This window comes from Barbus barbus (genome assembly GCF_936440315.1).
Source record: "Barbus barbus genome assembly, chromosome: 5".
NCBI lineage: Eukaryota > Metazoa > Chordata > Actinopteri > Cypriniformes > Cyprinidae > Barbus > Barbus barbus.
The window spans coordinates 13,187,461-13,430,575 of NC_136733.1; the positions used below are offsets into that span (position 1 = coordinate 13,187,461).

The 243,115-nt window shown below is 39.2% G+C and overlaps 8 protein-coding genes and 1 pseudogene across 13 annotated transcripts; 5 read left to right on the plus strand and 4 right to left on the minus strand.

Moving 5' to 3' along the window:
* Positions 1-35,204: 35,204 nt before the first annotated feature.
* LOC306869325 (transmembrane channel-like protein 2-A) lies at positions 35,205-70,036 on the plus strand (the record flags this gene model as incomplete). The annotated part of the gene is made up of 20 exons (XM_079416032.1): positions 35,205-35,244; positions 35,316-35,354; positions 35,628-35,994; positions 43,251-43,400; positions 44,454-44,544; positions 44,804-44,885; positions 45,111-45,217; positions 45,819-45,917; positions 46,602-46,744; positions 48,067-48,214; positions 48,475-48,663; positions 48,760-48,939; positions 49,052-49,210; positions 49,367-49,495; positions 49,569-49,636; positions 66,663-66,902; positions 66,999-67,124; positions 67,203-67,281; positions 67,390-67,513; positions 69,825-70,036. The coding sequence occupies 20 exons, from the start codon at positions 35,205-35,207 to the stop codon at positions 70,034-70,036; spliced, it is 2,772 nt and encodes a 923-aa protein (XP_079272158.1).
* Positions 70,037-72,162: 2,126 nt separating this feature from the next.
* LOC306869692 (annexin A1-like) lies at positions 72,163-95,759 on the plus strand. Its single transcript, XM_079416556.1, has 13 exons — positions 72,163-72,218; positions 72,383-72,455; positions 72,583-72,694; positions 77,399-77,493; positions 85,162-85,275; positions 85,446-85,536; positions 85,615-85,694; positions 85,783-85,839; positions 94,159-94,252; positions 94,368-94,463; positions 94,771-94,829; positions 94,974-95,096; positions 95,277-95,759. Exons 2-13 carry the CDS (start codon positions 72,402-72,404, stop codon positions 95,331-95,333), a joined length of 1,032 nt encoding a protein of 343 aa, XP_079272682.1. The 5' UTR covers positions 72,163-72,218; positions 72,383-72,401; the 3' UTR covers positions 95,334-95,759.
* Positions 95,760-95,868: 109 nt separating this feature from the next.
* Positions 95,869-100,548, plus strand: LOC306869693 (annexin A1-like). Its single transcript, XM_079416557.1, has 13 exons — positions 95,869-96,305; positions 96,501-96,565; positions 96,730-96,841; positions 97,562-97,656; positions 98,263-98,376; positions 98,454-98,544; positions 98,626-98,705; positions 98,800-98,856; positions 99,023-99,116; positions 99,216-99,311; positions 99,664-99,722; positions 100,155-100,277; positions 100,392-100,548. The coding sequence occupies exons 2-13, from the start codon at positions 96,521-96,523 to the stop codon at positions 100,446-100,448; spliced, it is 1,023 nt and encodes a 340-aa protein (XP_079272683.1). The 5' UTR covers positions 95,869-96,305; positions 96,501-96,520; the 3' UTR covers positions 100,449-100,548.
* Positions 100,549-101,631: 1,083 nt separating this feature from the next.
* LOC306870523 (proprotein convertase subtilisin/kexin type 5-like) lies at positions 101,632-132,762 on the plus strand (the record flags this gene model as incomplete). The annotated part of the gene is made up of 34 exons (XM_079417827.1): positions 101,632-101,769; positions 104,436-104,540; positions 104,803-104,916; positions 105,115-105,249; positions 105,773-105,849; positions 105,969-106,057; positions 106,212-106,384; positions 108,379-108,591; positions 108,677-108,777; positions 108,964-109,067; positions 109,558-109,675; positions 110,391-110,579; positions 111,252-111,388; positions 111,958-112,077; positions 112,823-112,925; positions 113,085-113,272; positions 113,466-113,553; positions 113,648-113,751; positions 114,910-115,048; positions 115,130-115,245; positions 117,292-117,394; positions 117,819-117,955; positions 119,961-120,161; positions 121,100-121,300; positions 122,559-122,642; positions 122,763-122,961; positions 123,797-124,011; positions 126,864-127,106; positions 128,109-128,342; positions 129,099-129,273; positions 129,465-129,682; positions 130,964-131,064; positions 131,173-131,368; positions 132,290-132,762. Exons 1-34 carry the CDS (start codon positions 101,761-101,763, stop codon positions 132,760-132,762), a joined length of 5,202 nt encoding a protein of 1,733 aa, XP_079273953.1. The 5' UTR covers positions 101,632-101,760.
* A 1,023-nt stretch (positions 132,763-133,785) lies between these two features.
* On the minus strand, positions 133,786-151,653 carry LOC306869672 (protein prune homolog 2-like). Its single transcript, XM_079416527.1, has 11 exons — positions 151,515-151,653; positions 149,932-150,008; positions 149,419-149,619; positions 149,155-149,331; positions 143,942-144,044; positions 143,729-143,860; positions 143,527-143,613; positions 143,245-143,343; positions 136,480-136,518; positions 136,326-136,370; positions 133,786-135,871 (listed from the first exon to the last, which is right to left on the minus strand). Exons 2-11 carry the CDS (start codon positions 149,984-149,986, stop codon positions 135,844-135,846), a joined length of 966 nt encoding a protein of 321 aa, XP_079272653.1. The 5' UTR covers positions 149,987-150,008; positions 151,515-151,653; the 3' UTR covers positions 133,786-135,843.
* A 2,917-nt stretch (positions 151,654-154,570) lies between these two features.
* LOC306870014 (guanine nucleotide-binding protein subunit alpha-14-like) lies at positions 154,571-172,958 on the minus strand. Its single transcript, XM_079417034.1, has 7 exons — positions 172,708-172,958; positions 169,196-169,380; positions 168,928-169,082; positions 158,219-158,347; positions 157,993-158,122; positions 157,726-157,879; positions 154,571-157,098 (listed from the first exon to the last, which is right to left on the minus strand). Exons 1-7 carry the CDS (start codon positions 172,874-172,876, stop codon positions 156,908-156,910), a joined length of 1,113 nt encoding a protein of 370 aa, XP_079273160.1. The 5' UTR covers positions 172,877-172,958; the 3' UTR covers positions 154,571-156,907.
* A 2,524-nt stretch (positions 172,959-175,482) lies between these two features.
* Positions 175,483-182,295, minus strand: LOC306870015 (guanine nucleotide-binding protein G(q) subunit alpha). Its single transcript, XM_079417035.1, has 7 exons — positions 181,469-182,295; positions 179,946-180,130; positions 178,853-179,007; positions 178,200-178,328; positions 177,923-178,052; positions 177,114-177,267; positions 175,483-176,884 (listed from the first exon to the last, which is right to left on the minus strand). Exons 1-7 carry the CDS (start codon positions 181,602-181,604, stop codon positions 176,694-176,696), a joined length of 1,080 nt encoding a protein of 359 aa, XP_079273161.1. The 5' UTR covers positions 181,605-182,295; the 3' UTR covers positions 175,483-176,693.
* A 1,783-nt stretch (positions 182,296-184,078) lies between these two features.
* Positions 184,079-198,689, minus strand: LOC306869938 (heterogeneous nuclear ribonucleoprotein K-like; the record flags this gene model as incomplete). 5 transcript variants are annotated; one of them, XM_079416899.1, is made up of 16 exons in its annotated part: positions 198,610-198,689; positions 196,461-196,572; positions 195,855-195,952; positions 195,713-195,769; positions 194,810-194,853; positions 192,895-192,967; positions 191,262-191,375; positions 191,000-191,128; positions 190,578-190,888; positions 190,206-190,259; positions 189,350-189,389; positions 188,266-188,281; positions 188,052-188,084; positions 187,854-187,921; positions 186,952-187,121; positions 184,079-184,818 (listed from the first exon to the last, which is right to left on the minus strand). In XM_079416899.1, exons 2-16 carry the CDS (start codon positions 196,519-196,521, stop codon positions 184,788-184,790), a joined length of 1,299 nt encoding a protein of 432 aa, XP_079273025.1. In that variant the 5' UTR covers positions 196,522-196,572; positions 198,610-198,689. The 5 variants fall into 5 exon arrangements, with proteins under 5 accessions (XP_079273025.1, XP_079273024.1, XP_079273028.1 ...); XM_079416898.1 differs by having other exon boundaries at positions 189,350-189,392; XM_079416902.1 differs by lacking the exon at positions 188,052-188,084.
* Positions 198,690-204,148: 5,459 nt separating this feature from the next.
* LOC306869873 (BDNF/NT-3 growth factors receptor-like) lies at positions 204,149-233,238 on the plus strand (annotated as a pseudogene). Its single transcript has 16 exons — positions 204,149-204,342; positions 206,035-206,109; positions 206,185-206,256; positions 206,356-206,424; positions 206,552-206,697; positions 206,796-206,947; positions 208,642-208,777; positions 213,910-214,257; positions 215,911-215,939; positions 216,517-216,616; positions 218,159-218,347; positions 228,457-228,587; positions 228,696-228,868; positions 229,264-229,504; positions 232,673-232,831; positions 233,053-233,238. The product of its transcript is annotated as a BDNF/NT-3 growth factors receptor-like (transcript).
* The last annotated feature ends 9,877 nt before the right edge of the window (positions 233,239-243,115 follow it).

The window sequence follows — 243,115 nt, forward strand, 5'->3', positions numbered from 1 at the left end:
TTCTGAGGTCAGATTTGGTAGCTGAGCTGAACCAGAGAGTTATTGAAGTGCAGAGACGTTTTGTTTGTTTTATGCATCCCGGGCTGTGCTTATCAACCGTGATTTGATGTCGGAAGGGCAGATTTGCTAACAATTAGGTGGGTAAACTACTGATCTAACGTGTGAATACTCATAAAAGGGTAACACATATAGTAAGGGTACATGAATTACCATGAATTCATGCATAAATTAATGTGTGAATTATGCATTATTTCATGCATTAATATCTCATGAATTATTAGGAACTAACATGAGTTCAAAGTCTTTAATTCATGACTTCATGGATGAACAACACCATAATTAAGACATTAGCTAAGGTGAGCTATAAGGTAATGTGGATTTTTTTATTTTTAGAAAAAATCATGATCATGCGTAATAAATCATAAATCATGATTTTTTCTAAAAATAAAAAAATCCACATTACCTTATGCATGCATACAGGCTAGAACAGTATATCAATTAATGTGAGAACTAATGTCTTTCATTAAATTAGATGATTTATCAAGCATGTTCATATCTTCTTCATAGTAGCCTGCAGGTAAATGTACATTGGCCGATCACAGCACATAGTATGTGATTTCTGTTAAGATCCAAATACAGTAGTAATTATCATTAACTTCTCATGACTTCATCATGTGTGTGTGGCCCCTCAACTAAAGTGGTGACCAGACCCCAACATTGGCCAATCACAGCACATAGCTTGTAAATTCTGTTGACATCCAAATACAATAGTCATCATCAAAGTCAAGTCAAGTCACCTTTAGTTATATAGCGCTTTTAACAATACAGATTATGTCAAAGCAACTTTCCAATATCAAAATAGGAAAAGTGTCAATAATGTAAAATGACAAGATTAAACACAAAATGTTCAGTTAAAGGCATTTCATTATTGAATTCAGTGATGTCATCGTCCAGCTCAGTTCAGTTTAAATAGTATCTGTGCAATCAAGTCGACGATATCGCTGGAAATGAAGTGTCCCCAACTGAGCAAGCCAGAGGCGACAGCGGCAAAGAACCAAAACTCCATCGGTGACAGAATGGAGAAAAAAACCTTGGGAGAAACCAGGCTCAGTCGGGGGGCCAGTTCTCTTCTGGCCAGACAAACCAGTTTGTTCCAACTGCAGCAAAGTCAGATTGTGCAAAGGATTCATCTGGTTCCCGAGGTCTTGTCCCGATGGCCGTTTAGGTGACAAGGTCTTCACTGGGGATCTGTCTCTGGGGCTCATCTAGGTGTCCTGATTTCCTCTGTCGTTCAGGGCTGTAGAGGTCATCTCTAGGTGCTGATCCACCATCTGATCTGGATGCGGTCTGGATCAGGTGGCTACGGTGATCTCAGAATAAGAAAGAAACAGACTAATATTAGCGTAGATGTCAATCTTCTTGCGATGTAACAAGCACATCGGGTGTTATGGGAAGTGTTCCCCGTTCCGGTTGACCTAATTAATGCAGCTTAACAATCTTTTAACGGATTTGAATATTAGAAGTGTATATTAGATGTGTAAGCCAGGTTAAAGAGATGGGTCTTTAATCTAGATTTAAACTGACAGAGTGTGTCTGCTTCTCGAACACTGTTAGGTAGATTGTTCCAGAGTTTTGGCACTAAATAGAAAAAGGATCTGCCGCCCGCAGTTGATTTTGATATTCTAGGTATTATCAAATGGCCAGAGTTTTGAGATCATTGTGGACATGGAGGACTATAATGCGATAAGAGCTCGCTCAAGTACTGAGGAGCTAAAGCATTCAGGGCTTTATAAGTAATTAACAAGATTTTAAAATCTATACGATGTTTAATAGGGAGCCAGTGCAGTGTTGACAGAACCGGACTAATGTGGTCATACTTCCTGGTTCTAGTTTATTAAGCGTGCAGAACTACCGCCCAATAAAGCATTACAATAATCTAGCCTTGAGGTCATAAATGAATTAACTTGAAATGAATTAAGTGAAGTGAAGTGACATACTTACTTCCAAGTATGGTGACCCATACTCGGAATTCGTGCTCTGCATTTAACCCATCCATCGTGCACACACACAGCAGTGAACACACACACACCGTGAACACACACCCGGAGCAGTGGGCAACCATTTATGCTGCGGCGCCCGGGGAGCAGTTGGGGGTTCAGTGCCTTGCTCAAGGGCACCTCAGTCGTGGTATTGAGGGTGGAGAGAGCGCTGGACATTCACTCCCCCCACCTACAATCCCTGCCGGCCCGAGACTCGAACCCGCAACCTTTGGATTACGAGTCCGACTCTCTAACCATTAGGCCATGACTTCCCCATTAACATTTCTGCATTTGACTTTGAGAGCATAGGTCTCAATTTAGATAAATTTTTAAAATGAAAAAATCAAGCATTCTGCGTTAGTTCAGGCAGGCCTCGTAGTCAAGCTCCGCTACTAGCTGATTGGAGAAATTCAAACCCGGCCTCTATCAGCTGATCCGACTCCCAAGCTCTCAATTGGCAAATCTCAAACAGGGCGCCTTACTTAAACCCGTCTTCTGTTTGCTTGCTTTGCTGCTTCCTCTGTATGCTGCTTGCAAGGACGTCACTGTATGTTGCCGTACCATGAAATTGCATTTGTTTTTGACATTACTCACCCAGCTGGTTATTATGTCTTCTGCTGCCAATGACGAAGATCCGTGGGTCGAATCAATCGGAGAATCTCAACATCAAAGCCAAACAGGGGAAGCTATTCTAGATGAGAACAATGTTTCTGTCCGTCGGAGCACTCGTTTGGCAAGTAAATCCTCTTGTCCTCCCGGAATTAGCGACTGGCCTCTGCCTAAGATATTGGAAGTTCTGTTTAAAAGCCATATCCCGGTTCCAACCGGAGCTACTCATGAGGAACTGTTTACCTTGCTTTGTGAAAGTATTGATGTATCAGCTCCCCAGTCTCCACCTCCTCCTCAAATCTCTGGCAAGAAAAATATGCAGAAAAGAAAAAACCTCGAGCCGGCATCCACTTCGGCCACTGGTGCACCCAAACAGGCATGTGGTCTTTCCAGCTCAGCCCGATCAAGCCAAAACAATGATCCAGTGTTGTCAACATTGTCAAGTATCCAGTCTTCGATCTCTGACATAAACTCCAGAATCCAGGCTCTGGAGTCTGGCTCAGCATCCAGGATCTCAAAAAATCTTCTCCTCTCTGGTCCGGCTTCGTCGAACACCGCGTCAACCACAGTCACGGTGCAACCACCTGGAGCCGAGCAACAGGTTGATGACGTCATTCTGGTGACAATCCCGCGGAGGACTATGGGAAGTGTAGTTCCCGTGTCCACTGGTTCTACATTCTTTTCGCCAACTGCTGCAATCTCCCATCAGTTGAGAAGCCAAATAATCGCAGGTAATTATGTTAACCTTGTAAAAATATTACTGGGCCCAGAATTAAGTGACGAGCGTGTTGTTGATTGTGGCGATGTGTCCGTCATGCTTAAAGACAATGACCCCCGACTTTCAAAAACTTTGACTCTGGCTGAATTTATTGTAGCATTTGGAGTTTTCAGAGATGTAATATGCGAAGTTTTTCCATCTCGTAGAGCCGAGCTAGACACGTATCTGGCTATAATTGCTGACTTAGCTCTCACATATGGAGGAACTCTCGTTTATGAATATCATAAATCTTTCTCCTCAAAAGCTGCCATGTTCATTCAGCGATTCAATCAGAGACTGGACTGGTCTGTAGTCGACTTAACTCTCATCAGCAGACACTTTACCGGTCATCAAGCTCTCTCCTGCTCGATCTGTGGCTCTCACACTCACACGCCCAATCTATGCCCAAAAACTGTCGCTCTCCAATCTCCTAAACCTGGCTCAAGCTTGCAAACTGATCCTAAGGTGATGACATTTGCCACTCCACTGTGTTATAATTTTAATGAAAATGTTTGCAAATTCTATAACTGTAAATATGTTCATGCTTGTAGTTACTGTGGAGACGGCCACCCCAAATCTGTGTGCCCGAGACGAACACGCTTTATGAGAAAGGAGAAAAAGAAATAAATCCATCAACCCCAGTCAACATTTCAAAGCTGGGTCGGGCGTTGAGAAATCACCCTAATCGCTGTTTCGTCAATTACTTAATAACTGGTCTTGTTCAAGGTTTTTTTGCAGGGTTATCTTGAATGCCAGATTATTCTCTAGTATGTAAAAACTTGCTTTTAGCTTTAAAGGAGCCTGAAGTAGTCGATTCTCTGGTAGAGAAGGAGGTTAAGAAAGGATTTATGATTGGGCCATTTGATGATCCTCCCTTTTCAGTCTATCGAATTAATCCGATAGGAATCGCGACTCATAAATATTCAGGGAAAAAGCGTTTAATCATTGATCTATCTGCCCCTCATAATGATGCAGCTCAAAGTGTTAACAGTCTCATTCCTCTAGCTCCTTTTTCTCTGTTTTACGCTACCATTGATGATGCAATCAAGTTCATCAAAAAAGCAGGTCGGGATGCTTGGCTCACAAAAGCAGATATCTCTGACGCTTTTAAAGTCATGCCTTTACATCCATCGCAATGGCATTTATTTGGCGTTAAATTGCGAAATAAGTTGTATTTTTCGGTTAGGCTCACCTTTGGCTGTCGCAGTAGTCCAAAAATATTCGATACTCTGTCAGAGGCGCTGTGTTGTATTCTTCTCAATAACTGCAAATTGCCGTTCGTACTTCATCTCTTAGATGATTTTTAGTTGATTACCCACATGTTAAGCCGGACCGTTGCATCTCGGCGCTAAAGTGCACCTTCAACGATTTGGGTGTTCCTCTTTCTGAGGAGAAAACACTAGGTCCTCTTAAAGCCATTGGATTTTTAGGCATCACATTAGATTCGAACTTAATGCAAGCTTCCCTGCCGTCAGAGAAATTAAATCGCATTAGAGAAGTTATGAGAAATGCAAAAAAAATCTACATCTTTTTCTAAAAGAGATTTGCTCTCTTTACTCGGCCATCTTAATTTCGCCATGCGAATAATTCCACAGGGAAGGTCTTTCATAGCCAGGCTCCTTGACCTTTCAAAGTCAGTTAAAGACATTAATGATATAGTTACCCTAGATGAAGGTTGTAGATCAGATCTCCGATTCTGGTCTTTGCTCCTTATTAACTGGAACGGCATCTCATTTTTCTATTATGATGAGCTGGAGTCTTCTGCAACCCTTAAATTATACACAGATGCCGCGCCTTCCGTTGGTTTTGGGGGGGTATTTAATGGTCAGTGGTTTGCTAGTGCATGGCCAAATGAACTGCTATCTGTACCTGTTAATACCCTGCTTTGTTGGAGTTGTACCCTATCGTGATAGCTTGTATTTTGTGGGGTAAGCACTGGTCAAGGAAGCAAATTATGTTCTTCTGTGACAATGAAGCAACTGTCAATATTATTAATAAGGGTCCGTACCGTTTATAAACCGTTTTGTTAGACGACTTACTTGGTTATCCGTATTGGGTAACTTCAATTTTCGGGCTGCTCATATTCCTGGCTTAAACAACCAAATTGCTGATTCTTTGTCTCGGTTTGAATTTCAGAAATTCCACCTCCTGTGCCCTGAGGCAGCACCATCCAGCCTGGTCTGTCCCTCTTTCAGCCAAACTGTACTAGACTAGACATGACATTTCAATCATATTTGCACTCTGCCGCTCACTATATGCGTAATGGTCTAGCTAAAACTACATTAAAATTTTACGACTCTGCTTGGTCTCACTTCAGTTGTTTCTGTGCAACTCTCTCCGTAGCTGAACTTCCGATCAATGTTTCATGTGTTAGTGCTTTTATAGTCCACTGTTATGAATCAAGAAAAAATGCAGCCTTCAAGCATCAAAAGTATGGTCGCCGGTATCCAATTCCACCTGCGCTGCTTGGATCCATCTACCACCAGCTTACTAGGAAATCCATCGATTCGTCTCCTGATTAATGGCCTCAAAAAAGAAATACCTCAAGGCAACGATCAACGTCTCCCCTTAACACTCCCACTCTTGCTAAAGTTAATATCACGTTTAAGAGAAGGATGCTTTGGGTCTTATACTGATTTAATGCTAGAATCTGCTTTGCTCACAGCTTTCTATGGTTTTCTCAGAGGTGGCGAGTTTACCACAAACACAGATACTTTTAATCCATCACAAGACCTCACAATTTCTGATATATCCATTTATTCTCACTACTTCACAGTGTATCTAAAGCATTCTAAAACTGATAAAAACAAGGAAGGCTCAGTAATTTTTATTTCTGAATCTAACTCAGTTTTTTGTCCTCTGTCTTCCATGTTGGCCTACTTGAGAAGCCGTCCACAAGCTGGTCCGCAGGACACATTGTTTTCCACAGAGGAGGGAAAACCTATGTCCAGAGCCTGGTTTGCCTCCCGTCTCCGCCTTCTCTGCCAATACTGTGGTCTTTCCCCAGAACGTTACACAGCTCATTCTCTGCGCATAGGGGCTGCTACGACTGCAGCTTCCTCCTCTCCTGTCTCTACCTTGAAGGCCATGGGGCGATGGTCTTCAGTTGCTTATGAACGTTACCTCCGACCCGACGCTCAAGCCATCCTTGAGGCTCAAAAAGCCATGAGTGCAGCTCTGTAATCCGTGGTTTAAAATAAAAATAAATAAATAAATAAAATAAAAAATGCATGGCTTCAGTAGCTGTTGGGTGTGTTATTTAAAAATATTTATTCTATCTTCATTCTTATGCTGACTTCACGTAGTTAATTTAGCTATTTTTAAGCAGTAAATTGGCTTTCGGAATGCTCATTTGGTTCCTCTGCTGGCTCTTTAGCAGGAAGAGCCAGGGAGGATCGCCTGGTATGGTTGTTGGGGGTTTTTGTGCTACTCTTCTGTTTGCTTGCTTTGCTGCTTCCTCTGTACGCTGCTTGCACCCCACCTCTTCCCCATCTCCTCCTTTAACTTGTTTAACTTAAACAATGTCATTCTGTTGTCATTGTTGCTTGCTCTGTTCTGGGGGGGGGTTGTGCTACTCTCCTATTCCTAAAATGGGAGGGTTGCCCCTGAAGTGGCTGCTGTTTCCCTGTCTTGGCTTTCATGGAGCTCATGAAAAGGACAGGGAACTTGGAACAGAGCCATACCGCCAAATGTAAATTTAGTAAATATGCAATAAAAGTTGAATTAAAGGCTTGTCTATGGTAATCTTTTTGACTTAAGAGAGTCCTGACTGAAATGCATTTTTACAAATGCTAGAAACGTGGCTGTCAAAGGAAAGATTGCTATCAAATAGCACGCCTAGGTTCCTAACTGATGACAAATAATTTCCAGAGCAGCCATCAAGTGTTAGACAGTGTTCTAAGTTATTATATGTGGGGGTTTTAGGTCCGATAATTAACACCTCTGTTTTTTCAGAATTAATTATCATGTGTGTGGCCCCTCAACTAAAGTGGTGACTTCATATACCATGAACTTTAAGTGCCTGTAAAGTATTATGGATAATGTACAAAATATGGATTATGGAATATTATGGGTTATGGTTTTATATTCTGGCAATGTGTAATGTGATTGCGTATGTCATCAGTTTCTTTTGTTGTTTTTTTGTCATTTGTTTGTAATTATGATGTAATTAGGCAACTTTATTATTGTTTTTCTTTCTTTTTATATTGGTTTATGTGAGAATGTTTTTAATTTGTTTTTCTTGGATTGTGAAAGTTAAGCTATTTTGTCTAATTTTGGCTAGGAAGGAGTGATATCCACTCTTAGTTACTGGGTACCTTTTTTCACTGAGTGAACTGATTTTGATTTTCTGTTACCTGTGTGTGTGTGTGTAGGGGTGTGTGTGGTGAGTACAATAATGTACGGTTGTAGTGTGAAGTGGAATTTGGGTGGTTTGTTATTTATTTCTCCCTGCCATCTGACATGTAATTTGGATTATTATATTGGGTTGTTCTTTGTTTCTTGGGTTTGTTTTATTTTGAAGCTAGACTAATTCCTCTTGTTGAATTGTGTGTGTGTGTGTATGTGTGTGTGTGTGTGTGTGAAACTGCTTTTATACCATTTATAAATAAAGGCAAGGCAAGTTTATTTATATAGCACATTTCATACACAGTGGTAATTCAAAGTGCTTTACATAAAAGAAAGTGGAAGAGTCATTAAAAATAATAAATCACAGCAATAAAAACAGGGAATTAAAAAAATAATAATAAAAACAAGGAATTTTAAAATGATATAGAAATTTATTTAAAATTAATTTAAAACAGTTAAGAATATAAAATAATTACATGCAGTGCAGTCAGTTTGGATGTAGCACAGTGCTCATTCAACAAATGCACAGCTAAATAGATTAGTTTTGAGTCTGGATTTAAATGTGGCTAATGTTTTAGCACATCTGATCTCTTCTGGAAGCTGGTTCCAACTGTGGACAGTATAATGGCTAAAAGCGGACTCCCCTTGTTTTGTGTGAACCCTTGGTGTTTCTAACTGACTTGATCCTAATGATCTGAGTGGTGTGTTAGGGTTATATTCAGTGAGTATATCTGTAATGTATTTAAGTCATATGCCATTGAGTGACTTACAAACGAGTAAAAGTACTTTAAAATCAATCCTAAATGTAACTGGAAGCCAGTGTAAGGACCTGAGGACTTTAGTTACTGCTTTGACATGACTACCAAAACTAAGGTCTGTCTCCAGAATCACCCCAAGATTTTTTACTTGATTTTTAGTTGTTTTACCCCTAGAGTCAAGTTATGCATTCACCTTGAGAACTTCATCTTTGTTTCCAAATGCAATGATTTCAGTTTTCTCCTTGTTTAACTGAAGAAAGTTTTGGCACATCCAACTGTTAATTTCATCAATGCATTGGCAGAGGGAGTCAATTGGAGATAAGGCTAGGTAAATCTTTGTATCATCAGCATAGCTGTGATAGGCAATTTGGTTCTTCCTCATTATCTGACTTAGTGGGAGCATATACAGGCTAAACAAGAGCGGTGCAAGAATTGAGCCTTGTGGGACTCCGCATGTCATGGCCATCCACTTAGACTTATGCTCTCCTATACTCACATAATAACCTCTCCCTTCTAAGTATGACCTGAACCATTTGAGTGCCATCCCAGAAAGCCTGACCCAGTTTTCCAGTCCCTCTAGAAGTATGTTATGATCGACAGTGTCAAACGCGGCACTAAGATCTAATAGTACCAACACTGAGATTTTTACTGAATCAGAATTTAAGCGAATATCATTTATTATTTTAATGAGTGCGGTCTCTGTGCTGTGATGCGCTCGGAAACCAGATTGAAAATTGTCCAGGTATCCATTTGAGTTTAAGTAGTTGTTCAGCTGATTAAAAACTACCTTTTCAACAACCTTACCAATGAAAGGAAGATTTGATATTGGTCTATAGTTGCTCAACATGGTGTTATCAAGATTGTGCTTTTTCAGAAGGGGCTTAACAATTGCAGTTTTAAGGGAGTTTGGAAAAGTCCCAGAAAGAAGTGAGGCATTCACCACTTCTAAGAGATCAGCTTCTAAACAGTTAAGGTTGACAATTTAAGGTGCTATACTATTTCTTCCAAAATTTTGCTATCAATTGCTTTAAAGACACACATGGCCACTTCTTTTTGAAATTGCGGTTGAATCTGTGTGACCTCTGCATAACTTGAGGATGTGCCAATCTCCTTTCTGATATTATTGATCTTCTCAGAAAAGAAGGAAGCAAACTCATTGCATTTGCTGTCGGAGAGCATCTGACTTGGGAGGTTTGTCAGTCTCTCAACAGTAGCAAAAAGAGTGCGAGTGTTATTTAAGTTACTGTTTATAAGGTTTGAGAAGAAGGTCTGTCTAGCTGTGGCTAGTTTCACATTGAAAGCATGAAGGCTGTCTTTATAGATGCTATAGTGAATTTCGAGTTATGTCTTCCACCACATCCGCTCAGCTTTTCTGCATTGTCTTTTCATACTCTGAACTGCTGTTTATTTTCTCCAAAATGATTTTTGTCTGCCAGTCTTCTTGCTGACCTTTATCGGAGCAATATCATCAATAACATTCTTAACTTTTGAGTTAAATGAATCCAGGAGAAGATCAATAGAGTCTGCTGAAATGCTTGGTGTTAGAGATATTGCCTTCATAAATAACGTACTAGTGTTCTCATGAATGCATCTCTTTCTGACAGAGACAGATCTAGATTCAGTGGTGACATATATCAATATATCAAAGAAAATACAGAAGTGATCAGATAGTGCTACATCCTTAATAACAATGGATGAAATGTTTAGACCTCTACTGATGAGTAAATCTAGAGTGTGTCCACGATTGTGTGTTGGTCCATGCACATGCTGACTCGGGTCAAAAGTGTTTAAAACAGTTATTATTTCTTTAGTAGTTTTGATTTCTGCATTATCTATGTGAATATTAAAATCCCCTGCAATAGCAAAACAGTCAAACTCTGAGGAAATCATTGATAACAGTTCAGTGAGCTCTTCAACAAAGGCTGGAGAGTATTTTGGAGGCCTGTAAATAATGATAAACAGAGTGTATGGAGCTCCTTTCAGCACAATACTTAGGTATTCAAAAGACAAATACTGACCAAATGACACTTGTATGCATTGATAAACATCTTTAAACAGAGCAGCTACACCTCCACCTCCACCTCCATTTTGTCTCTACAACAATCTTAGATTGATGCATTATAGGCCGCAGATTAGATGGGTCAGCCGTACGGCTTGAGAAGGCCTTAGACTTTCTATCACGTGATAAAACAGAAATAGTGGAGGCTACAGGCACACTGGGTTCCCGCTTGTTCTGTAAACATTTGTGAATGTTGCTGCTAATATAGCGGGGAATATGTTTTTGGTTTACCTACACCAGATGGAGGAGGGTTTGGGCCCTGGCATTGTGGCAGCGGACGGAGAGCTCTCACAGGAGGAGGAGGAGGGAGAGTTGGGCCTTCAGTCTTTGGTGGTTGGGGGGCCCGCCATTTTTTAGTTGATATCTGGGGGCTTGCAGCAAAAGAGTGGGAGAGTTTGGTCCCAGCATACACCAGTTCCTCCATTTTCTGTGAGAAGCTTAGAAGTGGAGATGCTGGAGAGAGGGATAATGTGTCTGAAGAGATGGGCTCTGGCTCTTGTGTTTCCGATGACTGTGATATGTTGTCCTGGCTTCCCTGGCTGTTTTCCAGAAAGTCGTACTTGGGTGCTGAGTCTTGGAGCTGTTGTAATACGTCACAGTCTGCATGTGATGAGCTCTGTGGGCAGGCCTCAGCCGGGATGTCCATGAGCAGTGGTTGTTTTGGCTGCGTGGTGTTATCAATGCCAACCACATCATGACTCAAAAGCTGATATGAAGTCCTGTGGTCACTCATATTCTGTCTAGGTGTGTGTGTGCCATTCAGGGCAAGTGGAAATGGCACATACCACTGATGGATGATGGAGGGAAAAATAGATATTGACCTTTAGGACTCTTGCACCAAGTTTGTTTGGGTAGAGGCCATCCAGTCTAAACAGTTGTCTGTGGCCCCCAGAAAAGATTGAAGTTGTCGATGAAGTTGACTCCTTTTATACTGCAGGTTCTTTGTAGCCATGTATTCAGCCCAATCAACCGTGAAAACATATTAGTTCCCCTTGCTGGGAGTGGTCCACTGATGAATGACTGAACTTCAAGTCTTTAAAGAGTTTCAAAGTGTTCACTGAAATCCTTCTTCCCCACATGGATGATGACTCGATTTGCAGTCTTGTGCTTCATCAAAATGTTCCAAAGTTCCTTGTTCACATCAGAGACAGTTGCTTGACGAAAGCAGCATGTAGTTGCAGTCCTGCTACTGATGTTTCTGATAATAGAGTCACCCACTATCAGAGTCTTGGACTTATTTTTTTAAAAATGAAAAGATACTTTAAATATGAAATTAAAACTTCCAGTAGGTGGCAGCAAGTCACTGTTAATAAGTGAGTCATTGCGACAGAACCAAATAATTTGAGGGCCATTCCACCGAATGGGTGCCATTTCTGTCCCCAGGATATTATAGGTACAAACATGCACAAAAATTAACTATAAAATACATTTTATTATTAAGCAAGGTGTCCTGCACATTAATCTAACTGAAAATTTAAAACAATTAAACAAATTATTACCTAAAACACTGAAAATATAGCATTTGTACATGTCCCCAGTGTCTAACGCTACATTTTAACAATAAATATAATGTTTAAAACCCTTCAGAAATCATTTTTATTTTGTATTTTTGTGTACCTCCATATCCCATCTGTGCTTTAAATACATTTATTTCAAAATAAATGTATAATATTTTGGATAAAATGCACATTTTAGTCGTGTCCCCAGGTTTTCACTGTCCTGTTACCCTAACACATCCCCCCCTCTAAAAAAAACATGGGAAAATTCCACAAGACACATTTTAAACATAATATTGCAACATCTGGACCTTCTGAAGGCAATGACATGATCGAAAGCATGTGGTCATATTCTTTTCTGTGGTATTTGTAGTTAAAGCACAATAACCTCTATACTTACTATGAGTTTACCTCAGTAACCGTAGTTTTACTGTGGCATTTGTAGATAAAGCACAGTACCAACAATACTTACCATGTTTTTACCACAGTAACTGTTTTTACTGTATACTATTTGTAAAGCACAGTAACCACAACGCTTTCCACGCCTTTAATATGTTTTTGTGAAGTAATTGTAATTCAATATTTTTTTCTTTCTTGCAGTTACGTCAGATCACATACTCTAGCAGCTCTTTTAAGAAGCCATCTCTTGTAAAGGTTGTCTCTTTCTCTCTCTCTCTCTCTCTCTCTCTCTCTCTCTCTCTCTCTCTCTCTCTCAGCTTTTCCTTTCCTATTTTTCCAAACTGTAATCCGTAATTAATTTACACATATTTTGCTCTCTCTCTTTCTGTGGTTCATCATGGCATATTTTTAAAACTCAGGATCACATTTTGACCAGTTCTTTCAGAAAGCTGCTAGAATTGACAGAGAACTTGAACTCGAAGCTCTCAATGCTGATCTTGAAGAAGTTGCCAAGGAGACTGAATAAGTCCTTCAAAGATTCAACCCTTCACAGGTTTTGTTGAACACTTTTAGTAATAACTGATTTGCTTTAATGAACTCATCTTTATATTATGTGTTGATCATATCTTTCCTTATAGTCATTACTCTCAAATATTTTGGTCACAGACCATTTTAACACACTGTCTCAACATGTATATATTTCTCTTCGTTTCAGCTGAAAGGGAAGACCAAAGGAAGGCCTGTCATGGGATTTGAATTTGGCCATACTGTGCATTTACAGAGAAGACCAAAAGCTGCAAAGCCAAACATTTCCAAGGGTATGTCTATATTGGTCTGAGCACCTTGACTATTTGCACAACATTTGATGTTTCTTTAACTTTGGTTTACACACCCTGTCAGGAAGAACCCTCAACAAAGTGCCATGTTGAAGTAGTAATAATTCATGCAATTTACCAAATCAGCAAATTCATATGATATTGTACAAGCGTACTCGTACAAAATTCTACCACTTTTACTCCTGCTGCTGTCACTGGCCTTTGCCTCAACTCTCATGCAGATTGTGCCCATTTCAAGTAGTCAGAGAGTTTATGTCATAAAGTTCATATTACGTCCATTGTATTCTTTATTAACCTTTACAAATTGGCGCAGTCTCTTCCCGTTCTAACAGTACATGAAATCTGCCCACACCCACACCTGATTTTTATTGAACACATCTGTCTAAGAAGCAAGAGTAAATGCTAGTATATATATATATATATATATATATATTATTGATGAAAATTACAATTGTCTAAAGAAATTATAATTGTTAACCATTTTAATTGGTCCTGCATTTAGTCACAATAGAAGCAAACAATGATTACAGGAGAATAATAATTGTAAAATATTACAATATTGTTCTTAATCATTTTTACCTATTTGTTCATTAAAGGTAAGAAAATGCATTTTCAGCTGGAGCCTCAAAACTCTTTTATTTATTGGCATCTTTTATTATTTGGCATCTTATGACATTTTCTGTAAACAAATTGTATTTTTATTTTAGAATATTACACAATGTTTTTTAAAGGGGTTTTATATTGCATATTTCTTAGTTACATATTTGTTTCCATGTACCCATTAATTACTTTCTCAATCAGTCATTGTTTTCAGTTGTTATATTTCACTATAACTGCTTTTTTTTCATAGTGGCACTATGTTGGTCTTGGAAAAGTTTGACATATCAATAAAAAATTTGAAATTTGGAATGTGTTTATATATATATATATATATATATATATATATATATACATACATACATACATATAAATACATATATATATACATATACATACACTCACCTAAAGGATTATTAGGAACACCATACTAATACTGTGTTTGACCCCCTTTCGCCTTCAGAACTGCCTTAATTCTACGTGGCATTGATTCAACAAGGTGCTGAAAGCATTCTTTAGAAATGTTGGCCCATATTGATAGGATAGCATCTTGCAGTTGATGGAGATTTGTGGGATGCACATCCAGGGCACGAAGCTCCCGTTCCACCACATCCCAAAGATGCTCTATTGGGTTGAGATCTGGTGACTGTGGGGGCCATTTTAGTACAGTGAACTCATTGTATTGTTCAAGAAACCAATTTGAAATGATTCGAGCTTTGTGACATGGTGCATTATCCTGCTGGAAGTAGCCATCAGAGGATGGGTACATGGTGGTCATAAAGGGATGGACAAGGGATGCACTAAGGGGCCTAAAGTGTGCCAAGAAAACATCCCCCACACCATTACACCACCACCAGCAGCCTGCACAGTGGTAACAAGGCATGATGGATCCATGGTCTCATTCTGTTTACGCCAAATTCTGACTCTACCATCTGAATGTCTCAACAGAAATTGAGACTCATCAGACCAGGCAACATTTTTCCAGTCTTCAACTGTCCAATTTTGGTGAGCTCGTGCAAATTGTAGCCTCTTTTTCCTATTTGTAGTGGAGATGAGTGGTACCCGGTGGGGTCTTCTGCTGTTGTAGCTCATCCGCCTCAAGGTTGTGCGTGTTGTGGCTTCACAAATACTTTGCTGCATACCTCGGTTGTAACGAGTGGTTATTTCAGTCAAAGTTGCTCTTCTATCAGCTTGAATCAGTCGGCCCATTCTCCTCTGACCTCTAGCATCAACAAGGCATTTTCGCCCACAGGACTGCCACATACTGGATGTTTTTCCCTTTTCACACCATTCTTTGTAAACCCTAGAAATGGTTGTGCGTGAAAATCCCAGTAACTGAGCAGATTGTGAAATGCTCAGACCGGCCCGTCTGGCACCAACAACCATGCCACGCTCAAAATTGCTTAAATCACCTTTCTTTCCCATTCTGACAATCAGTTTGGAGTTCAGGAGATTGTCTTGACCAGGACCACACCCCTAAATGCATTGAAGCAACTGCCATGTGATTGATTGATTGATTGATTAGATAATTGCATTAATGAGAAATTGAACAGGTGTTCCTAATAATCCTTTAGGTGAGTGTATATATATATATATATATAGTCAAGGTTTGGTTTCTGTTTAGTTTCCTTTTTGCCCTTATTTGGTATTTCCTGTTCTAGTTTCCAGTCATCAGTTAATCATTCATTCTCATCACCTGTTTTGTGTTAATTATCTTGTTTACTCCTTGTTCCTGTTCCTTTATAAGCACTCAGTTTGATTTGTATCTTCGTCCTGTGTACACGTTTAATAAAGGAAATGTTGATGCATCGTCGGTCTCCTTATCTCTATTTACGTTACCTACAACCACATATTCCGTAACACACACACACACACATATATATATATATATATATATATATATATATATATATATATATACAGTATATATATATATATATATACAGTATATATATATATATATATATATATATATATATATATATTATTCATTCATGTAGTTCAACTGCTATTTCCAGAAAACATAAAAGTGATTAATTGTATACCTTTAATACACTATAAATTCACTGTAAATGTTACAGAAGGAAAATTTAATAGCAGAAAAATACTGCGTGTTTGAATAAATATCAGAGGTATTTTTTGTTTTTTTGTAAGCAAATTAAAAATTTTGACATTTATTATTTATTTTTCACACAGTATATGCACACTTTTGAGTTTAAATATTTTACATTAATATTAGTGTAAACAATGTATGCAAGGGGAACCATTACACCTTTGTTTGAAAAAACAAAACAAAAAAAACACTGTAATCAAAAACAGCTTATTGACGATTTATCATATTATTACACAAAATATGCATTGTTTTGACACCGTTGCAGTTAGTGCTTTAATGCTGAACATTGATACTTCATTACCTTTTCGAAATAATCCATTAAACACGTAGCGATTTGAGGAGCATGCACAAATATTTTCAGTTCCATTTGTTTGCGCGTTGATTCAAGGACACGCCCACAACAGGGGAACTAATGACTATTCACGTAAACTCCACCCACTGGAACAGTTTTTCACAGGACCTGAATATTACACAACACCGGCAAGATGGCGTACTGAGTAGTCACATTTATTACGTGCTCTCACATTTAATCCTGAGTTTGTTCAGTTTGACAAGTTATATTCCATTCTCACCTGCTAATGTCGTAAGTTAAACATACCCCAAGCTGTTGAAATCATGATTGATATGGAGGAACATTGTTACGCAATGGACATAACCGTAGGTTCAAGCAAAAGGGAGCGAGGTACTGACTCTGACCTACCCACACCATGTAAACCCCAGAAAGGTAAAAAAGCCAACAGAAAATGAGGAAAATTATGTGTCTAATTTGGCTATATTGGATGGAATTAAGCATGCAAATGAAGCAATACAGTGTGATGCAAATCCATCTAAATAAATGCACAGGAGTTAAAAGAATGCCAAAATCAAAACAAAACGATGGAAAAACAAATTGAAACACTCACTGAAGTCAATAATGATCTGAAAGTTTGTGTGCTGGAAGAGGAACGGTACAAAAGAAGGTGGTGTCTTCGCATAAAAGGTCTCAAGGAGAACTCCAGTGAGCATGTAAGAGATGATGTGATTCAACTTCTTGGCAAGATAACAACGGAGTTTGCTGCTAGCATGTCAGAGGCTGTGGATGTCGTTCATCGGGTGGGTAGGAAGGAGGCCAGTCGTCCCAGAGAAGTGATCATTCTCTTCGCCCGCAGGATGTTCCGCGACGAAATACCCTGATAGCACACGTACATCTCGGAGGCATCGATTTGACGTCTGCATTTACATCTGTAAGATGTATTTTTTAGGGTGTTTGCTCATCTGCAATACGTCTATAGGACGTTTCCTTTTAGATGTCAAATAGACATCTATTAGATGTCTTTAAGATGTTTATTATTAGACTATGTAAAACTGACATCTTACAGACGTTTGTCAGACATTTGTAGACAGCAGATGCTTTCCAGATCAAGAGATCTTTAACAGACATCTTGCAGACGTACGTGTGCTATTAGGGTATGGAAAATAACCCAGACATCTTCGGTACGCAAGGAAGATGGCATCCGCTTTGCAGAGGATTTTACGAAAGAAGATAGACTCTTAAGACGTGAGTTATGGCCAAGAATCGAACAAGCCAGGAAGGAAGGCAAAGCAGCTGGCTTTATAGGCCCATTTGGTTACATTGATGGTAAACGTATTTCTTGAGTGGGTATTGACTGTTTCTCGTTGATATGAGGTGAGATGGACTGATAAGGAAATGGGACTTTGGTTTCTATCTCACAAACTTTACATTTTAGTCTGTGTTGCAACAGACTGCACTCTTATTTTTGTTCATTTCAATTTATAGTTGTTTTTTTGTTCAATTTGTGCATGTTCACGTTAAAATGGAACATCTTGTTTACATCCTTGAATTGTAGGGGTTTTAAAGGATTCTGTTAAAAGAAAGGCAATTTTTTTTATTGTTTTTTTTTTACAAGAAACTCATTCAGAATCGGCAGATGCTGCCTTTTGGAAAAAACAGTGGGGGATGACATTATTTAGTCATGGGTCAAGTCGATCTGCAAGTGTCGCTGTTTGCATGAATAAATGGCATGGTAAAATTATTACTCACAGGGCTGATGTGAATGGTTATTGGCTTGCAGTAGTATTACAATTGGACAAAATATTTTTCATCTTGGTTAATGTGTATGGATATTGTCACAGTTCGACCAGGCTCTCAGACCAGCCAATCACAACGAGCACATTCACCTAAATTCTAATGAGCACACCTGCATGTAATCTGCACCTCATCAAGCCACACAATAAAACCACACACCTCACTACTCTCAGACGTCCGGTCTCGTTCATACGAAGTGGACTCCTGTATGCTATCTCAGCGGCCTACCTGCCTGTGTACTTACCTCTTGTGTTCTCTCCGAGTGTTGTGTCCATCCATGTCCTGGATCCTGGTTCTTCATCCTCGAAGCCGTACTGTCCAGAGTGAGGTGTGTGGTTCTCTCGCCATCCACGAGTTCCTGTCAAGACAACACAGTCAAGTAATTTACTCATCTCTGCATTCAAAGCAGCACTGCTTTCTATACTCACCGATTCAGCCTACATCGTTTGCTCATCTGTAAATAAACCTTACCTATTATTATTATTAACCCTTTGGGTGAAGTCTGCTTCTGTAACAGAAGACCGGACCAAGCCGAAGGTACAGCATGAGCAATCCCGACCCGTTTCAGGAAATCGTGGACCACCTCCGACGAGTTCTTGCTCAGTCACCACCACCAGCACCTCCGATCACCCCAGTCACCGGAACCACTGTTTCTTCGGCACCAATGATCTCCAGTCCCATGGCCAGACCAGCGCCCTTCTCTGGTGTGGCGGAGGAGTGCCATGGGTTCCTCCTGCAATGTTCACTGAACATAGATATGCAACCGCATCTGTATCCCACCGAAACGTCAAAAATAGCCTTCATAGTGTCTCTCCTAACCGCCAAAGCACTGCAGTGGGCTGAAACTATTTTCTCTGTCTGGTCCAGTAACTCAATCATATAGTAGTTTCACTACCCACTTCCGCAAAGTGTTTGGACAAGTAGATGGTGATCCATCTGTCAGCGATCAGCTCTATCACCTCCGCCAGGGTACCAGTTCCATCTTTGAATATATCTTCCAGTTTAGGACCCTGGCGGCGGTCAGCGGATGGAATGAGAGCGCTCTACTCACCACGTATCGTCAAGGGTTGGAACCCAGATTGCGGTTGCAGCTTGCCAGCTTGGATGACACCTGTGATCTGGAGAGTTTTATTCAACAGTCTATGCATTGCTCCACACACATGCAATCCTGTCTTGCTGAACAGCCATCCTTAGCCCGTTGTTCTCCTCCCTTCCGCCACCCAGAGGCAAGCCTCCCTCCAGAACCTAACCATGAACCCATGCAAACGGATCGTACTCATCTGTCTGATTACGAGCAGCAGAGGCGACTGAAGGAGGGATTATGCCTATACTGCGGAAAGAGTGGGCATATAAGATCGACATGCCCAGTTCGCCCGCCTCAACTCTTGGTGAGTGCCATTCAGCCCATCAATCAGAATATGAAGCCGCTCACAGCTGAAGTCATGCTTACTGCCTCTAACGTCTCCATTCCAGTGCAAGCCATTCTTGATTCCGGTTCCGCCGGTAACTTCATTTTAGGGAGCCTCTGCTGCCAACTCAATCTCTCAACCTTTGCCAACCAAACCATCTACCAAATCCACTCGATAACTGGAAGGCCCATCGGATGAACTACTGTCAGATACAGCGCCGGTCCCGTTCAAATAAGATTTGGTCAGTTGCATGAAGAGAGCATCACCCTATTGGTTCTGGAGGGAGCACACACTGACATCGTACTTGGCCGCCCATGGTTACTACAACATGAACCCCAAATCTATTGGCGCACCGTGGAGGTCCTGAAGTGGGGCATTCACTGTTTTCCAGGCTGTTTTCCTAGAATGTCTTCAGCCTGAAGAAGGCCTCCCAATTACATCCTCATCGGCCATGGGACTGTGCAATTGATCTCCTGCCAGGTGAGCCAGTGCCCAAGGGTAAAATCTACCCCCTGTCACTTCCTGAACAGAAGGCCATGGAGGAGTATATCAGTGAGGTTCTTAAGCAAGGTTACATCCGCCCTTCCACCTCCCCTGCTGCTTCGAGTTTTTTCTTCGTGGCCAAGAAGGACGGAGGCTTGCGGCCTTGCATCGATTACTGGGCATTAAACAACATAACTGTAAAATTCGTCCCTGGAACATCTTCGTGGTGCCACCATTTTCACGAAGCTAAACCTCCGCAGTGCATACAACCTCATCCGGATACGCGAGGGGGATGAGTGGAAGACAGCCTTCGTAACACCAACCGGCCATTATTAATATCTTGTTATGCCGTATGACCTTGTCAACGCCCCCTCTGTGTTCCAGGATTTTATGCTGAGGTGCTCCGGGAGTATCTACACAGGTTCATCCTGGTGTACATCGATGACATCCTCATTTACTCTCGGAGCTTGGCCGAACATCGCCACCACGTTGCAGAGGTCTTAAAGCGACTGAAGTAGTTCCATCTGTTCCTCAAAGCCGAGAAATGTTCATTCCATCAACCCTCTGTACAATTCTTAGGATACATCATTGACAGTGGTGGCATCCGAATGGACGAGGGGAAGGTTAATGCAATCCGGACCTGGCCGGTGCCAACCAGCATCAAGGAACTCCAGCGATTCCTAGGCTTTGCCAACTTCTATAGAAGGTTTATCCAAGGTTACAGTGCCATAACCAGTCCCCTCACCAACCTTCTGCGTAATAGGCCCAAGTCTCTGTCCTGGACACCAGCTGCCACGGAGGCCTTTGAGAAGTTGAAGGAAGCTTTCACCCACGCTCCTATCCTCGAGCATCGAGACCCTTCATTGTGGAGGTCGACGCCTCCACTTCAGGAGTAGGAGGCGTGCTATCTCAACAGCAGGGGAATCCAGCCAAACTCCATCCATGTGCCTTCTTCTCCAATAAACTCAGCCCGGTGGAGAAAAATTATGATATCGGCAATCGGGAACTCCTGGCTATCAAGCTCGCCCTCGAGGAATGGCATTGGCTGTAAAGTGTGCAACACCCTTTTACAGTTCTCACCGACCATAAAAACTTGCAATATTTACGAGATGCTAAACGACTCAATCCCGACAGGCCCGTTGGGCACTCTTCTTTACCCGTTTTGACTTTTCTATCACGTATTGTCCAGGACCCAGAAATGTAAAGGCAGACGCCCTGTCCCGTATCCATGCTCCTGAAGAAAACGACGAAGAACCTGAGTCAATCATTTCAGAAAAGATCATTGCCTGCCCCATTCAGTGGAGTCCTGAGCCAGATACTCCTGCCAATGCCTCCACAGCCACTCTGCTGGGCTGCCCACCTGGTAAGCAGTATGTTCCCAGAACACAATGCACTTCAACCATCCACTTCGCTCATGATTCTCTGGGCACTGGCCACCCAGGGACCAACAGCACCCTCTCACTGCTGAAAGATCGATACTGGTGGCCCAGCATGGCCAGGGATGTGAGAAGGTTCGTCCAGGGTTGCGCGGAATGCGCCATGTCCAAGAGCCCTCGCCACTTAACAGCAGGCAAGCTCCTGCCGCTGCCCGTTCCCAACCGTCCATGGTCACATCTAGGAGTAGACTTCATCACCGACCTGCCTGCATCAGATGGTAATACTTGTATATTGGTAATTGTGGATCGGTTTTCTAAGTCCTGTCGACTCCTTCACCTCAGAGGTCTGCCCACTGCCATGGAGATGGCGGAGTTGTTGTTCAATTACGTCTTCAGATACTTCGGTATTCCTGAAGACATCGTATGTGATCGAGGTCCACAATTCATCTCCAGAGTATGGAAAGGTTTTTTTAAACTCCTAGATGTGACCGTAAGTCTGTCATCTGGTTACCATCCCCAGACCAACGGGCAGACGGAGAGGACGAGCCAGGAAATCGGCCGCTTCCTACGAACCTTCTGCCACAGCCACCAGGACTCTTGGAACCAGTTCATTGGCTGGGCCGAGTACGCCCAGAATTCCTTATGTCAAGCTTCTACTGGACTCACTGCCTTCCAGTGCGTACTCTGTTACCAGTCACCGTTATTCCCTTGGTCAGGGGAGCCATCGGAAGTGCCTGCGGTCGACTACTGGTTCCGAGAGAGCGAAAGGGTCTGGGACGATGCTCACCATCAGCTCCAGCGAGCAGTGCGCAGGCGCAAGATGACAGCAGACCTTCGCAGGCCCGAAGCTCCACAGTATCAACTGGGACAGAAGGTCTGGCTGTCAACGAGAGACATCAGAATGCGCCTGCCCTGCAAAAAGCTAAGTCCCAGATATGTTGGTCCCTTCACCATCCTGAAACAAGTCAACCCGGTCACCTTTCAGTTGCAGTTACCCCCACAATACAGAATTACTTTTACCTTTCATGTATCACTCCTGAAACCTTATCACTCTCCTGTTTCTCCCTCCACAGAGCCTGGTACAAGTGAGGAACCTCCTCTCCCGCTAATACTGGAGGATGGAGCTATATATAAGGTGAAGGAAATCCTAGACTCCCGGCGCCGTGGTGGTTGCTTGGAGTACCTAGTGGACTGGGAGGATTATGGTCCAGAGGAGACGTCATGGGTCCCCAGAGATGACATTTTAGACCCAACTTTACTGGAGGAATTCCATTCTAATCATCCAGATCGTCCAGCTCCCAGAGGAAGGGGGAGACCACCTCGACGTCGGGGTTTTCGGCCCTCTGGAGCGGGCCATGGAGAGGGGGGTAATGTCACAGATCGACCAGGCTCTCAGACCAGCCAATCACAATGAGCACCTTCACCTGAGTTCTAATGAGCACACCTGCACGTAATCTGCACCTCATCAAGCCACACAATAAAACCACACACCTCACTACTCTCAGACGTCCGGTCTCGTTCATACGAAGTGAACTCCTGTATGCTATCTCAGCGACCTACCTGCCTGTGTATTTACCTCTTGTGTTCTCTCTGAGTGTTGTGTCCATCCGTGTCCTGGATCCTGGTTCTTCATCCTCAAAGCTGTACTGTCCAGAGTGAGGTGTGTGGTTCTCTCGCCATCCACAAGTTCCTGTCAAGACAACACAGTCAAGTGATTTACTCATCTCTGCATTCAAAGCATCACTGCTTTCTATACTCACCGATTCAGCCTACATCGTTTGCTCATCTGTAAATAAACCTTACTTATTATTATTATTATTATTATTATTATTATTAACCCTTTGTGTGAAGTCTGCTTCCATAACAGATATAATGTCCACTCCCAAAATAAGGATCTTCTGGAGACAGTAACAGATGTCATAAATGACCTAAAAGCTAGATATCCTAGATATTTATGAATATATATCCTTCTAAATTTAGTAGTTCTCATATGAACTATTTTATTCAAGACTTCTGTTTATCAAATTCATTAACTGATATATGGAGAAAATTAAACCCCACTTCCAGACACTTTTCATGGTTCAAACCAAATGCCACTTCAAAATCAAGAATTGATTATTGGCTAGGATCTGATATTCAATAATTTGTTGCTTTTGTTAAAATTTTACATTCATAAATGTAAATTTTTTTCAAAACTCCCCCACGATTAGTGGTTTAAAGAGGAATTTGTCATATATTTGGAGACGTTAAGAGGGATGAAACGTCCCAAAGCAAGATTGTTGTATACTTCGAGGATTTTGGTTTCATAATATGCAAGCCTCCTACTCCCCTACTACTTTGTCTTTATTTATTTTTATTTATAAATTTTTTCTTTCTTCCCCAATGTTTTATTTTACTTTATACTTAACTTGTTATACGATGTACAGAATGTGAATGAAAATTGAGTTTAGTCTCAGTCAATATTTGTAAACCTCCCTGTTATGAATGCCTTTCTGTGTTGTTCAAAGCATTAAAAAAACTAAAAAAAAACTTGGGATTTCCTTTTTCCGTGGCACCTGAACAGGGACGTGCAGAGAGTTCCTCAGGGGCAGTGGCTCAAATGTAAAAAAAAAAAAAAAAATTTATATATAGGTAACTAATTGCTCAAAAGTCGGAAAATTCCTGTTTATTTCTACATAGGCTATCTGTCAATCTGAGGCGTTGCTATGGGTTGCCTGTGCTTTGCTTGACTGACTGATATTCCACAGTCTGTTCAGAAACCATAGCCTCTCAAGCCATAGCCTAATAGCCTATAGTTGTGCTATTCTACACTTATTTACTACTTTATATTTTATTACTCTTTTATTTTAATCCGTAAAACAGCGTGTGCACCTGAACAGGGAAGTGCAGAAAGTTCCTCCAGGGGCAGGGGCTCAAATGTGAAAAACAATGTGAGGGGAAAAAAATAAATAATATTGGTCAAAAGTTTGGATACATTAATATTTTATATTTTTGCAATAAGTCACTTATGGTCATCAAGCCTACATTTATTTGATCAAAAATGTAATATACTTTAAAATACATTTTATGCTTATTTCAGGATTCTTTGGTGAATAAAATGTTAAATAAGAACAGCATTCTTTTTTTTTTTAAATATAACTTTCATAACAACATACTCTACCGTTCAAAAGCTTGCGGTCAGTATATTTTATTTTAAACCCAGCTTTATATAAAGCTGATGTAAAGTTTCTTTGACACAATTTGCATTGTTAAAAGCGCTATACAAATAATAGTGACTTGACTTGACTTGACTTAGCTAAACTTTGGCTAACTTACATGGTTGCTCTCATGAGTCCTGAATGTTAGCAAGACAAATTAACTAAGTTAGGCTATATTTGCCTTTTGCATTTTGGATAATTAGCTGTAAATTCGAGGCACAGGTAGCTTAGTCTTTTGTTCATCACCACCAGTGTTGGGCAGTAACTAGATACTAGTAACTTAGTTACTGTAATAATATAACTTTTTGCAGTAACTAGTAGTGTAACTAATTACTAATAAGATTTCAGTAATTATATTACAGTTACCATCCATAAAACAGCTTAGTTACTTAGTTACTTTTGATGCCTCAACCCTGCTGATTTAAAATCCAACAATCAAATAATTCCTAGATTTATTTTCATAATTTCATGACTCGCACATTCACGTGATGTCCCCAGTGTAGCAGGCAAGCTTGGAATATGGAAAAGCTTTCATTCAGCAGATATAAATATTGCATTTTGTCAGGAGAAATAGATCTGAACACTGTTGTGTAAGTTGTGGCTTTACTTTACTCTGGCAATACATCCCACCCACGTCCCTCTGATCAGCATGTGGTACATGATATTATAATTCAAAATCTTTTTGGAAAATTAAACAGTTTCTTACAAACTTATGTGATTTGATAAAATGCATAATGAAATATTTGTATATGGGTAATGGAGAAATTACAATTAGCTTCAAGCTACATGACAATGAGATTAATATAACACTTCTACTTGAATGTCACTATTAATCACTATTGAGTGTTTGTAATAACTTCTGACTGTGATCCAGTGTGGATTTTGGTAAAATGATGAGGCAGAAATATGTTGTTCCCTATCGATACTCCACTCGTACTGCCTCTTGCTAAAGACGCTATGGGAAAAAGCCTTTTTTCTCCTTTACTGAAGCTTTATTCAATCACGCAGTGAAACTGCACGATCATTGGTTCATGCAGTGTGTTAAAAACGAACCAATGTGTCGGCAGCGGGGCTGCACGAGCATATGGCGACGGAGCCCGCCAGAATGGGCCGGGTTATCTGGCTATATAATCGGCCGTCTCGCCATAGGATCCTCAGATTTCTTCTCCTTCAGCGACGACATCTCGCCTTCGCTGATCCCAAGAAGCCGCCTCGCCGTTGACACGCCTCGCAGCTGAGCCAGAGACCTCCTGCCAGCAGAGATGCCGCTTTCACCGCGCTCCAGCCCCACAGAAGCCCCGGTCTGTTCGCTGTCGCCATCCGGTGAGTGCTATAAAAATGCATATTTCTCGGCGTTGTTGCAAATGCCGCAACAGCGAGTATGGCTCGTGCAGGGAATCCTGCCCGATGCAGAAGAGCAGTGAGCGCGCGCCGCCTGTCTGGGTCTCGCCCACGCACTGACTGAGCGCTTACTGAGACGGAATGCTCGTTCGAGTCTCGCTCTTCCCGCTTGCTGTCCGTCTCTGTGGAGGCAGCTCCGCTCTCCCGTTTCTCCTCTCTCAGCAAAGTTCGGAGAATGAAACATCAGAGCCACGGAGCTTCCTGCAGCGCTCTGATCCGCCGGTGTTCACACGTGAGAATCAGAGCTCCTCCTTCATTGAGCGGCTCTATTCTCTTTGGCGGACCGGAGTGGAAAGCTATGTGTGTGCGTCACTGAGACTGCGCTCACACAGGCAGCCTGCTTTCACCGAAAGCCGGGCTTTGCCCTGATTTGCTCGCGGTCGTAGCAGGCCCCGCCTCCCCCGCTTCTCTTCTCCCAGTCACCTCGGAGACAGGAACAGCAGCTCGCGAGGCTGAGCAATCAGGTTTGAGTGATTTTTCGCGCCGGCATAGCCCCGTGTGTTTCACTCTGCATACAGCGCTTAATCTGCCAGCGCATGTGGATTAGCGCCTCTCATTACATTGAGTGGCTCAATCCTTCTGCGCGCATTGTAAAATGCTGCGCTGGGCGGCCCCCCCTCTCACGTTTCTTTTCTCGCAGTCACCTCGGCGAAAAAGACGGTAAAATCGCGGGGCTGGGCGTTCAGGCTTGAGTGATTTTTCGCGCCGGCATAGCCCGGTGTGTTTCAATCTGCATACAGCGCTTTGATCTGCCAGCACGTGTGGATTAGCGCCTCTCATTACATTGAGTGGCTCAATCCTTCTGTGCACATTGTAACATGCTGCACTGGGTGGCCCCGCCTCTCGCGTTTCTCTTCTCCCAGTCACCTCGGAGAAGGAGACGGATAAAAAAAAGAAAAAAAAAAAGGCTTGAGTGATTTTTCCCGGCGTTTTTCACTCTGCACACAGTCTTTGATCTGCCAGTGTGTTTACACTAAGGATTAGCGCCTCTTGCAGCTCTTTGATCTGCCAGCGCTACTTTCATTATGAAAGCGTCAGTCTGTCCCTGCCGCGCTCACGGTCCCTTTCTTCAATGAAGGTGGCCACGCCTCCCCTGCTCTGGTGTTTCTACTCTCCCAGTTATCTCGGGGAAGAAACTGCAAGTTCCAGGGTTCGAGCGATCAAGCTTGAGTGAATTTACGCCAGCGCAGCCCCGCGTTTCACTCTTTGATCTCGGCTCGCCTTCTTTAGTGAAGATGGCCCCTCCCCTCGTCCACTACGATGGCAATGAGTTTGTGGTAATATTGTTGTGAACACTGGGCCCCTTCAAAAAGCGCCCACACAACTGATCGCTGTTATAGCAAGGAAATAAAACAAACATTTTCAAAAGAGAGCACATTCCTCTCCCTCTTATCACGAGCTTCAGGTCCCCACTAGGCGGCCTGCCACTCAAAACAAATTCATCCCCTGACCACACGGGCCGAGGCCTGGCAGGCCATCCCCGGAGTGTCAGAGTGAGATACAAGGATAATAGAACTATGAACTAACTATAGGCTATGGGTTTCCTCTTCCTCCTCTCACGAGCGCCCTGCCTCCATGCAGTCGATCACTCGAGTTTATCCAGCCCCTTGCCACGCGGGCCAAGGCCTGGAGGGCCATCCCAGTGTCAGAATGGGTTATACGGATAATAGAACGAGGTTACTCACTCCAATTCGCTCGCAGACCCCCGTGCTTCAGCGGCGTGGTCTCCACTTCTGTAGATGGCGAGAACGTTCACGTTCTACGTTCAGAAATGATGACGCTGTTAGAAAAAGGAGCCATAGAAATGGTTCCTCCAGCTCAGAGCGAATCAGGCTTTTACAGCCGTTACTTCCTCGTTCCCAAGAAGGATGGCGGCCTCCGGCCCATCCTCGATTTCAGACGCCTGAATCGCGCCCTCATGAGAAGGTCGTTCAGGATGATCACACTGAAGCAGATCCTCTCACAAATTCGCTCCGAGGACTGGTTCTGTTCCCTGGACCTGAAAGACGCATACTTTCACGTCCAGATAGCCCCCCATCACAGACGATTCTTGAGATTCGCCTTCGAGGGAGTGGCTTATCAGTAAACAGTCCTTCCCTTTGGACTGTCCCTGGCCCCACGCACTTTTACGAAGTGCATGGATGCGGCTCTTTCCCCTCTCAGGGAGATGGGAATCCGCATTCTCAATTACCTCGATGACTGGCTCATTCTGGCCCAGTCAGAGGTACAACTACTCTCACACAGAGCCCTCCTCCTCAGCCACCTAGAATGCCTGGGGCTCAGGGTCAATTTTGCCAAGAGGGCGCTGTTTCCCAGCCGACGGGGGTCGTTTCTGGGAACAGTTTTGGACTCAACTCAGATGAGAGCTGTACTAGCGCCGGAACGCGCCCTGGCCATTCAAAAGCTCGCAGCCTCCTTCCAGAGCGGCACCGCTCGCCCCGTCAAAGCGTTTCAGAGGATGCTGGGCCTCATACAGTTGGGCCTGCTTCGCATGCGGCCCCTTCAGCGCTGGTTGAAACTACGGCTTCCGTCCCACGCATGGCGACACGGTCGCCTACATATCAGGGTGAGGCGTCCCCCTGGAAGAACCCACGATGGTTCAGAAAGGGTGTGACCATAGGGATGGTCTGCAGCAGGAAAGTTGTCATGACAGACGGGTTGGGGGTCGCTGTGCGAAGGCAAACCGACCTTTGGCCTTTGGTCGAACGCGGAGCAGAACCTCCATATCAACTGCTTAGAAATGCTAGCAGTGTGTCGAGCCTGCCAGTTTTTCCTGCCAGAGCTAAAGAGACGACATGTGCTGATCCGCTCAGACAACATGTCAGTGGTGTCCTATGTAAATCACCAGGGAGGTCTCTCCTCGAAGCGCATCTTCCTTATGGTAGAGCGACTTCTGGAGTGGGCTCAGCTCAACTTGCGCTCGCTGAGAGCAGCACATTTGCCAGGCAGATTGAACCGAGGAGCGGCTATGTTATCATGGAGCAACGCCCCCTCAGAAGAGTGGATGCTCCATCCGCAGACGGTTCGAATGATCTGGAGAATCTTTGGCAAGGCCGAAGTAGACCTTTTTGCCTCCAAAGACAACTCTCACTGCCCAGCCTATTATTCGAAGGTCAAGGACGCGTTGGCCCATGACTGGCCCAACCTCCTCCTATATGCATTCCCTCCGATCGCTCTGATTCATCAGGCGAATCAGGGAACAACGACACAAGGTCTTGTTGGTGGCCCCCCTGTGAGAGAACCAGTCTTGGATGTCAGAGCTGACCCAGCTGCTAACCGCAGCCCCCTGGCCCGTGCCCCTGAGATGAGACCTCCTCTCTCAGGCGAACGGTTTATTGGTGTCTAAACCGCGGTGAGGACCCTCCTACATCTGAGTTGGCGGTGATTCTGTCCTTCCTGCAGGAACTGCTGGATAAAGGACGCTCTCCACACTCAGGGTGTTCGTATCGGCTATAGCAGCCTTTCACGCCTCTATCGTGGGCCAATCAGTGGGCAGGGACAATGCTGTCATCCGCTTTCTAAGGGGTGCCAAGAGGCTGAATCCGCCTCGGCCCCTTACTGTCCCTACGTTGGACTTACCCACTGTGCTGAGGGCCCTGAGGGGCCCTCCTTTTGAGCCGCTCCAGTCCACGAACCTTCGGTCACTGTCGCTGAAGACTGCTCTGCTACTAGCACTAGCGTCAGTCAAGCGAGTAGGAGACCTGCAGGCGCTCTCTGTGAGCCCTGCCTGCCTGGAATTTGGGCCAAACGACTCCAAGGTCGTCCTAAAACCAAGGCATGGATACGTACCTAAGGTACTTTCCACTCCGTTCAGAGCTCAGGTCATCACACTCTCTGCGCTTCCTCCCTCCGAGGAGGACCGGGAGTTAATTTTGCTATGCCCTGTTAGAGCCCTACGGATCTACTTTGAGCATTCCGCCTCCTTCAGGCGCACGGAACAGCTCTTTGTTAGCTTCGGTAACCACGCCAAAGGGCTTCCGGTCACGAAGAAGAGACTCTCTAAGTGGATAGTGCATGCCGTTACGCTGGCTTACTCTTCTTGGGCCATCAATGCCCCATTGGAGTACGAGTCCATTCGACTAGAGGCATTGCCTCGTTATGGGCCTGGTCTAGCGGTGTGTCCATTACAGACATTTGTGCGGCGGCCGGCTGGGCCTCGCCGTCCATATTTGCAAGGTTTTATAAGCTGGATGTACCGGCCTTGCAGGCCAGGGTTCTATCTGCTTAGATGAGTATGACTTACGTTGTGGGAACAACCCTAATGGAGAACTCTTGACTCTCTGACTCTCTGAACACTCAAGCTCTCTGATGGGTTCCTTACATATCTCAGCCCTGAAAGTGCTGAGTATGCGAGGAATACATGGAATGACCCGGGCCGAGCGTGACCTCTACGAGCTCAGCTCGCTTTAGCCCCGAGTATACTATTATACTTCCCTCTGAGCATGGAATGCTTATGGAGCTATTTTACACAGTCGTTCCTCTACCATAGCACGGCGTGATTGAATTGTGTTCCCATAGCGTCTTTAGCAAGACGCAGTACGAGTGGAGTATCGACAGGGAACGTACTCGGTTACTATCGTAACCTCGGTTCCCTGAGATACGGAACGAGTATTGCGTACTTTGCCGTGCCAGGTAGCTGCACGACTCAGTCGTCGCTTCAGTCGAAGTAAACCTGAGGATCCTATGGCGAGACGGCCGATTATATAGCCAGATAACCCCGCCCATTCTGGCGGGATCTGGCGGGCTCCGTCGCCATAGGCTCGTACAGCTCCGCTGCCGACACATTGGTTCGTTTTTAACACACTGCACGAACCAATGATCGTGCAGTTTCACTGCGTGATTGAATAAGGCTTCAGTAAAGGAGAAAAAAGGCTTTTTCCCATAGCGTCTTTAGCAAGATGCAGTACTCGTTCCGTATCTCAGGGAACCGAGGTTACGATAGTAACCGAGTACGTTAGTAACATTCTAGAAGAATTTTATGTGGAAGAAAAAGTAATGTAACTAGTAGTGTAACTAATTACCGTTGCCAGAAAGCAATAAGATGAGCAACAATATTACTTTTGAAAGGAGTAATAGTAACCAGTAATATATTACATTCTTAGAGTAACTAGCCCAACACTGATCTCCACTCACCTCCATACCAAGACAAACACAAATGGAAAGGGAGGGAGGGCTTCGCTTCTGCGGCTCTCTGCCTGTCTGCGATGCATGTGCCAATTAATGTGTGAAAAGGAGAGAAAGGCATCGACAGAGTCTCAACATTTCCTGACCCGACCTGATATTTATATATATTTTTTTTATTAGTTTGACAGGGAAAGCTATGGAAGCCCGTTTCCGCCAATGAATAAAAATAAAACAAGGTAAGTGCGACTTTTTATCTCACAATTCTGACTTTTTTTCTCACAATTGCGAGTTTATATCTCACAACTCTGACTTTCTCGCACCACAGCAAACCACTCTCCGTGTAAGGCTTTGCAGTGCTTTGTTCAATTTGCTATAGATTAACTATATATTGAACTAGATGAATGTTGCGTCCGAATAAGATTTTTGAACAAACATAAAAATGACTCATTATTCTTAATTTCTGTGTTTTGCGCTCGCGGTTGGACAGTACCATTAACGCCGGGCTTTCAGACACAACATTTCTTTATAGTTCTGAGTTTGAGGCAGCTTCTATCACATTATTTGAATAACAGCTGTCAAGTAAAGAGTGTATTATTGTAACACGAGAGTGGATATATATGAATGAACACAGGTGGATTTCCTTCATTCTCGCACGCGCGCTTTCATCTCTATGTTCTTGCTATAGAATTATCATATCTCCTGTATTTAATGTTGTAAGATATTGACCAAGCAAGACATCCCCGATGAAAATTGTAAATAAATTAAGGATTCATTATTTTTAAATAAGTTTTTATTATTATTATTTAGTCAATTATATATGAAGAGTTCAGATGCAAAAGCCTAAATGCCATCTGAAATTTTCTTCTAAAATTAGCATTTTTCGTTTATGTTAAGTTATTTCACTTTAATGACAATGAAAAGAACCTGTACCTGAGAAAAATGCTCATTTTAGAGGAAAATTTCAGATGGCACTTAGAGGCTTTTGCATCTGAACTCTTCATATAGGCTACAGGCCTATATAATATACATACTTCTGTGATTAAATTATCATTGCTATAGACAATAATAATGTCAGTTGGTCTCATTCTGGTTGCAGTTCTGGCTGTAAACTAGGTCGTGTAAAATCTAAGAAGCATATTCAGGAAAACGTTTATGAAAATGTCCAAACACAGGAAACCTATATTCCAGATAAATGCTATTTAATTCAGGGGTGCAAAATTCAGTTGCTTGAGGACCACAGCCCTGCAGAATTTAGCTCCAACCCTGCTCAAAAACACTTTTTTATTTTTTTTATTTTTTTTATTCAGATTTATAGCTGAACCGTGTGTATTTGGATTGATGCTAAACTTTGCAGTATAAAACGAGTTAGGCTACAATTATAGTATTATAGGATTGTTATGGCTAGATGAAATAAAGCATGACATATACAGAGTAGGCCTAGTGATGTTCTGGTTTGGCATAATCAGTAACAACAGCTACTCGTAAGTCACTCAGAAAAGTTCTGGTGAATGAAGTATTATGCTCTTGAAGGACAGTCGGATTCTGCTGTACCAGCACATAAAGGGATTTCTGGAAATAAAGCTGCCAATGAGCTATCAATAATAGTGTTACAATAATACACTCTTTACTTGACAGCTGTTATTAAAATAACGCAATAGAAGCTGCCTCAAACTCAGAACTATAAAGAAATTAAGAATGTTGTGTCTGAAAGCTGTGCGCGCCCTACCCGGCGGTAATGGTACTGTCCAACCGCGAGCGCAAAACACAGAAATTAAGAATAATGAGTCATTTTTATGTTTGTCCAAAAATCGCAACATTAATCTAGTTCAATATATAGTTCATCTATAGCAAATTGAACAAAGCACTGCAAAGCCTTACACGGAGAGTGGTTTATTATAGTGCGAGAAATTCAGAATTGTGAGACATAAACTCGCAATTGCGAGAAAAAAAGGCAGAATTGCAAAAAAAAAGGCAGAATTCTGAGAAAAAAAGTCAGAATTGCGAGAAAAAAAGTCAGAATTGCGAGTTTATATCTCAGAATTGCAAGAAAAAAAGTCAGAATTGCGAGAAAAAAAGTCAGAATTGCGAGTTTATATCTCAGAATTGCAAGAAAAAAAGTCAGAATTCTGAGAAAAAAAGTCAGAATTGCAAGTTTATATCTCAGAATTCTGAGAAAAAAAGTCAGAATTGCGAGAAAAAAAGTCAGAATTGCGAGAAAAAAAGTCAGAATTGCGAGTTTATATCTCAGAATTCTGAGAAAAAAAAGGCCGAATTGCGAAAAAAAAAGTCAGAATTGCGAGAAAAAAAGTCTGAATTCTGAGAAAAAAAGTCAGATTTGCGAGTTTATATCTCAGAATTCTGAGAAAAAAGTCAGAATTGCGAGAAAAAAGTCAGAATTCTGAGAAAAAAGTCAGAATTGCGAGTTTATATCTATGAATTGCGAGTTTATATCTCAGAATTGCGAGAAAAAAGGCCGAATTGTGAGATAAAAAGTCGCAATTACCTTGTTTTATTTTTTATTCATTGGTGGAAATGGGATTCCATAGAAAGCTGTGCGCAAACAGAAACAAACACATGCACACATATATACGGAGACCCTAAGAGCTCATGGTGGTGGAAAGATTTCGGGGTGGGTGAAAAAATTATTTTTCAAATCTTTTGCGTTCCCTCGCAAAACTTTTGCGTTCCCTCGCAAAACTTTGCTTTCTCTCGCAAAGATGTTTGCGTTCCCTCGGTGCTCCGTACATATATACTCAAAATAAAATAAAAAATCCCCAGAAAAAAGGGCACTTTCTCTCGAGGAAGAAAAAGGGCAGGTGCTCAAGCCCCATTTTGATATCTATGTGTGCACGTGCCTGTACAGAAGTTAAGTAAGAACATGTCCTGTGTGAATTGTCTGTGCACACATGGACAATAGCAGCCAATTGCAGTGTGAAATGTAATTGCCGTTCAAGGTTAGATGCTTTAGTGAGTTTATACGTGCTAGTAAGTCTCTTACTTTGAAACTGATCATGATTGATGCAATGGTGATACTCTTTTGGCAGTTCACTCTAGTTCCCTTTAGTTTAACCTGAATATGCCTTCATCAACATGTTTGTGATGTTATGAAAAAATATTACTCAAATGATTTTATTATTCTTTTACTGTATATATGCAGGAATGTTATGCATATGTGCACACATTGTTTTGCCTTTTTGCACAAATGAGCATGTAATGACTTGCCTGTGAAAACTGAGATGCTGTGCCATCTACCAGGTGTCATGGTGCAGACGAGACAGGAGATCACATATATCTGTTTGTCTGCTTAGAGTTTCACTGTTCTTGAGTGTCTGCATATTAGAATGTGTTTCTGCCTTCAACAGGAACGGGGACCGTATACACACCTTCTGCTTTCAAAAGTTTTTGTAGGCTAGTTTAAAATGGCATTAGTCAGAATCCTTGTATGGTGTAATGACTGCTGACAGTTGTGTAATACTGCAAATGTTTATTTGGATTAATTTGTGTTGCAGTGACTTTCTAACCAGAACAGCTGTAAAGAAAGCTCATGTTAAAATGAAAGAGCAAAGCTTAATATACTGTGAAATGTGTTTAATTGTTTTGAAGGAAAACCTAAACCTTCATTAAATCTTTAAGGTGCCTCTTCTTGTGACAGCAGCATTAGGTGTCATGTGTCCCAATGAGTGAGAGTGCATCGAACAGTTTAAATGGATGCGGTGTACCATCCAGAATGCTTTGTGGTTGTAATATTGCAACATTGATTGGATTTGAATTGCACATCTGAGGGACTAGACTTGTTTTACTTCATGTAAATTCTCAGATCATTTTAATATTGAGGGATTTTTTTTGGCATTTGTGTTAATTCCTGTCTTAAATAGAACTGTTTTTCTCTAAAAGACTTCAACTAAACTCTTATCATCCAGACAATTTTTCCAGCTCATACTAATATACTAATACTAATATAAATCGCTATTACACACTTCAGGTCATGCTATGAGGTGTTGCTATGGCAATAGGGAGTCAGTTACTTGAGAGTAGTTGCACACCTGTGCAGTAATTTGTTAGACCACAGGTGCAAGGGAAGAAATTCAGAGACTAATAGAGATCAGAAGGGCAGCAAAATGCCAAAGAAAAGTGATACAACAAGAAAACTGGAAGATGGTGAGTAACACATTAATTTAAAATGTTGTTTAAAATGATGTCATTACATTCTGTTACATTTTTTTATATAGTGGGAATAGAAATTGATGGAGATGTAGAGAGTGCTGAAGGTAAGAAAACGATTTCCCTGATTTGTTTACTTTATTTTCCTCTTTATTTTATTTAATTAGTGGTGCAAACATCAAGATTTCTATCGTTTATAGTCTAGACATAAACAACAGCTAGATCACTTCACATAGTTACAGCACATTTTGAAGAGGCAAACCTCACTTTTTTTCCAGAATTTCTATCTCTGTGTTTATCTGCATTATTCAGAAAAAAATGTCTCGTTTTTATGCATGATATGCCTTTATAAATATACAGCTGTGCCATCCTTTACTCAGAGGACAATAAAGCAAAAGGCAAGGGTGCTAAAAAAACAGCAGCTGGTAAGAGGGGCAAAGCAGCTACCAGTGAGGATGAAGATGAGGATGATGAACCTCCAAGAGGTCGTCGAACAGCCAATAAAAAAAAAGCAGCCCAGGCAGAAGAGGAAGACAGCGATGATGATGATATTCCACAGAGGAGATGTGCCGGAAACAGGAGAAGAGGAAAAGTACACGAGAGTGGGCGAGATGGGGAAAATGAAAAGTCCGGCAGAAAAAACAGGAGAGGTGGAAACAAAAAACAGAAGGATGGCAAGGGGAAAGGAAAAGACAAGGACAATGACAAAGACAGCGACAAAGATGAAAAGAAGAAAAAGAACAGTAGGTATGCTGACACAAATGGGCATGTGATAGAATTAAATAATTTACTGATAATTAACTGACTTCATTAACTCCTCACGACACCTACACCAAGTGATCACTGAATGTAAGACAAAACTTTCCTAAAACTCCTATTATAGATAGCCCTACTTAAACGTTCCTCTTTTAACAGTCCATCCTTAGGTTTTATTGAAATATTTATAGTTTTTCAGATCTTATTTACGTACCATGTTTTCAAATTCTTTCTGAAAGTGGTTTGTTTTGTAAGAAAATATAGGCTCAAATATTCCAGCCTTTCCATATAATTTGACAGTATAATTTTAACTATTCAAACCCATTACATTTTTAATACTAGGCTATGTCTACCCATACGCTCTAGACCAGTGCTTCTCAAAGTCCGGACTCCATTTCCTATTTCAAGAGCACTAATTATGTTTCCTACTTTGATAAACGCATGCTAAACTTATAAATCATTTTAGCTTTTATTGTCTTTTTGGAGATCCGAAATGTAAGATAAGGTGAGATATTGAAACTTTTCCTAGCGTATGACGTTTGAGATAATCGGACGACATTTCACCGCTAATATTGTCATGAGTCCGGGACCTGCAGTTCTTCCTTTCTCCACCAGAGGTCACCATCTCCCTTCCTCCCAGACTCCATTCCCCTAACTCCACACACCGGTCACATTACACACACCTGGTAACATATTACACTCCTAGCTGTTCCCCATTGGCATGGACTATTTATGCATCACACTCCCGCTACTCTGTCTGGTTCAATTAATTGTATTTGATGGTATGTGTTTGAGGTGGTTGATACATGCACTGTGTTGCCTTTAAATGTATCCCGTTCTGGAACCTGTTTAGTTTTGCCTTGTTGGCCTTTTTGTTTCTTATTAAAGCCGTCTTACCTGCACTTGGACCCAGACTTCGTCTTTCCAAGGCGCTCTCGAAGTGTTCCGTGACAAATATGAGTAGGCTTTTTTTATCACTTAGAATAGATTATGGCCATTTGACTTATAGCAGTGCCCAGTGTTTCCCATACATTGAGTTATTCGTGGCGGCCCGTCACAATATCAAAAATGACCGCCAAAAATAGATTTTTCAAAAGGCTTACTTTGTTGAATAAACTGAGCACTGCACATCTCAAAATTAAAATGCAGTGCGGGACTTGTAATCCAAAGGTTGCGGGTTCGAGTCTTGGCCGGCAGGAATTGTAGGTGGGGAGAGTGAATGTCCAGCGCTCGCTCCACCCTCAATACCACGACTGAGGTGCCCTTTGAGCAAGACACCGAACCCCCAACTGCTCCCCGGGCACCGCAGCATAAATGGCTGCCCACTGCTCCGGGTGTGTGTTCACGGTGTGTGTGTGTGTTCACTGCTGTGTGTGTGCACGTTGGATGGGTTAAATGCAGAGCACGAATTCCGAGTATGGGTCACCATACTTGGCTGAATGTCACTTCACTAAAAGAACCGTCCGTCTTCAGAAAAGCTTCAATGACATTTTCATTTCGTCTTTCCTGTAATGCCTGATAAAGTAGCGAATGAATTTGCATTTGCAAGTCTGTGGGAAACACTAGTGTCTGTCCGCAAACATAAACAAAAAGCATGCTTCAGGGGGCTTGTTCATTTAACACGTTTGCCAAACAAGCCAGGTTTATTTCAGTTAGTCTGACTTATTTTGAACCAAATCAATTGCCAATAAGTCAGACTAACTTAAATAAACCTGGCTTATTTGGTAAATCTGTCTAATGAAACAGGCCCCAGAACTGTTTTGAGAAGGTGCTTAAGTTTTGAGCCATGTATTATTACATGGTGGGGGGAGGGGGAATCGGCCAAACATATCGGCCAAAAAAACAGCATCATATATCGACCATTGGCCACCCTGATTTCTAAATATCGGCATAGGCCAGAGAAAAACCCTTGTCGGTCACCTTTGACACTAATGAAAATTCAGATTTGGACCTTTGAATGTAGACTTTGAGAACCCCTGCTCTAGATGCACATTTGTACTTGTTAGTGTTCAGTGCTGTTAATCTCCATTGTAAAAGCGCAGACTTTTGTTAAAAAAACATACTTTCAACAATGTAGGCTCAAATATACTGTTAGTATTATGGGTGTAGGAACATTTACACAATGAGGGTGGAAACACTGGAAACAAAAAAAATTACTCTTGTTTTTCACTAAACTTATCTAAAAATCAGTAATAATTTATTTTAATGTGTTCCCATTACACAACATTAATTACTGCAAGTTTAGGTTAGGGTTGTTATTTTTCAAGTTTTTTTGTGTAGCGCTTTTCATGACACAAATCGACAAACAAAATTTAAGTTTGTACAATATATTTAGTAGTAGTTTATCAGTGGTGACTGTCAAGTTGATGTACATATGGCAGAAATGTACGGTAAAATCACTTATTGACGTAATCAAACAGACGATGAACACTATTAACAGCAATGATTATATGTTGCAATCAAACTTATAGCAAAATTTGGTAGTTCTGTGTGTTGTTTCAGGGTTAGATTTAAACAGAGAGAGTGTGTCTGAACCGCAAACGTTATCAGGAAGGTTGTTCCAGAGTTTTGGAGCCAAGTGCAAAAAAGCTCTACCTCCTTTGGTGGACATTGCTATCCTAGGCACTACCAAAAGTCCAGAGTTTTGAGACCTTAGGGAGCATGATGGATTGTAGCGTAGAAGACTAGTTAAGTACGCAGGAGCTAAACCTGTTAGGGTTTGCTGGGGGGGGATGAACCCAATCGCAGACAGTATGCAATTAACACGGATTTATTCAGACAAAACAGGGAAAACAAAACCCACAATGGGGCAAAACAAGACTGGAGGGCAAAAACAAAGACTAACTACACTAGACTAAGACTTGACAAATAACTAGCAACAGGATCAGGACTTCACAAGACCGAGTTCTTCACGAGGTACTCACAGGAAGGTCTACACATAGGTAACGTATCACAGGATACACACACTGAGAATCACAATGAACCGGCGCCAGACTGCAAACACAAAGGGATTAAATAAAGAGACTAATGATAAAACAACAGGTGACACAGGTAAAGCAATAATGACAAAACGAGGATAACAAGGGGGCGGGGCAAGAGAACGAGACAACACAAGCACATGGCCCAAACAAAAGGCCATGTGCTTGCACACAAAACATGGGTCTGTCATGATCCTGCCTCAAGAATTAAAGAACGACAAGGACTAGATGGCAGAATCATGACAGAACCCCTCCCTTAAGGAGCGGCTTCCAGACGCTCCTCAAGGGAACATCAAACACTGGACATAACAGACTGTGACACAGACACAAACCAACAAAACATGACAAATAACAGCAACGGCAAACAAGAATAAACAATAACAGGGTTGGGGTGACACATTAGAAACAAAAAACAAGGAAGGGGAGGCACAACAAAGTTCTTAGGAGGAAGTCCATGGTGAGACGGTGGGTCAGGGGTCTTCGGGATGAGGGTGTGGGCCGCGGATGACGGTTCCGGGCAGATTTGGGTGGAGTAGTGTGGAAATTGGGCTTGGGCGAAACAGTCCGGGGTTGGACAGTGACAGGGGGTACAGTGGATGACTGAACATGACTCTTGACAGGGGGAACAACAGGTAACAAAACAGGACACATGATAGGAGGGGTAATAGGCGGCTGTGGAGCTGAAACAGGCACTGGACTCCCCGATGACGGCTCGGAACCAATGCTCCACATCTGCGCCTCAGAAACAGCGTCGTCTGTAGCGGTCTCTGGAACGTCGCTTTCTGTGGCAGATTTGAGTATGGTGCTCTCAGCAACTGGTTTCGAAACTGCACTCTCTGTAGCTGATTTCGGAACCGTGCCCTCTGATGCAGTGGGTACAGGACTAGAAGACGTGACAGGAATTTCAAGGATCTTGACAAGACTCGATAGGTAATCAGATAAGGTCTTGGCAGCAATGACAACTGGCATCTCTTGATGAGCTGACACTGACTGCAGAACTGCTTCCGCAGCTAAATCGGCCTCAGCTTTCTCTGCAGCGCTCACGACTGCAGGCTCTGGTACCGCTCTCTCTGTAGCAGACTCAGAATCTGCCCTCGCTGCAGCAGATTCTGGAGCCGCGCTTACAACGGCAGGCTCAGGAATAGTGCTTTCAGTTACAGCGGCAATTAGAGAAGCTGTCGCAGACTCAGAAGGAGTCTGAGATGGAGGACTGAAAGCTCCCTTCCTCCTCCTCCTCTTTCTCTTTGGCCGCGGGGCAGAGGCCATAGCCGGACTTGCGACCAGTTGGGAAAGTTCGGCGGGAACCACCGCAGGTACGGCAGACTCTGCGGAGGAGGACTCTGACGCCGACTCCCACGACAGCCATCTTCCTCGTTTTCCACGAAGACTTGTAGCTGCGGATGGCGCCTCGGGAGTCAAGGTGGAATGAGTCTGGTTCCCCAGTGTAGCCACCCCGAGGACGCGACCCTCCGGGATCACGGGCAGCATGGCCGGCGATGACGACATGGGAGTCTGTGGCTCCTTTCGACACAAACAATCCACCAATTCTCGGAAAGGACGGCGGACCAGTCTCTCCCGTTCAGCCAGAGGAGGAGGGGTATTGAGACCCGCGACGAAGTAACAGTTGACCAGGATCTCCGGCAAGAAAAATCTCTTCCCTTCCACGACCTGGGCGTACCGTCTCAAGGTCGACTCACCCTGGGGAGGAAATGGAAGTCTTCCACTCTTACTGTCATCGATAGCCGACTGCCACCATAGCTCCTGGTCATCCAAATTTTGCTTGACGGAATAAGACATACTGTCTGCTGGGTTCTGTTGTGGCCGGTTCATTCTGTTAGGGTTTGCTGGGGGGGGGGGGGGGGGTGAACCCAATCGCAGACAGTATGCAATTAACACAGATTTATTCAGACAAAACAGGGAAAACAAAACCCACAATGGGGCAAAACAAGACTGGAGGGCAAAAACAAAGACTAACTACACTAGACTAAGACTTGACAAATAACTAGCAACAGGATCAGGACTTCACAAGACAGAGTTCTTCACGAGGTACTCACAGGAAGGTCTACACATAGGTAACGTATCACAGGATACACACACTGAGAATCACAATGAACCGGCGCCAGACAGCAAACACAAAGGGATTAAATAAAGAGACTAATGATAAAACAACAGGTGACACAGGTAAAGCAATAATGACAAAACGAGGATAACAAGGGGGCGGGGCAAGAGAACGAGACAACACAAGCACATGGCCCAAACAAAAGGCCATGTGCTTGCACACAAAACATGGGTCTGTCATGATCCTGCCTCAAGAATTAAAGAACGACAAGGACTAGATGGCAGAATCATGACATAAACCATTAAGGGTTTAATAAATTTGTAACTGATGCGGAACTTAATAGGTAGCCAGTGCAGAGACTGTAAGGTCCATACATTTGGCCCAAAGAAGGTATCCAATGGTGGCTGAAGGTTTCCTGCGTGTTTGGTCTTTTCAATGCGCAAAGTTCTTTAATTTAAATTAAACTCTAATCTGACTCCATTTTATTATTTAATCTGACTCCATTTTATTATGACCTCATATTTAGGTTGAAATGTAAATTAGTTGTTTGTCTTTTTCTAATTAGTATTCTTATGATATTTGATTGTTCTAGTTAACTCTTGACTTTATATTTACTCGTTCATTCGGGTGCTCTTGTCGCTAACAAGGATACAACGTAATAGAGTCAATAATTACAGAGTAAAACAGAATAAAGTCAAATGTAACAATTTATTATCAGTCAGGTAAATACTGTATGTGTTATGCCAATTACATAGCCAATTCAGAGAGATCAAATCATATCAATACAAAACATAGAATTCTCAAAAATAAATCTACGAGTAAAAGATGTATACCTGACTTTATAGAAATACATAGTGTGAAGTGTAGAGACACACCACACTATGGGCTTCTGGCTACAGAATCGCCCCGATCCTTTTGCAACATTTCCTTAAGTACTTCAGACCAAGACCAACACCCCCCAAGATAGAGACAGGAACTAACAATTGGAATTTGCATTGATCGGTAATTTTGCATGAAAACCACTGGGAACTGACCCGCCCTCTACAGTGTGCAAAATATCTCTGAACTCTTAGGATCTGTATTACCTTTTAGTTTACATTTTATAAGAATGAGACCATTGTACCAGTCGCCCTGAGACAATACAAATGATACCAAACATGACTGTAAATATCACTTGCATTAATGTAGAACATTACATTCTACTATTGACCATTCTGAGTGAGCTGAGTGAAGGGAAGGAAGGGGATAAAAAGGAACCGTTGCATATGTGAAAGAGTCGTTTTCCCGCATTTTCTCTCAGTGGGATGTGGAGACAGATGTCTGTATGTTAATACACTGTGTGTGTGTTGTCCATCTCAGAAGTTCAAAGTGTCTTAGATTCTGTAATTCTTACAAGACCGTAAAATTGGGGTAATATGATCATATTTTCTTGACCTGGTAAGGACTCTAGCAGCTGCATTTTGTACTCTCTGTAGCTTGTTTATTGAAGATGCAGGACAACCACCTAGCAGTGCATTACAATAGTCCAGTCTAGAAGTCATGAATGCATGAACTAGCTTTTCTGTATCAGAAACAGGTAATGTGTCGTAGCTTGGCAATGTTTAAGATGGAAGAATGATACATCTGTCTAGTTGCAAATTGTAATCCAAGTGATTCTGTTTACTGTTTTTTTTGGTCCAATAAGTAATATTTCTGTTTTATCCAAATTTAATAGGAGAAAATGATTGGTCATCCAGTCTTTTACATTTTTTAACACACTCTGTTAGTTTAGATAATTTAGAAGTTTCATCTGGTCTTGTTGAGATATATAGTTGAGTATCATCAGCATAACAATGGAATCTAATCCCATATTTTCTAATAATATTATCAAGGGGCAACATGAATATTGAAAATAGCAGAGGACCTAGGACAGATCCTTGTGGAACTCCATACTTAATAATATATTACTTGCTTGTAATTAAGCATAATCTAATGTTATTACTATAGAAAATGCATGTTACGTGTAACAAGGACACGTTCAAATAAAGGGGTTACCAATATGTCTTACCATTATAATTCTTGTTATTATAAAATCTTTATATCTTTGTGTTGTCGTTTTAAGTCTAAATCTAACCATTTTTGTTTATGCAAGTCAAAAATAAGACAAAATAACTAAACGTAATAATGGACTGTAAGAATGAAGCACTCTATCACTTCATGTTTTGTTTTAGTGGTGATGATTCCAAATCAGATGAAGAGGAGGAGTCCATGTCTGAAGGAGAAATGGCAAAACTGATGGAGGAGGTGGAGGAGAAGAAGAAACTGATAGCAAACATCAGAAACAAGCCCTGGCGAATGAGAAGACGACTGAAAGTCCTCAAGTACTGAGGAACGTTATGCAATATTTTTTTATAAAAAATCAGTAAGGTTGAAGAGACCCGCTGTAGCCAGGACTAAATTCACAATACAGCATGTTTTTCTAAAACAATTACTGCTAAATAAAAGTATGAAGAACAAATATAATGGCGACATTATTTTATTAAGTGATTTCATTAAATTAATTCTTCCACTAGAAGATATAGTCACTGGCATAAAGGCCCCGATATACTTCAAACGAAGTTCGTTTTCGTTCTTCATTTGGGGGCAAAAAGACGTTCGAAAAGGCTGGGTGACGGCGGTATACTGTTTTCGAACATTCCAACATTAATCTACATTAAGATTACATTAATCTACAGCCCGCTGCTGGAGGCGGGCTGTAGATTAATGTAAAAACGTGCCGCGACGCTCGCGCGAATGCTCTAAACACAACAACGATGCAACAATGGTGTATCTAGGCCTTTTATTAAACTGGATAAATTATTACACGTTTTTATATTTCATGTGTTATCATATCGGCCTTATTTTGTTCGAATGTCGTATCAGTTCGTTCTTCGATTTTGTTTGAAGTATATCAGGGCCTTAACTTAACTTAACTTAACTTAACTTAACTTAACTTAACGTAAAGGGATACTCAACACATAAAAAAAATTACATTTTGTCTTAATTTACTCAATTGACTGTGGTTTCAAACCTGTGTCCTTCTTCTTTGAAAAAAATATATTTTGGAGAACTTTGGAAACCAATCAACTTTGTAGCAAATAAACTTGTTGCCCAGACGAAAGTAAGTCATACAGTAATGAAACAATATCAAAGATAAGTAAATGATGACAAACGTTTTTATACGTTCTGGGATTTAGTGGGTTTAATACTTTAATAGGCCTTTATGACTGTTGTGCAGTGGCACAATCTCTGGTAAACATCTGTTTTACATCATATTTGTTTCTATATTGTGTATTTTAACTGCAATATTTTATACATCAATCAGATTCAAGGACTACAACTATTTATTTAATCTCTTCCTCACAATTCCATGTTCTCCTTAATTGTGTCTATAGAGAGGCTCAGCAGTTTGTGGATAAATTTGAAGGTGCTTTGGGCAAAGGGAAAGGCAGGAAACTCTATGCCTACAAAGTCATGATGATGAAGGTAGGAACATGAAAATCTTCAAAGTCATAGAGAGACTTTGCAGTGGACACTTTTGACTAAAACCAGTATGCAACCACCGAGCAATTCCTTAACAATCACCCAGATCACCCTATAGCAACAACATATCAATTTAGATACATTAGCAACCCCATATTAACCACCCACAACAGCAAAGCTTCATGATGGCAAAATCTAAAATGTAAAAATCTAGTTAATTGTAGCTGCCTAATATTCCCTATATTCTTTGTGCCTCATACAGAAATGGATAAAGTTTCAAAGAGATTTTGAAAATTTTAGGACCTCTTGCATCCCATGGGAGCGGAAAATAAAGGAAGTTGAGAGTAAGTACTAATGACCCCCCCCCCCCCCCCCCCCCCCCCCACACACACACACACACACACACACACACACCCAAGAGGAACGGAGCATATCATGTCTTATTGATGATGGAAAATTATTTATTTCACCTGTACTGAATTAGGAATTAAACTATATTTAAGTGAATGTTTCCTGCAAGTGACCAAAAAAAGAGCCCTGACCCTTGGCGATGTTTCATCCATTTGCAGGTCACTTTGGCTCCTCAGTTGCTTCATACTTTATTTTCCTCCGTTGGATGTACGGCATGAACTTGATCCTCTTCAGCTTGACCTTTGGCCTGGTTGTGATACCAGAGGTCAGTATATAATCAGTTATGTTGTGCTGTACCTACAAACACTAATGATAAAATTATGCCCTTTTGCTTTGCAGTAAAGGGAGCAGTAAAGTATCTTTCTACTTTATCTCCACCCTTAAAGAAATAGTTACAATTTATTTAAAGGGGTCATGACATGTGAGTGCATGTGAGTGTTCTGACAACATAATCAAAATAAAACAGCCGTTTCCAGTCAAAGCATTATTAAATCATTTACTTACAGTTTGTGATGCAGCTGCAGTCAGATCTAGTACCCGCTTCATCTTTCAACAAATGTCTAGTTATAGGCAAAAAAGCTGTGTTTGTAGTAAAACTAAAAGTCATCTGTCCATAATACTGCTTTTTCCACGGCTTTCTCTTGTCTAAATCAGGTGATAAATATGCACATATCAAGCACAGTTTACACCTGAAAGCAGCCCAAAACAGTTCGAAATAAATATTTAGTGAAAGGACAACAAGAGAGAAAGTGGAAAAAGTGTTATTATGGTTTATGGACTGGTATTGTATGGCATGGCAATGGTCGGAAGCACCAGTGTAAAGTTTTTTGGATAAACTATTTATTTAACAAATGATTTTCCACAAGGTTCTCATGGGGCTTCCATATGGGTCCATTCCTCGGAAAACTGTACCAAGAGAAGACCAAGACACTGCTATGGACTATTCTGTTCTCATGGATTTCAATGTAAGATTATGACACATGCATTATACAGAGGTCTGAGACCACTAGTGAAAACATTTGCATTTTAAAATACAAATTTCAGGATTTTATAACAACTGGAGTGAAAGTTGAATTTTTAGAAAAGAACATGAATTTTAGAATATCTTAGTACAGTATTTTTATTATGCCTTTTTTTTTACAGCAGCACCCAGAAGAAAAAAATATATAACAATAAATAAATAAATGGTATAGTAAGGGATCTAAAATATCCTCATGCAGAATAAGGCATTAATATTTGCATTATAAGTACTAATAACCAAACAATAGTTTGCTAATTATTTGCATGCCAATAAGCAATCAGTTAATAGTGAGAATTGGTTAATATAAAATAAAGGGTTCCCGAAAATGTAAAAACATTTAGTCAATGTTTACTTACTAGTTTAATTACTATAAATACATACTTTGAAACTTTAAGATTTTAGAAATTTGAAAGAACTCTTTTTAAAATATGCATATTCTCTGTTATATATATTAAAGAAAAAAGTACACAAGAAAAAAAAACTTTAAAAAAATGCAATTTCATTTTCTTTAGAATCATTTATTTTACATTTTCTGTTTATTTCCAGGTTTAAATAAAATTTAAAACCCCATATTTGTTTTATTTTTCATGGTTATCAATAACACTCTCTGATGCCTTCTCTTTGACAGGGTTACTGCAAGTACTCAGTACTTTTCTATGGCTACTATAATAACCAGAGAACCATTGGCTTCCTGAAGTTTCGTCTCCCTCTGTCTTACCTCCTGGTGGGCATTGGGACCTTCGGGTATAGCCTGATGGTTGTGATCAGAACGTGAGTCCCTTTTTCATTCATTGCTAGATGTTGTAGCAATGACATGAAATGTGACATGTGACTGTGAATATCTATACAAAAAAAACGCGTCTTTGAAAGAGTATAATTGATGTTAGTTCTTACTGAATAACAGAAGGTTGGACAGGTAGAATAGAGTGTTTTGTCTTTGATTCTAAGATGGTTAAAAAGATGAACTGCATGTATAGTCATATTAGATAGCTATGCAGAAAAAAACAAATAAAAAAACATCCAACCTAAAGGTGAAGTGATTAATTTTGGCACTAGTGTAATAATAATAATAGTTCCCCAAACACTTCTACTAACCCTAATACTCGAGCCCACATCTTAGTGATTATTTAAATGCATAGATTTTTATAAATTGCAATTCAATTTGGCCTGACTGTAGCTTCCAAATGTTTTGTTTATATGTATATCTGCAATCTGATTTATATGTTTGCCACATGCATTTGAAAAAAAGTCAACAGGAACAAGCTTAGGAGTCTTGTCAGAGAAAGTTGAAGGCATGTTTTCCACCTCAGAGTATAGTAATGTAATTGTGAGATTAAAAAAATTGTAATTACAAGTAATAGCTATTTTGAGATATAATGTTGCAAGAAATAGTCAAAATTGTTTGATATAAACGTCCAATTATTGAAAATAGTCACTACTGTAAGAAGCAGTCATGAGGAATACAGTGACAATTGAGGTATAAAATCGAAAGTTAGAATTATAAAAAATAAATACATATTTGTGAGATATAAAGTTACACACCTTTATGTCATGATAACTTTCTATAAACTGACTGAAACCGAAGTTATTTTTCACTGAAAATCTTCCCTAACACCCATTAAAATGAAGAAACAGCACCATTTTCATTGGTTCTTGTGTAATATTTTTAATATTATAAAATATCGTAAGATTTTTGTGAAAATAGGCCACACGCTTAGAGAACCGCTGACTTAAGACACATTAACCACATTAGCCTAAAGTTCATTTCTCTACTAAAAAGGATTCAAAGGTTTGCATGCCAACTTCAAAACTCATGACATTGGTCAAGCCAGAGGTTGAGGTGTTGCTCAAATAATGCATTTTAAATAGGCCAGGAGACATTTTAATGTGAAAAACAATAAACACTTCTCCTTTAAATGCAAACCTTTTCTTCAGTTATTCAAAAACTGCGTTCACCACAGCATTACTTTATTATAGTATACTTCCAACATGATCGTGTTATTTTGACTGCAATTAGAAATTGCGCTTCTGTTATCCTGCCGGCGAGAATGGATTCTCTACAAGTGTTGAATAAAGTCCACTCTCGCTGTTAGGATGGCTAAAAACGCAGATGTGGGGGGAGGGGATGGAGAAGACAATGAGTTCACCTTTGCCTGGAAGATGTTCACCAGCTGGGATTATCTTATTGGAAATGCTGAGACAGCCGACAATAAATACGCCTCCATCACCACCAGCTTCAAAGTATGTGATTGTGTGTTTACGTGGAAGTGCTTGGATAGGTGTCGATGTGTGTGAGCTGACCACTTCAGTTTTTGTTTCATGGTCTGGTTGTCCTTTCAGACACCTGAGGAGGTCAACTCTCTGTAAGACCACATATCTGCCACTGGTTTGATAAATCCTCTGGCCAGATCAATTGATATGGTTTATATAAATGTTCATCTGTGGTCTGTAGCTCTATTCATGAGTTTTTCTCAGTTTGGAAACATTAATGCTGTCTGCAGGAGTCCATTGTGGATGAGCAGGAGAACCAAAAGGATGAGAACATTCATCTAAGGAGATTCTTACGTGTCCTAGCCAACTTTCTCATCATATGTACCCTGGGAGGAAGTGGCTATCTCATCTACTTTGTGGTCAAACGTTCCCAAGAGTTTGCCAACATGGACAACCTCTCATGGTATGAGAAGAATGAGGTAAATATAAACACAAAACCACATTCAGCATTTTGTAACAAGATAAATAGATAGAAGACCAATTAATTATGTTATAACAATAACATTGTATCTCAGCTTGAGATCATCATGTCTCTGCTGGGCCTGGTGGGTCCAATGCTCTTTGAGACTATCGCAGAGCTGGAGGAATACCATCCACGTATAGCTCTCAAGTGGCAGCTGGGGCGAATATTTGCACTCTTCCTTGGCAACCTCTATACATTTTTGCTTGCTCTGTTCGATGAGGTCAATGCGAAAGTAAGTTCTCTGATGATAGCAGTGTTTACTTTCTATTCTTAGTTGGGCATCAGTGATTTTTAAGTAAAGAAAAATTTTTTTTTTTTTGTTTGTTTTTTTAATTGGCTTCAAGCTTGAAGATGAGGAATCGATAAAAAATGCCAGCATTTGGTTAATAAAGGAGTATTATGCCAACTATTCAGCCAACAACCCAAATGACACTGGCACTCCACCTCCTATCGACCCTGCTGATGTCATCAGAGGCCCGTGCTGGGAAACTACAGTGGGAATGGTAATGTGTCTTGTGTTCATCTACTGTAGCTCCTCCAGCAGAAATCATATATATATATATAATTAATTGTGTTTAATTGATAAGATCTAAACTTTTGTTTGCACATTTGGTCAAAATGAAAGCATTTAACTGAAACCGTTCACAATCCACCATTAGGAGTTTGTGAAGCTGACGATATCAGATATACAAGTGACTTATCTGACCATCCTCATTGGTGACTTCCTGAGAGCCCTGATTGTGCGTTTCTTGAACTACTGCTGGTGTTGGGATCTGGAAGCTGGCTGGGTAAGTCCAATATATAAGCTCATCACCAACAATCTAAACCGTTTTGATAACTAACAGCCTTTTATATTCTCAGCCCTCCTACGGTGAATTTGACATAAGCGGCAACGTGCTTGGTTTGGTGTTTAACCAAGGAATGATCTGGTAGGAACAAATGCACAAACAACACAACATAAAATGTAAGCAATGGTATCAATGAAAAAGGAAATACTTATAGACCATTTCAACGGCTATTTGGCTGTTTAAGGAAGTGACATCTTTGTTCCTCGGATGTTTCCGGTTAGTGTTCGAGCGCATTCAAAACAATGGCGGCAGGCGCTTGATGCACAGTGGGATTACGATAATTTATTTAATCCTGCTGTTTAAATTGTCAAAATGAAAATTGAGATCCTTGCTGCTCGGTGGTTGGGTGCTCCATCTGGGCTGGAACTAACATACATTTATAAATAATTGGAAATGAAAGGGTTTAGATTTCCGAGAAACGCACCAGTGCAGCAGTGAAGCAAGAAGGCAGAATAGCAACTGGCAACTCTAGGATATAACGTTACAGCACACATTTCAATTAAGGTAAGGAAATGTTGTTGCTTTTTCTATTTGATTATTTGTATTTCTTTACGTTAACTCTTTAAGTTAGATTTTGATTCTTTTTTAGTGAAAAAAGGCCAAACTTTTATTTTCGTTTTATTGCAAGCGTTATGTGGGCTATAATTAACTATAAATTCTCATTAACTGTCTAGCTATCTTGTTAGCAGATAAATACAGTGAGTAACACATTATAGAAATGTATACTGTAAACTTGAATGTTGTATAGTGTAACAGTTAAGTGACGTGACATGAGGCCAAGTATGTTAACTGCAGTAGTTTACAAAAGGTAACGGTAAACATTTTTTCATCATTAATTAAGCTTGTCTAATGTTAATTCCAACATGTACTGATGTATTAAACAATAATAGTATTGTTTTTAAATATTGTGCATAAATTAAATAATTGTTTTACTACTTTTGTCTTTAGGAAAGCCATCAACTGTAATGTAAGACACCTAAGACAGTGAGTGCTACAGGGAGGCAGGAAGGACAGCTGGTTGTCCTGCAGTGCCAAACCACATGTGACCAAATGAACACCCAGATGTGTTTGAGAACTTGGGGATGAAATGCAATGTAATACTTAAAGCTGCTCATGGCCAAGCCACATACTGATGCTGCTTTTGATATTGATCACATATTAATAAATTTGGTGGAAACAGTTGAAAGTGAGAGGACGTCTTTTGTTTATAAGCTGTACTGGTCGAAATTTACACTATACATTACTATTGGTATTAGATTTATTACTATTAGACACATTACTATTTTTTATATTTTTTTAAAAGACGTCTCTTATGTTCATATGCTTATCAAGCCTCCATTTTATTTGATAAAAAATAGACAAAAACCGTAATATTGTGAAACATTTTAAAATAATGGTTTTGTTTTAATATTCTTTATATTTATTTATGTGATGCAAAGCTGAATTTTCATCAGCCTTTACTCATTTTGTCATACTTCAGAGATCATTCTTATGTGCAGATTTGATATTTGGTTATTGTCAGTGTTGGAAACAATTGTGCTGCTTAATATTTTTCTGGAACCTGTGATGCTTTATACAGGATTAATTGATTGAATCCTGGCAGGGATTTTCAAAATATAGAAATCTTTCCTAACAGTATGTCTTTACTGTCACTTTTTTAATCAATTTAAAATCCTTGCTGAATATATGTATTAATGTTCTTTAAAAAATAAAAATAAATAAAAAATACTGACCCCAAACCTTTGAACAGTAGTGCATGTTGTTACAAAATATTTATATTTTAAATAAATGCTGTTCTTTTATTCTTCAAAGAATCCTAAAATAAAATAAAAAAAAAAAAAAAATAAAAAAAAAACATATACATATATACATATATATATATATATATATATATATCAATAAAAAAATATTAAGCAGCACAATTGTTTCCAACACTGATAATAAATAAGCATAATAGAATGATTTCGGAAGGATCATGTGACACTGATAACTGGAGTAATTATGCTGTAAATTCAGATTTGATAACAGAAATAAATTATATTTTAAAGCACATTAAAATAGAAAACCATTATTTTAAATTGTAATAATATTTCAAAATATGACTGTTTTGTCTGTATTTTTGATCAATTAAATGCAGGCTTGATGAGCCTTCTTTCAAAAACAATTAAAATAGTAATAGTGCCCACACTTTTGACCAGTACTATTGTATGTGTATGTGTATTTACAGTAAATGTGCATAAAAACATGCATACCCACATATATACTGTATTTAGTGTGTGTGCATTTATTAATCTGCATGTAGTCTATACTTTTATATAAAAAAGAAAACTAATAAAGGTTTATGCAAAACACGGTAGCCAGCATTGAATTGCATTCATCTTGTTGATTTGTGACAACATGATGGCCCTGATAGAGCATTCAAATTCTTTCTCTCACTGTTCCACAGCAACAAACTTGACCAAACTAAGCACACATTTTAAAACGAATGAAAACTAATAATGGCATGTAGTGATTAGTTTATTAGCATTCGTTTAGCGTTGTAATATACATGCATGTTCTGTAAAGCTGCAGGGAAACTATATGCATTGTGAAAAGTATTGCTGTGTATTGTTGTACAAATAAATATGAAAAAGAATATTCACATAGATATACAGACTGACCCAGCTATGCAAGTGAAATGTCAACTAATCAGCTCCCAGGACATCTTAGCGACAAACCATGATAAGTACGTAAGTGACACTATTTGTCTAGCTTCAGTTTAGCCAAACATAAGACTGATGTCATCCATTGTACGAACAAAGAGTTAATTGTAAGCATCCAGACTGCGATACATTTACCACCATCTCGCATGTAAGTTACACGCACGCAGCATCAGTCAGAGCTGCTTTGAGCTGTCCGGAAGACTACTTTTAATGTTCTTTGTAGGTTTGTGCCATATTTAAAGGGTATTCCAATCACCATTTATTTTTTTTATTTTTTAAATACCTAAACTGTTACGTTTTCGCTAGACTTAAATAGTACGCGCTTGTTTAGACAGATCTGAGATTTAAAAATCGCGCTACAGGAAATGCTTCAGGACCAGACATGCGCAGTAGCATTCCAACGCCTTTGTTATTGTTAACGTCCTTGAAATGGTCTATAGGCCTGAGTCCCAATGTGCATACTATCAATCCTAAATTCTATGTGATATTAGTAAATTTCAATACTATTTAGGGCAGATAGGATGGATAGTATGCACATTGGGACACAGGGTTGGTTAGTGTAGGGGTCGGCAACGTCAGTCCTGGAGTGCCGCGGTCCTGTAGAGTTTAGCTCCAACCCTAATCAAACACACCTGAGCAAGCTAATCAAGGCCTTCAGGATTGCTAAGGCTACAGGCAAGTGAGGTTTTTTTCAGGGTTGAAGCAAAACTCTGCAGGACATCAGCACTCAAGACCGACGTTGCCTACCCCAGGGTTAGTGCCACATACACATATATATACAGTCAGGTCCATAAATATTGGGACATCGACACAATTCTAACATGTTTGGCTCTATACACCACCACAATGGATTTGAAACGAACAAAATGTGCTTTAACTACAGACTGTCAGCTTTAATTTGAGGGTATTTACATCCAAATCAGGTGAACGGTGTAGGAATTACAACAGTTTGCATATGTGCCTCATACTTGTTAAGGGACCAAAAGTAATGGGACAATTGGCTTCTCAGCTGTTCCATGGCCAGGTGTGTGTTATTCCCTCATTATCCCAATTACAATGAGCAGATAAAAGGTCCAGAGTTCAGTTCAAGTGTGCTATTTGCATTTGGAATCTGTTGCTGTCAACTGTCAAGATGAGATCCAAAGAGCTGTCACTATCAGTGAAGCAAGCCATCATTAGGCTGAAAAAACAGAACAAATCCATCAGAGAGATAGCAAAAACATTAGGCGTGGCCAAAACAACTGTTTGGAACATTCTTAAAAAGAAGGAACGCACCGGTGAGCTCAGCAACACCAAAAGACCCGGAAGACCACGGAAAACAACTGTGGTGGATGACCGAAGAATTCTTAACCTGGTGAAGAAAACACCCTTCACAACAGTTGGCCAGATCAAGAACACTCTCCAGGAGGTAGGTGTATGTGTGTCAAAGTCAACAATCAAGAGAAGACTTCACCAGAGTGAATACAGAGGGTTCACCACAAGATGTAAACCATTGGTGAGCCTCAAAAACAGGAAGGCCAGATTAGAGTTTGCCAAACGACATCTAAAAAAGCCTTCACAGTTCTGGAACAACATTCTATGGACAGATGAGACCAAGATCAACTTGTACCAGAGTGATGGGAAGAGAAGAGTATGGAGAAGGAAACAAACTGCTCATGATCCTAAGCATACCACCTCATCAGTGAAGCATGGTGGTGGTAGTGTCATGGCGTGGGCATGTATGGCTGCCAGTGGAACTGGTTCTCTTGTATTTATTGATGATGTGACTGCTGACAAAAGCAGCAGGATGAATTCTGAAGTGTTTCAGGCAATATTATCTGCTCATATTCAGCCAAATGCTTCAGAACTAACTGGACGGCGCTTCACAGTGCAGATGGACAATGACCCAAAGCATACTGCAAAAGCAACCAAAGAGTTTTTGAAGGGAAAGAAGTGGACTGTTATGCAATGGCCAAGTCAATCACCTGACCTGAATCCGATTGAGCATGCATTTCACTTGCTGAAGACAAAACTGAAGGGAAAATGCCCCAAGAACAAGCAGGAACTGAAGACGGTTGCAGTAGAGGCCTGGCAGAGCATCACCAGGGATGAAACCCACCGTCTGGTGATGTCTACGTGTTCCAGACTTCAGGCTGTAATTGAGTGCAAAGGATTTGCAACCAAGTATTAAAAAGTGAAAGTTTGATTTATGATTATTATTCTGTCCCATTACTTTTGGTCCCTTAACAAGTGGGAGGCACATATGCAAACTGTTGTAATTCCTACACCGTTCACCTTAAAGCTGACAGTCTGCAGTTAAAGCACATTTTGTTCGTTTCATTTGAAATCCATTGTGGTAGTGTATAGAGCCAAAAATGTTAGACTTGTGTCGATGTCCCAATATTTATGGACCTGACTGTATATATACATACATATATATATATATATATATATATATATATATATATATATATGTCAAGTCACCTTTATTTATATAGTGCTTTTAACAATGTAAATTGTGTCAAAGCAACTGCACAGTATCAAAAAAAAGGAAAATAGTGTGTCAATAATGTAAAATATAAAAAAATTCAAGATTTTCAGTTAAAGGCATTTCATTATTGAATTCAGTGATGTCATCATCCAGCTCAGTTCAGTTTAAAATAGTGTCTTTGCAATCAGGTCGATGATATCGCTGGAAATGAAATGTCATCAACTAAGCAAGCCAGAGGCGATAGCGGCAAAGAACCAAAACTCCATCGGTGACAGAATGGAGAAAAAAACCTTGGGAGAAACCAGGCTCAGTCGGGGGGGCCAGTTCTCCTCTGGCCAAAGGAACCAGCAGTTCAATTCCAACTGCAGCAAAGTCAGATTGTAAGGGCTCAACTGGTTCCAGTGGTCTTTCCCGATGGCTGTCTAAGTGGCGGGGTCCTTACTGGGGATCTGTCTCTGGCGCTCATCTCGGTGTCCTGGTCTCCGCTGACGTTCAGGGCTGTAGAGGTCGTCTCTGGTTGCTGATCCACCATCTGATCTGGACACGGACTGGATCTGGTGACTGCAGTGACCATCTGGCTGGATACGGACCGGATCGGGTGGCTACGGTGTCTGGGGATATGTCCTCGGGGCTCATCCAGGTGTCCGGCCTCCGCCGAAGATCAGGGCCACATACATCATCTCCCGGCACCGATCCACCATCTGATCTGGACACGGACTGAGAAACAATAGAATCAGACAAATATTAGCGTAGATGCCATTCTTCTTATGAGTACATCATGTGTTATGGGGAGTGTTCCCGGTTCCGGTTGATCTAATTAATGCAGCCTAACAATCCTTTAACGGATTTGAATAATAGAAGTGTATTAGTGTGTTATGTGTAAGCCAGGTTAAAGAAATGTGTCTTTAATCTAGATTTAAACTGACAGAATGTGTCTGCCTCCCGAACAGTATTAGGTAGATTGTTTCAGAGTTTGGGTGCTAAATAGGAAAAGGATCTACCGCCAGCAGTCGATTTTGATATTCTAGGTATTATCAAATAGCCAGAGTTTTGAGAACGCAGCAGACGTGGAGGACTATAGTGTGATAAGAGCTCGCTCAAGTACTGAGGAGCCAAGCCATTCAGGGCTTTATAAGTAATTAACAAGATTTTAAAATCTATACAATGTTTGATAGGGAGCCAATGCAGTGTTGACAGAACCGGGCTAATATGGTCGTACTTCCTGGTTCTAGTAAGGACTCTAGCTGCTGCATTTTGGACCAATTGTAATTTGTTGGTCAAGCGTGCAGAACAACCACCCGATAAAGCATTACAATAGTCTAACCTTGAGGAATTAGTATTTCTGCATTTGACGTTGAGAGCATAGGTTGCAATTTAGATATGTTTTTGAGATGGAAAAACGCCGTTTTACAGATGCTAGAAACATGGCTTTCAAATGAAAGATTGCTATCAAACAGCACACCTAGGTTCCTAACTGATGAAGAAGAATTGACAGAGCAGCCATCAAGTGTTAGATATTGTTCTAGGTTATTACATGTGGGGTTTTTAGGTCTGATAATTAACACCTCTGTTTTTTCAGAATTTAGCAGTAAGAAGTTACTTGTCATCCAGTTTTTTATATCGACTATGCATTCCGTTAGTTTCACACTTTGGTGTGTTTCACAGGGCCTCGAAGAAATATAGAGCTGAGTATCATCAGCATAACAGTGAACGCTAACACCATGTTAATATCTCCTAAGGGTAACATGTAAAGCGTGAAAAGTAACGGCCCTAGTACTGAGCCTTGAGGTACTCCGTACTGCACTTGTGATCGATATGATACCTCTTCATTCACTGCTACGAACTGATGGCGTTTAGATAAGTACGATTTGAACCATGGTAATGAACTTCCACTAATGCCAACAAAGTGTTCTAGTCTATTTAAAAGAATGTGGTGGTCGATAGTGTCGAACGCAGCGCTAAGATCCAGTAGAACTAATAAAGAGATACAACCACGATCAGATGATAGAAGCAGGTCATTTGTAACTCTAATGAGAGCAGCCTCAGTACTATGATACGGTCTAAATCCTGACTGGAATTCCTCACAAATGCTATTTTTCTCTAAGAAGAAATATAATCGCGAGGATACTACCTTTTCTAGTATCTTTGACAGAAAAGGGAGATTTGAGATCGGTCTGTAATTAACTAGATCTTTGGGGTACTAGCCAGTTTGAAGGTTTTGGGGGACATATCCTAATGAAAGTGATGAATTAATAATAGCCAAAAGAGGATCTATGACTTCTGGAAGCAGCTCTTTTATTAGTTTAGATGGAATAGGGTCTAACATACATGTCGTTGGTTTAGATTATTTAACAATTTTATACAATTCTTCCTATAGTAGAGAATGAGTGAAATTGTTCCTCAGGGGATCTATAGTGCACTATCTGATGCAATATTGTAGCTGACGGCTGCATGGTTACAATTTTATCTCTGATAGAATCGATCTTGGAAGTAAAGTAGTTCATAGTCATTATACTGCTGTGCTTTTGGGAAATGCCAACACCTGTTGATGCTTTATTTTTCGTTAATGTAGTGACTGTACTGAAGAAATACCAGGGGTTATGTTTGTTTTCTTTTAGAAGAGACGAAAAGTAATCAGATTTTTAATTTTTAATGTTTTTCTGTAGGATAGGGTATTTTCCCGCCAGGCTATACGAAATACCTCTAGTTTTGTTTTCCTCCAGCTGCGCTCCATTTTCCGGGCTGCTCGAGTGTGCTCATTATAGCACGGAGTCAGACTGTTTTCTTTGATCTTCCTTAAGCGTAAAGGAGCAACTATATCTAAAGTGCTAGAAAAGAGAGAGTCCATAGTTTCTGTTACATCAAGTTTTTCTGCGCTGTTGGATATGCTGAGGAATTGAGATAAATCAGGAAGATTACTTACAAAGCAGTCTTTTGTGGTAGAGGTGATGTTCTACCATACTTGTAACAAGGAGTAGAATTTATTGTTTTAGCTATATGGAGTTTACACAAGACTAGATAATGATCTCAGATATCATCGCTTTGCTGCAGAATTTCAACACCACTAACATAAATTCCATGTGACAGTATTAAATCTAGAGTATTGTTTCGACAAGGAGTAGGTCCGGAAACGTGTTGTCTAACCCCAATAGAGTTCAGAATGTCTATGAATGCTGATCCTAATGCATCTTTTTTCATTATCAACATGGATATTAAAATCGCCAACAATTAAGACTTTATCTGCAGCAAGTACTAACTCAATTAAATCAGCAAATTCTTTAATAAAGTCTGTGTGGTGCCCTGGTGGCCTGTATACAGTAGCAGTACAAACATCACAGGGGATTTATCACTAACATGCGTTTCTCTAGGTAATGTTATACGCAGCACCATAACTTCAAACGCGTTATACTTAAAGCCTGCCCTCTGAGAAATACTGAGAATATTGCTATAAATTGTAGCAACACCTCCCCCTTTACCTTTCGGACGTGGCTCTTTTTTATAGCAGTAATCTTGGGGGGTGGACTCATTTAAATAATGTATTCATCTGGTTTTAGCCATGTTTCTGTCAAACAGAGCAAATCTAGATTATTATCATTGATCAAATCATTTACAAAAAGTGCTTTTGTAGAAAGGGACCTGATATTCAGTAACCCAAGCTTTATCAATTGTTTCTCTGTATTGTAAACATTTTTTATTTGTTGAACATCAATTAAATTGATACTCTTAATTTGGTTTGGACGTTTTCTGTATTTTCTAGTTCGGGGAACAGACACAGTCTCTATAGTGTGATATCTGGGTGAAGGAGTCTCTGTGTGCTGAGAATTAACTGACTTCTGTGACGTGAGGCGGCTAGCAGACGGTCGGTTTAGCCAGTCTGTCTGCTTCCTGACCTGGGCCCCAGTTAGTCAAGTACGAACTCTAAGACTATGTGCCATATTTCTAGAGAGAAGAGCGGCACCACCCCAGGAGGGATGAACACCATCTCTTTTCAACAGGTCAGGTCTACCCCAAAAACTCATCCAATTGTCTATGAAACCTATGTTATTCTGCGGGCACCACTTAGACGTCCAGCCATTGAGTGACGACAGTCTGCTATGTATCTCATCACCCCGGTAAGCAGGGAGCGGACCAGAGCATATTACAGTGTCTGACATCGTACTTGCAAGTTCACACACCTCTTTAACATTATTTTTAGTGATCTCCGACTGGCGAAGTCGAACATCATTAGCGCCAACGTGGATAACAATCTTACTGAATTTACGTTTAACATTAGCCAGCACTTTTAAATTTGCCAAAATGTCAGGCGCTCTAGCTCCCAGTAAACAATGGACTATGGTGGCTGGTGTCTCTATTTTCACATTCCGTACAATAGAATCATCAATAACCAGAGCATTTTCATCAGGTTTCTCAGTGGGTGAGTCACTGTATGAGGAGAACCTGTTTAATGTTCTGATCGGAATGGAAGAGTGGTGTTTTGACCCGCGACTAGGCCGCCTCACAGTAACCCAGCTGCCCTGCTGCACGAGCTCAACCAGAACCGAACAATGTACAGGACTCCCTGAGCTATTTGCATCCAAAGCAGTATCTACAGCCCTCACATTCTTACTATCCTAAAGTTAACTAAAGTTTGGGTGCGTGTCTCTAATTCTGAAACCTCTGTCAGCCTAACTATTTCCCTGCATTTATCACATGTGAATCCCTCGTCACCGACAGAGAGAGATAAACTATACATGCGACATGAAGTGCAAACAACAATAGCAGGAGAAGAAGCCATTACTCACCGTGACTGATGAATGATACCAACTTAACTTACCACTTACCACTGTTGTTTGATGAACAAGTGAAAAACGGAGCGAGAGAGAAATGAAAATGGAGCGAGAAAATTTAAATAATAGGCGCGAATAGAAATGGGAATGGAACCGCAAGTAACAAGCTAACCAGCTGATGCGCTGCACTCGTGGTTTTAAAAAGCGAACGATCAAATTAGTTAGATTAGTTTGATAGATAATACCAGAAATATGGTGGGAATTAAGTTATATATTATCACTTTAAACAACAGAGTGTGAAAGTAAGGTAAAGATTAAATAAAAAAGCGGAGCTACAAACGCAAACCTCTTAGCAGCACAACAGACAGGAACAGACTGAAGCAATCGATTAGCTAATGATGCACACAAGTGCAGTATGGGGTACCGCAGGGCTCAGATCTCTATATACTATATAGTATAGCCAGTCTACTCAAGCCAATCAGATTACAGCCACATTTCACTGATCAATTGTTTCACGTTCTCATTACAGCCAATCTCGTGTTTGCTTAACACTAGGGTGGGAAGTAACAGATTCATTTATTTGCACTCCTGTAAGCAGTCTTGCGGTTTCACATTAATTTGCCCTGTTTAGTAAATTGGGCCCCTTGCTTTTGTGAACAGCAAATATTAATCTGAAGAGGCTCATTCTTAATAGTAAAAAATCTGTCTTTGAAGGATGGGGTTCCATAGTTTGTGGTTATATGGTTAAAGAAACGGTTAACCATTTACAACCTGAATTCCGGAAATGTTGGGAAGTTTTTTTAAATTTGAACAAAATGAAAACTAAAAGACTTTCTAAATCACATGAGCCAATATTTTATTCACAATAGAACATAGATAACAAATGTTTAAACAGAGAAATTTTACTTTTACCCACTAAATGAGCTCATTTCAAATTTGATGCCTGTTACAGGTCTCAAAAAAGTTGGCACGGGGGAAACAAAGGGCTGAAAAAGCAAGAAATTTTGAAAAGATTCAACTGGGAGAACATCTAGCAACTAATTGAGTTAATTAACATCAGGTCTGTAACATAAAAGGAATGTATTAGAGAGGCAGAGTCTCTCAGAAGTAGAGATGGGCAGAGGCTCTCCAATCTGTGAAAGAGTGCGTAAAAAGATTGTGGAATGCTTTAAAAACAATGTTCCTCAACGTCAAATTGCAAAGGCTTTGCAAATCTCATCTACAGTGCATAACATCATCAAAAGTTTCAGAGAACTGGAGAAATCTCTGTGCTTAAGGACAAGGCCCGAAGACCTTTGTTGGATGCCCGTGGGCGTCGGGCCTTCAGATGACACTGCATCACTCATCGGCATGATTCTGTAATTGACATTACTAAATGGGCCCAGGAATACTTACAGAAACCAATGTTGGTAAACACAATCCGTTGTGCCATCTCCAGATGCCAACTAAAGCTCTATTATGAACAACCTCCTCTATATCAGACTCAGGAACTGCATTCACTGGAAAGGATTTAGGAACCGCTCTCTCAGGAGGGGGTTCGGGAGGGCGCTCTGGGGGAGCGGACACTGGACCAGTCCTTTCTACAGTAGGCTAAGGGTCCGCACTACCTGGAGCAGATTTCAAAATAACGTCCTCCGTAGCGGACTCAGAGAGCTCCTGGACTGGGGCGAACTCAGGGGGCTCCTCTTCGGGAATTTCATACTTGGTGGCTATAGTAACGGTTGCGAGAATCTCCCTTGTGGACTTGATTAGGTTAGCAAGAGATTCAGAGAAGGCCTCAGCGTGACAACAGGCTGCTTGAGAATGGCCTCCGTGGCTGTGACTGGGAGAGCAGGGTGCTCAGAGATGGTCTCTGTGGCCATAACAGGCTGAATGAGAGCCTCTGGAATGGCCTTCATGGTCAACATAGTGAGCGTTGGCAGGTCAGGAATGTCCTCATTGGGCATAACTTGATTATCAGGGATATCTGTTGCCTTTACATGACTAGCAGGAACATTCTTTGACTTGACATGTGTAGGATATTGTAACCCCACATATATTATCTTTATTTTAGCTTTTAGGGAATCACTCTTAAGATGATTATATGATTAATTGCTATTAATCAGAATATCCAACTTATACCTGGTTAACGATACCTTATTAACGACTTGTCCAGCAAGTATTAAAATCAGCACGTTATTTCTTAACCATTTGTCTATCTTATTCGCTGGCCAACGATAAAACAACCCAAATAGTTAACTTTAGTTATCAAGCTCATAAGCGTAGGTAACGCGATCTTTTGGCAAATAATTACTTTTTGCAAAATCACATAGCACAGACAAGAGATTTCTTAATATAATCAAAGTTTATTTACTACTCTAACACAATACTAACTAGACAACACAAAACAGACGATTTAAACAGACATACATACAGGTAATGAGTTGTTTTGATCTGAAGAGAGTCTTAGGTTCTAATGCTCTTTTCAACCTGAGGGAAATCACACGCAGGAACTCTTTATACTTACTCTTAACAGATAGATATCACCAGTTTCAGCCAATTTAAGAGATTTTGCCTTACTGTTTCTTCAGTTGTTTCCGATCGAACTTTGCTCTCAGCCGAGATCAGTTCTTTCCGGGTTCGAGACGGACCATGAGCGGATTGGCTGGTCGGTAGGTCGTGTCACGAGGGTACTCTTCAGTGGTTGGAGGGCTTCGTTCTGACTCGATGAAGCGCTCAGGAAGTCGTTCGGTTCTTGGCTTCAGATGTTAGTTTCTTTCAAAGTTGAACTTTGATCGCGGTTGCAATGCTCAGCTGTGATGTTAGTGGCAAGAAGCGCTTTGCAGCGCGTGAGCAGAATGAGAGACGAGCGAGGCGAGCGTGAGCTCTTCCTTTTCAGTTTTCAACTCCAACCCGAACTTTTTCAGTTGCGCATCTGTTTTTAACGGGCCGATTTGGGATCCGCCCACGGGCGCCCGATCCAATCGGATTCTTCCTGTGGGGCGTTTGATCCAATCGCAAGTGTTTCCCTGCACAGCTGCGTGTTGTGCATACATTGTCCATTCATTTATTTTATCACATTAAGAACTTATCGACAGCAGATTTCTATCCGTATTGTAATCATGCATTGATGAAAACAGATCATTTTCATTCATACCACAACATTTTTCATGACATTATCTTTCGTCCGGCACCAAACATTAGGCATTTGACATGCACAAAAATACATATATCCTTTGTATTCGTTACGCGGTTAAAGCCATAGATGAAATGATCCTAAATTCTAAATAAACACATCGAGCATGTGACCTGAACATCTAGTGATCAGTTAAGTTATACATTCTGGAAAAAGATTACCATAAGTTCAAAATAACGCAACAAGCTTATAAATGTCACACAAACATCCTTTAATATATATGTTGTAAATATATGGTATATAGTGTTTTTGTTTTCGAGTATAATTTCAGTCGCAGAAACTTAGTATAACTCGTTCCCTTTTAAAAATGTCTTTAAGCAAAGCTGTGGCTCTCTCTCTTTGTCTGTTTTAGAGAACGCAACAGAAAAGGCGCATTCCTTTCTTGGGCGAAACGCAAGGTCATAATGTCACTTCTTTTGGAAAGTCTGGAGTGGTCTTTGGTTCGAGTCGGCTGTAAAAACGTCATTTTCAGCTGATACCACCCTTGAATTACTGCGTGAACGTCAGGGAGTATCGAGAGAGTCCACGTTAGAACCTTTTTTCCTTCAGACGCCGAAGTCTTTATTTATGATAAAAACCAGCCAGGCGCTTAAAATTTTATTCTCGAAAGACATCCAGATGTGACTGTCCCATATATCCCGAGTTTATGGTCTCAGGAGATACGGGGGGGGGGGGTTCAGAGCGATGGGCGCTGGAATGGTAAGCTTTGATCCTTGCTTCAGGAATGTGTTGAAAATAAGTGTGTGTGCTTCGGTCAGGGACCCAAGCCTTACACATGGTTAGTAGGAATGGCATCCGTGGACGCAGCTGGGAAAACAGACTGCTTGGAACTGGCCTCCGTGGCCAGAGCAGGCAAAATGAAAACCTCTGCATTGGCCTCCGTGGCCATGATAGGAGAAGCAGCCAGCTTAGGAAGAGCCTCTGTAGACTTGACATGACTGACAGGAACATTCCTAGACTCGACATGACTTGCAGAAACACATTCTGGAGACAAGACAGGTTTCAAAAACATGGCTTCGGTGGATCTAACAGGAAGGACATCAGACTGCACAGCACGGGCCGCTCTCCTCCTCTCCTGATGGATAGAAACTGCGTAGTTGACCGCCTCTGTAGTATCTGTAGCTAGCTTGGCCAACACAGGCATAGAGGTAGTGATCTTGGTAGTCTCAGTGGAGACAGGAATTGGCCCGGCAGAATGTGACAAGTCGGGAACAGACCTTAGGGACAACATGACATGTGACTGATTCTTGAATAACAGGAGTGCACTCAGTTGACTCTGGGAAGACAGAGGTTGACTTGATAGACTCAGGGGTGTCTGGTGCAAACTTCATTGAATGATGACTGTGGTTGACACAACTTGTTCCTGGATAACGGGCTTAACTGGGACAAAAATGACTGGAGTGGGCTTGACAGGCTCCGGAGTGCCTGGAGCGGGCTTGATGGGATCTGGAGTGACTGGAGCGGGTCTGACTGGGTTAAAAATGACTGGAGTGGGCTTGACTGGATCTGGAGCAACTGGAACGGGTTTGACAGGCTCCAGAGTGACCAGAGTGGGCTTAACTGGGTCAAGGATGGCTGGAGTGGGCATGACTGGCTCTGGAATGACTGGAGTGGACTTTGCTGGTATGGAAAGGTCGGCAGTGTGCTTGACCATCTCTGGGACAGCTGAGGTTGATTCAACAGATTCTGAAATAACAGGAACTGACTTCTATGTCTGGGAGATGACATCAGTTGACTTGACCGGCTCAGGGGAGACTGGGAAGGTGTCAGAGTCATAAATGGATGTAGCAGACTGGAGAGCCCTCTTCCTTCTTGCCCTTCGCTTCAGAGTAGGAGTCAGAAGAGGATCTTGGTCCTGACTTGACAAGGGGAGTTGGGCAGAGTGCCTACATGCTGGCTCAGGCGGTGGAGGAGACATTCCCCACTGGATGCGATGACCAAGATACCTGGAGAAGTCCCAGAAATCTAAAATCTTGAGACCATCCATCTCCCACTTAGGAATAGGATCATACAAGGAGTAATTAAAGATGTCCTCGAGGGTGGCATCATCATAATCACCCCTTGACATCGGCCAGAAAAACTGGGTAAATGCACCTCCCAGCCCTGTTGGCGAAGGTTAGTCAGACCTTGATGGCAAGCCCGTCAAAACTCAACAAGTAAATAGATGGGGAGCACTCAGTAGCTTAAGGTAGAAAGAAGAAATTGTAACACAGAGAGGATAGAACAACGAACTGACAAAGCAAGAGGGAAAGGGAGAACCATATAAAGGAGAGGAGAACACAAGGAACAGGTGAGAACATTCAGACAAACGAGAACACAACGAGGACTAAACAAGGGGGCGTGGTAACGGGATACAAGGAGGCGGGACAGGAGGAAGCACATGGCAGACACAAACAAAGACAAAGCCATGTGCTCATACATAAAACAAACATTGAAACATGGAACAAAGACAAGACAGACAAGACAGTCAGGGGAGATCCCTGACATGTAAGAGATCAATATTATACTGTTGCCCACATAGCAATTGTCGCCTGGCCCAGCTCTGGACCAAACAACCAGTTACACTCGGCTAACATGCAGCAAAGAATTATCGCCCTTGTCCTTGATCTGGACTACAGACATGAGCCACACATGAGCCATAACTGGCCCAAATCTCAGCCAAATAGTAACTTATAACCAGCCCTGAACTGGGCCAGAACAAGTTTTAATAGTGCTACCCAATCTCAGCCTTCAGTTAACCACATAGAGACCAGTGTTTAACCAGACACCCCAAAACTGAGCCATAAAAAAAGCAACAAAAAAACAAACAGAAAAAAAAAACTCAGCCACAGATCCATCAATTTCTTTGCCACAACAGCTGTGCTTTACAAACACACAGTTAGAGCAGCCAAAGAAAAGCTAACACAAGATGTACGAAGACCAAAATCCCAACTAAAGAAAACACTGCCCACCACAATGGTGACTTCAAATTAAATAAATAACAACATCTAAGCCTCTATTATTTCTCAATAAGAGCTTCTGTAGATGTCTGACAGAAATATAGTCAGTCTGGTTAGTAATGAGTAAAGCTGGGGATGCTGTTTCGGAAATTGTTTAATCATCCTCTGCTGAGATCTTCAGAGATTTAATGTGTTTGACTTGCAGTTGATTTTACCAAATGCTCAATCGTTAGTTATTTGATCATTTTATCATTCATCTCGTGAACTTCAACACTACTTCAGTGTTTCTTTTAACAATGTGTGCAGTGTTAACTGAGGATTTGGCTGTGTTGTACATTTGGCTATGTTGTACATTTCAGCAGAAAACAGAGTTTTGTACCTGTAAATGTTTTTGTTTTATTATTCTTTTATTTTATATGCATGCAGTAATGAAAAAAGTTTTGCAATTTTTTATTTATCATTATTGCACAAGAGTCTGTATTTTATGTCTGTGGCTAAACGTAGCATAAGTGTCTCAGTGGGAAATGCTGTCTCCTCACAGCAAGAAGATCAAGTCCCAGCTGAGCCAGAAAGTCTTTCCCTCACAATCTAAAGATGTGAGAATCATAGATGCTTAGATGTCTAAAGGTGTGACTGTGTTTTACTGCCTATTGATGGATCCGTGGCTGAGTTGTTGTTTTGTGCCTAGCTGTTATAAATTCACTGTAAACCACTTCTTGGGGCTCATTGCTTTATAAAGTATTAGCATAGCATCAGACTGTTGGAATTAACTTGTGTGTTTCGTGACAAACATTTTTATGGCACATTTGAGTGAATAATAAGAGAGTTGCTATCTATGTAGAGATTTCAAGTTTAGTCATTTACAAGGTTTAATATAGACTCTTGCAGTACACCAGGTTCTAGAACAGGGCCACTGAAACTGCTTTAAAGCTTTTTAAAAGGTTTTGAGATATAATTCCTAGCAAAATACATTTTTATTACCACCTCTTCATTAGAATAATTTACCATACTCTTTTGCACCTGTAGATATCAAGCTGTTTTTATGTGTTTGACAGGATGGGGGCATTCTATGCTCCCGGTCTGTTGGGTATCAATGTACTGCGGCTCCTGACCTCCATGTACTATCAATGCTGGGCTGTAATGGCCTGTAACGTCCCACATGAGAGGGTCTTTAAAGCTTCCAAATCTAATAACTTCTACATGGGCCTGTTACTACTCATCCTCTTCTTGAGTATCCTGCCTGTGGTTTACACCATCATGTCTCTGCCTCCCTCCTTTGACTGTGGACCCTTCAGGTATCAGCTCACATATGCACAAAACACATGCATGTACATGCTATAATACCTCAAAATCATTTTTATTATCAAATGTACTCATCCTCATTGTGACAGCGGGAAAGAAAGAATGTTTGACGTCATTATGGAGACCATTGATCTGGATCTACCTGCTTTTATGGGGACGCTCTTTAGCTATGTAGCAAACCCTGGACTCATTATATCAGCAGTTCTTCTCATGGTGTAAGGGAATCATTGATTTTTTCTTAATCACATAATACAAGCAAAATCTCTTACATTTTCGTTTTGTATTTCTTACAGTCTGGCCATTTACTACCTGAATTCTGTGTCAGAGGCCTATAAGAACGCCAACAATGAGCTAAAAAAGAAAATGCAGATGGTTAGTATTGTTTTTGTTCAGATGCATAGCAGTGGATACTAAGATTTGTTAGATGGCAAAGAGTTGTTACAATTTTAGCCAGTTTGTGCTTCTAACATAAATTTTTAGGCAAGAGATGAGGAAAAGAACAAACGAAACAACAAAGACAGCACTAACCAGGTGATGAAGGACCTAGAGGATCTACTTCCAAATCGCTCTCGTGCGCCCCCTGCTCCTCCAGAGAATAGTGCAGGTTTGTATTGCATAGAATGTTGTTACCGGCCAATTCTACCTTTGCATTTGGTTGTATTAATAGAAGTATAATTGGTAACATTGTCAGATTAGCTTTCGCTGTTACTGTTAAAGTTTGAAATATAATACTTTTATTCAGGAATGATGCATTAAACTGATCAAAATCAAGGACTTTTACATTGTTACACAAAACTGTATTTCAAATAAACACTGTCCCTTTGGACTTCTTATTCATCAAAGAATCCTAACAAATAATACATTAGGCAGCACAACCATTTTCAGTTGTGATATTAATAAAAAAATAAAAGTTAACTGAGCACCAAATCAGCATACAGGTGCTGGTCATAAAATTAGAATATCATGAAAAAGTTTATTTATTTCAGTAATACCATTCAAAAAGTGAAACTTGTATATTAGATTCATTCATTATACACAGACTGATATAAATAATGTTTATTTCCTTTAATTTTGATGATTATAACTGGCAACTAATGAAAGTCCCAAATTCAGTATCTGTATTTCAGTATCTATATTGTGAAAATGTTCAATATTGAAGACCCCTGGTGCCACACTCTAATCAGCTAATTAACTCAAAACACCTGCAAAAGCCTTTAAATGGTCTCTGCAGTCTAGTTCTGTACGCTACACAATCATGGGGAAGACTGCTGACTTGACAGTTGTCCAAAAGACGACCATTGACACCTTGCACAAGGAGGGCAAGACACAAAAGTCATTGCTAAAGAGGCTGGCTGTTCACAGAGCTCTGTGTCCAAGCACATTAATAGAGAGGCGAAGGAAAGGACAAAATGTGGTAGAAAAAAGTGTACAAGCAATAGGGATAACCGCACCCTGGAGAGGATTGTGAAACAAAACCCATTCAAAAATGTGGGGGAGATTCACAAAGAGTGGACTGCAGCTGGAGTCAGTGCTTCAAGAACCACCACGCACAGACGTATGCAAGACATGGGTTTCAGCTGTCGCATTCCTTGTGTCAAGCCACTCTTGAACAAGAGACAGCGTCAGAAGCGTCTTGCCTGGGCTAAAGACAAAGACTGCTGCTGAGTGGTCCAAAGTTATGTTTTCTGATGAAAGTAAATTTTGCATTTCCTTTGGAAATCAAGGTCCCAGAGTCTGGAGGAAGAGAGGAGAGGCACATAATCCACGTTGCTTGAGGTCCAGTGTAAAGTTTCCACAGTCATTGATGGTTTGGGGTGCCATGTCATCTGCTGGTGTTGGTCCATTGTGTTTTCTGAGGTCCAAGGTCAACGCAGCCGTCTACCAGGAAGTTTTAGAGCACTTCATGCTTCCTGCTGCTGACCAACTTTATGGAGATGCAGATTTCATTTTCCAACAGGACTTGGCACCTGCACACAGTGCCAAAGCTACCAGTACCTGGTTTAAGGACCATGGCATCCCTGTTCTTGATTGGCCAGCAAACTCGCCTGACCTTAACCCCACAGAAAACCTATGGGGTATTGTGAAGAGGAAGATGCAGTACGCCAGACCCAACAATTCAGAAGAGCTGAAGGCCACTATCAGAGCAACATGGGCTCTCATAACACCTGAGCAGTGCCACAGACTGATCGACTCCATGCCACGCCGCATTGCTGCAGTAATCCAGGCCAAAGGAGCCCCAACTAAATATTGAGTGCTGTACATGCTCATACTTTTCATGTTCATACTTTTCAGTTGGCCAACATTTCTAAAAATATTTTTTTTTGCATTGGTCTTAATTAATATTCTAATTTGGGACTTTCATTAGTTGTCAGTTATAATCATCAAAATTAAAGGAAATAAACATTTGAAATATATCAGTCTGTGTGTAATGAATGAATCTAATATACAAGTTTCACTTTTTGAATAGTATTACTGAAATAAATCAACTTTTTCATGATATTCTAATTGTATGACCAGCACCTGTATAAGAATGATTTCTGAAGGATCATGTGACATTGAAGACTGGAGTAATGGCTTCTTGAAATTCAGCTTTGCCGTCATTTGAAAAAATTGAATTTTAAAATATATTAAAATAGAAAACAGCTATTTTAAATTGTTATAATATTTCACAATATTACTTTTTCTACTGTATTTTTTATGTAGTAAATGCAGCCTTGGTGAGCATAAGATTTCTAAAAGATTTAAAAATCTTACAGACTCTTAACTTTTAACAGTAGTGTAATTCTATAAATCGTATGTATTTGAATAATTAAAAAAGTATGTAAATTATACAAAAATAATGTAAATCTTGAGAAGTGGATGCTTTAGATTAATCTCTCGCCCCTCATTCCATTCCATGTTTCTTCCTTCCTTAGAAAAAAAACATGGCCAGGGTGGAAAATCTCCAAAAGTGAAGCCAGGCACAGCTGGAGGCGGTGTGCATCTGCAGAAAGACGTGTCACTCGCGTCAGCTAATCCTAACGCCCGGGGGCCTGTGACTCGAGCGCCAGGTCCCAGGGGACCTGGACCTCTACCTGGCCAACCAGGGGCAGGCAGGGGTCAAGGGCCACCCCCTAGAAGGCAGTAATGTGTGATCTAGTAATTGTTTTTTGTTCTGTCAGTCTACACACTCTATAATTAATTTTAACATTGGTTTGTTTTAGCAGATAAATGAATATTTAAAGAAATTTGGAGATATCATAATAATTATCATACATTCCGTTACAGTAAATTGCATATATCATATACATGTGGGGAAGTCGTGGCCTAATGGTTAGAGAGTCGGACTCGTAATCCAAAGGTTGCGGGTTCGAGTCTCGGGCCGGCAGGGTTTGTAGGTGGGGGGAGTGAATGTCCAGCGCTCTCTCCACCCACAATACCACGACTGAGGTGCCCTTGAGCAAGGCACCGAACCCCCAACTGCTCCCCGGGCGCCGCAGCATAAATGGCTGCCCACTGCTCCGGGTGCGTGTTCACGGTGTGTGTGTGTTCACTGCTGTGTGTGTGCACGATGGATGGGTTAAATGCAGAGCACGAATTCCGAGTATGGGTCACCATACTTGGCAGTATGTCACTTCACTTCACATACAGTGGCCCCAAAATGAATTTGGATACTGTGGTGGTTTCCCTTTTCTATGAAGAATCACTCTCAGAGCTTTGGGTTTTTGATGCCAGAGAATAGACTTTATTAAAATAGAATAAAGCCGAGACGTTTTCTGCAGAAAAGATCTCTAGAATGTTTTCTGTCTTCTCTTTAAATAGTCTCTTCTCTAGGCGTGTTCAATACATTTCAGACACACGTTTTACCTTTTTAGGCCGTGTTTACCTTGTATATACAATTTAGTCTCTCTCTAGGGAGAAGCTATACGTGTTATAGTAAAGAAAGAGGCCCCCTTCCACATTCTGCACATTTCATCCGTGCCTGCCTCCAACACACACATGCACATGATTATAATGGAAAAATAGCTTAATACATAAGTGGTTAAATTCACATTAATTATACTTGATTAGTTCATATTTTGACTAATAAAAATCTTCTACGATACTCAGTCACATTAAACAACCTTACCTATACTAATACTGGATATACAAATAAGTGCAAATATTTTTTTGTCTTCATTTTGAACAGTATATAGATTGTTTGATCAATTAAAGAAAAATTGTGGAACATTTTGCTTGGAAAGTTTTCTCTTGGGTTTTTTGTTGTTGTTGTTGTTGTTGTTTTTTAAACTAAATGCTTGCTTTGGTATTTTGTTGATGCAGTGAGATGTATTTTTAATTGTGTCTGAAGTGTCTAAACTCTCTTTGGGCCTACTGTATGTGTTATGTGTGTAATGCATGTATATTATACCACCACATATAACTGCTTTATTATTAAACTAAAGTTACAGTACATTTGTTGTCTATTTTGTTTCGTGTTTTATAATATATCCAAAATCTAGTTTTTTTTTTGTCATTTCCTTCCTTTAGTGACAGTTGAGCATTGTGAAGATTGGATTACTAATGCTTACTATGATACATAAATTACTCAGCAAGCACCCAAACTAGTTCTGAACATTTCTGCATGTATCTTTTGTGCAAAAGCATGACACAAACCCAGAACCCAGTTATACACCATTACTCTTTAAAACCTCATGTTTTAGAATTTGTTCTGTCACCTAAAATTGACCCCACAGCTTTGATTCTACATGTGTGAGAAAACTCTAGTCAGGAGTTGTAGCTTGACCTTGGAGTTCACCCAAAAATTTAATTTCCTCACCATTATGTAATTCCAGCAATTTTCTTCCATCTGTGGAACACAGAAGGACACACATCTGCATTCTCTTCCTTTTGCCTTTCACAGCAGAAAGTCATGAGTTTTTGGAAAAACAATGAGTAAATGATGATAGAATTTCAATTTTTGGATGAACTAACTGCATGAATAGAATAGATTAGAATAGAATAGAATAATATGAAACTAAGTAGAAGCATGTGCACAGACATGTGCAAAATCTAGTGAACAATGTCACTTCATGTATATGATTTTTGTTTAGGCTTCATATTGTATGACAGTTTATTTCACACAAACCAATAATCCTACAGTTTGAGGTGAGTGCAGCAAACACATTAAATGACTAAAGACAGGTACAACCAGAACAACCTGGTCCAATCCCTCCACCCAGCCAAATTTTATTTTATTTTTTTGCATGTGTCTAAAGAATAAAAGGCCTGGTTATGTTTTCGAAATTACCCATTTCAGAGCAGCTCTCACAGACTTCCCAGGGGAACAGGTGAGATATCATAGTAAATGTGTTTTACTGTTGTCATCAGTAGCTTTTAAAATAGCTCTTTGAAAACATTTGGCACTGAATCAATGAGTTACAAACATATATTAATAATGACGTTTCATAAGCACATAGGATTTATGTATGTGTTTGTTTGTTACTTGTCATAGCTTTTTCAAGTTTTAAAGGATGGCATTCTTCAAGAAGTTTATTGACAAAATTAGTGATGATGACAGCAGCAAAGTAAGTATAGAGTATATATATGACCAGTGATTTGAATATATTGAAGTACACCTCAACATTACTACTTATATTAATAATTAGTCCATGGTTAGACATTCAGTGGGTGTTGTAATATGTTCCATTACAGGGTTTTAAAGGTGGTCCAGCGGAGACGGCATACTTTGGAACAGTAAAGCCTGATCCAAACTTTAATGCCCAAAATGATGCTGCAAATTTGAAGAAAGCTATTGAGACCAAAGGTAAATACTTTGCTGTAAATACAAGTGTTTTACTCATTTTGAATTGCGCATAGCAGTGTTGTGCAATAAGTTTGAAGGAAACCTCCTAAGCAGTGTAGTGTTCATTTCAACTAAATATAATAAGTTATGTGTTTATTCAAGTGTTGTCATGTTTAGTAGGACACACCCCTGCAATACCTGGAAAACTTTCCAAGAATGCATTCCTAGCTCTACATTATATCATAGCTGAAATACACAGGCTTAATGACATATTTCATGAGCACTAGAACAAAACTGACCACATGACAAAATAAATGTCTATGCACTAAGGAATTATTTTTTGTATTTTCATATAGGCTATTTCAGGGCTGCCAACTCTCACGCATTCACCGTGATACTCACCCAATTGCCACTTTTCTCACGCCACACATCCATTTTCTCACGCAGTCAAAAGCACCCTCAATTAAAACTATAATAATAGGATATTGGCAAAACCAATTCGGTAAAGGCTTCTGTGCGCATTTGTGTTCGCGCTCTGGAAAGCGTCGAGATTCTTTACAACGTGCTTTCGTAGCGCTGAGCAGTGTAGCCAATCACAGCCATATCTGTTGATTTCTTGAACACCTGTGATTGGCCATTGCGTTCACTCACCTCTAAACGCCAGACTTTTTCCCCCTGCACGCTTGCAAATCATCTCTCTATAACACGATGTGAATAAGAGATTCATTAATTATAAAGGAACTTTCTGAGGAACCTTTCTAATTGCAGTTGCAATTATTTATAAAAGTAATAACTATCTTGCAATTCTTTGTACATTGCTATTCTTGTAGTGAGAAAAGTTAATAGTTTTGCAGCACTTTTATTTTCCATAATTTTATTTTAAAAAACACAGTAGGGTTGAGCCATTTTTTTTACTTTAGTGGTCCTCAAGATAAGGGGAAATGATGCAGAAGTACGATGAAAGTATCTAAAGTAATTTCAGGATATTTCCTATCATTTTAAATGGTCAGAATGTATTTATGACAAAGGGTTCTAAAAATATGGCTTCTTATATAAAAAAGTGTTTCTGTGGCTCAGTTTGCCCCAGGCTGGGGGTAAGTTGACCCAAGTCAGTGGGTTAGATGCACCATCTGGGCGTAAACTGACCATCTCATTGAATCTGATTCAAACCCATGTGAAATTTTAAGAATTTACCTCTTTTATATATATATATATATATATATATATATATATATATATATATATATATATATGGCTATATACGTCCTATAATTTCAAGTCAATCAGATCATTGCACACTGAGATATGAGTCTCCATGTGTTCACACTGTCTGGCGGCCATTTTGAAAGCTGTCTAAAAACGTTCCCCAAAAGAGAAGCCCCTTAAATGTGCATTTTTTTTTTAGATGTTTAAGCCTTTATTTTGGTTAAGTTTCACTACTTATTGTAAAATTAAGAGATTATTGTTCAGACTTTTACATAATATATTATAACCTGGAACTTGGATGTGGGAAATAATTACTTTAGATCCAAAAGATAGTTTTAGCAACATAGCGCAGATGCAACACAACACAGTTAGCTGACTAGCTGTAGAAGATTGTGTGCTACGCTAATATATTACTTCACAGGCTTTACTGGCTTGTACTTTTACATCCATAATATAATAAATTAACAGTTTATTGCTGGTCTCTCATTTTACAGTGCTGTAATTTTTATAAAGTTTTCATATTATTTTAAAGTGAGCTTAAAGGGTACACTACTATGAAAATCAGCTTCAGTGTGACATCAATAAGAAAAAGTATAATTTCATAGATATTGTTAATAATAGTTGTTCATATTAAAATATGTATGAACTTAATACATGACCTAGACTATTTATTTAGCACAAATCCTGTCCTTTTAATAAATATTATATTAAATTTATAAAAAATTGTTGCTGCTCCAATTAAGCTCTGTGTGCTCTCTTTAAGCTCTTCCACATTGAACGTCTGTAAATACTTCATAAACATACTTTAAATATTAACTGATGGTTGTTACTTTCAGTTAAGTTAATCAATTTTAAAGTGACGTGACCAGTGTTGGGAGTAACGCGTTACAAAAGTAATGCATTACAGTAACGGATTACTTTTTGCTGTAACGCAGTAGTGTTAGGCATTACTAATCAATTTTCAGTAATATTTTACTCGGTACATGTTCAGTAACGCTTGCGTTACAACACACTTTTAGCCCCCATTTTTTTTTCATTTAAAGTCAGGCTCTGACTTTATGTCCCTAGGGTCAGGCTTTCGGCCAATATTCACATCATAGTTCAGACGCGGGCCAGTCCTCTGGCTTGTTTTAGGCTTCTCCTTATCTTTATATTGTAGACATCCATCAATTATTGACGAAAAAAAATTGCTGCGCTAGTGGAAACAACATGAGCCGGTGTTTAGTGTCCCGCAGGAGCCGTCAGCACAGCTGAAGAGTTCTGCTTCAAATACACACAATAAAGTTTGCAGCTCCAGCAAAAATAATTACCATGAATGTGTCCGGGGGAAATAGTAAGGATTCGCCATCTCCTTGTTAGACGCGTCTTTAGAGAAAAGTGCATCTTCACGGATAACGATTGTATTAAAGAGTTTTTGTTTTCGTTTTTATTTATTTTGTTAAGTAGTAATTTAAAGCTTTCTAGATATATTTATCATGTGTGGCATTTATTCGCTGACTTTTGGTTCATTTTTGTGAAGCGCTCCTGTTCAAGATAAAAGCACAAAGTTTTGTTGATATTGTGAGTGCACACAAATAAAAGTAGACCCTTTACAGTTACGAATGATGTATTACTCTTACTTTATGAGCAAAAATTATGGCGTAAGTTGTTTCCATTGAAAAAAAAAATGCAATTGATTGCGCTTGTGCCTCCATGTCCTGCGCTTTAGCTTCCACTCTCCACACAAACTACTGATGAAGCGCAAATTTATAGGTTTAACGTTTAAACATTGTTATATGCTTGAACTGTTTTAGTATATCTATAGATTTTATTTTAGGCAAGTCATGATGATTTGAAAAGGCTAAATTTATCAAGCATAAGCTATGATCAGCCTGCCGGTCTGCTGCTGGCCGCTTGGTCCTTATTTTAAGAAAGAAAAAACTTATTTACTGAACAAAAAATGCTCCAAACGTTTTTTCTAAATGAACTTAATAAAAAGCCGAAACGAAATATAAACACTTTGCCATTAGGGCGGGGCTCTAGTACATTTAGTCATTTTAGAATGTTAAGTTCTACTTCTGTAGATATTTTGTTGAAAGTAACTCAAAAGTAATACAGGAGTCATGTAACGCATTACAATTCTGAGACAGTAATATTGTAAGGTAAGGAATTACTTTTAAATAACAGTAACAAATAATCTGTAATCTATTACAGTTTGGAAGTAACTTGCACAACACTGGACGTGACTTGTGGCAAAGTATGGTAACCCATACTCGGAATTAGTGCTCTGCATTTAACCCATCCTAAGTGAACACACACCCAGAGCAGTGGGCAGCCATTTATGCTGCGGCGCCTGGGGAGCAGTTGGGGTTTGGTGCCATGCTCAATGGCACCTCAGTCGTGGTATTTAAGGTGGAGAGAGCGCTGTACATTCATTCCCCCCACCTACAATTCCGGACCTGAGACTCGAACTTGCAACCTTTTTGGGTTACAAGTCCGACTCTCTAACCATTAGGCCACGACTTCCCCATTTTCTATGGATTCTGTCAACTCAAATCTGCAGACTGGCTCTGACCTTTGGCAACTAGCATCAACTTCTCCAGACTGTAAATCTGTGGAAAATCTGGACAAAAATCATGTAGTGTATTCCAGCCTTAAGAGACTATAGATAAGCTGACATCCATTTAACAAGAGGTTTCATAATGAGGCTAGTTTCTGTGTTCATCCCCATGAATCAAATGTTTTATTGGTTTGTTTTATGTGATTTTTGAATGTTACTTAGCTGAACGTGGACTAGCCTAGATGTTGCAATGTGCTTAAATGACACTTCATTATGAATATATAACTGATCGACTTGAATGCCCTGTTGCTTGATTTTAGTGTTCCGTTTTGTTTTTTTTTTGTGATTGGCTTTGTACCTTCAAAAAACTATATATATTTTTACAATTATTCTTTAAAATGTTTGCTTAAAATAAACAAGAATTTTTTATAAAACGTGATGTGAGCTAAATGGGAACAGGGGTGTGCTTAAAGGGTACAGAAATGTACCCATTAAGCACAACCAGACTTTTTGAATTTAATAGGTACGTTTACCCTATACAGTATATAATTTTTTTTAAAATGACCCCATCCCCCCCGATTTATATGTATTTTCAAATATATCATACATATATATTTTGTACATGTGTTCTTTCCATTGTTTAATATGTCTTAGTGTATATCAGCACCATCAGATACAAAAAACGTAGTCAAATAAAATACTAGCATTTGACTCCGATTGCACATTTGTTTTAAGAACATTGTAGTGACCGTGTCTGATTTGAATGTTGCTTAAAAAAAAAGAGAGAGACAAGCTAAATGTTTTGTCCCATGTCTCATGAATCAGCATTAAATTAAACACATATCCCCCAATACACAGTTATAGTTGTACTTCTTATGCACCTTGAGTTATGTGCATGATGGAGAGGCTCATTTTAACCTACCAGAATTGCTCTGTAGTTTGATCATAAAAAGCCTCTCATCTCTTTTCCTCTCATGAAGGTGTGGATGAAGCCACTATTGTGGAGGTGATAGCAAAGAGAAGCAATGCACAAAGACAACAGATCAAAGAAGCTTATCAGCAGAGTACAGGAAAAGTAAGCATTTTTACATCCAACAATGTTTGTCTTTGGCCTATTTAGATGTGTAAAGATGGTCTGGCATGTAAATATGAGATTGGAGGAATAGATAGCGGATGTTCAGAAGTTGTCTATTCAAAATTATGAGTTATTTATAATTTAAATATGTTGACTCAGATTGTCCAGATAGATGAACAGAAATTGACACAAAATAGAGCTGCAAGCAGAAATTAGGAAGTCAAGAACATCAGTGACATCATGTACACTGCATTAAACATGGTCCAAGGTAGGGCTGCACGATTCTTGCTAAAATGTGAATCACGATTTTTCTCCATGGGAATTGAGATCACGATTCTCTTACACGATTCTCATTTTTTCAACCAAAATGTATTGCACTCAAGTACAAAAAAAAAAAAATGAAGTAAAAAATGAAATAAAGTGAATAATTTTAAAGCTTTAAGTTGTTGAACATAAGAGAACATTAACAATAATAAATAAAAATATTCACATTCACACGGGGCATCGGCGTCAACGCCTCTCGTTTACTTTGAATGGAGTGACATCAAGCGTTGCCGAACTGAATTGTGGGTCCCTCGCGTCGCTTCACTGGCATTGCACGCGGCAGAAGTTGAAAACTTTTCAAGCGCCAACGCAGGCGTCAGCCAATCAGATCGCCTTATGCAAATACCCTAGCGCAGACGCTAGCCAATCCCGTTCATGCAGCACCAGAAAAGTATGTGATTGGCTGTTATCACTATGACGGTGCGTCAACACCATGGTCAGCACCAGAGCCGTTGAGAAACAGTTGCGACACTCCCATAGGCTTCCATTGGAACTTAGGAATGCGGAAGTAAAGCGTGTCATGGAGCAGCCAATAGTTCCAAACAACCGATAGTTTCAGCATTGAAGCCCATTCAATTCAATGCTTCAAGCACATTCGCCAGAAAGTTGAGGAAATTACAGCATTTTTTGCCATTATAACGCATTAGTTTATCTCTCGGAAATCTGACCAGTAGTTGTATTTTATGAAACGCATTATAGTTAATGTTTATTTTTAGATAATAGGCAGTATATGCTATATTTGCAGTTAGATAACGTGTGAAACACCTTAATAGCGATCATAACCAGATGCTAGTTGATGCTAGTTGTTTTACATCTTTCTGTAATCTTTCTCTCCCTGAAGGAAGTTGAATTAACCCCATTAATTTCAGTATCTTTGGAGCATTTTCACTGGTAAGTTGATGAAATAACTGCTTTTTAAAATATTTTAATGCCTTAGCTGTCCTATTCTTGAATAGTAATTAATAGTGGTATTTTCATGTCGTCAGGTTTAATCATGTTTATCGTTAGATAATAGCTAGTGAGACTATTAGATTTTTATTAGGCTATATTATTATAGATACACTAGCTACAATAACTAAACTAGTTATCATAACTGTATTTAAATGTGAATAATAGATTACCATAGATGAAGAAATATATATTAATACAATGACACATTTTACATACTTGTAAGGTTATTACATATAATATTAACCTCCACCAATAAAAAATGTAGGGGTTTTATTACATTAATATTAATATAGTTTAATTTAGCTCAAAGGGAATCATTTATGATTTTATAGGGATTTGAACAGAATCAGTGTTACGGCGATTCACTGAACGAGCCGTATGACAAACTCTGTACTGGATATTAAAATCCAAAATATAGCGAAAACACTATTAAATAGCACAGTAACGAAATCGACAGATTAAGGCATTAACTTGTGAGCAGAAAACACAAGATACTTCTCTTTTAAAATATAAATCAGATTTTATTTATATAAACCTAAAACATAAACTAATCTAACACATGAACACAAGCATTCACACATTCACACGTTGCAGAAAGAGAGAGAGTGAGGAAAGGATGAGTTTAAGAGAATGGAAACGTGAAATCCCAAGTTTACAGCAATATGTTCTATTGCATAGACCTGAACAACCATCAATCACTTATTTAACCCTCACTTTGAGTTTCTCAATGAGGCTAAAATTTATATTAAATACACCAATTAGAACCTGTTAGAATCTGGAGGTGTGTGTTGCTTGCTTCGCCTGTGTAACGGGGTTGTGTCCTCGTTGCAGACAGGGGGTTTCCCGAAGTGTCTGATTGGCTGGAAGTTCAGTAGTCTTTGAAGTGATGTCTCTTGGGCGTTATCTGAGGATGCGGAGTTCTTTCTGGTTGAAGTTTGAAGCGGGTCGGAGCTGGACTTACAAACTTACATTAGAACACGAAACTCCACGGAAAGAAAATAAACTAAAGTAAAAGAATAAAATGATGTAATGAGACTAAGTTGTTTTCCTTCTCATTATGGCACATGAGGCCAGAGCACGCGGTGAGAGGGACCAGAGACGAGAGTCAGAGAGAAGGGTACGAAGAGTGATGTAACAGAGAGCAAAAAGAAGAGAGTGTATTTTACGATGTCCTGAGGTTTTAAACTCAGCTTCTGGACCCATCCCATCTGGATGTCTTGACCAATCAGAAACTGTCCTTGCTTAGCTAGGGTGTGTTCTTTACATCATAAATCAGCTTGTTATCAGTCACATGGTCCGAATTTTACAGGCTTTGGCAAAGTATACCTTTTTGAACATGATTTCATAATAAGACTATGATGCATTTGACAAAGAATTGATTGGAAGAAACATTTACAGCATGAATTTTCGAGCTCATACATACTAAATATGCAATATTTATCTTTAAGGCTCGAGCTATTCAATAATGATTAAAAAGACATACATATTATTTGATTAAAACATGATATGTGGGTACAACATAAAAATGTCCTTTTAGGATGATTTTATGTGCATATGGAGAAGAAAGTTTTGTATAGTTCTAAGGAGAACGAATGCATGTTCTTTAGAGAAGGAATGTTGGTTTGGACTTTTATGTGTGGAGACACGCCCGAAAGAGTCTGTAGCTAATGATTTTTCTATCACAGGTTTACGTGTGAACATCAGTCTTGATTACTTGCAACCAATTTGACAGTCTCCTTCTTGAATTGGAATTATCAATAAGTGTTTCTTTTTTCCTCAGTGTTGCAAGTTGTTTGGTGAAAGAGAGCTTGCTAGTTGGGATTGCTTGCTTCAACCTAGATTTATGACGTCCTGTTCCTTAAGGCCTCTCTGCATTCCAGCTCCTCAGGTTTCAGTGTTATGATGCATCTTAAAATTGTCTGATTCAGTCTCTGATATCCTACATACTAATTAGATTTCTTATACTCTTTAAATAAGCGTAATTTATTTCATCATTGGTCTGCACATCCACAGGAATAAGTGTAACACAAAAACACACAAAGTCATGCCTCAAGTCTCCAATCTTTATTAAGCAGTTTACACTATTCATACTTTGCATACAAAGAAATGTAACCGCGATAACGCGATAGAAGCTGCCTCAAACTCAGAACTATAAAGAAATGAAGAATGTTGTGTCTGAAAGCCCGGCGGTAATAGGCTACTGTCCAACCGCGTCCAAAAGCCTTACACGGAGAGTGGTTAGCTATGGTGCGAGAAAGTCAGAGTTGTGAGATATAAACTCGCAATTGTGAGAAAAAAAGTCAGAATTGCGAGTTTATATCTCAGAATTGCGAGTTATAAAGTCAGAATTGCGAGTTATAAAGTCAGAATTGCGAGTTTATATCTCAGAATTGCGAGTTATAAAGTCAGAATTGCGAGTTTATATCTCAGAATTGCGAGTTATAAAGTCAGAATTGCGAGTTTATATCTCAGAATTGCAAGTTATAAAGTCAGAATTGCGAGAAAAAAAGTCCGAATTGTGAGATAAAAAGTCGCAATTACCTTGTTTTATTTTTTATTCATTGGCGGAAACGGGCTTCCATAGGCTTCCATAGTAAAGTGATCTAGAGGAAAAGCAGATGTGTTTTGCCTATTGGCATACAAAGCCTATTACGTGTATTTGTTTTTATTTATGCTATTATAATTACACCGGGTCACCAACTAATGACAGATTGAAATCTACACATCTATTAACACATCCTTCTTGACTCTTCAACCGAGTGTAATGGTATTTAAGAAGCCTTTAACATTATGTGCTCAACATTAAATCTGTAACATGTAGCCAACATTAAGAATAGGGTTGTGCCGGTGAGGAAATTTTCCCATTGATTAGTTAATTTATGACAACACCAATGTTATTTGTTAATCTCTTCTGTAGATTTTGATCTTTATAAGTTGTTATGATATATTGTTAATTAAAAAACAACAGTAAAATAGTACAATAAAAAACTCCCGTATAGCCTACTATAATCAAACTAATAAGACGGGTGACATAAAATACCCATATTATAACAAATAAATAAAATATATTTGGAAATCGCCCTTTAAAACGAAGGCTCGGTTTGTGGTTCACAATTATTTGATTAAAACAAAGACAAAGCCACTTATATTAAAAAAAAAAAAATTATGTTTTTGTTAACAGAAGTTATATTGTGCTTTTAATTGCCTCCGCTATCGTCCTGTCAATCATACTCGCGGGTCATTTTCAGTAAAAATGTATTTCACCATCATAGGTACCCAAGTTCTGACTGCTGACTGAACACTGGTCAGTGATCCTCTCTCGCTCGGCGCTGTCTAGCGCAGCTTCACCACACAGATTTAACTCTGCACAGCTAAATAAAACGGGCTGGTGGCAGACTAATATTTAATATTTCTGATGTAAAGATTTCTGTGAAACGCGTAAAGTTGCACAGAGGAAAGCCCAACAGGACCTGCCCTGTACAGTTTAAGAATCGGTAGCCATAGTAACGTTAGAAGACTATTATTTTGTTGAACAGACCTGAGCGACTACTGATGACGTCACATGCTCAGATTTGCTTGACCAATCGGCGGAAGGGGGCGTCTAAGGACCGCCCACATGTGGAAACGAATTTGGAAGTCATTTATTCGTTTTATGCCTCTGAACTAAAAAACGAAAAATCAAGCCGAAATCTCGTTTTTTCGTTTTTTTTAAAAAAACGAAAAAACGAATAAAGGTGCCGTTTTCTCGTTTCTGCTTATTTCGTTTCAAATTGGAAAACAAACTATCAAAACGTACACCGTTTAGGTCGAGTAGCCCCAGAGTGCACCCCTGGATGATGGGGCGGGGCGACACATTAAGGTGGGGCGACACGTGTCGCTCCGCCCACCCCCAATTTCATTGGTTTATAATATAGCAGAGTTTATTGGTGTAGACGTTTGTGCATGAGCTTTCTTTTATATACGTTTTTATGAATGATCTACACTGTTTGGCTGTAGTACAGAAATATTAAGTGCTAACAACGCCGATTTCAGTTAGAATGAATTAGCAAATGTGTGTTTTTTTTTTATTATTTATGACGAATTAAGATTAAGTTCCTGTCTTTGGTGGGGCATCTCCGAGTACTTCGGGCAGAACAGAGCTGTGTAATATGAGCGGCTCACGAATTAAGTCTGGGGAACACATTCTTAATTCGTGGCCATGATATATAGTCCTACTAGCACGTTAAATTAAGTCAGATAGTATTGCACTTTTCACAGTACACAAAGTACTCATTGAGCAGTTTTAGCTGGGCGATGTTGATAAAAATGATCCTCTATTTGAGATATCGCTGTTTCAGAATCAGAATGAGCTTAATTGCCAGGTATGTTTACACATACAAGGAATTTGTTTTAGTGACAGTAGCTCCACAGTGCAACAGAATGACAGCGACAAGACAAGACACAGATAATAAAAAGAATAATATACAAATATACAAAATAAACAATGTACAAAATAGCAAAAAACACAATATATATAGATATATAGATGTGCGTAACTGTACATAATTGTCTATATTATATATTGTGTTTTTTGCTATTTTGTACATTGTCTATTTGTATATTATTATTTGCCCATTCATTATTTTAGGATCGGTGGATAAGCACAAACTTAGGAAATGATGATCATTCCCTGTAGTTCAGTAAAACATAGGACAAACACGCAAATGGTTTTATTTTAAAGAACAACTGCGACAATAACAAATAAGACAATAATACCAAATAGCCCATCAGCGTGAACTGGGGTTTTATTTGTGGATAATGGGAATGAAAACCTCAATACTTAAACCTTAAAATGAACCATTTTATTATTATTATCATTATTATTATTTTGCATATAGGCCTATTTTAAATGTTTTTGTTTACTAAACCAGCTGTTTTTAAATCTGACCTACAGCAAATATTATTATTAATGTGCTTTAGTGCATATTTAAGCAATAAATGTTCATATATGTTCTCTGTAACATTTTTATTTACACTTTTATATATAGGCCAGGGGTGGGCAACTTCGGTCCTGGAGGGCCACTGTCCTGCAGTGTCCTCCCATCCCTGATATAGGCTATGCACAAATTAAATGACTGGTTTTGTGACTAAATCCTTTAAAAAGAATCAGGAATCACTGTACTATATTAGACCTACTGATTTTAGATTTTTAGTAGGCTAATTATTATAGTCATTATATCTTTAATAAATAAAAAAATATTAAATCACAGAGACGGTCTCTTTTACTCTTTAAAAGTGCTCACGTATATTGCACAGATTTACAGCTCTGAGTGATTTAATATTGGATAGTTCTGCAGGTCTATATGGCTGCAATGATCGAGTGTTAATGAATCTAAATTCATTCCGGATTAGAACACGCACACAATGAGGGCGTGGATACAGAAATAAATTGATTTTTAAAATGTGATGTTACATGGACACTTATTTACTATAAGATAGGAACCTTTAAAAATGGTAAGAGAATATATATTACATATTTTATTAAGATATAAACAAGGAAACACCGAGCTTGCCATGAAAACATTTTATTAGCACTTTATAACCTACAAGTTTGTGACGCATTGAGCAATTTGCGTATAAAATCCCAATTTATTGCTGATCTGTGGCCTGCCGATCCTCAAGGAAATATGAATGAAGCGTATTCAGCCTGAAGAACCCGGAGGTGCTGTCATCAAGAGTTTAAACAATGACTTCATCTGACTAAAATTACCATGGTTACTAATCAGATAATAATTAAGATAGGCCTATGATACAAGTTAGCACATAATATTTCTGTAATATGGCCAAATCAATTACAAAATCGTACACAAAGGAATGCGCATGCTCAGGTCTACACCAATAAGATTCGCCGTGTTATAAACCAATGCAATTGGGGGTGGGCCCCAATCGTCCAGATTGCACTCTGGAGTACTTGTTTAGGTCTGCCGCCTTGTTACACGTCACGTGAGTGACAGCGGAACGTGGCCAATGAGGGCGAGGAGAAAAGTGATCGAGATTTATGATTGATTGATAAATTAATAGTCTTTTGTTACTGTGTGAGTGTGACCAATAACGCGTGAATGCAGCATGATCTGAATGCAGGGAAATACACAGAAGTGAATCGCAGTCATTTAGAAATGAGATCGCATTTATGTAATCGTGCAGCCCTAGTCCAAGGAATTAAAAAATTATGATTGTAATTGTTTATGAACTACAGTATGACTGAACTATGTTTGTGCCAATTCTTTCAAAGGTCACCAAATATCTGACAGCTGCTCAACTTTGTGTGTGTGTGTGTGTGTGTGTGTGTGTGTGTATATACGTGTACTAGTGTATTGTAGGCCTACTAAGTTTTTTTTGTGTGTTTGTGCTCAGCCTCTGGCAGATGCGCTGAAAAAGGTTCTGAAGTCAGATTTTGAGGAAGTGGTCCTGGCCTTACTGATGACACCCCCTGAATATGATGCTTTTGAAATGAAAAGAGCCTTCATGGTCTATTTTATTATCTTTGTTTTGTGTTATGTAGTGTAGTGTTTTTTTGTTTAGTTTTTTTTTTAACCTTGACAGTTAATATTTAAATATTTTAAAATATTAGACAGTTTACACAACCATTCAATGTTTTATTTAAATACTTCAACACTAAAAAATGTATTTATAATTAGGGTCTTGGGACAAAAGAGGCTGTCTTAAGTGAAATTCTAGGGACCAGATCAAACAAGGAGATAACAGCAATGAAAAATACTTTCAAAGAAGGTAACAACACAGATCCAAATACATGTACTTCATGAATGCAGATGTGTGTGTAGCTGCAAACCTCTTTTTGTTGTAAAGTCTATGAACAGCTGCTGGATGAACAAATTAAAGGCGAAGTTAGTGGAGATCTTGAGACTACCCTGCTTGCCCTTTGCAAGGTACAAAAATGATGCTGTTTAGTATACGTATGTTACACCATAAGAAAACTGAATAATTTATGTGTTCTGAATATATATCCTATAACAGGCTACCAGGAGTGAAGACTATAATATTGACGATGGGCTTGCAAAGAGTGTTGCAAAGGTATGGCAGATTCAGGACATGAGGATCTAGGTCTGGTTGCACCTGCTAGATGTAAAAAAGTTGGATGTAAGCCCTATGCTGGGTTTAGCTATGTCCAGTTTAACGTCCAGCTATGTTCAGCTTTCCGCTAAATATTTACACCTATTGCACCAACTAAAACTATGACTAGGCACAACTACGCCTAGCGTAGGCAATGGCCAACCACACCAACACATTGTACTGCAGTGATAGTTGAGAAATCATTCATGCAGCAATGGCTACAACTACTAAATATAGCTATAAGCAGCAATTAAGGGGACAAGCACAAAAGTAATAAAATTAAGAGCTAAGGAGCTTTTTTAATTACACAGTAAAGTTCTCCAGTCCTGCTCCTGAAGAGCTACCTTCCTGCAGACTTAGGCTCAATCTCAAAATGGCTGATGCCCAAAAAGGCAGACATAGGAAAATTAGATACTGTTTGATTTTGCATGCTGTTTCAAATCTAACAAGACCGATCTTATGATTTTTGGCTAAACTGGTCAGAAGTTATAAGCAGAAATTTTATATCTTTTGACCAGTAGGGGGAGCGGTGCCGAAAGTACTTATGTGCCCTCAGGTCATGCTTGTTATAACACATACCAAGTTTGGTCAGAATCTGCTAAAGCATTGCGGAGATATAGCCTCATGCCATTTTTGGCACAAACTTTATCAAATTCGTTAGTGCGCTTTAGGAAAACTGTTTGGTATATCAAAAAGCTTTTGGCTAGAATGCTCTGAAGATGATTGGAGGCAATTTTGGTAAAAATTGGACAAACTGTTTACGACGAGTTCGAAAAATAAAAGTTTTTTTTTTAATTCTTGACACGTAGAAATTTAAATTTTGGTATGCATTCGACTAGCCATGAGCCAAGGAATCAGAGGAATTTTTGTTTCTATACCTTATGGTTCAAACGTTATTGCACATTTGGCCTATTGGTGGTGCTAGAGAGTTTGAGTTAAAGACTAGAAGACTTGAAGACTTACTAAAAAAATTCTAGAAGACTTGTCGGTTACTGTATGGGCTGCCATAAGCCACTTTTCCACCGAAATTACCTGGAACGATATGCCCCAGGAACTTTTTTCCTCCCAGACCTGTTGCTGTCTGCATTTCCATCGTAGTTTAAAGTACCGAGAAGATTAGGCAAATAGTCTGGTGATGTAATGTTAGGTCTGCGCGTGTTTCTCAATACCAAGTAGGCAAATTTCGGACTTGCATCCTCTGTAGTTTGGACTTCACGAGTTAGACTCGGGATTGTGAACTCCTGTGGGCGGAGCGACGCAAGTCCAGTAATTCTGCAGATGGAACAGCAGCGTACTTGATAACGTCAGTCAGCTCGCCTCGGCTACTACAATATTCTTCACTGTATTTACAGACAAAATATATCAAACACCGCTGCCTCTTTTTGTTTTCATTTAAACATATTAATAGCCGCAGAAATGTAGTTCAAGGAACGTATCTACATTACAATGAAACAAAATATTATAAACATTGCCTGTTTTCATTTTCATTTTAACATATTAATAGAACTGTCACAGAGCTGCCCTCTGTCTAGCCCTTTTAGTATTAAGACATGAACACATTCTTTATATTTCTATAAAGATTTTCTATAATTCACATACCATATTTACCTTGATGTGTCAGCGAGGAGGAGAGATGTATTTCACACACACACACACACGCACGCACGCACGCACGCACACACGCACACACACACACCTAGATTGTTGTGTTCAGACTGGCCATCTGAACAATAAAACTGTTGGACATTCAAGTTTTTCTTACAAATTGTTTTGTTACTACCTGGATCAGCATTTGTGGTGGTGGCCATCTTGAACTGAGTAAAAGACCCGAAAGGACTTTTGTCAGCCTTTTTATACCTTTAATGTGTGGCATCATGGGGAGTGGGAGATACCAAGTGTGAGTGGAAAGGGGTGGAAACTGGTTTGAGTTCTTGCATTTGACTTTCTATGACTATTGCTGAATTGAAGTTATGGTATATTATGCTATTGATATTGGTGTATTGAAGGAAATGGTGTTATTACATTTTTACTCATTTTTATGTGATATTACTTCATATTATTGTCATGTGATATTACAGCTTCTGAGAAATGGTTGATAGTATAAATTATCATGTAATGAAGCAGTCAAGGAGTCTTTTGGACCTGTGTGCAGTGAGTGCAGTAGCTTTTGAGGAGTACTCTGATTGAATGCTTATTTTTTTGTTGTTGGTTTGTTTGATTTTGTACTTTGAAGTTGTTGTTGTTTTTTTGTTCTGCTTTAGGGGTTTTCCCCTATGGATTTTTTTGTTTTTGCACCTGTGAGCACTCTGCACTTTACTGGCTTGGGAAAAATGAAAGAAAAAGAAAAAGCTGGCATTCAATGTTCTCCATTTTATTGTTTGAAGAACTTTAGACGGTGTCCCTAGTTTGCAAGTTGACAAGTGGAGCCAGAAGTGGGATCATAATGTCACCCAAGACCAGACAAGACCGAGGTGAAGTGCCACAAGAACAGCCAAGTTTAAGTCAGGAGGGACCCAGCTCTGCTGAGGGTGCTGAAACAGTTGCTGAGGGTGTGAGTGACCCAATAACATCTTCTCCTGCAGGGGGCTCCACAGAAGGAACGGTGTCAGAACTGGCCAGCCTGGTTAAAGTTATCCTGCAGTCACAAGCAGCCCGTGACGATCGAATGGAGCAAGTAATGGTGAAGCAAGACCAGCGCTGGAGGAATATGCAGCACCAATTCCAGCAAATTCAGCACCAGGTCTTAGAGATCCAGGCTGGAGGGGATCGACAGGGAAGTCAGACAATCTCTCCAACCATAAGTCCAGTGCCTACAGGAGAAGGTACATCAGCAGGAAGTATGGAGCCGAGATTACATCCTTTGAAAAGAGATTATGACATTGAGCAGTTTCTGACGACATTTGAGAGGATGGCCACCGCATGCAGATGGCCTAAAGCCAATTGGGCGATAAGACTGGTTCCCCTGGCCATGGATGGGGCTGATGCTGAGGACTATGATCAAGTCAAGAAGGCCCTCCTTGTAAAATATGAGATTAATGCAGAGATCTACCCTCCTGGGTCCTGTTATGCAGTAACCCTGGCTCAGAGTGCTAGAGCAGCCTTCAATGAGTTGCCATTTGCTGATGCTGATGTTTAGCTAGCATGTGAGAAGTCCTAAATCTAAAAAGGAAAGGCGTAAGCTTAAATTTGAGGGTAGTGTGGAGAGTAGGCAAGTTGAGGAGCTGCCGTTACCCGAAGGGCCTCTTAACATGATTATCCCTGAGGACATAGCTGAACTGCAGAAAAAAGATTCTACTTTGCAGGATTGGTTTCAGAAGGTGTCTAAAGTAGACAGGGTTAGAAATGACATAATCTCTTGTTTAATGGAGGAAAAGTACATTCTGAAGAAGGGTATACTCTATCAGATGAAAGGGGAAGTTGAGGCATTAGTAGTTCCGGAATCAATGCGCCATACCATTATGACTCTGGGACATTCTGTTCCATGGGCTGGACACTTAGGCAAGCATAAAACATTAGCAAGGATTGCAAGTCGGTTCACTTGGCCTAAGATATATACTGATGTAACCGAGTTAATTCGTACTTGTACAGAGTGTCAGATGACTTCAGGAAGAAGAGTGGCACCTGCACATTTATTACCATTGCCAGTGATTGACACCCTTCCGTCGCCTGGGAATGGATGTAGTGGGGCCCCTGGAAAGAAGTAGGAATGGGAACCGGTACATTTTAGTGATCTGTGATTATGCCACCAAGTATCCGGAAGCCTTTCCCCATAGAAACATCAAAGCTAGACAAGTAGCAAGCTGCCTTGTGCAGCTGTTTTCCAGGGTGGGTGTTCCCCGTGAAGTTTTAACAGATCAGGGTACTAATTTTATGTCCTTGCTGTTGAAACAAGTGTACCAACTGTTGGGGATTAGGGCTATTAAGACAACACCTTACCACCCCCAGACAGATGGTTTGGTTGAGCGCTTCAACCAAACCCTAAAAAGCATGCTGCACAAGTTCGTTTCCAAGTCAGGGTCAGACTGGGACCAATGGTTACCATATCTGTTGTTTGCCTACAGGGAGGTGCCGCAAGCTTCCACAGGTTTCTCCCCATTTGAACTGTTATATGGCCGGCATGTGAGAGGTCCTTTGGACTTGCTTAAGGAGCAGTGGGAGGGACCCAAGGATGGTACGTGCAGTGTGGTCCAGTACGTGAGCCAAAAGAGAGAGCATCTGGAAGAGATGACATCATTGGCCCAGGAGAACATTAAAAAAAACCAGCAAACACAGAAAGTGTGGTATGATAAGAAGGCAAGGGAGAGATCATTGGAGCCGGGCCAAAAGGTGCTGCTGCTGCTGCCTACCAGTGAGAATAAGTTGTTAGCTAAGTGGCATGGTCCCTACAAAGTAGTGCGGAAAACTGGCAGTGTTACATATGAGATCTCTATGCCAGAGTGGGGGAAGAAAAAGCAAACCTTCCATATTAATTTGTTGAAAGAATTCCACCCGAGGGCTGAGTCGGAGGCTGCTCAACTCTGTGTTCGTGTGGTCAGGGAAGAAGAGGAACCAATAGAGCAGTATTTTCCAACCAGCTGCACCCAACAAGCAGTGGATGTATCCCATTTAGAGCAGCCCCACAGAGACCAGGTAAAGCAGCTGTTGGATCCGGAGTTGTTTCAAGAGAAACCGGGGCGTACTGATCTGGTGGTACATGATGTCATCCTTAGGGAGGCAACACCAGCCTGCCAGAAGAGTTATCGTATCCCTGAACGCTTGGTAGTGGTGCTTAAAGATGAACTAGACATTATGCTTTCCATGGGTGTGATTGAACCCTCACCATAGTGAGTGGTGTAGCCCCATTGTTCTAGTCCCGAAAAAGGATGGCAACCTGCGGTTTTGTATTGACTTTAGACAAATTAACAGCTTGTCTAAGGTAGACCCCTATCCGATGCCAAGAATTGATGAGTTGGTGGAAAGACTGGGCAGAGCCAAATACCTATCCACAGTGGACTTATGCAAGGGGTACTGGCAGGTTCCTTTAACTGCCAGAGCCAAAGAACTGACAGCTTTTAAAAACCCTTTTGGGGTATATAATTTCTGGGTTATGCCATTTGGCCTGCAGGGTGCGCCAGCGACTTTCCAACGCCTAATGGATCAGATCCTGCAAGGCACCCGGGAGTTTGCTGCAGCCTATCTGGACGATGTGGTCATCTTCAGTGAGGCCTGGGAAGGCCACTGTCAACATCTGAGGCAAGTCCTAAGGATAATTAAGGCAGCAGGGCTTACCATTAATCCAAATAAGTGTACAATAGCTAAAAGAGAGATCAGCTACTTGGGATTTGTGATTGGAGGAGGAGTCCTTCGCCCGCATTTGTATAAAGTAGCGACCATCCGAATGTACCGTCCCCCTGCCACTAAGAAACAGGTGAGATTAGATTTATACCTAACTTTTCTGCAAGGGCCTCTGTGCTTACAGATCTCACTAGAGCTACAGTTCCCAACAAGGTGGTCTGGATGGAGCAATGTGAGCGAGCTTTCCAGGACTTACAAGGGGCAGTATGCGGAGACTCCGTTCTGCTGAGCCCGGATTTCCAGAAACCGTTCATCCTGCAGACGGATGCCTCAGGAGTTGGACTGGGGGCAGTGTTACTGCAGGAGGTGGATGGAGACCGCAGACCAGTGGCCTTCTTGAGCCGGAAACTGTTCCCTCGAGAAACACGTTATTCGACAGTGGAGAAGGAGTGCCTGGCCATAAAATGGGCCACGGATTCCTTCCAGTACTACCTTCTGGGGAGACCCTTTGTGTTAGAAACCGACCATCGAGCTCTGCAATGGTTGGATCGAATGAAGGACTCCAATGTCCGGATTACAAGATGGGCTTTGTCTCTTCAGCCCCATCAGTTCACGGTAAAATACTGCCGGCAGCCAGAAACAAGGTGGCTGACTCTTTGTCCCGAATCTCAGAGGACGTAATTACTGAAATGGGTGTTTCGACCCCGGTTCTTGGAGGGGTGGAAGCTCGAAACTCTGGACGAGAGTGGTCATCTGCAGAAGGGGGGGGGGAAATGTCACAGAGCTGCCCTCTGTTCCCTCTGCCTAGCCCTTTTGGTATTAAGACATGAACACATACTTGGGTTTTAAAAATTCTTTATTTATCTTGATGTGTCAGCGAGGAGGAGAGATGTATTTTACACACACACGCACACATATTTACACACCTGCAACTAGATTGTTGTGTTCAGACTGGCCATCTGAACAATAAAACTGTTGGACATTTAAGTTTTTCTTACAAATTGTTTTGTTACTACCTGGATCAGCATTTGTGGTGGTGGCCATCTTGAACTGAGTAAAAGACCTGAAAGGACTTTTGTCAGCCTTTTTATACCTTTGCTGTGTGACATCATGGGGAGTGGGAGATACCAAGTATGAGTGGAAAGGGGTGGAAACTGGTTTGAGTTCTTGCATTTGACTTTCTATGACTATTGCTGAATTGAAGTTATGGTATATTATGCTATTGATATTGGTGTATTCAAGGAAATGGTGTTATTCAATTTTTACTCCTTTTTATGTGATATTACTTCATATTATTGTCATGTGATATTACAGCTTCTGAGAAATGGTTGAACCTATGAGTATAAATTATCATGTAATGAAGCAGTCAAGGAGTCTTTTGGACCTGTGTGCAGTGAGTGCAGTAGCTTTTGAGGAGTACTCTGATTGAATTATTGTAATACTTGAACCAAGGTTATTTTTTTTGTTGTTGGTTTGTTTGATTTTGTACTTTGAAGTTGTTGTTGGGGTTTTTTTTTGTTCTGCTTTAGGGGTTTACCCCTATGGAATTTTTAGTTTTTGCACCTGTGAGCACTCTGCACTTTACTGGCTGGGAAAAATGAAAGAAAAAGCTGGCATTCAACGTTCTCCATTTCATTGTTTGAAGAACTTTAGACGGTGTCCCTAGTTTGCAAGTTGACAAGAACAATATAATAAAGACCAAAGATTACCTGTTAGATTCACCCAAAATGAATTATATCTTATGTTTAACCACTACAGAGACACCAGAGCCAGTGGCAAATGACAGAATGACTAGCCGAGGTTATGCTCCTCTCGTCGGGATACATGAGCACTGAGCGCCCGGCGATCGCGTGGAGCTCACGTCTCCGAAATCGGCGAAGCACATTTTCAAATAGGTGCTGTTTTTATAAATAAACAGCAGATTTGAGTTTTAAACAACTACATTCTCGCCTGAAATACTTTTAAAACTACATACTTTTAAAACTTACACTTCATTCAACAGTATTATTTTTTTTAATATGTGGATATATGGTGGTTATAATCATAGATATATGTACGTAGATTCCTCATTAGCGACTTTTTCTATGGGTCGCGATACGTAAGCCGTCCGTCATTTTGGAAAGGTATGCGAACCATAGATCTGTATAGATTATCCATTCGACTGCTCCAAGCGAGGAGCGTCTCGCTGCAGAATACAAGATCCAGGGGGTGTGGTTGGATCCAGATCTAACTCCTACCACCATACATATACCTAAACCTACCCATCTCCACTCCTTGATCCCTAAACCCACCCATCTCAACCCCCTAGATGTGGATCCAACCATGCCCCCTGGATCTTGTGGGCTTCAGCGAGCCCTACTTGCTCTAAGCACGTAGACGTGTCCGCAATCTACGTATTCATATCTATGCTGCGAAACATTGAGCGCAAGTTGATTTTAAACGTCTAAAACAGCAAGTTATACGCAGTAATAATTCATTCACTAATTAATTCACTAATTACTAATCATGTCTGAACAAATCATGACTTTTCACTTTACACCTACCTTTGACTAAGGTGTAAGATTTAGTCTCAAACATACACCTATGCCTAGATGGTGCAAGAGGTATTAATACTAAGCATGACTGAAAGCTCATTTTGTGTCCTGCCTAGTCTTACAACCGGGTGTACGTCCAGCTGGTGTAACCGTCCCCTGGTGATTTACTGTACCATTGCAAAGGCAGAAGTTAGGTCGATGTAAAAAGAGGAACAGTGCCATCTTTGGGACAGGAGCACAACATGTCTAGGGCTGTGGTGAAGTTGCCCAGTTTATGTAAAGTATGTTGTGTGCGGTGCCTTGTTCGGTGGACAGGTCTTCACACAACCAGTATTCACAACATGGATGATGCATACTATAAAATGGAACACAGACGTATGCATTATAGTTTGTAATAACAATATGTAAGGTTATGTAAATGCCAGCATGGTGGTGTGCATGTAAATGCACTCACTGTCTCTGCTTTATACAGGCTCTGTTTGATGCAGGAGAGAATCAAGTTGGTACTGTTTGCTCTGTCCTGACTGATGTCCTCACATCCAGGAGTGAAGCTCAGTTGTGCAAAAGTAAGTGGAGAAACATCTATGACAGAATAGAAATGTTACATATATGATTGTTTTTCACAGAGAGTTGACTTTAAATTTTTAGACACTAATAGTGTCATTAAAAATGTGTTTGCAGTTTTCCAGCATTATGGCAAATACAGCAAGCAGGGTTTGGCCAAAGCGCTGGAGAGTGAGCTGCATGGAAACCTTGAAGACTGTCTGATGACCCTGGGTAAGGAAACAAGCCTTCATTTTAGTCTGTGTGTGTCTGAGGGTGTGTGCGAGAGATCCTAGACATGTTAAATGCTTCAGTGATCGAAAGACTATTCAAAGCAAAGCTTTTAGGAATCTTGTTTTTCCAGCTCTTCGTGTCGAGGGTGAGTCTAGTCAGCATTATCACACAAACCTTTAACACACGAAGATACGTACAAAGATATAATAGTAACCATGCAGTATGAAGTCACATCTTCCGTTTGTGTGCTCATAATAGTTTTTTACAAACATACAAACCTCACAACATTCTTATTTTTCATGTTTAGTGAAGTCTGCTTGGAACAAATCTGCCTTCTTTGCAGAAAAGCTCCACCTGGCTATGAAGGTAAAGTTGCAAAGGAATTTATGGAATGTGTTTCAGTACGTCCATGTAGTTGTGCACTGTGAGTGCTGCATATGCTTTTGATATTTTCAGTCTTTATTATTTCTAATTTTTACATGAATAATGTAATGTAATGTGGGTTTCTAGGGGTTAGGAACCAATACTGATACATTGACTAGAATCATTGTGAGTCGTTCAGAAATTGACCTGCTGAAAATCATTCAAGAATATAAGAGGATGTATGGCAAACCCCTTCAGGAAGCCATTCTGGTGAGTCTCCATCTTGTGAAAAACTCTAAACAACTTGTTTGATGCTAACATGAAATAAAAATGAGCCCATTTACATCACATCCATTATGCAACGAAATGGTCGCTTTTCATGATCCAGTCAATTTCCAACATATTCAAGTCAAGTTCACCTCTACATTTACCCCTTTTCTGGTTTTACAGAAGGAAACGGGTGGAAACTATGAGAAGATTCTGCTGACTCTCTGTGGCACTCAGTAATCATCTCGTAAATGTCTAAATTATGTGAAAAACATCTGAAGATTTATTACATGGTTACATTAACTACCCACAACTCAATCCCCCTTAGTCGCCTTATGAAAGCTGTTTAATTTAAATATGAAAAAATGTCAGTATGCACTCTGTAAATGTTATCATCAGTATAATATTCCTAGCTACAACTTGGCAGACTGTCTTAGTGGTAATTCAAGTGTTTATAACAATTACATGGCAACTATATATTAGTATTATTGTAATAAATCGCTTTGTAAATTGTGGCAATATTTTGCATTGTGATGAACATATTGGTTTGTTTAGCATGTGACCGTATGTGAGAACTGTGAGCACTGGCTTGACCTAATCTGTGTGTCTGTTCTCATAATCAAAGAGTCAAATTCCACAACTAATAAACTCTTTAAAACTGCAGTTTAAAGCATCTGCATCTTATGCAATTTCTAGTGAACAATATAATTTCATATGTAAGTTTGGTCACACTTTTGGGGACCAGTTCTCACTATTAACTAACTTTTAACTATGTGATTTGCCTCAACTCAAAACTCCTAATTTGCTGCTTATTAATAGCAATGTAGTTTAGGTAAGGTTAAATTTAGGTATGACAAAGGATTAAGGCATTGACATGTGGTTATTAAGTACTAAAAACAGTCAATATGCATGCTAATAAGCAACTATTGAGAACTGGTCCCTAAACTTAAGTGTTAGTAAGTTTCAATGTAAGTTTTGTTTTGTATTAGGTTTAGATTACAACTGTGGTTGAGTGCAGTATTGAGTGCAGTGCAATACATTCAATGACAGATTACCACAAGTCTTAGAAAGGTACAACCAGAACAACCTGGTCTAACCCCTTTACCCAGCCTAACATTTTTTCAGTGGGTGTGTATAAGGAATAAAAAGACAGGTACTGTTCCCGAAATTACCCACTTCAGATCAGCTCTTACAGACTTCACAGAGGAACATGTGAGTTATATTTATAAATGCATTTCACTGCATGCCCTTGTCTGTAGCTTGCCCTAATTAATATTGCCAACAAGTCTTCATGATGCTATACTCATAATGAAGTGATTGATGGTATTTGAATTGATATGACAATCTGCAGTAGATTAATCTGCACAATGTTTGCAATAACTTCTTCATTCGTTTTTTTCTGTATAGCGTATTAAAAAGCTCACAGGATGGCTTTTCTCCAGAAATTATTTCAGCAATCTAATAAAGACGAGGTCAGTAAAAACATTTCATACCTTCTGGCCATTCAAAAAGATAAACTGTAGATGGGTCTCCTGTAGGGAGTGACTAACTCAAGCACACTCAACTCAAGCATTAGCAAAAGAAATGTAACATTACTTATATGTCCTTACATATGTTGTAATATGCTTCATCTTAGGGTTTTAAACCTGCTCCTTTTGAGACGGGATACTTTGGAACAGTCAAGGCTGATCCTAATTTTAATGCTCAGAATGATGCTGCAAAATTAAAGAAAGCCATTGAGACCAAAGGTAAAATGCAAAGTTAAACACATTTAACATGCCTTTATGTTCCTGGTGTTGAAACTCAATTAGAAGCTAAAAACAATTTTGCTAATAATTTTTTTGTGTGTGTTGTGATGTGTTTGAAGGACACACCCCAACAATTACTTCATAGCAGGAATATATATGTCATACGTCATATCCCAATATATAGCTCTGTTGGGATTTGTATTATAATGCGGTAACACTTTACAATAAGGTTCCATTTATTAACATTAGTTAACAACATTAGTAAACATGAACTAAGAATGAACAATACTTCTACAGCATTTATTAATCTTAGTTAATGTTAATTTCAGCATTTACTGATGCATTATTAAATTCACAAGTTGTGTTTGTTAACATTAGTTAATGTAGTGTGAACTAACATGAGTAAACAATGAACAACTGTATTTTCATTAACTAACATTAACAAAGTTTAATAAATATTGTAATAAATGCATTGTTCATTGTTTGTTCATGTTAGTTAATACATTAACTAATGTAAATAAATGGAACCTTATTCTAAAGTGTTACCTATAATGCTTCTATTATGCTTATCCTAATTTCTCACAATTTCTCAATTATGCACAAGGAATCAAGGGCACTCTTGTGCAATTGCCATTAATACCAAGATCCAGCATTATTACTCTGTAAACAGCTGCTCATGTGAAAACCGATGTGATTTTGCCCTTATTTCGTGTCATTAAGGTGTGGATGAAGCCAGTATTGTGGAGGTGATAGCAAAGAAGACCAATGCACAAAGACAACAGATCAAAGAGGCTTATAAGCAGAGTACAGGAAAAGTATGTATTTTCATATCTTTTTAAAGTATTCGGTATTCATTTGAATCAGTTCCTTATTCATGTGTTACTTACTGAAGCTTTCTATTCCATCTTAACATTTAAGGTGATATTTCATAATCGTTAAATATAACATAATTAAATATTTTTTCAGATGCACTAAAAATAATGAAAGATTAACAACTGAACATTTTTCTTTACTTTAACAATCCTTTTCTATGGACCCTTGAAAGTAACAATATGGGACAATACAGATGAATGAGCCAAGTCCTATTGTGCCATCTACCCATTTCGTGTCAGGCTTTCTTGGTCATTGAAATGGTTGTGTAAAATATGGCAAGGCCGGTTGATACACAGTCCAAGGTTTTAATGCTATCTGAAGTTTTTACTGTACCAATCTTTTTGTTTGTTTATCAATCCTTGAACTTGACATATGGAGCAACAGATGAGTGAGCCAAGTCATTTACAATATTTGTAGGTCCAATTTTAAGAAACAGAGATGAGATATTGTTTTATTTGTTTGTTTGCTTTTTAAACAGCATGGCCTGTTTATAATATTATTTTGTGTTATTTTGTATTTATAGCTTTTGTTTTATTATTAATCCTCAGCCTCTGGCAGATGCGCTGAAAAAGGCTCTGAAGTCAGATTTTGAGGAAGTGGTCCTGGCCTTGCTGATGACACCCCCTGAATATGATGCTTTTGAGATGAAAACAGCATTGAAGGTATAACTTGTAACTGTTCTTATTACAATATGTTGCTTGAATCTACTTAATAATACTAGAATGTCATTGATAATCAGAATATGGGGACAAATGAGACCGTCCTAAATGAAATTCTGGGGACCAGATCAAACAAGGAGATTACAGCATTGAAGAATACGTACAAAGAAGGTATCAAGAAAGATTTACATACACACTGTACATGTTCATTCTAAAAGCAGAGGTAGCTACTAACCTCTTTCTGCTGTCCAGTCTATGGAGAGATGCTGGAGGAAAATATTAAAAGTGATGTTAAAGGAGATCTTGAGACCACCCTGCTTGCCCTTTGCAAGGTAAAAACAACATAGTTCAGTAACAATTTTGTTACAGAGCAAAGAAAAATGTTAAGTGCAATGCAATGACATAAACTGAATCTAATAACTTCAGGCTACCAGAAGTGAAGACCGTAACATTGATGATGGTGTTGCTAAGAGTGATGCAAAGGTAAAGATTCTTTACTTACACTATGGCCAATGAAATATGTATCTGACCACTCAGTGCTTGATACAGAATAATCAAGTTTTGCACAAAGCCATGTAATAAGCATTATAAATGAAAACAAACAATGTAGATACTGACTGTCTCTGACTTTGCTATGTTGTTGTTTCAGGCTCTTTTTGAAGCAGGAGAGAATCGGATTGGCACTGTTTGCGCTGTTCTGATTGACATCCTCACAAACAGGAGTGAAGCTCAGCTGTGCAAAGGTAAGTGGAGGAATCAGAATCCTCTTCAGAGATAGCTGATTTTTATGATATGCCATTTTGGAGTAGTTTAGCACTAACAGTGTTGTTTAAAATCTACAGTTTTACAACATTATGGCCAACTGAGCAAAGATGGTTTTGCCAAAGATCTTGAGGGTGAACTGCATGGAAATTTTGAAGACTGCCTGATGACCCTGGGTAAGACTTCATTTTAGTCTTTGTGTCTGTTTGGATGTGTGATAGAGAAACTAGTCATTTTAAATACTTCAGCGGCCATTTGGATAAAGGCAGTTCTATAAAAACTTGTTCAAGAGACATGCTTGTTTTTCCAGCTGTACATGTTAAGGGTGGTTTCATTCTCACACGAAAACTTAGCTTAGGTTACAAATATCCAAGATTAACTAAATTGATATCTGAAAAGTATGGAATGTTGTTCAAATTCACTTTTTAGTTATTATTTATAATTATAATTAACAATAACAAGAAGAAGAATTATTTGTTTGTTTGTTTTTGCGTTAATAATGTTCTTACTGACTTTTTCATGTTTTAGTGAAGGCTGCTTGGAACAAACCTGCCTACTTTGCAGAAAGGCTCCACCTGGCTATGAAGGTAAAGTTGCAGAGAAATTCATAAAATGTTTTCCATTTGATCGAATTTGTCAGTGAATGTCTGTGTTTCTTATATGGCCCAATGATCAAAGAGGATAGAACTCTTTTGTATTTCTGGAGATTTTCAAATTACACTTTTTCTGGCCTAAAGGACATCAGGGTGTCAATATCTTGATGAAAAAGGCTATCAAATCTATATATCACTATATTAAGCAAATTTGCATTTTCACAAATAACTCCAGAATTGGTCTGATTTTTCATTTGAACTAATACCATTATAACTGTATCTCAAAGTTTGAGGAGTTTAAAGTTTTCTTTGGTACTAGTGCTAGCATATCCTATTATTAACAAATGGACTAACAAAAAATTGTTGCCAACAGAATTCAGTCACATCATCAAATCAGTTCAACTGTAATATGGTCTTGCTTTACAGGGATTGGGAACCAGCACTGACACATTGACTAGAATCATTGTGAGTCGTTCAGAAATTGACCTGCTGAAAATCATGCAAGAGTACAAGAGGATGTATGGCAAAAGCCTTCAGGAAGACCTTCTGGTGAGTCTACGTAACTCATAATGGGCGATCTAAAAAGCTTTTGAATTTAATTTCTCATTTTTAGATGACTCATATTTAAAACCTCAATGAAAAGTGGCTTATGTGTTTTTACAGAAAGAAACAAGTGGAGATTATGAGAAGATCGTGCTGGCTATCTGTGGGACTCCGTAGACAACAATAAATATCTTTATTCAACTGGATCACGCTAAACACATCTCTTCAGGGTGTGTTACTTTAGGAGTGTTTCATTAAAACTCTTTGTGCAACTCATTGTGTAATAGTTTTTCTTTGACCAGTACACTCAAAAGCATGTGGTTTAAGTGTTTCAGGATACTTTAAAGTAACATTTAAAGAATAAACTTCTACATCTGCATATGAAGAGTTCAGATGCAAAAGCCTCTAAGTGCTGTCTGGAATTTTCATCTAAAATGAGCATTTTTATCAGGCTCCTATATTTATGTTCAGTTTAATTGCATAGAAAATTACCTATATATTGCCATTAGAGCAAAATTACTGAACCTAAACATAGGAGCCTGATAAAAAAGCTAATTTTAGATGAAAATTTCAGATGGCACTTAGAGGCTTTTGCATCTGAGCACTTCATATCTATATTTGTGCAAATAAGCTGTATGATTCTCAAAGTTTTGTGACATTTGAATGTAAAGTGTAACCGAAAACACAGTTGTTTCCAAGGAGCTATTTCTTCCTGATCTGATCACATATTTTGGTGGAATACAATGCATTGAGGTTTATTCTTGATATTAATTCATTTCTTGAGTTAATGTGAATAAAACAAATAAATTCAGAAACACATTTGTAAATTACCTGAAGGTAATTATATGCATACACAATGAAGACATCAACATAAATAAATGTAAAAACCAAATATCATAAAAGAAATAACAAATAAATAAATAATACAAATAAGTATTCAGCAAGCAAATCATTATAAAAAGCACACTGATTATGCACAATGCTGTTTACTATAATAATGTCATGAACAGACATTAGACCTATTATCTTGGACTGTGTACCCAGTGTTTCTTGTTTGCTGTACGAGCACACAAGCACCTGTAGAAACTGATAGGACTGTAATAGGAGAAGATGTGCCACAGGCAACAGATGCAGCGGAGCCATCACAGTGGAGTAGCGCTCACACAGTCAAACTAGGTCCTTTAGGAACTTTTTTTTTTTTTCAATCATTTTTCAATCATTTGACAGTCCAGCCTGTTGTAGATAATGTCAAGCCACCTTTTAATGAGAACTTTTCAATGAGGAGTGTCATCAGACTAATATTTCTGCATGAAGCAGAGAGCATAACCATCTGAAGATGTTTCCTACTGCACTTTTTCCATATGCATTTTTACTTGGGATTGGACTCCAATGTGTCCAGACAAAAATCTACACAAACCGCTGGGCGGTTAAAATAAATGGAGGTCCTGATGCTGCTGATCTTATTGCAGGAAAGTACGGATTTGTGAACATGGGCCAGGTAAGTAATTGGCATAAATGTATTGCCAGTTAAGTTTCCTTTGGTAACATCTGATAAAAGCTATACATTCTCACTTTTTACCATCTAAACTGGGTATTATAAAAAAAAAAGTACTTTAAATTTATTATTTAAAATGTGTGTTTTCTTTATTGAAATGCTTATTAGGTATCTCAAAGGCTTTATCAAAATTGATAGTATGCTTTTGTGTTCTCCTTTTTTCTGTATGATCCCAAAATTGTAATTGGCAACTACGGTATTCATTATGATACAGTGATGGTCACAGTTGGTAATGCCGTGGTACTTTGAAAAGCATGACATTTTATTCAAGTCAATCTTGACTTACTGTCATTGAAAGTGGGAGATGGTGTTTCACCAGGTCCGATTACTGCTAGAATAAAACTTCATAGACCAACTCATTCTTATGAACACATTCTGTGTAAACACAAACTCTAGTCCTTCCTACAATTTGTTTTCTTTCAAATTAGTCTTTCATTCTTGCCGAGCCCATGTCTCTGGGTCACTGGCTCTTGTATAATAAATGTGTTTAACCATGCAAGACGAGCTCCTAACCTCCATGGCATCTTATACCCTACTTCAGTTAGTTAACCAACAGGCACGCTTTATTTTGTCTCCTAGAAGAGAAAATAAGTAAGGAAATTACAGTGAAAATACATTTTAGATGTGATTTTAACTTAATTTAATATTTGAGGTTTACAATAAATAAAAAAGGAACAAAGGGGTGCATATATAAGAATCCAATTGAAGTAATCTAAATTATGTAACTACTGTACATTTAACCCACAGTGAAAAACTGTGTAAAATGTAAAACTGTCAATACATACACACTACCGTTCAAACGTTTGGAGTCAGTAAGACTTTTATTTATTTATTTATTTATTTTTACATTATTATTATTTTTTCTTTACTTTTATTGGGCACATTAACTTGATCAAAAGTGATAGTGAATATAATTTTATAAAGTTACAAAAAAGTGTTGTTTCAGAGAAATGCTTTTCTTTCTATTTATCAGAGAAATCTGAAAAAAAGTACCATGGTTTCTACAAAAAATATTAAGCAGCACAACTGTTTTCAACATTGAATATATGAAGAAAATACACCAAACTTAGCACATTAGAACAATTTCTGAATGATTAAATGACACTTGAGACTGTAGTAATAGCTGCTGAAAATTCAGCTTTGCCATTGACTGAAATGCATTTTAAAATATATTCATATAGTTACATAATATATAAAAATGTATGTTATTGCACATATATATACACTGCCATGCAAAAGTGCCACGCCTTCCTTTTTTCACATTTTGCTATGTTGCTGCTTTATGTTTATGTTTACGTTGCTTTACATTACTTTTTTCCCCACATCAATCTACACTCCATACACCATAATGGAAAAGCAAAAAAAAATCCCTTATCTGGGACAGTTGAAATTTAGCTCACATTGCTTGTAGATGTTACTACACTTTGAGTGAAGTTAACCTGTGGCTAATTCAATTGAATGGGTATGATTTGGAAAGGCACACGTCTTAATAAAAGGTCTAACAATTGAAAATGCATATCGAAGTGAAAGCCAAGCCTTGAGGTCAAAAAATTGCCTGTAGAGCTCAGAAACAGGATTGCATTAAGCCACACATCTGGACAAGAAAAAATTCTGCTGCATTGAAGGTTCAAAGAAGCATGTAGTCTCCGTTAGCCTTAAGATCTGGGCTTTATGGCGGTATGACAAGACTCTATCCTCTCCTCAGCAAAGACACATGAAAACACAATTGGAATTTTCAAAAAAGCACCTAAAGGAACCTGAGACTGTGAGAAACAAGATTCTCTGGTCTGATTCTGCGGCCCAGCCACAGCCTGAGCTTGAACCCAATCAAATATTTCTGGAGAAACCTGAAAATGTGCATCTGTCCCCATCCAACCTGACAGAGATTGAGGGGTGAAGAGATGAGGAGAAGAATAGCAGATAATTGCCAAATGCTGATGTACAAAGCTTGTTTGCTTGTACCCAAAACGACTTGAGGCTGTAAAAGGTGCTTCAGCTGTGTACTGAGTTAAGGGTAATATTTATGCAATGTACATTTTTTTTTGTGACATTTTTTTTTTCTGTTTTTGCTTTGTCATTATGGTGTATGAAGTGTAGTTTGTTGTGGGGGGGGGTGGGATATTTAAAGCAGTTTAACATAAGGAAGCAACAAAACGTGAAAAAAATGATGGGGTATGAATACTTTTGCAAGGCTTTTGCAAAAAATGAAGGGGTATGAAACTATTTTGCTTTGTCTAATTGCACACATGTTGTCTTTGGTAACATGTAAGTTGCTGACTTCCTCTCCTCAGTCAAATGAAATGTGTAACTGCCATCCACAGCAGGGCTGTTTAGTTCCGGTTAAATCTGGTATGGCTTTGGCCAACATCATAATGTCAAGGCACAGGGTGTCAAAGAGTAATCAGCAGCCAAAGTTTAAGCTCAGCTGAATCGTGCAGTGGTAGCTCAGGTTGCCTCTGATGGTAAGTCTATCAGCGGTGTAGGATAACCATTTTGTTGTTTCAAAGGCATACGTCAGGGATGAATATATAATTTATATCTCTGTCAGTCACACTTCAGCAGCGGCTGTATATATAAAACACAATCTTCTTCCCCTTGTGCCGCTGCAGATTGGTGGGCTAGTGGACCATTACCAGTTCCAGCACAGTGGAATCATCAAACGCTCCACAATTAAAAGCAGAGGAAACCACAGTCTCATCACCACAGAGTCCAAGGTACAAGGATCATATACCTTCAGTCACTGAGACACCAATGAATAGTTAATAAATTAGACGACACCACCCTGTAAACACCACACACACTTACCAAAACAAATTAAGATGGTACACCAAACCACATGGATGCTTCCTTAAACTTGCCAAAAACTATATGAGACATTTATAATTGCTGTTAATGAATATTTCATTTAATTCACGGTGGTTTGTGAAGCATGTTATGTATTCAGCAGCACATCACAAATATGTTCTAATGCTAAAGGTGAAGTGGATCCAGCAACAGATTGTTCAGAAGAGAGTAAAAAGAACCGACACAACAGACCAAACCCACGTCGCCAACTTCAGTGACCCTAAATGGGACAGCATGTGGTATATTGTTAGTATGCAACACATTACAATCAGACATTTTATATTCAGTTAAAAGACATTATTAAATTGAACAAATTATTTCCATAAAATGTGTTATATCATATTGAAATATCCCTTGCAAACTTTTAAAAAGGGTACCTTTTATGGAAATAATATAGTTACTAAAACGTACAAAAATGTGTTATATTTGCCTTCTGTTCCATAGCACTGTGATCACAACTGCTTGACCGACATGAACATTCAGGCCGCCTGGCGCAGGGGCTACACTGGGAAAGGGATTGTTGTTTCCATTCTGGATGATGGTATAGAAAGACAGCATCCAGATCTTAAACAGAACTATGTAAGTTCATGAAACAAAAAATTAGACATCAAAGAAATCTCAGGAACAAAACTTGAAATAAATTGAGTTGCGTATATCATTTACGTTTTTTGTTTTGTTTGTTTGTTTGTTTTTTCAAAAAGCCGTTGGCATATTTTATAGAGAAGGGTGCCTGATATAATCTGATATAGTGTATGTGTATTATATAAATTATTATATGTACTAAAAAATAAAAACATTATCCATTGACAAACCTGGTGGTTTATTTTCTAGTAATCTGCCAAATTGAAATTGTTACTTGTCAATGATCTCATATACTGTGTGAATAATCAGCAAGAGCCCTATATTGGTCTGTCACAATTTAAATTTGTGAGTGGGATATGAAAAAGTTGAAGGACTATTAATATGTTGTCTAACAGATGTTATTATAGGGATAGTTCACCCAAAATTATGTCATCGTTTACTTACCCTCACCTTGTTCCACACCTGTACAATCGTTTTTCAGCTTTTTTGTCTCTTTAATGTGTCATTCTATCTTTCTAAGGATGCACGAGCCAGCTATGATGTTAACGGCAATGATCCCGATCCAACACCACGTTATGATGCAACCAATGAAAATAAGTCAGTCCATTTCCCTCTCACTCACTCTACACATATTTTGATTTTAAAATGCATTTTAAAATTACATTAAGTGCTCAAGACAAATATGAGGTTTTCTTTTATTTGTGATTTCACTAAAGACATGGGACAAGATGTGCTGGGGTGGTGGCTGCCTCTGCAAACAATTCCCTCTGCATTGTCGGAATTGCCTACAATGCAAAAATTGGTGGTGAGTTATCAGAAGTGTTTAAGTTTGTATACATATGTCTCTATGGCTATGTTTGGTATACTGCCTGTTGTTATGCTTCATGCAACAATAAACAGTTACTATAAGTAATATTTATGAAGCTGTGTTTCCCAATTTCTCTTCCCTGCACATGTAGGTGTGCGCATGCTGGACGGCGATATGACTGATATGGTGGAAGCCCAATCCCTCAGTCTGAAACAGCAGTATATTGACATCTACAGCTCCAGCTGGGGTCCAGATGATGATGGCAGAACAGTAGATGGCCCCGGACCTCTTGCAAGGCTCGCTCTGGAAAATGGCATCCGCAAAGTTAGTGTGTGTTGTGTGTCAATGATGTACATTATAGGGCAGTTTCAGTCAAAACCAGACCTTGCAAGACCCAAAGACCAATACTAGACTCCCTTTGACCAGTTGTGGAAAGTAATAAAGTATTTTTACTTTGCTATTGAACTTAAACCTACATGTAACTTTGGGCCATTGGAGTTTTGCTTTTGATAAAACTTTAAGTTATTTGCAGAGGAATACCGTTTTGGTAAAAGCTTAATTTGTGCTTCAGCTCTGCTGTTCTATGTGGATGAATCTGATGAGTACTGGAGTACAGTTTGTTCCCTCATTTTAGACCATTTGTAAAATTTCTTCCCTCATTTCAGTTAAATCATTGCCATCACAATTAAAACAAGGAATAGTGCAATGTACTTAAATGTGTGTTTAATTAAATATTTAAATTTAATGAATACATAAAAAAATTAAAGGACCACATTAATTAATTCATTCATTCATTCAATTAATGAATTGAACTAATTAATTGGGAAAGTCGTGGCCTAATGGTTAGAGAGTCGGACTCGTAATCCAAAGGTTGCGGGTTTGAGTCTCAGGCTGGCAGGGATTGTAGGTGGGGTGAGTGAAAGTAAAGCGCTCTCTCCACCCTCAATACCACGACTGAGGTGCCCTTGAGCAAGGCACCAAACCCCCAACTGCTTCCTGGGGGCTACAGCATAAATGGCTGCCCACTGCTCCGGGTTTGTGTTCACGGTGTGTGTCTGTTCACTGCTGTGTGTGTGCACTTTGGATGGGTTAAATGCAGAGCACAAATTCTGAGTATGAGTCACCATACTTGGCCGTATGTCACTTTCAATTAATAAATTAATGTTTTTTTTTTTTCCTTTTATGATGTTAGATTTTGCTGAGCAGCCGTTTGGGTGGCTCGCCAATGTACTAGATTTCTCTAATAGATAAAATAAGTAAGCGTGACCAAAGTTCTTGTGGGGAGAAGAATTTGTTGAAGGTAGCAGTGTAGCAGATCTTCAGCAGCGATGTTAGCAGGTCATCCTTCAAACAATCTTAACCATTGTAAGAGTCCTAGCTTCTTCCAAAGTTTATACCTAAAGACACATGGCTAGAAACAACAGATACTGTCAGGACCTCCCGCTGGAGACCCTGCAGTCTGCAAGAATTTCCCGAGGAGTATACTGTTCTTTTGTAATTCTAAATGTATGGACCATTTGGAAATATTAAATATCTTGTGCTATTATATATAAAAAATACAGGTTTGAACCAAACCATAACTATAATTTGATAAAAGAACATAACTGTAATTCTCTTCATCTCCCTGCACTGGCTGCCAGTTATGGCTTGCATCAAGTTTAAGTCAATGATGCTTGCATATATCACCCGGCTACTTCCACTCACTTTTACGAATCTACATTCCCATCAGAAGTCTGAGATCCACTAGTGAGCGACGTCTTGTGGTGCCATAACAGAGGGGCACAAAATCACTTTACAGAACATTTTCGTTTACTGTTCCTGGCTGGTGGAATGATCTTCCAAACCTCTATCCGGAATGCTGATTCCCTGACAATTTTCAAACGACAGCTGAAAACTCACCTCTTTCGTATCTGACTTCATCTTAAAAATTAAATAAATATTTTTAGCTTTTCTTTAATCTTTCCCTTTCTAGCTTGTACTTATTTGAACAATGCTTGAAACTTGGTATTATGAGCACTTCCTGTGTCTATTTGCCTCTGTAGATGAATCGCTTGATGTATTCCCCAATTGTAAGTTGCTTTGGACAAAAGCGTATGCTAAATGAATAAATGTAAATGTAAAAACGAATCAATTTGAATGTATAAGGGCAGCCACCTGACATACAAAATCTCCTGTTAATTTTTACCTTGTGTCCTTGCAGATTTTATTTTACATTTTTTCATTTTTAAATTAGCAATTCCTTTAGATGTTACAAGTATAATTACTGTTAAAAATGGTAACTAAACAGTAATCATCCATGCATTCTTCTTGCTTCTCAGGGCAGAAAGGGCCGTGGCTCCATCTTTGTGTGGGCATCAGGAAATGGTGGGCAGAGTCAAGACCACTGTTCATGTGACGGTTACACCAACAGCATTTACACCATCTCAGTAGGCAGCACCACTCAGAGCGGCAGAAAGCCGTGGTACCTGGAGGAGTGCTCCTCTACTCTGGCCACAACTTACAGCAGTGGAGACAGTCACAGCTTAGGCATTGTGAGTCACTCAGTGTGTATTTGTTTGATTCTTTGTTAGAACTTGTTTTTTTTCTCACCGGCTCCATACATTCGTATGTTTTCAGGTGACAACAGATTTGAGGCAGGGTTGCACTGATGAGCACTCTGGCACTTCAGCATCAGCCCCCATGGCTGCAGGAATCATCGCCCTCACACTGGAGGCAAAGTAAGCAGTTGTGGTTTATTTGTGCTCTTTCTGTTAAATGTGGTCACCTATCTGTTAGATCTGGCAAGTGCTTTGTGGTCAAATCACATCTGGTGATCAGCCAATCGCACTGTAGGATAAAATATTTATTGCCATCCCTATTGAGCATGTGATGAATAAACTAATTTCTTTGTTTTTCATGCTCAGTCCAGCTCTGACCTGGAGAGATGTTCAGCACATTGTGGTGAAAACTTCACGCCGTGGTCACCTGAGTGCTTCAGACTGGCAGAGCAATGGAGTTGGATTTGATGGTAAAATGAGCCTGGAAATGTCACTTATGATATATTATTCAACATGTATTTAATTTAGCTTAAGACTGATCATAGTAAAAAAGCATGAAAGCACAATGTCCTTTGAGAAAAATAAATAAAATATAATACAATTCATTATCACATCATCATCAAGATTACACACCTGATCTAATTTATAGATCTTGACTACTGTACTACTTCTAAAACATATGAACCCCTATTCGTCTAATACATGTATACTGAAATCAATAGAAAAATAAATATACATATTATATACATATATTAAATATAGTTTTGCAACTGGATGGTGTAGTTAAAGCATCTACTAACGGGCTCCACAGCATACTTTTAGTATACAGTAGACTACATACTTTTAATAGTACATACATTTATGCAGTAATCAATCATTGAATATGCAATTGCATGGGAAATAAAGCATGGTTTCATTGGCAGTATGTAATAAACTGTTTCAACATTGGCTGTTGCACAGTTAGTCACCTTTATGGGTTTGGTTTGATGGATGCTGAAGCCATGGTGAAGGAAGCAGAGACCTGGAAGCTGGTGCCTCCTCAACATGTGTGTGAGGAAAACATAGTCCAGACTGCCAGGTAACTGTTTGCCCATAACCTTTATGCTTTATCACGGTGCAAGTACCATGGTGGTAACATGGTTTAGTAACTATGGCACTGATTCTCAAAGTGGTACGCGGACTCCCTCTAGTGACACGCAGAGGAATCACTGAATTAAATAGAAATTAATGTTAAAACACATTTAAAAAGTTTGCAAGGTGTCTAAATGATGCCTATGTAAAAAAAAATTAATCAAGTACCGTACATTTTTTACTTTACATTTTAGTACAGTACAGGTTTTTTTTTTTTTTACTTTTTAAGTACAGTACAGTTTTTGTTGAACTTTTAGCTATTGTACATTTTAATTTAATAATTTAAGTTTTTATTTACCTGTATGTAAGCACAGTGCAGTGTTAATGTTCAAGCTGTGTATTTAAAATGTTAAAGTGGCCGACAATAATAAATATTCTTATTAGGAATAAAACTGCCTTGTTTTTGAACTGTGCATAGCTGTAGCTGAATAATAAGGCTCACTACGCTACCGTATTTTAATGTTGGTCATTATGATGGTGCTTGGAGAGCCAAATATTTTCTGAGGTGGTACTTGGTGTAAAAAGTTTGAGAACTAGTGTACTTTGGTACTGAATTACCATATTCTTATACCATACCATATTTGTATGGTCCTCCAAAATATGTCAAAGAATATCATAGTAATGCCATGGTATTTTTTTTTGTCTGCCTTTATGTATCTCAGGATCATCAGTGCAGAGAGGGTGTTGAGGTCAGTGTTTAAGTCCTCAGGCTGCTCTTCTCAGCGTCTGCAGCGGGTGGTTTATCTGGAGCATGTGGTTATACGTGTCACAATCACACATCCTCACCGTGGAGACCTGTCAATCACACTGACATCACCCGCTGGAACCAGATCCCAGCTTCTCACAAACAGGTACAAATATACTGAGCCCGTTCAGATGGACTGGAATTAAAATAATAACTGTATTTATTTAAATACAGTACATGATTCACCCTTCAAAGCCTACTATATCATATTTGATAACATTTCTGAGGCCTCTAAATTATTATTTGTTTAGCAAGTAAAAGGCCTTTTAGTAGAATTTTAACATGACTTTTTACGATGAAACTTTTATGGATTTTTATAAAGTAAATGCAAGAATAAATTGTGTATTGTTGGTAATATTTCAAGATAAACACTCACTGGACTGAAGCAACTTAGGTTTACCTAACTGTAAATACACACTTTTTTAGAAAAGTCTTGTTAAAATGAGTATCAAATATGATAGATCAGGCTTTTGAAGTGTGCGTATTTGTACATCTCTCAATCATAAAATCTAACATAATAAAAACTACAGTACAGTGAACATAAAATTAAGCATTTAAATCTCGTCTTACTCAGACATACAGTATTATTGGGAGACATAGAGAGTGACAACTAATATTTACAGTATGCACATTTAGTCTGTTATCCTGTTGTAAATATTTCATTGATTCACATTACAAGCTATTTCATCTTGGCCTTATAAATATCAGAATGCAAATTTTTCTAACTAATTCTTTGGGATTATCTTGCTTCAATTAGTCTGATGCCATTTCCTTTCAGACCGAATGACCACACCAGTGAGGGATTCCTTAAGTGGGAATTCATGACAACTCACTGCTGGGGTGAAAGACCAGCAGGAGACTGGATCCTGGACATCAGAGACTCGCCATCTCCACAGAGAAACAGCCGATTACAGGGTGCTCACACTCTAAACAAAAATGGTTTTGAATCACTTTTATGCTTTGCTGAGTTCAAAAAGTCTCGTGTGAGGGCCCTGGAATATTTCCTTATATGGGGTCTTGGGGCAAAAAGGTTGAGAACAACATTATCTTCAGGAAATACACTCTATTTTGACCAGGTGCTTAATGTTTTTTTGTTTTTTTTTGTACGGCAGTGGTGCTATATAGCACCTTAACAACCCCAAAGAACTGCTGAATAACCATACTGGGCTTAATGGGTTTTTTATATGGTAACGGGGCTACAGTATATAGCACCTCAACCACCCCAAAGAACCTTTGTGTGTGTGTGTGTGTGTGTGTGTGTGTGTGTGTGTGTTTGTGCATGCACCACCTAGAAACTCTATAGTACTATAATATATATGATTACCATATCCATGTAATACCATTTAATGTTTCTCCAACTTCAAGATACTTCAAAGTATTCAAAGTATATTGTGGTAACATCAATGGTATATGTACAAAAAGTCAAGTACACCTGCCATAGAATGTACAGTAAAATATTTTTCCTTCTTTGTTGTTTACATTAGGGAAACTGGTAGAATGGTCCCTGGTGCTTTATGGAACATCCACACATCCGTACACTAGACATGAGCAGCCCCGTTCTGCCCAGCTGCTCTCTGAAGACGACACCACAGAGGAGTACAATGGTGATTTACCTTTATAAGCCAAACAAATGTACGGTAACACTTTAGAATAAGGAACAGTTGTTGACAATTAACTACAACTTTTCCCTCAATAAATTCCTTATTTGCTGTTTATTAATAGTTAGTAAGGTAGTTGTTAAGTTGAGGTATTGGGTAGGATTAGGGGTGTAGAATAAGGTCATGTAGAATAAGGCATTAATATGTGCTTAAGTATTAATAAATGGCAAGTTTTCTAGTAATATGCATGCTAATAAGCAACAAAGAGACCCTAAAATAAAGTGTTACCACATGTACATAACATAATTTAAATAAAAAAATTATTGTAATATACAGTGGACACTTAATGTATGAATTTCATAAAAACCTAATGGCATCTGCAAAGGCCATTTAAGCCATAATTGAAAGTTTTTTTACTAACTGGGTCACAGTGATGGTTGGATTTTTAATGGATGTAAGTCGGTACCTTTTTTGTTTTTGTTTTTAAAAGTGTGCTTGTGCTGTAAAATAAATGTCACTTGGTTAGATATATTGTTTTCTAATGCAATGACATTTAGCTTATATATTTTTAAGTGGGCTTAACTTCCCACTTTTGATTATCATAATCAAAGTGCATGTAAAGTAATAATAAAAATATGCTGAAGTGTACTTCTTTGGTCACAAGGACACTTATTTTGGGCTATTGTACATATACTGTATAATTCTTTTGTATATGGGAATACCTATTAATTTGCATTCTCTTCTATATAAGGCGCTTGCGATCCAGAATGTAGTGAGGATGGTTGTGAAGGACCTGGTCCCTATCAATGTGTTTCCTGCTTGCACTTTTTCCTAAAGTTTAATAATAACACAGGGTAAGAACACTTTACTTCTGCGCTTTCTCTCTCTCTCTCTCTCTCTCTCTCTCTCTCTCTCTCTCTCTCTCTCACACACACACACACACACACACACACTGTCTCTCTCTCTCTCCTTCACAAGGTTTTTGATAATACTACATCTACTCTTTTTTTCAGGACCTGTGTGTCTGAGTGTCCGAGTGGGTACTGGGGGGATAAGAAGAGGTGTAAAAAGTGTTACTCCTCCTGCAAGTCATGTTTGGGCAGCCGCAGTGATCAGTGCACAGCCTGTAAATCTGGATATCATCTGAATGAGTACAAGAACAACTGTGTGACCAACTTTGAGGATAGCTATCTTTACCAAGGTAAAAGTGATGCCACCAAAACAAGCCAGTTACTTGTTTACTCAAAGGAAATACTTCTAAAAATAATATAAGATTTAAAAATAAAGCCACAACATCCCAATTGGTCCAAAGAACATAGCTGTATTTTAAACTTCACTTTCAGTGTTGACATACCTTTGACTAATTTTGTGTTATTAATGTTTCTGCCATGCAGAGGAAAACATGTGTAGGAAGTATAATATTGAGAACTGTATGAAATGCACCTCAGCCTCCATTTGCACAGAGTGCTCTGAGGGAACAAGGTAATAGATTTTTTTAAAAATGTTTGAATTTCATGACAAAATGTAGCTTTTAGGAAGTCTTTTCATTGTAATGAAAAATGACTGTCCCTTTCAGTCTGGTGGGGAACAGATGTCAGAAGAGTTGTGAGGTGGGCCGTTACTACAGTGAGCCGGAGGACTCATGTGAGCCCTGCCACCCAGCCTGTGCTACATGCGCTGGTACAATCCACAAAAATACAATACACTATCAATGACATCCCACCAAATGTATTCAAATCAACATGCCCGAGTCCAACCCTAGAGCAGTGGTTCTCAACCTTTTTGGCTCTAAGGACCCCCAACATTCTCCACAACAATATTCAAAGGCTTCATACTAGACTTAGTTTTGTTTTCAAAACTTGTTTTAATGTATTATTTAAAATTGCTTCTAGTTTATTTACGTAAATAAATAAATTTACATTCCAAGATTCCAGAAGTTTTTACATTCTTTAGGGTTCCCACTCTTTTTAACTAATTAATGTGCATGTCTTTTCTAGTTGTTTGTGATTTAATGGATAATAAAAAATATTTTTGTTTTAAGATTTTACTTACTTAAATGACTTTTCATTTCATTAGACTTTCAAATTAGGCTTCCTCATATAATATATCTAGGTTTTCCAAGACAGCAGGAACCCTGGTTCTTCAAAGGAAATAAACAGTTGTTTTAGCTTATTTTAATGCTTGTTTTGTTTCATTTTAAATTAATTTGAACTCATCCTGCAGGCCCCTTGAAAGTTTGCTGAAACTCCTTAGTGGGTCCCAGCCTCCAGGTTGAGAACCACTGTCCCTAGGATTGTATATGGATTCCTAAATCAAATCATCACGTTAAACTAGTCATAAAGGATCCTAATAGTAATTTCATTAAGGATTTCAATAAAAATAATACAAATTTAAAAAAATAAAAAAATACTTAAAAATATGATTATCAATAGCATACCTTTATTATTAGATTTTTAACAAGAGTTCATTGACCCCTGGAAATACATAAATCATACTTGATTTTCTTTAAAAAAATGTTCATGATACTTTTAATTATTTAAATACTGCTTTAAAATCATAATATATAATTTAATAGTTATGATACTGTTTTTTAAATCAAATCTTTGAATAGCTATGACAGGAAACACTGGCATCTAAGAATGCCTTTGAAAAAAACAGATAATTTAAAAATTATGCATATAAATAACACCAAAAAGGAAATAAAAAGTTATCAAATAAGCATGTGTCCTCTTCTGTGTCCTGACTCCCTGAAATATTGATGTCTCATATTTTACAGAAGTTAATGTAGTTTTGTAAGGAAACCAGTAAAATCTGTATCTGATCATGTCTTTTCTACAGCTGCAGGTCTAGAGTCATGTAATCGCTGTGCTGAAGGCTACTTGATGGAGAACTGGAGATGTGTGTCCTCCTGCAGTCAAGGTTTCTACGCTGTACAACCGAACTCTGACAGCACAGACACTCAGAGCACCTGTAAAAGGTGTGTGCCACAACCTCTCATCCTTTCAGCATTCATCATAATTTCCTATATTTTGATTCTTACTTGTGTGTATATGTGCAGGTGTGATGCAAGCTGTCTGGCTTGTGTCGGGCCAGGTAAAGAAAACTGCAGTGAGTGTGTAGATGGACAGACACTTCTGGACGGTGTGTGTGTTCTCAGCCACAACTGTGTTGATGGTAAATTCAGTTTTTTTTTTTCAACCGGAATATGCAACCATTTGATATAAAGTAGAGTTATTGTAACATTTCAGGGTAATACTTTATTTTAAGGTGTCCTTATTAGGTTAGATTAAATTCAACTTTATTGTCATTGCACACTTTATTGTCATTGCACGTGTAAGTTACAAGGCAACGAAATGCAGTTAGCATCTAACCAGAAGTGCAATAAGCAGAGGTACAGGATATACAATGCCTACAATATGTTACATATGTACCGAAATATACAGATAATGCAGTACTATGGACATAATTTACTAATTTTTAAATACTATCAGTATGATATACAGATGGGTGATATGAGCATACTATACAGATGGATTATGCAGTAAATGTATGTACACAATGAGCAAAAACTATGAACATAATTACAAATGGATATGAATAAGCGATACATTAAGATATATAAACACTAGTGCAATGGACATTGAAAGTGCATAGAAAATAAAACTTTCCAGTACATAGTACTCAGTGTGTAGATGGATTTAGTGATGGGGAGGGGTGAAGAGTCTGCTGGTCTTTGTTCGGAGGCTCCTGAAGCGCCTCCCAGAGGGCAGTAAGTTAAACAGTCTATGGTCAGGGTGAAAGGAGTCCTTAAGAATGCCGCGAGCTCGATGTAAACAGCGTTTTCTCTGGACGTCCTCAATGGCAGGAAGGGGTGTCCCTGTGATGCGCTGGGCAGTTTTCACCACCCTCTGCAGTGCCTTGCGGTCAGCAACTGAGCAGTTCCCATACCAGACTGTGATACAATTGGTCAGGATGCTTTCGATCACGCACCAGTAGAAGTTCACCAGGATGGCTGGATACAAGTGGTTCTTCTTCAGTGTCCTAAGGAAGAAGAGGCATTGGTGAGCTTTCTTGACTAGGCTGGAGGTGTTGGTGGTCCAGGTCAGGTCCTTCGAGATGTGGGTTCAAAGGAACTTGAAGCTGGAGACACGTTCAACAACCATCTCGTTAATGTGGATGGGGTCATGCGTGCCTCCTTTCTTCTTCCTGAAGTCCACAATAAGCTCTTTTGTCTTGCTGGTGTTGAGGAGCAGGCTATTGTCAGCACACCATGCAGCCAGGTGCTGTACCTCCTCCCTGTAGGCAGTCTGATCGTTGTCTCTGATGAGGCCAATCACTGTGGTGTCATCAGCAAACTTGATGATGGAGTTGGATCCATGCACAGGCCTGCAGTCATGGGTGTAGAGGGAGTAGAGAAATGGGCTCAGCACACAACCCTGTGGTACGCCGGTGTTGAGTGTGATGGTGGTGGAACAGGTGTGGCCTGACCTAACATGCTGAGGTCTGTTGGTCAGAAAGTCCATAATCCAGCTGCAGAGGGAGGTGTTAACACCCAAGTCTCCAAGTTTAGTGGTCAGCTTGGAGGGAATGACAGTGTTGAATGCTGAGCTGAAGTCAACAAACAACATCCGTACATATGTGTTGTTGTTATCCAAGCGTGTGAGTACCGAGTGCAGTACTGTGCATACTGCATCCTCAGTGCTCCTATTGCTTCGATAGGCAAATTGGTGTGGGTCCAGTGTGGGTGGGAGGCAGTTCTTGAGGTGTGCCAGGACCAGTCGCTCACAGCACTTCATAACAATGGGTGTGGGTGCTACGGGGCGGTAGTCATTCAGGCACGTCGGGGAGGAGTGTTTCTGCACTGGCACAATGGATGTGGACTTAAAGCATGTTGGCACAGTTGCTTGGGTGAGGGACAAATTGAAAATGTCTGTAAAGACCCCTGCGACCTCCCCTTAGCCCTGGATATGCTGTAGGCCTGAGCGTCATTGTTACAGTGTAATTATAAATTTAACTACTGAGTAATATTAATTAACTACATGTGCATACTATATGGTTGGGGTTAGGATTAGGGTTTGGCTTAGGGTTACTTGCATGTAATTATGCAAAATGTATTCTTATTATAATAGTATTTACATGTAACATGTAACAAAGATACCTTAAAATAAAGTGCTACCCATTTCGGATAGAATTGTAATCGATGTATGTTTGTGTTTAAAGGGGAATATCAGGATGAGAGTGGAGAGTGTCAGTCATGTGATGAGTCCTGTCATAAATGTAAAGGTCCAACGAGTGTGGACTGCCTCAGCTGCTCCAACACACAGTAAGAAACAATATCAACAATTACTTATTATATTATGCAGCATTTTTAATAATCATTATGTTATATGAGTATCAATAATAATTCATAATAATTGAGCACCAAATCAGCATATTACAATGATTTCTGAAGAATTACGTGACACTGGAATAATGCTAAAAAAATTAAGTTTTGCCATGACAGGAATAAATTACATTTTATAATATAGCAAAATATAAAACAGTTTATTTAATGACAATAATATTTATTTCAGTAATGAACAACAATAATATTAGTGTTTTACTGTGTTTTTGATCAAATAAAGAGACAAAACAGTAAAGATTCTTAATTATCGTAATTATTTTATATTTTTGCTTAATTATTTCATTGCATTTTATTGTGCAGTTATTTGCCACTAATATGCATTTCTTCTGTCCTGCTCTTGTAGTTTGCTGGATGAGGGGCGATGTGTGGTCAGCTGCTCAAATGGGAGATACCCATCCAGTGGACAGTGTCACCTCTGTGACCACACTTGTGCTCAGTGCGTTGATGCTGGTCCTGCTAACTGTACCAGTTGTGATACAGGTCAGGATCCATTTCCCATCATAGTCCAAATGGCTACTGTCCCAATAACTCAACTAAATTAGCATGAGCCACAATCCAGTTAATCTTATTTATAAGAACCCCATCCAGTGTTCAGAATGAAAACTTGGAAAGCACCAAATGTGAGTAAAATGGACTTCATAATACAGTTATCATACTGTTTAGTGGCAAGCAAATGAAATCAAAAAGATGCAAATAGTTTATTTTAAAATTCCAATCCAATCCAATGTTACTGTCAGTCCTGTGTCTTGTGGCGACGGCGTGGGATGACGCAACGCTCAACAAGCTGTTCTGGCTCGGGGCCAATTACCACCGTCCCGTGGACCTCCCAGACACTACCGGCCTGAGCTGGAGAAAGGGGATTTACCGGTGTCTGGGAAGCGTCTGGGCCCGAGCCAGCCCGCCGTCGTCCGCGGCTCTCCCGAGTCCTCTGCAATCCGCGCTTCCAGAGCACCCCCACGAATCCGCGCTTCAAGAGCGCCTCCTCGAAGCCGCGCTTCAAGAGCACCCTCCTGTGCCTGCTCCTCGCAGGTGCTTTCCTGCGTCTCCGCTGGTCCCGTCCAGCTCTCCTGCGTCTCCGCTCCTCAAGAGCGCCCCCAAGTGTCTGCGCTTCAAGAGCGCCCCCAAATGTCTGCGCTTCAAGAGCGCCTCCCCAGTGCCGGCTCCTCGCACGTGCCCTCCAGTGCCGGCTCCTCCCACGTGCCCGCCTGCGTCTCCGCTGGTTCTGTCCAGCTCCGCGCTGCAAGAGCGCCCCCCCCAGAGTCCGCGCTGCAAGAGCGCCCCCCCCAGAGTCCGCGCTGCAAGAGTGCCCCACAGAGTCCGCGCTGCAAGAGCGCCCCACAAAGTCCGCCCCCCAGGGGGGAACTTCCCCAAGAAAAAATTTTTTGGGGGGGTTATAAGGTCATGGCCTGTGTGGCCGGGCCGAGGACTTAGGCCACAGAACCCGAAAAAAATAAGGCCGTGGCCCCCCGAGTCTCCAGTCCCGCCATGGCCTCCCGAGTCCCTAGATCCGCCATGGCCTCCTTAGTCCCCTGTCTCGCCATGGCCTCCTGAATCCCCGGATCCGCCATGGCTGCCCGACTCTCCTGACTCGCCATGGCCTCCCGATTCCCCTGTCCCGCCATGGCCTCCTGAGTCCCCTGTCCCGCCATGGCCTCCTGAGTCCCCAGTCCCGTCATGGCCTCCTGAGTCCCCTGTCCCATCATGGCCTCCTGAGTCCCCTGTCCCGCCATGGCCTCCTGAATCCCCGGATCCGCCATGGCCTCCCGCGAGTCCCCTGATCCGCCATGGCCTCCCGAGTCTCCTGTCCCGCCATGGCTCCCGGAACTGGTCCCACTCTGGAGGCCGGTAGCCCTGCCCCCTGAACCCTGGAGGCCTCCAGAGCGCCCCCCCCCCCCATTGGATGGCATAAGGCGTGAGGACACGCCTTCCGGAGGGGGGCGTAATGTCAGTCCTGTGTCTTGTTTCCCCCTCCTCTCGTGCCTATATTTGGCCTTCCTGTTCCTGTCCTCGTTCCCTGTCATCTGTAGTTAATTAGTCCCTAGCCCTGTTTAATTTCTCCGCACCTGTTTCTGTTCTTCCTCTGTGATTTCCTTGTGTTCTTAAGCCCTGTGTTTCCCTGCCCCTGTGTCCGGTATTATCGTCATCTCGACTCATCATCTCCATGTCTCCTGTGATCCCAGTGTTATCAATAAAGTTCTGAAGTTTGTGAAGTTCCTCGCCTCCGCGTTTCCCTGCTCCAGAGTGGGCTCTGACAGGGCTCTCACATCTAATAGCACATATGACTTTAGCTTGTATTTTAATTTACCTTTGTCTTGGAAGATAAAACAACTTCTTTTTTTCACACAATTTCATTCCTGGCTTCAAGCCACCAAAATCAATATACGAGTAACAACATCATGATGGTCCCACCATCTAACAGTATGTGTCCCTGTGTGTATGGTTTGGTAATTTTGTGTGTATCATGTGTTTTGTTTGTGTTCTGTAGACAAGTTTGGGGTGGACCGGTACCTCTACCATGGCGAATGCATGGAAGCGTGTCCTCAGGCTCATTTCAACACAGTGCTGAAGGCATGTGAGCCATGTCCTTCACACTGCAAACTCTGTTCTTCAGCCACACACTGCATCAGGTGTGAGGACTCCTTCTACCTCAACGACGGAGTCTGTAATAAACTGGAGTGTGGTGAAGGTCTGACTTTATCTTCCTGTGCAGTTCAAGTGTCACTTGTTTTGTTGCTCGTTTCAAAAAGAGATATTTAGCACAATGTCTGTTATTAATGATGCTGGGCTTTGGGATTATTTTGCACTTCCAGGACAAACATCATTCAGTGTATGTAACTAATTTGTTCTGTGCTTTATCCTGGCATATTATATGATTGCTATTGCTCATACATAGGGTTGGTTTTGGTTTTTTTCAACCGGGTGGCCAGGGCCGACTACACTTTATTGTTCTTTGGCATCGATGGTTCCATGTAGAACCTTGAACATCCATGAAATCTTTCAAATGCAGAAAAGGTTTTTTATAGTGTAAAAGGTTCTTTAGATTTTTAAAATGTTCTTCAAAATAGTTCATTCAAGAACTGCTCACTGAAAGGTTCTTGAAGTGATGCAGTAGAAGGATCTTCTATGGCATCACTGCAAAAACACCCTCTTGTAGCCTTTATTTTTAAGAGTGTAGGGGGCCTCTGCAAACTTACAGTGGTGCCCCAAAACGTCTTAAAATAATTTAGATTTAGCTATATTGACAAATGCTGAAAGAAACAAGCATTTATGGTAAATTAAAATATACTTTCTGTTGAAACTTGTATGTTCATGTATTTATTTACACATATAGAATGATACATTTGCAATGTAATGTAATGTAATATCAAGTAACATACTACAGATAAATTTAAGTTCTTGTGCTGTAGTATCTTAATCTACATATCAGAACACTACATTCTTTATATGCAGAGACAACCAAATGTCCAAAACACAGAGCATAAAACATAAATTGATGTGTTTTAAACACATCTTGAAACTTAAAAAAAAAAAAATTCTATTTGTTTATTTTTAAACTTATTTTGCATGATCTTTTGACACATTTGGTCAAGATTGTTCATGCGTTTATTATACTGTAACCTGCAGATGGGAAGTGTGTGCGCGAATGTCCCGATGGTTTCTATGGTGATGAAGATTCTCATGAGTGTGAGGAATGTCACTCAGACTGCAGGAAATGCAGTGGGCCAGAGGACAGTGACTGTGACAGCTGCGGCGATGGATTTACGCTTGATAATGGAGCATGTGTGCCTGAACAGGATGTCTGCCCTGCCCAGACATACCTCACTGGTGAGAGCAACACTTCAGAGAGGAAAAATTTATTATTTAGAGATTGCTGGTTCGTAGCTCTGGAGATAACGTTGGAGTTAACTTTATCTCATGGTATAGTCCAGATAAATTGGTCTTGGAAGAATTAGATTTTATATGACTTCATATTAAAATCAATCCTTCTGTCGATCCATTTTTCAAAACTGCTGGTTCTATGTAGGGTCACAGTCATATTGATATCTTCCTTTTGAAATCTAATGTTTGATTGCAGACTTATAGCACAATCTAAGATTGATGATACACGGGCCAACTTTTTAAGCAATTTTGCAGAGCAACGTTTTTGAGAAACGTTGCTTGGGCACTTTTCCATTGTTAATGTGTAACAATTTTCTATCTGGATATTTTAGATCAGTCTTGGGCCCTGTGTCTCATCTGGTTGCCCATTGACAGCAGCATTGCTCAAAAAGTTGCTCCGTGTATCATCTGTCTTAGACATTAAAACTACATTGCAGAGATCTTCAAAACTGCTCCTAGAGACCCATTGTCCCTGGCAAGTTTATTTCCAACCTACTTTAAATGTACTTTAGTATTTTTGTCAACACATCATTAACATAGTGCTCTAAAATGTACTCTAAAGTAATATTTTTAATTTGATATTATTATAAAGTACACAAAGTGCACTTACGTGTGTTAAGAAACATAGTGTCACGGTACGGCGAAGAAGCGCCGCGAAAAGACGGAGTCAGGGTCCAAATGCAGGTAAGGGTATTTAATAAAGAAACAAAAAGGCCAACACGGCACAAAAAACTAAACAGAAAAGGACTGGGATACGAACGGCAATGCAGTGCATGTATCCCAGACCAAAGCAGACACTAGAAAACAAACACCTTACCAAAATGACAACCACAAAAACATCTAATGGAACCAGGCAGAGTGGTGGGAGAGTGGTGTATAAATAGTCTGTGCCAAATGGGGAACAGCTGGGAGTGTGACGTGTTTGCAGGTGTGTGTAATGTGACAGGTGTACGTGGTTACAAGAAATGAGTCCGGGAGGAAGGGAGATGGTGACCTCTGGTGGAAACGGGAAGAACTGCCGAGCCCGGACTCATGACACATAGTCATGAAAGTGTTCTCTCTTAAAGTACACTTATGGCCTTAATGGGATAATATTGTATTTTTTTGCAAGTACAATATTTTAAAAATATAGTTTTAATATTTATTTTATTCTTTTGCTATAAAATAATTGCTGGATATAACTGCTCCTGCTCTCATCTCTCAGATGATGGGGAATGTGAAGCCTGTCACTCTTCATGTGAATCCTGCTGGGGGAAAATGAAAACTCAATGCAACACCTGTTTCAAAGGTAATACAACTCTAAGAAGAAAATAATGGATGGAAAAATCTTTGGTTGATTGTATGTTTTGGTTAGGTGAATGGATAATTATACATTATTTATGTGAGTTTTAACCACTTTGTCTTCTAGGTCGATATCTGAATACAGATCAGATGTGTGTGATACGATGCCCGGCGGGCAGCTTTGGGAGTAAGGAGAGCTGGCACTGTGAGACTTGCCCTCAAGGTTGTGCCCAGTGCCAGGACGAGCAGCTCTGCACACGCTGTCAGTCAGCACATATAAACCCTCTTTATTTGCAGGCCGGCCAGTGTGTGCACAAGTGCACAAGGTTAGCCATTTACGGACATTAATGTAGAAGAATGAAAAGCTAATGATGTACTGTTTTCCCTCAGGTTCACTTTTTCAGGTTTCTTGCACCCATTTAGTTATAATTTAGCCTCGCATGAACTCTCTAGTTTAAATGTTATAGTTAAGCTAAATCAATTACATTAATTACAGTGTAATTCAATTTTTATACGCAAATTTATGCAATATTGCTTATTTGCTTTTTTGTTGACTATCATATTTGATACATCACACTTTTAGTCCCAAAGGCCCAAACTGAGCAAAAATATGCAATTTGATGCAGTTGCTGATTGTTTTATAGCCGAAAGTAAGAGGAAATTCTATAGCGTGTAATGCAAATCAATGAATCTTATATATCTTAAAATATCAGCTACTCTATATTTCCCAATAATATGACTTAGTAATATGGTATTTAAATGCTTGATTGTATGATCAAAGCTCTGCATTTTATTGTGGAGGGCAAAACATATAATGCAATGCAATTGTACCACAAGGGGGCGTTTTTTAATCATTTATTTAAACAAATAAAACGGTTGTTTAAGGACTTTTTCTTGCAAAAAAAGTATAAACCATCAATCTATCAATCAGATGAAGACATTACATGTAGTACATACAACAGCTTTTTCAACAAAGTTTTGATTATATTGATAATATCGAGGACTTAATTTGTGTCGCAAATATGATGCAGTAGGCTTTTTAGGGTTGAAATAAAATGGCTCTCATAAAAAAAAAATGTCAAATAAAATGCAAGGCAATTGTAGTAGTTATATTGTAAATTTAAACTGTATTAAATTATGTGCATGTGTATGTGTGTTCAGAGGATATCCTGTGGGTCAGGTGTGTAAGAGCTGTGCATCTGGTTGTATGTCCTGTGAGAAGAATGCAACACACTGTCTGAGCTGTGAGGAGATGCTACTGCTCTACAAACATGAGTGTGTGGAGAGATGTCCGCCTGGACACACAATGAGGAACTGGGAGTGTGTGCAGTGTCCAGAGAGCTGTGTTATCTGCTCTGAGGACAGACTCTGTAAAGGTGAGACTGAAATTCACTATTTTACTATGAAAATCAACTATTTACAAAGATGTTTTATTGATGTTGCAACAGTCTTCTACACTCTTCTACCTCTACAACAGCTGTCACTGTCAAACATGTACACCTTTGTACCTTATCTCCCCCTAAAGGGTGCATATTAATACCTTAAAGTTCAATTTTATTACCCACCCTACTGTACCATTTTTTTTTTCTGAGAATGTAGTGGCTTTCTCAGTAGCATTAAAACCAACATGTTTCATATGTTTTTATAAAGTTGATAATTAAACTTTCCTCTAGGTCAAACAGTAAAGCATGGTGGGTCATGGGTTCAATTCCCAAAAAATGCCTAACTTGATAAAAATGTATATTGTCATTGCTTTGGTCGTTCTCCATCATTTTCTTATAAACCTGTGTGTTGAACACACACACCTGTGCTGGTATAACTATAACTAATCTTTAGAAATCAAAATAAATTAAACAGTTGGAATGTCCAATTAAATAAATATATACAGTATCTCACAGAAGTGAGTACACCTTTTTGTACAATGTAAAGTAGTGAGTGTACAGTTTGTATAACAGTGTAAATTTGTTGTCCCCTCAAAATAACTCAACACACAGTCATTAATGTCTAAACCACTGGCCACAAAAGTGAGTACACCCCTAATTGGGCCCAATTAGCCATTTTCTCTCCCCGGTGTCATGTGACTCGTTAGTGTTACAAGGTCTCAGGTGTGAATGGGGAGCAGGTGTGTTAAATTTGGTGTTATCGCTCTCACTCTCTCATATTGGTCACTGGAAGTTCAACATGGCACCTCATGGCAAAGAACTCTCTGAGGATCTGAAAAAAAGAATTGTTGCTCTACATAATGATGGCGTCGGCTATAAGAAGATTGCCAAGACCCTAAAACTGAGCTGCAGCACGGTGGCCAAGACCATACAGCGGTTTAACAGGACAGGTTCCACTCAGAACAGGCCTCGCCATGGACGACCAAAGAAGTTGAGTGTACGTCTATTTCCCAATCTGAATATCCAGAGGTTGAGATTGGGAAATAGACGTATGAGTGCTGCCAGCTTGAAGGGGTGGGGGGGTCAGCCTGTCAGTGCTCAAGCCATACGCCGCACACTGCATCAAATTGTCGTCCCAGAAGGAAGCCTCTTCTAAAGATGATGCACAAGAAAGCCCGCAAACAGTTTGCTGAAGACAAGCAGACTAAGGACATGGATTACTGGAACCATGTCCTGTTGTCTGATGAGACCAAGATAAACATATTTGGTTCAGATGGTGTCAAGCGTGTGTGGCAGCAACCAGGTGAGGAGTACAAAGACAAGTGTGTCTTGCCTACAGTCAAGCATGGTGGTGGGAGTGTCATGGTCTGGGGCTGCATGAGTGCTGCTGGCACTGGGGAGCTACAGTTCATTGAGGGAACCATGAATGCCAACATGTACTGTGACATACTGAAACAGAGACTGGGCTGCAGGGCCGTATTCCAACATGATAACAACCACTGCCTTGCTAAAGAAGCTGAGGGTAAAGGTGATGGACTGGCCAAGCATGTCTCCAGACCTAAACCCTATTGAGTATCTGGGGGGCATCCTCAAACAGAAAATGGAGGATTGCAAGGTCTCTAATACCCCTTTTCCACCAAAGCAGTTCCAGGTGCTAGTTCAGAGCCAGTGCTATTGCCGGTTCTTAGTTGGTTCGACTGGCGAGCGCTTTGTGCTTTTCCACAAGCTAGAGAGCCAATATAGAGCCAGGGCTTACGTCACTGAATACGTTTCATGTTTCGGTTCACTAGCGCGGCACAACAGGCTTGTTCGAGGTGCATCAGCACCACGCAGATCGATCGATCGGCACACAACACACTAAACACCGCGAGAGCGATCCAAAAGAATAAAGAGCCGTCTGCTTTCCAGTCGCTCCCGCAGCACCCTGATATGCCTGCACCGAACGGTCTGCACAGCGCCGATCTATCCCGGACAAGCCTAAACAAACTATCAGCAATGGGGGACGTTGCGTTGCTATTGATGTTCATGGCTTTGCGAACCTACATCGGCATCCAAACACGGCGGATCAAACGTGTTAGCGTTTAGCTGCTATTTTAAATATGGCGGTCCAAGTTTCTGTTCGTCTTGTTGGTCACGGTAACCCCGCCCCCATCCCCTGACGCAAGCGGTTCTTCCTTCTAGCCCAGCAATGTTTTGGTGCTACTTTTCCTGGTTCGGAGCTGGTGCTTTGGATGTCGAAAAACAAAGAACCGGTTTGAAACTAGGCTCTGGCTCCGAACCAGCACTGGAACTGCTTTGGTGGAAAAGGGCTATAACATCCACCAGCTCCGTGATGTCTTCATGGAGGAGTGGAAGAGGACTCCAGTGGCAACCTGTGAAGCTCTGATGAACTCCATGCCCAAGAGGGTTAAGGCAGTGCTGGAAAATAATGGTGGCCACACAAAATATTGACACTTTGGGCCCAATTTGGACATTTTCACTTAGGGGTGTACTCACTTTTGTGGCCAGCGGTTTAGACATCAATGGCTGTGTGTTGAGTTATTTTGAGGGGACAGCAAATTTGCACTGTTATACAAGCTGTACACTCACTACTTTACATTGTAGCAAAGTGTCATTTCTTCAGCGTTGTCACATGAAAATATATAATAAAATATTTACAAAAATGTGAGGGGTGTACTCACTTCTGTGATATACTTTAAATGGCATCACATGAATAAATAAGCAAAATATATGCTGTTACATATATTGAAGTAATTTAGAAATTCTAACTTTGTCAATCTTATCATTTTCCCATTCATTGTTAAATATATTACCTATTTTATTTTCTTCTGTTCATTTAACTTCAGAGTGTAAGGAAGACTTCTTCCTGCATGCGGGTCAGTGTATAGTGGTGTGTCCTGATGGTTTTTTTGAGGACACGGATCAAGGCATTTGTGAACGTTGCCACGCCGATTGTGAGTTATGTGATGGGCCCGAACCAAACAATTGTGATTCCTGTTCCGACACTGACCGCACACTGCACAACGGAGCATGTCTAGCCCCCTGCCCCACACAAACTTACAGGGAAAGCAGGTCTGGAGAATGCATGGGTGAGACTACATGTTCCTAAAAGTGCAATAAGTCATGGTTTTCTACTGAATTATTCTTTATTACACCTAAAGAAATTAATAGCTCTTCCAACACATATATTTAAAATGATGAACACAAACATATGATGAAGTTTTATTTTACGTAAGGGTGCATGAAGGTTGAGATTTGTTATATATCACTTTACATAAAGTTGGAAAGAATATACATATTAGAATATACTGTACAACTTTACAAAGCGCTGCAATAATACAGTTTACATTTTACAGTGATTTAAACAAGAACACAGCCGAGATTTGCTATATATATGTGACCCCGGACCACAAAACCAGTACCAAGTAGCACGGGTATAGGTATATTTGTATGGGTATATTTGTAGCAATAGCCAACAATACATTGTATGGGTCAAAATTATTTATTTATTTTTTAAGCCAAAATTCATTAGGATGTATTAAGTAAAAATCATGTTCCAATAAGATATTTTGTAAATTTCCTAATATTTTTATTTTTTTGCACCCTCAGATTTTCAAATAGTTGTATCTCGGCCAAATTTTGTCCTAAACCTAACAAACCATAAATCAATGGAAATCTTATTTATTCAGCTTTCAGATTTTGCATAAATCTCAATTTTAAAAAATTGACCCTTGGTTTTGTGGTCCAGGGTCACATATTGTATTGGTTAATGTGAGTGTACTGTATGTCTCTTGGTAAGGTTGTACAGTATATCCTTGTGGTAGTTGTATAATTTTCAATTAATTATTCATTTGTTAATTCATTTTAGCAATGAATTCATTATTATTTAGATTTATGAAACCTGTTAGGTTTTGTTCAATTTATTTGGCGTAGGGACAAGACTGCTTACTTTTTGGTAATGACTGACACAATTACTGACACGGTTAGGTGATCCATATTAATGACAGGGTTAAAATTTTCATATCGTCACTAGATCACATAATGTTAAAGAAAAGTGTGGGTTTTTTTTTTGTTCTGCTGGTGTTCTGCAGCCTGCGACAGTTCCTGTCTAACCTGTTCTGGTCCTCACGACACATCCTGCACCAGCTGCTCTGAGGGCCTGGCGATGGATGCCCACGGGCGCTGTGCTACACCCATCACATGTCCCTCACACCACTACAGCAACCAAGATGGAGAATGTCACTTGTGTCACAAGTATTGCCATGAGTGCTCTGGCCCACATCCGGACCAGTGCCTCAGCTGCAACAAGAACCACTATCTACTCAGTAAGTTCATCCCACTGAAGCCTGATACACTCTTGATTCACAAGTGGAAGATGACTTGAGTGCAAAAAAAAAATAAAACTAATACATTTTCTAGATTTCCCAGGTCATTGTTAAGTCCTACGTTTATTCCTGTGATAGCTAAATAAAACTTTTACAAATGGAAGACCTTTTGGTACTTCAGAAGTTGCACTGCACCAAAATCTTTTCATGAATTAGCAACAATATATGGGCCATAAATATTGTAAAGTGGTCAATATTTTTATTCAGCAAGGACACGGTATTTATAATTATTTATACTATGTTTATGATGCTCTTTTGAACTTTCTATTCATCAGAGAATCACGAAAAGCCAAAAAGTATCACAGTTTCCACAAAAATATTAAGCAGCACATTTGTTTTCAATATTTATAATAATAAGAATTGTTGAGCACAAAATCAGCATTTTTGAATAATTCCTAAAGGACTGTGTGTCATCGAAGGCTGGAGTACTAATTTATTAATGTATATATTACAGAATTTCTTTTTCTTCCCAAATATATAAACTTCAGTTGTCAGAACTTGTCACTGTTTTATGATGTCTATATAATTGCATTAATGGTATGGTAATGTTATAATACTGACATTGAATTGAACTAAATTCTCAAATGAAGACGTTTTTAACCATATGTGGACAGTAATTCCACGTTCAAATATAATGATAATTCCTGACACTCAAATAATATTTCATAGGCTTTAGTGTAAACAAAGGTTCCACAGATGGCAGTTGTGTGAATCAGTGTCCAGATGAATTCTTCAGAGGGGAAACGCAGCGCTGTGAACCCTGTCATCCTAACTGCCTCACCTGCATGGGGCGGCACAGCCACGAGTGCCTGAACTGCAGAGCTCACCTCTACAGAGACGTCAAGGAATGTGTGGATACATGCCGCTCTGGGTAACTACAACACTACAATGCCTGTAGTATGGCATTTGGCTGATGTTGCCTTATAAACACAGCCTTATAAATGACAGTATATCACCTAGGCCGATAAATCAGACAGTATCGGGTCTTACTGGACTGGCTTCTTAATTTAATATTGCATTGCATTTTCTGTTTTCAAATGTTTTTGACTGAATCTTTTCCAGTCGCTACGCCTCAGCTGTCTCTAGGACATGTGAGCGCTGTCACGAGAGCTGTGGAGAATGTCTTCAGGCTGGTGCCGAGGGGTGTGTGAGCTGCAGAGAAGGGATGCTGTTCATCAGGAAACAGGGCCGCTGTGTGTCTTACTGTCCTGAAGCGTACTACCATGATACACACCACAAAACATGTGAAGCATGTCACCGCAGCTGCAGAACTTGCACAGGTAAGGTATGGAAGAAATTGCGCATGTGACTAAATATTTCAGACAAGCTAGTCAGTTCACTAAACAGGCTCTTGTGAAAAAGAAGTGAGCATAATTGTACTGAATATGCTCTTGGAGTGTATTTCAAATCCTTAAAAATTTTTTAATTGTATTTGCAGATAATAAAATAATAATGCAATACTTAAAGTATACTTACACAGAGAGCATACTTTCATGACTTAATGTTTCTTAGCACAATTAAGTACACTTTTAATTTAATAAAAAATGTTACTTTAATAAATTTGAAATCATTTTTTATCATGCTTTAAAGAAATACACTTATTTTGATGTCTTGACTTACTGTACTTATTTGTGAAGTACTTGATTTTAATTTTAGCTGTAATGTGTTTTAATATTTACAATATTTCAGTAAATGTATTTTAAATGCTAAACTATGTCATTACAAATGTGCAACTTACAAATTACAAATATATTTAAATACATCACATACATGTTTCAAAAGAAGTAACATTAAATTACTGTTTACTATATATGTTGTTCGTTTGTCAGTACATTTTAGTACATTTCAAAGACAGAAGAAGTCATTTAGATATGACATATAAAGACTTATTAATTTGAGTCCTCCTGGGAAGTTTGTATTTATAAGTTGGGAAGTTGTAATTATGACATCGGGTGCGTTCAAATCACTTAGGTTTGAGTAAGATGGCGATTTACTTTACATCTATTTAATGATGAATAAAGGATGTGCATTGGGTGTTTTTTCTTTAAATTACTATAAATTAAATTGTTATATATTTTATCATAATTGTACAATACAGTGGTCTGTTTTTTCTACATGCAACTTAACTTTATTCTAAATGAAAAAAAAAAAAAAATACTGTTAATTATAGTTGTTGCATCCACTGTGTCCAACATATTTTCTCACTGACATAATTCAAATGCACCATTTAGTTCTTATGCATCCTAATTTCAACTCAAGTACTTTTTAATGGCAACCAATTGCATTCAATATATAACAAGCAGTTAAAACATAACATTCAATTTGCACCCAACCATGTTCTAACCATTCAATTATATTATTTCCATAATAAGCAGTTTTTAAAGTATGCTAAATTTTTTTACAAGGGGGTGATTACAGGTTGACTTGCCTTTGTTTTCATAAGGAATTAAATCAACTTTCAAATGGTTTATGCATATAACTATTTTAAATAACACAAATTTCTATTTTTAACTATTCAGTAATTTAAGCCTAAAATGCTGGAATGTCATTTCAATTCACAGGCAAGAGCGTTGAGGATTGTGACTCATGTCACCCAGGTTATACACTCACACAGGGTGTTTGTGAATCACCCTGTATCTCCGGAGAATACGCTGAGCCTGAGGTAAACTTCCGTTCATGTGCAGTCTATTCAAACTTGTTTACTTCCTAATCAATTTTGACCTTTTTTTATGAATGTTGTCACATGATATCTGTTGTGATCTCTCTACAGGAACAGGGCTATAAGTGTATGTCATGTGATGAGTCCTGCTTAGAATGCAAAGGTCCTGGGCCTCATAACTGCACCATCTGCCCAGCACAGTTCATTCTGACCGTAGAGGGGCGCTGTCTGCCCTGCTGCACCAACGAAAAACAGGAAGACACAGCTGCAGTTCAGCAGGATTGCTGTAACTGTACCGAGACCAGAGGTATTTGGACTTAAAAGTGACAATTCATCTTCAAAATATTACCTCAACAGGTTGATCAGTGACATAATTGACAACATAGGCTCAGTGGAAAAACATGCCTCTACCTAGTGAATCATAGCACCGCTTTGTGAAGTTTCCAAACTTTTGAGAATAGTTTGTGTGATTGGGAGCACCTTTCAAAGTGCCAAAGGCACAGGTTTTTACTTAATCTTAGATCAGTTTTATAAATTTGTAGATCTTTTTATTGCCATATTTGTTTACTTAAAAGAGAAGTAGTTATTAGATAAACAAGCAAAATAAGCCCTTTGCACGAATCCTTGCAATATTCTGACCTCAGAACACTTTTATTATGGTGCATAATTTGTAAACTAATGCATCACATAAGCTCCATATGTATCGCTTTGCTGATGTAGTAAACTTGCTCAGTAGCTCACCCGATACAGTACTGCAGTCCCTTGAGTAATGATAAAAGAGCTCAAAGGCTTGTGGAAGCAAGCTAAAATGGCATGGTTGCTACAGAAAACATGTTTTCCCCTCACTTTTTTTATATTATCGGTTAGGTTTATGGTAGTGTTTATTGTAGGTAGTACGTTATTTTTAATTGCGAGAACATAAACCTTTTATCACCACTCGCCGGACACTGCATTTCCGAACTGTCATGACATACAGCAACCAAAGTAATAAAATATTGTCAGATTGATGCTTATATGTTTAGAATAAAACTGAACGTGCTTTTACTTCCACGTTTCACTTTGAAAGTGTTGCAAAAATTGCAAAAAGCATAATGATATTTTCCAGAAAAGTTGCATGTTTTTTTCCAATGAGCCTGGCTTGGATTTTTATTTGGGGTGAACTAATAATAGTTGTCCGCTCTTTGTTCTTCGTGTGAGGCTTTGAAATAAACTTTTATTTCTATTAAAGGTGAGTGTGTCCTCAGCACTAACTTTGCCTTCCGTAACCATGAAGAAGTGGAATATACAGGAAACCTGCCACTCTTCATCACCACTTCCATCCTGCTTGTTTTGGGCTTGAGTGCTGTAATCATCCTCATTAAGCGTTCTATTGCCAAGCGACCCATGCCTGAGCCTGCTGTCCCACATGGGTATGAAAAATTGGGCAACGGTGGCGGCGGAGACAGCTTCTACAGAGGCACATCATCATCCACCTCTGCCTATGGTGGTCAAGCAAACTCTAGTTCTGGACGGTTCCGTGAGTCGCAGCTGGTGGACCTCAGCAATCAGAATAGGAATCGGGATGATGAAGATGAAGATGATGAAGATATTGTGTACATGGGACAGGACGGCACTGTGTATCGCAAATTCAGATACGGGCAGCTGGGAGATGAGCAGGAGGATGAGTTAGAATATGATGATGAGAGCTACAACTACCGATAACTTCTTCAGCTGTTTAAATGAAAATATATTCTGCAGGGTTACTGAAATGTGTCACTTAGAATACAAAAGCAACATTGTATAATTAAAACAAAATGTCTGGACAGTTCAGCAAAGTTTTGATCTGAAATATGAATAATTATTGTTTATGATGATATAGTGACAATGACAAATTGTAGCTTAAGATTTTATTCAATAGTTCTCTCAGCTGCTCGTCTTTTCTGATCTTTTATCTTTCAGCAGTTATGAAGACTTTTTGTTTTGTTCTACCTGTGTGAGTGATTTTTTTTTTCTTGGAATGTGTGCATTATGTCAACAGCCCCTGTGCAGTACTTTTCTTTACATTATAGTAGCAGAAGTACAAAGGATCCCAGAAGTACAAACGAGTACAAAATTCACCATGATTTTAACCTTGGTTATTTTTTGTTGTGAATGTGTGTCAGTTATGAATTTTAATAAAAGTATAATGTGTTAATTTATTTCAGTATACATTTTTGATATTTCAATTATCCAAATCCAAATTATACTTTTGTCCCTCCAGTTACATTTGTGCATTCATCACATTTTTTAAACATAATTCCAAACCGAAAAAGAAATTCTGGCAAAAGAAATTATATTTGAATGTGATTAAAAATCTGCACTATAAGAAAAAAAACAGGACTTGATGTGTTATCTACCAGAACATTATGCATTAATTTTACAGACATTTCCTTTAACTGTAAAATACAATTCCAACGTAATTTAAAAATATGGGTAAAATAACTGTGAATAATCAATACATTTAATTTTTGTGTAAACTATTCCAACATAAAACAACATGAAACTTTATTAGCAAATGTGTGTTTTAAATAACTGGACAGTGTTGAAACATACAGAGTTTTGTAATGTAAAATTAAATTAAATTCATTTAAACTTATTACACTGAACGTATAATATCAAATGTATTAAAATATCAATAAAACATATGATTTTAAAAAGAAATGGTATGAGAATATTACATAAAACAGCACCAATAACACAACAGCTCAGATATTATTTTAATTTATTGATTTACTCTGCAATATAACATACATCTCAATCTCAATATGCTCTGCTGGAGAAGGCCTCTGGAACAAATTTCATCTATTCATATTATTCAGTAGAATTTCAGTCTAAAAGGATCATATATCAACAACCAGGGACACATGCAGTGATTCAATCACACACATAATGTCTCACACACACACACACACACACACTTAATTTGAATATTGTGCTATACAGCAATCTTTTTAAGTCCCTTTATTTTAGTTCCCAAACCTGTTGGCAGGAAGAACTTGGGAGACCTAACAGCATGTAAACACAAACAGATAATCACACACGCACACACAAGCCTATTCACATACACACCCTCACACACTGACACAAGAGTTCAAAAGTAGACAGAACAGTCACACCGAACGTGAAAACCTCTGAAACAGCATGCTCTTAGGATTTGACCGATCTTTGATTGTGGCAACTATTTTTACCTTTATACATGTCAAACACTCAAAAAGACAACAAAGTTCTGAAACATCTAGGACTGATTTTAGTGTTGTGAGCACAAGAACAACTAATGCATCACTATGGCTTGATTCTTAAAGGTGAAGTGTGTCATTCCAGCGCCCCTAGTGGCTACAAAGAGAATTGTTCATGTGAATGATGGGGGGGGGGGGGGGGGGTAGTTTTAATATAAGTCTAATTGCTTGGAAAAGAAATAGCACACCTCTACACAAAAGTCACATGATTTGAGGTATTATTTAAACCTGCAGATTCATATTTAGAGTTAGTGGTTTTGAAATCCCCTTTAAACTTGAAAATATGAGCAAAAGTAATATATGCAACATTTGGGTTTCAGAATAAAACGCATTCATTTTCTCCATTAAAGAATTGATTTATAATAATTTATAAAATACCTTAAAAACGTATAAACCATTAAAGCTAGACCTACATTGAGTTACAAGGTTCAATGCAGTATATGCTTTTGTTTAAGCCATAATTTATTGTTTCCTCAAAATGTTTAATTATGTTTAATATCTGTGTTACTTAGATTCTGTCATTCACAATACTTCATAAGATTTTTAGCTTCAAATCGAATTTTGTAATGTCGTAATTAACCTTGTAGCTTTTTGGTTTGGTTCATAGCTTATGTCTCTTTTATTTTTTGAATCCCTACAGGAAAAACAAGTGGAGCAATTACTTCCGTAAAAAAATTCTGCTGACAAATTGAGCAGGCACTGTTGTACTGGTTTTCTCAAATGTTCTCAAACCACCTGTTGTGGCAATTTCCGCTAATGCTTGTAATGACTGGCTGCACAAATGTTTTAAAAGAGCCACAAAAGTCTATATGTTACTTTGTTCAGGAAGTCAACCTGGGCTTAAAGTAATAGAGGAAGCATTTTAGCATAACACACTTGACATTTAAGAACTACAAATGATTTCTGCCTGCTGATCTTGAACCCATACATATAAAGTGATATGAGGTGTTATTTAAATTTAAACCTGACTCAATAATTAACTAGTGCTCTATTTTCTGTGTCCCCAAGTCATCGATTTAGCATGAGAGGGTAGAGAGTTGGCATTAGTGCTAACAGGGTGCTACGCATTGAGAATAACCTTGCATGCACTAATATTAATACAGAGCAGCTGAAGTGACAGGATTTTGCCCTTTATGCATGCTCCAATTAGAAAAAATACCTGACGGTCAAACTTATGAGCCTAAAGGGGAAAAGTACAACATTATTTTATTGCTAAAATGCCTCTCATGCATAATTCAAGTAACAAGAGAAACTTTTGCAAGACGATAAGAGACAAAGAATGATCCAAGCATTGCGCTGGTTTAAGCTACTGTTCTGTGAGAAGAATTATTACATTTGAGGTGATTTGTGTTGAAGAACATGTGGTGCTGCACTATCCATCCCAGCACTGTGAGATACCAAAAAACAAAAATACCCTTTTCTCTTATTTTATGCGATTATTGCATCCACATCAGTGTGCTATCATTACAATTTGAAATACTCAAAACCTTTACAGACATACTCTTCTTGCACCCACAGCCAACGGCTCTTATGAACTGCTCACATTGGATTGAGCTCTGAAACAAATTTAGAAGTTCATCATTATTAATCAAATATGTCTATCATTATTTATTATTTTAAAAATCAGAAAATTAATTGAATACACTTTAAAGTCTACATGAAACAAAATTCCCAACACATTTTTCTTCTGTATTATGATGTATGTGAGTAGTGAGTATATATATATATATATATATATATATATACTTTGAATATTAAAGAGGCTCAAGTTCACCATTGAGAGCATCTCCCATTATTGCATTATTGTCAACAATTCTTTTTCATTGTCAACATTACTTCTTGGTGATGTCAGCAGAGCATTAGAGTTTAAGGATTTTTTTAATGGAAAAAATTACATGCACTGATGAATCATATAGCATGAAAACATGTAAAAAGGGTATGTTTCATGTTGACTTTAAACATAATGCTTGACTTGAAATGGTTATTTACTACATGAATAAGAAATCTTACATTGATTGTTGTGGATTCTCACTTCCTTGGAGAAAGCTGTTGATTCTTTATAAAGAAATGAAAAAGACACACATGTTCATATAGCCAGAGCACTGTATTGTCATATGACATAAAAAAAGAGTCAAAGGTCTCAAACATCTTCTATAATACTCACGTAGAGCTCGCTGCTGCTTCCCGTAACTCCTCATCCAGGCTAGACAGGGCAAAGATAAACATATTTTTCATTATATTTAAGCTCAAAAACATTCTTTAAATTCAATAAAAACTCTAGAATATCAAAAACAATAATAAAAAAACGTCTCGGTTACGTATGTAACCCTCGTTCCCTGAAGGAGGGAACGGAGACGTAACGTCAGTGTGACTGACTAATGGGAACTCGCTCGAGAGCCCAATCATCTTCGAGTGTTAACAAAACAAGCCAATGACAGTTGGCGTGCGTGTTTCGCCACGCGCACCCCGCCCCGCAGTGCGGGTATAAAAGGAGAGCGCGTGCAAACGCACATCAGTTTTTCGCTGAGGAGCCGAGACTGTGTGCCCCGGCCGTACAGCGGTGGTACAGCAACTATGGCGACGGGACGTTACGTCTCCGTTCCCTCCTTCAGGGAACGAGGGTTACATACGTAACCGAGACGTTCCCTATCAGTCAGTCACGTTCGACGTAACGTCAGTGTGACTGACTAATGGGATCCCTTGGAAAACGCCACTATTGCTGACCCCCTCCAGTGCCCTGCGGAAGCCGGCAAGTCCCCCCACACCAGTTGGGGTGGAAGATAGGACAAGGCTTAGGCAGGGATGACAGCCACTGCTGTTCCGTACAGTGGGTATGGATAACACTGGGAAAGCGTACCACAAGTAGGGGAACGCTACGGAAGCCACATCCTGCGTAAGGAGGTACCACGTGGCAATTACACATATGGACTGACCAAGGGCAGTACTACATATGGAAGTCTCTGAGGTAGACTCAGCCAGCCTGGGGTGAGATAACAACACAGCAGAGACGGCAGAAGGTCTCTGCCAGGGAAAGACACGGGCTCACCGTGAGGGGAACCGTACCGTGGAAGAATACACATGTGGGACCACCCGAAGGGGAATCACTACACACGGGCACCTAGCCCAGCACAAGGGCTGACCTTGGGCAAACACACGAGTGCTGGACCTGGCGTCTGGCGTTCCGCCACGCCTGACTGCCGAGGGTGCGGGAGGAACTTCAACAGGGTTCGCCATGGGGAACTGAACTGAGAAGCAACAAAGCGCACGTATCCGGTCCGTAGAGGGGAATGGCGCAGCAAGCGGGATTGACACCGAGCAGTGTCCCAGTGCTACTGGCCGTCTGAGCCAAGTACACGGGAGGACACGGGCTCTACACGGAGATTATAAAATCTCGCAAACGTGTTAGGTGCCGCCCAGCCGGCAGCTCTACAAATGTCTGCTATCGAGGCGCCCCGCGCCAACGCCCAAGAGGAAGCAATGGCTCTTGTAGAGTGTGCTCTCACACCGAGGGGGCACGGTAAGCGCCGGGCCTGATAGGCCAAGACTATAGCCTCGACTATCCAATGGGCAAGTCTTTGTTTGGAGACAGCCTTCCCCTTCTGCTGTCCCCCGAAGCAGACGAAGAGCTGGTCTGAGGTCCTGAAGCTCTGCGTGCGGTCCACGTAAGTGCACAAAGCGCGGACGGGACAAAGCAGAGCAATGGCTGGGTCTGCCTCCTCCCGGGGCAGCGCTTGCAAGTTCACCACCTGATCCCTGAAGGGTGTGGTGGGAACTTTGGGCACATAACCAGGCCGGGGTCTCAGGACAACGTGAGAGTCATCCGGCCCGAATTCTAGGCACGAATCGTCGACCGAAAATGCCTGCAGGTCCCCTACCCTCTTGACCGAGGCCAATGCAGTGAGGAGTGCTGTCTTCAACGACAGAAACTTAAGCTCTACTAACTGCAGAGGCTCAAAGGGCTCCTCCCTCAAGGCCAACAGGACCAAGGGGAGATCCCAAGAGGGTACCAGATGAGGGCGCGGAGGATTTAACCTCCTCGCCCCTCTGAGGAACCTGACGACCAAGTCGTGCTTCCCTACAGACTTACCGTCTACTGCATCGTGATGTGCGGCAATAGCGGCGACATACACTTTGAGGGTGGAGGGAGACAGCCTTCGCTCCAACCCATCTTGCAGGAAAGAAAGCACGACCGCGATCGGGCATCCCCGGGGGTCTTCCCGGCGGGAAGAACACCAATCGACGAACAGGTTCCACTTCAGCCTGTAAGCGTGTCTTGTAGACGGGGCTCTAGCTGAAGTGATTGTGTTTACTACCGATGGAGGTAGCCCACCTAGAACCTCCGCGTCCCGTCCAAGGACCATACGTGGAGATTCCACAAGTCTGGACGCGGGTGCCAGAGGGTGCCCCCTCTCTGAGAAAGGAGATCCCTCCTCAGAGGAATTTGCCAAGGAGGGGCTGTCGCGAGGAGCATGAGTTCTGGGAACCAAGTCCGACTGGGCCAGTACGGCGCCACCAAGAGGACCTGCTCCTCGTCCTCCCTGACTTTGCACAGGGTCTGCGCGAGAAGGCTCACTGGGGGAAACGCATATTTGCGTAGGCCCCGAGGCCAGCTGTGTGCCAGCGCGTCCGTGCCGAGGGTACCCTCGGACAGGGAGTAAAACATTTGGCAGTGGGACGTGTCCGGGGAGGCAAACAGGTCTACCTGAGCGTCCCCGAAGTGTCTCCAAATCAGCTGGACTACCTCGGGGTGGAGTCGCCATTCTCCCGGAAGGGCGGGCTGACGTGAGAGCTCGTCGGCTGCACGATTGAGCTCGCCAGGGATATGAACGGCGCGAAGCGACCTCAGATGCTTCTGACTCCAAAGGAGAAGATGGCGAGCGAGTTGCGACAGGCGACGGGAGCGTAGACCACCCTGGTGGTTGATGTACGCAACGGTCGCAGTGTTGTCCGTACGGACCAGTACATGCTTGTCGTGTAGCAGCCCTTTGAAGCGGCGCAGCGCAAGCCATACTGCTAGCAACTCGAGGCAATTGACATGCCACTGCAACCGGGACCCTGTCCAGAGCCCTGCAGCTGCACGCCCGTTGCACATGGCTCCCCAGCCCATGGCAGAGGCATCTGTTGAGACAACAATGTGCCTGGATACTTGCACTAGGGGAACTCCTGCCCGAAGAAAAGCAAGATCCGACCACGGGCCGAAGGTCTGACGGCAGGACGGGGTAACTGAGACCCGGTAAGTGCCGTGTCGCCATGCCCATCTCGGGACCCGGTCGTGAAGCCAATGCTGAAGCGGTCTCATATGAAGCAACCCGAGCGGCGTGACAGCGGCTGCGGATGCCATATGCCCCAGGAGCCTCTGAAAGTGTTTCAGTGGAGCCGCTGTCTTGCGCTGGAAAGACTCCAGGCAGTTCAGCATCGACTGAGCACGCTCTACTGAGAGACGTGCTGTGAGGTTGACCGAGTCCAACTCCATACCGAGAAAAGAGATCCTCTGCACAGGGGAGAGTTTGCTCTTTTCCCAGTTGACCCGAAGCCCCATCCGGCTGAGGTGGCCAAGCACCGTGTCCCTGTGATCGCACAACAGTGCTCGAGACTGGGCCAGTATGAGCCAGTCGTCGAGGTAGTTGAGAACGCGAATGCCTGCTTCCCTTAATGGAACAAGGGCTGCCTCCACGACCTTGGTGAAGACACGAGGCGACAGGGATAGCCCGAAGGGGAGGACTTTGTACTGATATGCTCGTCCTTCGAACGCAAAGCGGAGAAACGGTCTGTGTCGAGGCAGGATTGAGACATGAAAGTACGCGTCCTTCAGGTCGATCGCTGCGCACCAATCGAACGGACGGATGCATTGAAAAATGCGTCTTTGCGTCAACATCCTGAACGGGAGCTTGTGAAGGGCCCGGTTCAGGACGCGCAGGTCCAAGATTGGTCGTAACCCACCGCCTTTCTTGGGTACAATGAAGTACGGGCTGTAAAACCCCGACTTCATCTCGGCTGGAGGGACCGGCTCTATCGCGTCCTTCGCCAGCAGGACCGCGACTTCCGCACGCAAGAGAGGGGCATCCTTGCTCAACACAGAGGTGAACCGAACGCCCCTGAACTTGGGGGGACGCCGGGCGAACTGAATCGCGTAGCCAAGTCTGATGGTTCTCATGAGCCAGCGAGACAGCCTGGGGAGCGCTAGCCAGGCCCCCAGAAACCGTACAAGCGGGACCAAGGGAGCCACGGACGTACCCACGGCGGGGCAGCGAAGTGGAGCGCAGGGGCCCGCCTCGGAAGGCAGTGCGTTCCGAAGTGGGGTCTGAGTGTGCAGTGCGACACTTACCTGGCTCCAAGGCTGAGCAGGGGGCGCGGGAGAAGGCATCGCGTCCTCGGACCGGACCCTGCTGCTCATAGGCGAAAGGAGAGGGGGACGGGAGTGTGGAGACGGGGTCTCGTGCACTGCCATCCTCGCCCTCTTGGGACCCGGAGAAAAAGGAAACTGCTCTTTTTTTGAGGTTTTGGGTACCACTGGCTGGAGAGCCAGTGGCGGAACAGAATAAAAAGGGAACAAAAGATTCTCCACCCGGCCCTCCGGGGGAAGGAGTGGTGCAGTCACCATCTCCTGAAGAGCAGGATCCAGAGACTCCGGGTCGCCCGTCTCAGGGCCGCCGCTTGCCCTGGCGCTTCACAGATTTGGCAGGGGCAGAGACGGGCTGCGCCGCTTTCCTGCGGCCAGCTCCACGCTGCGGCCGTTGTGAAGGCTGCTGCTGGGGCCGAGCTGGAGCGGAGGTGGAGGCCGCAGGAGGGCGCCCTCGGCGACGAGCAGACGGAGGAGCTGCAGCCGGCGGTGGGGTGGAGACAGCAGCGGACCGCCGGGGCAGGATGTGTCGAAACGCCTCTGTCTGCTGCTGTGCGGCGGAGAACTGTTGGGCAAAGCCCTCCACCGCTTCGCCGAATAGGCCGGCCTGGGAGATCGGGGCGTCTAAGAAACGGTGTTTGTCAGACTCCCTCATATCCGCCAAGGTCAGCCATAAGTGGCGCTCCTGGACCACCAACGTGGACATCGTCTGACCCAGGGCCCGCGCCGTGACTTTCGTCGCCCGTAGGGCAAGGTCCGTCGCTGTGCGCAGTTCCTGCAATCCGGCTGGGTCAGCACCACCCTCGTGCAACTGCTTTAACGCCTTGGCCTGGTGGACTTGCAGGAGGGCCATGGCGTGCAGGGCGGAAGCGGCCTGTCCAGCAGCACTGTAAGCCTTGGCCGTCAGAGCGGACGAGAACTTACAGGCCCTGGACGGAAGGCGTGGATTACCCCTCCAGGCGGCAGCGCCCTGCGGGCAGAGCTGCATTGCAATGGCGCGCTCAACTGGGGGGATCTCCACATACCCTTGGGCCGCCCCACCGTCGAGGGTGGTGAGGACGGAGGAGGCACTAGGTCTGTTTCGGGCAGAAAAAGGTGCCCTCCAAGACCTAGTCACCTCCTCATGCACTTCCGGGAAGAATGGAACCGGAGGCGGTTGCCTGCGATCGGCCTGCGCCCCCAGGAACCAATCGTCCAGCCTTGAGCGTTCGGGAGAAGGAGGAGGCCTCCAGTGCAGCCCGATGCTCTCAGCGGCCCGGGAAAGCATAGCAGTCAGTTCTGGATCTGACTCGGTCAACGCCACTCTTCCTGATGGAGGCAGCGCAGCCGAATCATCATCTCCAGAACCTAGCTCATCCCCCGATGCAGTGACCGACATCCTGTCATCTGCTGGAGCTCCGAACGAGATGCTGGGCCCCGCCCTGTCCGAGGACTCCACAAACTCGTCCGGAAACCCCAGACGGTGCGATGCGCTAGAGGAGTGAGAGGCCCGCGGAGACGCACTCGACGGGGAAGCTCTCACTGTGATCCTCAAGTCACCCTGACCATGAGCCGAAGTAGCCCTCCGAGAACCGGAGGAACTAGAACGGGGCATGGCAAGGGGGATACCCCCCCGCTTGACGAGGAGGTATCTGGAGCGCAGCATCGCGATGGTCATGTTCCCACACAGAGAACATGAGTCATCCACGAGCGCTGCCTCAGCGTGCTGAAAGCCCAAGCACGAGACACAGCGATCGTGACCATCAGATGAAGCCAGGAAACGGCCACATCCAGAAACACACGAGCGGGAAGCCATCTTTAAAAAGACGCCCGTCGCTCGTGGAGCTCTTTCAGAATTTGCTCTTTTTTGAAAGAAATTCTCTTTTAGAAAAAGTGTTGAAGCGCCCAGGAGAGGTCGCAGCGCGACCGCAGAATGAGAGCTGCAGCACGCCGAGATGAAGCAGCAGCACTGGATCGCAACCTCCGCTGACGCGCCGTAACACCAACACTCGTCAAGCTGTCTTGTACACTCTCGGAGATTCGCAGCAAGGCTCGGCTCCGAAGCGAAAAGCTGATGTGCGTTTGCACGCGCTCTCCTTTTATACCCGCACTGCGGGGCGGGGTGCGCGTGGCGAAACACGCACGCCAACTGTCATTGGCTTGTTTTGTTAACACTCGAAGATGATTGGGCTCTCGAGCGAGTTCCCATTAGTCAGTCACACTGACGTTACGTCGAACGTGACTGACTGATAGGGAACCCACTTTACTCAAAAATGATACAATTCAATAATTATGTTTACTTATACTTCACTTAAATATTTTAGATTATAGGGGTTTGGTAGACAAAAAAGGGAGTCCTGGTAAACCATACAAACCATCTAACATTGCTGTTCACCCCAGTGTTTTAAATGTCTGTTTCCATAGAAACGTGTCTTCACAGGTTTTAAATTATTGAGTCACAACTCCTGTACAGATTGTCTTCATCAGCTACAGCTGTCTGCAATCGTCTCGCTCTCACAGTATGATCAGTGCCTTGATGCTTCCTCTGTTTACTCTTGTACTGCACAGAGCAGCGCCTAAAATAGTTCGTCAGTTAAACGTGTGGCTCACCTGATGATGCACTCAGGTATGTGGACGTACTCCATTGGGATGAGCTCCTTCAGTTCTGCTAAGCTGTTCACATACTTGATCTTACTACTGAACTTTGAGCTGGAAAACATTTATAAATCAATTTGATTTAGTTTGTTATTATTATTATTATAGAATGAACTTAGCATTTACACTATCATTATTTATTTATTTAAACTGATTTACAAATGTAAAAGTGTGAAAATGTAAAATAAATTAATAATAATAAGTAAATCAATCAATCAATAAATCCTTTTACTATACCTGATAAACGGTTTTGTGATGGCTAGAATTGTCCTAATGAACCATGATGGGTGAACAATGATGAAAGATTTTAAGTTCTTTCTGAGCCTGAAAAAGCATAAACAACAACATTAGTCTTCCTCTTTTTATTTAAATTCTTTAAATATACTGTATATATTGTGTATTTCTTGTACAGTACATTCAGCAAGTATATAATATATACCTCCTATCAATCATCTGGTAGCATCTCTTGAGCCAGTTGAGGCCAGGCATCCTGCGGTGTGGAGTGGCTCCATTCAAGTACACAATCATATAATCCTCTGCCACCATGAGCTCTAGTGTACTGATAACATACCTGAGGAGTACATCACATTTATTTAGTGATTTGTTCTCAATATAGCTAATATTATTCTATTTAAGGTTTGACTGAACTCACAAGAAGAGGTTCTCCATGATCTCGTGATAGTCCTCTCTGTCACTGTCAGGGAGGAAGCATGCAGCAAATACAATTATGGCGTTTGCGCCATTGCTATAGTATCCTGTGGGTAAAGAAAATAATAGTTTTGAAGGATCACTGCAATCAGTCACAGCATATATATATATATATATATATATATATAGTAGTATTATATATAAACAAACTGTATTAAATGTGATACTGTATATTAAAACAAAACTGTACTTGCAGGTAATATTAATGAAATAAAGTAATGGAATAAAATGCCACTCAGGTGCACACATTAAGACATTTTGATTTGTTGACTAACATATTAAAGCACAAGGATTATAATTGTAACTGTGTTGTGTTTAAAAAAGTTCATTTTAAATGTACTAAATTGCAAATGTATCATTACAAATGTGTAATGTGTTTTAATAGATATTTAAGTATATGATAAATGTTTGTTAGCATATTCAACAGTACACTTTAACCATATTTCAAACAAAGACAACAGAAACTACAAAATTATATTCCCAACACATTTATTTAGAAAATCCTTTTATCCAAAGCAACTTCCAAATCAGGTCCCGTATTTATCAAGCCTCTAAGAATTACTCTCAAGAATACTGCTAAGAATTGACGTAAGTGAAAAGAAAAAGAAAAAAAATCTTGGCTCAAAGTTGCGCTTAAAAGTTAGTTATCAATCATCTCAGTCGTAATTTAAGCGAAGTGTAGGGCTGTATCCGAAATCGCCCCCTATACCCTCAAATAGTGCACTATTGGAGAGGACAGCCATTTTAAGTGGTGTTCGAAAACATAGTGAATGTTCTCCAGAGCTCTCATTCAATCCCACAATGCACCGCAAAAACAAGTGTATAACCGATGTACACTCAACCATAGACATATGCACTCAACGGCTAGAGAATCCCCAGAATGCACTGTGAGAGTCGCGCAGTGAATGAATTCCCGCGTCTCGCTTAGAAGATGGCGCCCGCAGCTGAATCATCCATCCATTCATTTTAGAAGCGCTCGTCCATGACGTAATACAACACAGGTACAAAATTAATTGTTAATTGACTATTAGGGTTTATACATAATTTCCGTGACAGAATTCAAGATAAATCCTTCAATCTTACTACTGGAGCTGCCCGTATCAAATTATTATTAAACAGCAAGCAAACTATGCAAAAGCGGCAGTCCTTCCGGTGTACTCGGTGTCCGAATTCACTCACTCGTTTTCATTCACTCCTTCAAGTGAACTGTATGAGTGGACTAATGTAGGGAATAGTGAATGAGGGTATAGGGGGCGATTTCGGATACAGCCTAGGACTAAATCTTAAATTTCAGGCTTAGAGATGATTCACGACACTTTGCTGTGCCACTAATGGGATTTTGGATGACGACATACACACTGAATAGATCATTTCCTTAATTAAGAATATTTTCCGATAAATTCGCACTGAATGGTTAAATTCCTAAGAGAAGTTTACATTCAACACACATTTGACAATAAAGAATTTTCAAGAGAATACATTATAGGAAGGAAACGAAGTGTCATCACAACCCAATTTAGGGTGCCGATAGTGAGTATCGACGATAGTCAGAGATATCGCCTGTTGCTGATGCCTTTGGCGACAGCGAGACGATTATTATTATCCATCAAAAATAGACTAGGTGCCTATCTTTAGTGATGCAGCGCGGAGAGCCGCTTCAGAAACCGCTCCGGTGGCCGTGGAGCTGTAATGCGTCGCAAACACGTGCAGTGTAAAGGGTAAGGGGTAAGAGATTTATTCATCATACAGTGTAGATCGCATAATACTCGCGCTCAGGGATGTACTGGCCATCAGGAGTACCGGGACACTCCCGGTGGGCCGGTCGACTAGTGGGCCGATCACGGAAGCGAGGGACCGCCCCCATATTAGGACTGCATAGTCAAATTACAGCTCATGCGAAACTGCAAAAAGCAAATACTCCAAAATTGTGAAGCGAACTACGCAATGCCTCCGCCAGCAGCGCTTAAAAGCAGAGCGGATCAGTCACACAGCGCTGAAGAAAGTGCCGAATGTAAAACGATAAACGGCGCAAGTCGCTTGATCCATTCAGATGTGACACAAAATTGTTATAGTCATGTGATATGAGAACATTAAAGGTTCTGTAGTGATGCTGGCTGAAAACAGCCACGACTTAACTGCCAAAAAACGCCTATTCATAATTACTTGTCGATTCGGTACGCAATATGATATCAACGAGGAAAAAAATGTCTGCTTAAAATTGGACACTATAACAATATCAATAAACATTTTCATAATTTCTTTTTTTTTTTAAGTTTGTTGCCTCAAGGCAACATTGTACGACAACGGACAAATTTAAACATTTGACATTTTCATGCATAAAAAATAAATATATTTATTGTTAACATCATTTTCTTTAACCAAATACTTTTTAATGTATTGCATATCTCAGAGGCCCTATTTAAGAAAAAGCAATTTCATATCCAGCTGTTGCTCTCAGGTAACATTGTACCATCGTGGATCACAAGTAGGGCTGAGCGATGAATTGCATTTGCGATAGTATCGCGATATGAAGAAACGCGATTTTCAAACGCAGAGGCTGCGATTACACTGTCACGTGACACGCGAGAGTAAAGAGTTGTGTTCGACTTGAAGATCGATCGGTGTATGACATCAAAGTACGGCGAGAGAAAGCATAAGGAGACGCCCGCAGCACTCTCTTATAGCTCTCGCGGTATTTGATGACAGCGATCGGTCTAGCAGCACTGCTTCAAGTCGAACACATCTAAGCAGTTTTCAGAGGAAGCATCAAGTTGGCATGCTATGTTGCCAAGTCTGCAGTCTTACATATCATGCAGAATTGACGCGCTGCATGTAAATGATATCCTTTGTTGTATTTTCCTGTCAAAATAACGGAGTTCCTTTGGAATTCTTCAGCTTTTAAGAACTGCCGGGTTTTCCGGTAGTGGGCGGGACTAATGCGCAAACGGCAATCTCATTGGCTGGCGCTCACCTATTATACTCCCTGTTTTAATTTCAGCGAATCAGTTCGAGCAAACGCAGACAACCTGATTATTATTCATGAAGCCAGCAGCTCAATAATCCTTAGTGCGTTTTATATTGTTCTAATTAGTAGTAGAATTCGTAGTAGTTTTATCTTATCAGTATTATTTGTAGTCCCCCCCCCCCTTTTTTTATAGAAACACTAAATGACAAAACAATATCTTAAGCACCACCACCAGACCTAAGGTCAGTCAGCATGACAAATATGCATTCATACATGGTTATTCTAATTACTAAAATTCTATCATCATTTAATGCTAAATTATCATAATATTATATAATGTTTGACTGACTGATTCTAGTGAGATATTTAAAAAAAACTGTGCCATTTTCCAAACATAAGCTTTATGTTTATATATATATATATATATATATCAGATAATTAATATTAGTCTGGTGAGTAAACTAAAAAAAAATTACAAGCCAGTGGAGATTCTGTTGCCAAGTAGAAGGTTGATAATATTTACAATAATCAATTGAATTTGATAGGTGTCTCTCACATTGTCCCACAGAAACATTAAAATAGTATAGATTAGTGTACAATGTTTTATAATAATAATTTATTCTATTTAGTGACCACTTCATTCATTTAATATATTTAAAATTGGGGGCATCCAAGTTATTTGACATATTTGAACATTAAAAAAAAAAATGTAACAATAGTTACTTTCCCTGGTAATTAGTTTCTTTTATAATGATGTAACTCCAGCTGGGAGAGTAAGAGTGATTCTTAGCTTTAAGAAATTTGATAACTTGCTTTTACAGTATACTTAAGTTTGAAAGTAGGAGTAAATGTAATAAATTCTCAGTACTTAATACTAAATGGTACTTTGAGAAGCTTGATAAATAAGGGCCCAGGAATACAAGCGATTTAGCATAAGGGAAGTTTTAGCAATACAAAATTTCATAATTCCTACTTAAGTAGGTCAAAAAGCACTCTTAAGTTCAACTAATTGCATTTAATATAAATTGAAACTATAATACAATTTAATTTAATTGTAAATAATCCACTTAAGTGGCTGAAAACATTGTTGAATTCACACTTAAGTATATTATTTTAAATTGTATTTCGTTGTTATAAGTATATAATAACTAGTATGAAGTATTTATGTAATAGGAACAAACATTTCAGGCATGTGTACATGACCACAAATAAATGCAAATGCATTTCACATTAATGTAATACTGATTTGATAGAATCGTCGGAAGCACTTTATTTTTCAGGTCTGTTCTACATGTACATACTATGTAACAATTACAATAATTGCTAAACTTAACCCATATAGGTACTTTGTACTACCAAGTACTTTCTTGGGTAAGTACACTGTAAGTACACATACTGTAAAATAAAGTGTAAATGTAACCCCCTTATCAGGGAAGTTTATATATGTATATAAGCTATAAGTAGCTTTACAGCAAAGTAAATGGGTTTCCCTTAAAAGAGTGAGTTTAATTATAATTTTCAGTTTATAATAGCCAAATAAGTTATTATTGAGAACATGTTAACCGAACACTGTTCTGTTAAGAGCTTTACAGTCAAATATGTCTACTGTACAAAGCGCTTGTATATGTGTGTGTTCCCGTAGAGAGAAGACAAGTATTTATATGTATATAAATACATATATAACTGTATACTTTATTTTTCTTACTCCCTTTTTTCTGTTTTATAGATAAATCCCCTTTGATGTATAACCTTATCAGTTTATTTAATTATCAGTGAAGTTCATATCTATAAACAGTGGTATCAGGGTAGGGGTCTAAATTTATAGTCGAGAGACACCAATTAAAGGAACCCACCCTACAGAGCTTAGGTCAGGCCAGCCTAAGAGGGCAGGGGCGCTACATAAGTTGCCTACCTTTCTTTTCTGTGCAAACAACTCACAAGTGGATGATTAAGGCATTACAGCTCAAATATCAAACATTTTATTAAAAGGTTCAAGTCCCTTAACAACATAGGAGCTTCACAAATACTCCATTGCAGTTGCCCCAAAAACTTCCATTGTAGAAACATACATACATTTCTCACACATGTCTTTGTACACTAAGAAAAGAGTCTCTGTGTGAACCAGTATCTTTACTTTACATTTAACCCAAAACATTCTTTTGCATTTTCTTTGAAATATTACTTTAACGTACCTCCATGGGATATGACTTTTTGGTAAGGTTCAATGCTCTTCATGTTGATGCGGTGCTCTTGCTCTCCAATGATGACGGTTCTCCAGAGTTTGGAATCCTGCCGCTCCTCCTGAGCACTGTATGTTGGAATGGGCTCAACTGTTTCTCTAACAGAATCACTCTGGGATGCTTGAGGCTCTGAAAAAATTGTGTGTCAAGATATTAGTAATCTCTTTTTAATATGAAACTATTGTTTACAATTGTAAACAAGTTTTTATGTCCTACCTTCCCAGTCTATTTCATGGTCAGTATAATCTGCTTCGTCAGGTGTGTCCAGATCATCCACATTGATGTCGAGGTCATCTGGTGTGTCGAACAGGTCATCCTCACTTTGGTCCAATGATAGACTTATACGAGGAGCCGACAGCTTCTTCCTCTGAGAGGCCACGCCCCCTTGGCCCTGCAGGGGCAGGGAAGTGGGTGGAGCTAGTGGATTCAACAGACAATCAATAAACATTTAGAAAATATTGCATTTGCCCATCATGCTATTTCAGATTAGTTTATTTGAATATTGTTCCAGGATTGACAAGGTTTCAGGAATGCGCCCAACTTGACTAAACCATGTTAAGCCTAATAAGATTGTGTAGAAGAAGAGAATGTTACTTTATACCTTGGATTCATAACAGCTTCACTGTTCTGTCAGTTTGAAGAAGTTTTTGTAAAGGTATTCAGTCTTCTAGTGATATTTTGAGGCATATTATTCTAATATTCTAGAGTGTCAGTGTTTGTCAGTCTCACCTGGTCTACCCTCTGCCGCCTCAAAACTCATCTTGTGTTCATGAGTCTGGTCCATCCCCACATTGCCAGAAGGGGAACTATGAGAAACAAATGTATAGCCACCGTCATCATCATCATCATCATCATCACTGCACTCAAATCTTTCTGTCAGGGAATAATACAAATATTCTTATTCTTATAAATTAAGTAAGTACTTTCAGTACTTACACATATAGACTTCTAATTAAATGTATTTTACAAACAAATAATTAAAAAATATCAATAATAATAAAAACAAAATTATAATAAATTATGGATCACTTTCACTAAGACTTCTAGTCAAATGTGCAATAACAACAGAAATAACAACAATATATACAAACAAATAGATAGATAGATAGATAGATAGATAGATAGATAGATAGATAGACAGACAGACAGACAGACAGATAGATAGATAGATAGATAGATAGATAGATAGATAGATAGATAGATAGATAGATAGATAGATAGATAGATAGATAGATAGATAGATTATATTATAATAATAATAAATTATGGATCACTTTCACATAGACTTCTAGTCAAATGTGCAATAACAACAGACAACAAGAAGAACAAAAATAAGAATAAGAATCAATTATCCAGTTGATCTTTACAGGTTTTACAGATTTAAAATTAGAGCTACAAAATAAGGACTCACAGACAAAAAGCTGTTTCAAATGAGCTTCAAGCAGAGTAGATGCACTTAATACTGTGAATCCGGAAATTTTGCAACTCTTCAATATGTTGCAATATCAATCTTGCATTTGCTTCAGCTGCAATACGCAACAAACTGACTGTCAACAGAAAACGTAGTCTGTATAATCTTAGCTCTAAAAATCTATCCATACCATTGCTTTAACATCCCTATTTGGAATTTCGAAGTGTGAATTCGTGTGTTCATTTATGCATACACACAGAGAGCCACTTGAGAAGGGAAGCCTGTCTCGTGGGAGTATCTACAATAGGCTGCCAGATGGTTGCTAGTTCTCAAACAGAGAATGTGTGTTGATGGAGTGAAAGAGAGTGGGTGAGGGTGAAAGTGGAAAGGTCTGTTGCTCTCTCCCTCCATCAAGACGTTGGATTGATCCATCCATCCATCCTCCACAGCAGGAAACAGGAAAAGTGGGCGGGCATTATATCATCATCATCAACCCATCTTTTCTGCACTCTCTCCCCTCTTCTTTATGAATCACTCTTCCGCTTAGTGTCCACACACTGGCATTTACAAACATGCAATCGCACATACACATGAGCCATGCATGCAGAAGCAGGAATTTGAATAATAGCCAAAGCAGGACAACTGTGCATAGACTTATTACGATACAACATGTGCCTGTATTCAACATGACAAACACTCATTTATGATCCAAACGCAAACAAAAGCAGCTGCCCGTGTCTTGCATCATAAAGGATGCTGATGCTAAACCTCTTCCGCTACCAAAGATGCATCACAAACAAATTCCCTTCCCTCCCTCTTTCCCTCCCATCTCAATGCTTAGGGTTTCAAATAACAACATGCTTCCTTCATCCCCTGCTAGAATGACCCCTAGTGCACTCACCACCACGACTGAGGCACAGTTCTGTCTCCTGCCCTTGGTTTCAGATCATGGATATGTGCCTGTGTCTCTCAGCGTCAGGGATGCTCGGCTTACCCACTGCCGAGAACCGCCACCATTTTGTGGTCATGTGACCCTCTCTAGCACCAAATAAGGGCGTGAGGCTGTTCTCTCCGCCCTGAGCTTGAGATATACATGAGAGAGATAAATGAAACTGATGGGTCTGACTGCACAGGTGAACTGTGAGTGAGTCTGGCTGTGCAGATGAGTAAAGAGACTTGAATGAGTGTGTCTATGAGAGCCAGAGATTTTCCCAGAGCCCATTCAGGCTCATTAAATAAACTGAAGCCCCTGAAACTGAATGTCCTTTTTGAAAAATAAAACACACCAGAAAATACCTGCTACAGATACAGTCATGGTCAGAATTATTGGCACCCTTGGTAAATATGATCAAAGAAGACTCCTTTTTATCTTTTTTTTTTTTTTTTTATCACAAAAATCTAAACTTTTATTGAACTAAAACATTTGAAAATGGGGGAAATCTCATTGTGAAATAAATGTTTTTCTCAAACACACGTTGGACACAATTATTGGTACCCCTAGAAATTCTTATGAGTAAAATATCTGAAGTATATTCCCATTCATACTCACAATTTTGAGCACTCCAGGGTGATTATGAACATGAAATTATCCAGCCATGGCTTCCTGTTTCACAGAAATATAAATAGGAGGGAAAACAAAGCCCAAATTCCCTTAATCATCTATCACAATGAGAAAAAAACGAAGAATATATTTCTGATGTGCAGTAAAAGATAATTGAGCTTCACAAATTAGTGAAGTGGCTTTAAGAAAAGAGCTAGAGCAGTGAAAATTCCCATTTACACCATCAGGGCAATAATTAAGAATTTCCAATCAACAGAAAATGTTACAAAACTGCCTGGAAGATAACATGTGTCTATATCATCCTAATGCACGGTGAGAAGGAGAGTTTGAGTTGCTAAAGACTTTTCAAGGACCACAGCTGGAGAACTCCTGCATATTCAGTTATCAGACACGACTGGAACTTCAAATGGGACTGGCTTCTATGATCAGATGAAACTAAACAAATTCGCTTTTTAGCAGCAAACACTCAAGATGGGTTTGGTGCACACAGGGATAAAAAAGTACCCCATGTGTACAATGAAATATACTGCTGTATTTTTGATGTTGTGGGCCTATATTTCTGCTGGAGGTCCTGGACATCTTGTTTAGACACATGGCATCACTGATTCTATCAAATACCAACAGATAAAAAATCAATAAGTGACTGACTCTGTTAGAAATCTTATAATGGGTCATGTTTGGATCTTCCAACCATACAATAATCCAAACACAAACCTCAAAAACAGCACAAAAATGGGTCACTGAGCACAAAACCAAACTTCTGCTATGGCCATTCCAGTCCTCTGACCTGAACCCTGTAGAAAATTAGTGAGATGAACTCAAGAGAAGAAGCACCAACATGGAGCTGGGAATCTAAAGGATCTGGAGTGATTCTGGATGAGGGAATGGTCTCTGATCTCTTGTCAGGTGTTCTCTAACCTCATCAGGCATTATAGGAGAAAATTTAGAGCTGTTAAACTGGCAAATGGAGCTTTCAAAAAGTATTAAACAAAAGGGTGCCGTTAATTGTGGCCAATGTGCATTAGAGAAAAACATTTATTTCATAATGATATTTCCCCCCATTTAAAATTTTTATTATCCAATGAAAGGTTACATTTTAGTGATTTTTTTAAATAAAAGATCAAAAGGATTAACAATGCAGATTCATTTTCACAGCCTTCTTTGATCATATTTACCAAGGGTGCAAATAATTCTGACCATGACTGTACATACAATTAAAGGAAGCTATTAAAAGTAAACTTAATATTAATACTTTTGTGAATCATAATCATGAACTCTTTGAAAATTTTAATTCTTTACCTCAAATCAGACTATTCTCACAAATTTATAATATCTTAGCCTCTAATGAACCCATAAGCTCTTTGCCTATAAACAAATGGAATAATGATCTTCACTGTGAATACAGACTTAGATCTCTTAAAACTAATACCACTACCAGAATTGGGCCAGTGGTGGCCTAATGGATAGAGAGTCGGACTTGTAACCCAAAGGTCGTGGTCTCAGGTCTGGCAGGGATTGTAGGTGGGGGAAGTGAATGTCCAGCACTCTCTCCACCCTCAATACCACGACTGAGGTGAGACCCTTGAGCAAGGCACCAAACCCCCAACTACTCCGCGGGTGCCACAGCATAAATGGCTTCCCTACTGTTCCGGGTGTGTGTGTTTGTTCTCTATTCATATGGGTATATACTTATATACACGTCATGCCCTTTCCTTTTATACAGTTGATACAAAAATACTTTTAAGATTTGAAGTACAAGTACACATTAAATACCATTAGGCACACTTCTTTTTCACAAAGGATACTAATGGTAGCTGACCAGTATTGTTATTTACTGTGTGTGTGTGTGTGTGTGTGTGTGTGTGTGTGTGCATGTTTATGTGGTTTATGAGGACACAAATTTGTATAATGACATGGGTATGACAGAGGTATTACAACATAAAGGTGGTTTATGAGGACACTGCCTATGTCCCCGTAATTCAAAAGGCATAAAAAACATACTAAATGGTGTTTTTTTGAAAATCTAAAAATGCACAAAGTCTCCTGTGAGGGCTAAGTTTAGGTGTAGGGTTGGTGTAGGGCAATAGCACACACCGTTTGTTCAGTATAAAAACCATTACGCCTATGGAGAGTCCCCATAAACCACAAAAATCAACGTGTGTGTGTGTGTGTGTGTGTGTGTGTGTGTGTGTGTGCGTCACAAATCCTGGCATTTCAGTTTAACATTTCACCCCAAAGTTAAAAGGCAAACAAAAAAAACAAAAAAAAATACATAAAAAATAAAAACACTAAAATGCATTTTCACATTATTTTCATGACAATTTTCACATTTACATCACAAATTTTCTCATGTAATTCTTGTTACTGTATTGTGAAAACAAAATGATATATTTTTTGCATATTATAAATAGCTTTATTATTGTTGTTCCTTTTTACATTATGGTAGTATTGATAGTAAATTAAGCATTATGTCTAGACAGGATAAATCAAACAGTAGTTAGAATGACGTTGTATGTTAAGGTTAATGTTAATCAAGAAATGTAAGGGAAAATGTATATTATGATGCTTTCCATTTCATTTTTTCCACCACTGTTAACTTTTCTGCAGTTCCACCGTACTACAGTGTAAATAATCATTAAAAAAGATATTCCATGAATCGCTAAATTAAAATGAGGTCATAAACATTCATACTCAAATTGCATAGCCTATTATGGTCACGATGCTTTATATCGTAAACAGAGCATTGTGCTGGAAGGTAATCATTCGCCTCATCACCCATAAAAATGCACTGCTTTGAATCTGCCCTGTCAAAAGAGATTACACCTAAACCACAAGATATATATTTACTCAAAGTTCTGTTGTTTCCTGCTCTATTATGATTTGTCATGTTTTATGATTTAAGATCTTCACAGTGTTGAGAGAATTGAGAACAGTGTTGTGTGTTCAGCTACTCACCAGCTTTCTGTTGCAAGTCTCTTGTGTTAAAGGAAGCAATGGGAGGTGCTCTATGACCTCTTACTCAGAAAGTGTTTGGTCCAATGTTCATTGCTACAGCAACTGTGCCACACCTGACATAACTAAGTGTATAGTTATAAATCACAACTGGAGTTATAGATTCACTCTTTAGCTCTGTCGAACAATTGCAGTGCTCAAAAACACACACATACACTACACACATTTAAATCTTCTTCTTTTTTCAGTTAAAATCATATAATCAATTGCATACAAATATTTTAGGACTTAATATAGAAAACAATAACATTATGCACAAGAACAGACTTCTGGTAGAAAAAGAAAGGAATCTTGCTGGTGTCTCCACCAAGCTTTTTATCTTGCTTACCCAGAGTCGATTTCCTATTTTGTACACTTTTGTTACTAACAGTGTATAAATAATACAAGAAATTATTATTATAAACTAACACCAGCTGAGTTGCCGTGCAATCACAGAAGATCAGAGAAATTGCAAAATAATAATAATATTAAAAAATACTCACTGATAAGATTACTGCAAGATCTTTAAGGACGTAAAAGTAGCACAAAAAAAAATTCTGAACTTTTTTCTTATGATGTTTGTGATGTATTCATGCAACAATTTTTTATTTTTTTTTGTATCAATTTTCAGTCAAATGAAAATTTTTAAAAATGCTTTTCAAAAAGTGGGATTTGCATGTTTTAGCACCTATATGTAAAAATAAATCACTGCTTGACAGAATTAAATGTTAAAATGCAGTTGATATGCAATCAGCTTATTTTGGCTCACTAGCACACAACTGTATTGCATCTGTTGCAAAAAAAAAATCGTTTTAATGACATAAAGTGTCACACATCAATTTAGCTTCTACCTAAAGAATCACACTAGAAGTTGTGACTGTACAGACAGTAGCCACACTAGAAATTGTAACTGTACATACAGTAAATATTTACAAATGTTATTTTTAGAGTCAAAGAATTGAACCTTTCTGTACTGAAGTATCATTCTTGTATCCATGTCAGTGTTGGAGAGACTATTTGAATAGCAAAGACAGTGGCTACGATTTATTTGCATGGATTCAAAGTCTGTCTTTTGTGCCAGCCTGTCTTAATTCATATTTCATTCAAATCTTGTCCGGAAATAGAATGTAATAGCAGAAACTCACTAAGATGGCAACATGAAGTGTCAGTGATAAAATATAGCCTTTTACCTGATACCACAGATTTAAGGTTTGACTTTGGGTGGACTTTGTTTACTTACTAAACTTAAGTTTAGGAATAGGATATGGATAGGAAGTTGGCAGGGCTGGGAAACATAATTTAATAATAATAACTGAATTGGTTTCTGCGTTGTTATACAATATTTGATAAATTTTATTCTATTCTATTGTGGGCCTATAAAGCATAATTTGGGTTTTAATATGGTTAGAAAAATGCCCTTATGAAGAAAAAAAAAAGCCCCTGAAAATCAATTCCAGAGGATAAATGTTGTCCCTAATAACAAAGTTAAATGGACAATTCACCCCAAAATGAAAATTCTGCTATCATTTACTCTGTATGACTTTCTCTCTTCTGCAAAACGTAAAATTAGTTATTTCTTTTTGGGTGGGCAATCCTTTTAATATCTGCCAATGCAGGTAGGCTACATGCTAAATTCACAGAATGCACTTTGCCATAATCCCAGTACTCACACACAGATCACGTCAATATTTTCCCTGAATCAGAGGTCAATGTAGCCATATATGTAAAAGTGCTTTTGTCGTTTAACCCAAGTTAAAGTCTGACAGGTTGTTCCGCAGAATGGTGTGCTTCACAGCCTCAAAAACAAAGCGGATATTTTCAGTGTCGGTTGCGCAGGTGAAATGGGCATAGATGCTTTTATGTGTGTCCAAGTTCTGCTCCTCATACACACTCAAGATGAACTTCATTGCAGCATCTGCGTCATGTTTAGGGCCTGTGGAATGAGCAGATAACATAGATTTCATCATTTCAGTGGAGTTCAGTAGTAAGCAAAAAACACTGTAGCAGTGTTGGGAAGAAAGTACTAATTGCTTTTTTTTTTTTTATGTGTGAAACTTTTGGTTGGGTGGACTTTTCATGGATGGACAAAAATGATGAAAGAATATGAAATGTTTTAATTTGTGTTGAACCGAAGTCTTATGGGTTTGCGACGACATGTGGGTGAGGAAATGATGACAGGATTTTCATTTTGGGGTGAACTAACATATATATTCGTTATAATATCTAATATTTATTCATGGCTTTAAAATAGCTTCCCAAACACAGCACTGTAGTATGTTTACCGCAATAAATGACATGTATTAATATTTTTTAATCAGTAAACAGCATAAAATACAATTAGTCAAAGAGTGGCTTTTTCATACAACAGCACTGTCTCACTGTACTGACTGTTTCAGTTTTTAACATTTTTATATCTGAAACAAGTGATACATCTGCCAGTTTGGTAAGACAAATTATCTATGAAAACAAGCCGTATGCTGTGTTGCTTCTCATGTAAATATATGTTGTTTCAATGAAAAACAAGACAAAAATGCTTTAGCTGTGGTTTTGGCACTCCAACCTTTGTATTGTGGAAAATAGTCTACAAGATGTGACTTTGAGATCTTCTCCTTCAGGATATCTGTTTTATTGAGGAAGAGGATGATAGAGGACTCCTGGAACCAGGGGTAGGAGATGATTGTCTTAAAAAGTGCCTTACTCTCCTCCATGCGGTTCTGGTATAAAATCACATCAACAGAATGGACAACTGTTAATCATCTATGATGTAATGATGCTAGATCTCACTAACCCAGAAAAGCTACTAAGACAATGCAAGGAAGTGACTAACCTCATTTGTACACTCATATAGGACCTGGTCATACTCGCTCAGAGCCACCAGAAAGATGATGGAAGTAACGTTTTCAAAACAATGGATCCACTTCCGTCTTTCTGACTTTTGGCCTCCAACATCAACCATTCTACAAAAACAAGAGGTTTTAATTATAAAATGGGTCACAGTCAGTTATCCATCTTTACACCACCATATAATTAACCACCATATAATTAAGAGTTACCTGAATATGACTGTCTGGAGGTCAAAGATGTACTCAATGATGCCTGTGGTTGGAATTCGGACTCTCAGAATATCCTGAATAGTCGGCAAGTAAAAGGATGCAGATATTCTGTCAATGTCATCGAGGTAACTAGTAAACAGAAAAAAATAAAACAGACTTTGAGAAACCACAAAAATTCCTTTTTCGTTATTTGTCCAAAACCCCTAAATGGCCACCAAAATTCACCAAACACAAAATAAAGGAAATTTAAATTTCATATGATAATGCTATACATATTTTTAATTAACATATCATGCAATATGTCATAAATATTTCTATTTTCTGAAGTAAAACGCTTGATTGTGTGCTGAGGTAAAAAAGAGTCTTCTGTTGCATATATTTATCAGTTCATGAATTCCCTGAATCAAACCAATGACCAGGGATTTGCACTAAAGTCTGAGTTACAGCTACTTTTTTCTTAGAAAAAAAAGCACTCTTACACAGTGACAGTATACAAGTTGATAATAAATTATGTATATATACACACACTGCCATTCAAAAGTTTGGGATCAGTAAGATTTGCAATGTTTTTTGTGTCTAATGCTCATCATGGCTGTATCTATTTGATCAAAATGTAATTTTGTAATGTAATGTAATTTTGTGAAATATTATTGCAATTTAAAATAAAAATTTGAATATACTTTATAATATCATTTATTCCTGTGAAGCAAAGCTCAATTTTTACAAGAACACACACATACACACACACACACACAATTATTTTTATGACACACATATATAATAGCCATACTCTGACATCCATACCAACACACCCACTCAATTATAGCTGCATTATTTATCCAATTGGCTCTATAATATTCAGAAGCAGAAAACAGGAATAAAGCAAGTATTTGCTTTATAAACCCTTTATAGACCAAACCTGAAAAAATGGCACCATCTGGTAATTTTTTTATTTTGAAGCCTTGCCAACAGAATGAAAGCCTATTAACAAAAATTGCATCATTTTACAGTTAAACGGCATTGCGATTAAAAATAGCTGTTTTAATGGGTTTCAATTGGGACATTTTTGTCCAAAAGGTCCTGAGTGTAACAATTTTGTGTACCTGGTGTAAAATAGATTTGTTAAAGGAAATGAGGGTGGAATATTAAAATTCCAATAAAAATACACACCTGAGCCTAAATTTATGCAGTTAGCATCAACACAGGCAAAATTATCAAAAAAACAAAACTAAAATGGACAAAAATGTCCATAAGGGTGAACAAGGGATATATACAGTATATATATATATATATATATATATATATATATAATAGGCTATATTACATAATCTAATATTATATAATGTTGTGAGCTATCTGTCACTCCCACTGAAGGCTTGTAAGTGGATCACACATGTGCTGATGGCTCTGAAGTGAACTAACCCTGGAACATAACCTGCTCCGGAGCAGGTTATCTTCAGAGAACAAGTTACCATGGTTACTTACATAGCCTGAAAGTAACCACCGATTTTGGAACCGAAAGCTGAGGTTATCTGCTTGCTTATCCTCAAACATTCAAGATTCAAGATTCAAGAGTTTTATTTGTCACATACACAATTATACAGAGTATAACCAGCAGTGAAATGTAGGTCAGGTCCGCTCCAAGGACAGTGCAATTATAAAGTATACAAATATTAAGAGAAGAAAAGTAGAAAAAAAATAAAAATAAAAGAATAAAATAAAATAAAAGATAAGATAAAAAATATAAATATAAATGTGCAGGTCAGTATCTTGTTGACTTAAATAGTAATAAGAGGAATGTGCAAAAATAATGTGCAAAAAAGTTGTACAGGGTATTTAAATAGCAGCAATATGAGGTAGAGAAAAATTATGAATAGGTTATTGATATGGTGATATTTACATGGAGTCAAGTGATGTTATGACACAGAGTTAGAGTTTAGGAGCCTGATGGCCTGGGGGAAGAAGCTCCTCCTAAGTCTCTCAGTTTTTGCCATCAGGCTACGGAAGCGCTTACCAGATGGAAGCAAAGTGAATAGACGGTTACCACGGTGATTAGAGTCCTTGAAGATTTTAACAGCTCTATTTTTGCAGCGTTTGAGGTAGATGTGCTGCAGAGAGGGGAGAGCAGACCCTGAGATGCGCTCAGCTAAGCGCACAACTCTCTGTAGTGCTTTGCAGTCCTGATTGGAGCTGTTTCCATACCACACTGAGATGCACTGAGAGTCAATACAATTTCTATGGTCCCTGAATAGAAAGTTTTCAGGATTGCTGGTGAGACCCTGAATTTCCTCAGCTGTCGCAGATGGTACAGTCTTTGCCTGGCTTTCTTAACCTGTGTTTGGATGTGTGTAGTCCAAGTCAGGTTCTCGGAGATGTTTACACCGAGGTACTTGAAGCTACTCACCCTCTCCACAGGGGTCCCACTGATCATAAGAGGAGTGTAGGGCTGCTGCTGTCTCTTCCTAAAGTCCATGATCAGCTCTTTAGTTTTGCTCACATTCAGAGCGAGACAGTTGTCCTGGCACCATGATGTGAGACTCTCTACCTCATCCAAGTATGCGGTCTCATCGTTGTTGGAGATGAGGCCCAGAACCACAGTATCATCAGCGAATTTGACAATAGATGTGGAGCTGTGAGAGGACACGCAGTCATGCATGTAGAGAGAGTAGAGCAGGGGACTCAGGACACAGCCCTGTGGGGCTCCTATGTTCAGAGTGATGGAGTTTGAGGTGAACTGGCCAACTTTCACCACTTGAGGTCTGCCGGTGAGGAAGTCTTGAATCCAGTCACAGAGTGAGGAGTTTAGGCCGAGGTCTGTGAGTTTAGATGTTAGCTTGATGGGGACTATAGTGTTGAAAGCTGAGCTATAGTCAATGAATAGCAGCCTTACATAATTCCCATTGTTGCTGTCCAAGTGTGTGAGGGAAGAGTGGAGGACGTGAGAGATGGCATCGTCCGTGGATCTGTTTGGGCGATAGGCAAACTGAAGAGGGTCCAGAGTATCAGGGATGGAGGAGCAAATGTGGCTCTTTACAAGTCTCTCAAAAACCTTCATGACTATAGATGTGAGGGCAACTGGGCGATAGTCATTCAGGCAAGAGGGTTTATTGTTCTTTGGCACAGGGATAATGACGGATTTTTTGAATGAGGTGGGAACCACGGAGGTAGCAAGGGACTCATTAAAGATAGACATGAACAAACCAGCGATCTGATCGGCGCAGGACCTCAGAACACGGCCAGTTATCCCATCAGGTCCGGCTGCTTTCCTGACGTTCACTCTCTTTAGCGCCCTCCGAACCTCCTCCTCCGTCACGGTGATTACAGGATCATCGCTGCTCTGCCTGCTGCTGCTCTGCCTACTGCATTGGGTGGTGATGGCGCAGTGGATAAGACACATGCCTTTGGTTTGGACAGAGACCCGGGTTCGAATCCACTGTGAGACACCAATGTGTCCCTGAGCAAGACACTTAACCCCCTAGTTGCTCCAGAGGCGTGCGACCTCTGACATATATAGCAATTGTAAGTCGCTTTGGATAAAAGCGTCAGCTAAATGAATAAATGTAAAAAATGTAAATGTAAATGCTTCCTGACGCGCTGGGCGGCAGAAACGCGCCGCCGCCGTTGCCAACATACGCGGGTATGTCACATAACCTGCTTTCTGGAATACACCCATGGTCCTGTGGTTACAAACCGAGCCCAAAATCATCAGCATGTGTGACTTTTGCTATGAAGTGTTTGTGCTGATATTTTAATCATTTTAAATAAATTTTTAAATAAAGTTTTATTGTTGTGATTATTTTTTTAATGATTATTTTACTTTCTTTTATGTAAAGCACTTTGAATTGCCATTTTGTATGAAATGTGCTATATAAATAAACTTGCCTTGCCTTGATATGCTCTTTAGATTTTCAGCAAACGTGGCATTGTGCATTATGGCCAAACATCATCACGTCTGTTCAAAGGACATTGTTCTAGAAGTCTTATGGTTTGTTTAGATGCAACTGTGCTGCCATGGGTTTTTTTAGATAAAAGAGGCTTTTTTTCTAGCAAACCTTCCACACATGCCATACCTGTCCCATATTTTTCTAATTGTACTGCCATGAACTTTATCATTTCACATGTTAACTGAGGCCTGTAGAGTCTGCAGAGGAGTTCTTGGGTTGTCTACCATTTCTCTGAGCGTTACACAGTCTGATCTTGGGGTGAATTTGTTGAGAAGTCCACTCCTGGGAGGATTGGTGTCTGTTTTGAATGTCTTCCACTAGTGAATAATCTTCCTCACGGTAGAATGATGGACTTCACATTGTTTGGAAATGGCTGTGTCACTCTTCCAGGATTGATGGCAGCAACAATTGCTTCTCTAACCTCATTGCTGATGTCTTACCTCCTTGACATTGTGTTAACATTTAACACACACCTGAAGGCTCCAGACCAGCAAACTGCCAAAACTTCTGCTTTTATAGAGGTGCTCACACTTTCTGATGATCAGCTAATCAAAAGCATTTGATTAGCAGTGCCTGACTGCTACTTACCCTCTTAATTCCTATGTTAATAGTAAGGGTGTCATAACTTTGTCACACATGGCTTTTCCATTTTGGCTTTATTTTTTGTTAAATAAATAATGGCACGGTGCAATATGTCATGTGTTGTTGTTCATCTGAGGTTTTATTTTCCAAATTTTAAGGACCAGATAGTTTCTTAATTATGTCCTGATACAGAAAACCATGGAATTCAATATGGTGTCCTAACTTTTTCACATGACTTAATATATATGTATATATATACACTCACCTAAAGGATTATTAGGAACGCCTGTTAAATTTCTCATTAATGCAATTATCTAATCAACCAATCACATGGCAGTTGCTTCAATGCATTTAGGGGTGTGGTCCTGGTCAAGACAATCTCCTGAACTCCAAACTGAATGTCAGAATGGGAAAGAAAGGTGATTTAAGCAATTTTGAGCGTGGCATGGTTGTTGGTGCCAGACGGACCGGTCTGAGTATTTCACAATCTGCTCAGTTACTGGGATTTTCACGCACAACCATTTCTAGGGTTTACAAAGAATGGTGTGAAAAGGGAAAAACATCCAGTATGCGGCAGTCCTGTGGGCGAAAATGCCTTGTTGATGCTAGAGGTCAGAAGAGAATGGGCCGACTGATTCAAGCTGATAGAAGAGCAACTTTGACTGAAATAACCACTCGTTACAACTGAGGTATGCAGCAAAGCATTTGTGAAGCCACAACACGCACAACCTTGAGGCGGATGGGCTACAACAGCAGAAGACCCCACCGGGTACCACTCATCTCCACTACAAATAGGAAAAAGAGGCTACAATTTGCACGAGCTCACCAAAATTGGACGGTTGAAGACTGGAAAAATGTTGCCTGGTCTGATGAGTCTCGATTTCTGTTGAGACATTCAGATGGTAGAGTCAGAATTTGGCGTAAACAGAATGAGAACATGGATCCATCATGCCTTGTTACCACTGTGCAGGCTGGTGGTGGTGGTGTAATGGTGTGGGGGATGTTTTCTTGGAACACTTTAGGCCCCTTAGTGCCAATTGGGCATCGTTTAAATGCCACGGCCTACCTGAGCATTGTTTCTGACCATGTCCATTCCTTTATGACCACCATGTACCCATCCTCTGATGGCTACTTCCAGCAGGATAATGCACCATGTCACAAAGCTCGAATCATTTCAAATTGGTTTCTTGAATATGACAATGAGTTCACTGTACTAAAATGGCCCCCACAGTCACCAGATCTCAACCCAATAGAGCATCTTTGGGATGTGGTGGAACGGGAGCTTCGTGCCCTGGATGTGCATCCCACAAATCTCCATCAACTGCAAAATGCTATCCTATCAATATGGGCCAACATTTCTAAAGAATGCTTTCAGCACCTTGTTGAATCAATGCCACGTAGAATTAAGGCAGTTCTGAAGGCGAAAGGGGGTCAAACACAGTATTAGTATGGTGTTCCTAATAATCCTTTAGGTGAGTGTATATATATATATATACTGTATATGTGTGACCCTAAACCACAAACCAGTCATAAGTAGCATGGGTATATTTGTAGCAATAGCCAAAAATACACTGTGTGGGTCGATATTATCAATATTTCTTTAAGCCAAAAATCATTAGGATATTAAGTAAAGATCATGTTCCATGAAGATATTTTGTAAATTTCCTACAGTAAATATATCAGAACTTAATTTTTGATTAGTAATATGCAGTGCAAAGGACTTCATTTGGACAACTTTAAAGACAATTTTCTCAATATTTAGATTTTTTTGCACCATCAGGTTTTCAAATAGTCCTATCATGACAAACCATACATCAATGACATGTTACATGCATGCCTTGTTTTCTGTTCTCTCTGTTGTGACCTAGTTTTCTTGAGTTGCCTGATTATGTCATTCAGTTCACCTGTTGTCTGTTAATCATCTCATTAGTTCCGTTTGTTTGCTTCATGCTTATAAGTCCTCAGTTCTCCCTTAAGCTGGGCGTACACTGTGCGATTTCCGTGTGATTTCAGCAAGGTATCAACTCGCACTGTACGAGAAGATCACATGCGATGTAAAGCTCACGATTTATGTGCTCACACTATACGTGGGAAATACTCGGCGTTGCGCTTGCGCAGACAATGACACCGTATATGGACGATAGCCAGAGATAACTATCGGTGATATTGTGAGGATTTGGCACTTCCAATTAATGTATTAAATTATTACTATTATTATTATTATTATTATTATGGTAGTTTTATTTTATTAAAATTATTATTAAATTTATAGATCTACTACAATTCATTCGCCCCGAAATAAGTACACATTTACCGCACAACTGAGGCGCAGATAATAAAAGATTAATTTAGATTACTCCTCACTGAAAATTATTTAAAACATTTAGATATATTCCACAATTAATAGGCCTATAATTAAAATTCTCAACCGTCTAGCTAGTCCTATGTGAGGGGAAAAAGCTCTGCGTTTAGGGCAGTCGGTTCGTAGCTTTGCTTTATTGTGCGATACCCTCACGAGGGGCGACAAAAATTTCTGACATGTCAGAAATTCATCCGACCGTCCGATGGGAGGGGCTAATCGCTTCTCGTTTCCCCCTGTACACTGCACGACAAACGATGCACGACAAAGATGAAATTCGGCCCGACTCAAAAAAGAGTCGCACGAGTCAGAATTCAGCTCAAAATCGGACGAAAACCATACAGTGTATGCCCGGCCTTAGTCTTCGTCCGTTCTCTGTCAATGGTAAGTTGGTTTACTTACCTTGTCTTCTGGATTTATCTAATTAAAGGGCTTTTCTGTTGATATCCATCACCGTGTCTTTGTTTATCACCAACCTGTGACATGGTGGTGTATAGATCCCAAATTTAAAAAATGACCGTTTCAACACATACGTGTTTTACCAAATAAAAAGAACTGCACTTTTAAAGTTCATCCCACTCATTGATGTGAGCATAAGTATTGGGACAGTTGAACATAAGGCAGATATAAAAGATTAAAAGCTATTATTTAGTTGCAGATCCCTTGTGCACAATCACAGCAGTGAGTCTGTGACCCATAGACATCACCAGACTCTTGGTGCAGCCAATTCCAATTGTTGCTTGTTTTGGGGAGTTTCTGCCTTTACTCTCCTTATCAGCTGGTGAGCATCACCCCAGCTTTCTGGAAGTTGTTGGTGATTTTACAGACATGTCTTTTAGGGTTCATTTTCACAGCTTTTATGATTTGTCTGTCATCAACTACTGTTGTTTTCTCAGCCGATCAGGTAGTTGTTGGTTGCTGGTGGTTTCCAAACTCTTCATATCTCCATGCCCTTTGTTTTTGCTAGAGCTCTAACTGACTTCCTCTTTTCTTTTAGCATCCAAATTGCTTGCTTTTCTCTCAAAGTCAGCTCCCTCGTCTTCATCCTGGTTTGTGTGTGTCATCATCGAATGCAAGATTCAAAATACAGAAGTAATGGATATAACTGATACGACACATTCCCTGCTTTTAATATCTGAAGAATTAATGCAACAGGACACAGGACACTCATTGATGTGTATTGGGACAGTTGAAGATAAGGCACATATAAAAGATTAAAAGCTATTATTTAGTTGCAGATCCCTTGCGCACAATCACAGCAGTGAGTCTGTGACCCATAGACATCACCAGACTCTTGGTCTCATCCTTTGAAATGCTTTTCCCAGCCTTTAATGCAGCCAATTCCAATTGTTGCTTGTTTTGGGGAGTTTCTGCCTTTACTCTCCTTTTCAGCTGGTCAAATTAATGTTCAATCGGATTTAAATCTGGAGATTGACTTGGGCAATCTAGAACTTTCCATTTCTTTGCCCTTATAAATTCCTTGGCTGAACTGGCAGGGTGTTTTGGGTCATTGTCCTGATGCAATAATGAAGCACTTCCCAATGAATCTGGTGGCATTTTCTTGAATATTGGTAGGCAAGATGGTTTTGTACCCTTCCAAATTCATTCTGCTACAGTCATCATACATTCAGTCATCAGTAAAGTTGAGAGGGCCTGCTCCAGAGGCAGCCATGCATGCCCGTGCCACGACACCACCTCCACCATGCTTTACAGATGAGGCTGTATGCTTGGGATCACTGCAGTTCCCTTTTTTCTCCACATTTTTGCTTTCCCATCAGTTATATAAAGGTTCATCTTTGTCTCACCGGTCCATAAACACAGTTCCAAAACTCTTCTGGCTCACCTTTGTGCTTTTTTCCAAACTCTAATCTGCCTTTCTATTTTTGGTGCTGGTCAGAGGTTTGCATCTTGCTGTGTAGCTTCTGTAATTCTGTGTCAAAGTCTCCTGAGGACAGTAAATAGTCAGAGCATCACCCCAGCTTTCTGGAAGTTGTTGGTGATTTTACAGACATGTCTTTTAGGATTTATTTTCACAGCTTTTATGATTTGTCTGTCATCAACTACTGTTGTTTTCTCAGCCGATCAGGTCGTTGTTGGTTGCTGGTGTCGCTGGTGGTTTCCAAACTCTTGATTTCTCCATGCCCTTTGTTTTTGCTAGAGCTCTAACTGACTTCCTCTTTTCTTTTAGCATCCAAATTGCTTGCTTTTCTCTCAAAGTCAGCTCCCTCGTCTTCATCCTGGTTTGTGTGTGTCATCATCGAATGCAAGATTCAGAATGCAGAAGTAATGGATATACCTGATACGACACATTCCTTGCTTTTAATATCTGAAGAATTAATGCAACAGGACACAGCTGATCACTTAGAAAGACCTGTGAGGCAACTGTTCCAATACTTATGCTCACATCAGATAGAGGGATGAAACTCTAAAACTGCTGAACTTCTTAGCTGGTAAAACATCTATGTGTTGAATCACCCAATAATAAAATGTGATATTCTGTTGTTTTTGTCTCATATTCATCTTTTAATCATATTTGTAAATGTCTTGACTTCGCAAGCTGAAAGGTTTTCTCAGTTTTAATGATTTAGAGGTTGTTATTCATGCATTCATTTCAATCAAGCTGGATTACTGTAACGCTCTTTATGCAGGAATAAACCAGTTCTCACTATCACGTTTACAACTGGTACAGAATGCTGCTGCTCGCTTTTTGAGAGGGAGAATATTACCCCTGTGTTAGCGTCACTTCAATTCACCTGTTAAATTCAGAGTTGATTTTAAGGTTTTAGTTTTTGTTTTTAAAGCACTTCATGGTCTTGATCCAATTTATATTTCAGATCTTCTCCATTTCTATTCTCCAGTGAGAACGCTTAGATCGTCTTCTCAGAAGTTACTGTTTGTACCAAAATCTAAAGGGAACAGAGCTTTTTCAGTCCTTGGTCCTATGCTCTGGAACTCCTTGCCTTTATCCATCAGATCATCCCCTACGTTATCTTCTTTTAAATCATCTCTTAAAACATATCTTTTTTCTCAGGCTTTTGCTTAATTTGAATTTACTTTTGTTTTGTCTTTGGTGATGTTTTGTATTACTTTTTGTATAATTTATTGGTTTTAAATTTTAATATTGTCTTAATGCTTTTGTTAGTTGGTATTTTTGATGTCTTGCCTGTGCAGCACCTTGGTCAGCACTTGTTGCTTTTAAGGTGCTATATAAATAAACTTGACCTTAACAGCCAACAGAGCAATTTTGTCTTTACTGTTCCAATACTTTTGGAGGGCACTGTATATATATATATATATATATATATATATATACACACACACACACACACACACACAAGTCATGTGAACACGTCATGTGCAAAATATTGTTATAGGGTCACATAAGTTTTAAATTAACAAAAATACTCATTACCACTTTCTGACACTGATGGATCATTTATTTTTTATTTATTTAAGTGACAACATGACGTGTATGCCAAGTAAGGTATAACCTATATTTGGAATTTGTGCTCTGCATTAATTTAACCAATCCAAGTGCACACGCAGCAGTGAGTACTGAACACACACACACACACCCGGAGCAGTGCAGCGGTGCCTGGGAACTGAGTATGGATGAGAGTGCTGTTCATTCACTCCCCATATTCACATGCCATAGTATGCAATAATTACCATGCTCAGATACAACCATATTAACGGGGTATTCCAAAGAAAACAAAGAACACACACACACACATTGCTTTATCATGGTGCCCGGTCGAAAATGTAGGATATAATACAATAGTACTTTTTGCCAGTTTGAAAAATTTAATCTTCACTGCACTTACTATTTGGTCGAGTCTGATAACTGGAACTCTCTCCTGCGTTCAAAGCATTTCTGCAGACCTTGGTCTTTCCACACACTCTTGATGGCTTCAGCATGTTTAGGCTCCAGTGACTGTACTGTTTCGGGGATCACACTGTTAAGCATTGCAGCATGTGTCTACAACACACAGATTAGATTTTGAGATTTTGATTAGGTTTTGAGAAGAAAGCTAAGATATTTAACATGTCTAATAAAAAAATATGCTTTGTCTCAGAATTCCTGGTGTATACTTTGTTTTTTTCATCAACAAATGGAATGTTTAGGTGCTCCATGGCTTGAAGCAAGCTGTCAATGGAAACAAAGATATTCTGGAACACCAGCTTGGCATAGGCCTTCCTTTCCTCCTCCGTGTAGCCCCTGCCATGAATGATTCTCATCTGCTTGATGAAAGTACTCTTTCCGCTCTCCCCTGTGCCTGTCGAAGGACAAGGAAAGTTTTTGCTGTGAGATATCATGCATTACTTTTTAGCTATATGAAAAGTTTCATTTGAGAGGTCTAACCATTAATGCTGAGACCAAAAATGAACCAAAAATGAAAATTGACTTGCAATCCTGTAAGTAACCTACTTACTCACTTGAACCTTCTTTTACAGCTTTGTCTCATCACAATCCAGTTTCATTGTATTGAAAAGACTAACTTGGACTAAGTGACTCTTTTTGCGTTTCTTTGCATTTCGTATGTGTTCCAAACAGCATTAGGGTGAGTAGATAATGACAGATTCTTATTTTTTTCCATGAATATTCACTTTAATACCAAAGGTAAAGCTTCAAAAACCACTGCAGTATTGCTGCAGCATTTTTTTTTCCATCAACTTGGCCTTATAAGGACTGTTACATTGATCTGACATTTTTTTCATACGTCCTTCATGTAGACAATATTCCTGTTCTGGTGGAACCTGAAGGTGCGGTATATGTTATTGAGCTGAAAAATGATAAACGCTCCATTTGAATTTGTCTCATAATTCCTGAAGTTTGCATTATTGATTCTGATCTGATTCTAATAATAATCTCTCAGCCACAGTTTTCGTATCTCATGTGCACTTCTACATATTCAAATTTGGTATGGCATGAAATCCAGCTTGATCATTCCTAAAACATCTCCCTTTTTTGTTACACAGAACAAAGGAAGTCTGCAACAAACATAAGTATGAATACATGACACCATTTTCTTTTTTGGGTGAACTATTTATTAATAATGTGAGTGTTCAAACTGTTATTTTGCAGATATTCCTTCAACAACAGAGATTCTCTTGCAAAAATATGACGGGAAATGATCTATTCACTCGTGCTTATTTTTAGAAACACACAGAGACCTGACATAGACACCTAGTATGGATTTTCTAATTTGCATGTTTGCTTTAGGATATGAACATTGTGATTGTGTGATCAGAATGGTCTGCCAGTAAGGTGTGAATGGTTTGAATATGATTTGTTTTAATATGAAACCATAGTTAAACTGTATTTAGAAACTATCATTTAACAAAATAGTCTATACACTACAATACAATAACTTGTTTAATAATTTATAAATGAGATTATTGTGATAAGTATTGTTGATTATTGATGGTTTTATTTTTGTGTCTCTCTTTGTGGACATGTCACCTTTATTTATATAGCGCTTTTAACAATACAGATTGCGTCAAAACAGCTTTACAGTATTAAATAGTGTGTCGATAATGCAAAAGGACAATAGTAAACAGTCAAATTCTCAGTTAAAGTCAGTTCATCATTGATTCAGTTACGTCATTGTCCAGCTCAGTTCAGTTCAAACTGTATTTTGCTTCAAAACTGAATAGTAGAGAAAACCACACAGAACACCAAACTCAGTTTCTTGAGTTTGATAACACATAACCAAGTATGATGCCCCATACACACACATACACACACACACACACACACAAAACAATTCTGACATTGCAATGCTGGATGTGAATGATTGTATCTATTACAGTACATGCCAGAAAGGTCTGACAATCGGGAGTTTTGCTAAAAGGGTGGAGATATTTATCATGGTAAAAACAAGGAAACACTGGGTAAGCTCAGTCATCTGTTCTTCTATTAAGCTGGCATTAACTCAAGCTGATTAGAAACAAACTTAACCAAAAATATAGTGTAAAGTGCATATCAAGGAAAACACAAATGAACTGAAACACATAAATTACTGCTTATACCATATGATGCAAGTATAGGACATGATGGAGCTGATCCTATCAGTAGATTCTATGTTAGGAATTCACACATTGTTCCTGTTTGCATGCTTTTTGCAAATATGTTGACATGCTTACTTGCATTTTAGTTTCACTAAGAACATAAAAATAATACTGTGCTGTATGAGACTGAATGACTTTCCATTGACATCCTTTTGCATATATTTGCATGTGACCGCTAACAGTCAGAGGAAATATGTCTTCTAAACATTTTGTGAGCCTTATAAGTATAAATGCTTTAGTACATATTTGTAAAACTGCATTTTTCCATCTTAAAAATATATCTAAATTACGACCTATGCTCTCAATGTCAAATGCAGAAACATTAATTCATGCATTCATAACCTCGAGGCTAGATTATTGTAATGCTTTATTGGGTGGTTGCTCTGCACGTTTAATAAACAAACTCCAGCTGGTTCAAAATGCAGCAGCTAGAGTTCTTAATAGAACCAGGAAGTATGACCATATTAGCCCGGTTCTGTCAACACTGCACTGGCTCCCTATTAAACATCGTATAGATTTTAAGATCTTGCCAATTACCTATAAAGCCCTGAATGGTTTGGCACCTCAGTATCTGAGTGAGCATCTGAGTGAGCTCTTATCGCATTATAGGCTTTCACGTCCGCTGCAATCTCAAAACTCTGCCCATTTGATAATACTTAGAATATCAAAATCAACTGCGGGCGGGAGATCGTTTTCCTGTTTAGCGCCCAAACTCTGGAACAATCTACCTAATACTGTTCGGGAAGCAGACACACTCTGTCAGTTTAAATCTAGATTAAAGACCCATCCCTTTAACCTGGCTTACACAACACTATCGCATTTCTATCATTCAAATCCGTTAAAGGATTGTTAGGCTGCATTAATTAGGTAAACCGGAACCGGGAATACTTCCCAAAACACCTGATGTACTTGTTACATTGTTAGAAGAATGGCATCTACGCTAATATTAGTCTGTTTCTTTCTTATTCCGAGGTCACCGTAGCCACCCAGATCCAGACTGTATCCAGATCAGATGGTGGATCAGCACCTAGAGATGACCTCTACAGCCAGGTCACCTAGATGAGCCCCAGAGACTGATCCCCAGTGAAGACCCTGCCTCCTAGACGGCCATCGGGACAAGATCACAGGAACCAGATAAGTCCTTTGCACAATCTGACTTTGCTTTAGCCTAGATTTAAACTGCTGATTTTGTCTGACCAGAGGAGAATGACTCTATTTCGACAAACTATTTCCCCCATCTAAATATTGTAAAGCTGATATAAAGCCACCCAGCTCTATATCAAGCCGATGTAAAGCTGCTTTGACACAATTTGCATTGTTAAAAGCGCTATACAAATAATATTGACTTGACATGACTTGACATATCAATTGAATTGTTTTATAATTTAATGTCAATAAATGATTGATTCTGAAGATTCTGAACAACTCAAATTATTTACACGGACCATAACAAATTTTCAGGTTTCACTAAAAAAAATGTGAAATCTACATACCTAAAATAAAACAAACAAACAAAAATGAAAAGTACATACCTAAAAGCAAAAGTTTCAGTTGTCGGGATGAATCCTGCTTGTCCATCTTAAGCTGTCTCTCAATTTCTTGGTGAATCCTGATGTTTTCTCTGTCTTCACCCGACAAGCAGCAGTCCCCCATCCTGAACAGCTTGAACCTTCTCCAGTACTTTGCAGTTAACACATTCATCAATTACTCACCGGTGTTAAAAACCTGTCTTCAAGAAAATCTTTTAAAACACGCCTACCTCAGGACTAACCTGATGAACTGTAAATTACAGGTATAGTTTCTTCCTTGTTCAATGGATGGGGTGGGTTGTGTCACATAAGGCATTAGTTTCCTTTTTCCTCTGCACCAGTCTCAATTGGTCTCTATTAAAACAAACAGGAAAAAAATCATGAACAGATGAACTGAGGAATGCCATTTTAAAACTGTAAATTGTGTAACATTCTCCTGTGGAACTCAACATTTTTGAAGAATGTTTATTCCAACAGTTTTGGTACCCATTGACTTCCATTGTATCAAAAAGGAATCGATCTTTAAAAATCCCTCTCTTTTTTATGTTCCACAGACAAAAGAATGTTGTACAGGTTTGGCATGGCATGAGGGTGAGTAAATTATTTAACCTTTAATGTTTTTTTTGTTTTTGTTTTTTTTCTTGTATACCTTATCCAAGCCTGGAGATCATGTTGCATACAAGGAATTTGTTGTAACATTACACCTCTTGCTCAAAATGCCACTGAACAAAACTGGTTTGTTGTGACACTTTTCAGATAAGACCAGCAGGCTAGACTGGTTTAAGAGGGTTTTTTTCAGCAGGGCAAAATGAGTAAAAATTAACAGAGGCAGAGAAGATACTACAGCATACCAGATGCTTATACGTGAATGTGATTAGAGTATATGCACTCATTTAACCATTTCATTCAATGAGCTTAAATCACTTGCTTGGCCAAGGATGTGCAAATGTCCCCCAGGCAATCAGCTTGCATAATGATGATCCGAATGCAGGGATGTAAAAATGCATCAGTGTGATAATAATATCTGATTATGAAATGTAGCAATCAATGAAACTTCTGTTGATAAAAGAGGCATTCATTTGTTTAGATTACAGCTAAAATAGCTTTAAATATATTCCGTGGGTTAACTGCATGTCACTTTATTATGCTTCAGTCAGGCTTGGAATGACATGAGGATGAGTACAGTAACAAAGAAAAAACTGTAAAATGCAAATATTTTAAATAAACAAGTTTGTTGCTGTGGCACAGAATTCCATACGTTACACATATGGAATTTGCTCTCATTACATCCCCCAAAATTAAATGAAAATATGAGGAACAAAATGTATGTGCATGATAGAAACAGACCGGCTTGTCTAGTATACAATGCTTACGAGTGACTTAATGATGCTGTTTGCCACAAACATACAGGGAAACAAACCTGCTAAATATTTTTATTGCCATAAAGGAAAAAATATACAAAATACAATGTCATGGCTATTAAGACATATCTGCGACAGTTACAGGGAAGGTGGTATCTGGGTTTTAAAGCAGTAGATTGTTTTGTAAAGAACTAGAAAATAAAAACATCCGAACAAAATTCCGATGTGGCATCTTAATAGTGTAAGGTGTCTTGTGTCACAAAACACTAATGCAATGTTTTTGGATGGAATGAGGAAGTATGAACAAAAACAGACTATTAAATTGCATAAATAGCAGCTCCAGACCAGTACAGAATTTATTAAACTATTAAACTTAAGTATTTCTACTTAAAAAAGAAAGATTCTAATCAAATGGATTTCAAATATAATTAAAGACAAATAAGAAGAAAAGAGAAGAATAAATAAGATGATGCAGTACATCAGGAGGATGCATCACAGTTGAATGCACAGTGAAACGTGTTTTGATCTTGAATTGGTCCTGATGATCTGAATGGTACATATATCTGTCACGTGTGAAGACCCAAGGCCATTGAGGTCAAAAGTCATGTATAAAGGTTTAAAGCATTATGTTATTCCAGTAAGCATCTAAGCAGACTCAGTCATGTCTCAATCTAGAAAACCTGTTCTAAACACTGAGCAACTAAATCATTAGGCACATTTATTAACCTACTGAACCGACACAAAGATCAGGTAGATGCAATTAAGGTAAAGAGATTGACTTTTTTAACTTTCAGACTCAGATATTTCATATTTCATGGTTTCCTTGTTTACTTACATTTAAACGCAATGCTTTTAAGTTTTCAACATTACTATTTTATTTTCCTTTTTAAACTGTTTTGCTTAAAAACAAATGCCAATTGGTTTGATATTGTGTTTACTGCAGTGGCATTTAAGCAATTTTAAGTCGCATAAGTGTCCAAATACGTTTTTGGCCCACTGCACGAGTTTCATGATTTTTACATTTGGACAGCAAATATGTGACCCCAGACCACAAAACCAGTCATAAGGGTCAATTTTTTGAAATTGAGATTTATACATCATCTGAAAGCTGAATAAACAAGTTTCCATTGATGTATGGTGTGTTAGGATAGGACAATATTTGACTGAGATACAATTATTTGAAAATCTGGAATATGAGGGTGAAAAAAATCAAAATATTGAGAAAATTGTCTTTAAAGTTGTCCAAATGAAGTTATTAGCAATGCATTTTACCAATCAAAAATTAAGTTTAAGTAGGAAATTTCTTCATGACAATGTCTTCATGGAACATGATTTTTGACATAAAAGAAAAATCGATAATATAGACCCATATAATGTATTGTTGGCTATATTATTACAGCAAATATTATATTCAGGTACTGCGCTGTAAAATAGCAGATTTTATTGCAAACAAATAAAATAAAATAAAAATAAAACGCCTTTCCAGTGATAACCCTGACTTCAGCACTGTCCACACTATATAAACCATGTCAGCTTCACCGCCCAAAAAAAGTTTCAGAGGATCACAACAGAAATTTGGTCCTTTACTCTTGGGTCAACACAAAACATTCATTTGGTTGACACGCATCTAATCACATGAAACTCTTTACAAATCTTTAAAAGCAACTGCAAATGTTGACCAAAGCTTTATTACACCACACTAACCACACAGTCAAGTCAGTACAACACCAGTAAGAGCATCATTGCCTCACTGAGAACATCCGTTGGGTAATTTATTACAAAAAAATCTAAACGTATGCAGCAAGTGTTACAGAAAATCTCTGAATGGCACATTTGTAGTTTAAGATAAGGATGCACAGGAATCGGCTCTCTTGGCACATCATTCAGGCTTGATGTAACAGAACACAGGTGATCTTAATGTATCAGGTCATGAACAGTAACGTACACTAATCTGTTCCAAGAACACAATTACAAGAAAAAATACAAAGAGAAACAAACAATACTGGCAAGGGCAACTTATTGCCTGTGGTATGATTATTAGTTTGGCACAATATAAAACAATCACATTTGAAGAACTCTGGCACTTTTAATGTAAATGTTAATGTAAACTAGCGGTTATCTATTCTTCATCAATGCATGTGCCTTGGAAATGAGAAAAGACCCTTATATACTAAGCTTGCTCTGACTCTTACCATTTTACACTAACATAAGCACTTTTCATTGCTTTCTAAAGACCTCACCACACAGTATAATTAATATGTCCAAGTTGCAGAAATCTACATAGCATTTATAGCAATGAGTACAACTTGAAAACCAAAAGAACCTGCTACAGAATAAACCTTAATAAAAAAGTTAAATAACAATGTATTTCATTCAAATGGAATGCTAACATTCAAGTTGAACCCTGTGAAGTAGCTCTGAGGTGCAAATAAATAATGACCAAGCAGTGAGCAGCTTGTGCTACAGATAAAATGTGTGCGTCCAATTTCAGAGCAGAATCAGTGGACCGCTCGAACAGTTAAGCAGACTTTAGTGGATCACAGCATTACGGCAGACTTTAGCTGCAAACTGACGAGTCTTTTAACAGGGCAAGACAATGACAAAACCATAGCCGGCTCCGGCTGTTGTTTAGACTAGATTGTATTCTTTCAGTGTAAGCTGCAAGATGGTGTCCTTGACAGCAGCGAACACGAATCGGATGTTTTCTGTGTCAGTGGCGCAGGTGAAATGAGAGTAAATGATTTTTTCGGAGTCTGGATTCAGGTCGACAAACATCTTCAGGATGAATTCCCGTGCGGCTTGAGCGTCTCTCTGGGGTCCTAAGAGAGAAAAAGTAAATCGATTTTGATTAGCTTGGTCGTCCTGAAACTAATCAGAGCTTTTACTTAAAATAACTTAGAATCTGAAGTATGAACAATAATACAGCGATGCTTTAGCAGCACCATGGAAAGACCATCAGTCCAATAAACGCATCACGACTGATCATCTTTTTTCTAATCTCACAGAATAAACTGGATAAACAACATATCACAATATTTTTAAACTTACCATCATATTCAGGAAAGTAATCTACAAGGTGTGAAAACAATATTTTCTCTTCCAAAAGGTCTTTCTTGTTCAGAAAAAGAATAACTGATGAATTCTGGAACCAGGGGTATGTTATTATCGTCCTAAACAATGCTTTGCTTTCCTCCATTCGATTCTGTGAGGGAAATATAACACAACAGGGCCATTTCAGTGGTTATTTTTAAGTTAAGAATGAAAAAATAGTTCATTCTCTACTAATTATATGATCTGAGACCGTCAGAGACAGTTTTTATGGGGTCATTTTAATTACAAAAAATCAAGTTTCATTTAATGACTATAAAAATGTCAAGCGGTATAACCATTAAGTAAAATAATATTAAATGTATTATCCAAAATGTGTTATTTAAAACACAAAATGACAATATTTCTGTCTTTGTTTTGTAACATGACAACAAGAGGTCTCCTCCTCCTGTTGATTAGCCCACAATGACTTCTGAGGATATATACATACATATACAGTATATATATAGATATATATATATTTTTTATTATTAGTCATATTTTAATACTGCTTCATTAGTTTTTATTAAAAAAAATAATTTGATAAGATTATGCCACACATTTTTTGACCACGAAATGTACACTTTTAACAAATCTTGATTGTAGGATTGTATACCCCCCAAAATAAATAAATAGAATGTTAATTCGTAAAAATAAATATGTCTGTGCTGAAAGGCATATGCATCAAGCCATCACGCAAAATTGGAATTATGTAAACATTAAACGTGGTTAGTAACAACTTTGGCTCCCTCTGCTGGTAGTTCATTTACCTCATTGTCAGACTCAACCAAAACTTGGTCATATTCACTGAGTGCTACCAGGAACATGATGGAGGTGACGTTTTCAAAGCAGTGGATCCACTTCCGCCTTTCTGACCGCTGCCCCCCTACATCTACCATCCTGATGGAGGAGGACAAGTCATCAGATTGAAAGTTCATACTCTTACAATCTGGCATCTGAGCACTGGGTTGAACTGTATGAACTGAGCATTTTGTATCAATGCAGTACTAGATGAAGTAGAAGAGTAACTACAAAGAGAAGATTTACCTGAATATGACACTATGTAGGTCAAAGGGGTATTCAATGATCCCTGTTGTGGGCACTCTGACCCTGAGCACATCTTGCTGGGTGGGAACATAGGAAGGGGCAGCAATGCGGTCCAGACAATTTAGATAACTGTGGACAAACAGTGCTATAAGGTTTGTGCCAGAGCTGTAATGTAATATTACTAATGTATTGGTGATTAACAAAATCATTTTTTATGTTTCTGTAATCAGTTAATCCACACCAGTATTTGTAAGATCTTTAGTCACAGTAGTGTTTCTAATGCTAAAATATAATTATTGTTTGGATTTAATGTATTCAAAGATAGAGCATACAAAGAGCTACTAATATTAATTTGAATATCATGGCTCAGATCATTCGAACTTGGGTGGATTTGATTAACAATGTTTTGACAAGAACTTGAGAGTGCAGACTTTGGTGTCTTGGCAAATCTGAGCGCAGTGTGAGACATTGTTGAGATATTTTCTAAAACTCTGGAAGACACATGTTAGATTATTTGACTTTTTCAAATGAGAAAAATCAGAGATGCAGAAGTCTTCAGTAAAAGCCACATTTAATCTCAGTGCATGTTTAGCAGAAGACGTATTGGAGCGATCTCGTTCTTATGGAAGGTGACAGGTTTAAGATGCACTCACTATTTTGTGGAATCTGAGAGCTGGTATTCTCTCCTCCGGTCATAGCACTCCTGAATTCCTGGGTCATTCCATAAACTCCTGATGGCATCTACATAGGGGTTGACGAACAAGAAGACCTTCTCTACATCTACTTCTCTGACAATGTTTGCATTGGCCTGCGAGGAGAAAAGCAGCGCAATTAAAACAGTGTTAAAAGCTGATGCTTCAGCAAATGCAGTGTTGCCAAGTCTACGGTTTTCCAGCTGTCGAAGGTTTTTTTTTTAGTCCGCGGCTGAAGCGAAACCCCCCATAAAGCATTTTCAACTGAGTGGAACACCCTGGAAAGAGATTTCGACTGCCAGGAATGTGAATTAGGACGATTTTGATTTGATCACTTTTTCCCAGAACACGACTGGGCTAGTTTTGAGTTCCAATTGGGTGGGTTTTGTTACGCAGACCTGGCAACCCTCAACTAATGGGACACAATCAACAGTAAACGTTGAGTCACATCCTAGCCCACTTATACATAACCTGGTTACAACTTTATTGACCCATTTTACTTAAGAATCAAATTTGTTGAAGTTCTCCATCTCGCTACACCTGACCCAATAAGACGGAACTTGATTGAGGCTGTGTTCCAAAATATTTCAACTACGTACAATGGAAAATAGGTTTGTCTTTGGGGGCATCTACAAATGGAAAAAAAAACTAGATGGCACATTTCTGCAAGGCAGTAAAATGGTATAATTAATTTCATAGCTTGGAGGGGTAATTGTGTTTAGGCCTAGGCAACATGATTAGCCAAAGCGATTGTATCTCTCTCAGGGTATTTGACCTACTTCATGTCAAAGTTATCTGAGTGACAATTGCTCTGACACATTGAGCCATGACTCTCATGCAGACAATGCAAGTTGAGTCCAACTTGCAACATTCCCCTGATTCTCAGAACTACAGAAGATAGTTCAGAAGATATATTCATAGCACCAATAACATTCAATAGCATCTATTTCCTTACTACTAAAGGTTTAGCTTGTGCTTTAAAAGTTCAGAGAAGACCTGTGACCATAGAAACATCAGATTAATTAGAGTGATTGGGTAAGACAAATTACTGTACCTTATTATGTTCATATTTGTAGTGGATCTGGAGAGTATCCATTGCCCGTATCATGGCCTGCGACGATGTAAAGATGTTTTGGTAGACCAGCTTGGTAAAGCATCTCCTGTCTTCTTCTGAATAGCCTGAGCCATGAATGATTCTCATCTGCTTAATAAAGGTGCTTTTCCCACTCTCTCCAGTTCCTGAAAGCGGAAGCATGTGGATAGTTAAGGGTTAGCAGTGGAAAATCTGATGCAGTTGAACTAAACGGTTTGTTTGGAAGGTTCTTGAATGGCAGCGATTCACAGATTCACTTGAATCAATACTCCAGATAAGTTAAAGTCTAATTTGAGTCCAAAAAGGGGGCTGATTACCCCTTGACAAACTGCTGTGTTGGTCAGACTAGGTCATAGACACAGTCTTTAACATAGTGACTATGTTTATGCTACTGGCCCCAGCTTCGACCAGGTAATGATGAGTTTAGACTAGTTATAAAAAAAAAACTGCCATGTTTTAACCGTTAAAGTTGAACTGAATTTTCCAATAGAGATGTCTATCTTTATTGTTCTGTCACTGGTGAATCTTAAGACATTGTATAAATGAATGCATAAACAAATCTTATAGGATTCCTAATAAATCAATCTTAAAGAATCCTTAAGAAAATGTTCTTTTATGTTTTAATAATATTAGGCTATATTTCTAATAGGTGTAATGCAGGTGGCAACTAATTTCTTCTTTACAAAAGAGTGAGTCATATATTTTTTTGTGAATGGACTTGACCAAATAAACAAAACTGAATTAAAATAACTATTTGTTGGTGAATCACACGTGACCCTGGACCCCAAAACAAAATACCATAGTATATTTGAAGCAATAGCCAACAATACTTTGTATGGGTCAAAATGATCCATTTCAATTTTATGCCAAAAATCATTAGGATATTAAGTAAAGATCATGTACCATGAAGATATATAGTAAATTTCCTACCGTAAATATATCATACCTTAATTTTTGATTAGTAATGAATAAAATGAATAATGAATAATGAACTTCATTTGGACGACTTTAAAGTAAATTTTTTCAATATTTTTTGCACCCTCAGATTCCAGATTCAAATAGTTGTATCTCAGCCAGATATTGCCCTATCCTAACAAACCAAAGGAACGTTTATTCATTCAGCTTTTTTTTTTTTTTAGAAAAGTACACTTATGGCTGGTTTTCAGGTCCAGAGTCACATATAATAAAGACATTACATTTTTGTACACAAGCATAAGTATGTTAAGAGTCAATCACATCCCTTCGCACCTGCAACAATTGTCCCACCTGTCGAGCTTATATGAATCTAAATAAAGAGGGCTGATCTTTTCTTTGCAGAAAAACAGACGAGCAGTGGTGAGAGGCACTGAATCAGTTACCTACGTACGCGATGTATTTTAATGAATGAATCATTTTTATTTTCAGATACCACAGGTGTAAAACTAAAACGATTTGCATAGACCTTGCACGAAAGTTTGGTAGAGTGACACGAAAGCACCTCGTACCCAGCAGAAGCAGCTTGAGCTCGCGCCGAGCGTCTTTCTTGTCGCGGCGGAGCTGCCGCTCGATCTCGTCGTTGATGCGTCGCGCTTCTTTCGCCTCCTCGCTGAGGCAGCACGCCATGATGGTGTCCAAAGTCATGATTCTCCGCGGCAATTTACAATTTTACAAAATTACAGAAGCTTCTCAGCAATTCCACCGACAGAACATCAGTCCCGACTCTAATGCACTCATTTAGAGAAAGAGTTTCCCTGCCGCGCGCTGAGGAGAGAATTAATCCAGACCATAAATCGTCATTTATACCCTAATATTTCTGCAGCGGATGGAAAACGAAAGTCAAATGTTACAGCAAACCGTTTTCAAAATGTAACAGTGGCTGAAATCCTGATGCGGTTTATCTGTGTTGTACATCACTCAGAAAAGCAACAGATCCTGTGGATTTAATAACTCCATTGCAGACTGTTTTTATAGCCTATTTGGCGATCAATACTTAAAGTCAATACAACACCGTACTAAAGTGTCCAGTCCGTGAACTTGTGGTTGGGAATATTTGCATGAATGGTGTTGCCCCCGTGTTAAAAGTCTCCACTCCGGGCGTGGTATCGCTGCATATGGCCGACAGTTCCCTGGAAAACCGTTTTCTAAGGTAAGTGAACGCTACAGCACTCAGGAGTCCACGCGTCTGACGAGTTTGTATAAGTCAGTCCATTGAGGTCTTCACTCCTGTTGATTTAAATCCCAGTTTGGACCCAGGCTCGATTTGGACTCTCGGTTCTTTCATATGCAATTGGGATGTCCGATTCGCGAACGAATCGTTCTTTCGAACCGGCTCTTTGAACGATTCGTACGAACCGATTAGCACGCGTTTGTGAATCAGTATGCTAGAACTTTTGTTAGTAAACTGTAGGACGGGGACAGTTTTTGCTTTCAAAATATGTACATTTTGTTTGTAATTATATGCAAGTTAACTTGATATTAAGTAACGAGTAAAATGTGCAGAAGAATTGTACTGGTGTGATTCAAATGAATCGGTTTTTGAAATCGACTCAAAGCAAACGTCCGAACCAACCGACTCGCTAAAATGATTCGGACCTGTCTACTAATATGTAATGTTCATTAAAAGCAACATCATCCACCACTCCCTGTTGTGTGACGCGCAGAATTGAGGAGGAGCAGCTGGTCAAAAAGAATAAAATTGTTCAGACTTAAAACATTGGACCAGTCTTGAGCCTAAATGATCCTTATGACTATTTTCTTTCAGGATTCCAACATAAGAAATAGTTTTTTTCTTTCTTTCAGGAGACAGTAGTTAAGGAGCTGCTAAACAATCTGTAAAAAAAAAAAAAAACCTTTACGTACATGGCTGGAGCTGAACTTTACAGGAAGGTAGGATTTGACAGCCCTGTTTTAGTGTTGGAAAATTACACCAAATTTTTAAGTGCTTTTTCATGACCTAAATTAAATATGAGCATGAAATAGTTTTCTTTCACTTATTTTAATGTTTCTTGTTTTTAGTTATTTCATATTCCAGTTCTATAAAATAAACATAAGAAATCATTTAAACCTCTTAATGGAGAGAAAAAACTCTGCTCTAATCAAACAATCAGATTTAAGTTTTAGCCAGTTTCAGTGTTTTTAATTATCATTGATTATTTTTTGGGGTGTTTGTCACTTTTTTTTTCTGTAGTTAAGTTTAGTCATTCTCCAAATGAAAATGAGAAATGGCAACATAGCTGAAATAAAATAGTTTACTTTTTTATATTTTATGTCAGCTAATATTTATTTCAAGTAGTGCTGCCAAACGATTAATCGCATCCAAAATAAGTTTTTGTTGTATACAGTGTATATAAATACACACCTATGCATGTATATATTTAAGAAAAAAAATTATATTTATATATTAATGAATATAAATATGTACATGTAATATATAAATGCACACCCACGAAAAATGTTACGTTTATATATGAAATATATTTATAGAATATAAATATATACATGTAAATACTTTCAAAATATATACTGTATGTGTGTATTTATATATGCACGATAAATATACACAGTACACAGAGATATATTTTGTAAATAAAGACTTATTTTGGATGCGATTAATCAATTGACAGCATTAATTTCAAGCAATGAAAATGTTTTTGTTTTTTTAATTTCATATAACCTTTACTAGTATGCACTACAAATTTATTCCACATTCTTCTGATTATTTTTAGGGGGAAAAATGCAGAAGTTGAATTTATAGAAACAATGTCAAATATTCAAGAAATAGTATTTATCAAATCGTGCCAAGAATGTAAAAGTAAGATGACATACATTTTTCTAAAATACTATTAAGAAATGTGTATCTACTCCGTTAAGGGCACACACCCGCTCTATGCATACACATCTCATTTCAACAGAACAAGCAACTAGAAATGGACTAGAAATTGATTCCAAAATTACCACAACCAAAACACAAACAGTTTTAGCAAAAGGTGGCACAGACTTAATTAATTTTTTTTAGATTTGCAGCACATTCTACAAAGACACTAGAGGGAACAGAGAGAAAGAAAGATACAAGAACATGGACGAGACCTGACACAATGGTGTTTTTTTGGTTTTTTACAGAGAAGCTTTTATTTCCCCCCAACTGTGAAGAGAAAGGCGTCTAGAAAGATCCATCTAAAATGGTAAAAATGCTTACAAACAGACGTACAAAACAAGCGCTAGCAAGATTTAACGGATCCCAATGTCAATGGAGTACAAACTTCTGAAGTTTTACGAATCTGAAAATTCGGGTTGAGAAAACTAGCACAAAAAAATCCCTCAGGAATGAATCCTTTTTCCCACCCTGAATACCCCCATTTATCAAATCAAAATAGACGTTCATCCTTTAAATAAAACTGTACTGATATTAAAACTTTAAAGAACTGAACTCAATATTTACACTTTCCCCAAAAAGTCTCATCATGAAGACGACAATGGGACAAATTCATTGGCAAAAAAAAAAACAACTTAAGATTACATTCTGCATGTTGCACAGACTAAGCATGCAGCTCTAGTAAGGCCAACAGCGGACATCACAGATGGGCTCCCTCTAATTACGAAACAGTACAATCAATAATGGAAAAATCACGTGCAGAAAGAAACTGTTAAAGAAAAAAAAGAGGATCCACTTGCTTTTGAGAAAACTTTTCCCTCAAATATGTTGTCTAAAAAAATATTGTTAGGAGAAATGGCAGGGAGCACATCTACCCAAGAAGCAGAGGAATGTAGGCTCTGAAAACAAGCTGAAGTGAATGGGTATGGCAGTTTGGCTTGGATCTCCACCCTCTAGAAGAACCGACCAGAGTACTGCTTCACGCTGAAAGAGGAAATGACACGGTTGAGACCACAGACAAAATCTCATTGTGCTGGGATAGTTCAGCCAGCGGCCAAATGACTTCGAATTCTGGATATACAAAACAAACTGTGTATATAGTATTATAATAAAGGAAATACAGAACTAACAAAGCATGAGTACCTCATCTAGTTTATAATACACTGTAGAAAAGATCATTAAACAACTTGATTTACTTATGAGAGCATTTTAAGGTTGTTACTTGCATATTTTAGGTTTACTCATACGAGCAAGCAACAGGCATTAGTCAACATGAAATAGCATTACTAACCCATTTTATTTCATACTTTAGCTATATATTTTTTTTTAAGAGTAAAATTAAGAAGCTCGAATTAGGTAGTTGTCCAAAAACTACTAGTTGATCAGTACAGTTGAATAGTTTTTCTTCATCTTTTGTTTTGATATTTTAACTGCAATGCTTTCACTTAAAAGCCACAATCTAAACTGTATATTCCCTAAGAAATACATCAGATTTGAAAACTAGCCTAATTATACCCAGCTTCCTTAAATCAGTTTTGAAAATATGTATCCTTTTATGAATAATGGAAGAATTTTTGACAGCTGGTTAACATTTTGGATTATTGTCTCTCCTGGTTACACTCACATGATACTAATGTTAAGGATGTAAACAGCAGTTATCAAACAATTAAAGGAGGAAATCACTCACTGTTATTAACGGAGTAATGTCTGTAATAATAATACATTTATAAGCTTCAATGCACAATAATGCATAGAGTGAAGAATATCCCGTTTTGTTTTACATTTGATTATGAAATTACTGTAGTATTTTTGCAGCACAGACTATATGAAAAACTTAAAAGCATTTCATTTGCAAATGTAATCATTTATTTGCCCACTTGTTTGTAGTTTATTAATTTATTATTGATTGTTTACATGTCTTTAATAAGCTAGAGAACTTTACTGTGATAGGAAAATTTGTTCAGAGACTTATGAAATTTCAAAAGTATATAAACTTGTGGTATTGTAACAACCTTATTTCCAGCACAAATACCTATTGTGATACATATCATCAGTTGCACTGTCCAACTATGAATTGTTCTCAAAAATACCAATCATTTACAAGTAAATTTGCTTTAAATTGAACAAAATGACTTATTAACTGTACATCCAAACAATAAGGTGAATAAGTGTGTTTCATTTGCTTGAGGATATCACACAATGCCATGATACAAACAAGAGACAGGCTAGCATGTTACAGTAGAAAAACTGGTTTATGATCGGTTTACCCATGCTATCAAATCAGCTTGAGTTCAAAGAGTATAAGCAAGCACTGACATGGTCAGATGTGAGTTCAGATGTTAGTCAGAGTAGGCCTCTTCAGTTAGGGTGGGTGAAATGTGTTTGAGGGTGGGGGCAGATGATGCTGGGCCTGTGCTGTAGGGCAGACCGTGATTTGTTGTCACTTCATCTAACTAACAACAACAAAATCACAAGTCTTCCACACAGAAGCAAGCCAGCGTTCACTCCATTCTCCTGGGTCCCACTCATTTGCCCCTTGGTAAATTATGATTGGATTTGATCCCAAATGGAACTAATATAACAAACCCTTCTGTACACATTTCACAAAAAGAAAAAAAATATGAAACTCCCCCTGAAGTTGGAAGCTGTTAGGTCAGGCAAAAAGAAGTGCATGAAACGGCAGTCAAATGTATATGAAGCATAAAGAAAGTGTGAAGTACATTAGTTCCAAATAGTAAGCAAAGAAAGACAGGCAGTTGGAATTAGCAGTTTAGCATCTGTATTTTCACCATAACAAAATACAAGACTTAATATACTCATGAAACTGATTTGTTCAGTTAAGTGTCCAAACCAGGTATGACAACAAAGTGGGTAAAGTTTTTTTAAGTTTTTTTTTGGTCCTAACTAGCATTGGGAATAGAGATTCTTATTCAGAATTGGTTCTATAAGGATTGTTAAATGAAATGATTAAGGAACCGTAATTGTTAAGGGAATTCAGAGCCCACACTGAATCTCACTGGCCCAAAATTGGAAAGCTGTCACACCTGGTTAAAAAACATGATGGTTAGGAGTCAGGATGGGGTTGTGGTAAAGTGCTGGAATCGGCGATTGGCTCACCTGTTCTGTAGTAGATACTGGGCGTTCTGAATCTGGTCCTGTGTGCCTGTGATGGTAATGATCCTGTCCTCTGAGCCCTCCAAAGGCTCGTCGATTTTAATAGATGCTCCCGACTCATGACGGATCTGCTTGATCCTCTGGCCACCTTTTCCAATGATCGAGCCAGCCAGCTAAAACAAGACATGAAGTAAATGTCTCCCATTCCACTAAAACTACACTAAAAACAGTGGTTGAAATTCTAACTGAAACAACAAAAATACAGTTGTGTCAAAATCAGGTATCCAAACAGATTTCCAAATTCAAATTAATTCTGTTTCAGAAGCTCTTAATTTGATGCTGATTTGATTCAATTTGATTCTGGGTATATTTCAGTTATAATGTCCGCTTTGCTTACATAAGAAATAAATCTTTCGGCTAAAGCCCAAAGTATACTATACTACTAACTAAATTGCAGTAACACACTGTACAGCACAGCGGTGCTTAGCGGTGTTGCGATCAAGTGGAGATCAAATAAAATATAAATATTAATTGGGGGGGGGGGGGGGGGGGGGGTACACTTACATTTAAACGAAAATACTAAAATGACAAACTATAAATTCAACCAAATGTAAAAAAAATAAATAAAATAAATAAATCTTGAAAAAAAAATTAAATGAAAACTGAAAATATAAAAATAATGACTAATATTACATTGAAAAATATGATCATAGAATATAAATAATATTAAAGTAACAATGCTGCATTTCCCAATCCCACTATTTCAAGTCACTCATTATCTGCACCACCAAATAAAATTCAGAAGTGAATATTAAATTCATTTAAAAACAGAATTAAAACACAAACTATAAAAACCTTGTGTTTTTCTATTTTTACAAATATGTTGCGTGTCATTTTGCACTCACATCTTTAGGGATAGTCACTTGTGTTGTAATAACAGGTCCACCAATGTCACTGTAAGAGCCTCGACCACCTGATGAAACAAACATCTCACTCTGATTCAGCCAATGCCTATATGTAGGCCTATCATTCACACTCTTATTCAAGCAGAATTAATAAATATACAATCTATAATCCATTATCACAATATCTGACACACTCACCAGATTGGAAGGGCTCCCAAGAAGAATTATTGTCTTCAGACGAAACAAGAAAAGAAAAAGATAGAAAAAGTGATCAAGATATCAGAGCTATGACAGTAAAGGATAAAGAGACAGAGAAAAGCAGGAAACGCTACACTATTGAGGAGTGCAATGCTCCGTTTGACTGGAGGTAACCTTGAGCTAGTGTGTATGTGTGCAGCTGAAGAACACTCACCATATCCACCTCCACTCTGTGTACAACGATGGGGGGGAAAGAGAGAGAGAGAGAGAGAAAAAAAAAAAAAAAAAAACTGTTAATTCAGAGAGTACAAGCGTAAACTCAAAGCACATTCTACATGGATCGCTGATTCTTTACGCTTCCAATCTGACACGTCTATTTAAAATGAAAGCAATAAACCGCTCGAGACCATGCAATACAGTGATTTTTTTACCGTGGTTAAAGGGGTTTTAGGTCACTGCTTTGCCACACACCTAACATTCCTTAACCGCTGTAAAACCACTGATTATTAAAAACTATTTTTTTTGCATTGACATTTGACAATTAGACACATTTATCCCATTTTTTATTATTGTAATCTCATTCATAAAAAAAAAAAAAAAAAAAAAAAATCACAATATTTAAATTTCCATTGAAAATGAAAGGAACAAACATGGTATCAGGAATCAGAAGAGGAAAACTGATTAATTTGTTATGAATTTGCAAGAATGCCAAAAACAGCCTTTTTATTTTTATATAAATATTTGAAAGAAATTAACATTTATTCTATAAAATAATGTCATTGATATTACATTTTTTGTTGTTGTAAGAAACGTGGCCTGGATGTGTTATGCGATTGAGCTCAGCTAAACACACTGGCTGGTTTACAGTGGTTTTTATTCAGAGTTGAATTCGACATGCATGTGCTGATGCTCTGTGTGGACACGGTCAGGCTTGGCATCTTCCAGAACTCTCAACTCACTCAGAGCAGCAAAGCCCAAAGTTCATTGGTGAGTGTGATGGCTTTCACCTACGTATTTAACTGCTCCTTGGTAACCAAGGCAACAAGTGATTCAAAAATCGGTTGCCAAGCAACAGCAGGCCAAACCAGTGCACTAGGCATAAGAGCTCCACATATGCATCTATTACACGGTCACTTCAGAAAGAAAGAACAAGCCATTCCATTTTTGTTCTGAAAGTGCCTATTAATGAAAGAAAAAAAAAAAACTATCCTTCACAATGATAGATGACCATCAAATGATGAATCTCAATATATGCTGCAAAACTACAAATTCATATTCAGATGTTGATTTATGCTCACCATGCTCTCGTAGCGGTCTCCCGGTCGCCCCCTTCGGTCACTGCTTACAGGAAGAGAGACACGCTTAATCTTATGTGCTCATAATCGGCATGCTTCTGAAAACTCTGAGTGGCCAAAAAACTAAACAAAAAAACCTACCAACGGACAAACTAGAAATAACACAGAAATTGGATAAATATTTACATTTAAAAGATGTCAAATTTTAATTGAAATGATTACAAAATATATTTCATATGCCAATTATTTAATGGAAAACAGAATTTGGTAAAAATAAAACAATTTTAGAAAAAATAAAAATTCATAGGGCCTTAATGTCATTTTTGTTAAACTTTTAATAAATTGCGGTTTAATATTGTAAGTTTCAAATAATGATTTCAAATAATTAGACATGCTTTTTGATGAATGAAAATCAGTCTAGAAAATAAAAAAAAATAAAAATAAAAAAAAAGGTATCCAGAAAAAATTAACTGAAAAAACAGAATTTGGAAAAAAATTAAATGGAATTTGGGAAAAAATAAAACTGATTTCATAGGGCCCTACTAGTCATTCATATTAACAGTGAAAGACTTTAAATTGAAAATGTATTTTTACAGAAAGATTTAACAACATGTGTCAATTTTGTTTTCTATTTGACCAATAAATGTAACAGTTTTTAGGACACACATAAACCCATCTTGAGTCCTGTTAGTAGTAAAATTCATTTGCTTTCTCCTTTTATCTTTTACCTTGGTAAATATTTCAGGTTAATAGGTATTCATTTCAAATGAAGTTCTGCATTTTGCTGCTCGTTTTTGTTTTGCTCTTAGTGCGTCTAGGGCGTAGGTCAGTTAAATCTACAGCTTTTCCGATTACTTACTTTGGTCTGTCATCCATATTGCTGTGATAGCTCTGGTGGGAAAATCGATCACCTCTGGAAACAAAAAGTCATGTAACAAGTTATTCCTTTCCCACTAACACAAATGTAGTTCTATGCTGGTATAATGCATAATATACAAGATATGACAGATTGGCCAGTGAACTCCTGAGAACGGCATTGATTCCCTCACATCACTCAACAATATCAATGGTAATCACTTAAAACACAAACAGCTGTGGAAAAGATAATAAAAGGCACCTGATTTCAACAAATAAATAAAAATGCATTTGCATGTAATTTTATTAGTTATTATTTATTGATGCCCTTACTGAAAAACTGTAGGTTGAGGAAATCACTGCTACATTCTCTTACCCTCCTCTAGGTGGTGGTGGTGGAGGCAGAGGCAGATTTCGGGCCCTACTACTCCCACGTCCTCCTCTGCCTGTTGGGGGTGGAGGTGGTCCACGACGAGGGCTCATATCATCATAATCCCGTCTGGATGGAGGCATGGGACGACCCCCACGGCCAGGAGGCATGCGATCGAATCCTCCTCTGCCTCGCATTGGGAACCCACCCATAGGCCGTCGCCCTCTTTCTTCATACATCATGGTGAAGCCACCATAATCATAGGTCTCATCATAAAAATTTGGGTCATAGGGCTGGGCTCGACCTTTAATGGGAGCCTACAGATAATGCAGGACAAATATAAGCTTTATTTACCAAGCAAGAAGAAACTTTTGGATTTTGCTACAATGCCTAAATGACAAGAAACTGTTAAAGTTATGTTATCTCACCTCTGAAACCAGCTCTAGAATGACCTTGATGCACTCAACCACACGCTCAGGTTTACCCCCAACTAGCACCACACGGTCAGTGGAGTGGGGGCAACATTCCTGGAAGAGCTTGATTGTAGTCTGGGTATTCTTAAAAATGAAAAAAAAATAAAAAATTGTCAAGGAAATACTTTTTTTTTTTTTGTGAAGCCAATTTAAATATTAAGCCACCTGGTTACTAACTCGATTTTACAATATGTGGTATTTTTAGTACGGTGCTTACCTCCCTCAGTTCCTTGATCTTGGCACCTTTGACTCCAATAATGCCTCCGGCCAAACTCTGATGAATCAGCAGACGCAGCTCACAGTCAAAGTCAGTCCCACTGTAGTGCTGATACTGCCAAACATACAGAGTAAAGGAACATTTAAGGACACATGCAAACCAATAGACATTATTTCACATCCACATCTTCATGAAAATGCATACATATGCTACTGATCAAAAGGTTGACATTTTTAAACATTCTACATTTTTTCAATCTTTTTAAAAGAAGTATTTTATGCTCACCAAGATTGCATTTATTTTCTTAAAAATACAATAAAACAGGATTATCGAGTTTTATTTATTTCTGTGATGGCAAAGCTGAATTTTCAGCAGTATCTATTATGCTGACTTGGTGCTCAAGGAACATTTCTTATTATCAACATTGAAAACAAGTGTGCTGCAGATTACTTTTAGAAAACAATGATACTTTTTTTTAGGATTCTAAAAAAAAATATGAATAGACCAGCTTTTATCGGAAATAGAAATTTAGCATCAATGTCTTTGTCTCTTCTGATCAATTTAATGTACCTTTGCTATATTATATAAATATCAAATTATTACAATTTAAACACTTGATTGCAAAAAAAAAAAAAAAAAAAAATGTATTTAGTTATTAAAAATAATAATACTAAAAAAAAAAGACTACAGTATGGCTTTACAATATTTTGAATAGAACATTGTACAAAGTCTTATGGAAAATTAAAGTTGTTATAGACTGAAAATCTCCAAATCATATGCTTTTGAAACAAATGATACGTATACTAGTGTTGGTCCATATGCTCAATTTTCATATCGTCCTATCATCAGCCTGTGAGATCGCCGATACACAACGTTATCGTGCCGATTTATTTACTTAGTTTCATTGGAAAGAGAACCAACTCCAGCTTAAGGCTAAAAGCAGCCTAATGTTTTTAAAATGACTAAATTTGTATTTAACAAAATAATAGAAACATCGTAAGTTACTAATTATATTGCTTACATTTCCTCAGTTATTCAAAAACAGCTAACAGTTACAGAAAACAAGCAAAGAATATTACTTTACCAAAGAACATCATCACAAGCTCAGTCTAGCGAGAGTTCATGCACTTTAAAAACACTCCCGTTAAAATCAGTGAATCTACACCGTATGATGAATAAATCTCATATACTTACATCGCGCGTACATCTGCACTTTGTTGTTTATGAAGAGAATTTGCAAGTCAGAATTCAGTCAGCGCGCGCTGAACAACGGAACTCCGCTGTTTCAGCGATGACTCATCTGAACGTCTCTGATTGGCCGTTGCGTTCATAAGCTCAACATAATCGTGTGTGATTGGTTATAACACGCAATACTGTAAAAACGCGGAAAAAGAAATATAATGCAACAAATAAGCCCTAATATTAATTAGATAGTATTACTAGCCTGACAATAATAATAATAATAATAATCATCATCTTGCTTTTGTCAAAAGGTATCAGCCACAGGCAATATCTCTGACTATCGTCGATACACGATACTATTGTCTATCGGCACAACCCTAATGTATACAAAACATCAATGTTGATTTAATTGTGTCTTTAAGGCTTTCAATACTGGGTTTTATATGCTCACCTCCTCCAGGGTAGGGATGATCTTCAGCAGAATCTCACCAATTGTGTCTATATCTGCACTCACACTCAGGATACTGTCGCAGCACATCAAGCAAAATGAAAGAGAAAAGCAAAACAAACGGATACAAAACTTTAGATCCTGAGCCTTGCTGTATACCACAAAGAAGTGAAGGGGGAAATAAGATTTGAATAAAAAAAAATTAAAAATTAAAAAGAGGACTGCTGAACACGTTTTAAGTCTTCCAACACTGGACTGAGATACGGGCAATTGACATGCACTCAGTTCTCGCACATTCAATTAATACAGGCCTTGAAGAAATGGGCGACAGCAGGAGGGCTGAGACTGAACAGGCACTGTATGGCTACACGAGCCAAGAGAGAGAATGAGAGAGATCAAGACAGGCCTGCTTATCACTATCCCACCACCAGAACATTTGGGGGAGAAAAAAAAAAAAAAAAAAAAAAAAAAAAGGTATCTTGCACATCACTCTATGGTGCCTTCAGCACGTCACATTCTCTCAACGACGAGAGAAATCAAACCAAAAAGTAACAGAAAAAGCAAAAGAACGAGGCGAAGGGAAGAATGATAGATTTTTTGCAGATAAAGTGCCTGAACGTATGTGGGCTAAGAGAGAAAGAAAAAGAAAAAAAAACAAGGGGAAGGAAATGCAGTACCAGAGAAAAATCAAAGACAACAGTGATGAGTGACAGAGAGGGCTGCGGTATGGCGCAAGCTCAGAATCATGGACAGTGATGTTGGGAACAGTGAGGGAGGGGGGCTCAGAGGTTGGGAGTCAACAAGGACAGAGCGAAAAGAGATGTTCTTCTCCACAAGTCACCGTCAGTTTCAACAAATGAAAATAATCATCCAAACTAGGACTGGGCAGTATGATGCATAGGATGTAAAAACTGATAAGATATTTAGCTGTTTTACACATATATATATTTGCTTGTATTAATGTGAGATAAGACCGTTTTAATTTACTGCAAGGAGTAATGCAAAAATAATAGTGATGCACCAAATCATTTGGTACAATTAAATTAAAACTGAAATTAAAGTTTTGATTTAGAAAATAACTGAAAATAAAGTTCCTGTAATTAAATTTTGGTAACTGAACTCTTTATAATATATAATAACCAGACGTAGTTCTTCTTAAACTAAATTTGACATGGTCATGGTACAGTGCGTCCACACTGGCCACCTGTCATAGCTTTAGCACATTGCATTTATTCATGCAGTATATTTTAGGTTGCTTAAATGTAGGCGCATCACTACAAAATACAGAGGGACGAATGCAACATTTAGTTGTTTGTGGTTATTGAGGAATGACAACTTCTCACATTAATATTGAATTCAGATGACATGTGGTCACAGGTGTGCATATAAATGCATATTTGTATTTTTTAATATTGGTTTTACACGTGTTACAGCTGTTTTAATTGGTTAATAATCAGATATTTTTGTTTCATAAAAAATTAAATATAAAAAGTCACTTTAATTTGTAACTACAGCATGGTTATATACAATTTAATTCACACCAAAGTAACATTTGTGTCATACCACCCACCCCTAATCCACACATTTAATTCAGCAGAGACTAATATGAGTGAGGTCTCACCCCATCTGAGAAGCGATTGATTATATACAATTTTGTGCGACAAAAAGTTCACAAATTATATTCAAATACTTAATGGGGGTGTTGGGGGAGGAGAGAAAACATATATAAATATATACAAAAATAAATTAAGAAAAAAAAAAAAGAAAAAAAAAAAAAGTCAAATGGAACAATACACGTTTCTTAAAAGGGGAGGGGGACTATATGTGTGAAAATGTTAAAATGAAACAGAAGTCAGGTTATCAAAGACATGTGTTCTCTTTCTAATCAGGCAGTGAGGCAATAACTGGTGGGACATACCGCTCTGGGCCACTGCTGTCTGGGACTGATACACTGGCATTGTACTGCATTGGTCGTGGAGGTTGGCATTGGGCAAGGGCATTCAATCACATGATGTCAAGTAAGGTGCCCATTTAAGGAGGGGCACGTTTATGGGCGGGGCCAACCGGGGTGTCAGGTGGGCGGGCGGGCGTTCAGGGGCGGAGGTTGGGCCAACATCAAGGTGGGCAACGCAGGAGGGGCAAGTCGATCCAGTACATGGGCAACGGAGGAAGGTGGCCAAAAACAAAAAAGTAAAGGAGAGGGAAGAGGGGGAGAAGGAATACATTTTTAATTGAATACAAGGCTATACTCATTAACCTACTGTCCAATTTTCTTTTTTCTTTTTTGAAGAGACTATGCAATGAAGGCACAAGAAACTGGGCTGGACAGATCTGAAGACAGTTTTTAATGTAGAACCACTGGGCAACAGTGGTTCACACAGGACTATGGGTCAGCTCAAGAGTCAAGACATCTGTAATTGGGTTTTCAAAGTGGGGGAGAGTGAAAGAGAATGCCTTCAAGAACAAAGTCGAGAAGTGCTTCCCCTTTAATACACAATGTCAAAGACTCACAAAATAGCCTCATTTCAGAGAGCTTGTCTGTCCAAATGAGCCAACCTATAGCTACAAAACGGAAGATCTGCCCTCAAGATCAAATGCATAAATTTTGCAGGATTTTATCGGGATTGTAATGGACGGATTGGTGTCATGAGTTTTGATTTGTGTGATTTCAAATCCGCCTGATTCGTGTTTTTGCTGAAAAAGTTGAAATGCTGACGAAAACAACTGTTCGATTTGAAAATGCTGTCAGAAGTCTCGTTAAAACTTGACCATTAGAGAACTTTGCTTAAAGGTTCATAATGAGCATGGTCTTAATACTCACATCTGTGCGTAAGGCTTTAATGTTCTTGCCTCCCTTTCCAATCACAGCCCCTGCATTCTGAAAACATAAAACGACACTTCTAAAAACGTCTTCTATATCAAAGAAATGGAGAAGAAAAGTGCATTTGTATGGCTTCACTCACTTTGCTTTGGAGAAGCACCCTGAGCTCTACCATTTCATCTGTGTTGCGGGAGCGTTTGAATGCCTGTTCATCATCCATATCCTCAGCAGGGCGCTTGCCTGAGGGAACACAAATCTGGCACATGAGCCTCAACAACAATTAAGACATTCCTGTTTATCAAACTGCTCGTTCTGAGAGAATGCCATTACGGAATCCAAAACATAACCAAGCACTAGTGACTGAAGTTCGCATGAAATTTGAGGACTTACAGAAAGCAGTTTAACAAATAACCATCTTTCTACCATAAAAACATTATGTTAAAATCCAAATTTATGCATATATGGTGGAGTATAAAGCAACCACTCGAGAAAATGCTTCTATTTTGGATTTTTTTCTAATTTAATACGATCATAAACATACATTTACTGGGGGGAATATTATGTTTAGCTGAAAGATAAAGCTATCAGGCCATCAGAACATGTCTGTTGCCGTTTAGCCTTTATTTATAACTCTTTAACAAAGAAAAATGTGTTTAAAAAAAATCCCCATGAAAAAATGTATGGGAACTACTTCCAAAACCAAGGTCACAGAAAAAGTGGACAAACACAGTTGAACTCTATTCGTTACCGTTTGTGTCAGTGCTACTGAAAGTGGTCTCTTCTTCCTGCTGCTCAATTTCTGTCTCCATTGTCTTGGAGCCAGCAGTGAAACTGGAATAGGCTGTCCTCGACCGGTAACTCTAAGAGACATGTCATTTTAAGTGTTAAAACAAAGCAGAAACTACACCATCTTTAAGGTCAACGTGAAATCAGAATTATACTTAATGAATACACTTTCCTGGTCTTAACGTAGAAAGTTTGATATTCCAAATAAATAATTTAATAAATTTTCATCAAAATATTAATTGTTCTATATCAGAATCGACTTTTAGCTGATGTAAACAAGGCCTCATTTCTCAATACCTCCAAAAACCTGTCAGTGATTTGCCATTGGTTTTGATTCAGAATTATACAAACACAAATCCTTAAAATCAAGGACTGACAGGTATTGCATTTACGAAAAACTACAACAATATGCTAAATTATTAACAATGTAAATGCAGAAAAGAGACCAAGGCAAACTTTATATTATTATTAGCCATATTACATATTAAGTGAGATGAATGTGTTCGAATACTGGAGTTTGATTGGACTAATGACCTTTGACATCATGACACCACAAAATAAAGGAAGTGTTTCCTTATCTACTGTAAGTCTGTTTATTCCTCCAACCAAACTATACATGATTAGATTAATTTATAATTTGTTTATAGCATCATTATTTACCAGAACATACCAGCAACCCTTCAGCTGAACCCCACTGATACAGAGACAACTTTTCACAATCCAATCATTTCCAGATTAATAAAATCAGGTTCCATCCTACATTTTTTTTTTTTTTTTTTTAATCTTGCTCAGTCTGAAACGTTATAGTAAACAAGTCTGTGCCTGTACCATGTTACAGTGATATTAATAGAGGACAATACTATGATACTAAATATGACCATTTTCATGCGCTAAGGTATTTATGTAGTACTTAAAATGTAAAAAATAAAGCTAATATACGATAATGAGATTTCTTGTTTGATAAGATAAGCGTGCGGTTACTTTAAAAGCAAATTCAAAATTCGAACAAAAAAGAAAGGATGCACAGTAAAAGAACGGAACATAGTGTGGCGCTGAGGCCTTTTGCTCCCCGTCTGAGGAGGTTGGCTGAGGGGAGGGACCAGGTGTGCGCGGCGGAGGAGAGCTCATGGTCATTGGTCAGTTCAGACGGGGGGAGAAGAAAAGGGAGCTAAAAAGGCCCTCGGAGAAAGAGAAACATTTTAAAGCCTCCGCGGCTTCTTGTTTTTGGGGAGTTAGGACGCCTCCTGATACCCTTATCCTAGGTTGCAAGTTCAGGAAATAAACGAAGGCCGTTTGGCTGCTTGTTGAACCGGACCTCCGTCTCCTGCCTATTTATTCTGGGAAGTTGCACGACGCTACAATATTCTAAATCACAATTACAAGACCATTCAAATGCAACGTGCATTTGTTTTACCCGCAATAACATAGTTGTCAGTGTTTTAATTACTAAATGAGACCTAACGATATCGAAATATTCACACTGGTTATATATTATAAGCACTTAGTTTTGGGCTGTGTCAAGGCCCAGTGTTTCAAAATGGTGCGCAAATAGCATTTAGCCTGCTAGCCTTACAGTTACAGTTGCCATAACAGTAACGTTAACTGTTACAAGCCTTCATTAACTGACAACACAGCTGCATTTACTGAACCTCACGAAGGAAATACATCATTTTGCGGACTATAACAAAGAGCACCGGTCCAAAAAATGCATATAAACGAAATATTTCTGCGCCTGCGATGTATTGGCACAAAATGGCTTGTTTTATAGATTCACTCTTATTGCGAGCACAATGACAACACGAGGTTTAGTTAGTCCATTTAGTATACTTATTTATAAACAGTTTGCGTCTGTGTGTAAGATTCTGCTTTGGTTAGATAATAGGGAAATGATTATCTGACGACTGTTGCGTTTGATCAGCAGGAAACTCCATTTTGAGAACTGCTTACCTTAGCAAGCTAACTGGCTAATTTACAGCACGGCGACGCATGTAACAGTTAATGATCTAATTAATGTTCGACACTTCTGTTATTTATTACTCCCGGAAATAACTGTACAGTTCTAAAAGGAGGTGCCTGTATAAAAAAAACCCGACTCAAAATATTGAACAAACCTGCAAGCAGCCCTTCCGTCACACCAATATTCGTCCGAAATTTCTGCGCTTTCTACCTTGATTTCAATGTAGGTTGACGTGCCATTTTTAGCTTCGTGATTGGCTGTACCGGAATTCAAACGCGCAGCTCTATTGGTTTAAATGACTGTCAATATAAAACCTAAGAATCTAATTGGATAAGGGGGCTGTCATTTAAGTAATGTTGTCCCGCCCCTTAGCATTGTCTTACATTATAGGCTATCGTCATAGCAACTGAGAAGCGCTCGATTTATCTTGCGTCTAACAGCTAGACATCATATAATAAAAAGAGACTTTTTATCACCGTTGTATTGACAGATGTACAGTCGATAATGGCGCAGCCTTGTTATGTCTTTCGCATCGGACTGGTATTGTTTAAAAATGCATACCCCAGTCAAACTGATCGGACTAATGCTATCTAATACAGTTATCCTTGTTTTAATATCAAAAGGCTTGTTTATTAATGGGATGGGAATATAATCTTTTGGGTAAAATGACAATCCCTCTCACCTTGACCGTGATAAAATGTGTTGCCTTTGTCGTCCCCTCCTGGTGAAAATATAAGTCACATTTCACTTCATCTTTTGGTTTGCGCTGCAGAGATTTCCCAAACAAGGCCCTTCAGTGCACTCGTGCTAAAAACAAAATCAAAATGTTTATATAACGCGTGGAATCTGGGCTCTAACTTCTCTCTCAAGATATGAACACGGACGTAGAAATACAAGCATTGGAGTCAAATATGAGATTAAAAGGCGTATTTTCCGAGTCCATCACCTCAAACAGACTGATACTAATGTAAACATCCTAAAGTCATAGATTATTACTAATATAATTTAGATGCACCCCATCTCGCGCGTCACAATCCGGTAATGATTCATGAAGTTGTGTTATTGTTGAAGATGGCGCAGTGGAACGTCCTCACACATGGCCATATAGTTCCATAAAGTTGATAGATATTATTGATAGGTTGCTTATAGTTGCCGAATTGGAATAAATATTGACGTTGGAGTAGTGCAACAAGATCATATTGAATTAGGAAAGCATCATCAGCTTCACTGTACAATTCAGAAAAATGGCTGAGGATCTTGGCGCAGAGATGGAGGTCGATACTATAAAAGAGAAGAGACGTTTTAACGAAACTCACTCGTATGCATGTAAAGTAAAAAGCGGAGGAAGTTGTGCTTCTTGCCCAAACACACCAAGCAAAAACCAACCTCCCAAAAGACAAAAATGTTGTTGACTCCTCGGCCGAACAAAGTGAACTTTCTTTGAGTGATGTGCAGGAGAAAATCCGACCAGCTTGAAAGAATGGTTAGAGAGAATTCCTCCAACATTGAATCTTTGGGCAAATCTCTTACCTCAGTGCATGAGGATATAATGGTTCTGCAGAAAGAAAACGAAGTGCTAAAAAATGCAAATACTCTCCTGGAAAAAAAGCTCAAGGAAATGAACACGAAAATTCATGAACAGGAACGTTATAGCCGCAGATTTGTATGGACTGTCCGAGCAAACTAATGAACTCGTGATAATGAGAGTCATGGAGGTATGCAAAAAGCGGTGGTAACAGGTGTTACAGACGCTCTGGATGTGGCACACCGGCTGACATCTTCGTTAATCGTGAGAGTCGTTTCTCGAACAGCCAGAGATTTCATTTGGAAAAACCCTAAAAACAACGAGTATCTGAGGACTTGACTGCTTTTCGACACAGAAGCAAGGAATCGTCTTTGGCCGACTGTGGAGAAAGCAAGGAAAGAAGGCAAAAATGCATACTTCAGTGGAGCGAGGGCCTTCGATGGTAAAGAGATTCGTCCTGAAGAAGGCAACGAAATTACATAGATTTATGATCGTCTTGTTGCAGTCTGCAATCGGCGCAATCTTGTAAAATAGGTTGATCTTTATTCGGGAAAGAAAAGAAGAAATGTATGCTGTTGGATTCTAAATCTGGTGGTATAGGAACAAGATGCTCTTTAATCTTTGCTTTCCTTAATGTTTGCAACTGTGAAAAAGTTTTGCCTAACATTTGTGAGAATCCCATTATGTAAAGTTTAAAGTTTAGGATTATATTTACTCTGTAAAATGTAGATTTGTGTTTAATCCAGGAAACGCACGCATGTTCTTCAGATGCTGTGTTTTGGCAAAATCAGTGGAAAAGTCATTTGGTGGTCATTTGGCAGCAACCGCTCAGAGGGGGTCGCTATTTGACAAAATAGATTTACAGGACAAATACTAAACTACGAAAAAGATGATTGTGGTAGATGGATATTGCTTGTGTTAGATAAGGATAACAAACCATTTGTAGTAGTCCATTGTTATGCCACTAATAACAAAGTAAACAACTATATACTGTTTTCAAATATTGAATCTAGGATTCAGCATTTCATTTCCCTATATCCTTCAGCTAAAGTTTGGGGAGGAGATTTCAATGAAACCATTGATAGAGGGCCTCCTAAAACTAGACCGGGCCCTTCTAGTGAACTGGATAATGTATGTTTAAGATTAGGAATCTTTGACTAATTGTGACCTACAAAAATTGGATTAGATAAGATTTATGAGAACAAAGCAAGAGGAGCATTTATTAGAACTAGACTTAAATGGTTAGAAAAAGGGGGAAAAAATACAAACTATTTTTTTGGCCTCGAAAAAAGAAACTGTGATTTTGCCTCAATTTCAAAATGAATGATTAACAACAAATTCGTAGACAATTCCTCAGTTATTTCGAAATATGTTGCTCAGTTTTTCAGTAACTTGTAATCTCCCATATCAGCTACTTCCAATATTGATACCTTTTTAAATAGCATGGTGAGTGATAGCAAAAAAATAGACCAGAACTTTCAGAATAGTTGTGATAAAGAAATAGACATTGAAGAGTTGAGACAGTGCATAAATTTATTAAAAAATAACAAATCTCCAGGCAACGATGGGTTAACTGGTGATTTTTATAAGACTTTTTCCAAAGAACTTTCACCCTTTTTATTATTACTATTTGTAGAAGCTATACAAAATGGTGAATTGCCCGTTTCATTAAAACAAGGAGTTATAACACTGATTCCCAAACCAAATAAGGACAAGTTATGTATTGAAAATTGGAGGCCTATTAGTTTATTAAATAATGACAGTAAACTGTTTGCAATGATTTGCATATAAAAATAAATCAATTTAATGGTATCACAGCTTTAGGTATACAATTGAAACTTTTTGAATTTTTGAAAAACAAAAATAATTCGATATATTGAGGAATTCACTGGTGTTTCAGGCCTAAAAATGAATCTAGATAAATCTGTATTATTTCCCCTCAAAGACTGCTCCTCTTCAGAAACAGAGAACATTCCAGTTAAAAATAAATGAACATATTTAGGTGTAATAATTTGTCAAAATGAAAAACAAAGGAGTCAGTTCAATTTTGAACCAATTATTGAGAAAACTAAAAAGAAATAGAATTTGTGGTTAATGAGGGACATCTCCAATATTTGGGAGGGTATTATTGTCAAAGGCTAGATCTGTCTATACGTCATTATCATTAGAGGTGCCCCCCAAGATACTTAAAAATCTAGATCAGATTCTTCATAACTTTATTTGGAGGAAAAAAACACATTATTTAAAAAAGGAGGTGATTTGTAATCCTAAAGAGCAGGGGGGACTGGAGGTCTTAGATTATAATACTCTCAATGACACGTTTAAAATTAAATGATTGATAGAGTTTATGAAGAATAGAGAAAGTCCTTGGAGTGCATTTCCTATATGTCTAATACTCTTGGAGGCATAGACTTTTTGTTGAAATGTAAGTTTTCTGTTGACAAAATTCCTATTAAATTGGCCGGTTTTCACAGACAAGCCCTGTTAGCATGGAAATTGGTGTATAAGCACAATTTTTCACCCCACAACTATTTCATATGAAATAACAAGGACATATTATTTCAAAACAAATCTTTATTCTATCATACTTGGTTCAAGGAAGGTATTCTTTTAGTGAGACAATTAGTTAATTCCCATACTTGTTGTCCTATACTGAATTTCTTCAGAATTTTAAAGTACCAGTTAAACCAAGAGAATTTGCTATTGTTTTTGACGCAATACCAAAGAGTGTGATGTTACTTTTAAAAAACTGTATCTTAGAAGAAATCAACATGGTTAATCCTTCATTGAAAATGTTGATGTTTTAAAACAACAGTGTAGCAATAAGATTATAAGGAATGCTCTTTGTTCTGTGTCATTATCGGCAGCAAGATGTTTTTGGTCTTCTTTATTTGGTAATATCTCTTGGGTTAAAGCATGGAAACTGCCAAATAAGTTTTGTATCAATAACAAAATTAAGGAAGTGTCTTACAAAATACTTCATAGAATCTATCCTGCTAAGCATGTTTTGGAAAGATTTAAGCTTCATATTCCTGTGAATTTTGTGGTCAAGAAAAATAAACAGTTTTGCATCTTTTTTTCCATTGTATTTACTCAAGATTACTCTGGAAGGATTTGGAATTCTATATTACCAGAAAAATGTAGTGTATGATAGAAATGTGTATATTTTATGTACTTTTTTATACAGAAAATGAAAATTTGAATTGTAAAGAACAACATATTATACATTTGTTTATTTTGTTAGGAAAATTCCATATACATAAGAAAAAGTGGGCTCAATGTAAACCAAATTTTGCACATTTTATAAATTACTTTAAATCATATGTAAATCTCTTGGAACAAACAAAAAACAAAACAGCATTGAAAACGTAATACATTTCAGTACTTTCACTTTCTTTTTTCTCTCTCTCTGGCAGCTAATTTGATTATGTGAATATGTAATACCTCTTGTTATTGTGGCATTGAATCAACAAAGCATTAACAAAAAAAACAAAAAAAGTTGTGTTATTGTTGAAAAGAGCACGATGGAAAAGCAACACAGCGAGCTCAGACTGAATGGTTAAAACATGAAAAAAACATGAAAATGAAGTCATTTCCCAAATGATTCGACATAAAAAAAAACTATATAATATTTGCATCCCCATCCCTGTCAACATAAATCTCCCAAAGATCGCCCCATTGACAACACAGGTGCTCAATTATTGCCGATATGGCATCGCCGAGTGCGTCTTTAACGTCTCCCTCCACATGTAATTACAGCAGCGATGTTTGAGGGAGATGCGGTGGGTAATCAATAGGCGCTTGCAGCAGGTACGCGCTGCTGCCTCTTCACTCGCGCGCACGCACAGTCTCGCTTGTTTTCTTGCCCAGCGCTGGATGTGAGACGTCAGCGTCACCGCCGCAGCCCGTAGACACACGCAGCCCGCGGCCACGCGTTTCTCCACCGCGTCTGGAAGAAGCGAAGCCCGGATAGCGCAACATATTGGCACGCCAACATTTCCCCGCTGCGTTATCACCTTTCTACGGAGACCAGATAAGGCCACTCCATGACAGTCTCGCGTCGCGCACAACGACTTTGCGCATCCCACAGCAGCGGCGTCTCATCTCGGAATTGCTGAAAATACTACAAGACATTACACAACGCTGAACGCACCGCGCTAGACCTGCCATGACCGCAGGGGTTCGTGGAATGGCTCGCTTGGGGCTGTGTGGGCTTTTATTCGGGCTGCTGAGGCTCAGCTCGGCTTGCCCTGGGTCGTGCTTTTGCAATGCCTCGAGGATCTCGTGTATCGATCAAGAACCAGGGATCGAGGATTTCCCTGTCTTGGTGCCGGAGTCGGACATGGAAAACATCACGGAGATGTAAGTGGAGTGTTTTAGCGGAGAAATGAACCGGGAGACCTGCTCCAGCATCACGGATGCGTGAAAAAAACGCGCGCGCGTGTGTGTGTGTGTGTATGTGTGTGTTTGCGAGTGTGTGTGGGTAGATTCCTCAAATCGTCGAGGGCCAAAATAAGTTTAATGCACTGCTATTCCTCCATGACATGCCCGTTTCCGTTATGTACCATCATTCTTGCGGATGAGCTCTTGGCATCAAACAAGACCACAGCATGACATGCAGCAGACATCATGTGTCGTGTGTGAAGAGAGGACGAGTAAGGGGTGGGGGCCACGGTAAATAAGCAAGAAGTTGGCAAGAGAGCACATCTAAAGGGTTTTCTTTTGATAAAGATGGTCACTCGGAGGAAAATTTTGTGCGGCTGCTGACTCACCTCAGCTGACTTTCTGTACCAGAACAGGGGAAAAAAGACAGCGCTATCGCCTTACACTAGAATGTATAAATTGACCACATAACGCAATTAGATGCACATCGGTGAAGATACAGCGTCCGCTTCATAGAGGTTTATCGGTGCTGATCTGATCTGCGCTGACAGACGAGCCGACCTGAAAAAAAATGTGCTTTTAGGCCTGCCGCGAGGGATACGCTAATAAACTGCTGTTATTTACAAATAAAATTAAGTTTTACGCGTACGCTATTACGTGAATTGTTGTGTATAGGTTAGTTGGGGAGTAGTCTAACGTGTCCGCGGAGCATTAGGCATCGGCGCCTACGCAAATATGTCACTCCGTTTCCACGGCAACGGCTCACCGGACTCACTCCAGGCACGTGCGCGCTGTAGTGAAACCACGGTTTTCTCACGCGCACCTTTGTTAACTTGTTCATATGGTGACGGTTTGATAAAATAATTTCGTATTAGATGCATCTGTTTTAGCCATCGCTGAAAATACGGTCTGTTTGATATTGAGTGATATTCGATGTTTTCGCATACCAGTGCGGATTGAAAACAGCTCGGCTTGATTTTATCTGTTAAATTGTTAAATTGTACGTTCACATATAATATTACTGAAACTCTAAATATAAAGTACTGTGGTATTGTTTGTAGTGTGGTATTCACATCGGACTGCTGTGTAAATGTCGCGGTACAGGCATTTCAATACCACGCTGTACCTACTTTTTGTTTTTTTAAGGCAAGTTTTGTTTTTGACAAGGTACCCTGGTAATAATATTAGGCTATCTGAACTAGGTAACGTTATTTAATCAATTCCTTTTTATTCAGCAAGAAATTGATCAAAAGTGCCACTAAAAACTTTCACATTGTGATTTTCTATTCACTGAACTTATTCGTCAAAATTACCACAAAAGCATTGAGCAGCACAACTGTTTTCAACACTGATAATAATAAAAATACTTCTTGAGCACCAGTTTAGCATTAGAATGATTTCTGAAGGATCATGTGACACTTTTATTACAGCTGAAAATTCAGCTTTGCCTTCCCAGAAATAAATAAAATGTTAAAATATGTTATTTTAAACGGCAACAACATTAGTGTTTTTACTGTATAGATTTGATAAAATAATTGGTGAGCATGAGAATTCTAGCAAAACATAAAAAAATCTCACTGACCCCAAACTGTGGGTGGTGGTGTTTCACAGTAATACAGTTCTATGTGTTTATGAATCTAATGTGCCTAATCATTCCTTTCAATCCCACAGATACATCTCAAATCAAAAAAGGCTACTTACAATCAATGAGGACCATATGAAGTACTACTCAAATCTCAGGAATTTGTGAGTATCTAAAACTTTCATGTCAAATGTTAATGAAACTGCAGAACTTATGTGAGCATATGCTGTCTCACACAGAACAGTGACCAATACTCACCTGACATATGTATCTGCGATGGCCTTCTTCAACAATTCCAAACTTCAATATCTGTGAGGTTTTTTTTAATACTTTTTAAAATGTAACAAATGTTCTTTACTGTTATTCTTTATTTTGAATTAATTAAGTATTTTTTTACTCTCTATCTGTAGGAATCTCAGAGACAATAACTTATCAACACTGTCTTGGAGGGCACTTCGTAATTCAAACTTGTCGACTTTGTAAGATTTTCTTTTATTAAAAAACAAAACAAACATACAAAGCAAAACTGTATGTACAGTGCTCTGTTTGTACACCATACAAAGAAAGCATCTTTCTGTTCCTGAAGTCTGTTTGGGTTTGCTTTAGGTTGCTCTCCGGGAACCCTTTGCGATGTGAATGTAAGAACATCTGGATCAAAGTCTGGTTGGATGACAGTGAGAGAAAGGGGCTGCAGTGTCTACAGGAAGGAGGAAGAACAAAAGCCCTGTCTAGACTCACGCTTCCTTCTTGTGGTAATGAAACCCAATGCAGTTTTAAATTGCATAGATTGTGGTAATAAATATTTTTAAAAATCATCCTCACAAACATGTAAATTCTGTCATTATTTCAGAGTATCCACGTGTCGAGGTCATCCCTGCTGTTGTCAGTCAAATGGCTGGAAGTGATGCCACAGTGATGTGTAGTGTGTCAGGAGCCCCGACCCCTGAGCTCTCCTGGAGCTTAAACTCCAGTGATCACCCTCCTCTCTCAACCAGCCTTGAGGTAACACCCTGTTTTAAGTATAAAGCTAGTTCAGAATAGCATGCTAATATAGTGCTCTTACTCTTTCTGTAGACAGAATGCAAGTTAAATATAATGTTATTAGATATGTAGAATATGTGGTTGACCTGTTACATTTGCTGAGATATGCAGTATTATAAAAAAAAGTATGGAATATTGTATCCCACAACAATGCAGTTTACTAAACATTTCATACAATATTCATTTCGGAAAGCACAAAAGATATTTTAATGAAATCTAAAAAAATTCTGTCTTTCCATTTAATGTCCATTCCAGCAAAACTACGACTGTGAAGTTTATAAAGTGATATGATAAAGAATAAAAGAAATCCATACGAATCATGTGGTTCAATCCAAGTTTTCTGAAGAGGCACAATCGCTTCATACGATAAACAGATGTAATATATCCTTATATTCATATATAAACATTGATCAACCTATGTTGCCTTCTCATTAGACCGCATGAGACCTGTTCAATGTTCTCTAATCTATGTATGTTTATGTGTGAATAAATGCCTAAATTTAAAGTTTATCATATAAAGCAATTATGTCTCTTTGGAAGATTATTGACTGCTTAATAATAGTATTGGATTAAACTGCCTGATTCATTATAATATTTTTATGAACTTTTTGAATCATGAAAAGTTTGGTTAAATGCACTTTCAAATGAGGGACAGAAATCTCTCAGGATTCATTACAAATATCTTTGTGTTTCAAAGATAAAAGAAAGTCTTATGGGTTTAGAAGGACATGACAGTGAGTGACTGTTGACCGAATGTTCAGTTTCTCTATTTTGATCATTCTTGAAAAATACCTTTTTTTTAATATAAAATACATTTTGTGTAATTCAGTTTTGTGTATTAAAAAACCCAAAACTTAACATGCAATATGATTATGATAGTATTCCATTCTGAAAACAGCCAAGTCTCTTGAGCTTTAGCATCAGATCTAATATTCCTTGTAGACACATAGGATAGTGAGATCTCCCACAAAATCATAAGTAAACTTAAGGTGGAACTACAGATGGAATACTAGGTGGAAAACAGTGTTTTAACAGACTATGATAGCTCTGTTTATAATAGCCCTAATTACTCTAGTAGGCCTATACATATCTGCCATCCTCACATCAGTTATAACCTCTCTCCTCCTTATGTCAGTTTTACACGTTTAGGACACTTAAACACTTAATCTCTGTAGCTTCCTATAATGTGCTTTCAAATATCATGATTGATCACAGCGCTGAAACCACAGATGCTTGACTCTAGCCCGTAAAAGCTTTGTGTTTCCATTAATATTTAAAATGCTCTCTATACTGCTTACATTAAAGGAGCCTTCACCCATGGTGAAAACAACAGCCTGTATGACATATTAAATACACTAAGGTGTAGAATGAGAACATGGATTATTTAGCTCCAGTTAATGCCGCAATTTAAGAAAAAAAAAAAAAAAAATACACTTTTGGCTGTAACAATTTGGAGTATTTTTTGTTAAGTTGATCCAAAGTATTTTTTTTCAGTGTGCTAGAATATTAGAAAGACTTATGTGTGGGCTCTTTTGACATTGGTCAGCAGGCAACCACGACCCAGAATACCCTGGCAACCACAGAGCACATGCATGCCAAATGTTTAAAATATGTTTAAACATAATCAGATCAGAGTTGTGGTTTCTATCCCACAGATTTCTCACAAAATGGAGCTGGAGTCTATTCTGACTCTAAGTGGACTTTCACCTGATGACAACGGCAGAGAGCTCACCTGTAGTGCCGAGAACATTGTGGGCCAGACTGAGTCTTCAGTCGTTCTCAATATTCTTTGTAAGAACTCACATTGTGTTGTGTGGATTTGCTTTGCATTGCTTTGACAGAATGATCCCCAAGTTAAGGTTTGTTTCAGTCCTCTGTGACAGAAGGCCTTGAGCTCAAATGGTGGGCCATGACCAGTGGTGGACAAAGTACTGTACTTGTTTTAAAGATACCCTGGTGAAATATTACTCCATACTTACATACTTATAAACGTATAAGTACTCCTTTTGAATTTCATCTTGAGTAAAAGTACTGATCTGTAAGAACTACATATTATTATTATTATTATTATATATCTTTTTGCAATTTAATGTGCTTCATCCTTATGCTCAAAAATCCTATTTTAAGAGAGAGGGGTCTAATGTCCCAGTCACTCAGATATAATAGACCTAAAATAGGTTAGAGCTCAGTCTGACATTATTATGAATTATTAGTAGTCAGCACACTGGAGGATCATAATACTCTCAGTTCTTGGCTTATTTTGAGTCGCATAACACCAGTACAGTGATTTGTTACCTTTTTAGACTTGCTCAGACCAAATTAGTTAACTGATGCAATTGCATTAATTGCAAACTTTGAAACAGTTCGACTGAATGATTAAAAAAAACCGAAAACAAAAAACATCAATGATTCACTCATTCAATGATTGGACATCGCTACTTGATCTCTTAAATTCTTAACTTAAAAATAACTAGGAATGGCATGTTTTTTCTGAAATCAAGACATTATGCTATAGAATGCAGTAAAGTAAAAATATACATAAGAGTAAAATTATTTATTACTGTCCACCACTGATTGCACAAACCACCCCAAAAAGAATTTATAATCCAAATAATCATGAATCAATTGGGTATTTAAGGCTGTGTATCCTATGAATCTTATTGTATTTTAGTGCAAATCTATCTGTCACTTGAGAGAAGCAATCCAAATTTGGCAGATTCTAACATGGAAAGGAAGTTTGACATCCTCATCTTTAAATACAATACATGAAGACTGCAAGGTAAAATAGCTAAAAACCACTAATATAGAGGATGCTTTTTTTATTTCATGTATCACAGTTTATCACCTTATACGTAAAAGTACAAAGATTTTCTCTGCAATGAGAGTGAGAGGTACTCAGAGTGTGTAGTCCCTTTGGAGCATGATACATGTTCAGATAAACACTTAAAAGTCAACCAGTTTCCAAAAAAAAAAGAAAAAACTTTTTTCCATAAAAAGTAATAATGTAACATAATTAGATACTTTTTTAAGAGTTATGCAATAGTATTACAGGTTACTTGGTAAGCTGTCCCAACACTGCTGATGATGACCATGTACACCCGAATTCCTGAAATGTTGGGACGTTTTTTAAATTTGAATAAAGTGAAAAAGACTTTCAAATCACATGAGCCAATATTTTATTCACAATAGAACATAGATAACATAACAAATGTTTAAAATTAGAAATTTTACCATTTTATGCAAAAAATTAGCTCATTTCAAATTTGATGCCTGCTACAGGTCTCAAAATAGTTAGGACGGGGGCATGTTTACCATGGTGTAGCATCTCCTCTTCTTTTCAAAACAGTTTGAAGACGTCTGGGCATCGAGGTTATGAGTTTCTGGAGTTTTGGTGTTGGAATTTGGTCCCATTCTTGCCTGATATAGGTTTCCAGTTGCTGAAGAGTTCGTGGTCGTCTTTGACGTATTTTTCGTTTAATGATGCACCAAATGTTCTCTATAGGTGAAAGATCTGGACTGCAGGCAGGCCAATTCAGCACCTTGACTCTTATACTACGAAGCCATGCTGTTGTAATAACTTCAGTATGTGGTTTTGCATTGTCCTGCTGAAATACACAAGGCCTTCCTTGAAATAGACGTCGTCTGGAGGGGAGCATATGTTGCTCTAAAACCTTTATATACCTTTCAGCATTCATAGTGCCTTACAAAACATGCAAGCTGCCCATACTGTATGCACCCCCATACCATCAGAGATGCTGGCTTTTGAACTGAACACTGATAACACGCTATAAGGTCTCCCTCATCTTTAGCCCGGAGGACACGTGACTTCTGTGATTTCCAACAAGAATATCAAATTTGGACTCGTCTGACCATAGAGCACTTTTCCACTTTCAGTACATTTTAAATGAGCCTTGGCCCACAGGACATAACGGCACTTCTGGACCATGTTCACATACTGTATGGCTTCCTTTTTGCATGATAGAGCTTTAGTTGGCATCTGCAGATGGCACGGCGGATTGTGATTACCGACAGTGGTTTCTGGAAGTATTCCTGGGCCCATTTAGTAATGTCAATGACAGAATCATGCCGATGAGTGATGCAGTGTCGTCTGAGGGCCCGAAGACCACGGACATCCAACAAAGGTCTTTGGCCTTGTCCCTTCAGCTCCAGTTTCTCTGAATCTTTTGATGATGTTATGCACTGTAGATGATGAGATTTGCAAAGCCTTAGCAAGTTGACGTTGAGGAACACTTTTTATTCACTCCCTCATAGATTGGAGAGCCTCTGCCCTCTTTACTTCTGAGAGACTCTGCCTCTCTAAGACATCCCTTTTATAGCTAATCATGTTACAGACCTGATGTCAATTAACTTAATTAGTTACTAGATGTTCTCCCAGATAAATCTTCACAAAATGTTGCTTTTTCAGCCCTTTGTTACCCCCGTGCCAACTTTTTTAAGACCTGTAGCAGGCATCAAATTTGAAATGATCTTATTTAGTGGATAAAAGTGTAACATTTTTCACTTTAAACATTTGTTATGTTCTCTATGTTCTATTGTGAATAAAATATTGGCTCATGAGATTTGAAAGTCTTTTAGTTTTTATTTTATTCAAATTTAAAAAATATCCCAACATTTCCAGAATTCGGGTTGTATTAGAAGTCTAGAACATGTTATGTTCCCATGCATAGGATAATGCTCTTGTTAGGTTAGTGAATTTAACAAATCTTGTTTGTATTTACCAATATTATCATGAGAATATAGAACTCTGCTCTCATGTACAAACAATTACAAATAAATTGAAAATTCACAATACTGCAATAAAAAATATTATTGTTGAATGTAGGTTTTCATCAGACTTAATTATGACTTTGTTCCACATTTTAGAATAATAGTGAAGTCATCAAAACGTAAAAATTATGCAGGTGGTAGCATGAGAATTATGTAGTGAAAATTTTTAAATATTTTATTTGAGCTTAAAAGTCGCCACCCTTTGCCCTTTACTGGGGTACTGTTTACAGCTCTGCACACATGGGCTTCCCTCAACCAAAATCATGAGCCGTATCCTAATTTTAAACTGTATGCTGGATGCCTTTCAAAAATCTGTTCTAATACATCTATTTTTTTTTTTTTTAATATAACTATAGTTTTGAAAAGGAATTGATATGTAGGCATGGAAAGTTGATTCATTCAAGTTGAGTGCATCCAAACTTCGATTGGTACTGTAAGTAAAACTCACCGAACCTCCAATAATTTCCCCATGAAGTATTATTTCAGTGGTGGAATGTGTCTGTTCATCAAAGGTGCGACTGACTTCCTAGAATTTGAAATAATGATTCATGTCATTGAGCAGTCACATCAGAAACATTGTAAGTAATTAATATTACCATGCTTTTTCTTTGATTTGTAAGCTTGATGTCTACCAAGTATATTTTGACATTTTGAGAAAATAATAGGATTTCAAACTGAATAGGAGGCTATGGGTCGTTTGACATGAATGCTTAGAGATTAGATGGCTTCCTTTAAGAGAATGGTAGGTTGAACTATTGGATGGTTTTTAAGAGTTCAAGATACATTTGAAAATGTGCCAAATGCTTAAGATTCAGGAAGTTTCCCCTCAAGCTATCACATTAGTCTACTGGGCCCGACAAAACTCACATTGTTGCATAACACTGCTTGAAAAACCTCTCCCACTTAATAGTAAGCTTTGAGCCTTGTAGAATTTACCCGTTTTATTTTGTGTTTTTTATTGATATTTGCGTAGTTCAAGGAGTAGTTAACACATTAAGGAAAAAATAAAGATTTAAGTTGAGGATTTGGCGAAACTTTTATGAAGATCATTTACTCACCCTCATGTCATTCCAAACCCATATTTTCTGTCTTCCCCGGAACACAAAAGCAAATGTTTAGCAAAAAGTCCAAACTGCTCTTTTTTGTACAACAAAATACCATTCAAATGTTTGGATTCAGTAAAAAAAATGTCATCAATTAATATTCAGCACTTTCAGTCAGCAAAGATGCAATAAACTTAAGGCATTAAAGACTTTTACATTGTTACAAAAAAAAAAACTAGGCCTATTTCAAATAAATGGTTCTTTTGAACTTTCCTCAAAAAAAATCCAAGAATCTTGAAAACGTTTCTACAAACATTTTAAGCAGCACAACTATTTTAAAATAATAGGAAGTAAGTGTTTTACATTCATTGATCATGTGATAAACCTTGCCATCAGAGGAATACATAAAAAAAAAAAAAATCTTACCAACCCTAAACTTTTGAATGGCAATAGACAGTAAACTGGCCTACAGGCTTCATAAAATATCTTAAATGTCCTGAAGCTGTATGATTCATGCTTGCACAAATTCAAACTTGGCACATGGCAAACGGCCGTGAGAATCAATGTGAGAAACAGTGACTTTTGACTTTGTTGACATCAAACATGGCTCAATGCATCATGAGGAGCAGCTTGGAATTCTGCTGGAAAATCATATGGTTTTGAACAATAAGAAGCAATCTATTCCTTTAACAAAACAGTCTCTTTTTTATATGTACATAACATTTCTGTATGTTACACTAACATGATGTTTCATTTCCACCAATCAGCGACAAATCAGTTAACAACCTTTGTTGAAATCCTTTTATCCATTTGCTTTTGGTTATGCATTGCATGTTTCTTCATGTTGTGTTGTAATATTACAGTAAGCCTCTTTATTTCTTATCATTCTCTTGTATTTCTCACCCTAGAATCCCTTTATACTGCCCTTCGTCCCATGTGCTGTCAGACACTTCCCTTTCGTCAAACTACAGCAAATTTTTCCACATTCCTCTCGTTTACTCCTGTGGTACATCCTGTGATTACACTTCCTCTCCTCCTCCCCTCTTTCCTTCTCTCTCGTTCCTATGCCCCTTCTTCTTTCTCCTGGGTCAGTTCCCCCTACTATCGTGCAGCTGTACCAGCCTGTGAGGAACCAGGACTGGTGCATCCCTTTCACTGTGACAGGCAACCCGAGGCCTGATCTGCACTGGTACCACGAGGGGAAGCTGCTGGAGGAGCAGCAGTACATCAGGACCGAAATCCATGAAATCACGGATACGGAGTACCACGGCTGTCTGCAGCTGGTCATTCCCACTCATATCCATAATGGCATTTACACGCTGGTGGCTAACAATGAGTTCGGAGAAGACAGGGGAAACGTGTCGGCGCACTTCATGCACATACCTGATGTGGACCACTCAGGGACAGGTGAGCTTGGGTTTTCTAGCATCACTCTAAAATGTATGTTTTATTTTATTTATTATTATAAATAATACAGCCTATTAATTTGTACAATCAAACATCTGTCATGTTTTTGTTTCCACAGAGGGAGTGTTTTATTATGGTGAGTTATCTTGTAAAACAATATTTTGGTTAATTAAAGCAAGCAAAATTTTAAATATAACAAAGTTAGTTGGATTAAATTTGAACCTAAAATTTCACCCTATTCAAAAGAAAAATAACAAAGTAATCCATTTTAGGACCTTTAAGATTTTTAACATTGTGACAGTATTATTATTCATTTTTTTAATTAAGCACATTTTCCCCACCAAATACATTTTTCTTTCTTTCTTTTTATTTTTCTTTCTTTCTTTTTTATTATATTGTGAAAACCTCTTATTCTTAATTTCGTACTGAACTCATAAAAATCATCAATCGTTGTATCATTTGGATAGAATTGTTTATTTTAAATCATTATTGTAAATAATGTTTAGTACAAAGACGCTTGGATATTATACTATTAATTAGTGTAATGTTAGGTTTTTTTTTCAACTGCTTACACACATTTTCAAAATTTTCTCTTTTTTTTTTCAAAACTTTACACACAAATCGAAGAATTGCACACACAAAATGCAAAATGCCTCACATCTCTTGCAAAATGAAGCACTGCATTCAAAATATCACAAACATATCTCAAAAGCAAACATTTGCAAACACCTTTGCCATAAAATTAATTCCTGTTAGATTTGTGTGTGTTACATACAGAATTGGGTGTTGTGTTTTGCAAAAAGTGTTTTATGAAATTGAAAACGGAGTCAAAGGCCAATAATTAGTGTATGGTTTTGCAGATTTGGTGTGTTGTTCTGGTGTTTGAGTGTCAGGTTTCAGAAATTGTGTGACAAGTAAAGATTTTGTGTGTAAACAGGTGAAAAAAAACTGTACGTAGACTACTGCCATTAGGGGGGTTGTGCTTAATTGCTATGAAAATAATTGCACAATGCAAAAAAAAAAAAGTATAGTTCTAAAAAGAGACTTAATTTTCTTTATGCAAAATATAATTTCTTATGATAATCAGGTGAAATATGGAGATGGTCCTCACTGCAGAACACAAGATCCAGGGGGCGTGGTTGAATCTAGATCCAACTCCTCCCACCTTACATATACCTGAACCTACTCGTCTCCACCCCCTGATCCCTAAACCCACCCATCCCCACCCCTAAACCTACCAATCTCCACTCGTAAGCCTACCAATCTCCACCCCTAAACCTACCAATCTCCACCCGTAAACCTACCAATCTCCACCCGTAAACCTACTAATCTCCACCCCCTAGATGTAGATCCAACCCCGCCCCCTGGATCTTTGTTCTGCAGTGAGGGTCTACTGTAAATATGACCAGTTTCCATGAGATTCACCCAGCTGCTCTTTGAAATTCATAAATATATTTATATATTGTGATGTTTATAGAATGTTATATATCATTATATAATCCATTTCCATTTTTCTTTCCATTTAAATGATGTAACACAGACCCAACATTTAGTCCAGGTAAGTCTGTTCCTCCCTTTATCACTCATGTATCACATGAATTTGTTCAAACCTTCAGGCTTTTATAGTTTTGAACTGCAGTCCTTTAAATAGTGTAATTTGTTTCATCTGCCTTTTTTTGTTTTAAGAAACCCCACCACTGGAGGACAAAGTCGCGGTATGTTTTTGCATAGTGCGATTAAAGGAAAATTTCAGTTTAAATACATCTTAAGTTTTATTGACAACATCTGTGGACTGCTGTTGATTACTATAGAAAACTATTTTGACCCATCCATCAGTTTGTACTTACACTCAAAGTCTTTGGGGCCAGCATTCTAGAGAGTTTAAAGGCAGAAATATGAAGCCTGTGCTTTTGTTTAAGCACCTCAGTAAAAATGGTTTATTTGAGCTGTAAAGTTGTCTAAATCGTTTTTGTTGAGGTGGGACTACTTTTCTAGATGAAAGAATTTTGCCCAATAGACTTTCCTTTTTTATTTGTTTTTACAAACTGAGAGACTAGACACATTCATTTCTGTAGTAATCAATGGCAGGCTGCAGATACTGTTGACAGAGCTTAACATATATTCACCAAGGATATTCTGTTTATTGTTTGATTAATTATTGGACAATTTACATTTGTGACAATACTAAAGCAAGAAATTTCAATTTGTAAATGAATTTCTTTGATACAATGAATTTAACCCCCCCAGACATGCTTGCGTCAGTAAAATCTACTGTACCTTTATATATTCTAGGTTTATATAGTGGTTGGAATAGCTGGGGTTGCTTTAACTGGATGTATCCTGATGTTAGTTTTCCTCAAGTATGGCAGAAGCTCCAAGTTTGGTATGAAAGGTGAGTGCACCACTTTATCTTTTCACTTCTGCCGAATATATAACATACCTTCTTAATACGCATACCTGGTAATTCCATAGAAATTTTTAATGCGACATATCATGAAAATTAGAATTTTTCCATGTTTAAGTGCTATAATCGGGTCCCCGGTGCATCTCCCAATCCTGAAAACGTGAAGAAAAAAATACAACAACCCAGTACTTTTTTTTGGAATAAGCCTTTCTCTGCAAGCTTATGAAAAAAACAAGCCGCCCCTTAATCTGCACATTTTTTTCACGAGCGACAACGGTGTATATCAGTTCTAACGCCACAGCGAATGTTTGAGCAAAGCATACTTACTGTTCTGTCTTTGGCTGCACTGACGAGTACAGAACATTATTTAGAGTCCCAGCCTCAGAAGAGACAAGAGAGCAGTGGATTTATTGATTTATTTACTGTATATTACGCTGCTGCCACACAGATTTAATATAAACATGCAATTTATTTCCCACCAATTTACCTTCACAGATATAACCGAATGTTTTTGTAACTCGTGTGTTTTTGTAAGATAAACTTGTGTGTATTTGACAGTTTCAGTGCAATAAAACATGAAAGAGAACTTAGTTTAGTACTCGCATGCCATGTGACAGCCGCTTTCTGTGTGCATGCTTCAGATGTGTGCACTCTAAAAACCGTATAAGAAGTTTAAACTGATATGGTTCAAAACGCATGATTTCATCAAGAAAGACATGATAATCAAAACCAAACAGATGTTTTTTTAATTTATTTTTTTATCAGAGTATCCGAGGTATGAGCTGTAATGGCACAGCCCTATTCTGCAAAAGAGGGCAGGAAGCATCATCTCATTTGCATTTAAAGAGACATGCACAAAAACAGCGTGTTTCTGCTTCCACTCAAAATAGGCATTTTCAAAATGATATAATAAATTATCTGTGGGGTATTTTGAGCTGAAACTTCACAAACATATTCTGGGGACACCTAAGAGTTATATTACAAATTGTAAAAAGGGATATAGATCTCCTTTAAGCATTGTTCTAGCAAATGTTCTAGCAAACTTACAAGTCTGTCTCCATTTTGATATGGAACACCTACATTTTACTATCGAACTGGTTCCCGTTGAAAAGAAACCAAAAAAGAAATAAAAACAAATTCTGGCCTACATTTTTTAACAATACTATGTTAACTAATGTTTCACTAAGAAATATGTTACGTAAGTAAAGGCAGATAACATCAGCAATTACTGTAACATATCACATACAAATAAAGAATATTATGAATTTTAATATTTTTCAGCATCATTATACCATAGTACAACCATTATTGTTCCATTAATATTAATGTTCCATTATTCCATGGAACATTATTCCATTTTTCATACAACATTATTCAGCAGCACCTTCTAAACAAAAGTTATGGATATTGTTTCCTCTCTCATAATAATGCACTTTTTCAACACATGTGTATATATATTCATGTGTATTGAGAATGTGAATTCCTATTATTTCTGTGGGTTATTGTATTGTCTGATTTTTTTCCCACCAGGCTCTTCATCTGTCATCAGTAATGACGACGACTCGGCCAGCCCGCTTCACCACGTTTCCAATGGCAACAACACGCCATCATCATCGGAGATGGGCCCAGATGCCGTTATCATCGGAATGACAAAAATTCCAGTCATCGAGAACCCCCAGTACTTCCGCAACCCCGGCAGCATGCTGAAATCGGACACTCGTGAGTTACCGTGGCATGCTGGGCCATCAGCAGCCCCACTCCATCCTCTGAAATAGATTCCTGCCTAGGTTGCCACTGGTCAGTTGTCATAGTAACCTCCCCTTCTATCACCATGGCGATGATATCAGGGGTGGCTGACGCTGTGTAACTTAATTACTGTTGGACTGTAGATGAATCTGCAAATCTTCATTTAAATTCATTTACATTTCAGAATCTGTAAATAGTGCACCTGTAAATCTTACTAACACCTGATTGATCGTTAGTGATGTTTGCTAAAGCAAGCATCTCACATAATTGCTCATATGTAGGGTTAAGTCAGCCTGAAATCAAAATTGACCCTATTTATTTTCTTATTGCATGTTACTGGTGTTATTATGAAAGATTAATTCATGCATATATATTTGTGACCTCTAACCTAATCTATCTATATTTAGGATTTTATTTGTCGTTGGGGTTTAATAAGCACAAAATAATGATTATACATTTTTACCATGATTTACAGAAAAAAATAGTAATTCGGTGTAACAATATTTCATGATAAACATTTCTTGTTAGGCATATTTACAACAAGAATCATTAGATGACACAATTTAAGGAAGAGATTTTAGCCCTAAAATACTTATAATTATTTGTAACTTTAAATCTTTACCCATTTTGCTACTTTCCTTCAAAATAGCAGGTAATGCCCTTTTGTCAGCAAGATGTTTTAAAATATAATACAACTTAGTATGATCACTATTCTTTTATATGTTTTAACAAGTACAGGTCAGAATAAGTTTGTTGTTTCATTTTTATATAAATATATCTGTTAAGCTATATCAATCTATCTATCTATCTATTAGGGATGCACGATATTGGATTTTTGTTGATATCCGATATGCCGATATTTTTCAACTCATTTTGGCTGATACCGATATATTTCCTTTTGTTTGGAAACAACACCAAGTCTCTCCTGTGCAGAAATGATAAGCAAAATATTTTTAATTTTGGTTAATTTTTAACAAGAACTTATTTTTTTAGAATTAAATAAAAAATAAGGAATAACTATAAATAAACTATATCAATCGCTGAATTTTTTCCCCCAGAAAGATGCAGTGTTAACCCTAACAATTTTCAGTTAAAGGCATTTCATTATTGAATTCAGTGAAGTTATCGTCCAGCTCAGTTCAGTTTAAGTAGTGTCTGTGCAATCAAGTCGACGATATCGCTGGAAATGAAGTGTCCCCAACTGAGCAAGCCAGAGGCGACAGCTGCAAGGAACCAAAACTCCATCGGTGACAGAATGGAGAAAAAAACCTTGGGAGAAACCAGGCTCAGTCGGGGGACCAGTTCTCTTCTGGCCAGACAAACCAGCAGTCCAATTCCAACTGCAGCAAAATTAGATTGTGTAAAGGACTCATCTGGTTCCCGAGGTCTTGTCCCGATGGCCGTCAAGGTGACAAGGTCTTCACTGGGGATCTGTTTCTGGGGCTCATCTAAGTTTCCTGATCTTTGCTGTCGTTCAGGGCTGTAGAGGTCATCTCTAGGTGCTGATCCACCATCTGATCTGGATGCGGTCTGGATCGGGTGGCTATGGTGATCTCGGAATAAGAAAGAAACAGACTAATATTAGCGTAGATGCCATTCTTCTTACGGTGTAATAAGTACATCGTGTCTTATGGGAAGTGTTCCTGGTTCTGGTTGACCTAATTAATGCAGCCTAACAATCCTTTAATGGATTTGAATATTACAAATTACTAAAACAAATTGTAAAAATTCTGAAAATCTTTTAGAGCTCATGATTTGTTTAAAAAAATAAAACATATTACACATTTATGAATAAATCAGTATATATAAAATTATTTAATTTACAAGTGTCATGTTTGTGATTTTTTTTTTTCCTTGCAAGCTATAGATTCTGACCATTAAACCAAAACATACTCATTATTTTATGACATCAATTACTGCTTTATTTAATCAGAAACACAGTCTAAATGTTATTTGTGTAGGCTATTTAACTTTTAATTTAATTAGAAGTAGGCCAACAGGGCCCTCTACAGATTAAAACTCCTTTCCGAACGGGCATTAGGACCCGGGGGAAGCTGTCACTGCTGCCGCTGCACATGCTATTACTGTTTATGCTTCATTCTGGATGTGCATTCACAGATTAAATGCAGAGATCCAAAACAGTCAATCTAGTCGTTATTCAGACAAAACTTTGCTTCAAGAATAAGCCACACTGCTGACATGATATAATCACTAGCACACCCTGAGCACATGTGAGTTATTTGTCTTATCGGCAAGACATATTGGCATAATTTTTCATATCAGGCCGATGCCGATATTTACATTTAAAGCTAATATTGGCCGATTCCGATATCAGTCCGATAATATCGTACATCCTTCTATCTATCTATCTATCTATCTATCTATCTATCTATCTATCTATCTATCTATCTATCTATCTATCTATCTATCTATCTATCTATCTATCTATCTCCTTCATTTTTTTCACATTTTGTTATGTTGTGTTATGTTAAACTGCTTTAAATGACTTTTTTTCCCACATAAATCTACACCCCACTCACCATACTGAAAAAGCAAAAAACTGATTTATCACAACTTTAAATTTAAATTGCAAATTTATTAAAAAGGAAACACTGAAAAAATGACATTGCAGAAGTCTTCATACCCTTAACCCATACATAGTTAAAGCACTCTGGCAACAATTAAAGCCTCAGGTCTATTTGGGTATGATGCAACAAGCTTTGCACATCTGCATTTGTTTTTGTTTTTTAGATCATCTCAAGCTCTGTCAGGTTGGCTGGGGACCATCGGTGGACAGCCATTTATAGGTTTCTCCAAATATGTCTGATTGGTTCCAAGTCCCAGCTCTGGCTGGGCCACTCGAGGACGTTCATAGAGTCGTCCCTAAGCCACTCCTGCATGGTCTTGACTGTGTGCGTAGGGTGATTGTCATGTTGGAAGGTGAACTTTCAGCCCAGTCTGAGGTTCTGAGCGCTCTGAACCAGGTTTTCATTAAGGATATCGTCTCGGTTACGTCCGTAACCCTCGTTCCCTGATGGAGGGAACAGAGACGTTATGTCGTGACGACATAGGGGATTTACTTGGAAGCCCCAAACATCTCTGACTTAAGAGAAAACGCCAATGAAAATTGGCTAGTGGATTTTGCATACCTGAGCCACTCCCCATACATACGGGTATAAAAGGGCGACAGGTGCATCCACTCATCAGGTTTTACCTGCTGAGTAGCCAAGAACGAGTCCTCGGCAACCAGCGATGGTTCAAGATTGTGGCATGGGGACATAGCGTCTCCGTTCCCTCCATCAGGGAACGAGGGTTACGTACGTAACCGAGACGTTCCCTATCTGTCGGTCACTACGAGTTATGTCGTGACGACATAGGGGTCATATGGAAATCGCCACAACCTGAACCCCATCACGACCTTGTGCATGCAGATGTTGACAAGCTGGCGTGTGACAGACAAATGCCATGCGAAGGTCGCAACCTTCCCATCGCTCCAGAGCAAATTCGCTAACCTTGGTGCCCGCAGGGACCACTGAGTACATTGCTGCTGGAGATAGCCAAGCCGCTGTTCATTTCCCCAAGAAATCAGAAGGGATTTCGACATTCTATGAAAGACCGCTTCAAGTCTTTCCTATTTGTTGTTACAGCTTGGCAGTAACGACGGGGAAGCGAGCCTTCCGGAGAAGGGAGCTACGGAGGCCACATCCTGCCCGAAGGGAGGTAACATGTGGAGACACTGATATGGACTGGCCCAGGCCTGGGGCAATGCTACATACGACTGGCCCCTGGGGCAGATCCTACCTAGGAGTAGGGAGAAGGGCTGCCAGCAGGGCCTGACAGAGCTCTGTCAAAGGGAAGACACGGGTTTACCGTGAGGGAAACCGTACCGTGGACGAATACACGTGTGGGATTACCCGAAGGGAATCAGGCCATACGGACACCTAGCCGAGTACAGGGGCTGACCGGAGACCCGGGCGAGCTAGCACCAGTACTGGGCCTGGCGTCAGACTGCTCCGCCCAGTCTGACTGCCGGGGGTGCTGGAGGACTCCACCAGGGTTCGCCGTCCGGGGAACTGAACTGGAGGAGTAAAAAAAGGCGCTCGTATCCCCGGGTGAGGGGGAATGGCGCTGCAAGGGTGACACCGGCCAACTCTTCCCGCCACTTACTGTTACCCACACGGGAAGAGACTGGCTCAACGCGGAGACTTTAAAATCTCGCGAAGGTGTTCGGTGCCGCCCAGCCCGCAGCTCTACAGATGTCTGCCAAAGAGGCGCCGTGCGCCAACGCATAGGAGGAGGCAACACTCCGTGTGGAGTGAGCCCTCACCCCAAGGGGGCACGACTCGCCTTGGGATTGGTACGCCCAGGTGATGGCATCCACTATCCAGTGGGCCAACCTCTACTTGGAGACAGCCTTCCCTTTCTGCTTACCTCCGTGGCAGACAAAGAGCTGCTCAGAGCTTCTGAAGCTCCGGGTGTGGTCCACGTATATGTGCAATGCACTTACGGGACACAGCAACGCTAGGGCTGGATCTGCCTCCTCCGAAGGCAGTGCATGCAGGTTCACCACCTGATCGTGGAAGGGCGTGGTGGGAACCTTGGGCACGTATCCAGGCCGGGGTCTCAAGACAATGTGAGAGTAGTCCGGCCCGAACACAAGGCACTCTACGCTCCAACCTTTCTTGCAGGAAAGAAAGCACTACTCCAATCGTGCATCTTCGGGGGTCTTCCCGGCGAGAAGAACACCAGTTCACGAACAGACTCCACTTCAGTGCATTGGCTTGCCTTGTTGAAGGAGCTCTAGCCTGAGTGATGGTGTCTACCACAGCCTGTGGTAGACCACTTAAGTCTGCCGCGCCCCGTCCAGGAGCCACACATGAAGGTTCCACAGATCTGGACATGGGTGCCATATGGTGCCGAGCCCCTGAGAAAGGAGTTCCTTCCTCAGAGGAATGCGTCAGGGAGGGGCTGTCGCGAGGAGAATGAGTTCGGGAAACCAGGTCCGGGTGGGCCAATACGGCGCGACCAACAGGACCTGCTCCTCGTCCTCCCTGATCTTGCACAGTGTCTGTGCGAGCAGGCTCACTGGGGGAAATGCATACTTGCGTAAAGCCTGAGGCCAGCTGTGTGCCAGTGCGTCCGTGCCGAGGGGCCCCTCGGTCATGGAGAAATATAGCTGGCAGTGGGAGGACTCGGGGGAAGCAAACAGGACTACCTCAGCTTCCCCGAATCGACTCCAGATCAGCCGGATCGTCTCGGGATGGAGTCGCCACTCTCCGGGGAAAATGAGCTGTCGTGAGAGCGCATCGGCCACACGATTGAGCACCATTGGAATGTGGACAGCACGCAGCGATCTAAGCCGCGTGTGACTCCAGAGGAGGAGATGGCGGGTGAGCTGTGACATGCGGCGTGATCGTACATCTCCCAGCCGGTTGATGTATGACACAGCCGCAGTGTTGTCCGTACGAACCAACACATGCTTGCCTAGCAACAGTGGCCGAAACTGCCGCAAGGCCAGATGCACTGCCAACAGCTCCAGGCAATTGATGTGCCAAAGCAGTCGAGGCCCTGTCCAGAGCCCCGAGGCTGCCTGCCCGTTGCATGTAGCGCCCCAGCCCGTACTGGAGACATCTGTTGTGACAACAACATGCCGGGACACTTGTTCTAAGGGCACCCCGGCCCATAGAAAAGCAAGGTCCGTCCAGGGGCTGAAGGAGCCTCTGAAACTGTTTTAGTGGCACCACAGTCCTGCCTCCGAAGGAACTCAGGCAGTTCAGCACTGATTGGGCGCGCTCGTCTGTGAGGCACGCCGTCATACTCACCGAGTCTAACTTCACACAGAGAAAAGAGATTCTCTGCACAGGGGAGAGCTTGCTCTTTTCCCAGTTGACCCGAAGCCCCAACTGGCTGAGGTGCCGTAACACCAGCTCCCTGTGTTCGCACAACTGCTCTCGGGACTGGGCCAGAATGAGCCAGTCGTCGAGATTGTTGAGGATCCTGACGCCCACTTCCCGTAGCGGGGCAAGGGTGCCTTCTACGACCTTCGTGAAGACACGGGGAGACAGGGAGAGCCCGAAGGGGAGGACCTTGTACTGCCATGCCCGACCCTCGAACGCAAACCGTAGGAACAGTCTGTGGAAGGATCGAAACATGGAAGTAAGCATCCTTCAGGTCGATCGCTGCAAACCAATCCTGGGGCTGGATGCACCTGATCATGCGCCTGTGCATCAACATCTTGAACGGGAGCCTGTGCAGGCCCCGGTTCAAGACTCGCAAATCCAGTATTGGTCGAAGACCACTGCCTTTCTTCGGTACAATGAAGTAAGGGTTGTAAAACCCCTGCCTCATCTCGGCTGGAGGGACCGGCTTGATTGCATCCTTTGCCAGGAGGACAGCAATCTCCTCGCGCAAGACAGGGGCGTTCCGAGCTACCACTGAGGTCTCGAGAACGCCGCTGTACTTGGGAGGTCGCCTGGCGAACTGAATCGCGTAGCTGAGTCGAATTGTGCGCGCGGGGGGGCGCCCACGGCGACGAGCAGACAGAGGCCTGGACCCGGGGGCAGCCGTTGCCGGTGCATCGCGCCGGGGCAGGATGTGCTGGATCACCTCTGTCTGTCCCTGCACTGTCGAGAACTGCTGGGCAAATCCCTCTACAGTGTCGCTGAACAGCCCAACCGGGGAGATGGGAGCGCCGAGAAAGCATGCTTTGTCGATATCCTTCATCTCCGCCAGGTTGAGCCAGAGATGGCGCTCTTGGACCACCATGGTAGACATCGCCTTCCCGAGGGACCGCGCTGTGACTTTTGTCGCTCGTAGAGCAAAGTCAGTCGCCGTGCACAGCTCCTGCATCAACCCCTGCATCAACCCCTAGTCGGAACTACCCTCGTGCATTTGTTTGAGTGCCTTGGCTTGGTGTACCTGCAGGATAGCCATGGCATGCAGGGCAGAGGCTGCCTGGCCCGCAGCACTATAAGCCTTGGCTGCAAGAGCAGCCGTCAGTTTACAGGTTTTGGACGGGAGACGCGGACAATTCCTCCAAGTGCACCGCGACCGCTCTCTCCACCTGGGGAATGCCCGCGTACCCCCTGGCAGCCCCGCCATCGAGGGTAGTGAGGACGGAGGAGACAGACGAGCGGCTTCTGGCCGTGAAAGGGGCCATCTACGACTTCGTCAGCTCCTCATGCACCTCCGGGAAGAAAGGCACTGGAGTAGAACGCGGTTGTGAGTCGCGCCCTGCTCCGAGAAACCAATCATCCAGCCGCGAGGGCTCGGGACTTGGTGGTCTGTTGTCCTCCAGCCCGATGCTCACGGCTGCCCGGGCAAGCATGGCCGTCAACTCTGGGTCCGGTGCAGCGGTGGCGACCACACCCGAGGGGGCAGCCCCGCTGCACCTTCATCCTCAGAGGACGTAAACTCGTCCCCCGATGCTGCGATCGACATCCTATCCTCGGGAGGCGCACCGAATGAAATACTGGGCGTCCCGTGGGACGAACCAGTGAAATCACCCGGGAGCTGGACGGGACATTCGCTGCGTGAGGAGTAAGAGGTCCGTGGGGACATACCCGGCGGAGAGGCTCTTACTGTAACCCTCAGAGCGCTGCTCGAGTCAGAGAGACCGGGGCGGGTGGCGGCAGAGGGTGCCAATCCTTTCAGAAAGGAAAGGCAAGATCGCAGTGATGTCATGCTCATACGCCCACAACAGGCGCATGAGTCATCCACGAACGCAGCTTCAGCATGCTGGAGACCCAGACACTGAAGACAACGATCGTGTCCATCATCCGCGGACAGGAAACGACCGCAACCAAGAGGACATGGACGAAACGGCATCTTGAAAAAGACGCGATCGTTCGTGATTTGCTCTTTTAGATTTGCTCTTTCAGTTGAAGTGCCCAGGGGAATTGCTGGTGAAAGGGACTCCGCTGTCTGCACCGTGACGCCAACCGGGAACAAAACAAAGATGAGGCTTTGTGGAGAGCAGCACAGTCTTCATCCACTTGGTTCCGAAGCAAAAATCTGATGAGTGGATGCACCTGTCGCCCTTTTATACCCGTATGTACGGGGAGTGGCTCAGGTATGCAAAATCCACTAGCCAATTTTCATTGGCGTTTTCTCTTAAGTCAGAGATGTTTGGGGCTTCCAAGTAAATCCCCTATGTCGTCACGACATAACTCGTAGTGACCGACAGAGCTTTCTGTCTTCTCTGATCACTTCCCCAGTCCCTGTCGCTGAAATACACCCCTAAGGCATGATGCTGCCGCCACCATGCTTCACCATTGGGATGGTATTATGCAGGTGATAAGTGGTGCTTGGTTTCCCTCAGACACAAATAAGGAATTGAGGTTCATCAGATCAGAGAACTTTTTTTTCCATAGTCTGAGAGTTATTTGGGTGTATTTTAGTAAATTCCAATCATGGTTTCATGTATCTTTATTGAGGAGAAGCTTGAGTTTGGTCACTTTGCCATCAAGCCCAGATTGGTGGTGTGTCGCAGTGATGTTTGTCCTTCTGTAAGTTTCTCCCATCTCCATATAAGATCATGGAGCTCAACCAGTGTGACCATCAGTGTCTTAATCACCTCTCTAACCAAGACCCTTCTCCTTTGATTGCTCAGTTTGGCCAGGAGGCTAGATCTAGGAAGAGTCCTGATTGTTTCAAACTTCATCCATTAAGGATTATGGAGGCCAAATGCTCCTGTGAACTTTCAACACAGAAGAATTTTTTTTTTGTAGTCTTCCCCAGATCTGTCTCAACACAATCCTGTCTGTCAGCTCTGCAGGCCATTCCTTTGACCTCATGGCTTAGTGACATCCATGTCAGCTGTTACAGTAAACTTTATATAGACAGGTGTGTGTGCCTTTCCAAATCATGTCCAATAAACTGAATTTGCTACAGGTTAACTCCAGTCGGAGTATAGAAACATCTCAAAGACGATCCAGTGAAACTGGAATGCTCCTGATCTAAATGTCAAGTGTCAAAGCAAAGGGTATGAAGACTTGTGCAATGCCATTTTATCAGTGTTTCTTTTTTAATAAATTTGCAAAGTTGTTTACTCATTATGGTGAGTGGGGTGTAGATTTATGGGGGGAGGGGGGAATTTATAGCAGTTTAACATAACGCAACATAACAAAATGTGAAAAAAATGAAGGGGTATGAAGACTTTCTATAGGCACTGTATATATGTATGTATGCCATTCTACAGAATTTGTCCAAAGTCAAAGAGAGACCTCTTGTGTCTTTTTCCCAAAAGAATTTATGCAAACTGTATAATATCTGTATAAGGTACACATTTATACTAATTGTTAACTTTTTAACTTCACTTTTTAAAAGAATGAAAAATATGCTTTTAAAAACAACAATGAAAAAAAAATACAAAAGTTATTTCAATATAATTTTAATTTTCAAATTTAGGGTTTAGGGTTTGGGACAGCCACCTCCCAATTGAAAGTATCCAATTAATGATGATTTTATATATCTTAAGATTACTAATATTTTAAATATTATTGTGGGTTTCAAATGTTAATAGAAGGATCTTAGTAAACGTAAGATTTGAATACTTAAATGCTAAAATGTGTTTTTTCGAAGAGGGACAGCAGTTTGGACCAATTCTGTAGAATGGCACATACATATATTCAGTGCCTATAGAAAGTCTTCATACCCCTTAATTTTTTTCCCATTTTGTTATGTTGCGTTATGTTAAACTGCTATAAATTCTGTAGAATGAAAATTAATATATATATTATACACACACACACACAAATCACTAAATTACTAAAACTTTAACAAAGAAAAAAAAATCTAATTAAAAATGTTAACAAAAAGTATAATTGTATTTCAATAATACTAAAATAACTCTGACCAGTAAGTGCGGGCTGCAGTTAAAGGAATAGTTCACCCAAAAATGAAAATTTTGCCATCGTTTACGCACCCTCATATTGTTCCAAACCTTTTTCTTTTTCTTTCTTATGTTCAGTCAATCAATAGTTCACTCAGTACACCTTAGTGACCACTAAGTGACACCACTCAATTTTTTTCAGAAATTGTGAGAAGTCTAGTTTTATCTATGCATGTTCCTTGTTTTGCAGTCGTCCAACACATAAAACGTCACAACATTCTGCTGAAGAGGGAGCTTGGAGAAGGGGCTTTTGGGAAAGTGTTCTTAGCTGAATGCTACAACTTGTCTCCTGACCAAGAGAAGATTTTGGTGGCTGTTAAGGTATGGTGCATTTATACACAAATTCTGCACATTTCATGTTGTGGCTACGTAATGAGGCTTTACTGTAGGTATTTCTGTAATAAAAGATGACACTTTCTTATCTCACAGACTCTGAAAGAAGCCAGTGAAAGTGGACGAGCAGATTTCCACCGAGAGGCAGAGCTCCTGACCAACCTGCAGCATGAGCACATTGTCAAGTTTTATGGCGTGTGTGTAGAAAGCGACCCTCTCATCATGGTGTTTGAATACATGAAACATGGAGACCTCAACAAGTTTCTCAGGTTTGCAGGAGTGTGTTTATCACACACACCTTTATAGTTTTTTAAAACAATGATGTTACACCCCAAAATGTAAATTGCTATAATTTGCCTTTATGTCGTTCCAAAACTGTGACACTTTTTAAAATGTCTTGAAAATATCTCCTTTTGTGTTCTGCAGAAGAAAGAAATTCATACAGGTTTTTAAAGAAAACAAAAATGTGTCTACAGCAGTGCATATTTTATTCTAAAGCTCATTATTTATAAAAAAAAAAAAAAAGCTTGCATGGATTATTTCAATAAAGAAATTGTTCATTTGATCTGTAAAGTCTAAGAAAAATGTGGTTGTGTGTTGTCTGCTTTCTGACCTCCAATTTAGTTCAGCCACGCACATGCTATTCTCATATTCTTTCTTACAGGGCTCATGGACCAGATGCAGTTCTGATGGCAGATGGACAGCAGAGTTTGCTGGTGGAGTTAACTCAGCCTCAGATGCTGCACATTGCCCAGCAGATAGCAGCAGGCATGGTGTATCTGGCCTCACAGCATTTCGTGCACAGAGACCTGGCCACACGCAACTGCCTGGTGGGAGAGAACCTGCTCGTCAAGATAGGAGACTTTGGCATGTCCAGAGATGTGTACAGCACTGACTACTATAGGGTAAGTGTGGGTCACCTTGGAAATGTCCATTTCACAGTGGTCCTTTTGGTCCAAGGAACCCAAAATCTACTACAAAAGTCTTATTTCGTTTGAAGCCTGAATGCAAAACTGCATTATATAGGATTTTATTTAAATTACAGTAATCAAACATTTATATAATACAAAACACAGATGAAAAACATCATGGCAACATTATCCACCATATACAATGAGATTATTGACCAATATGAATACTTCAATGGATAGTTCTTAAATTATAATTTGGTATCTTAAATTAAATTTACATTTTACATAATACATTTTCCAAAATCCTGAACATGTGTTTACAGCTTATACTGAAAATAAAATAATTACTTCCCGTATAGGTACTGAAAGATATTTATTGGATTTGTTGTTTATCAATATGAATATTAACTATTCTCCCTTAGTAAATGAAAATATATTAAGGTTTTTTCACTTATCTCTTACAGGAATGATAAAAATTAATCCAGTGTTTTTTTTTTTTAAATCCCTATTTTAAAACCCCCTTTTTCAAATCAGGCTGTTCTGAGAGCCCTGTCAGAATGACATAGTTCTGTACAGGCCCCTCCCACGATAGTTGATTGACAAGGCCATCTTACCTTAGACCCGTCCTGAGTGAGCTGTGAGCTGTCCGCTATTTAGTCAACTCCGGTGCAGGGGAAGACAAGAATGTCTCCAATTAAGTGATTGAGGTGTTTTGTTGTTGGATGTAATAACGAACATAGCAGTTATCATTTACTCCCGACATCTGAGCCGCTGAAGATGCAGAGGATTAACGTTACTTTCATTTTTAAGGGAATGTGCCGATCCCGATCTGCCTAAATGCGTTTATGTTCGCGCAAATCATTCATGATCCAGCTTCACCTACAGAAGAAGTATGACAGGGTAAAATTTTTGTTTTTTTGAGAAATTTTAACCAAAGTATGTTATAGATTTTTCATTAAGACCCTAAAGAATCAAATCACCTTGTGGAAAATGGGCATCCGATGACCCCTTTAAAGTGTTGACCCCTTTGTTGCCACTGATTGCTAGCACAAAATGATACACACTACAGCTTTATGCGTTCAGAATCAAATCAGAAAAGATTACAGATATGTATGCTATATTTTCATTGGTTGCTCAAACAAGCCACTAAAGTGTGTGAACACAGGAAATCTCAGAGAAACCACAGAAAATAATTCACAGGGCCATGTCAGATTCTTGCTTGAACATTCCCACTCACAAATGTGAATGCAAACAAGTGCATATTAAGCAACAAATGATAGATGCTAGAAGACCATTGCAGTCAAAGTCAGGACCGTTCAAACAGAGCATTGTTTTGAAAATGCCACAAACTACAGTGGTTACACTCCTCACATTCTGCTTCTCAGCAGTTCAGCCAACTGTCAGAGATTCTCTGGTAGCACTTGTTTAATCTAAGGTTAGTTCTGGCTTGGGTCATTTCCTGATCCCAGCCCTCTCCTTTTTGTTTCCTGACTTTTTCAGACAAAGAAAGAAAGAAATAATTAAAAGTTATCTGTGACCTCTATCAGTTGAACCTCTTTTGAATCTAATCTCTATAAATCTGTCAAATTCATATGGAAAGGATGAACACAAACAAGCAAAAGGCAGTTTGTGTATGTCCATAATGGATAATATGATGATATACAGTTAGTTTGTCTTTCATTATTATGGTTTATTATGACTAATGACTATTTAAATGTATGCATCTGAACAGCTGATTAAATACTGTAAATATGAAAGTGCCTCAAAAAACCAACAGTTCCCCACAGTGAGTTCTTCCAGAAAAAACCCAGACCATCTGACACTCAAGGGCTCTCCCAAACCTGCATCCTGCCAACACAGCCGGAAACACTCTGCTGTGTCAGCAGCCGTGTGTGTGTGTATGTGTGAGTGTGAGATGAAGGAATATCAGCTCCCTCTGTCGTATAACAATAGAAAACACAGGATTTTGTCATTGCATGATCACTAGGAATCCTGCAATGCAATGTCATGGTAATGAGGTCAAAGTTTTGCAATAAACAACGGATAGTGGCAAAACACTGCAGTGGTTTTACATAGTTTTATGCTATAAAAGACCCATATGCTCAATCTTTTTATTTTTTATTATTATTATTTTTTTTTTTTTGGTGGAAATATTGTGGTTGCACTTTATTTTACAGTATGTGTATTGAGTAAAGTCACTTCTTGGGATAAAGGATTGGTTCAAGGGTAGTAACCTGATTATTACCCAGGTATTATAATTCCTCTAGTAAGCATATAGTATGTACACTTGTTCAAAATGTTTTTGAATGAAGTTTTTATGTGCACCAAGTCTGCATTTATTTGATCAAAAATACGGTAAAACAGTAATATTGAGAAACATTATTACAACTGTTTTCTATTTTGATATAATTTAAAATGCAATTTATTCCTGTTGTGGCAAAGCAGAATTTTCAGCAGCCATTACTCCAGCCTTCAGTGTTACATTGTCCTTCAGAAATCATTTTAATATGCTGAGTCCCAGTTGTGATGCGTATTTTTGTGAACAAATTGGTTTAGGCCAATTCACACTGTACCGACGGACATTCATTGTTAGCCGTGTCTGTTGCCATTCATCAGTGCTGGTTTTCACCAATTAAACATTTTGGAATCTGCATTTATGGTCTTGGAGTGTCTGAGAAGTGACATACTGTCATCTGGACACTGGTTTATGTCTCTTGGTATGGTGTGGATTAGCCTTTAGATGAATTGAAAAAGTGCTACCAATATTCCTTTAGTATAAATCAACCATTTGAAATGCTACAAGTGATATACAGTATAAAAAATGCTTATTCATTTTGAAATTTGTTAAAGATTATTTAACAATGTTATTAAATAATTTTTGTTTTTAAAAATTTATATTGAATGTTGAATGATCTAAATGTATAAATAGGCAAAGTTAGCTTGCACAATTAAATATGAAATATCAACAAAATACAGGTACACTTAAAGAAAAAACAAAATCTAATACAGTTTTATCAGATAACATGGTGCTGATATATTGTCCTTCCCTAAAATTTAGTTTATTTTGCATATTATGAAGACTCTAAAAATGAAACGATAAGAGATGGATTTAATAAGTGCATGTGCTTCTACCAGTCACTTAATCTGTATCTGCTATCTTAGGTGGGTGGTCACACCATGCTGCCCATCCGCTGGATGCCCCCAGAGAGCATCATGTACAGGAGATTCACCACAGAGAGCGACGTGTGGAGTTTGGGTGTGGTCCTCTGGGAAATATTCACATACGGCAAGCAACCTTGGTACCAGCTTTCAAACAACGAGGTAAGACACATCAGTCATACCTAACGTGTATCTCATAAGTAGGAATGGAAGTCCTCAAGTAATACTAATTATTCACAGAGTGATTAGTTCTTCCTAAAACGCACTCACTGTATCAACCCCGTACCTTGTAAAAATGACTGTTTCTAGGCAGACTGATGCACCCTTTAGTGGAGCCTGTGTTCAGTTGTAGTTCTGGACTGTGATTCTGCTGCCTCCTGCAGGTGATCGAGTGTATCACACAGGGTCGGGTGTTGCAGAGACCTCGTACTTGCCCCAAAGAGGTGTATGACCTGATGCTGGGCTGCTGGCAGAGGGAGCCCTACATGAGACTCAACATCAAAGAAATCCACAACCTGCTCCAGAGCCTGGCCAAGGCCTCGCCTGTTTACTTGGACATCCTGGGCTGATCTGTTTGCCAGTATGGGTGTGTAATTGTTAGTAAGAAAAAGTGTGTGTGAATGTGTGGTATAAAAGGAGTAAGGGATGGTTTCGATTAGGATGAGTGATTGAATATAGATGTGTGTGCGTCTGTGTGTGTGTGTTCATAAAAATGGCTTGTGCTTCAGCACTCTCACCACATAGACTAAAAGGCCTTAAAGTTGACTGTGTGCATTGCTTTGAGTTTTCCCACATCTGGAAATGTCCATCTATCATGCATCAATATGTTTTCTAAAAACCCCAAATAGTCTACAAACAGAAACATCTGATTATTGTAAATATGCATCAGAGACAATGCAGACCTTTTGTTTAACAACCTTTTTGAAAAAGGAAATTTGGTTTAGGAAAGCTTATATTTGTTTTTCTCTTACCATTTTGTTTATCGAGATGGACAAAATTCAGACTTGATGAGGACCCAGTCATTAGCACAACGCTGTCAACGCCCTGGTGTCATTCTGGCAGACTTTACGCAGATCGCAATACTATTCATACCGCAAACTATCGAGTAACAATCATGGAACTGCCAGATTCATGTTTCATTTGAAGTTGTTTTTTTTTAACACATCCAATCTAATTTTAGACTTTTCTGTACCAAGTTTTGATGTCTATAATGCTGTGGTCGATGAAAGGCGTTTTTGGACATCTCGGTGCGCCCCGTCTTACTCAGTGCGAACTTCGTAATAGAAGCACAGCGACAAAGACGCCTCCAGGTTGGTTTTTTTTTTTTTTTCTTCAGAAGAGGCTTGAGGTTGGACACAGAGTGTCTGGAGTGAGCACAGAGGCAAAGTCACCAGCAGTGGCACTTAAGTATTTCCTCAGACTTTGTTTGGCTCCCCTGCCATAGCTTTTATTCAAAGGGAGACATGTAGTCTCTCTAACTGAGGTTCGAAGAACAATGGGAAGATGCTGTTCTTGAGTCAGTGGTAACAGTCAAATTGTTTTTAATGTTAGGGTGCTTACACACTAGAAAACGTTTTGACGGAACACTTGATGAATAGAAATCTGCAAGATTGTGTTTTTGAGGGTGTGGAAAGAGCCATTCATCCTGGATATTTCCCTGCCTTTGGCCCTAGAGGCTGGGATTGGTTCCAGCATCCCTACGACCTTACATCGGACAAGCGGTTTTGGATTATGGATGGATGGAAAGAGCCAGGGCTGTTTGAAATGAAGCAGAAATACAGCCAGTTGGATTTCTGAAAGCACAATTGGACCCACCTCCCTGGGATTCTCAGTAGTCACACTTTTGGTCACATAACGGAGCATCAAAATCAACAAATTCTCCGACGTAGCGTGAGCTAGTGTGTAGGCACCCTTAATCATCATCATGTTGCAATTTGATGGACTTTGCCTTTACAAAGACTGGAGATTTCTTTCAGACCTGTTCCTGAGGAGTATATCCATAGATGTTGTTCATAACACAACAGACATGCCTGATCAGCTGATTGCTCTTGGATTATTCATTATTATCTATGTATCAACTGCAAAATAACTGCTAAATAATATGTGTATGTGATAATCTATGATCGATTTGTTTTCGATGTATTGTGGGCCGTTTCAAAGCAATGGGCTTGGTGGGCACTGTGAAGTGAATGTTCATGTGAGAATGATGCAAGTCGGACTGTCCCTGAGGTCACGACAGGAAGACACTATGAAGGGACTGTCCAGATTCAACCTGTGTTTCAACCCTACTAAACAAGTTACCAGAGGAGGACGACTGACAACCAACAGGTTTAAATAGACTACAAAGGACTGAATGACAACTAAAATTGTCATTACACTATACAGTGCATTCAGACAGTATTCAGATCCCTTCATTTTTGTCACATTTTAGGTTGTAGCCCTATGCTAAAAATGTGATTTTTTTTCCCCCACACAAGTCTGCTCTCCTTACACCATGATGACAAAGCAAAAACAAATCTGTGAAAACTGCAAGTTTATTAAAAGAAAAAACACAAATATCTCAATAACTTCAGACCCTTAACTCAGTACTTCATTGAAGCACTTTTGACAGCAATTACTTCAAGTCTTTTCGGATACAGTGTAGCAATCTTTGTGACCTGATATGGGGATTTTCTGCCATCCTTCTCTGCAGATCCTTTAAATCTGTCAGATTGGATGAGGACCATTAGTGGACAGAGATTTTTATGTTTGGGTACAAGCCTCCGTCTTTGTCACTCGAGAACATTCATAGAGTCGTCGCTAAACTACTCCTGCATTATCTTGGTTGTGTGCTTAGAGTCATCGTCCTGTGTGACGTGACTTAAAGAATGTGAATAATTAAGTCAGATGTGTTATTTCTGTACACAGATTTGGTTTTTGCTTCATAATGGGGCGAGGCCCAACATGATTTACACACTAAACCGATGTAAAAGAACTAGTAGACGAAAGTTCTAATGGACTCTTTTTTGGCCAAAGTTGCGTTTGAACACACTACAAAGACTACAATCAATGGCCAACTAGCATGTAGTCTACCTTTGTCTGTGGATATACAAAAAAAGCAACAAATCATCTGTTGATCAATTAATTTGATCTTCATTTTCTTCATTCTAAACAGCCATGTCGTTATGAAAGCGCAAGGCCCTTAAATACTTCGTACAACCCATGTGATGGTTCTGTTATGAGGTAAAGAGTTTAGGTTGAGGTGAAAAATGTAAGCATTTTAGTATAAAGGTGAAGTCACAATTACCGTTCTGCAAATTTTCACAGATGAAATCCAGTCATTTCAGTAGCGATTTCCCCATGCGGATTTGACAGGTTCGCCCCAACACAAAGCTGCTTGGTTTGAAAGGGACTACTGTGTGAGATGTGCTTCATACATCATTACACTATTGACAACGGACCTTTTTTGTGTGTGACTGTACCTTTATTACCATGAAGAAATTAAGGAGTCTGAATACTTTCTGAATCCACTGTAATAATTTCTATAGTGTAGTTTGCTAGCCGAGCATCACAATTACTGTTGTTCATACTTGGGGCTTACTTGAATATTACACGCAGTACATATTCAATTCAGTTGTATCTGTAAAACCAGACTGGTCAAAACAAAATCTCTTCAATCTGACTATCATTGCTGTTGACTAACTCCAGGGCTACAATATTCGACTTGTCCTCCTCTGCCTGAGTAAATGTTTTTTCTCAATTCCGATCAATGGGGCTCCTCGTGGACCCCAGCAACACATTTTGCACCGACTGACTGATTCTTCAGGGTGTGAAGTACCAGAGATGTGTTGCTTTGAAAGTGTCTGTATATATGCAATTAGACTGTAAATATACATGAGCAGGATCAATCACTCTTTGTACACTGATGTCAAATTCTTTCCAAACAGTACATTGGCAGGACCTACTTTTAACAGCCGACTTTACCCGACATCATGAGTTGTCGAACAGCGTCCGATCGAGTCAAGTGTCGGTCATTATGGTCATGATCTTTTTGAGCAGTTGACTTTTTGACTTATGACCTTAGAGCTTTGCACTTTCTTTATAGATGTACTGCTCATATTTTTGTAGTTTTCACCCTACAATTGTAAGCACTGCAAAAAAAAAAAAAAGAAAAGAAAAAGAACAAAAAAAAAAAAGGAAAAAGAAAATGCTCTGAAAGAAGTTATTTACATTGAATCTGATTATTTGCTAATGTTACAGATATCGAAGAAATGTATTCAGTCAGTTACGCTAAACAATGTTTCTTGTGTTGTGGCAGACTGACTGTGTGAAGACTTTATTGAACAAACATGGCATTTTCTTCGTTTTTTCTTCCTATACAGATTTCTGTGTGTTCTAATAGCCAGCCTGTACTTTATAATCCATTCTGTACAGTTCTAATAGATGTCTATATAAATAGTATGTTCTCTCTATATATTCTGTTTCAAACAGGCATCATGTCCAATGTGACATTGTAAAGGGAAGTAAAACATGTCTAATGGGCCTCTGGCAATATGTGAGTGTAAATAGTTTATTTTGCGTAACAATGTAAAATTTCTTTTTCCTGTGGTTGTCCATAAAAGTACGATTAGATTTTTTGATATATCTGTAATTGATCAACTAGCCTTTTCCCCTGTGTAGTAAACAATTTGTTACAATGTTACTGACACTTACTGCACTCTTTTTTTTAAATTGAGGGTTGATTCGCATCCAGGGGGAAAGAGGCAAGAGAACCCCCATCCTCATTTGATTTCTGGAAAGCTCTTAACATTGTTTATGAATGAAGAACTGTGACTGAGTACTGGAACACTGTTTATGCATTATTTTGTAAGCCAAGATTTTAGGCTTTGTCGAGTAAATTTCAATTAAAGTGTGGCAAAATGTCCTAGTCAGCCCAAAAGAGAAACCATAAATGAAAAGATAAGCCTATTTAAGGTCAATCAAGCTTTTTTTTTTTTTTTTTTTTTTTTAAATATTGGGATAAAATATATCCTGGACATTTCTTTGTGAAATGCACCCATTTAGACAACTGGAATTAGACATTTGTTCCCATTTCTTTTATTTGTTTAGCTGAATCACTGGTTGTGAGTGAATGTGTGAGTGAATGTGTGTGTGTGTGTGTGCTCCAGGCAGACTCAATCTCTCACGGCTTTAGGTGTCAGTACTCTATGCTTGTGCATCCTGTGAGAAGTTTCTCTGCAGTCAGTGGAAATGTTCCTTGTAATACTGTGCATTTAATAAAAGTGGTATGTCTTACTACATTGTGTATAATGTTGCAAATTTTATTCATAACTAACAACTATGCAGATACAAATATAAAGAGAGAAATAGACACATGCACAACCACAAACATAAATCTTTATATTTATACACATGCACACAAAAACCAGTCTGGTTTCAGAAGTGGACATTCAACCGAGACTGCCTTTCTCTCAGTTGTTGAATCCCTAAGACTGGCAAGAGCAGATTCCAAAGCATATTCCAAATCTTCAATACTTATCTAGATCTGTCTGCTGCTTTAGACATGGTTAACCACCAGATTCTCCTGTCAACCCTATTGGCAAAGGGCATTTCAGGAACCGCACTCCAATGGTTTGAGTCTTACCTCTCAGATAGGTCCTTCAAGGTCTCTTGGAGAGATGAGGTGTCCGAGTCGCAACATCTAACTACTGGGGTGCCTCAGGACTCGGTTCTTGGACCACTTCTTTTCTCTGTCTGCATGGCATCACTAGGTTCTGTTATTCAGAAATATGGCTTTTCATATCACTGCTATGCTGATGACACTCAACTCTACATCTCATTCCATCCTGATGATCCAACGATAGCTGCTCACATCTCAGCGTGTCTAACAGACATTTCTTGCTGGATGAAGGACCATCACCTTCAACTCAACCTTGTCAAGACAGAACTGCTTGTGGTTCCATCAAACCCATTGTTTCATCACAGTTTCACCATCCATTTAGGCACATCAACCATAACTCCTTCAAAAACAGCCAGAAAACTTGGGAGTTGTGATTGATGATCAGCTGACTTTCTCGGACCACATTACTAAAACTACCCGGTCCTCCAGATTGCTTTATTCAACATTACTTTCTTTCGGAACATGCTACACAACTTCTTGTTCAAGGTCTTGTTCTGTCCAGGCTGAACTATTGTAGCCAGTTTTATCAAACCTTTACAATTAATCAAGAACGCGGCAGCAAGATAAATTTTTAATGAGCCGAAAAGAACATACGTCACACCTCTGTTTATCAATTTTTACTGGCTACCAATAGCTGCTCGCATAAAATTCAAGGCATTAATGTTTGCCTACAAAATCACCACTGCCATCCCAAAGAGGCACAAAACCACTTTCACTGACTACATTAAATGTTCCCTCCTGGTGGAATGACCTGCCCAACTCAATCCAAGCATCTTCAAGAATCGGCTAAAAACACACCTCTATCTTTATTTGACCCTCTAACTCTAGCACTCTCTATTCTAATTCTATTCTTAAAATAAAATAAAAAAAACTTGCCCCTTTTAGACTTGCGCACTATTCATTTTTCTAACTGCTTGTTTTCTTAAAAAAAAAAAAAAAAAAAAAAAAAAGATATAAAGATAGATATATATGCACACACACATTTGTGTGGTTGTGCATGTGTCTATTTCTCTCTCTTTATATTTGTATCTGCATAGTTGTTAGAATTTAAAATTATTTATTCCTGTAATGACAAGGCTGAATTTTCAGCAGCCATTACTGCAGTCTTCAGTGTCACGAGTTTGCAGAACTTTTTACTGTCAGTTATGATTTAATTTAATGCATCCTCAAAAAGAAAAAAAACAATTATTGACCATAAACTCCTAAACTGTAGCATATAGTATATGCATAATGTTTGTTTTTTGGTATAATTAAACATATTAATCCTTCATGTGTAAGTACCAGTGATTGGCCTGTGGTTATAAAATAAATATATGCATTCAAAATTCATGTCACAACAATGTAGCAAAATAAACTTGTTTACTATTTACTAGAACTTAACGACACTTTTTTTCCCATTCTATTTCTATTTCCATTCCATTCTATTTATGACTGTGAAGAAAGAAATAGTATTGAATGATTTGTATTATGTACTTGCTCACAAAGGGTTATTTTGGTAAAAGGTCCACTTCATGTACGGCATGAAAGGAATCCCAAGGCTAATATTTAGGTCTAACAATAGCCGGTGAAGTGAAGGGCCAGCTGCTCCAAACCACGCCACAATTCACATAGACAATAGTAGTTGGCTCAAATATATATATATATTTAATTTTTTTGGCAACGTGCCCATGCCTTGCAGGTAAACAGTTATAATGGCATCAGGTATCTTGAGGGCTAAAGTATAAGCTGTGCTTGTGATATTGTATTATTTTTCTTCTTTTAAAGCAGCAGCTTAATATTATAAATCCAAAAATGAAAAATTGCTGAAAATGTACTCAATCTCAGGCCATCCAAGATGTAAATGAGTTTTTTTCTACAGAATAGATTGAGAAATCTAGCATTACATCACTTGCTCACCAATGAATCCTCTGCAGTGAATAAATGCCGTCATCACAATAATTCACAAATAATCACATGACTCCAGTCCATCAATTAATGTCTTGTGAAGCAAAAAGCTGCATGTTTGTAATAACTTCTGGTCAAAATGCCAGTCCATAATCACGCTGTTGTCCTGTCAAAAGTCACATACATATTTTTCTAGAACTGTTTTCACTTGTAAAAGGTGATTTATCTGTTTATATTTCTCTTATTATTATTAAATTTTTCACCTGAAAAAGTAATATTATGGACAATCCTGGGTAGTATTACATGTAATCTGGATAAAGTACTTGTAATTAGATTACATTTTTAAAATACTCAGACTAGTTACTTCTTTATCGATGACATAATATTTACACAATTTACAAAAATCATTTCAATTTTAAGAAGCGTTTCCTCAGCGTTTTAACTCTGCATCAACTATTGAGGAACACAATTTTTATTTGAATGATCCCTCAGTGGGTTATTTAACTATGTATTACTATGTCTTTGGAAGGCCTTTGTCTTTCCAACACATCAAAACGCACAAATTCAAGTTCTATCTTAACAGATTCCCAAGCGTTTTCGTCAGCCAAATCTCTTTCATGCCAGTTTGGGAGAACTTGAAGTAATGTTTAATGCATTTCAAGTTGTTAAGAACAAAGAGTATATTTTCTTTCTCCTTGTATTTTTTTATATATCAGTATGGTACAAGATCATCCTATTTAAATCAATGTGATAAAGTAATCTTCCCAGGACTGATTATGGATAGAGGATATTTTTTGGCCAGAAGCAACAGTTTGAAGTTAAAAATGTCTTGATGGATTTACGACAAAACGGTTTTTTTTCTTCACAAGACAGACGGACTAGAGTTGTGTAGATTACATGTGGATTATTGTGATATTTTAATCAGCTCTGATTCTGACGGCACCCATTCACTGGTGAGCAAGTGATGTAATCCTAGATTTCTCAAAATAAGTTCAGAATAAACTCATTTACACCTTGGATGGTCTGAGGGGGAGCACATTTGTATTTCTGGGTAAACTAATCTTTAGAATACTTTCCATTATTCAGTCCAATGTGTCAACTTCTGCTTCAACCAATGGTGTGAGCTATTTTATTGTATGAAAAGTGTGCGTTGTGTATTAACACTAATAATTGCAATAAGATGTGCACTTAAAATACCCAGATGATGCACTTATTTAAAAAATTTAGAAACCCTTTAGAACACTTTTGCAAACACACTTGAACACCCATGGTGGTACATTTTGTGTGGGCAAGCATTCTATTTATGGCAGAGACTCAAAACAAAGCAGATTTTTTTTTTTTCAAACCCTTATGTGTGTAGCAATACTGTATAGGAAGTACGGTAAGTGTCTAAATATGTTGATGCGACTAGTATTCAGACCACAGTTACAGAGAGTAAGAGGATGGGGTTTGGTTTTCATCAAAAGCTGTGCGCCGTTTTTATTGTAGTATTCTAAATTTACATTAAAAAAAGAAAGTCTGCCCATGTCCTAGATCCATTATGAAAGTTAACGCACAAATTCCATATACATCTCATTGTATTTTACATAGAGGATAAGAGTATAGGCATGGAGGTGGCATGATCAATCACAAAGCTTAAAAGAACCAAGCGATTAAAAACAAACAAAAAACAACCCTGAATAAATAGAAGGTGCTGTCTATTAGCAGAGAGTATAAGCATGTTACTCTTTTGAAAAGTTTAACATAAAAGCCCGTAGCGTGGCAAATCACGCACCCTCCTTTTACCAATGAAGAGAGGGGTTCCAAGCGTACTAAAGCAGAAATGTGAGGAGTAGAGTGAGACGACAATGGAGAGCCTAACTTGTCTGTACAGGTGCATAAGTTAGACAGTACATCTGGTGGTTACACAGACACTAAGACATCGACGTCTAGTTAAAATGGTATAAAGCAGGTTATCTTATGTCGATACCTGTATATTCTTTTTCTCGTAGGCAACAAGACGTTAATTTGCCTCGGCCAATTAGGGCAGACCATTTGAACATCCAATAGAGCGCAACAGTGTGGTTTCGAAACATAAAAATCCCATTTACTTACTCCATAGAGAAACTGATTTTTAACAGAAAAAGATGAGCTAAATTTCAAAGTCATTAAAAAAAAAAAAAAAAATCTGAATTTAGTTCGAGGAACTACACTACCCATAATTCTGAAGAGAGCTCCACCAATCAGAAACTTTGCTGCTATCATGGAAACAAAACAAACAAACAAACTAAACAAATCGCAGCAAGAGTTCAGTAGCGGCTACCCTAAATGCTTGTTCACATCAGAATGAATATTCTTTGGGACAATTTGGTGCGATAAAATGTTTAATTTTAAATCAACAGCTGTTAACGTGTCTGTTCAGACCAACATGAAACAGAAAAGTGCTCTATTCTTTTTCCATTGCACTGCGAAGAAAACTGGCCTGTGTTAACAGAGACACTACTGGTTACAGTTGGAATTAGCATTTTTATTCAGCCCATCCTCCATTGGTCTGAAAAGACAAATTCATATGCAAAAATCGAGCCAAATTTGTGGCAAATTCTTTGCGTGAACTCTTTTAAATCTCCTCAAACTTTCAAACTACTTCTATATGTTACATTACTGTAGTGGATCAAAACCTTTCATCAAAGTTGTCCTAAAATCAAAATGCGTTCTTGTCTTAAGACAACTTTGATGAGATTTTTTGATATACCTCAAATATGATGCAATGTTTTTATCCTTATAAAGGACAAACAAGTCGGTAATTGTATTTTCATTTTAATTCGATTACATCATTCACAATGCTTTGATGGGTTGAGTTGTTTAATCCATCAATGAATCAAAATACGCAACCTTGTACCTTCATGTTTTTTCATACCTTCTTA

What these genes read in the sequence shown, in the direction of transcription:
- LOC306869692 (XM_079416556.1), top strand. Translation starts at nt 72,402, where the DNA reads ATGGCATTCTTCAAGAAGTTTATTGACAAAATTAGTGATGATGACAGC. An exon ending in ATCAGCAGAGTACAGGAAAA is followed by an intron (nt 77,494 to 85,161) that starts GTAAGCATTTTT and finishes GTTTGTGCTCAG; the next exon opens with CCTCTGGCAGATGCGCTGAA. An exon ending in GAAAAATACTTTCAAAGAAG is followed by an intron (nt 85,537 to 85,614) that starts GTAACAACACAG and finishes TTTGTTGTAAAG; the next exon opens with TCTATGAACAGCTGCTGGAT.
- LOC306869693 (XM_079416557.1), top strand. Translation starts at nt 96,521, where the DNA reads ATGGCTTTTCTCCAGAAATTATTTCAGCAATCTAATAAAGACGAG. An exon ending in ATAAGCAGAGTACAGGAAAA is followed by an intron (nt 97,657 to 98,262) that starts GTATGTATTTTC and finishes ATTAATCCTCAG; the next exon opens with CCTCTGGCAGATGCGCTGAA. An exon ending in TGAAGCTCAGCTGTGCAAAG is followed by an intron (nt 99,117 to 99,215) that starts GTAAGTGGAGGA and finishes TAAAATCTACAG; the next exon opens with TTTTACAACATTATGGCCAA.
- LOC306869672 (XM_079416527.1), bottom strand. Translation starts at nt 149,986, where the DNA reads ATGGACCAGACTCATGAACACAAGATGAGTTTTGAGGCGGCAGAGGGT. An exon ending in GGCGGCAGAGGGTAGACCAG is followed by an intron (nt 149,620 to 149,931) that starts GTGAGACTGACA and finishes TGAATCCACTAG; the next exon opens with CTCCACCCACTTCCCTGCCC. An exon ending in GAGAATCCACAACAATCAAT is followed by an intron (nt 135,872 to 136,325) that starts GTAAGATTTCTT and finishes AATTTGTTTCAG; the next exon opens with AGCTCAATCCAATGTGAGCA.
- LOC306870014 (XM_079417034.1), bottom strand. Translation starts at nt 172,876, where the DNA reads ATGAATGTGTTAACTGCAAAGTACTGGAGAAGGTTCAAGCTGTTCAGG. An exon ending in TTGTTGATGAAAAAAACAAA is followed by an intron (nt 169,083 to 169,195) that starts GTATACACCAGG and finishes TGTGTGTTGTAG; the next exon opens with ACACATGCTGCAATGCTTAA. An exon ending in TTATCAGACTCGACCAAATA is followed by an intron (nt 158,348 to 168,927) that starts GTAAGTGCAGTG and finishes TCTGTTTACTAG; the next exon opens with TTACCTCGATGACATTGACA.
- LOC306870015 (XM_079417035.1), bottom strand. Translation starts at nt 181,604, where the DNA reads ATGACTTTGGACACCATCATGGCGTGCTGCCTCAGCGAGGAGGCGAAA. An exon ending in GCTCAAGCTGCTTCTGCTGG is followed by an intron (nt 180,131 to 181,468) that starts GTACGAGGTGCT and finishes TTCCGCTTTCAG; the next exon opens with GAACTGGAGAGAGTGGGAAA. An exon ending in CTACATAGTGTCATATTCAG is followed by an intron (nt 178,053 to 178,199) that starts GTAAATCTTCTC and finishes CTCCTCCATCAG; the next exon opens with GATGGTAGATGTAGGGGGGC.